This window comes from Caretta caretta, chromosome 4, assembly GCF_965140235.1.
Source record: "Caretta caretta isolate rCarCar2 chromosome 4, rCarCar1.hap1, whole genome shotgun sequence".
Classification (NCBI taxonomy): Eukaryota; Metazoa; Chordata; order Testudines; family Cheloniidae; genus Caretta; species Caretta caretta.
The window spans coordinates 65582659-65826451 of record NC_134209.1 but is presented as its reverse complement, the minus strand read 5'-3'; the positions used below and the strand labels follow the sequence as shown (position 1 = coordinate 65826451).

Sequence of the window (243793 nt, the reverse complement as noted above, 5' to 3'; positions counted from 1 at the left end):
TTATAAATTGAAGGGGGTCAGTTCAATGGAGTTCAGAAGCAAACTGGGGGGATCCATTCTACAAGTTGGCCCAGTAAGTGAGCTTATCAGTTGTTGATCAGAAGAAGGAATCGGTTAAACCACTTCTGGAAGGCCACTAATTGTGGTCTCCTGGGTGAAGAAAAACTTGCTGTGCTGGTAGAGCCTGGAGGTGACAAACACTGAACTTTTGCTTGAATTTTGGCCGGTGTAGCCCTCTGGGCAACTAGTGGCTACAAACTAAGGGATGGGTCCATGCTCTCCTTGCTTGGTAGTTAAAAGAATCCTGAAAGGCCAGTGGATGGAGGCCTACTTTTAACGGTAATTCACTCTTACATTTTATCAGACAATTTCCAGAACCTGAAACTTCCTTCTTTGCCAACAATTGTTTCCTGCCAGATTGTGCAGCACACGCACCGGTTGCTGATTACAGCCTAGTCTCCCCTGCTGCATACGGGAGTTTTCCACACCCCCTGCCACGAACAAAGAAGCGAGTCATTCCAGCAACCAGCCTCCCATTGCAAACGCGCCCATTGGTTTGCAAAGGTAGCTGGGGAGGAAGGCGCACGTGTTGCTCCGACTCTCCCTCGCGCCGTGGCCGTCCCTGCCCCAGGCGCCCCTTTACTGCGGGCCCAGCTGCGATTGAGGAGGAGGAGCGCGCGCGCTCCCCCAGCCCGGCCCCGGGGAAAGCCTCCAACCCCAAGAACTGAACAGCCGAGTCACCCCTCCCCCCGGCTCGCGCGTCAAACGCCGGGCGTCACGGTCCCATTGTAATGTATCAAAAAAGCGCGCAGCCCCCTAATCGCATAAGCCTCCCGCACGGGCGCCAGCCCCGCCGCCCACGGAACCTGGAGGGGGCTCCCCGGGCGGCAGGAGCAGCTCCCTGGCGCTGCCCCGCGGTCCTCGCGCGCTGGCCGGGCTGCAGCCGCCGGCGCCCGCCTGAGCTAGCGGAACTGCCCGCGCCGGGGGTAGCCGCGTAACTCCGCGCCGCGGAGGCAGCGGGCGCTGCAGCCCGACCCCCCTCTGATCTCGCGCGGCGCCCGGCCGGCCGGCCGGCGTTCCCTTGCCTGGGGGGAGCTCGGGGCTGCGGCGGGAGCCGGTGCGAGTCTATTAGCAGGCGCGTGGTAATGATGGCGGCGCTCAGTGAGACTTTCCCTGTCGCTGGATACTACTCCCGGCCCCTGCCCGCCGCCGCGGCAGCCCCGCTCCGAGCCCGCCCTTTGCAGCAGCGCCGCCGGGCAGGGGCCAAAGGCGCGCGTGGGGCGGCCGGCGCGGCGCGGCGCGTGGGGGCGCCGCGCAGCATGGGGCTGCTGGAGCGGACGCGGAAAGAATGGTTCATTCTGGGGATCGTGCTGGTGATCGCCGTGGCGAAGCTGGAGCCCGCCGTTGGGGTGAAAGGGGGTAAGTCCGATCCCGGGCCGCGCCGGCTGCCGCCAGGGGCTCGCCAAGCCAGCGAGAGAGAGGTGGGGGGCATTGAACAGGTGCCGGCCGTGCCCTACGCGGCGCCCCTCGCCGAGCCCCCTCTCGGCTCGTTCGCAGGCAGGCAAGCGAGGGGCTGAACCCGAGCGGGTGGGGGCAGCGTCCCCTGCCGTAGATCACAAGTTTTGGGGGGAAGCAGACCAACGCCGGGGTTACTTTCAGGGCACAGCATCCTGTCGCCCCAGGAATGGAGCGTTACTCCGCCAAGCGTGGCCGTTGCTTCCAGTAACTGGGCAAAATCCCCTGCCCCCCCACCCCCGTGGGGCGTTGGGCTGCGCAGGCCATGGGCCGCGGAGCCCCTGCACAGGGCTCCCTTGCGGCTCCAGGGCCCACGCTGACACGTTGCACTGAGACCCGGGCGCGACTTCCGTGTGCCGGGACTGAATGGCGGTACAGTGCTAGCTACCAGCCCAACCTTGCTCAGTCGGGAAGGGTGGATTTTTCTGCAGCTGTCCAACTTGAAGAGGAGGGTGGTTTTTTTGAGTGAGGTTTGTAAGTGTCTCATTGAAATATACACCGAAAGAATCCCTGATCACAAGAGAGAGGAGACACTTTAAAATGACCTAAAATGAGTCCAAAATTAAGGAACCTCCTTCCAAATGAGTGACACTAATACTGGACAAATAACATTTAATCACACTCAAGTTTTAAGCGATGGCAAATCGTATTATATAAGGGATATGTTTCAAATGTGGGGAATTCAGTCTTGCTAGTCCCAATTTTCTTCCTGACTTTTTTTAAAGTTGTGTATAGTGTAAGGTGTTTTGTATGTAATACACAGACTGTTTCTGTATCTGCTGGAGTCAGGCCTATGTAAATCCAGGATTTCTCTGTAAATAGCTTGTCTCCAGCAATGCAGAAGTTGGGTGGATTCAGTGTAGAATCAAGCTCTCTATGAACTTTGAGATCATTGACTTGTGTAGAGGATTCAGTTTCTCCATGACCGTCAATAATGTATCTTTCATATGCGAGAGGAGACAGGATCTCCTCTTTTGGAGTAGAGCGTAAAGGCCTGCCTGCTTGCTACTGCAATTTTAGTCATGTCAGATTAGTACTACTAAAAGTATGAAATAAAAAGGAAAGAGATAATTTTAAAATAAGATACACTAGTTGAGTTTAGATAGTAGCGTGGTCAGAACTCCATTAGTAATGTTTTGTTTTCAGCATTCCCACATGAGGCATGGTTCCTACCCCAAAAGGGTATTTGTCATTTTTATAAGAGTGAAAAATGTTAATTCCTTTGAAAGAGTGTACAAACATAGGCTTTTGATTCAGTGGGGTTCCTTGGAGGTGCCGGGGTCTGCCCATGCAGATCTAACTGCTGGATTGGGACCTTAGTGTGTTTAGAAATCATATACAGCTGGAGGTGTACTACACGGCCCCAGGGAGCCCTGTGTAGGGGTGCAGCTTGCTTTCCACTGTGCAGCCAGCCAACCTGTCAACCTGCTGGCTGGTACATGTTGCAATTCTGACTGGCCCATATGTGTGCAGCCCAGAGGTGGGAGAAGGCTCCTTATTTGCCACTTACCACTTACTATTTCCGCATTAAGGCAAGGCAGAATCTGCCCCAGGGTAACCAACAGGTATTGTATACATAGGCATACTTTTCATTGCATCATGCCTTTCATTGCTATCTCTCTCCGTTAATTAGTCTTGTTTGTTTTTGTTTTAAAATAAGAATGACATTCACTTAAATAGCAAAACTTAGTCTTTTAAACAGACTTTAAAGTTAATGATCAAAGTACTCCAAATATTTCTCTACATTCTGAAATATTTAATTACTTTGGTATATTATAACTTTTTATAGTGTTATTTCCTTAAGTGGTTCACTTTGTTTCTGTGGTTTTGTTTTTTTTAGGACCACTGAAGCCAGAAATTACCATAACATATATTGCTGTTTCAGCTATATTCTTTAACAGTGGACTCTCATTAAAAACTGAGGTACTGTAAATAAGTTCTCTTTGGTTCTTTCTTATTTTATTTTAGAAGTTTGGGCTGATCTTGAACAGGCCTGAATGTAGTTAGGCACATCAAATTACTGACTCTTTTTTGTTGGTAGATAACTAATGGAACCATGTGAAAGTTACATGTGTACATAACTAGTTTGTGTGTTTTTAAAAAAATTACACAGCGCCGGAAGGAGAGAGGAGCAGGACATACTGAGTGAAATTCACTCACCTGTGGAGGGTCTGCACAAGACACTTTATTGTTGCAGAAATCCCACAGTCAATCTCTAGTGAGATTGAGAGGATGTAAATGTAGCCTCCATGCCTCTATGAACTACAGAGAAGGCTTAGCATTATCCCCAAATGAGGCTGACTGAGCAAGTAGCTACAGGATCCATGCTTATGATGATCCAGTGACTTCAAACTGCTGCAGAGGTGGATGCCTAAGGGGTAGCAGTTGCTACAGCAGTTTATTGCCTGGAATAATGGTCCCAGAAGAGTTTCTCTGCAGCTCCATGGCTTGGGAACAGTTTACTAGAAGATTCTCATATATTCAGTTGTGCTTGGTGGAATGCTGAACTTCAAAGGAATATTGCTGCATTTGTGCTTTGACTCTGCTGCCTCACTCAGTAGTGCTTCAGGGGTGCCTGAGCCTGTTTCAATTCTTATTCCCATTTTACTTTAAAAAAAGAAAAATTGGTGGGGGGAAAAAAGTCTCAAGTAGCTTAAGAAATGTTGCCTAGTTGCCTGCAAAACTTTGGTGACTGGGTGAAGGGATGCAGCAGTTTTCTGTCAAATTTGTCTGCCAGCGCATCTCAGGTGACCTTACTTGAAAGAGAACCATTGCACTTCTCTGCCTGTGCTGCCTCTCTGTTCCTTTTCACTTTGTTGGCTGATTTGATCTGTTACTTAAGAGGATAACTTAAATAGCTCCTAATTCACCTGCTTAAGTAAGTAATTTAGCTAGCTGCAAAGCAATGATGAAATCAGTAATTTGGCTAATACTTTGTACCAGGGTTTGACAAATCTACTTACCTGCTCACCTTTGTTAAGTGGGAAGTTTCTCTTGGCTATTGAGCCAAACTATATTATTGCATTTTGCAGAACTTTAAGCTTTCATATTTTGTTTTAAGTTTCTAAGCTTATGGTTGTGAAGATAACCCTCCAAATGGGAGCCAAGTCTGAATTAATGCCATCCTGAGTCTATAGTCAGATTGTTCCAGCGCCCCTGTTGATTCTCATGGTTTTGCCCGGTTATGGCAGCAGTGAAATTAATCTCTCTGGTTGGTTTCATTGCTGCTATTTCAGAAGCCTGTGGTTATCAGTGAAACTGTCAAGAATCATGTCAGTTTCATCCTTTCACATGGAAAACCAATTAATACTAACAGAAGCTAGCTCTGGAGTTATTCATGGGGAAGAGGACCCAAAAACAGTGGCTGGGAAGTGGTGGTGTAGTTGAGTTCTCTTCTCTCAGCAGGCAGGAATTCCTGAAGTGCAGGGAAGAAATGGAAAGGTCCTTTTTCCTTTCAGTAATTTCAAGTCTTGATGCTTCAAATTAATAAAACAGCTGCTAACTAGAAGCTGATGAGAGATGTAGCCCCACACCTTGTCCAGGGACAGTACTGTGGTAGACATGCCAGCAAGTGAGGATGGCAGAAGGGCTTGGCTTTTGTATCTGACTGGTGAGGCACCCCTCCCCACGCAAATCATTTTTTGTATCTACCTTTGTCTAGTAGGTTTAGTGCTTGGCAAGTTAAGTGCCTAATAAACTTTTCAAGCCCAGCTTTGGACTTACATGGCATCTTTTCATCCAAGGACCTCAAAGCAATTTATAAACATGAATAAGGCCATATGTACACTACAAAATTATGTTGACCTAAGTTATGATGGCATACAGCCGCCATGGTAATTAAATCACTTTTGCGGGTCCACACTATACTCGTTTGTGTCATCAGTGAGCATCCTCATCAGGAGACCTTGTACAGATTGTACTGTTAGTGTGGAGCATTGTGGGACAGCTTCTGAAAGCCAGTGACAGGTGATGTAAACAATGCAGTGTCTACAGTGATGCTACGTTGACCTAGCTACGTCAACCATAACTCAATGCTGCTCGCAGAGGTGGCGTTATTAAGCTGGCACAGTGGGGCAGTTATGTCGGCGGGAGCGAAATTTTAATGTAGACTCTTAGGTCTTACTCAATTAGGCTGATGTAAGTTGCCTTGCATCGACCTATCTTCCCATATTTTAATGTTACAGTATTTTGAGTTGCAGTGCAAGTTATTTTCTCTTTTGGTTTTTATCAATTCTTGAGTGTGTGTGTATGTGTATTGGGATCACTTTGTTTTTACATTTGTTAATTTTAATGGAGCATGCATTCAGTATATTCTGTAAAATCATAAGAAACTGTACAAATTTTATGTCATTAATAGACAAAATGTTCACACTTCCAGATTTTTATTTTCATTTATAAACTAAGATATGCTTGCTTTTTTTTTTTAATATTATCCTTCATGGTTCAGTGTTATCAGGAAAACAGAACTCATGCTCAACAATGCTATTGTAGATGTGGATTCAGAAGTTCTTTACAAAGCAGTGGGCAGCTTACTGGTATAGCTCTGTTTATGCAGATACAAAAAGCATCTTGGTTGTATTTTCAAAAACATGAATTACCATAAGTAGAGAGAATTTTATATTTGTAGTAATAACTCTGTAGTCATGATACATGAGCAGAATATTTGCCCATACCATCACGCCCATTCAGCTTTCAGTTTATTGGCTGGTTTGGTCTTTGAAAGAGCTCTATTAACTAAGTCCCCACAGACCTAGAATTTGAAATCATATTCCTGAATATCTGGTTAGTGGCTACAGTTGTACAGTGGGGAATCTGACGAGTCATTGAAAAAGGTTTTACTGTGTGTATGTACTGACACACAAAAGGCCATATTGTGCTCACTGTCCTGATTAGAGGGAGGAGTGGAACTGCGCTCCCCTGTGGGAGCTTGGGTGGCACAGAAATGCCCTGAATGTCCTGATATGTTGGGGAGATAGTGTAGCTTTCTCTGTTGGCTTGTGCAGGGAGGGGTGGGGCTATGGTTTGGCAGCTTCCCCTGCCCCTTTGAGGTGTCCTGAGAGAGTAGTCTCTGCATTTTCTCAAGTGCACCGACTGAAATTCTGACAGGCCTTTTTGTGAGATGCACAACAGAGTAAAGGCTCCTTATTCACTCCTTTCCTTTGTATCCATGATATGGACTGTGACAATATGATTCAAAATGTATCCTTTATAAGGGTCTCCTCTTAAAGGTATCCTTTATAAGGGTCTCCTCTTAAAGCAAAGACATTGAAAAACCAATAATTTTGGGGAATATATTTCTTGTAATGCAAATCTCTTCCTCCACTCCCATCTTTTCAAGTCTACAAAGGCCTATCCTATAAGTGTGGCACCACTACATGCACTTCTACAGCAATTTTCATTAAACCTATCTTGGGTTCCTTATAGGGCATTTCCCAAAAGATATAAGATGATACTATTGAAAACTGTATAATACTGTACAGTTCTAAAATCCAGCAATGGGTGGCAATTTCACACTCACCCAGACTGATTATGGGGTGAGTGTGACATTGCCACCCATACACTGTACAAGGGGTCTTGGACTGGCCTAGTGAATGATCTGTGGTGGGACAGAACTTTTCGGACCTGGCAAGAAATAAGACGGAATGTACAAATGGCCAGATAATTCTCTTATTCTAATTATTTGGGATTTTAGTATATGTAATAGTTTTTTTTTTTTTTTTTTTTTTAAAAACCCTTGCTTTTAAAATAGCTATACTTTAATCACCTTCTGTATTCTTTCACCTCATCTGGTCTTTAAAAAAATTCTTTCCTTTGCTGGTGATGAACCCTCTATTCATCTTTGTTCTCCTTGTTGAAGAAAAGATGACGTCGTACTGTGATGAGACTATCTGTAGTGCAGTAGTTGATATGCAATGCTGGTTAAGAAGATGCTATTCTAATGCTGCTTCACAGATTGTATTGCATTGTGATCAGTCTCACATGGATAAAGAGGCCCTTTTTCTTACTGACGATTTTCCATTCTTTAAAAATATTTTCACTTCTTAGAGGTCTTATGTGTTTAAACAAAAAATTAATATATTGTTTCTTTTGTGATAATATTGTCAGTGTATATTATAAATCCCTGTTTTCAGGGCTACGTGACTTCCTGAGAACACCTTGCAAATAAAAAAAAGGGGCAGATTTTTAGATCAAATGTGTTGTGGGTTTTTTTTTAATCAAGTTTGAGGGAAACACTTTTGGTTTGTTAAGAGAAGGCAAAAATACCTGACAAGGTTCCGATGCTGAATCCCTTATATTTCTAAAACTTTTATTTTCTTCAGTGGTGGATAAAGATGCAGTATTTGACCTTAGTGTGGGTCTTAAAGCTTGTTTGTTTGTTTTTTATTTATAAATTGCCTTTTTCTTAAAGGTGGCTAAATTTTAAAATTAAAAATGTCAACAGGCCCTTACTCTTTAAGCTGCTTGAAAAAGAATCCACTGCCAGCTGATACAAATTTACGTTTTAAAAAGTGACTACTATGTATGTGCAATGAACTAGACTTTCTACATTTTTTAAAATGTAGAATCTGACATATCTAACCTAATTAAAGATAGCTGGAGAAACCTAACAAATTAGCTTTCTCATAAGAGTTACATTAGATGTCAGTTAAGTAAAGTGACTGAAAAGGACTCCAGTGTTTTTCTGAGGGAGACAGCTAAATAGGTTAGGGTGATCCATTTCCATTCAGATTTATTACATTCAGAAAGAGTTGATCTGACAACAAGAATTTTTCTTTTGTTTGAAAGGAAATGTATATACAAAACTACTAAGAGAATTGTTGCACAACGAGAGTACCAATGCGAAGAGACACATAGTTAAGAGGGAAATATGTAATAATCTTCAATCACCCTTGTGAAGTGCTTTGAGGTTCTCTGATGAAAGGTGCTGTGTAACAACAAAGTCTTATTTATTTTTCCTGCACCCAGCTGAATTTTGCTCCTCACTTCTCTGAATTTTCTTGCTTTTGTTAGTTTGTCATAGCCTCAGCGTTCTTTCTGTGTAGTTCTTCCAAACCTTAATATTACTTGGTACGAATTTGCTGTCGATGGTTCTGGTGTATGTCAGTTTTTAAGCATTTCTGGGATGCTGAACAAATAAAAACTGACGCTGAATTAATTTGCTGTGTGAGTTTTAACTTTTCACTAGAGAAAACATACCTGTGAGTCTTTCTGCAGTGTAAAGGCCCTTTTCTGTTGGCATGCAAGAGACTTACACTCTTGTTGGCTCTATTTAGACTAGAGAAACTTTTAAAACTGTCTCCATATTGATTACATTAGTTCATCTCCCTTGTGGTATTCATAGAATCATAGAATATCAGGGTTGGAAGGGACCTCAGGAGGTCATCTAGACCAACCCGCTGCTCAAAGCAGGACCAATCCCCAATTTCTGCTTCAGATCCCTAAATGGCCCCCTCAAGGATTGAACTCACAACCCTGGGTTTAGCAGGCCAATGCTCAAACCAGTATTAACAGTGGGAGCCTTAGTGTTGACGGGCTGTCAGCTGACACAGTTCTTGGAAGGGTGACAGAGCCAGAGATTTTTCTGCACTAACCTACCATAATGGGAGCTGAGCTGGTGTTAGCAACAGTGAGAAATATTTTGACAAAAGACCCTTTAGTAGGCAGAGCCTTGGTGTGAATGGTTTTGAAGGGGAGAATAGACTTCTAAAAGACTTAGAATGCGTGCATTTTTGTCTTAATGTAAAGGTGACCCTATTTCAAACAGCCCAAATGTGAACTTACCTTTGCTGTTATGACTGCAGCTTCCTCTCTTCTTGTTTTGCAGGAGCTGACAAGTGCTTTGATGCATGTGAAACTACATCTTTTTGTCCAGATCTTTACACTTGTGTTCTTCCCAACAGCAATATGGCTTTTTCTTCAAGTGTTATCAGTCACACCTATAAATGAATGGCTTTTAAAAGGGTATGTTTAAACATATTAGAGTGAAATATATTATGGCTACTTATTAAGGGCTGCTGTACCAGTAATATGTGTTTAACAGTGTTATAGTGAAGAGATTTCACTGTGTAGTTTCATGCTTTGACACTTGCTATTGAAGAAGTACACATAAGATTATCCTTTCAGAATTATGGTCTCATGTTTAGAAAGACTTGTCAGCTAATTTCATTTGTAGGGAGCTTGCAACAGATCAGCTTTCTCTTTGACATGCAGTCTGTCGAAGCTGCTATGCTTGATTTCAAGACGTATGGAAAAAAGTGATTGCTGAAGAGAGGCTTAAATCTATGAATACTTTTAAAAAAGCACAATATGTGGCGTATGTGTTACAAGTATTGTGTGTATTTAGCATCACACTGTACACATCCAGATGATTATTCAATATTGGTTCTTCCGCCAAGTGGTGGAAAAAAAATTAGAGTTTTTATGTTGGAACAAATCTCTTATTCTTTGAAATGATGAATTAAGTAGTGGCTGTTTATCATGAGATTAAAAGGCATTGTCTTAAATGAATTTTTCTAATCTTCAAACAAATGTTTATAGATACAAAGTGACACCATAAATGATATGATAATAAACAGTACAAAAAATCCTAAAATAGAGAAGCATCAAAATCAAACTTATATAGCAAGAATCACCAGGCTTTGCTGTGTAAATAAAATATAAAAATAAACTATTGTGTTAGAAATATCCCAGTTGTAAATAGAGAGCAGTGCTGTTCCATCCACTGGAAAGAAACCCCATTGTTCCAATAGTGTGGTGTTGCTTCAGAACAATCCTCCGTGTAAATATCTTAGTTGTAAAGCTGCACATGTGTGTATGTCCTTAAAATAGAGCTGTTTTTGCTGTTTGTTTCAGTATTTCTCCAGACTGTTCTGTTTTTCTAAGTATAAAGTGGTGCACAGATTACAAGTGACGTTGAATTTGAGACAACAAAAACATCATTTAGGAAATGTTAGCGCTGTTCCTCATAATGGTGTCAATAGATCAGTTGGAGTAGAAGCATGCCAGTGTATCAGAATTAATTTAGACTTGGTGAAGCATAAAAACAGTTACAGTGAATATGAGTGCAAAGGTTTTGCACCAGCAAGACCAGTGACAGGCTTTCTCATCGTCATAGCCTGTCAAAATTCAGTCCTAACACAGAACAGTCTCATTTGCTAGACTGCAAAGTGCAAGGAGTTTTGATTCCTCTCTTCCCACTCTCTGCATTACCATCCCCATTCCCCTCTTCCTTTTGATGACATTTTTCATGCCGATCTAGTCCTTAAGGGATGCATTCTTATCTTAATACACAGGGGTATATACATGCAACTTCCTAAACGCTGTTTTTCTCTCAAATTTGCATTTACGGCCATTTTTACACAGGGATCTAATGAACAAATATGCTTTTTGTGATGCTTATAAATGCTTTTAGAGAGCCACTATCAACTTGCCAGACTGTTTATGTTTATATATATATTTTTATATATATATATATATATTGCCTCTTAAAAATAAATAAATAAAAATTTAGAGCTGATCCCGCAAAAACACCAAATGCTTTTAACTCCAACTGGCATTATTAGGCGTTGAGGGCACTCACCACCTCAAAGGAGGTACTCCAAACCTGGCATGACTGGATCCATATAACGCTCCTTTCCATCATCTGCCGTTTCCTTCTCTAACAATGGTAACTGTGACTGAATTGATCATCCTTTATCCATTCCTTCTCATTTATATTTTTTCTCATGTTTCTAAGCATTCACTAACAGCAAATCTATTCTGTAATATAGTTTCTTTCTGTGCTGGCTTATAAAGTGATATTAACACCAAAGGTGTATTGATACTACATCTCTGAGTGTGAGCTAACACTTTAAAATTCATAGTAGTTAATGTCTAGAGATGGCCTTGAACCAGAACAGTGGGTCAGAAACACAAATACTGGAAAGTTTAAGTTGGGCCCATTATCAGTTAAGAGCCTTAGCTGGTTTTGTTGCCCTTACCAGCCTCAAGTCCTAATGGGCGGAGTCTGAACTCTTGTTGCATATCTTGTAAAACCAGAGGCACTACTTGTGTAAGCTTAGCGATTGTGAATAGAAGATGCCCTGCAAGATTAGGGTATTGTGATCTTACTGATGTAATGCCTGCAACATTGCATATGTAATATAAAACTTATTTAAGCCATAGTAGCTACCATTGTCCTGATACGTGAACTCAAGATCCCTTACTTTCAAAAGACACACTGTCAAGTATTTAGGCCTAAAACTTAACCTCCTAAATTTATAGTAATCTGCTGTGGCATGTTCTCATATTAAATATATAATTAAAATAATCAATGATTAATTTTTGTACATTTTACTATTTTTGTGGGATGTACTTAAAACAAACAAAAAGCTTACCTGCTATTTTTCTCTTGTGCTCACTCTGCAGTAGCATTCACAATATACTATACACATTACTAAAGCATCATTGATGCACAAACGAGGACGTGAGCATCACAGCTATTTTAGTTTCTGCGTCCCTAAAAATTAGGGGGAAAAGCAATTGATGTTTGACTAATAGATGTAGAAAAAACCAGTAAGGAAGAAAATGTTTATCTTCAGTCTTCTGAGAGTTTTAAGAGAGAGTGAAAATACATATGAAGATGAAACACTTGACAACTTCTCTAAACATACAATAAATAAACATTTTAGTGGTGTTTTTAAAATATGTTTTAACTAAAAGTAGAAGAGGACAATGTGAACCTAAAATAATGAACCTACATCTTCTCCCTTTGCCACCTTCTTAATGGTCCATGTTTTTAGAACATGGTATCTTCTATAGAAAAATAAATGCATACGTCTTATGTTGCATATTTTCCATTACAGATGTGGTGTTTCAAAGCACTTTACACACATAAATAAATCAAGACTCAATTTTGTGAATTGTAAGCGTTATAATCTCCATGGTACAGATGGGGAAACAGAGTCACTAAGAGGTTAACTGATTTATTCAGGATCACAGAGCAGGGATGATCACAGTGCCATGGATGATAACAGAACACATAAAAGTCTTGCTTCCTAGTGCTGTGCTCTAACCACTAGACAGTTGAGCTTGTGATAAATAATCATTTTTGTTCAGCTTTGATGGTTGTTCAGTGCTAGTGTCTTGCAGTGAATATTGCATTTCCTTTTTTGTGTTTAGTTTGCAGACAGTAGGCTGTATGCCGCCTCCTGTGTCTTCTGCAGTGATTTTAACCAAAGCTGTTGGTGGAAATGAGGTGAGTTTTTATTTTATTCACAATTGATTTTATTTGTTGTTGATTTATACAAAGAACTTTTGTGTAATCAAAGTCATGTGCTAAAATGTACAGCCTGGTGAAATAGAGCTTTTCATATTATTACAGTTTATGAAGACTCTCAAACTTAAAGCATGGATATGAAAAAAGGCAAATTTAAATTTATCATGTAAACTGGGGTTCTCAAAGTGGGGGGGTTGGGACCCCTCGGGGGTTCATGAGGTTATTACATGGGGGGTTGCGAGCTATCAGCCTTCACCCTAAACCCCGCTTTGCATCCAGCATTTAAAATGATGTTAAATATATAAAAAAGTGTTTTTAATTTATAAGGGGGGCACACTCAGAGGATTGCTATTTGAAAGGCGTCACCAGTACAGAAGTTTGAGAACCACTGGTGTAACATCCTGACAAACTCCTGTGGCTACTGAGCCCACTGTTGCTACAAAGTAATATAATCACATCCATCTCTATTATGGTTTATTTCTCCTTCCCCGACCAGTTTGTGTATTTATTCACCTGTTGTATATTGTCTGAATCTTAGATAGTGAGTTCCCTGGGGCAGGGACAGTCTCTATGGTGGTTGTTTGTACAGTGCTTAGTATTATGAGGCCCTAAGCCCTCTTTAGGATCCTGAGGCAATACAAATAATTATTACACACAAAAAGCTACATTTAAAAGACCCTTCAAGGGTTGTAAAGTCAAGTGCTCAGAAAGTTAGGAAATGCCAGAATAAGCAACAGACAACTTTAATTAAATCCCCTTGTGCGTATGCAGTATGATGCAGTCTTTAATTACATGCTCATGTACTGTTTTTTTGCCCAGGATCCCTACCTTATTTAGTGCACATGATGGACAATGCTCACTGAATGGATAGCTGTTCATTACTTTTTTCTCTCCTCATTTACTGCACACTATTCAAACCCTGCTCTGAAGTCAGAATTATTAATTTCCTCTTTGGCTTTTCTGTTGTACTTATTGCTATAGTATCTGAGTACTTCAAAATATTCATGTTTGTTTTCATTGCACACCAGTGAGATTTGGGGGGGGAGGGTATTATCCCCATTTCACAGATGGGGGAATTGAGGCCCAGATGTTTACAGGAGTCTAAGTCTCATTTTTCAAAGGGATTTAGGCACTTATGAGTCTAAATACCACAGATAGTGTATGGGTTTAGACTCCTAAGTGCCTAAGTCCCTTTTGAAGATGAGACATAGGCTCTTAAATCAGTTAGGCATTGTGCTGCTGAGTAAAGCAATGCCTGAATAGCTTTAAAAATCAGGACAAGAGAGATTAAGGGTAGGTCTACACGACCCACTGGATTGGTGGGTAGCGATCGATATATTGGGGTCGATCACGATAAATCGATCCCCGAGTGTTCTCCCATCGACTCCAGAACTCCAGCGCTGTGAGAGGCACAAGCGGAGTCAACAGCAGAGTGGCGGCAGTCGACTCACCGCTGTGAAGATGCCACGGTAAGTCGATCTAGGTATGTCGACTTCAGCTATGCTGTTCTCATAGCTGAAGTTGCGTACCTTACATCGACCATCCCCCTAGTGTAGACCAGGGCTAAGATCAAAAGTATCAACTGAGAAGCTCTAGAACTAATTTTTAGGTGTCCAGGACCTGGTTTTTCTTAGCAAACTTAATTCTGGCATTTTCTAACTTTTGAGTACGTTGCAACTTTAATAATGTTCTTTTAATGTAGGGGTTTTTAAAGTGTAATTTCCTAGGTTTTTTGTTTTTGTTTTAAAGCAAGCTGGTGAAACAGAAATTCAGTCATGAACCATCGTATTGACACCCCCATGGGTTATCAGCAAGGTTGGAACTTTTAAATCCTCTGCCACTTGAGCTCACTGAGCAACTTATAGCGGTAGTACGTTGTCATCCTTTGTGTGGACCAGGTTAGAGGGGGATGAGACATATGCTTTGCCAGTGGGTTGCGCGCACATTTTCTGATATCAGGATTGGTGAAGCTTGGGTGTCTTGGTTCCACACTAGGTTCTGGAGGGGAGTGTGGTCTAGTGGTCACATTTCTGCCTCTGTTCCCCCGAGCCGGACCCTTTCTGCCCTGTCCCCTCCAGACAGTCCCTGTCTCAATCATCTCTGCCTGCCCCCCTTACCCCTTAGCTTCTTGTCTCTTTGCCTAGCCAGTCCTAGTCTCCACCCCCATCTCGGATTTCACATCTTAATACCGATTTCCCTCACTAGCTCATTGTCCCAATCTATTCCCTCACCTTCTTCCCTACCATGTCTGGCTCTTGTCCCTTCTGCATTCAAGTCAGGGTGCATTCTCCTCCAGACTCCCTGGGGACCAGAAGCGGGAGCATTGAAAGCACAGAAGAGACAGTCTCTCTGACAAATTTCTGACAAATTCTACAGAGAATGTGCAATTATTTGTGGTTTACAGCATGGCCAGATTCTGGCTCTTTTGCTGCATGGGAACAGCAAAAGGCAAATGACTGACGCCAGGGCAATGCTTTCTGCCAAATTTCAGTCCTTTGCCCCAAAGCACGGAGGTTCTAGAGCTTCTCAGCTGAATGGTTATGAGAATTTTTTAATGTAGGAAAAACAATGTATTTTTCTCTGTCACTGAAATCACCTCTGATCTGTGAAGTTGTATTCAATACCTGAAGCAAAATTCAGCTTGCATGGTAGTAGTGATTGTTGACTATTATCCCTTCTAGTCTACTGTTGTCTCATCAAGCACTGATTCATCTTCTTACATGATCCTTCTTACTGAGTTAGAGACTTGTTAGGGCTTCAGTAGATTTTATAAGGGTAAAGAATGGAGAGGGTGGTGGATAGTTGCAATATGTTAGTAAGAAACATGAAGTGGTGAGTAGAGATGCCTAGTTTGAAATAGCAGGCATTATTGAGTCTGTCTGGATTCAAGTACTGAGAGGAAAAAGAACCGTGAGTCTTTAAAGGAAGCATTAGACAGTGTGGCCTAAGACAGAGCACTTGACTGGGACACAGGAGACCTGGGTTCTATTTCCAACAGGCCTGTGGCAGAGATGGGTAACTTTGAGCAACTCACTTCACTGTTCAGTGCCTCAGTTTCTCCATCTTTAAAAATGCGGGTAAAGGTGCTTATCTTCTTTGTGAAGCACTTTGAGCTCTTCTGATGGAAAAGCACCATATAAGAAACTCATTAGATAAATGCTATTTTTTTATTATTATTAGGTCTAGATAAGTGCAAGTAAGTATTTGTTAAAATGCTTGGGGAGATAGCTAACACCATTAAGCTAGAAGCCACTGGGATAACTGGAGATTTTGAAGCATAATAATTGGGAAAACTTGGTCATGAAATTATGAAGATAAAGGGAGGATTTTTAAAAAAAAATTTATAAGGATCTATTTTTATATCCGCATATGTACTAGAGGGGACATACTTTTGTTGAATAAGGAGGGTACGGTAAGTGAATTTAATCTTAAGGGTAGTTTGAGTAACTAATTGAGCTTTGTTCATTGATTCTAAATTTCAGCTGTACTGTGATTTTTGGTGCAAAACCAGGTAAATTTAAAAATCCAGTGTTAGTAAAATGAGGAATTTAATTAGGAGCATAAATTGGCATTTATAAAGTTATAATATCTACCAATATTTATGTATTTATTTCTGTTTTGGTCTAAAGAAACTCTAGACCAAAGAATGACCACCAAAGTGCTGGGTGCCCTTGATGCACATTTAAGAACACAATGACTCAGAAGTTACAGAACATAAAACCATCAAAAGCAGTAACACTTCTCTATCTTCCCTCACTTCACACATCATTTGGTCACTAAACACATGACCCGTACAGCATGAAACCTCTAGTGCACTCCACTACCTCTGCCATCCACAATGCCTGCTCAAACAGATTGGCTTTGCAAGAGCACCTGGAAAACCAACAAATTGGGGCTATTTCAGAGTTTGAGGGTCAGAGCAGTTCAGAGGAAACTAGCTTTTATGGGAAGCCTGCTGCCAGTAGTCTCCTGCCTTTTATAGTGAGGGGGGAATCAAGATTGAGGGCCTCTGCTGGTTGCAACTGTGGCATTATGATATGGGGGAGGTATTCTCTCAAGTAGATGGCCTCAAACTCTTTAGGGTTTTGTAGGTCAAAACCAACATCTTAGACTCCACTCTGATATGTGGATGAATGGCAACTTGTTTAAGGTATTTGGGAGCAAAAGTAGAGCTCATAAAAATTTTAGGGAGGAATAAACTTTACAGTTTTTAAGAGAGAAATAAGGGAAATGCAAAGGGGTATGCAAAAGAGAAAAATGGAGTTCAAGTGTCTGGGATGCGAAGATCAATAATAAAATATATTTAAAATACTGTATTGGAGTTCAGAGGGTGGCAAAAGGGGGAATCCAGTGAGGCCATTAAGAAGCTGGGAGAGCAAAATGGTCCTTGAGGGTTTCAAGAAGAGACAGCAGCTGTTCCTTTTCTGCAGATATTAGATGTAAGGGTAGTCATGAATGGCAGTTTTTTTTTCTCTTCCTGCTGCAGGAGATGCTGCACCTGTTGCTGATTAGAAAGAATAGCCTTCTCTGTAGGTCCCCCAGTTCATATCTATTGAGGCAGTTGGGAGGGTCGACAGTGTCAACTCATCCTCATATGTACCTCTGTTCATCTCCCTTTGAAAGAGGCCACACAAATCTTGAGAGTGGGCCATCCTCTCAACTCTCTCTCTGCTCTTGTTCCCTCCTTCCATTTAGCTTTCTCACTAATTCCCCTTTCTTCTTCTATCATTTCCCTCTGTGCACTGATACCTTCATCAATGCTACAAACAAAATTCTAAAACAGCTGCTGCTTATGTCACAAATCATTTAGTTTATTTGGAAAACTAATTTCAGGTCCATGTGTAAATGCGTTGTGTGTAGGAAAACTCTGCTCCCATGAATGCTGGCAGAAAGTAAATACAAAAGGGGCTATTGTGAAAATGACGCATCAAGATCTAATATTTATTTGAGATATTTGCCACGCTATTTGTGTGGCTATACCGTTAATAATTTTTGGGAAATCTCTTGGTACAGGGGAAATACTAGAGAAGGATGGTCATGGAATGAAAACACAGAATTGAAAGAGAGATCTGTTTTCAAATTCCAGCTCTGCCAGCATGCCAGACTCTCATCATGGCCTTGGGAATACCACTAAGGGCCAGACTATTAAAGGTATTTAGATGCCTAAAGATGCAGAATAGGTGCCTGATGAGATTTTCAAAAGCACCTAGGGGCTTATCTCCCATTGATTTTTTTGTTTAAAGAGCAAGGCACTTTTGTAAATCATACAAGATGATTATCTGCACCTAAATACCTTTAAAACTCTGCCCTAAATCTCTCTCTGTTTCTGTAAAATGGGGATTATAATTTTACCAACATTACAGGGAGTTGCGAATTTGTAAAAGAGCTTTGAGATCTTCAGATGGAAGATTCTATGGAAGTGCAAAATATTATTAAAAGGTGTTTGGCAGAGAGCAAGTATAGTCCTTTCTTTGAAAAAAGAGGCTGAAAATTAGATTTGTAAGCCTATCATATTTTTTTGGAAAAAACAATTTGAGATGACTTTTATGGGCAACTTAATGACACATTTTGAAAAGTTTAATTTACTACACAAGAGGCAGGATAGTATTGTGCAGATAAATCACATCAGACAATTTGTGTTATGGAAGACTGACCCTTTACTACTTCACAAGAGGAAATTGTAGAAGTGATTTTTTTTTGTTTTGTTTTTTATTTTGACAGTAAATTAAAAAAACTGTAGTCTAAATAACTCCTTAATTTTAGTAAAATTGACTTCTATTTTTGTATGTTCCTCCTGGCTTTGTATATACTGGATTTGGTGCTTCCAAAATAAGATGCTGCTATATATTCAAGGCAGAGGACTTGTAAATACAAAAGACTGAAATACAATGAAAAAGCTAATAAATGTATTCCAGGACCAAGATAATTGGGGAAAATACTAAAACTGATTTTTAAATTTTGTTTATTTAAGGATGTGTAAAAGATAAAAACCAAATTGTAAAATGAAAGGTATACAAATAGTTATTTTCTCTTTGATTTCTTTCCTGAAAGGCTATGTACAAATAAATAAACGAATAGTTTTAACTGATATTTTAAAATGAACTGCATGAGAGTTGTCACACTGGCAAATAAATACTGGAAAATTCCAGTGATTTTTTTTATTAAAAACAAACAAAAAAGGTGAACCCTAACAACATGGTAAAGTCAGAAGAAAGATATTGATTTTTCTAAAAATATCAGAAAGCTTCTTTGAACTGTGTGTATATGTACATTAACCTTTTAAAAACAAAATACTATGAATTTAAAGGAATGTGCAAGCCTTAATGTTTTGTGTTTCTTACTTTGTACCACTGTGTGGGGTATTATTTGACACTGGATGGTAACGCACAAATATTATGAAAGAAGATCACTTAAGACCTGTACAGGAAATATGCATATTGCAATGTTTGGCTTCCTTCTCTAATATAACCTTTTTGTGACGGAATGTTAAATCTTCTCAAGTGATCTTTCCGAAGATGTTATGAAATGTAACTATAACCTGGAAGCTATAGTATGTGTTAAAGGATATTTTTTCAGATTTTGGCATGTGTGTGGAGGGGGTGGGGTCGGGAAGAGTGCAGGACTAGTCCTGAAGGGCTGCATTTGTGAAAAGCTTTAGTTAAGCTGCACTGTACACGTACACATGCAGAGAAATAACTATGAGCATGCACTTCGGGTATACAAAGGGAACTGCCTATTATTACTGAGAAGTGGTCCATCTCCTGTATTCTGGTATTATTTTCTATACATCCTAATATGGTGTTTACATTTTTCACCACTGCTTTGCTTTGAGCAAATAGCTTTTATTTTACTGTCAGATGAGGCTCAGTTGTTTTTCCATTGAATGGTTTGTTTGTACCTATCAGTGCATATGAGTAGTCCGAATTGTGACTTACAAATCGGGACTTAATCTGCCACAGTATCCGTTAAGAACCTCTAAAGTTCCTCACAGTCTTTTCAAGTCTTGACTAACCTAAAACATATTGATATCTGCAATTTTTTCTCCCACACTGTTTATATGTATTTAACAGCAGTAGTTCTAGTACAGATCCATAGGATGCCTCCTGTTAACCTTGTGAAAAGTTGAAAATTGACCACTTAGTCCTACTCTTTGTTTTTGCGAAAAGGAGGACTTGTGACACCTTAGAGACTAACAAATTTATTTGAGCATAAGCTATGGTGAGCTACAGCTCCACTGCATCACTTCATCGGATGCATGCAGTGGAAAATATAGTGGGGAGATTTATATACACAGAGAACACGAAACAATGGGTGTTACCATACACACTGTAATGAGAGATCAGGTAAGGTGAGCTATTACCAGCAGGAGAGCTGGGGGGGGAACCTTTTGTAGTGATGATCAAGGTGGGCCATTTCCAGCAGTTGACAAGAACGTGTGAGGAACAGTGTGGGAGGGGAATAAACACGGGGAAATAGTTTTACTTTGTGTAATGACACATCCACTCCCAGTCTTTATTCAAGCCTAAGTTAATTGTATCCAGTTTGCAAATTAATTCCAATTCAGCAGTCTCTCGTTGGAGTCTGTTTTTGAAGGTTTTTTGTTGAAGAATTGCCACTTTTAGGTCTGTAATCGAGTGACCAAAGAGACTGAAGTGTTCTCCGACTGGTTTTTAAATGTTATAATTCTTGACGTCTGATTTGTGTCCATTTATTCTTTTACGTAGAGACTGTCCAGTTTGGCCAATGTACATGGCAGAGGGGCATTGCTGGCACATGATGGCATATATGACGTTGGTAGATGTGCAGGTGAACGAGCCTCTGATAGTGTGGCTGATCTGATTAGGCCCTATGATGATGTCCCCTGAATAGATATGCGGACACAGTTGGCAACGGGCTTTATTGCAAGGATAGGTTCCTGGGTTAGCGTTTTTGTTGTGTGGTGTGTGGTTGCTGGTGAGTATTTGCTTCCGGTTGGGGAGCTGTCTGTAAGCAAGGACGGGCCTGTCTCCCAAGATCTGTGAGAGTGTTGGGTCGTCCTTCAGGATAGGTTGTAGATCCTTGATGATGCGTTGGAGAGGTTTTAGTTGGGGGCTGAAGGTGACGGCTAGTGGCGTTCTGCTATTTTCTTTGTTGAGCCTGTCCTGCAGTAGGTAACTTCTAGGTACTCTTCTGGCTCTGTCAATCTGTTTCTTCGCTTCAGCAGGTGGGTATTGTAGTTGTAAGAACGCTTGATAGAGATTTTGTAGGTATTTGTCTCTGTCTGAGGGGTTGGAGCAAATGCGGTTGTATTGTAGAGCTTGGCTGTAGATAATGGGTCATGTGGTGTGGTCTGGATGAAAGCTGGAGGCATGTAGGTAGGCATAGCGGCCGGTAGGTTTCCTGTATAGGGTGGTGTTCATGTGACCATCGTTTATTAGCACCGTAGTGTGTAGGAAGTAGATCTCTTGTGTGGACTGGTCCAGGCTGAGGTTGATGGTGGGATGGTATATGCCATCATGTGGCAGCAATGCCCCTCTGCCATGTACATTGGCCAAACTGGACAGTCTCTATGTAAAAGAATAAATGGACACAAATCAGACGTCAAGAATTATAACATTCAAAAACCAGTCGGAGAACACTTCAAACTCTTTGGTCACTCGATTACAGACCTAAAAGTGGCAATTCTTCTTCAACAAAAAACCTTCAAAAACAGACTCCAACGAGAGACTGCTGAATTGGAATTAATTTGCAAACTGGATACAATTAACTTAGACTTGAATAAAGACTGGGAGTGGATGTGTCATTACACAAAGTAAAACTATTTCCCCGTGTTTATTCCCCTTTCCCCCCTCTCCCCCCCACTGTTCCTCACATGTTCTTGTCAACTGCTGGAAATGGCCCACCTTGATCATCACTACAAAAGGTTCCCCCCCCCACTCTCCTGCTGGTAGTAGCTCACCTTAGCTGATCACTCTCTTTACAGTGTGTATGGTAACACCCATTGTTTCATGTTCTCTGTGTATATAAATCTCCCCACTGTATTTTCCACTGCATGCATCTGATGAAGTGCGCTGTAGCTCACGAAAGCTTATGTTCAAATAAATTTGTTAGTCTCTAAGGTGCCACAAGTACTCCTTTTCTTTTTGCGGATATAGAAACATGGCTGCTACTCTGAAACCTGTCTTTGTTTTTGGTCTCTTAGCCAGTTTCTGATTAATGGCAGAACCTTAACTCCAACCCTGTTTCCTTAATATCCTCTTATTTACCAGGTACTGATGTAATATGCAACTGGGGAATTGTGCATGCAAATAGATATTTACACACACATTCTAGTTAACATATGTAGCTACCCATTTTGCATTCATATATATATATATATATATATATGTTTAGCTTAAACTCTGATTATTGAACTTTTATTAGTCGATTTGTGGGAGCAAATAAATGAGGAAATAATTTAGAGGCCCAGTCCTGCAAAGGCATAATTCTGAGTTCAATACATTACACGTATGATTTTCAAAAGCATTTAACATTGCTCTTAAGCCAGTGGGAGCAGAGTTAAGCCAACAAAGAATACTTTTAATAATCCCCACCTTTATTGTCTTACGCCAAAGTTTTGTGCATCCGAAACTGTATTGAATTCAATGGGAATTGTAAGTGACCTTCACCATTTTGATTTATTAACTGTAGGCATTAGTGTTGGGGGAACTTTTATCTAATCTTTCTTTCTATTTACTCTTTGCCTGTATGCCCCCAGAATGCCCTGGTTGTCTGCTGAAAGAAGCCCCTCTTTTCACCTTGTAAAGTCTGCTGGAGAGTACTTGTCTCACAAAAGATAGGGCTGGAGAAGTTGCTTTATCCCTTTCTCGCTACAGATCTAAGGCGTATTAGAGCAGGGATTTTCTCTGTACCCTTTGTAACATACACAGGAACCATCCCTCTATTCCAGTGCATCTTGAGAAATATCTTAGAAAGTGCATTTGGGCTGAGGAAGGACATAGTTGAGCTCCCCTCCTGTGCTGCTCTCTGAGGACTCTTTTTCAGCTCACTTATTTATTTCATTTCTCATGTGGTGGCTCATTGAGGCTGAGGCCCCATTGTGTTCGGCACTGTACAAAAGTATAACAGAGTCCTTGCCCCAAGAACTTACAATCTAAATATTAGACTGCAGACAGCCGGTGGATGCAGCAAATAGATGACTGGAGCAGAAGGAGACAATGAGATAATAATTACTTAGGCCTGGTCTACACTAGAGTGCGGGGGATCGATCTAAGTTACGCAACTTCAGCTACGTGAATAACGTAGCTGAAGTCGACGTACATAGACCTATTGAATGTAGTGTCTTCACTGCAGTGAGTCGACTGCTCCTGCTCCCCCGTCGACTCTGCCTGTGCCTCTCATGGCGGTGGGGTACGGGAGAGCGCTCGGGGGTCGATTTATTGCATCTAGACTAAACACAATAAATCGACCCCCACTGGATCTATCGCTGCCCGTCGATCCAGCGGGTAGTATAGACATACCCTTAGAGTGAGACGACACTGTTGCCAGAGGCAGGAGGGTAAAGGATAGGTTAAGGTGGGTTTAAGACATCTTTATGCCCTCTCAATTCTGTGTTGCTCCAGCTCCTGGAGCAGTCCTCAATTTAGACAACCCAGAGTTACACCTGCCTCCCTGGACTGCCCTTTGGGCTGCAGTACTGCCTGGAATCTTCACAGTGCTTTGTGCATTTGCTCTGCCCTGACATGCTCCTTACACCAGGGCTTGCGAGCGAGCCTTCAGAAGGCAACCTCACAATCTGGCCTCATCTGACCATGGGCTTTCAGGAGCCCTTTTATGCTGCTCTGGCCCTTTTTACCTGGTGTAGAGAGGTTAGAATGGGTGAGGATCTCATCTCCACATTTGACAAAACATGCCCTGATTGAATCCAAAGACATTTGCAAAACCTTTGCCGTGGCCCATGTGCAATTTATGCACATTTATGAGTACACAGAAGTTAGCCACACATTTATATGTGGCTTGAGCTTCCTTAGCAGCATGGTTTTTTGGCATAGTAAGGAAGGGTGTGCACAATGTATTGCCCAGGCACAGCAAAAGATTTTTAGAAGGCTCATTACTTGGTCAAATAAGAGCCACTTTTCATTAGACACTGAAAGACGTTTTCCATTGAGGGCTATTACCTTGCTAAATTTCAAGTTCATACCCCCAATGGTTGAGAAGAGAGGTTGCAGAAATTTTATTATATAAACAGGGAAAGTGTTTTTCTTCACTTTCCTTTACTCAAAAATGACAGAACCATTTTTGTATAAGCTTTCAATCACAATTGGAAATTTTCATTCTAAAGGTGAAAGTTTCAGAAAGTCATAAAGCCCAGATTTTTAAAGGTAATTAGGCAATGCTGTATTCCGTGTTCCAACGCCGATCTGATTTAGGTGCCTAAATCATGTGAAATTTAGGTGCCTAAATCAGTTAGGCATTGCAATGCTGAGTCGCTGCAATGCCTAATTAAGTATTTTAAAAATCTGGGCGTAAGTGACTGAAAACGGGTTCACAATAGAAATGGCTGATGTCACAGTTACTGGGCTGCATCCTTGTCCCTTTTTGAGGTCTCTGAGTGCTCCCCCACAGCAGTCAGGCTTTGGCCTGTTACCTCTCCTGCAGTGGGATTCTGTGGTTCTCCCACTCTCAGATCAGGGCCTAGGCTACCATCCCCTGGGTACCAAGTGTGACTAATTCAGCAGGTCCAACTGGGGTTGGAGCCTGCAAGCATTTCTCTTTGGAAACCTGTGTATCTTACATTAGTAAGGATACAGACACAGCTTTTTCAAAACAAAGCCCAAGAGAAGTAGATTTAAAATAAAGAGGCCTGTATTCCCTTAGATTATTTTAGCCTCTCTATCTATAGCTCAGGTGGGTCTGGCTTGTTCCCCATTTCTGAGTTGGAAAAAATAGCCTACATGGCTTGCAACTTGGTCCCTCTGTCTTTTTCTGTCTCTCTCAGCGTATGTCTACGCTCTGAGTTAATGGTATAAATTCCAGCTCGAGGAGATACACATGCACTAGTTCCGATGAAGCTTGTTCACTAAAAATAGAGTAGCCATGACAGTGTGAGCAGTGGGAGGGGATTAGCCACCGCAAGTACGTTCCTAGCATCTCAGGCAAGATTGTGTTTGGGTTGGCTAGGCCCTCCCACCACTCATGCTGCGGCGGCTACCTTCTATTTTGAGCACACCAGCTTGATCAGAACTAGCCTGGGTATGCCCCCTTGAGCGGGGAATTATGCCCCCGTTTCAAAGTGTAGATATACCCATAGTCATTCAGTCTTTTTACAGACTCCTTCTGGCCGGCCAGCCTCTCTGACCAGCTCTTCCCTCCCTTTCTATCAGGATTATGTTTAGCCGACCAATGTCTTTGGAACTCCCCGTGTTGCCAGTGTTGGGGCTGAGGAGTTCCTCATATGGCTATAAACCTGGCTATTGTTTGAGGGAATGTTCCTTGTCTAGGCCATTGTTTTATCTTTCCTACATTCCTTAAGCTCCCTGTGATTTAACTCTGTGCTTTCAGGTAGGTGTTCAATAATAAAGTCCCTGGCCATTACCATCAAGCAGCCTCCAGCTCCAGATTACAATTGGATCTGTGCGCATGGTACATTGAGCTCGTGGCAACTGTCAAATACATGGGCAGCGCCATGCAGTGCCAGAGGATGCTCAAAAGATGTGAACGCTCCTATAACAGCAGCTTCTGCTGTGCTTCAGGCCCCTCTCTGTCACAAAGCTGCAGATCTCTAGACCCCTGGTTATACCAGCTCTGTTTTATGAAAGTGAAACAAGCGCACTGAAGAACACTGGACTGACATTTTGGATTCTTGTAATCTTCGTCAGTTGCTCCATTTTAAGCGGCAGGACAAGAGCAGAAATGGGGCTATCCTAAGCTGAACCCAGCAACCGCTTCCATCTGCACTGGTTGGCTTTCTTGGAATGGACATATTATTAGGACAGAAGACCAATGAATTACGATGTATGCTTACCAAAGAATGTCTCTACAATGGCCATTGATGACATGGTCATCAAAACCTTCGGTGACACAATAAGTTGAACTTAATATCCAAGTAGACCTTGTTATATGGATGGAGCTTGATCTGCAAGGAGGCTATGGCCCTTTGGGATTTGCCATGATGAAAATGATTCAAGCAGGTAACAATGTCACACTGAACAGGGAAACTGGTCACATCATATTAATTAAATATATTCCACAGTTATTCACACCTCATGCAATTTTAATTCTTGCCGTTGCTTACATTCTAACAAAATTTTATAGAATAGGTGGTGTTTATGAACAGTATTCATTTGGTTGGGAAGTACCATTATTTTTTCACAGTGGCATATTGAATCCTACTGCCAGACATCTGTAGTTTCCACTATGCCTTTTACCGTAATAGCATAACAATAGGCAGGTATGAACAGAAGGGGAGCCCTTCCTGTCCTGTCTGCTTCTACTGCAGAGGGCATTGGATTTGCAAGAAGGCATTATCTCTGGTAGTTTTATTAAAGATTATTATTAAAGATTCTAAAAATCAAGAGATTTTTCCTGATTTGGCCTCCTAAATTGATGGGTTGATTTTTTCAGTGCTCAGCACCTAGCAGCAATGAATGACTAGAATTGGTGCCTCAATGTTTTTTAAATTAGCCCTCTTTTAGGAGCCTAACTCTTTCAAAAGTAGGAGCCTAAAATCTTGACCTCCACATTAGAACTCCTGGTAAACTCTGCATGGGTTTGCCAAAGTAATGGCCTGTAGCCTTTACCAATTCATCATGCTTAAGACTGCCGTAGCAGAGTACTCAGCTAGGCAGTGGAGATTTTTTTTTTCAGGTGTTTGCTGCTGCATAGCATGTTTTCTGCAATGCAGAACCAAACACTGAACCTCCCTACCACCATTTGCTTCCATAATTGACATCCGTTAACATGGATGGATGGGAAATATGTATGAGTGGCAATAGCAGAGTGTTATTCATTGTGCTCAACTACATGCATGCAGCTCCAATAGAAGCTGTTGGTATTTGGAAATGCATATCTGAGGGAAGAACTTAGTTCAGAATGTTTTGTACAAAAATTCAATATTTGAATAAGAACTACAGTGAGCAAACAAGCCAACAGCTGATTGCATCGGCAAGAGAGAAAGAGGCAGCCACAAGAGCCTCAATTTCTAGTAATTGTGTAGCCTACAAACTAAAAAATACCCCAACCCTTGAAATACGTTTGAGCTAATGAATCCAGAACTATGGTTTGTTTTCAGAGTTTAATTTGGCAGTTTACATGTGTTACTTATATACAATTTTGAATCCTACAAAAATGTGTGGACTTGGGTTTTTTAAAATAATTTATAACTGCAGCAGAATTCTTTATTAAGTTTTTAATGTATAAAAGTTGTGTGGGGTCTACACATAAATAGATCTTGTTCATGATACTGTTATATTTTATAAATGTTTAATTTAGTTTGCTTGTTATTCAAAGCATAATGAAAAATCAGCATTGTAGAAATGTTATCTTCTCCGTTCCAGCTATGTATCCGAATCCTTTTCAAAGGATATCTCTGAGTCCCATAGGCCAAAGTAAATTATTACATGTGGTGAACTCTAAGTTATCGAGCAAGGTCATGGCAGTGAGAATATTTCAGAAAGGTTTTATCTTTGCTTGGAAAGCAAATGAAACCTCTCATCATCAACTTTAAAGTTATAGTTGTAAGAGAATTTTCACTAGGGGTGAAAGATCAAGTTCATGGGAGACATAATTCATTCTAAAAAGTTATTCCTCAGACATAACACTGGGAGATGAAACATTCACAGAGATTTTCATGGTGGTGGTGGGGTATTTGCATTCACTAATATTGAAGATCAGAATCATTGTAACTTTTCACAATCTATTCTGGTTTTAGTCCAAGTTTTCCTAAGTGAGGAAGACATTCATTCTGTGATGATTTAAGAACTTAATTTTTTAAAATATTCGTTATTTTACAGCTATCATAATTTTTATAGTGTGCACCTTTTAGAGTGTTTAATCAGTAATACCTGTTCTTCTATTATTAATTTGTTAAATAGTAGCACTTACGGAGCCTAGATGATTAGAGCTCTATTGTGCTAATGAACGGACGCATACACAGTGAGACCATCCCTGCACTGAAGTGCTTATTATCTATAATAATGAGAAAAACAAAAGGTTGGAAGGGAGTCAGGTACAGAGAGGTAAAGGGAATTGTTCAGGGTCACAAAGCAGGTCAGTGGCAGAGCAGAGGGAATAGAACCCAGATCTCCTGATTCCCATTCTAGAATTCTGTCCACTAGACCACTATTTATTTGCCCCGTTATCTAATAGACTTGTATATGATTTTAATCGATCAATGATACACCTGTCACAGATTATGGCAACCTGCACCTGTATTACCACTCTGTGGTCCGGCAAGGGCACCTGCTCCAGGCTCCTCTGCCATCATCTCTTTTGGGTGGAGACCTGAATCTTTCTCCCTCCTGATTGGGGTATTTCAGCTGCACAATTCTCTGACTATGCTGTAATATCCCCAGCAAAAAAGACTGCCTAAGCACGCCTGTTTTGCTTCTCTCCTCAGAGGCAGAAAGCAGTGTAGTTGTCCATAGTTACACTACCACACAGCTTTTCCTAAGCAAGCACATTTATTCTGAGGGTAAAAACATTACAGCGAAACATACAAAAGAATCTACACACATGCAAATAAACTTCCCGAAGATCATCCCCTAACTCCAAGAAGGGCTCTGCTTGGTGAACAGTCCTTCAGACCCCACCCAGGGTTTGTCAGTCACATGTTCATAATAGCTTTAATTCAGAACAAGGATGCAGACTGAGCCAAGTCCTTCTAACTCTTCCCAGGAAGGATTGGGGCCCCCTCTTGGACCAAAGGTCCTGTCCTTTTGCTGGATCAGAAAGAAGGCCCTGAGTCAACTCAGGCTGTTTATGCTACAATCCTTTCTTTGTCTGTTGGTCCCTGGAGACTTCAGTTTGAAGGAGTTTGCGTGAGCCTGTCTCTAAGTGGTGGTAGCTCTCTGCAGGTGTTACAATCTGAGTGAATTTGCGTAACCATACCCCACTATTCTTAGTTCCTGGAGCACTGTGGTCTTCCCTCCCGCATAGAATTACATACAGTCCCTGCTTGGCCTGGAATGATACATAAGATTATTTCAGTAAGGTTTGTCCAGAATGTTGCAGGAAATTGCCATGCCTGTCACAGCACCCACTCCAGTAATGTCTGAGTGCAGTAGAAATCTGTTCAGTAGTTTGTGCCCTCTTCAACAACCATTTCTGGGGGATGGTGTTTTGATACCTGCTGGCCTATGACAGCTGTCCTTTGTTAGGAGGGCTGCTAGTGGCCAATCCCTTTCCTTTTAAAAGGTGGGCAATGGGATTGGGCAATGATATGCCACTTGTAATAGCATAACAATAGGCAGGTATGAACAGAAGGGGAGCCCTTCCTGTCCTGTCTGCTTCTACTGCAGAGGGCATTGGATTTGCAAGAAGGCATTATCTCCGATAGTTTTATTTATATCCGCTTGTTTACACACTATTCAAATTCTAGGCCAAATTGACTCTACTTTTAAATCCTTCACATGATATTAAAACAAGAATATTTGCTTTAGGGTGCGCTTCTTTTATGTACTATAGATACAAATCTTAAGTACTTGTCTATTTAACCAGTATATTTAAATTTCTTTTAAAATATAAGTTAATTTAAAAAGAAGCATGTTGATAATGGGAATTGTGGAAAGTTCTGTCTGTCTTGGAAAGTAAGTATGTGCTGTCAGGATCTTCCTACTTTGAGAAAAATATTTTGTTTCTTGTGCAAGTTATTTCCTTGTAAATGTTTTTGAAATTATGTAATTTTATTACCAAAAAAACTATTTTCAGAGGAAGTTACAGTTGGATTGTTAAACATCCAAAATTGAATAAATGATAAACTTAAGTTCAAATATAGAACTGTAGTTCTATTTTTATGGATACATTGATACTGTTTTAAATTACACAATCATATGTTGTTTGCAAAATATTACATATTTTTTTCTTAGAGCTATATGTGCAGTCTCTAAAAAAATAAATAAATTAAAAAAAATCCTGGTTGCATTTACTTATAGTTTCATTGCCCCAATGGTGTAATGTGTATTTATTGAGCTAGACTTTTTTTTATATGTTCTCTAAGGTATCTATTTTAATAATTAAGTAACAGCCATATATTATACAATTTATTTTCAGCCAGCAACACAGCTTGCTTAAGGTGCAAGTCTGGAAGGAATTGCTCAGTATTATCCTATTTACAAACTTTTGTGGCCTACAAATACTATCATGTTCCTATATGTACTTCTTATGTAGATTATTTTCATGTGACCTGATAGTCATCTCATGATGTTTTTGCATAAGTGTAGCTCTTCTTGAATGTAAAAAGTTTTATTCCTGATTTTCACAAGTGCAATTAGAGCAGGACAGTGGGCTCTGTTTGTCTGGAATACACACAGAATAGCATGCAATACTACAGTATGCTTAAGGCCCTTCGTTTTCAAATTTTATTGATGTTTACCAAAATATTTTCAGGTTTTATGGAAGCTGTTATTGCATTGTTGATTTTTCACCCGAATTTTGGACTAGTCAAGTACATGAAAATACTTTGTTAAGATAATCCAATATATTATATTACATAGATGTATTTGTTAGAAAATTACTCTAAATGTAAATGTGAGGCTGATTTAAATTAAGACCATGTTGTGGAAGATACATACACACATATGTGTTTATATGTGTACTTAATGGTAATGTACAGTTCATGAAATAAATTACAGCATTAATCTGCCTTTACTTTCAGCATTCTTACTTTTTTGCTATTTGTTGCTTTTTTGATCCTCTTTTTCCCCAATATTAACCTCAGTATTTACCCAGAAAACTGTAAAGTTAATATTTGCACAGATTTTCACCCATTTAATTTTTGTAATAAATGCAGTTAAATTGCTGGAAAATTTAAAACAAAATACAAATAAAAAATGAAGGGCCTTGAGGATGGTATACACGAATCCCTAATGAAAAGAAAGTCATTCACCACTACTATTGCTTCATAAACTCTACCATTGTGATCCCATAACTGACAAGTACATAACCCACTACCCCTGGCTTTTCAAACCCTCCTGACAGTCCCACCTGACAAGTCTCCAGACCGTTCCCAGATGTAAAAATTCTCTTTGCCTACAAGTAATGGCAAAGTGCCTGACGAGCACTTGCATTTCTCTGTTTTTTAAATTTGGTTCTTTTCCATATTTTAAAAATCTAGGCATTACTTTCAAAACCCTACATTAATGAAATTTTATAGTTAATATTTTACATGCACAAAAGAATGAGAAATTTGGAGTAACGGTTTCCACAATACCTATGATTCAACCACATTGCATGAAAGTCCAAAATACTACATGTGTCTGGGGAAGCTGAGTCACAGTTGAATGAATGGTAACCAAACTTTGTTTTCTGGCTGCAGTGTGTGAAAATTCTATTGCATTAACAGGATAGAGGGCTTTAAATATATATATATATATATATATTTTGTTCTTGCTGTTCATATACTTCACTGCACTCCATTAAATAAGCTTGTTACCTTGTTTGTAAAGACCATCCTGAATTTAATTGCCTTCCATGTATGTACTAATTATGCTCTTCCACATTTGTCAGCCAGTTTTAGCATATTACCTTGTAATCCTTCTTCCAGGTTACAATATGCAACATGATTAAAATCTGTAGGGAAGGATTCTGTCTCCCTGCATCCTAAACTGCTTACTCTCAGCAGTATCCTCTGCCTCCGTTACTTAAAACAAAGCTTTATCTATTTAAAAAAGAAAAGGAGTACTTGTGGCACCTTAGAGACTAACCAATTTAATTTCATGCAGTTGATAGATTTCCACTCCATACGGCTAAATGCAGTGCCTTGCATAATGACAGGTTTCAGAGGAACAGCCGTGTTAGTCTGTATTTGCAAAAAGAAAAGGAGTACTTGTGGCACCTTAGTACTCCTTTTCTTTTTGCAAATACAGACTAACACGGCTGTTCCTCTGAAACTTATCTATTTAAGTAGCTCACAGCATGTACTAACCTAACATACAGTATCTCTGAGGAAGGCAGCTTCCTTATTAGATTGTGTTGCTGGGTGGTTATTTTATTTTTTTAGAGTCTTTCATGTTTTTAATCCATCTTTTTGGAAATTAGTGCTGTTATACAGTATAAGCCAAATTAAGCAACTTGTTGTTAGAGTTCCCCTATGTTTCAAACTTCTGTCTCTTTTTGAATCTTGTGGGAGGAGAAAAATGTCATTGTGTTGGGCTCTATCCTCCTATATTGTATACTGTAATCTGAAGTTTTATGATGTGACACTGCTCTTGTTAAAGTTTTCTTCAATTATAAGAAGCAATTGTTGTATTGGGTTTTCCCAGATACTAGTTGCTATGGGCAAGAGAATGAACATTTATGTTAGGTAGCGGTACCTGAGAGCTCAGGGCCTGATTCTCTTCTCATTTGCACTAACATAAAATAGAAGTAATTCCGTTGAAGTCAAAGCAGTTACACTGGGGTAAAGAAAATCAGGCCTATGGTGTTTGCAGAGCCTGATTTAATCAACACTAATTGTCCTTGGCTAGTCTCCTTATGCAAAGTGTCCTGTTGACACAAAATGGTTAAATGTTTTTTTAGCACAGCATTGTATTCTCATCCATTAATTGCCGACATGTTTACAAAGAAATTTAGGTAACAATTAAACGAAATTCAGGGACTCAACAGTATCACTGCACTGTTTAAAATGGCAAATAAAGTCAAGATTTCACTGTGGCCCATTGCAATAGATTTTATAGAAGAGAGAGCCTTGTCTGTGGTTTAAGTGATACTTGTATCTTTGTTGACTCATTCTTAGAACATTATTACCATTTATCTCAAAACTTTTCCTGTTGTATGTTGTTCTTCAGGAGACATAAATTAATCTATCCCAATAATTATTCAGTTCCAAGGGAGTATACAGTAAAAACTTTTATAGGTTGAACAATTGCCTGACTTTGAGATGAGAAATAAGTTAACAAATATGACAGTTTTGCAACAAATGTAGCTCTGCAACATGGAAAAATGTATGGAGTTACCCTGAGTATCCCTTCCTAAGTCCCAAGCCCTGATGAAGGTAGACGTCCACAATTTTGTTGCATTGGGGTGGAGGAAGGGTGCTCTTGTAGCTCCCAGGATCCTCGGTGAATTTCACCCAAAGTGATTTACAGCTGTTTTCTGCTAGTTCTGTTCATACATCTTGGATGTGAATGAAAAAAATAACATGCACATACAGAGTCTGCAATGAATCATGCGGCAATACTCATTTCTAGTTCAATGTCAAGGATAACAAATTGTCTGAAAAATTGTACATAAAATACATGTACCATTTGTTTAAATCGGAGACAGAATCTAGAGTGTCTAGTATTGGGAGCTGGGTTAAAGGTTCCCTACTTCTGCCACTTAAAATATGTATTTTAATTAGGGCTGTTGATTGATCGCTGTTAACTCACTCGATTAACTCAAAAAAATTAATCACGATTAATCACAGTTTTAATTGCACTGTTGAACAATAGAATACTAATTTAAATTTATTAAATATTTTAGATGTTTTTCTACATTTTCAAATATATTTATTTCAATTACAACACAATAGAAAGTGTACAGTGCTTACTTATTTTTTATTACAAATATTTGCACTGTAAAAATGATAAACAATAGACAAAGTATTTTTCAATTCACCTAATACAATACTGTTGTGCAATCTCTTTATTGTGAAAGTACAGTTTACAAATGTAGATTTTTTGTTGTTACATAACTGCTCTCAAAAACAAAACAATGTAAAACTTTAGAGCCTACAAGTCCACTCAGTCCTACTTCTTGTTCAGCCAATCGCTAAGACAAACAAGTTTGTTTACGTTGACAGGAGATAATGCTGCCCGCTTGTTCACAATGTCACCTGAAAGTGAGAACAGATGGTTCTCATGGCACTTTTGTAGCCAGCATCCCAAGATATTTACATGCCAGATGCACTAAAGATTCATATGTCCCTTGATGCTTCAACCACCATTCCAGATGATGGGTTCTGCTCTGTAGAAATAATCAAATGGGGTATTGCAGGTTGACATCATGGAAAACCTTTCAATAGAAGAAAATTTTTTTTGAACAAATGTGTATTAAGGCCATAAAAAGAATGCTGATGTTTGTGAGGTTACTTAGCTGTGTGGGCTAATCCATGCTTACCCAAACAACATGCACATTTGGATATAAAGCAAGCAGAACTTACTTTAATCATATTAATTAAAAATATACATAACAGTTTTGTGCTCCATCAGATGTTCACTGTTTCCATTGCCAGGGGGCCCTATGGAGCTCAGAAGTAGTGGATAGGATTACTACAGAATGAGTGATCTGTAGTGTAAATTTCTTCTCTGTAATCTGATTTGCTGACTCTCCACTGCTTTCATCACACTCTCTAAACATGGCTAAAAAGACCTTCTTGTGCCTAAACACCACCTATATGGAGCAGTCTTGCTGTTGAGTTCCTGCCTTCTGTATCATTCTAGAAGCTTTCATGAGGGTATAAGCAGCAACATCCTCCGTTCTGATTCACTGAGCTTATAAAAAATTCTTAGCTGTTAAATCAGAATGTATAGTATTTAAAGCCATCTCTTGGAGTCTTTTACAGACTAGTCAAGAAAAGCCATGTCTTAGAAAAGTGTGGAAGTTCAGATGACAATAGCAGAGAAACAGTAGGCACTGGCATCTTCAGAACGAAGATTAAAGACCCACTGGTGATTCAGGAAATAATTATTTTATTTTATTTCTCCAGTGGAGGTATTTGCATGCAAAGAAAATTTTTGTTCCTTTTAGGAGCACCTGTACTCATTGTAAAAAGAAAAGGAGTACTTGTGGCACCTTAGAGACTAACAAATTTATTTGAGCATAAGCATTCTCCACTAGAAGTCAGTCTAGTAGTGATGTCGTAGTTATTTGCAGTGTGGATGATTATTATGTCACAAACAGAAAAATGACTTCTAGTGGGGAGTAACCAGTATGAGCAAATCAGTTCCTAAGGAGTAAACACCCTGTTTTTATACAAATAACAATAACATTTAAAAAAGGGGGGAGATGTATTCAGTCTTCATAAACAATTTAGTCTCTAAGGTGCCACAAGTACTCCTTTTCTTTTTGCGAATACAGACTAACAGGGCTGCTACTCTGAATACTATGATCGTTATCTCAATTACACCATCTGTAAGGCCCACGATGTTTAAAGGAGTTGGGGAGAAAAACCAAACAAAACAATCACATACCAACACTAGCTTAAAGGAGATCTCCTTTTGCCTTTTATCCTGTTTCAAAACATTCACCTTGATTTTTTCCCTGCCCCCAGCAATAAATAATAAATAAAAAAGGAGTACACTAAAGAATGTCTGCTAGCTAAAACATTATCTCTAATTGTACCTATAATGCTTCCTAGTTCCAGCTGTATTATTTAACTTTGTTTCTTTTTATTTATTATTTAAGGATGCAGTTGCTCTCTGGAAATCTTTGAACAAATTCCTTAAACCATATACCCATAACAGATTTGACTCTTAGCTACAAAAAGGTTAACATAGGTGTCTTAGAAACAATATAGACAGAAATAGTTTGATAATCCTGAGTTAAATCTTAGCATGGACCTCATCTTCAGAGAGAAATCATCTCTGATATTTCCCCTTTTATGGCTAATCACAGACTGCTTTCTCTTCCAGTATCATCAGATAAATTCCCTGAGTCAATCACAGTAATTAAATAGAAAAATAATATTAGGAAATCAGTTTAATGCATTTTCAGTTGTCTTTTAATGCAATTTAACAGCTGGAAACAAGAAGAATGCAAAGCCATGTGCCTCACTAACTCTGTGAGGATCACCAACAAGTGCTCTGCAACCCGTCAGTGGTGTAAATTGTTTATGAAGACTGAATATATCTTGTTGGGTATCTCCCCCCTTTTTTAAATGTTATTGTTATTTTGTATAAAAACAGGGTGTTTACTCCTTAGGAACTGATTTGCTCATACTGGTTACCCCCCACTAGAAGTCATTTTTCTGTTTGTGACATAATAATCATCTACACTGCAAATAACTACGACATCACTACTAGACTGACTTCTAGTGGAGAATGCTGATGCTCAAATAAATTTGTTAGTCTCTAAGGTGCCACAAGTACTCCTTTTGATCATAGTATTGTATGACAAACGGATATTTATTGCCTTCAGAATTTTTTTTTTTTTTTGAAAATTTTCTCTTCCAAGTCTGGGCCCCTTGGTTTGTTCTTTTTCCAAATCTGGGCATTGAGAATCTCCTCTCTAAGTCTGTGTCCTTCTCAATGCAGGACCAGGGCTCAGGGAAGGATTATGGGGGTGGGGGGAAGAAGCCCTGTGCATTTTGCTGGTGCACCAGACTGTTAGTTATTCTCAGAGAAAAATCTGCTAGGAGTGGGGTGCAAGCTGGCTGCAACAGCACTTGCACTGAAGAGCCACATCCAACAATACCCACCAGTTGGGCAAGGTAAGTCCAGGAGGGATGGGATCATGTAGCTGGAATACCTGCTGATTCCGCACTTCTCCCAGGCAGCTTCTACTTGTGGGATGTCTGTGTAGCCCATCCCTAAAATAAAACTGCCTTCTAGTCATGGAAAACATCTCTTGGGGTGGGGATGACCTGGTCGCACCTTGGGGCATGTGCCTGTGCCAAACCATCTGCCCCTGAAGACACAATGCATTGTAAATTGCATATCTGATATTATGGTGATGAATCTGGCACTATCAGAGCAATAAGACAAAGGGGTACTTTAATGATAACATTGCTGATTTGACTGGCAGCAAAAACCCGTGAAAGCCAACCAATCAAAAGGAAGAAGTGTGAGGTAGGAAGTTGGAATTATATATCTCAGAATTATTCAATCATGCTGTGTGTTTCAGTTGATCATTCAATAAAACCTTGATTAAATTACTTGTCCTTTCTAATTTTTTCTTGTACTCTTTTCACTGTTATCATTCCATGGATTCTTAAAGGTGATTGATAGTCCTTAAAGATCTAATATGCATTCCCTTTCGTTATTGTAAAGTGAAACTGCACAACAGAGCAACCCCCAAACCCCTGTAGAAATCAGAAGACAATTTTGATACTCTAGTCCACTCAAAGAATCTGGTGATAATGTAATGATTTTTCCCTTGCCAGGACCCTCCTTGCCCGGTGTCATTTCTTGAGCTCTCGTGGGATGAGATTAGTCTAAAACAACAAAGTAGCCAGATGTCTGGTTCTGAGAGAGTCCCAGAGGCCAAGGTATGGTAGGCAACAGTAATTGCTTAGGGCTGAAGATCAAAGATACCTGAGAATTACTGATGGGTACATACTATGTGTCTTTCCCATTATTAACAGTATGAGAAAATTTGTATCCCTAATCAGCCCTTTTGTTGGTTATATTTAAGTGCGAGTTTAGTTCTGTCTGATAAAAATATTTTGTGTGTGTGTTTTTAGTAGAATTAACAAGAGTAGAAGTTTACATTACAAATGTTGGCAAAATTATGCAGCCTAACATTTTGACTACAACCACTTCTCTGTATACAAAATATGATTGTATTTTAGTTTAAAAACATTAGAAGTTAGTGTTCAAAAATTACGATGCCATACGTGGGCCAGTGTTGGTAGATTTTTTCTTTTTATCCAGAATTGTCACTGAGAATGGTTAACTTGTCTCAGTAAAAATTTTAGATCATTGCTTCATAGTCTAAAATGAATTCAGATCAAATCCCAGAGGCAGAATATCTGCACATCACTGCTTTTTTCCCACATAGATATTCCTAATGAAATGCTAATTAACATTTTTAGTGATCAACACCTGTTTGTGTTATATAAATTTGAGTCTGTGTTATTTTAGGGTAAGTGCTAGCTCTAAATTCTTGCAGTGCTTTTAGAGTGGGATGGCTCCTGGGGAGAGACAGAAATCTGACTGTAACCCTCTGTGTGTTACCATCCAGATGAAAATATCGAGATGGAGGACAGAACATTCATTTTTTTAATTTTATTCAGTGAAAATGTTAGCAGTCATGCAGAATTTAAAGCCTCAACACCATTTCTTAGCTTTCAAGTAATAAACTCTTGTTATCAACAGTGGTGCAAGTAGAAATTTCTTGCTGGTACTTCACTCATGGGAGGGACATGGGGGAAGGGAAGAGGGGAGGCACATGGCCTTCCTACAAGACCCTCCATGTGACTCCTCCCTAGCCCAGGGCCCCCACGCTCTCCCCATCCCCTCAAATACCCCCTTTATATATATGTGTGTGTATATATATATATATGTATGTATGCAAACATCAACATGTTTAACTACTCGCTTCCCTCCCTGTTCCCTAGTATGTAACATTCAGTCTATTTATATGGAGTATGGGAGTTGGGTGAGGAGCCATTTCAGCATATGTATGACTTATTAAAAGACACATTTTAAGTAGAACTGTATCCTAAAGTGCTTTATGGTATTGTACCAAACATTGCATTTCAATGGGGGATTCAACTTCCTTTGTAGGAACAGACTCCTGAAACTTTTACCAGTCCACAAAAGTGGTCCATAGTCATGCAGATAGTCCCATTGTCTTCAGTGGGACTGATCAAATGATTAAGGGTTTAGAGGATTAGGTTCCAATTGTGTAAATTGTTCTGGACGAAACTGACAATGTCTGAGCTGTCAGATCAGAAGGAGCTTCATTCGAATAAAGGTGGGCAGATGTGTGATAAGATCCGTTCTAAGCTCCGTTGCTAAGATGAGGAACATATTTTCAGCAAAGTTCTTGACAGATTCCTGAGCAGCTGGTTTAAGGCATTATAATCTTCACTTATAGTTCTCTCACTCACAAAGCTGGAAAATGAGGCATTTGTTGTTTGTTTTGCTGCTCCAGTTTCAGTTAACCAAATGTGTGTTCGACTAATTTGACTGCAAAAAAGAATTCTATGTACACTGGTGACAACACCTGATTCCTGTAAGGCTGCAGAACTGGGCTGACGTCAGCCAAACATCATCTGGTCAGTGCAAGCAGAGGCATTCCTCTAATGATTTGGACTTGATGTGATGCACTATGAATGTCCCGGATAATTCAGACCAATGGGGAGAAACAGAATCGAAAACACTATTTAAACAGGTTTCAGAGTAGCAGCCGTGTTAGCCTGTATTCGCAAAAGGAAAAGGAGTACTTGTGGCACCTTAGAGACTAACCAGTTTATTTGAGCATAAGCTTTTGTAAGCTACAGCTCACTCTGGAGGACTCCTGACCAATATAATAGCACAATACATGCGCTTTTATTTAAGTTTGTTAGCATATGTATTGTGCTGTTAAAGCCATATAAAGAACGAATGCCCTCCCTAGCTGCGTTTTGCCTCCTTTAAGGAGCAGAGCGCAGCCCCTACCCCCCTCCAGACGTGGAAGGAGGGTCTAGCCCCAAGTCTTTCCGGTACCCCGTAAAAATCTCTTGCCAGTGCTGTGTACTAGAGGGTACCACCCTACTTGCGCTCCTAGTTATCAAGGACAAGATTACATGCCTTATTTTCTGTGGTTTAGCTGCTACAATTTCACTGTCTTTAGGACAAAGTAATGTTAATGTGCTGTAAACAGTGGGACTGGGGGCAGGGGAGTTTCTGGTCACACTGAAAATGTGTTTGCAATGTATTGCCTATATTACATGTTTAACAATTCTATGGGACATTTTTAAGTGAGCAGGCATTTTAATTCTGAAGAAAAGATCCCTGGTTTAATTTAAGGGACAGAACTGATTTATCTGTTTTAAACTTGACTGTCTCTCTCATTCTCTCTAATACATTGTTCAAGAAAGAAGCCAAATAGTCTGAGTCCACTAGAAGAGTATCTTGTGTTTATGTTTAACTCTGCACATGTGTGCCCGAGGGACTACATCCAACAGCATAAACACAAGCTGCTGTTCTGGTGTTGATTGCATCAGTTTGGCTGCTTTGCCTCTTCTTCCACTCCCTTTCTACCACTCAGATCAAGACACACAGAAGAAAACAGGCAAAAATGGAAGTTTGAACAAAAAGCTTGGTGACATTGCTGGGCCACATAAAAACTTGCTTTGCCTTTTGGTTCTTTGGGTTGTTCACTTCTCAACTGAAGAAATCCTTTTCATTGAATATTTTGACCACTGCTCCTTTATGATGTGGTATGATGAAATTATTGCTCAGTAATTTTCACTTTTTGTTTAAACTTTTGTCTTTTGGTTTTGAGTCTTCCTTCTCCCTTCTATCCTGCACCTACAGTGTTTGTAGCAATCTGTAGCTGTTTATGGTCCTGGGAAAGATCAGTACAGACAAATCTGGGGAGGCCCTGTAGGTCATTAGATTGGGGCTTATGTCTGCAAGGGCAGAGTGACGTTTCCACTTGCTCCAAACTCCTTTGCCACGCATTCAGCAAGGGATTGAATCTCACAGGCACTGAAAATAGCAAAGAAAAATAATACATCTATAAGTGGTGTGTGTGGGGAGCATTATTAGATGGAGGTTTCCTTTTAGAAGAAGGAGGGCCTCCAATATGTCAGCTCAAATCATAAGAAGGGGAGATATTTGATTGCTTGGGCTATTCATTTTATTTTGTCCATAGAGGTTTCACATGGCATGAAGCAGTTAGTAATCAAAAAGTGGCAGGGGAGTATGGGCAGTAAACATCATGCTAATATTTTGGTGCTCCTTTGTCCATCTGTAGTTTGTTGTCTGACAGACTTGACTGAACCAATCCCATGTTTGATTGTTGTACCTACCTACTGTGGGTGAAGAGGTGACAGGGAATATGTGGATGTGGAACACTAAGATGCAAAGCTCTCCCCGCACTATTCTGCAAACTAGAAAATCTGCCAGTCTCTGACAAATATGTGTCATTGTGCTCTGGAGTGGAATTTTGGAATGGGCTGGTTCTTAAACCAGTACTTGATCATTCTTGAGCTCTGAAACTGATGGAGTTGGTGACATCAGCTGTGACTGGAGAAGATAAAGATAGGAGTCTCGGAGCCCTGTTCATTTAGGGTTGCCTAGTGGAGAATTCTTTTTTTTAACTGATGGGAAGGTAGAGTCTCAAGAGGTTTGGTCATTTTATTAGTCTGGTGAATACATTTAAAAGTTCTTGATAAAAACTAAGGAAAATTTGGGCTGTGTATTCTGAGGCATCACATTGCAGGATAGTCCAGTACGAGTGCATGCTGGATATTATGTTCAGTTGTGGGAACTCAAGTAACAGGAGAGAATTAAAATTTTTTGGAAATCTTGCAGAAGAGTAACAGAAATTAGGGGGCTAAAGAGACTAATTTCCCTCATAAAATCAAACACATATAAAAGGTCTAGATATTCATATCTTGGTTAAGTGATGCTTGAAGGGTAGAAGAGGGATATAACATTTGATGGTTATAAAAATGAAAGAGGCAATTTAGTTACCACAAAAAGAGGTTTTAACAAGGGGTAATGGAATGAAAATATGAAAGGGAAAATTTGGTCTGAATATGAAGATAACCTTCCTGATGAGCTTTGGGAGCTTGTGGAAGAATCCCCAAAGGGAAGTAATGGAAACTCCATCACTTGACGGAGGCTGGACAAAACATTAATAAATACATAGTAGGGAATAACTTGCACTGATACAGAGAGGAACTAAGTGATGTAATCTCAACATTATATGATAAAATACATAAGGATAATATTATGCACATGGGGACTATGTAAAGATTTGAGAAAGGAGACTCTTGCTAGTGGGATTCCAGTAGGTTTTGGAAGGGGACAGTTATGGGCCCATTCAATTTGATTGAGTTAAAAGTATAAATTGTGATCTAAATTAAAATGGCCAAAGTAGACCAACTGACTGCATATTCCCAATACATTAGGTGATTATGAGATCTCAAGAAATTAAATTTTTGACAGCATAAGTGGCATCTATCATTTGTATTCATTGTTGCCACATTACAGCCTTGGCTCTTTCAGTAATATAGGGAACATTCACTGGTTAAAAATCATCTTGTCTACCTGAGCATCACCTTCATATGCCTCTAAAGCCCCAGCTTCCCTTCTGTGTTGGGTGAAAGACATTTCTGTTCTAATCTTGGTTTTGGGGATATTTATGGAATATCTCCTGTTGACTTAACTGGAGATGGGATTTGACCTTAAAGGATAAAACCAACAGAAAATACATACTACTACTCAGAAGCCAAGGAAATAGTTCAAACACATATGAAAGTAGTAAACATATAATATAGAGCATGTCCCTGGTATGGGCCCCTGCAGATCTGTATGTAGGGGACTACTCTTTCTAGACTATAACAGTTCAGTTCTGCTGCAAGAATAAGGAATAGAAGATGTAGCATTTTGACTGAAGTAATAAGGTTCTACGGGTGATACAAATTTAATGTAAATTCTGCTAAACCTATGCATATAGTAATGTGGATTTTTATTCAACTGTGCCTCTTTCTAAATATCATTTTCTTTTTTGTTGCAATGTGTTTCTTGTGTAACTTATGATGATTTTTATTTGTGGACTTTTTTGCCTTTTTTAGTAGAGAACTATTCCCTTGGAAAGTGATGCTCATTCCCAGGGAGGTTTTTTCCAAATCTATCAGACTTTGACACTCATCCATTCCTTTTCCTAATTTTTCTTTCTATATTTGCTGCTACTTAGTGTTGTTTGTATTTACAGATAACGAAGAAGCAAATCTCTATTTAGCTTTCCAACAAATTGTGCAGCAGAGTCATAATGCTGTCCTTCCCCTTACCACTAGGATAGGGCAATGTAAGGACGCCATTTGGTGAAGTACACTCTTTAGAGCATCTCTGCAGCCTGGGGAGGATTCCTCAGCAACCTTCACTTTGTTTCTGCAACATATGGCCTGGCTTTGTGGGGTTGGTGCTGGACCCTGGGTTTGTGCCTTCATGCGTCTTGTCAAATGAGGAGATTATAGAACCCTCTGTATGAGCATAAAGCATGATTTTTGTTAGACCTGCAATATAGGTCTCCCTGTGAGATGGGGAGCAAGCAGATATTGGACACAGTGTTGGTATATAATACTCTAAATGCTCTTTATTGATTGCAAAACAAACCTTACTCACTCCACATTTACACCCCAAACATACTATGCCAGAGTCCAGAGGTCAGAATGGTCCCGATGGCCAGTTGAGATTCCTTCTGATATAAAATCATAAGATACGGGGAGCTGGCAAAAATCACATCTATATCCACACGGGGCTCTGGATCAATAAACGACTCCGATTTGCAGAAATCATGGGCAACCATTTATAGTCCATTCCTCCGCGTCATCAGTTCTTTGTCTTTGTTTATTAGGCCTTCTACGCACACAATTCCAAAGAGACAATCCTGTGTTGGCTGCCGTGATCCAAGGCATGCCATTTCCTCCAGTTCTTATACTTTATATCAGTCCAGCTGGTGTTGTTTCCTTTTCTGCTTATTCTCCTTATTTTTCCTGGAACATAACAAGATTGTTTTCGGACAAATAGTTCTTAACCTTAAGTTCTTGCTTCTGTTGCCAACTTGCAATACACATTTCATGTCAAGCATGCGTCATTCATACCAGGCCTCAATGACCTATAACATATATGGATATATGAATCACAATATATGTATATTCCAACAGTTTCAGGTGTGTACAAATATTTGTATCTGAGATCGCTATTTTTGTATGTGCTTTTACATCAGTGTATAATACTGAGATGGAGAGGATTTGGGGAAAGGGGGGTATTTTTAGGATTTTCTGAGATTTGTAAGGACAACGAACTTGCTTAGATTTTTATTGGAAGAATTATTTTTCATATCGTTTGTATTAAAGATTCACAGAATTCATTATAAAGGGTAATACTAGGGTTGCCAACCTGGAGTCCTGGAGTCTCCAGGAATTAAAGATTAATCTTTAATTAAAGATTGTCAAGTGATGAAACCTCTAGGAATACATCCAACCAAAATTGGCAACCCTAGCTAATACTAGTGTGGGGTTGAGGCTATTGAAAAGAGGATTCTTACCTGTGTTAATTCCAGATATTTATTATTTTTGCAGTCCCATAGGATTTCGTGGTGCTTTACAAACACATGAGGCAAGGACCTGAGTTTCTAAGAAACTTTCATCTAAAATATATAGATTCAATGCAAGGAGCTATTGCCAACTGAAGCACAGCTTCCCAATTTTGATGGCTACTTTTTTTTTTTTTTTTTTTTTTTTTTAGTGGATTGGTGGAATTGTGAAAATGAATTACTATTGTATAGATGTCGTCGTTTTTATGGGAGTTAGTTTTAGTTACTATTATTTAGTGTAATAGAAGATTATTGGTAACTAGATTATACAAGGGTTTTTAAAAATGTTGTAAAGGCAGTCTTTAATATATTTATTCTTTGGGATGTTATTGCTATATGAAGACTTTCTAAAAATTTTCTGTTGTATTAAGGATGAAAACCAATGAAATGTAAAAAAATAAAAGTAAAATCTAAAAATTACTTCAGAAAGCTTCTCTTGAAAATACTTGACTAGTGAAGACTGGTGTATCTTTATAGAACTGGTACGTAGCATTTATTTAAATAGCATGTTTTTTCACAGTCCCCAGAACGTTATTTTATTAGAATGAAATTAAGTGTCTGTTAGACACCTTTGGCACTGTCCCTTTGTTAAGGGGAAATAAGGGAAATGATTTAAGAAGGAAGACTATAATGTTTAATTGATTGAATTGAATTAGAATCCAAAATGTCTTTCTCCTTCTTTATAAGATCACATTGTGTAATATGTAATAAATAATACCTTTAAATGGCATTCACACTTTTCCTGTCCCTATTTGATATGTGCTGTAGCTTGTAAAAAGGAGTGTGCACACAGTAAATCAAAGGTATTTGTAATAGAACAGTGTTTAAATACACCGCATAATGCATTTGAAGACCTGCTTAACTTATGGAGCTCAGAAAGGGGGGCATTTTAATTTGATCTGTTTGACGTTTGTCTATTTAAAGGCACGTTCTGGTAATTACTTTGTAGATATAGGAGGAGCAAATTTGTAGATTAAGATAAAGAGGACTAGTACAGTCTTAAGCAAAACCTTCAGTAAATCTTTTGTTGATCTTTTGTCTGAAATAGTTGTTCACAGAAATTCCTAATATGTATACATGCGCACATACACATGAAACATGAGATAGAGCCATATCTTGTCCGGCAGTAGCCATGCCATATATCTGAGGGCAGAGTTTGGACCATAGAAATAAAAGAGCTATGCTCCCGAAAGCCATCAGCTGTAGCAAATGTAAAAACTATTGAGCCAGTTTTATTTGCTGAAAAGAAATAATGATGGCCTATATATATATATATATATATATATATATATATATATAGCTTCTGCACCACCCTCACCCCCACTGGCCCCCATATCCTTTCGTTCATTGGGAAATCACAGGAAATGTGGGGCTGAAAGTAACGTCTGCAAAGCTGTTTTGTGTTTGAAATTTTGTTTCAAGGTCTTATTCCTGCTGGCTGTAGTAATATGTTCTTTAGACAGACTTTCAAAAGTTAAAAGGCAATAAGTCAGTCCCCTGGAAACGATGCAGAAATGTATATTCAAATCATAAATAAGGAAATGTATCAGGTACATTAAATAGACATAGAAAAATGGATTTCTGCCTTTTGTAGTAAGGTAATTGGGCACCACAGCTTGGCAGGAGTTGGTGCTATTGAATTGGCTGTAACTGCCACAGGTTGATAGGCAGGTGATCAGGCAGCTTCCACTAGGGTCTGCACAGGAGGCCTACCTAATATGCTGTCTGCCCTAAGGGCCTATGGGAACACAGTTGGATTATTATGTTAATGCATGAGCCTGCTGCCCTCTTCCTATCCCAGCTGGGTTCCCTGTTGTTAGGAACTGCTTTGCACTGACAGTGGAGTAATATGCTTCATGATTGAAAGGGCAAAGGGGCTTGGAAGAAAAAAGAACAGGCCCTCACAGATATGTAAATGAAAAAAGCAAGTCTGTAGGAGGGTTTTCATATAGGTGTAGATAGAAAGTTTATTAGAAAAAGTGTAATATAAATCTGCTAATTAAATTGTTGTTTATAAACCCTTTTTTCAGATTCATTTCTTTGAGCATCACCCTTTCTAATGCTGATGTACACTGAATTTGAAGTGCTTACCAAAGCAGGCACTTACGTTGATTTATTTTGAATCAAGGTGCTATAATACACTGGTACCAGAGCATAATGCTGACAGTAGTGTATTTTCAGGACTTTGATTACTGTTTCGTACTCTGCCACTGTATTGCTACACTGTAGCGTACAGCAATGATATGATTTTTTTATATATTGTAGGAAAGTACATCAGTCTGATTTTGTTGATACTTCAATAAGAGTAAGATACAGATAAATTTATTATGGCATAGGAAGCAAATTGAATTTTATTTTGACTCTGTGGTGACTATGCAGTGATATTTTCTTTGAATCTTTCTTGCATTTGGAATTTCCTAAATGGTGACTCAGTCCTGGAACAAGTGTGTGACTCTTTGGTATGGCGGAAAACTGCCTGTTTTTGGTTTCATTGGATATATTGTGCAAATTCTTGTTAGGAAGAAGATACCCCCTTCCCCTTATTGATAAATAGCAAACCTCCATTCAAAATTCTAGCCACATGTAATTTCATAAATGGTTCTCGCTCTTCTAGTACACCCTAAAAATAAAGTAGCAGAGTACTCAAAAATGATTAACTTGAAAAAGCCCCACTTTTTACCATATTATCACTTTTTTTATGAAATACATACAGCAAAAATGCCTACTATACATTTGTCTGATACATGACTTGCATATTCTGTATCTTTATCTTGCATTTCTGTATTACAGTGCATGTTTTAGTCCTATTTTAATTAAAATAGTTTAAAATAGCAATTAGACTGTGTTTAGCTAACTTTTTGAAATAATGTTCTGCAAGCAGCATACTATGGGAATTTTGTTGCTGTTGAGTATTCATTTGCCAAAATGTAACCTGCTCTCCAGTTATATTTCCCTATGCCAGGGTGACATACATGGCAATTCCTTATTATTAAAAGGAAGGTACTTCCTTCTTAGAATAAGGACCTATAGGTACACAGAAAGGCCATTGGTTGTTGCAACTTTGGAGTGCTTGACTTTGCAACCTTAAATGTTCTTTTAATGTAGGTTTTTATAGGTCTGTATTTTTATATGTATTTTATGCATGTGTGCATACACACACATACATACAAAAATCCTACATTTTAAAGAATGTTAAGGTTGCAAAGTCAAGCACTCCAGAGTTAGGAAATTCCAGATTTAAGGTCGCATGGGCAATTGTTGTTTTTGCCCCATTTATAAGGTTACTAAGTGTCCAGTTTTCAACCGGAACACCTTTTTGAAAAGGGACCCTGGCAGCTCCAGTCAGCAGTGCTGACCAGGCTGTTAAAAGTCCGGTTGGCAGCACAGTGGGGCTGGCAGGCTCCCTGCCCGACTCCTGGGAAGCAGCTGGCATGTCCAGCTCCAAGGCAAAGGGGCAGCGAAGGGGACTCTGCCTCTGCCTGCAGTTGCCGCCCCGAGCGTTGGCTCCACAGCTCCCATTGGCCAGGAAATGTGGCCAATAGGAGCTGTGAGTGCAGTGCCTGTGGGTGGGAGCAGCGTGCAGAGCCACCTTGCCACCCTTCACCTAGGAGCCAGAGGGACATGTCATCACTTCCTGGGAGCTGCCTGAGGTCAGTGCTGCCTGGAGTCCACACTCCTAACCCCCTCCCCGACCCCAATCCCCTGCCCCAGGTCAGAACCCCCTCCCTCACCCAAACCCCCTCCCAGAGCCAACACCCCACACTCTGAACCCCTGGCCCTAGCCCGGAGCCCCCTCCTGCACCTCAAATCCCGCACCCCAATCACCTGCCCCAGTCCACAGCACCCTCCTGCGCTTGGAGCCCCCTCCCACACCCCAAACCTGTCATCCCCAGCCCCAAACTAGTGCCTGCATCCTCAGTTGGAGCCCTCACCCTCTCCTGCACCCCAACCTCCTGCCCCAGCCTGGTGAAAATGAGCAAGGGTGGGTGAGAGCAAGCGATGGAGGGAGGGGTGGAGTGAGTGGGGGCAGGATCTCGGGGAAGGGGCAGGGCAAGGGTATTCGGTTTTCTGCTATTAGAAAGTTGGCAACCCTATGTGCCTATATACTATGATTACATGATCACGTGCTTTTTTTACAATTCCCTTGACTCATTCACAGGGTGGCCAGTGCTTGCTAAATGGGTAGTTACTCGGTAGATCTTTTTATCCTCATCATTCAGTGTGTAGCCCCTGCCTTATTTACTACATAATATTTAAACACTGCACTGAATACAGAATTATAAATTTTCTCTAAGTTTTGTAATGGAACTCTTTACCGGAGTATCTGATCCTCACAAACAATGAATTTATTTATCTTCAGAACTCTCCGGTGAGATAGAAAGGCAATAGTATGCCCACTTTATAAATGGTGAAAATGAGGAACAGAAATTATGGCCAAAGTTTGCTGAAGTGCTTGCCAATTTTGGGAGTGTTTTCAGTGGTTGGGTGTTTAAGACACTTTGGTCTGTGTAAACTCTTGGTCTGCGTAGAACTGGTTAAGGATTTTCCCATTGAAATTTTTTATGCATCCACAGGAAAATTTGGATTTTGCAGACATTTTTCACTTTTCTGTCAAGAAGATCTGAAAAAAAAATGTTTCATTTCAAGTGCGGCTGACCCAATTCAAAACTTTTCAGTTTGTTGAAGGGAATGAAATGTTTTATTTCAGGTCAGCTTGACATAAACCTGCATCTACCTCAGCTGCCACTGTAGTTTGGGTGCCTTATACCCTCATTCTTGTTTATGTGCTGGCTGCCTGCAGCTGGACTTCTGGTTGAACTGCCCAAGTATGTCATTAGCAGTTCCATGACTATGGTGCATCATGGGACATGTAGACCGACAGGGGAGCCTGGCCCATAGACAAGAATGGGGGAATGAGGCACTCAAACTACAATTCCCATCAGGCACCATAGCAGCTTAAGTGAACGCAGTTCAGTATCAAAACAAAATTAAACTTATCAATTTGGTTCAATAGAGTGAAATAGGGTGTTTTAATATTTCCAAAACCAAATGATTTTTTTTTTTTGAAATTTCTGTTCCCTGACAAATTTCAGTATTTTGACATTTTGCCTCCAAATTGGGGCTAAAACAAATGTTGAAATAATGACAGGTTTTAGAGTAGCAGCCGTGTTAGTCTGTATTCGCAAAAAGAAAAGGAGTACTTGTGTCACCTTAGAGACTAACTTTACTCTCTAAGGTGCCACAAGTACTCCTTTTCTTTTTGTTGAAATAATGAAAATCCCCATGGGATGAAAACACCTATTTTCAGCTAGCTCTACTGTAGATGGAATCTAAAGAAGCTGTGTGAGCTGGGGGCATGTTCTGTGCAGATGGAATGTTTGTGGTTTTTAATGGCAAGCCTCTTGCAAACTTTACTGAGCAAATCCACACCAAGGCTTCCTTGGGACAGATCCCATGCCAACTCATCAGAAAGGAGCAAATTCCCACTCCCCACAAAAGGATGTGAATGAAACTCTGTATGCTAGGAGTTTATGCTCTTCTCCACATCTTTTTTATTGGCATAGTTGCTTTTAGAATATTGTATTCTATTAGAGATCTAAATGCGCTGGATTTAAGAAAGCAAGATCTTTAAGGTTTGCTGGGTAAACTTTTTTCTTATTTAATAAGGCATGTTTTTAATTGTAAAGGAAAAAATTATAATTCATGATAGTACTGTTACTGCTGACCAGGGAGACTGTGAGTTCAAGTCCACAACCAAGATTTGGCTGATACTGAATGGTGACACTTGCAGCTCAATGAAGAGTAGCCACTGCTTTTTAGATTAGTGGAAAAAATAGAGGACTCTGTTGTTTGTTTGGGACAGCTGTATAACTAGAAGTTAAAGACCCTTTGGCATTTATTAAGAAGAGTGAAGGTCATGGCAGTGTTTTAGCCCAGCCTTTTCTTTCTTTATAGAACAGGTTCCGGTGCCCCAGATTGTGAGAGAGCTACTACTGAGAGCAAATGGTTATTCCAGTGGCCGACAGTCATTGTGCTCCTACTGCCTAACTGCTTACTTTGTAAAATGCTTTGAGATACTTTGAGTAGCAAAGGTGTTATATAAAAACATAATCTAACACTTCATGAATAGCTTTCTGTCTGTCAAATGTAATCTAAATATATAGTACTATGTTAACACAGTGATACCAGAGCATCTTTTTACTTGTAAAATTATATACATACAGATTTCTCCCCCCCCACCTCTCCCGGTGGAGGTATTGGTGCTTTTTACATGTAATTTTTGTCATGATACTACAGAGTGCAGAGCTTTGGCTGGACTCATAAACTGTGAGGGGGCCACCAGTACAACTCAGTACTGTTTTAGAGCTTTCACAAGGCCACTTGAAAAAGGGCAGTTGTGCCAAATTAGTGTTGGCTCTGTGATATGAACAGACGTCTACTATACCTGGGACTAGATAGAAACCTCCTAATATATTTCAGTTGTGACCTCTGACAAATTCTGACATTCCCTAGAGGTCAGGGCTCATGGATCTGTTCAGTGGCTCATTTGACCTTCTTTTTATTTTATAAAACAGGTAATTAAGCAAAAACTACAAACTTTGGCCTTCTGTACACTACTGATTTTCATCAAATCTCTCACCAGTGCACTGCCAGCAGTGCAATGCTGCTGTAAATCACAGACTCAGCAAACTAACCACAATATCATCTAGTCCTGTTCTGAGCAAGCTTTGGGGAGCTAGTAGTTAAAATGCCTGGCATGCTCTATACTGCACTCCCAGTGGTGGACCTGCACTGTAGTATGACAAAAAGAAAAGGAGTACTTGTGGCACCTTAGAGACTAACCAATTTATCTGAGCATAAGCTTTCGTGAGCTACAGCTCACTTCATTGGATGCATTCAGTGGGTTTTTCCGCTGAATGCATCCGATAAAGTGAGCTGTAGCTCACAAAAGCTTACGCTCAAATAAATTGGTTAGTCTCTAAGGTGCCACAAGTACTCCTTTTCTTTTTGCGAATACAGACTAACATGGCTGCTACTCTGAAACCTGTAGTATGACAGTGGGATATTAGTAGATAAATACTGGTATAAGCACAACTTTTGAGTTAATGCAAAAGGGCACCTTTTAGAAAATGGCCTTGTTCTTTCACTTCAGCAGAAAAGTAATACTCTTTGGAGTTGTTTAACTAGACCTCTAATCATGTTTTGGATGATGTCTTCAGGAGGATCTGGGGACAAGACCTTTAAGTGTTTTTATCACAGCTTAAGATCTCAGAAAATTTGAACTTAAATAAAAGTATGGTTGGGAGGTTGTTATTGCTCTGTATCCTTCTGAGAATACCTTCTGAGGTAATTTTTTAAAAAGAGAAAGTCACAAATATAAAATGTTTGACCAGAATAAAGCCTCCGGTTATCAGAGTAACTTATACACCATTATTCAGCTGGGCCTTTTTATTAAATCATCATTTAGCCGTCCATTTGTTTTGGTGCTACAGTTATTGCCTGGCCTACTCAGCTAATAAGTCTTCAGTCACTAACAAAAATGAATCCCATAAGATTTGCAGATAGTTCTCATGCCTGGGTGTTTGGTGGCTGGTTTTATTCTTTCTATAATGACCATTTAATGATGTTACACAGGATTGGTTCACTCTGCTGCTAATTTTGCAGATTCTGGGGCCCCAACCCGATATTGAAATGTTCCTGTGGGGTGGATAGGAGAGGGGGTTCAGCTGTTTCCTGATGGCTGGGAATAGTGTGGAAATAATTTCAATCCTTTGGTGAAAAATACATATACCAGTTCTGGATACACATACACCAGTTCTGGATTTATTATTTCTTGGCTGCCGAACCTTTCCAAATCTGGCATGGCAGTGTTGTTTGAAATAGATTGTAGAGGAGAAGGCCATATGCTGAATCTTGGATCTTGCAGACAGGGGCCCAGTCAAACAGCTTTGCAGGAGGAAGCAGGTTTCACTGAAAAAGTCCTGCTGTTCCAGGCATAAATTCAATGTGTACATACGCAAGAAAAGTCTGTAAATACAATGTTAAGATTAAAGTTAATGCTCCTGGTAATTTAAATGTGCGGAAACAAGGAAATGGAAGAAGTTATGACTTTCATAATATTTCTGATTACTCGTTAAATACATACAGTGTGTTCAATACAAGAGAAGCAACATAGCTATGAGATTGTCCACCTTTCATCATTTCTTGTTTTTTGTGTGTGCTAACAGTGCACAATGTTTTTAATTTTTGCATTTAATTTATGTGACATTATTAAAGAAGGGAGGAAGAAAGAGAAACTGATTGTGCTGAGTAATGTTAGTATTTAAATGACCAATTAAGATTTTTGGGGCCCTGCCTCGCTGTGGTGAGTGGGCTGGGAATGTACATACAGGCATTGATAATTTCATAACAAATCCATATGTGTATACCGCTAGTTCTTATGCTACTGTCCATTGAAGGACGGAGCAGGAGGCAGTAAGTTAGAGCCTTTTTAGCTTCAGCAGAACTCTGGACTTCAGCAACTTGAGCTCCCAGTCTTCCTGCACCTCTTACTTTAGTATCAAACACATGACGGGGCTGTTCTTCTAAAGGTTTGTGTGAAGGGAAATCTCAACTGATGGTCCAGCTGATTTGCAGGGATGTCGAGGCCACATAAAAGGATAGGCATCACGTAGCTGCAGGTTGGTTAAGTTCCTGAACTTAACAGCTTCACAAATGCTGCTGTCCCTTGTCCACCAGCCTCTCTTCTGCTTCCACAGCCAACTCCACAGCTCTGTACAGTGTCTCCTCTCTGTGCAGGACTTGTGAGCACCACATGGCCTCCTGTGTATTTTTAAGCTCTTCGGGCACTCATACACGAATTAGTAGCTCCACAAAGGCATTTGCTATGGATAGAGCTACACCCCTGCAGAGTCTAGGGACACGGGAGAAGCTGCACGACAATGAGAAGAAGGATTTGTGAAAGAGGGAATGTGGGTAAGTAGGGCAACATCTTCTGTGAAGCTCTTGAACTTAAGAAGACAAATCCCCTATCATTTTCACCAAGGGAGCAGACATTCCAATGTGTAGCAGAGGGTTTTCTCCACCCCACGTCCCTGGTCAGTTACAGTGACGTATGTGGCACTGTTCAGGGAGATTTTTACTTTACTAATAAATAAATAAAGAATAAAGGCAAGACCTCTCTGGTATCTGTAGGAAAATGACCCTACTATAGAAGGCCACAATGCTACTAGACCCATATTCATGGAGTTCCTACATCCAGGCACCTGTCTAACATTGAGACCACATCAAATATAAATGATCCTTCATTGAAAAATGAGTGGAAATTGGGAGAGCACTGTATACATCATCACAAGATTGTAAGGTGTACTTAATTGAATGTTTATTGTTCACTTATTTTCTGATTTCACTATCTGGGGAAAAACCTTACCAGTTTGCACACCTTTCTGGACTGATTTCAGTCTCCATTTCCAATCACCACTGAAATCTGAAGTCCCACAAAGACACTTCAGATCCAGCTGGAAACACTCAAGCAGCTCACAAGTAGAAAACTGTAGCCATTTGCTGACTAAAGAAGAGGAAGGTACCTCTTTCAATATTGCCAAAGATGTTGGTGAAGTTGAAGGAGACTTTGAAAGAAGCAGCAGGAAAACTAAACAAATGTCTTCATGCCAGTTTTTAACAGAATATTTTATTGCTACGAGTATCATTGTTACCAAGGGCAGTGATTATTACATGGAACTATCAGTGTGGGAATCTGGACTGGTGGAAAGAATGGTTTCTACACAAAGACCTTGGACCCAACTATGTGGTTAGCAATAATACATAATTCGGTAAAACCCTCCGTTTTAGCACAAAGCCTGTGGCTGGAATAGCACAGACTTATATGTAGTTGATGACAGTCTCTTCCAATGCAGAACAAATCTTCAGCATACAGAGCTTCATGTTCTGTGATTAATGACAAGATGTTTCAGAGGACAGCATATTCTGGGTGGCATTCCCATCTTGCAGTGCAAATAAACATGATACAATTGTTACATTTGTATTTTATACTGCATTTTTTAGTATTTTCATAAAACGGATAGTTTTTGAACATTTTTGTAATCAAGAAACTCTGTCACAGAATTCAGTGCATGTCTGCTACAGAAATCCAGGGTTGCATGGTCCTGGGTCTAAATATGTAAAGTAATAACTCCTGTGACAGTTTTAGTTGGTGAGAGGAGGAGGCTACAGTATGTGTGTGTTTAGGGAAAAACCTTGTAATACCATTCTTTTACCAAAAGTGGGCAGTAATATAATATTTTTGTCAGTTTTGAAACAATACGTCTCTTTCCCTAATTTTGGGGGGCTTCATATAAGATTAGTCTTCATCAAAGCTTGCCTTATTGTGACGAAGTACTTTTGCAAGAATTACCAGTAAGAAATTATACACCTGGGGCCAAATGCTGCCTTAAGGTCCATATGTACGGCTCCCATTAAATTGAATGTGAATTGTATCTGCATCTTCAAGGCAGAATCTGGCCTCTGTTCATTTAAAAAAAAAATGATGTTGAAATGTGAAAAAGCATTTGCTTTGCCTTTGAGGGGTACTTGTTCATCTGGAGGATTTGTTGAGCAGTTAGCACCATCCTTTTTTTTATTTTTGCCATTTTGTAACAGGGTTTTTATATGCATTTTAACAATAATTTAAGAGTCCCTGTATGCATAGAAAGGAATCTGAATATATGTGCCTTTTTTAAAGCAGCATCAAAACTGGGTTATTCCATCAGTGCAATAGAATGACGGGGAGCTGTAGTTGGAACAATATGTAAAAATACAGCTTGTAAAAGATTTCCTTTATTAACTGTCATCATCCACAGAATATATGTTCAAATAAACGTTGTGTAATAACTAAATTTGAGATTAATAGGTCCCTTAAGAAACAGCGAAGTCATTCAGGATAGTCAGTGAAAAATAGGCTGTAAGACTGTAACATGCACATATTGTCCTGCTTACATGCTCTCTCTGGTGTCATTCCCATTTATCAATGTCAGCAGGCTCTGTTCTCATTAAAACACTCTTGCACAAAAGCAACTTAATTTTTTTAAGAGGAGAGGACACCTGATTCAATTTAGCACCTACAACCTGGAACTCAAACATACATTTTTTTCTGTCTAAATTCGGATGAATAGTTATGAACAGCAACAAATAGATTAAACATATCAAGTATATTTATATTCTTTTTGCAGTAAGAGACCTGTAGCTAACAGCTTTCTACAATATTGTATCATTTTATTGGTGGAAACAGTGTTGAGTTAAGCTATGGTAACCATAAAGATCATAGATTCAAGATAATTTTATTTTTAAACATGGGGTAAGTTAAAGGGATATTGCCAGCCCATTCAAACCAGTCTTGATGCCCTGTTTATCATCTTCCACTGCCATGTCCTTGCCTTTTTTGCATGTTGCTCCATATGTGTAGATAAAATTCCCTTCCTGAGCTGGGCTCCCAACCCTCTATGCTCACTTCACTTAAATCTCTCCTTAAAAGTCTCTTCTACTGCAAAGCCTGTAAGAAATGGGTCAACAACATCCACTGTATTAATACAGAAGTAAAGTTTGCACCACCATACAATGTGCTCCAGCCCCTGCTGAGTAACCACATAATATTACTGCTGGAACCCTTCCCTTTACCAACTGTTCTGTTACCTCCTTCATTGTGTCATGTCTTCAATTAGGGAGCGGGGACCGTATTTTGCTCTTTGTACTGTAAGGCCCATAGTGCCCACTTGTAATTGTTAGGGCTGAATCCCAATTGATTATGGGCCACTTGGGCCTTTGAATTTCATTATTCTGCATCTGCAGAATTTGCTGTGGAATGTACCTCGTGCTGCAGAATTGTGCTCTAAAAATCAAAGTTCTTACCTTAAAAAAAAAAAAAAAAAAATCCTCCTAGCCCTTTTAATGGCAAAGCAGCTTTTTAAAAATCCAACAGAGTATAAATCTATGCAGTGTTGTTTTCCATTAATCTACAAGGATAAAGCAATAGCACTAATAAAGCTGTGAACACCCATCTCCTATGGGATATGAATTCTGAAACCTAAGGATGGCAATTTAATGTCAACATGTTAAACTATTTCATTCCTGATCTTTGTGATCACAACTAAGAAGCATTTGAAGCAGAGAGTGAATACGTTGTACCTCTATGATGTGTCTAATAAACTAAGCTTTATTTGCACCATCCATCTAAGCCCTGGTCTACACTAGGACTTTAGGTCGAATTTAGCAGCGTTAAATCGATGTAAACCTGCACCCGTCCACACAATGAAGCCCTTTATTTTGACTTAAAGGGCTCTTAAAATCGATTTCCTTACTCCACCCCTGACAAGTGGATTAGCGCTTAAATCGACGTTGCCGGCTCGAATTTGGGGTACTGTGGACACAATTCGATGGTATTGGCCTCTGGGAGCTATCCCAGAGTGCTCCATTATGACCGCTCTGGACAGCACTCTCAACTCAGATGCACTGGCCAGGTAGACAGGAAAAGAACCGCGAACTTTTGAATCTCATTTCCTGTTTGGCCAGCGTGGCAAGCTGCAGGTGACCATGCAGAGCTCATCAGCACAGGTGACCATGATGGAGTCCCAGAATCGCAAAAGAGCTCCAGCATGGACCGAACGGGAGGTACGGGATCTGATCGCTGTTTGGGGAGAGGAATCCGTGCTATCAGAACTCCGTTTCAGTTTTCGAAATGCCAAAATCTTTCTGAAAATCTCCCAGGGCATGAAGGACAGAGGCCATAACAGGGACCCGAAGCAGTGCTGCGTGAAACTGAAGGAGCTGAGGCAAGCCTACCAGAAAACCAGAGAGGCGAACAGCCGCTCTGAGTCAGAGCCCCAAACATGCCGCTTCTATGATGAGCTGCATGCCATTTTAGGGGGTTCAGCCACCACTACCCCAGCCGTGTTGTTTGACTCCTTCAATGGAGATGGAGGCAATACGGAAGCAGGTTTTGGGGACGAAGAAGATGATAGCTCACAGCAAGCAAGCGGAGAAACCGGTTTTCCCGACAGCCAGGAACTGTTTCTCACCCTAGACCTGGAGCCAGTACCCCCCGAACCCACCCAAGGCTGCCTCCTGGACCCAGCAGGCGGAGAAGGGACCTCTGGTGAGTGTACCTTTTAAAATACTATACATGGTTTAAAAGCAAGCATGTGAAAGGATTACTTTGCCCTGGCATTTGCGGTTCTCCTAGATGTAGTCCTAAAGCCTTTGCAAAAGGTTTCTGGGGAGGGCAGCCTTATTGCGTCCTTCATGGTAGGACACTTTACCACTCCAGGCCAGTAACACATACTCGGGAATCATTGTAGAACAAAGCATTGCAGTGTATGTTTGCTGGCATTCAAACAACATCCGTTCTTTATCTCTCTGTGTTATCCTCAGGAGAGTGAGATATAATTCATGGTCACCTGGTTGAAATAGAGTGCTTTTCTTCAGGGGACACTCAGAGGAGCCCATTCCTGCTGGGCTGTTTGCCTGTGGCTGAACAGAAATGTTCCCCACTATTAGCCACAGGGAGGAGGGAAGGTTGAGGGGGTAGTCACGCGGTGGGAGGAGGCAAAATGCGACCTTGTAACGAAAGCACATGTGCTATGTATGTAATGTTAACAGCAAGGTTTACCCTGAAAGAGTGTAGCCACTGTTTTATAAAATGTGTCTTTTTAAATACCGCTGTCCCTTTTTTTTTCTCCACCAGCTGCATGTGTTTCAATGATCACAGGATCTTCTCCTTCCCAGAGGCTAGTGAAGCTTAGAAAGAAAAAAAAACGCACTCGCGATGAAATGTTCTCCGAGCTCATGCTGTCCTCCCACACTGACAGAGCACAGACGAATGCGTGGAGGCAAATAATGTCAGAGTGCAGGAAAGCACAAAATGACCGGGAGGAGAGGTGGAGGGCTGAAGAGAGTAAGTGGCGGGCTGAAGACAGGGCTGAAGCTCAAAGGTGGCGGCAGCGTGATGAGAGGAGGCAGGATTCAATGCTGAGGCTGCTGCAGGACCAAACCAGTACGCTCCAGTGTATGGTTGAGCTGCAGCAAAGGCAGCTGGAGCACAGACTGCCACTGCAGCCCCTCTGTAACCAACCGCCCTCCTCCCCAAGTTCCATAGCCTCCACACCCAGACGCCCAAGAACGCGGTGGGGGGGCCTCCGGCCAACCAGCCACTCCCCCACAGAGGATTGCCCAAAAAAAAGAAGGCTGTCATTCAATAAATTTTAAAGTTGTAAACTTTTGAAGTGCTGTGCTTAAAGTGCTGTGTGGCATTTTCCTTCCCTCCTCCACCACCCCTCCTGGGCTACCTCGGTAGTCATCCCCCTATTTGTGTGATGAATGAATAAAGAATGCATGAATGTGAAGCAACAATGACTTTATTGCCTCTGCAAGCGGTGATTGAAGGGAGGAGGGGCGGGTGGTTAGCTTACAGGGAAGTAGAGTGAACCAAGGGGCGGGGGGGTTCATCAAGGAGAAACAAACAGAACTTTCACACCGTAGCCTGGCCAGTCATGAAACTGGTTTTCAAAGCTTCTCTGATGCGTACCGCTCCCTCCTGTGCTCTTCTAACCGCCCTGGTGTCTGGCTGCGCGTAACCAGCAGCCAGGCGATTTGCCTCAACCTCCCACCCCGCCATAAACGTCTCCCCCTTACTCTCACAGATATTGTGGAGCACACAGCAAGCAGTAATAACAGTGGGAATATTGGTTTCGCTGAGGTCTAAGCGAGTCAGTAAACTGCGCCAGCGCGCCTTTAAACGTCCAAATGCACATTCTACCACCATTCTGCACTTGCTCAGCCTGTAGTTGAACAGCTCCTGACTACTGTCCAGGCTGCCTGTGTACGGCTTCATGAGCCATGGCATTAAGGGGTAGGCTGGGTCCCCAAGGATACATATAGGCATTTCAACATCCCCAACAGTTATTTTCTGGTCTGGGAATAAAGTCCCTTCCTGCAGCTTTTGAAACAGACCAGAGTTCCTGAAGATGCGAGCATCATGCACCTTTCCCGGCCATCCCACGTTGATGTTGGTGAAACATCCCTTGTGATCCACCAGAGCTTGCAGCACTATCGAAAAGTACCCCTTGCGGTTTATGTACTCGGCGGCTTGGTGCTCCGGTGCCAAGATAGGGATATGGGTTCCGTCTATGGCCCCACCACAGTTAGGGAATCCCATTGCAGCAAAGCCATCCACTATGACCTGCACATTTCCCAGGGTCACTACCCTTGATATCAGGAGATCTTTGATTGCGTGGGCTACTTGCATCACAGCAGCCCCCACAGTAGATTTGCCCACTCCAAATTGATTCCCAACTGACCGGTAGCTGTCTGGCGTTGCAAGCTTCCACAGGGCTATCGCCACTCGCTTCTCAACTGTGAGGGCTGCTCTCATCTTGGTATTCATGCGCCTCAGGGCAGGGGAAAGCAAGTCACAAAGTTCCATGAAAGTGCCCTCACGCATGCGAAAGTTTCGCAGCCACTGGGAATCGTCCCAGACCTGCAACACTATGCGGTCCCACCAGTCTGTGCTTGTTTCCCGAGCCCAGAATTGGCGTTCCACAGCATGAACCTGCCCCATTAGCACCATGATGCATGCATTGTCAGGGCCCATGCTTTCAGAGAAATCTGTGTCCATGTCCTGATCACTCACGTGACCGCGCTGACGTCGCCTCCTCGCCCGGTATCGGTTTGCCAGGTTCTGGTGCTGCATATACTGCTGGATAATGCGTGTGGTGTTTAATGTGCTCCTAATTGCCAAAGTGAGCTGAGCGGCCTCCATGCTTGCCTTGGTATGGCATCTGCACAGAAAAAAGGCGCGGAACGATTGTCTGCCGTTGCTCTGATGGAGGGAGGGGCGACTGACGACACGGCTTACAGGGTTGGCTTCAGGGAGCTAAAATCAACAAAGGGTGTGCCTGTACATCAAGGAGTATTTCAGGCAGGACTGCACGGAGGGTTCCAATAAGAAATGGTGCACCTAAGTTATCGTTCTTATTGGAACAAGGAGGTTAGCCTGGCCTCTGATTGATACATGGCTAGATTTACCTCGCTGCACCTTCTCTGTGAGTGACTGCAGTGTGACCTAGAGGAATGAGTCCCCTAGACAGGGGAGGAGGCAAATGAGTACAAAACAAATCTGGTCTATTTCTTGTTTTGACCCACTCCATCTATCTTTTACATCTTTGGCTGGCAGCAGACGGTGCAGAAGGACTGCATGCCATCCACATCTCATGGCTGCTCGGCAGAAGATGGTACAGTACGACTGCTAGCAATCCTCATCTCTTGCCTGCCTGGCAGAAGATGGTACAGTACGACTGCTAGCAGTCCGTATCGCCTGCCCGCTCACCATAAGATGGTTCAATAGGACTGACTGCAGGACTAAAGAGAATGACCTGGTCAAGTCACTCCAAATTTAGTCCCTGCGCCCATGTCTGCCCAGGCGCTCCCAGCCGACGTGGCCAGGAGCACCTCGGACACGACGAGGACGACTACCAGTCCTATTGCACCGTCTGCTGCCAGAAGGCAATGGGTTGCTGCTACTGTGCAGCAAAGCCGTACCGCGTCTGCCAGCACCCAGGAGACATAGGGTGACGGTTACCTGAGCGGGCTCCATGCTTGCCGTGGTATGGCGTTTGCACAGGTAACTCAGGAAAAAAGGCGCGAAACGATTGTCTGCCCTTGCTGTCACGGAGGGAGGGAGGGAACGGGGGCCTGACGATACGTACCCAGAACCACCCGCGACAATGTTTTAGCCCCATCAGAGTGCTCCATTGTGACTGCTCTGGACAGCACTCTCAGATGCCCGATTGTTTGCCGTTGCTCTGACACCGGGAGGGGCGACTGAGGACACGGCTTACAGGGTTGGCTTCAGGGAGCTAAAATCAACAAAGGGGGTGTCTTTACGTCTAGGAGTATTTCAGGCAGGACTTCACGGAGGGTTCCAATAAGAAATGGTGCACCTAAGTTATCGTTCTTATTGGAACAAGAAGGTTAGCCTGGCCTCTGATTGATACATGGCTAGATTTACCTCGCTGCACCTTCTCTGTGAGTGACTGCAGTGTGACCTAGAAGAATGAGTCCCCTAGACAGGGGAGGGGGGGAAGCAAATGAGTACAAAACAAATCTGGTCTATTTCTTGTTTTGATCCACTCCATCTATCTTTTACATCTTTGGCTGGCAGCAGACGGTGCAGAAGGACTGCATGCCATCCACATCTCATGGCTGCTCGGCAGAAGATGGTACAGTACGACTGCTACCAGTCCGTATCGCCTGCCCGCTCACCATAAGACGGTTCAATAGGACTGACTGCAGGACTAAAGAGAATGACCTGGTCAAGTCACTCCAAATTTAGTCCCTGCGCCCATGTCTGCCCAGACGCTCCCAGCCGACGTGGCCAGGAGCACCTTGGACATGACGATGACTGCTACCAGTCGTACTGTACCGTCTGCTGCCACAAGGCAAGGGGTTGCTGCTACTGTGTAGCAATGCCGTACCGCGTCTGCCAGCACCCAGGAGACATAGGGTGACGGTTACCTGAGCGGGCTCCATGCTTGCCGTGGTTTGGCGTCTGCACAGGTAACTCAGGAAAAAAGGCGCGAAACGATTGTCTGCCCTTGCTTTCACGGAGGGAGGGAGGGATCGGTGGGCCTGACGATATGTACCCAGAACCACCCACGACAATGTTTTAGCCCCATCAGGCATTGGGATCTCAACCCAGAATTCCAATGGGCAGCGGAGACTGCGGGAACTGTGGGATAGCTACCCACAGTGCAACGCTCCGGAAGTCGACTCTAGCCTTGGTACTGTGGAAGCGCTCCGCCGAGTTAATGCACTTAGAGCATTTTCTGTGGGGACACACACACTCGAATATATAAAACTGATTTCTAAAAAACCAACTTCTATAAATTCGACCTTATTCCGTAGTGTAGACATACCCTCAGTATTCTAAAAAAATTTTCAGACAATGAATTAATTTTGACAACACATTTGTGAGGGTATTTCTCTCTTACAGAAGGAGAAATTGAGGCACAAAATGGTTAATTTCACAGGGTCATGCAGGAAGTGTTTGGCAGAGCCAAGAATAAACATAGATCTTCAGACTGCTGCTAGGCCATGCTTCTTTATTTCCTGAATACTTCCATTCATTAGAAGTAGTTGTTTCAGACAAATTTTATTTGAATTTGCAGTCAGTTGATATTCCATAAAGATTTCCTTATTTTAAACAAACACAAATGCTTTATTTAGTATATAGTTTCAGCATTTTTTGTGTTACTATGTCACTAGGTGGTCAGTAGATGGTTTGTAAACTATCAGGCTACTGGGTTTTAGTATATAACTACATTTATAAACGTTTAAAACAATAGATTGAATTATACTTATTTACTTAATTTTTGTATCACACTGAGCTAAGACATTTTCATTCTGTATCTGATTCTGCAAACTCTCATTCACATGGGTAGTCCTTACTCAGGTATGTAGTTGCAGAGTTTGCAGGGTTGTACCCATTAATTTCTGCTTTACATTTTTTCCACCAGAACTGTAATGTATAGTTTAAACACAAAATTGAAAATAGCAAATCTTTATGCTTTTTTAAAAAATTATTTATCAATGTGGGGGTTGCTGCAGAATTGATCTTAATAGAATGAGTCCCTGTTGAAATACTTTGTTGCACACCCACTCTACTATCCTTGAATAGGAAAAACATGTCATCACCATTTTGATCACTGAAGAAATGATCATGTCAGTTTGTAAATACTTTGTATCGGTCAGGACCTTGTAGGTGCAGTCTATTACATGTTTATGTAATAAATTCCTGGTCAAAGTGGTTACCATAGACAAGTGTATATTAACTTACATCCAGGAATGCTGCACTTGCCCAGCATCCATTGCAAGTCAATGGGAGTAGAATGCTTATGCCCTTAGGTGAATTTGAAAAGATCACCCTTAATCAAGTCAGTATCAAAACATTTCCAATGTAGGGAGATGCTGCCAAAATTTTAGCAAGGGACTTCCTCAAAAATTTTCCTTCCCTTGGTGATACAGCCTTTAAAACAAAACAGAACAAACATGGATTTCATACTCTTCTCCTCTGATGCCAAATCCTTCAGTCCTTCCTCTCCTTACCATATTTTCTCCTCCCTATCTCTTCACGGAGACTCCTCAGGGGGCTTGCCAGCCTGGCAGGTGTTCCACTTGCCATTGCAGGTGCTATTATGAGGGTATACTGCTGGAAGAAATGGTTGCAGGCCCGTCATGCTGTGGCCATTGTCTGTGCGGTGGCTGGTTGGATGGGGAGCAAATCTCCTTCTGTGATTTGTTGGGAAGTCAGTTGTGGAGTGGTCCCTTTTTGGTTCTTGGGGTAGCTGTCTTTTCCCCTGCTGGTATGAGTAGTCAGTTCAGGGGGCTTGGTCAGGATGGGAAGCAGGTTTTCCTTGAGTGGCGATGGAGGTTTTGGGATGGAAATAATGCTCCAAGATTCCCTCCTAGAACCAGTTCTTCAAGCTCTGGGACAAGCAGGGCACGTGCTTGAGGACATAAAAGGGCAGCAGGACTCTCACTCAATACAGCAATAAGTTGTCCCCAGCTCCTGTCATCTCATGCGTTGTGGGAGTGCCCAACAGGAGCGTTCAGGGATTCCTAGTGGGTGAAGCCAGAGGGGTGTTTCTCCTGCACCACCTACTGTTGCATAGCAGGCTCACCTGCAAGGTAGCAGTTGCCCAGGTGAGTAGAGGCTGGCTCAGTTCTAGCCACAGAGCATCCTGCAATGGAGTGGGCGTTAGCATTTTGGGCTGAGCAGTTTTTTGGTCCATGATCCCACCATTGAGGGCTGGGCCAGCCTGTGGATTCCAGGGAGAGTTCATAAAATAATTTTTTGAAATATACACATTTTATGTGAAGTGAGATGGTTACATTTCAGTGTATATGGTGGAAAGTGTGTGCGGGGGGAGACCTTTATTTTTCTCCTCAGCCTTCTGGTGCAGAAGCAGAGCCCAGCGGTTTCTTCCTTTCATATCTAGCCAGCAGTTTGTTTTGAAGGCTATTTTTTGCAAGAAAAGGGGTTAGAAGTTTGCTTTTTGTTTTTAAAAAAAGAGAGAAAGAAAAGAAAATTAGTGAAAGCTGAGATTTTCCTTCATAGGTTCAGAGGCTGAACGTATTAAAAGAGGGCTCCATGGTCAACTACATACAGTCAGAGAGAGGCATGATTCTAAGAAATACTGAAAGGATTTGATAAAGTGTAGTTCTTAATATAGTGATGGGAATTAGAGGGGTTATAAGCAAAAGATATCTACAGTATGTAGTCAGTGGTTATGATGTGTGTGTATGCGCACATGTATTCATTGTACATGTCATCTATATCTCTTCATATGAAAATATCAATCTCAAAGTTTCAAAACTCAAAGGTTAAAAAGCATGATTTAATTCATACTTCTTGAAGAATTAGTAGCAAGCAGTGCTCATTCTTGCTTTCACTATGATGTCTGGCAGGAAAAGCCATTTGGACTTATGCCTCCTTTTTATGCTCAAAAGAGGAATGCTGATGAGGAAGAGGTGTTAAAATATGGTGCCATAGTTTACAACTGTCAACTATAATGTTTTATTTAGCTGTATCTATTCAGATGCTCCCTCCGCAATATGCAGTGCCATATGCCATTGTCCCTGTTAGTAAGCAAGTAAGCAAAGGTTTCCCAGGCTGCACTTGTTTTTGTGTTTGGGCCACCAAGGAGCTACGGTCCAGTGCCATCTTTTATTGATAGGGCCGGCAGAGGAGGAATCTAATGAAATTATCAAAGCTTTGAATTAATTATGAACTTGAATAAGAAAGCTGAGCTCTCTAGAGCCAGAGATCTCATTACCCATTCATTCTTATTGCATCCTCTTATGGAGCAGAAGGCAGGTTCAGCAACAGCTTTTAGCCTGGATTTGGACTTTATTCAAACTTGCTAAAGTCGCTAGCGTCCACTTGTTATGGCTGAAAAAGTCCGTGTTGATTAATTTGACTCTGCTCTAGAATCTTCATGTAATGGTAGGTTCTCACTCTCTCCTTCCCTTATAACTTGTCTCATGGCTTTTCATCATCGGACTGAGTTTCTTTCCATTCCTGGTAATTGTGGAAGCTATTCATAATTTAAGTTTTAACTTCATGGAATTTAGTGATTTAAGGTTCAGAGCTAAAACTGCCATTTTATGTTTCCTGGATATTTAGGTAAGCAAAAAGGCTTCTACAGACATTACCAGTTGTTTAAAAAGACTGTTAAATTGTAGGTAATGCTTGGACATTTTGGCCTAAGAGTTAACTGTATTATTCTGTTTTTACTACATTATTTCTATTTGCAATTTATTGGTCATTTTGTAGAAACTTCTGAGCCTGTTAATACGTGATTGTTCATAACTTCTTAGGTTACTTGCCCAATTAAGATACTGTGCTGAAAAATTAGTAAGAGGGCTATTAAAAATAACTATGTCTGTTTTAGTCCAACACAAATTAGAACTCTCTTTCTCTCCTGGGCCCCTTAACAGTTTTGGGTTTCTTTTTAAATGACTTGGTCAGTCATGTAAAATTCTTGTCAGTGATTTAGAGTAAACTCAGTGAGACTGAGATTCTGTCTCGTACTTTTGGTATCCATTATAAGTTTGTAAGATATAAAATACAGCGGCAATCTTGCTTTATACAACCCATTATTTATGAGTATATAAGCTGGAATTCATCTGTCCTCATAAGCTACAGGACACTGGAAATTTTTATAAGCAATGACTAACTTTGCTTAATCAGGTGTGTGTGTATTTGGAGGTTATGAAGGCTTGCTGGGAGGGGAAATAGCATTCTGTTCTTCACTAGGGCTATTTTTACTGTGAGTGATATTTTCTTTTTTTTCTCTCTTTCTCTCTCTAGGCAGCTGCTATATTTAACTCAGCCTTTGGAAGTTTTTTGGTAAGTAATGCAATGGTTACACCTACTGCTATAACGTTGTTGTTTTTTATCTTATGGTTGGTGCTGGCTAGTCATTGAGTTAGGCTGGTAAATAACTGAATAATTTTAGTATTTCTTTCACCCCTTCTTTAAGTAGAAATACTGCTATTTCTTTTCACTGAATCAGAGTCTCAAGAAAATTAGTGAATGAATAATCTTTGATCAATGTAAATAAATGTTTAAAGTACATCTTAATTTTCTCTTACCTATTATTGGGCAGATGTTTCAGAGATGGGTGTCAATACATTGATTTTTCTAAGGAAGTTTATTAGATAATCATTATTTTCTATCAAGGGGCCATGGACTTTGAAAAGAAAACATGACCTGGCTAATCGAAAGGAGATGGTAATTTACTCAGTGACATGTCATTAGTTTAGCATATTTTACTGTCAGCGAAGCCTCTCTTTTCTGTGTCCCTGAGGATCAGTCTGAAGTAGCTAGAAACAAGGAAACGAACAAGCTGTTGCTTTAAAAAAGCCGAAGTGATATTTGTGGGCATATTAGTCTGTAAAATTTCAGCAAACTAACTGAAAAGAAGGCCAAACAAATTTGTTTTTCTAATAAATAAATGTATTTATGAAGAAAGAAAAAATATTTTGTATTGATGTATTGTTTAGAGACATTGGATTATTTTATTACAATATGATATAAACTGATGAGACTGATTACTTGAGTGGTATAGTTAATCATGGATTTTACTTTACTTAGGTTTTTTCCTAAAATATGTAAATGCTTAAAAGTGGATGTTTTCAGTTCCAGTCTTGCTTACCCAAATAGAGAATTAATCTGATGTGTGATTTGAATGAAAGGCAAAACTATTAATGTAAAATATGTAGGTGAAATTGGAACTACAGACATGAAATTGTTCATTAAGCATGTAAAAAGATTTTTAGAATAGTGTATGTGTGTAAATATATAAACCATATGTATATAAAAACACACTGCAAAGAGTGTGATAGTAATACTGAGATTTGCAATTGTGTACCATGTTTCTATAGTTCGATGTGTTTTAGAGTTACACAATATGTACGTATTGTGTATGTTTATATGTAGTGTATACGTGCACACAAGTAAAATCTAAAAATGTCAACATGGAAATGTTTCTTCCCTTTTATGGGTTAGTGGGGCTCTAGTAATGTTGCTCTTAAAAAAAAATCATCTCTGCACCAGGTTTTGGAATCTTTTTGTCAAATTACCTTTTAAATCAGGGGTGGCCAACTTGAGCCTGAGAAGGAGCCAGAATTTACCAATATACATTGCCATAGAGCCACAGTAATACATCAGCAGCCCCCCATCAGCAGCCCTGCCAATCAGCGTTTCCCCCCCTTCCTCCGCACACCTCCCGATCAGCTGTTTCATGGCATGCAAGAGGCTCTTTGTGGGGGAGGAGTGAGGGCATGGCAGGCTCAGGGGAGAGGGCGGGAAGGGGCAGAGTGGGGGCAGGGCTGTGGCAGAGCCAGGGGTTGAGGAGTTAGCACCCTGCGGCACATTGGAAAGTTGGTGCCTGTAGGTCCAGCCCAAAAGTCGGTGCCTATACAAGGAGCCGCATATTAACTTCTGAAGAGCCGCATGTGGCTCCAGAGCCACAGGTTGGCCACCCCTGTTTTAAATAGTCACACTTTTCTTTCTTTGGTCTAATAAGAGAAAATGGTCAGCAAGGCCTAAATTCTCTGCAGTTCCCATCCCCACTTCAGTGAGAACTTTGAGTTCACAGAGAGCCCAATTCAGGGCTCATTTAAGCCATTTGTAGCCTATTGACATCATTCGGAGTTTGATTGAACCCTATGTGTCACCCATAATATAATGTGTTATCAGACTAATTTAACATTTTAAAAGAATATTATTTAGAATTTCTAGACTCAAATTTGAAATACGTTTTAAACAAATCTTGGTTAAAGAAGCTAGACCAAATTCTGACCTCATATAAATTCGTATTACCTCATTGATACAAATGTATTAGTTTTGAATTTAGTTCTAGGAATTTCTAATATTGTTTTTGAATTTCCCTAAATGTGTGATTACCTAAATTTCACACTTGTGTGCAATACTGGAGAGATGTGGTGAACATTCTGCTTTTATAAATCCATAGAAGAGGAAATCAGATTATTAAAAAAAATTGTTGTAAAATTAACTAAAGACAAACTATGGTACCAAACAATTTTTAAAATAAAATGTATTGTAAAAATAGCCCCTCAAAAGTAAATTAAATCAGAGGTTATTAATGAGCCATTTGAAATTTTATTTCATTATACCGTAACTGTTTGAAAATGTGATTCTATGGGGGAGTATGTGCATGATATATAGTCACATATAAGCCGTGTATATAATATAACTGCATTGGTTGTGATCTTGTAAACACTTATGAACATATTTCATTTTAAGTAGGTGAGTAGTCCCATTAAAGTGAGGATTTTTGCAGAAGTGGGGCCATGTGTAGCTGGATTCCAATCTCACACCATTTTATACTGGTGTATATCTATTCCCTTCAGGGGAGTTGCTCCTGATTTATTCCCGTGTGAGATCAGAATCTGGTCCATAATATGTATGCTTTCTACTAACTTTTAGGATGAGATTTTTCAAAAATCCATAATTAGGCATGTAAATAAGTAATCTAATTATAAAAAGTCAATGGAAGCTACTGAATGGTCATCAACTTTGAAAATCAAATGACTTGGTGCCTAAGTATGGACTTTGGGCACCTAGAATTATGCTTCTGTTTTGAAAATCTTGACCTCAAAATGCCTCTAAAGTGCAAATATGAAACTGATATATAAACAGATATCTAAAGCTATGCATCAGACAGTGTGTTTGCTATATATACATACCGATGAAGTGAGCTGTAGCTCACGAAAGCTTATGCTCAAATAAATTGGTTAGTCTCTAAGGTGCCACAAGTACTCCTTTTCTTTCTATATACAGTGATTTATTTACAGACCTACAATACTATAAGGCATATTGGTATAATGTTTGTTAAAGGTGAAGCTGGGAGATCTGGAAGAGCTGAATTAAGGGAAGAATTTGGCTCACTGTGGCTCTAATCCTGCAGTTTGTAGCACATAGGCAGATTGCTGCGTCCACATATAGCTCTGGCAAAGTGAGTGGGACTCTGTGTGGCGGAGCAGTGTGCCCGCATGCTCTGCACCTTGTGGACTCAGGGCCTATGCACATTCGGCTAAATATAGGCTGCTTATGGAAGAATCCAAATTTTGAAAGATTAATTGTAATATTCTTGGGTATGCTATTTGGACTACTAACTCCTCTAAGAGGATTGTGCATGGACTTTGGGAAGTTTTTCTCCTAAATAAACTGTTTGTGGTGAAAAGTATTGATTTGTAGGAAAGGTCTCAACTTAATGACGTTAGAATGATATTAAAATGTGATCTGACTGGGGGGGAGGGGTGTGTGTGTGTGTGTGTGACAGAGGGCATGGAGTGAGTAGGTTAGCCTGCACCCTGACCAGGAGAAGCTGATTGTGGGTAATGGACTCAATTGGGCCATCCGCACAGGGCTGATAGGAGGCACAGGAGGGGAAGTGCAAGAGAGGAACAGGGCTAGCTGGGGCTAGTCACAGAGAAGGCTCAGAGTAGGGAGACCTCTGTTCCCCATAGGTCCTGCTGAGAGGACCTAAACCTTGGCAAGCACTGTAAATAGGGGGAAGCAAGATGGACTATGGTGATATTGGTGAAATAAAGCTTCACTGAGAGTACACCTGGAGGACTCTGCAGTTTCTGCAGGGAAGAAGATGGGGGTGGAGCAGGGTCCCTGTTACAGGGGGAATTAACTAGTGTCTGGTATTCATATAATAGAATTTGAAAGGCTATTTTGGTGGGTTATCGTGTTCTTAGGTCATGTGTTGTGATACTTTTGGGGAGGAAAGTTTAAAAAACCGTGCCCCAAACCAACTTCCTTCATCCCTCCCATCTCCCCACACAAAAAAATTCCTGTAGATTTACATGCAGCCGGATGTGCAAAATGATACTGTACATATTCATAGCTAGTTTAATAATGTCCCAGGTCTAATTAAAACAGTGTTTTAAAGAACTAATTGTTACAGAAAACTGTTTTTTATGTAGCTAGACTGGTAATAACTAATGATAGATGAATTCAATTTACATAAATTTCAGACCATGAGAATATTTTAGAATCATGCCACAGAGGATTGCTTTAAGTTAGGAAGTTAATATCGTTATCTCCTCCTCTCATTTTAACAGTTTGGTTTGCAATAATTGTGGAGCATAATAAGTGATTCAAGTTCCCCCCCTTGATGGGGTTTTAATAAAATCTGATATCCAACCACTCTGTATTACTAAAATGCAATCAGAGTGGTTGCTACTATAGAGCATGCAAATGTACTGCAATAGCAGTGCCATTGAGTTCAACAGCATTGCTGGCTACTGCTCCAACATCTAAAAGGAAAAGGCACTTTTTTACTAAAGAAGTTGGTGATTTACAGTAGAAATAGTATAGAAGTTCAAACATCTTTCTATCTAGGTTCTTATACTGAGCCCGTCCCCATGGTAACTAAGCACCTCTGTTTCATTTCTGATGATTGTCATGTTAGAAAAGAATGAATAGTTTTTAAATGCTAAAACCAGACCACCATATGTGGTGATCTGCTTTTCTAGTATTTTAAAACTTAACTGAATTATTCTAGGTTAACCTAAAGAATTCAGTTTAAATCTGGATGAAATAAATAATATGTGTAGATTTGTCTGACTGGATTTGTTCACCTAGTCATTTATTTGCAGTTGTGCCTACTGGAATATTCCAATAAATGGCAAGGCTGTATACCCAATCTGATAACTCTGACCGAGAGTTGTTAGAAGAGTGACTGAGCAAATTTGTGTGAACATAATTAATCTCTCTGGGTTAGCTTTTGCACCAGTACATGAAGAAGCTTGGTAGATTTGGAACTTGTAATGTGACTGCTAATAACTGACTTGGGAATTAATACCATGGGGAATTGTATTCTATTTTATGTTCCTGCAGTATTCTACCCTCCTGCCATACAGGTGATTTATTCAGATTTGTTTATCTGGGAAGCATCATCAGAGGACAGTCACCTTCCTTCTTGGCTTTAAAATTGTTTCCAGAAACTGGGCCAGCTAGATCCTTGTGCACATGCAATTTCCTTGACTTCATTGAAGATGCACTTGTTCAGATGAGAACTGAATTTGGTTTTCTTTTGTTTTTCCAGTCACAATGTAATGCCATATGTGTGAGGAAGGGAGAGATTGGTTTCATACAATTCTCTGCATTGCTAGGCTAGAAACCAGGTTGGTTAGTCACTTCCTTCTTCCTCTTCAACTCCCTTCCTCTTGAACCAGTGGGCTGGAAATCTGTAGAGGGTAGTATTGTTCAGCACTTGAAGTGAGGGACTGCCTTGCGTCACTCAATGGAGATCCTTTCCAGTCAATTTGGAATTAATTATGATAGGCTTCAAAGGACCAGTCATCTATTTTCTTGGATCAAAATTGTGGCTAAATCCTGAGGTCTGTGGCGGTAGGAGACATAAAATTAGGAATATACGGGAAACTGGAACCTTCAGATCCCTGAGTAAACGAGCAAAATGGCAGCCTAAAAATGAAACTCTTAGTTGAAACTCCTATGACTCTGTCTTGAACTAGCCTTTACTGGACTATTTCTATATTGCAGTTTATGGGAAAATGAGGGTATGTGTCCTGGATGAAGTGTGTCTAGGTGAGGAATAGCCCCTACTTGGTGCTCCATCAGTTGAAAAATCTCCCTCACATAGATCAAGCATACGTTATGCTTATCTTTGTAGAACCTTTATGGGTACAAGGCCCAGGACTTAACCTTTTTTGTTTAAGAGGACAGAATTTGTTCTTATTGCTTGAAAACTCCATAATACCCATGTCATTTTATTTTTAGGGCAGCAACTTAGCTGGTCAAATCAAGGCCACTATTTTTTATAATTATGTTTTAAATTTAGATTTTAATAGAACTGTATGTAAAAGTTTAGCTTCTCACAAACAGAAGAAGCTTTGTTAGTTAATAAAAATGTATGGAATTCTTATCTACTCAGTTTTAGCAGGCATAATGCTTTACACACCCTGACAGGACTTGTGCAGCAAATAAATGCATTAGTCATAGTGTCCATTTTTCTTGCAAATTTGTGACATAGATTTAATTATGGGAATGACCAGCAACTTACAAATCAAATTTTGGTAGGCTGAACCAACTTTTTTTTATTTTAATAATGATGGATTTTTTTTTTAGCAATGATTTCATTACTATTTAAAGAAATCCAGCAGTGTCGAACTAACCAATTGACTGAATTAGTTTACTTTATTATGTTTGAGCAGATGGTGGGTGTATTTTCTTTTCTTTTAATTTGTTTTTTACATTTTAAAATGTTGTCCGGAAAACTGAAAAATACTTGTATGTATACTTTTTTCCCCTTATTGTAACTTCATGCAGTGTAAAAAGGGGAACAAAAGTCTTCTGGGACTTGCTTTTTTGCTAGCTGCTTGCAAGAAGAACTTGCCAGGAAGCCTGTTCACTACAGGTGCTGAATTCTAGATTAAAACTTGTTAATTTCCAAGTATAGCTGCTGCAGCTGCTTTATGGTGTGCCACTGCATTCTCAGAAGTCGGCTCTTTTTTCTCTGTGAAGCAGCACAACGGTGCCACTGGACTGTGTTCTGAATTTGATTCCTGCAGCTCACAGAACCCTCAGGAAGCTCTTCCTGTTAATCAGCCACTTGGGAAGCCTTCTCAACCTCAGAAGGTGGGATTTTTTTTTTTTCATTAGGGAGAGGAGGCCAGGTCTCTGCAGTAGAGAATCCTTTCACCACATATTATATACAAGGTACACAAGGCTTAGATGCCAGGGAAATTAAATCTGCTTGGGAGCCATTTACAGTTGTCTCACTGTAACTTTTCTATGTCCTAGGAATAGTGTTCAATCCTCCTTTATAATGATTGCTTTTGTTTGATTTTTGCTGGCTTGAGCTAGAAGCACGATATAATGTGGACATCATCCAGTACTTTGAAATTCTCAGATTAAAAGTATTGTATGTGTGCAGAGTATTAGTACTATTTTATTATGTATTTTTACTTGCAACTAACCCTGCACTTGCATTAGTGGAAGAAGGTAAAATGGGCATCAGTTATAAAACAGACATAAAAATGAAAACTGGATGCTCACATTGCTGCAATAGGCTGTGAATGGTGCTAATTCAGGTACCCCAGGGAGATGGGAGAAGGAGGAGGAGCAGCCATCACAGACTGAGGAAAAGTGGGTGGGCATCTCTGATTCCAGTTCTAGTTGCATGTTGGGGTGTTGTACTGTGCCCAACACTCTCACTGAGTAATAATGACATATTTAGAGCTGTACAATTGTACTGCTGATCTTCCAAAAGAAAAACTAATTGAGAAAAGAGTGGTTCTGGCAACTACTGTTTTATAAGTCCAACTTCTATTCCCTGTATTCTTTTTGTAAGTATAGCAAATAGCAAGAGGAACATCACTCGATAAATGAAACCATTAACAATAAATCACAGAACTGGAAGGGACCTCGAGAGGTCATCTAGTCCAGTCCTCTGCACTCAAGGCAGGACTAAGTATTATCAAGACCATCCCTGACAGGTCTTCGTCCAACTTGCTCTGAAAAATCCCCAATACGGAGATTCATAAATAACCTTGGTTTATTAAAAAACAAATCAACAAACCACTAACAAACATCTGTGTCTGATTTTTTTTTTTTTTAATTTTTTTTTACAGCTTGACAGAATTAGTGGATCAAGAGAATTTGGGTGATGTATATTTGGGTTTTAATCAAGCATTGATAAGGTATCTTATTAAACCTTACACTCAAAATTACTTCCATTTGGCTTGGATAGGAACATGTCACATGCAGTAAAAACAGGCTGCAGGGCCATAATCGCGTTTTGGGGAAGTTTTTGGCAGCCTATTTCAGGGAGTAATGTTAGGTCTAGTTGTATTCGATGTCTCTAATGATTCAGAATAGGGAGTAAAACTGCATATTAATTAAATTTGCAGATGATGCTAAATTGGGAGGAGTTGCAAACAGCAGTGAGGCCTGAGAAATAATATAAAGAGGCCAACAGGGGGTTAGATACAAGGACCAAAACCAGCCAAGTGAGATTTAATTTGGAAAAATAGTCTGATATATTTTTGGAGAAAAAATAAACTAAAACATATTGTGAGGGAGAAACCTGCAAAGCCAGTAATGCTGAAAGAGATTTAGCAGGCATAATGGCAGACAGCAAATTAGATGTGGATTTATAATATGACACAGCCAAAACACAAACAATCATTTTTTTTGCTGGATATGTAGAAGCATCATATTCCATATCAGAATGGAAATAGTTCCTGTCTGTAGAGCTCTGGTGCAATAACAGCTGAAATACTGTGTTAATTTTTTAGCACCTTATTACTGGAAAGATATTGACAAATAGCTCAAAGAAAAGCAATGAAAATGGTTGGGAGGGGCTGGAAGGATCAGTTTGAGGACAGATGAAAGGTGCTATTTTTGTTTAGTTGGCTTAATGATGAGTATGTGGGAGACAAAATGGCCTGCAAATATTTGAGTGGAACGACGATGGGGAGGATTTATATAGGCTGGTTCACAGGGTTCCCTTTTAACTAGAAGTAAGGAAATGGAATTAAGAAAAGGGATATTTAGACTGAATATCAGGAAAAGCTTCTGGGTATTTAGTTGCATTAGACTGTGCCATAGAATAGTTTCCCATGGGAAACTGTGGAATACTCCACACACAGGACTTTTAAAACAAGATTGAACAAAATACTAGAGAAGGACTGCAGAGACAAGCCAGTATTGTCATGGAGATGAACTACATGTCCAAAAAGGTCTTTTCTGTCTCTGATTCTGATCATCTCTGTCAATGCAATCAAGGACAGAGTAACTTCCAGGGACAATTTGTGAATCAGGCACTCTGTGGCCAAGAAGAGGATTGCTCTCTAGGCAACAATGGCTGATATAAGACGATCTTCCGAAGAAATAAAAACCTCTCCACACCTCTTAATTTTCTGTCGCTTGTAATAATGCTATCATTCTGCCTGTCATTCCAGTCACTTGACCTTCAGATCATCTGGCTCTTTTTCTTCTCTTGCTTCCCACATCCAGCTTGCACTCAGATGCTGCCATTCTAAAACATTTCCAGGATCTGTCTATTTCTTTCTATTCTTACAGCTAAAATTACTATTCAGTCCCTCATGTTTTCCCACTTGACTAGTGTAACTTCCTCTTTCTGGTTTCCCTGCCACCCATGTCTCCCCCTCCAGTCTGTGCAAAAACTTATTTTTAAAATATTTTAGAGATTCCTGCCTATTGATCTGACCACATCACAAATTTTGTCACCCTTCCACTGAATCAAGTTCAGGTTTCTTGTGTCTTCTGTCAAGGCCTTGCAGGACTCGGCCCCTCCCTGTTTTACCTTTTTTTGCCTCTTGTCACGTCACTCCGGCCCCACTGTCACCACTCTTCCAGCCTGGACTGCCTGGCATCCATATCATTCTACAAGTGTCTGTGTTTTTTTCCACTATGCCCTTCCTGAGCTGGTTCACAAGGTTACCTCTCTCTCTCTCTCTGCATTTGAGTCCTTCTTGAAGACCCACTTTTCCCATACTACTTACAAAAAACTAATTGGATAATTGTGAGTACAAAGAGAGTTTACATTTCATTTGTCATCTGAATCTTCTTACTGTCTAACATTTTATAATAAGGCTATTTAAAAGCTTTTCTTTTAAATGTTACTTTTATGGATTTTGCCTATTTTGAATCTACTTGGAAGGTTGTTGCAGAATTTTCCACAGTCAAATGTTTATAAATAAAGTAGTTCCTAGACTAGTTGTATTGTGTTTTTAGTTCTCTTCTTAACTTTTTGTACTTGTCAATGACTTCATCTCTCCATTTTGTATGGCTTGAGTGGCCAGTTCCTCTGAAACAGGTTGGTTAATGGTGGTGGGGACAAGCCCATGGAGTGACCCTCTTCATGTTGTCCTTGCAGTGGAAAGCTACTCAATCATCATTTTTTAAGCCTTTCAAGATATTTCCACTTGTGTTGCCCCATTTCTCCCATACAGTAATTAAGTGTGTTAATGGTAGTCAGGATTCTGTCCCTATATCTTTTGGTCAGTAACCCCTTCTAGTGCTTGTTCTTGGTGTGATACAATGGCCGGATGTACCAGGCATTCTCTGCCCCTTGCTGGAGATCCCGGTGCCCTGGCCACCCCACCCAAGGAAGCCCCTTTTCTAAAAAGAAGGGCAGCAACTTTTGGACCTCTGCAGTTGCCGATTAAGACCTTCCCGGGACAGCTGCTGATGGAACCAGTGACTTGCTCCTCCCGTGGTCAGAAGGGCAGGGATCATGTGGCAGCCAATCAGGGACCAGCAGGCCAAATTAAAAGGACTGGCAGCTTCTACCAAATGGCATTTCCTGCATGAAGTCAGAGTGACAGGAAGGATTTTCCGTCTATCATAACCCAAGAAGCTTTGCATTTAGGTCACTGGGAGAGTTTCTCATTTACCCTGTGTAAGTGTAAGGCGCAAGTGGGTCCACCTGAGTTACACACTTGTTGGACTATTGAAAATTAGTGAAAAACCTTTTAGGTCAGTCATGCTGGTGATAGGGACATTTGGGACATTTGCCCCAGCATTTGTTTCTTGACATAGGGAATTTGATGTTTTCCCCTCCTGCTTGCTAAGCTTCGCGATATCTAGTTCTCAGCGAAACCAGTAGTAGAGAATATCTGCAATACTATTGCTTGAGTTAACAAAACTAGCAGAAAAGTAGATGTTACAGGAGAAATTTCAGAGGCGCACCTCTGTTATCAATTAGAGCAATATCTGGCCAGATGGTCTGGGTTTACTCTTCCAATCCAGTGGCCATCCATAAATTGCAAAATAAAAACAAGTGATAGTTCAGCAAATAGAATTGAACATTTGCAGTATCTAAGGGCTTGGCTACTCTTGCAGATGAAGAGCACTGGAATTTAAACCAGCCTTCAGAGACCGCAGCAGGGAAAACGTTGCCGTGTGTTTACACGGTCATAGAATATCAGGGTTGGAAAGGACCTCAGGAGGTCATCTAGTCCAACCCCCTGCTCAAAGCAGGACCAATCCCCAACTAAGTCATCCCAGCCAGGGCTTTGTCAAGCCTGACCTTAAAAACTTCTAAGGAAGGAGATTCCACCACCTCCCTAGGTAACGCATTCCAGTGTTTCACCACCCTCCTAGTGAAAAAGTTTTTCCTAATATCCAACCTAAACCTCCCCCACTGCAACTTGAGACCATTACTCCTCGTTCTGACATCTGTACCACTGAGAACAGTCTAGATCCATCCTCTTTGGAACCCCCTTTCAGTGGAAAGCCGCTATCAAATCCCCCCTCATTCTTCTCTTCCGCAGACTAAACAATCCCAGTTCCCTCAGCCTCTCCTCATAACTCATGTGTTCCAGTCCCCTAATCATTTTTGTTGCCCTCCCCTGGACGCTTTCCAATTTTTCCACATCCTTCTTGTAGTGTGGGGCCCAAAACTGGACACAGTACTCCAGATGAGGCCTCACCAATGTCGAATAGAGGGGAACGATCACGTCCCTCGATCTGCTGGCAATGCCCCTACTTATACATCCCAAAATGCCTTTGGCCTTCTTGGCAACAAGGGCACACTGTTGACTCATATCCAGCTTCTTGTCCACTGTAACTCCTAGGTCTTTTTCTGCAGAACTGCTGCCTAGCCATTTGGTCCCTAGTTTGTAGTGGTGCATGGGATTCTTCCATCCTAAGTGCAGTACTCTGCACTTGTCCTTGTTGAACCTCATCAGATTTCTTTTGGCCCAATCCTCCAATTTGTCTAGGTCCCTCTGTATCCTATCCCTACCCTCCAGCATATCTACCTCTCCTCCCAGTTTAGTGTCATCTGCAAACTCGCTGAGGGTGCAATCCACACCATCCTCCAGATCATTAATGAAGATACTGAACAAAACCGGCCCGAAGACCGACCCTTGGGGCACTCCACTTGATACCGGCTGCCAACTAGACATGGAGCCATTGATCACCACCTGTTGAGCCCGACAATCTAGCCAGCTTTCTATCCACACTGGCGTGGCCACATTAGCAGCTCTTGCAATGCCACAAAAAGCAGTGCATTGTGGTAGCTATCCCAGTGTGCAAGTGGCTGCAAGGTGCTTTTCAAATGGGGGTGGGGGTAGAGTGTGTTGTTTCACAGGGAGTGTTGTGTGTGTATGTGGGGGGAGAGACCGTGTGTTTTGGGGGGCAGAGAGCATGTCAGCATGCTGTCTTTTAAGTTCAGACAGCAGCAGACCCCTCTCCCCCCCCACTTCTCTCTCTCTCACACACTCACAGCAGCAGCATTCCACACTAATGGTTGCTTTGTCCCGGAGCAGATACGCATGCTGGCTGTCAGAAACTGAGCTTTGAAAGGGGATATCTGCATGCCTGCAGCTGAGTTCAAAACAATGACAAGAGCGGCCAATTGACTTCAGGGGATTATGGGACATTTCCAGAGGCCAATCACAGCGCAGTAATGCAACATGTTGTCCACACTGACACCCGGTCATTTCAGCCGGGGCGCAGCAAGCTTCTCGTGGAGGTGGATTACCAGGAACGCTACAGCTGCAGAGTCCAGGCGCTCTATGTGCCTTGCCAGTGTGGACACCTCAGGAGTTAGGGCTCCCGGGGCTGATTTAAAAATGCGCTCTAACTTGCAAGTGTAGCCAAACCCTTAAAATTCCTTCTGATCACACTCCAAATGATATAAGGAGAAGAGAAAAGTATGGTGGGGAAACAATAACTAAACCTCATCTAGAAGGTAGAATGTTCTAGGATTAACACTCTGTGTTTTTGACCAAAATAAAGATCTGCTATGAAAAGAAAGTGTTAAAGTGAGATGGTTTGGAAAACTTGATTACAGACTTTAATGAACAATGAAGGCATGAGGTTATGTACTGATGGTAGCTATTGTCTTGAGAACATCTGGAGGGGGAGACATAGATGTGTTTAATATTATTATATTGCCAAGCAATTTACTGGATTAACATGTAAATCACATTAGTACCTACATACAGATTTGGTTTAAAATCAATTTGTGATATAAAGATTACTTTTGTCATGACTTGTAAAACCCATCAGCTTGAACCTATTTGCATTTGTCAAAAATTTCCCTTTTTACTGTGAAAGTACAACATTTTAATCAAGGGAACAATTTTTATTTAATTTCTTCAGATTTAATTTCAGGGTATTTTTGGTTTGTTTAAAGCTTGTTATTGGCCAGGTTTTGGGGAAACAATTTCACGAAGAAGGAATTTGCATATAGTTCACAACAATTTGATACATCAGGTGCTCACTAAAGATCAGCTGTGGGTGTTTCTAATAATTATTCAGGAAAATATATGGACACTTTGTTTCAAACAGGATGATCATTTAATCTCACAAATTTTGATCAGGCTCATTATTAAATAAGAAAATATGTTATTAGGCAGAATTTAAAATACATATGTAGGAACCAAAAAGAGGAGGGGATTTTACTAAGGCTTCAGTGTATAAAGGTCCATCACCAAGAAAAGTCCAATGATGATTCTGCCTTTAGGAGTATCTTGGTTACAGATCTAATTAGAAAGATGTCGTTTTACTTTACTTCCAAAAGTGCCTCAAGTGAAGGCTTGAATGTGTCTCTCTTGTGGTGTACAGAGGCAGGGCTGATAGAGGATGGGGCAGGAGGTAGAGGATTGGGAACTACATGTGTTCTTAAAGCTAATCATTGCTTTGGGCTAGTGTACACTGGCAATGCTAAAGAAACCACCATGTACGAGGGGTGTAGCTCCTAGCGCTGGTGCACTGTCTACACTAGCGCTTTACAGCACTGAAACTTGCTGTGCTCAGCGAGGGTGCTCAGGGGGGTGTTTTTTCATATCCCCGAGTGAGGAAGTTCCAGCACTGTAAATTGCCAGTGTAGACAAGCCCTTTGTTGCGTGCATGCAGATGGGTGTAGGAAAAAAGATTCTTTCATTTTATTGGGTATTTGCACTATGTGGCTGTTTAGATGGAAGGACAAGAAAGGAGACAGAAAGGTCTGGGATAATTTGTTCTTTGTTCTGTCCTTTCTGGAACCTTCTTTAGTGCTGTAAGTAGAGGTGCATTCCATTAAGGATGTGTGTATATGTATAAAAGTTATGTTGCAGCTAAGGCTGGTCAAAAAAGGATGAGTGTTTTCTGCAAAAAAAAAAAAAAAAAAAATTGAGAGAAGCAATTTTTTAACATTAATTAATTATGAGTATTTTTGTTTGTTTTCATCCAAAAAATGTAAATTTTCATTTAGATTCTGTATAAAAAATGTTTAGATTCAAACCAAAATTAAAACAAATCTGTATTTTAGTTTTCCCCTCTTTCTTCTTCTTTCCTTCCCCTTCTGGAAAAGGTGGCGGGGGGGAGAGGGACAGAGAAACCCCCAACCTCACACGTTTCTATTGAAATAGAAAATATTTAAATATTTGTAGTTTTGGTTTTTGAACTACTGGGTTTAGCATTAGTGTTGTAAGGAACTGTTTCACCTCAGGGTTTTTTTGTGTTTGTTGAAAGACAGACTTGTATTTTGAGGAGTTGACTGTGCACTGATCCATAATGTAGGTTGTAGATTTGCTCGCCCATATTTTACATCTGCCACAGATGTTGGGTTCAACAGATAGTGGTGGATAAATTCAGAAATTAGAGGTTTATATAAAATGTGTACATGTGTCATGGCCTGGCAGGCCTTTACAAACAATGTTGCTGTTGTAAATGATACAGTATCAGGTGCTATGCTTAAATTTCCATAATTTTAAGTTGACTCTTTAGGGGGAAAAGCCAGGTATACATTAAGCCTTTTTGATTTTGCTCCAGAACTGTTAAAAGCCAGGCCTGTGTTGTCTAAATCCACATCACTTTGTTATTTCTTTGGTTCATTCTTATCTGGTCTGCTAGTGCCTGTTCAAAAATCAGAGGTCCCTAAGGATAGAGAGAAAAAGGACACCACTGTTCTATAAACAGGCTAGTTCCAAACCTTTCACCTTGCTGTCAAGGTGACAAATGTTTGCCTTTATGGAAACACTGAAGGTTAAATCATAAGCTTCCCCAAAGTCCTTAACCAAACTGGCAGTTGAGAGAGTTGTCAGAGAACTGGCCCTTCTTTTGGAAATTCATATTACATATTATTACTGACCTTTTAAAAAGTCAGTCTTAGGAAAGCGTGATGAGCCACACAAGGAAAAGGCAATGATAGCTTTAGTGTACAAATGTTTACTAATTTTTTTGAAAGGCATGTATATGTATTGTTGCTGAGATGCTCCATTCATTATTTTTTTCCCTAAAGTCTTTTCACTGTGCCAAAACCACCTATAACTTTCAACCGCCATGACACACATTTGGTAGAATGTTGTTGTGAGGGAGAAGAGTGAATGTCTTGATTAACGACTTTGAGATTATTTGGGCCCTTTCAACACTGTTGTGGGGAGGGCCTGGAGCAGGTATTTAAGTTGAAATTTATAAATTCATAAGAATATACTCATAAGGTATGTCTGCACAGCAACTAAACGCTCGTGGCTGGCCTGGGTCAAGCTGACTTGGGTTTGCAGGGCTCAGGCTGCGGGGCTGTAAAATTGCTGTGTAGATGTTCAGGCATAGGCTAGAGCTCTGGGAATCTGAGAGGGATGAAAGTCACAGAACCCAGCCTGTGCTTAAACATCTACACAGCAATTTTTAGCCCCGCAGCCCAAGCCCAGTTCAGCAGACCCCAGCCAGCCATTGCCATTCTGAGGATCAGTGTAGATATGCCATTAGAGGTCTGTATGTTCAGCAATTTAGAGGCTTCCCCCAAAAAGTTTTCACATTTTTTATGATGAAATGACAACACCATTTCAACTCCCTTACTCCACCTCCTACACCCTTTCCTCTTCCCTTCCCTCCAAAATCCCCTCTCCTAATGTATTACTTTGGGGAATGGTTCATTTGTCTCCTCCACATATGCAGCATATGTTTACTGTTCTGAAAGCCTTTCTAAAAATATGCTCTATCTCCACCACAAGATAAGGGCTTGATTCAGGAACTACTGAGTGAAGATTTATGCCCTGTGTTTTGCAGAAAGTCAGACTGGAAGATCATCATCGTCCCTTCTGGCCTTAAAATCTATGAATCTAAGAAAAAATGGATATTTCATACAAAACTGGACCACACAGAAATTACAATTCCTGAGCTCTGATAGGCTCAATAAATTTATGACAAATATTTTTACATTCTCCCATCCTTCCAATAAAGATCATAAATGTATCTATGAATAAAAATAAAGAGATGAAAGAAAATATATCAAAGCCTAAAGAAAGCATTTCTGTGCTTAAGTTACGATAATGTATTTAGAAATTGTGCTTGATAGAATTTTCTCTTTCCTCACAAAGTATCTTCTTTTTCAGGAGACTGGGGGACCGACACAGTAAATGTGTTTGTGAAGCCACTAACTTTAGGCTTCAGCCTACAAGATCAGTGGGCATTAGTTTAGGCCCTGAGCCAGCAAATCACTTAACCATGTGAGTAGTCCCATTGAAGTCAGTGGGACTGTTTATATACTTAAAGTTAAGCATGTGCTTACATATTTTGCTGGATGGGGTCTTAGTCTGTTGTATCAATAGATCTTGAATATAAAATGTATCTGAAAAGGTTTCATATAATCAGAGTTGTGTTCTTGCTTTCTTTAATCTGCATAATCCCAACAATAAATGTATTCTGTCATTCAAAGCAAGTCTATATTCAAACCTTTTGTTACAGTTAAGAGAATCAATGCACCTTTGCAAAGATGCAGTTTTTCCCTGTTTTGTATATCACTGATTGTTTGCTCTGTCTCTTCTTTCTTAATTTTTCTACAGTTTGAGTTTCACGGAGAATGTCTTACAACTTATCTATTTAGGAGAACTAGGAGCCTGTGATTTCATTTAGAATTTCCAGTACGCTTGTTTTTTCCCTTTCATTGTCATTTTTCTCTAGCACCAAAAAAATGCTAAACCCAAAGTCAAGTATGAACGTGGTCCTGCTCTTTAGAATGTACAATCTAGACGCAACGTGGCTGTCATGCCGTCTGGAGTGGCTCTCAACTGTGAGTGCCTACCTCAGGCCAGATTGTCCGGGCACACACCCCAAACTGCTGGTGTGTTCTATAATTAGAGTTTACCAAGCCAGTAACAAATGTGAACTCCTGGATCATCATACCAGTTTTACCATGGTGTCACAGACAGTTCCCTTAGACTCTCCAGTCTATCTTGCCACTCAGACAAGCTGGACTTTGTGATAAAAGGTCACTTAAACCAAAAATCGCACCACATCAGGATGCGCCCAGTCCCAAGAGGCCAGTCACTTATCCCAGATCAATTGATACTCTAGATCTTATATCAAAGACAGTGCTGGTAGCCAATTCTATAGTAAACTAACTAAAGGTTTATTCACTAAGAAAAGGAATTGCGAGTTTAAGCAGGTAAAATAAATGTACAGGTGAGTCATAGTTTGTAATTCCAAATGGTGGCAGTGATGTAATAAACTGCCAATTTCCCAAAAGTCTTTTCAGGGTACCCAGATTGTCTCTGGGAATCTTGGCTTTGCATCTGGTACCCTTCCCTGTAAGAGTCCAAAAAGTTCAGAGATGGAAGCTCTTTCCTTGAATCCATCTACGGAAAACAAGCTGACCGTGTCACTACCTGTGTGGGCTTTTCCTTTGATGACAGAGACCAGGGCATGCATTTTGATTCTTTGACCTCTGATCATCCCACAATGATCTCTTCCTTTAAAATTAACACTTTTCTGTTTAAAGTTCTTCATTTGCATTCCACAAGGCTTCTTTCTCCTTTGATGGGTTAGTTGTTACAGGGGTATATATAATATAAATGTTTGCTATTACATTATAATAGAATAGAGATAAGTGAAAATAATGAAAGTAACATCCCATTAGTTTTTGTGAAGTTTAAACACCAAATTCACTCTGATACATTTAATACTCATTTTGATCTAGACTAATACACAAGTGAATTGTGGGGCTCTAGCATGGTCTCACCTGTTCTGCCAGCGTCACAATGGGCATAAACCTACAAGTGGGGAGAGAGAGAGAGGAGGTACAAGGGTGTAACAGTAACTGTTTCTCAATAAAACTTTTGAAGATCTTTATGCATTAACTTTTCTTCCTGTTTCTTTTTTCCTCTCCCATACCCCTCTCGTTCTCCACAGAAGCATTCTAGTAGGTTAGATGACAGAAGTGAGTTTGTAGAGAGATTTGAATGGGGTGAGGGTAGGAGGCTTGGTGAAAAAGGCTTGGGACGGGTGTTCCATGCTTAGTGGCAGCATGGAATAAGGCTCAGAGGCAGGAGTTATGGAAAGGAACAAAGGGGGCACATCATCTTCTTAGTCTTTAAATTAGGTGTAGCAGATACCATGTTTTCACTGAAGTATTTTTGGAATTTTTTATACCCAAGCAAAACCTACTCGATAAAAGCTTGTTTATGATGATACCCACCTCATAACCTTAAAAAATACCTATTTAGGTTGTCTGTTCCCTTTTGCAATAGCAAGTAATTCCAGGGCATGTACTAATGAGCCATTGGTGCACTTATTGGTTGGTTAAAGTCATTCTGTCTTTGGCCTCCTGCATCCCAATGCACCTGAGGCACGCACTAATGGCCCATTAATGCACACCCTGTTGTGTCTTATTGCTTAATTGCATTGTCGTTTATTTGCAACATTTTTGCTACTGTGTGTAAAATTAATGTTAACTTTTTGAAGGGAAAATATGTTACATAGAATTAGATAACATTAATAAAGAGAGATCCAGAGTTAAAAAACAACACACAAACTTTTATTAAAATGGAATTTCAAGCATATGAAAATGTCTTTCAAGAAATGATCAAAAATTGTGTGAATAGTTTCATATCCTTTTATAAGCAAAATGATTATCTGACATCATATAATTTTTTGTTAGATGGACAGTATAAAGATGAAGATTTTACAGATAACATTGAACTTCACAGCTGACTGAAGCAGGTGTTAGAAATGCAGATGAACTGTATTGACTAAAAACTATACAAATTTGAAGTGAAAATGCCACTGGTCTGCTTACAGAGCTCTTCATATGCGAAGTTTCTGATAGATAAATTATTAATTTTATTGTGTGAGATAGTTCAGCAGTTAGGGGAAAGGTGCCTTTTGCGTTTAAACTGTTTCCCCCCTGTTCCTTTATCAGCATTTGACAATAAGCAAGCAGAATTTACTTCATTTTGTTAGTTTAATTCCACCAAATGAATAGATATCACAGCTCTCTCTCTCTCTATATATATATGTATATTACAGATGTATACACCGTGTATATGCTTATGCAAAATTGGCGTGTTATATAAATGTACAGCATGACTATACATTGTGTGTATAAAATCTATATAGACAAAGGTGTCTAAATATTAGTTGACTTGCTGTACAAATCAACAAAACTGAGAAATTTAGTTAATGAGGATATTTGATCCTTCATTAAAATTTTTGTGAAAGAGGCACAAGTTGGTGAGCTAGATTTAGTGTCCTGGATTGTGTCACTTTTCATCAACTATCATGGTATTTCCTAGGTATATTTATTTTCCCCCATTTTTAAAGGAAAGCCATCTTTGTTTGAAGTAGAGCTGGGTGAATAATTGATTTTTCAGTTTGCTGTCTGCTCCAAAAAATAGACAAAAATTTTGGTTTGACCCAAACAAACATGAAAATTCCAAAACAATTAGATGAACACAAAGACGACAAAAACATTTTGTTCCACCAAAAATGAACTTTTATTTTTGGGCCATTTTTAACAAAAAAGGAAATCAAGGGCCAGAGGATGAATGGGTGGTGCTACCTTCTTTAAAAGTGTTAGCCCAGTGATTAGGTTACTCACCTGGGATGTGGGGGAAGACAAGTTCAGTTTCCCTTCTGCCTATGTCTACACTATGAAATTAGGTCAAATTTATAGAAGTCGATTTTTAGGAAGCGATTTTATACAGTCGATTGTGTGTGTCCCCACTAAGCGCATTAAGTCGGTGGAGTGCATCCACAGTACTGTGGCTAGCGTCAACTTTTGGAGCATTGCACTGTGAGTAGCTATCCCACAGTTCCCGCAGTCTCCGCTGCCCATTGGAATTCTGGGTTAAGCTCCCAATGCCTGATGGGGGCAAAAACATTGTCGTGGGTGGTTTTGGGTACATGTCGTCAGTTGCCCCTCCCTCCATGAAAGCAACAGCAGACAATCGTTTCATGCCTTTTTTCTGTGTGGACGCCATACTGCTTTCAGCAGACGGTGCAGTGGGACTGCTAACCGTCGTCATCGAACCACTGCTTCTTCTGCAACTCTGCTCTCCTGTTCTTGTCTCGATAGTGAATTTCTCCATGTTGGCTGTCATGTGCTCCTGCCTCCGCTGCAACTCTGCTCTCATGAATCCACCTCGCAGGTCGCCAGCCACCGCTTCTGCTGCAACTCTACTTTCGTGCTCTCCTACAGATGCCATACCACAGCAAGTGTGCAGCCCGCTCAGCTCACCAACACCATCGCTGTTGTGTCCTGGTGCTGCTGGCAGCAGACGGTGCAGTAGGCCTGCTAACTGTTGTCATCTACCGCTTCTGCTGCAACTCTGCTCTTCTGCAGACACCATACCATGGCAAGCATTGAGCCCGCTCAGATCATCACGGCAATTATGAGCACTGTAAACACCTCACGCATTATCCTGCAGTATGTGCAGAACCAGAACCTGCAAAAGCAGGCGAGGAGGCAACGGCAGGGTGGTGACAAGAGTGATGAGGTCATGGACACAGACTTCTCTCAAAGTACGGACCCCAGCAATTTTGGCCATCCTGGTGGCAATGGGGCAGGCTTATGGAGTGGAACACTGATTCTGGGCCTGGAAAACAAGCACAGACTGGTGGGACTGCATAGTGTTGCAGGTCTGGGATGATTCCCAGTGGCTGCGAAACTTTCGCGTGCGTAAGGGCACTTTCATGGAACTTTGTGACTTGCTTTCCCCTGCCCTGAAGCGTAAGAATACCAAGATGAGAGCAGCCCTCACAGTTCACAAGCGAGTGGCAATAGCCCTGTGGAAGCTTGCAACGCCAGACAGCTACCGGTCAGTCGGGAATCAATTTGGAGTGGGCAAATCTACCGTGGGGGCTGTTGTGATGCAAGTAGCCAGCGCAATCACTGAGCTGCTGCTATCAAGGGTAGTGACTCTGGGAAACGTGCAGGTCATAGTGGATGGCTTTGCTGCAATGGGATTCCCTAACTGTGGTGGGGCGATAGATGGAACGCATATCCCTATCTTGGGACTGGACCACCTTGGCAGGCAGTACATAAACCGAAAGGAGTACTTTTCAATGGTGCTGCAAACACCGGTGGATCACAAGGGACATTTCATCAACATCAACATGGGATGGCTGGGAAAGGTGCATGATGCTTGCATCTTCTGGAACTCTGGTCTGTTTAAATGGCTGCAGGAAGGGACTTACTTTCCAGACCAGAAAATAACTGTTGGGGATGTTGAAATGCCTATAATTATCCTTGGGGACCCAGCCTACCCCTTAATGCCATGGCTCACAAAGCCATACACAGGCAGCCTGGACAGTAGTCAGGAGCTGTTCAACTATAGGCTGAGCAAGTGCAGAATGGTGGTAGAATGTGCATTTGGACATTTAAAAGCGCGCTGGTGCAGTTTACTGACTTGGTTAGACCTCAGCAAAACCAATATTCCCATTGTTATTACTGCTTGCTGTGTGCTCCACAATCTCTGTGAGAGTAAGGGGGAGACGTTTATGGCGGGGTGGGAGGTTGAGGCAAATCGCCTGGCCGCTGATTACACGCAGCCAGACACCAGGGCAGTTAGAAGAGCACAGCAGGGTGCGCTGTGCATCAGAGAAGCTTTGACTGGCCAGGCTACGGTGTGAGAGTTCTGTTTGTTTCTCCTTAATGAAAACCTGCCCCCTTGGTTCACTCTACTTCCCTGTAAGGCAACCACCCTCCCCCCTTCGATCATCTCTTGCAGAGGCAATAAAGTCCTTGTTGTTTCAAATTCGTGCATTCTTTATTAATTCGTCACACAAATAGGGGGATAACTCCCAAGGTAGCCCAGGAGGGGTGGGGGAAGAGGGAAGCACTGGGTGGGGTGGGGGGAGGAGGGAAGGACAAGGCCACACTGCACTTCAAAACTTATTGAATGCCAGCCTTCTGTTGCTTGGGCAGCCCTCTGGGGTGGAGTGGTTGGGTGCCCAGACCCCCTCCCCCGCGTTCTTGGGCATCTGGGTGAGGAGGCTATGGAGCTTGGGGAGGAGGGCGGGTGGTTACACAGCGGTTGCAGCAGCAGTCTGTGCTCATGTTGCCTTTCCTGCAGCTCAACCATACACCGGAGCATATCCGTTTGATCCTCCAGTAGCCTCAGCATTGTCTCCTGCCGCCTCTCATCACGCTGCCACCACCTCTCCTCTTGCTCCCGCCACCTCTCCTCACGTTCATTTTCTGCTTTCCTGGACGCTGCAGTTTTCTGCCTCCATCATTCTGCTGAGCTCTTTCAGTGCGGGAGGACTGCATCAGCTCAGAGAACATTTCATCGTGAGTGCGTTTTTTTTCGCCATCTTATCTGCGTTAGCCTCTGGGACGGAGATGATGGAGGAGCGTTGAAACATTTGCAGCTGCGGGAGGAAAAAAGGGGAGAGTAGTATTTTAAAAGACACGTTTTAGAGAACAATGGGTAGACTCTTTCACGGTGAATGGTTTCAAACAGCAGCGCCCTCCTTTCCCATTTCAGGCACCCATTGGTATGGCCATTTAAAAGGAGGGGTTGCAGTTTTTGGGTTAACATGCAGCACAAACCCAACTACCCCCCCACCCCCCAATTTTGTGGGATGATCGCTTCACCCCGCCTCCCACCGCGTGACTAGTATCAGGGAAGATCCCTACCAGCCAAACGAGAACAGCTCAGTGTCAATGGCCCCCCCCGCCCCATCCCCCAGCTGCATGGCTAAAAGCAGGGATGATTTCTTTTCAGCCACAGGCAAACAGCTCAGCAGGAACGGCCACCTCTGAATGTTCCCTTAATAAAATTCCCCTATTTCATCCTCAGGAGAGTGATATAATTCATGGTAGACTCTCCTGAGGATAACACAATGGATGTTGTGTATCCATTATATCACTCTCCTGAGGATAACAACAATGGATGTTGTTTGAATGCTGGCAAACACCGTGACCATACACTGCCGTGCTTTGTGATGCAGTGATTCCAGACTACGTGCTACTGGCCTGGCGTGGTAAAGTGTCATACCATAGAGGACGGAATAAGGCTGCCCTCCCCAGAAGCCTTTTGCAAAGGCTTTGGGAGTACATCCAGGAGAGCTTCATTGAGATGTCCATAGAGGATTTCCATTCCATCCCCAGACACGTTAACAGATTTTTCCAGTAGCTGTACTGGCCGCGAATGCATCCCAAGTCTTCAGGGAAAATTAATCATTAAACATGCTTGCTTTTAAACCATGTATTATATTTACAAAGGTACACTCACCAGAGGTGCCTTCTCCGCCTTCAAGGTCCAGGAGCCTGCATTGGGAGAGTTGGGAGGGTATTGGATCCAGAGTGATAAACACTTCCTGGCTGTTGGGGAAAACAGTTTCATCCTCCACCTCATCATCATCTTCCTCATCCCCAAAATCCTCATCCCTGTTGCGTGAGATTCCCCCCTTGCAGGAGTCCACGTACAGGGGTGGGGTAGTGGTAGGGCCACATGCAGCTCATCACAGAAGTGACATGTCTGGGGGTCTGACCCAGAACGGCCGTTTGTCTGTTTGGTTTTTTGGTAGCCTTGCCTGAGGTCCTTAATTTTCACGCAGCACTGCTGCGGGTCCCTGTTATAGCCTCTGTCCATCATGCCCTTGGAGATTTTTTCAAATATTTTGGCATTTTGTCTTTTGGAATGGAGTTTTGATAGCACGGATTCACCTCCCCATACAGTGATGAGATCCAGTACCTCCATTTGGTCCATTCTGGAGCTATTTTGCGATTCTGGGACTGCATGGTCACTTCTGCTGATGAGCTCTGCATGGTCACGCCACGCTGGCCAAACAGGAAATGAAATTCAAAAGTTCCCGGTGCTTTTCCTGTGTACCTGGCTAGCGCATCTGAGTCGAAAGGGATAACTCAGTGGTTTGAGCATTGGCCTGCTAAACCAGGGTTGTGAGTTCAATCCTTGAGGGGGCCATTTAGGAATCTGGGCCAAAAATTGGGGATTGACCCTGCTTTGAGCAGGGGGTTGGACTAGATGACCTCCTGATATTCCGACCCTGATATTCTATGATTCTATGAAAGTGCTGTCCAGAGCGGTCACAATGGAGCACTCTGGGATAGCTCCCGGAGTCCAATATCGTCGAATTGCGTCCACACTTTACCCCAAATTTGACCCAGCAATGTCGATTTCAGCACTAATCCCCTCGTCGGGGAGGAGTACAGAAATCGATTTTAAGAGCCCTTTAAGTCGACAAAAATGGCTTCGTTGTGTGGACGGGTGCAGGGTTAAATCGATCTAACGCTGCTAAATTCAACCTAAACTCTTAGTGTAGACCAGGGCTAAGCAGGGATTTGAACTTTGTTCTTCTATGTTGCAGGAGCATGTCCTAACCAGTGGGCTCTGGGATATTCTGCTGTGGCCCCTTCTCAGTCTGTACTGTGGCAGCGGTTCCACTGTGTATAAATAATTAAATAGTCATTGGAGAAGGAATATGAACTTGTGCCTCCCACCTCTTCGGTCAGTGCCCTGACTACTAGGCTATGGAGTCATTTGCCTGCTCTCTTTCTCTGGTCCAGTGACTATTTTTAAGTATTTTTATCCAAAATGGAACAGCTTCAACAAGGCAGACTGAGAAAGACCCACTCCAGACTATCTTATAGCCCAGACAGGGGTAGTCAATAGGCAGACCGTGGGCCAAATCCAGACCGCCAGATGCTTTTGAACAGACCCTGAAATCTTTTAGTTTACTTATTATCATCATTATTGGGGGATGGGGGGTGGTGTTATTTTTTCTGGAGTTTAGACCTTGACCAAGAAATTTGGACCTTGACAAAAAAGAATTGACTATCGATGGGAGAGGTTTGGGCACTCTTCTGCAATGGGTGAAACCTAAGTACAGATCCTGCACTCTAATTGTGCTTTTTTGAAAATGTAACAAGTGGGCAATGGAGGCTGACATCATGGGCTAATCAAAGGCAGGGGCTGACCTTCTCATATGGATTGAGAGATGAACCAGGTGGGGCATTGACCAGAACAGATTACAAGGAAGAATGACCTGAACTGGCCGAGTATTACCGGATAGTTCCCTGATGTGTTACTTAATAAAGTTGCAGCCTAATTTAAACCACATTCCTGATGTCTTGCCTTCCTTCCTGCAGTGTGCAAGATGATTGTCTTGGCAGGAATTGAACTCTGACTGAGAAGTGGTCTTTCAGGTAGTTCAGAAACAGCCCAGTTAAGATCAGGACTTTGAATTTGGTGAGAAGCGGTAGCAGTGTCAAGGGAAATGGGAGTGTGATTTCAGGAATTAGTGCTGCTGAGCTGATGTGCTGCTGAACTCTGAACCAGACGGAGGTTTTTGTGCATTAATCAAACCTTTCCTTTGTGTCATAATCTTTCCGGATCCTCCGTTTCTTGGGACAGCCAGAGGTGGGCAAAGGCATTTTTGTTGGCAGCAGCTATCTGAGTATCCAGTAAATAATGAGGAGGCCTCCAAGCTCCATGCTCTTTAGAAGCTCTCAATATGGGTTGGTATAGTGTGCCTTGAAATATTTTCTTTTCCCCCTGAAAAATACTTTCTGACATGGATGAAGTTTTAATTAGCTTTATTTTATTCAGACAGTGATCTTACTTAGACTCATGGGCAGCTTTAGGATGGTGCCATCTGTACTGGAAGTAAAGGAGATATAGAGCTAGTGTGTTCTGCATACTGTTGGCATTAGTTTCTGCTGTCTGACTTTCTTTCCCAATGGCTATACACAGCTACTATATAACCAAGTTCGGGGATGAAGTCTTGCAGATCTTGATAGGTGAGTGCCCTAAATGCAGAGGTGCAGCTGCCTATAGTGACCCTTGGAGATCAGTCAAAAAGGAAGGATCTCTGCCTGCTCAGCACACTTCTGTGGACCCTGTCTAGCTCACTGTGACATATCAGCTGTGTTTCATGATTAATTGTTTTGAAAACAGCTGAGAGAGTGAGAAGGACAAGTATGGTTACTTTCCTGTTCTGTGGCAAAAAGGAGTTTGTCTGCTAGTACAACAGGCACAATCTCTGTGCCATAACCAGGTCTAAAATTTTGTTGGGAAGCGTGAAAGATGTTGACAGAGGTCAGCTGAATTTGGAAACTGTTCCTTGTTGGCTTTTCAGTTACCTTGCTCAGGAGTGGGAGATACTATGTAACATGATAGTTGAAGTCAACTGCATGCAACAGTGTATTCTTTGTGCACTGGCCATGCTATTACATGTTTTTTAAATTCATGGAAGATAGGTCCATCAATGGCTATTAGCCAGGATGGGAAGGGACGGTGTCCTTAGCTTCTGTTTGCCAGAAGCTGGGAATGAGTGACAGGGGATGGATCACTTGATGATTACCTGTTCATTCCCTCTGGGGCAGCTGGCATTGCACACTGTCGGAAGACCGGATACTGGGCTAGAAGGACCTTTGATCTGACCCAGTATTTCCGTTCTTGTGTTCTTATGTTATTGGTGCACTACATTCTTCAAAGGATACACTATTTTTTTACTAGCAGAAGGTCCAGAGGACTATGGCTACCATTTTTTTTAGCTATGGAAGCCAAGGGTTAAAGTCTAGGCCATTCCCTTGAAAATTCTGTGCATCCATGTATCCTATGTGCACTCCTGGATGCACATGTATATGGAGATCTGAGCCCATTAGCACAATTCTGGCTTATTTTACCCATCATGCAAAAATAAAACCGACGTCATATAACACAGCCTTTCAAACAGATTTTGATTTAACTAAATTTGATTTTAAGTCTCTGCTGCCACACGTGCTAATTCTTTCAAAAACACATTAGTACGTAACTTATTACAAATGATAGCAGCAGCAATACTAAATTATATTCAGAATGTTTTATATAAAATGCATTTATCTTTTATTTTACCACTTTATGCAGGAAACATACTGTACTTAAATACTATATCATATGTTCTTCTGTTACTGCACTGAAGGAGGTCTGGCATTAGTGTGTGTGTTAGGTCTGAAACTGGTCACTTCTTTGTCAGTTTTTTTTCCTTGACATGTTAAGATATTGAGAATCCTTCATTTTTCACATTTAAAAGGAGCAAATTAATTTTTGGGGGGGAAATTATGTGTTAGTCTTACTAAAGAATCCAAAGTAACATGAAGAATACGTGTTGGGATTCACTTTTGTTGGTTATTGTCACAGTCGAAGGTCTGACTGACATTTGCCTAAGTTGTAGCAAGCAAAGGAGGAGGTCTGTTTGTGTCACAAGGACGTGAAAGTGCTGGTGCAGAAAATTATTAACCCAGGCAAGTTATTATATTACTAGAGGCCATTGCAGGTGTCTTTGCTAAAGAAAGACACTATGTATAAAAACACAGAACAGCTCTTTGCAGAACAGAAATCTGATGCCAAGGTTAGATGTGCACAGGGTTGCCAACTTTCTAATCGAACAAAACCGAACACCCTTGTCCTGGCCTGCCCCTGCCTTGCCCCTTCTCCGAGGCCCTGCCCACTCCAACCCCCTCCCACCCTCACTCACTTTCAGCAGGCTGGGGCAAGGGGTTGGAGTGTGGGAGGGGGGTGAGTGGTGTGAGCTCTGGGGTTCAGGGTGTGGGGAGGGAGGCTACAGGCTGGGACAGGGCTATGGGACGGGGAGAGGGCCAGGGATAAGGGGTTTGGAGTGTAAGAAGGGGCCCTGGGCTCAGGCCGAGGGGTTTGCAGTGCGGGAGGGGGATCAGGGCTGGTGTAGGGGATTGGGGTATGGGAGGGGTGCAGACTCTGGCTGGGGATTCAGGCTCTGGTGTGGGGCCAGGGATGAGGGGTTTGGGGTGTGGGAGGGGGTTCTGACTTAAGGCAGGGGGTTGGGTGCAGGAGGGGGTTCGGGGTGTGGGCTTTGGCTGGGTGGTGCTTACCTCAGGCGGTGCCTGGAAGCGGCTACATGTCTGGTTTGTAGGCAGAGGAGCTAGGGAGCTCTGCAGCTTCCTTTGGCTGCGGTTGATGGCCAATGGGAACTGCGGAACCGGCGCTCAGGGTGGAGGCTGCGCGTGGAGCCCCTTGGCCAGTGCCTAGGAACCAGACATGTAGCCACTTCCAGGAGCTGCAGAGACGTTCCGGCCTCTTCCAGGAGCCGTGAGGAGCCAGGCAGGCAGGGAGCCTGCCTTAGCCGCGCTACATTGCTGACCAGACTTTTAGCAGCCTGGTCAGTGGTGCTGACCAGAGCCGCCAGGGTCCCTTTTTGGCCAGGTTTTCTGGTTGACAACCGGATGCCTGGCAACCCTATCGTGCACACAATTCAAAGTATTTCTTAATAAGAATAATAACTAAGTTCACTTGGGTGGAATTTTCAAAATGTCATAACTACAGAGGAGAGTACCAGAGTACACCACATGAGTCAAAGTGAACAAGCACAATGCTGTTGTGTGATACTGCTAATCCATCATAAAAAAATGAATTTAGAGAATAATGTACAGATTCTTGACATTATATCTGGATGTGAAACTTATGAAGCACCTTACAAAACAGCACTTTGTTGTATTTTGTGTCATTTTGTTGTCAGAGAGCCTTAAATATTTATTACTGTTAGCCCCATAAGGGTTACTGATTTTCCCAGAATGCCTTCTCTCCTCCCTTTGATCCCTTTTAAACTCTCCAAGTTCTCTTTCACCAATCTGCTCTTCTTTTCTCAGCCTGATCTTTAGCTTTGGATGGAAGACACCACTCTTCTGCAATGCCCACTTTGCTTCACCCGCTACTACAGAGTGGCTTTTAGAGACAGGCACTACAGAGCTTTTGGGATTCAAAACAGGACCCTCAATATCATAGTTTCTCTCCATAATAAAAGAAAGCAGTGTCCTTAGCCAGTGGGATGCTATGACCCAGTCTGGTACCCACAGGATCTCAAGGGAAAGAAGGCAAGACAGTTGGACACAATTATCAGAAGAACCATATATAAATCAATCTGTCTGACTGAGGGTGGCTGCTGCTGCTTGAGGGAGATTGTCTCCCCTTCTTGAAGGAGTGTTCAGTGTCATGTGCATTTTGTTCTCCTTCTTTTGTTGTGAATTGTTGTTTACAATGAGCCGCCCACAGCGGTGAAGTACTTCTGGATAAACTGTATTTTGTGATGGCGCTCCTAAAATTGAATAGGCAAGCTTCATTCCCAAGGGAAGGTGTATTCCCCTCATGCACTGTGACCTGTAATTTATCAGAAGAACTGGGCTTTGCCACACCGTGCCTAGGGCAGCAGCCTAGTTTCTGTGGTAATGCATGCAGCAGTAAAAGAGGGAGGCGTTATTAGCAACACCCTGCTGTTCCCATCTCCTTCCTCTTTTTCTTCTGGTCTCATCTCACAAGTGTCCCTTCTCTGGGAGGCAATGGTGCACTGACTAGATCAATCTGACCTGCACCCCTACACTCTGCTTCTGGTACACCACAAGGAACAGGTATCCAAATATCATCCATTCCATTATTTTGCTTGAGGACAGTGAACATGCAGCTGGCAAAACAATGATTTGACATTTTAAAACATTAAAAATGTCCAGTTTCATATGTGTCAACTTCATTTTTTTTTCCATAGGAAGAGTAAATAAATCCCAAACACCCATTCACTCTCACAGTTGTCCCTTCATTTCCATTCACAGGCTAGCAGTATTTCTCCCATATTTTTATTAACAGGTGCTTAGAGACCTGCATTTTTGTTCCTGTAGAGTAACAGTCACTGAATCTTTCTCAGTACTATTGAACTGAGTTTCTTCCAGTAGCTGGCAAGTTATATGAAGCCATATGTAATTTTTGGCAAGGTTGCTTGATACATTTATAAGATGTTTAATATGTTTAATTCAATGGTCAACAAGGTAATGGTGCAAATTTCACTCTACTCTGAAGATGTATGTTGCAGTGTTGTATCCAGGTTGGTCTCAGGATATGAGAGATATTGGACTCATTTTTGTTGGTGAACAAGAAGAGCTTTCGAACTCCACAGAGCTCTTCTTCAGATCTGAGAAAGGTAATCAGAGTGTCATAGCTAAATACAAGGTGGAACAGATTGTTAAGCATAAAGAGCTAACACGTTGCAAGAAATGATTCAGACTGAAGTGGGCAATTAATACCTCTCCAGTCATAGGACAAAGGAGAGTTAGTGGGTTACAGGTTGCTGTAATGCAACATAAAACCAGTGTCTCTACTGAGTCCATGATTTTTGATGTCTATCAGAGTTATGAATTTAAGCTCCCAAGCTTGTCTTTTGAAGGTGTTATGCAGGTTTCCTTTGAGCACAAGGACTGAGAACTCAGATACAGAGTGATCATTTTTTGATGTTTGCCCATGGGTGATAGGATTATTTTATTATTTTTCTGTGTGAGTTCATTTGAGAATGTAGTATTTGTCTGATTTCACCCACATAGTTGTTTGGGGACATTTGATGCACTGGATGAGGTACACCACATGTTGTGATAAGCATGAGAGAGAAATTTCCACCACAACTTCAACAATCACCACCCACCCCTCAAATTCACTTTAGAACACTCCCACGCTTGCATCAACTTCTGCAACACCATGATCCGTTTCAACACTGCAACCCTACGGACAGTTATATATACGAAACTCATGGATCACCACATCCACAGATCCAGCTACCTCCCCAGACACACCAAGAAATCAACCTAATATGCTCTGAGGAGAAAGTCCAAGATACACATCTTAACACTCTTAAAATCACCTTCACCAAACAAGGACACTCCACCAGAGAAAAGAAAAGGAGTACTTGTGGCACCTTAGAGACTAACAAATTTATTTGAGCATAAGCTTTCGTGAGCTACAGCTCACTTCATCGGATGCATGCAGTCGAAAATACAGTGGGGAGATTTTATATACACAGAGAACATGAAACAATGGGTGTTACCATACACACTGTAAAGGAGTGATCAGGTAAGGTGAGCTATTACCAGCAGGAGAGAAAAAAACCTTTTGTAGTGATAATCAAGGTGGGCCATTTCCAGCAGTGACAAGAACGCGTGAGGAACAGTGGTGATGGGGGGGAGGAATAAACATGGGGAAATAGTTTTACTTTGTGTAATGACACATCCACTCCCAGTCTTTATTCAAGCCTAATTTAATGGTGTCCAGTTTGCAAATTAATTCCAATTCAGCAGTCTCTCGTTGGAGTCTGTTTCTGAAGGTTTTTTTGTTGAAGAATTGCCACTTTTAAGTCTGTAATCGAGTGACCAGAGAGATTGAAGTGTTCTCCGACTGGTTTTTGAATGTTATAATTCACACGATCCATTGTCCACAGCCAAGCTCTACAATACAACCACATTTGCTCCAACCCCACAGACAGAGACAAACACCTACAAGATCTCTATCAAGCGTTCTTACAACTACAATACCCACCTGCTGAAGTGAAGAAACAGATTGACAGAGCCAGAAGAGTACCTATAAGTTACCTACTACAGGACAGGCCCAACAAAGAAAATAACAGAACGCCACTAGCCATCACCTTCAGCCCCCAACTAAAACCTCTCCAATGCATCATCAAAGATATACAACCTATCCTGAAGGATGACCCATCACTCTCACAGATCTTGGGAGACAGGCCCATCCTTGCTTACAGACAGCTCAACACCTTCAAAATAGGAGCCTGGGAACTTGAATGCATAACTGTTAGGCACCAGAAATCATGGTTTCAATAGAGACACTGGTTTTATGTCTCATTACAGCAATCTGTAACACACTAACTCTCCTTTGTCCTATGACTGTGGAGGTATTAATTGGCCACTTCATTTTGAATGGTGTCTTGCAACATATGTTAGCTCTTTATCCCTGACAATCTGTTCCACTTCATATTTAGCTATGATTACCTTTCCCAGAACCTGAAGAAGAGATCTGTGGCGCTTGGAAGCTTGTCTCTTTCACCTACAGAAATTGGTCCAGTGAAAGATGTTACCTCACTCACCTTGTCTCTTTAATACGTATATAGCATTTCTGATGAATTTTAAATGTGGTCATTGATTCTGAGAAACAAACTGCATCCATTTTTAATTCTCGTTTGCAGAGCAAAACTACATTTGTCACAGCAAAAGAGCACAAATAACTCATTTTAAGGTTTTATAATTTGGAAATTATACCGAGCAAGGAATTGCCATCTGAATTAATTTATAAGCTGCGTGTGTTTGGCTAATATCATTGTCTGTCTTCTAGTAGATAGATTTTGTATAAAAGACAAAATATGAACTGGACTTAATAACAGCACTCAGGGAGCTGACAAAATAATAAAACTTCAATGCATTTAATAAATCCTCTAATTGATTAGTTTAATTACACAATTAATGGAAGCACAATTGTGCATTGTGCTTTTTTTTCTTTTTGGCCGATCTGGAGTTTGGGCTTACCAGGCAAAACCTGCTGCTATTCTTTGGCCCTTGTGTATCACTTCCTCAGCTTCCAGAGGTATGGTCAGCTGTCTTAATATCACTGACCTGCATATATAAGAAATCATAATACATAAGCAGGCCCCCAATCTTCCTACCCCCACAAAGACTGCTAATGGCTCTATCCCTCCATCTTACTTATAAAGATCTGGCAGAATGGGAGCAACCAGTCTGAAGGTGCAGGTGAAAACCAATCCCTCAGAACACCTGTATATAGAGGTCTGGTTTATTTATTGCATATCAGATGCTTGGAGTTCATAACAATAGTTATTTAATGACGAGATAATCTGTGCTTTTTGTCTGCTCCGTTTTAGATCTCTAAATTTAAAATTATGGTAAACTGAAACATCAACAGCACAATTATGTTTCTAACTCCACTTGACTTAAGATACATTTAGCACAAGATTTTCACATAATGTATGTAAAATTGATGTAGTTTATGTTATTGTTTGCTGCTGAAATTATTTTCAGGTCCCTTGAAACCTTCCATAACAACTCTCAACTGACTATTATACCTACTTGTGAGAGCAGAACAGGTCCCTGTTTAGCATAACCAGGAAACTGCTATGGCTTTGGCATTTAAAGCATGAGATCTGTTTAAAATTGTTTTTCAAGCGCTCTGAGTTAGTGTAGTTTGAGTATACTTTTGCTAGATGCAATAATACAGTATGTTTAATATTAAATATGAACATAATATTTCAGTTTATTAACCACAGAGTTGATACTGCTTCAAAGATGAACTTCCTATGTTGATTCTGTTGTAAATATCCCTCTTGATAAAAAATAATTGTGCTTTTTTATGACATTTATATGATAAATCTCTTGAACTGAACTCAAAGGCACTCTGTTTCTTGGCTATTCATAAATAATTTTGTTAAACATATGGAGATTATCCTGAATGTTTTTATATGGATTGTTTTAAATCCTGGTTTAGAAAAAACTATTCAGCATTAAAAACTATTCAGCGTTAAAGATAAGGTGCGGAACCTATATTGTGAAGTCAGACTAAAATTCTCTTTCTGATCACTTACTATTTATCCAGTTACTGAATTTCTAAAACTGAGATTTAGTTTTAGGGAATTAAAAATTGTTAAGGAACTTTACTGGAGTAGTAAAGAGCTACAGTGCATGGCATGGTGCCTTAGTTTTGTGGGGAAGTCCTTTTGCCTCCCAGAAACTATGATTTATACCCATCCATGCATACTTGGAATATTGATTTTGGAATATGGTTATGTTATAAAAAGTATGGCCAGAGCCTTTTTTGGAATGATTGTAAAATTTGCATTGTGAGTGTTAGACAAACTTCTCAAAAGAGGGCACACGTGGTGTGCCCACCAAAGACCATGTTATGTGCAAAAATGCATTTATGCTCAGTGATTCATTAATTGCACACCTAACTGCCTGTTTTATATGCAGAATTATTAGCTTTGCCCTTGCGAGAAAGTATTGTACCACATTGTATAGCCAAGACTGCCGTCAGCCAACTCGTTTGCGCACATTCCAGTTGTACTTTATGATGTGAAGATAAAAATCAAAATCATGTTAATGAGTGATTTAGAGAGGAGAACATGAAGAGAAAGAGAAACCTATTTAGTAAGATTTAAATGACAATATATTTAGAACCTGGGATTTGTATTGGATGTTGAGAGGTTTTATTGTGTAAACTTAAGGAAAGAAAAGAAAACTGAAATCCTTAAGAAAGAATCATGTTTTTTCCTGCATCGTGATGAATGTAGCAATTGTGTGTGTATACTGGAATAGATCATATTGAACATCCCCTAAGCTCTGTTTGCAGACAAGTCTCCACCATGACAAAAATCCCACAAGATTTTGAATTATTAATGCCTTGGAATCTGCAGGGTTCAGCAGATATGTTCAGTGTTCTTGATGACAAACTTTATCCCTTTTATTTGTAAGACATAATGAAATAGAGAGTCCCTCAAATAACTGCAGTTAGTGTTTAGGCTAATTTTGTAGGGGCCAGTGGGCTTTTGACTTGATGTGTGTAAATGCAGTTTTTCTCTCTGACAGCAGATTGCATGGTAGATAGAGGGAGACTGATTTGGCACTAATTTATGAACCCCTCCAGCATTCTCTGTGTGCTGCACCCTGTGAGGGCAAGATGCTCTAATTACACTTACTCTGTGTAATGAGAGCTTTTAATGACAATTACTGATTGTAGCTGGGATGATGAGGGACCTTTTTCTCAGCTTAAGATGATGTATTGACATTCACAAGAGAAGACTTCATTTGCACTTTATACAATATCTCCCCTCCCCCCACATCCTTGATAACTGACCACCTATTTGATGAAACTGCTAAGCTATAGTATATGTGGAATGCTTGTCTCTAACACATAAGTTAACTGGACATAATTTTGAAATCATTTTTATTTCTTAAATCTAGTCTGCTGATAGAGCTTGTTTTCTTTCATTGCAATTTAATTTTTATATTTAGTGATGTCATATAGACCGCATTTGTCTTATGTAACAAGACCAAAACTACTCTTCAAATTGTGTTTGCCTCTGCCTCTGTAAAGTACAATCAGGTACAGAAACCTAACACTATTTCCTTCCCAATGTGTTGGTGTCAATGGTAGCACTTCTATCTTGAAAATTTCATAAAGAATTGTACATCTCAAATATGTGTAGATTTGCTAACTTGAACTGATCATTGGAATTAAGATCTGTAGTGGAAAACTATTGTTTCTCCTCCCAATCCCCACTCTAGTCTCCCCAGTAAGGACTGTAACCACTTCTGTTTGACTATTATTCTAAGAGTTTCAGCAGACTTTGGAATCGATTTGAGGAGGAAACACTACTATAAATAAAATTTAAATACCAGATTTTATTCAATGATATGTAATTCTTTATTTAGGTGACAAGAAGAATCTTGTGTGGACACTTTCGTCTAGTGGTGTTAGTAGTTGGTGCTTAAGTCTGTCAGGAGTTGCTAGGAAGGCCCTTCAGTAAGTTTATTCCTTTCTCTATCGAACCTGGATGGTGGTAATGAGTGCTTACTTTTCATCTGACGCACAGGTGCTGGGTAGTGCTGGTGGCCTACGATATACGGGATGTCAGATTAGATGATCTAGTGGTCCCTTCAGGCCTTAAACTTTATGACTCTTGCATGTAAGGTTTCATCTTCTCTTCAAGCCATACATGTAGCAATTTGAGAGAAAGTGAATGGTTATGGTCCACAGTGGTCAATAGGAGGAGGATATTTGTGTCCACCTCTTCTTGTCAAAACTAGATAATATTACTCAGTGACTTGAGAGTCCAAGCATGACGAGGTAACATGGGAGAAAGTATGAAGGTGCTTCTTTGAAAATTTAACAAGTAGGCAATGGATGCTAGCATTGTGGGCTGATCAGAGATGATAAGAAATGGATGAGAGTTTTAACTGTGGGTGGATGGATAGGAAAGGCCATGTCTGAGGGATGTTGTGCACAAAGAATCTGCAAATCTTAAACATAGCCTGGATGTGATGTCCTAGAGAGAGGACTGAGTCAAAGATGACACCTAGGTTACAGCCCTGAGTGACAGGCAGGATGGTGGTGGTGTCCACAGTGATTAAGGAAGGAGGTAGTGGAATGAGCTTGAAAGGGAAGATTAAAAGCTCTGTTTTAGCCATTTTGAACTTGAGCTGATGGCTAGACATCCATGAGAAGATGTCGGAGAGACAGGCTGAGATTTTAATTTGAACAGGAGATAGGTCTAGAGTAGACAAGCGGTTCTGTGAATTGTCTGCCTAGAGATGGTAGTTTAATTGGTGTTTGTGGATGAGATAACTCACAATAAGGTGTAGAGGAAGAAGAAAAGGAAACCAGAGTGTTGAGGACCCCCCATGGGAAGCTGAAGAAGGAGATGAGAAGGATCCTCTAAAGGACAAAATGAAGGAGTAATTAGAAAAGCAGGAGGAAGACCAAAAGAGGACAGTTACAGAAGGCAATGGAGGACAAAAATTCAAGAAGAAAAGCATGGTCAACTGTGTTGAAGCCTGCTGACAGATCAAGGAAGATGAGGATGGAGAATCGGTTCAGAGATTTGGCTAAAAAAGAGCTCATTAGAGACTTCAGCAAGAGTGCCCACCTCTAGTTCCACAGAGGAGCAGCACTAACTACGTCTAGAGGGACCCCTGACCAATCTTTGTTTGGAATGAATGGAGGCTCAGGACATCACGAGAGGTACAGTCTCATCACTCCCCACAAAAGGGGGAAATTCAAACAGCTACTTAAAGCTTCTTATAACACAAATTGAAAAATAGATTTAAGTGGAAATGAATGAATGGGGTTAAAATAATATCCTGCAAATTTTACTACATATATTAATATGAATTATATGCAATACAATGGCAAAGTATACGTTGTTTCACACTCTAGTATCTGATCCACTAGTAAGAGAACAACCTACTACTACTGCCAATTCCTTTAGCTCAACCAATCTGTACTGTGGGTATGAAGGTTCAACCCCCACTGATGATCCCACTGCCAGTGTGCTATGCATATTTGATTAGTAATAAGCCCTAAATAGGCACACGCTTTAGATATGCAACTGAGAAAGCCATATCGAGTGCTAGATCACTGTGCCTTAAACCTACTCTGTAAAGGTCTGCTTACCTACTGAAGTTATTCTGGTGATGGAATAGATGAACATATACGGGCACTCATTATTAGCTTCTTCAGGCTACTTTTAAAGGGAGACTGTCGGATCGAAATCTAGTATATTTACAGAAATGAGTTTATTAGTTTCAGGTTGTTTTACCATTGTCTTGTATTCCACTTCTTGCCTTCTCTTCAGCCCCCCTCTCCCCAAGATTGTTTTATCTACATAGTATCTGATTGTAACCCAGATTATACATCTTCTGGGGGAAGGGACTGTCTGTTTAATAAAAGTGTGTACAGTGCCTCACATGAGAGCCTTTAGTCTCATGGAATCCCTGCAGTATTACCATAATACAAATAATAAAAATAAGTTTCTGTGCCTGCCCGTGTCCCCTGCCAATTTATACCTATACAATCGTATTCTCTGATTTAAAAAAAAAACAACAACATTTTTTTATCCACTCTGTTGCTGTGTGAAAGGCCCACACAAACAAACTAGGAAACTGACTAAATGACGATACCCAAGTGGGCTGTCAAATACACAGAATAAACAAACCAAAAAAAGGAGCAAAAATTCTTCAGTCTCTTTCAATCACAGTAATCGAAAGAGTTGCTTGTGACAGTAAATTAAAAAAAAGTCAAATTTTTATATGATTTGTGTAAGTTGGCTATATCTCTTTTAAAGCAAGTTTACTGGTAGTTTGATGCAGACAGCAGTATCTGTTTTCCAGTATGATGTTAATTAATATGAGGATGTGCCATTATTTCTTTTAACTTATTTTGACAATATTCCTACTCTAACTTTTAATTGTACAGGTAGGATTTGAGATGAGAGCGCTAGCTAAGATGATGGATAAAAAAAGCACTTTTTAAAAACTGAAAATATTCAATCTTCTTTCATTCTTTTAATTACTTTTTGGTGGTCTGTGACCCGCCATATGCAATTCAGGCAACAGTTCAAATAGAAAAGTCTCTTCTTTATTATGCCATTTCATAGAGGAAAGACTCTAAGATTTTGCTAGGGCATGATCATCAATTTGTATTCACTGGATGTGAGATATTGCATAAAAATATCAAACAGTTCTAATGTATTTTGTTCAAGAGGTTGAAAGAAGTACTGCTATAATTGTACATTATTGGCATAACACCAACCGTTAGATACTGGAAAACTCTTCTCACATTTTCCCAAGAAAGTTTTTATAGTATATGATCATGTAAATTCTGCCTTTGGATGTGATCAGTGACTTCCATTGATTTTAGTGGAGACACACATGTATATCTGACAGCAGAATTTGGTCATTACGTTACATAGGTATCAGATTATAGATTTTTAAAAACGCTGATTAATCTCTTTCTTTCTGAGGCTGAAGCATCTTGCTATGGAAACACAAATAATACTTACCAATACGTGCACTGTACATACATCGGTGACACAGTCTAGTTATGTAGTTAAAGAGAGAAACAGCTGCAGTAACAGTATCTGCTGCAGCAGTTTGGTGTGTGGCTCTATCTGTCTTGCTGATGACTTAGTACTGATAAATTTAGAACAAAATCTTCTGGTCGGAAAGTGACCAGTATTAAGGAAAGTATGCTGTGGCCCACTCAGCCCAAATCACCCAAGATAATGATGTCTCTGTTGGAAAAATGAAACTGTGACATACCTCGTCTGTATATTTGGGAAGCTCACTGTGGTGGGCTTACCTTATCTTGGGGGAGTGGGGATTTCATCCAGGTGTTACACCTGATCAGATGGTATTTTGTGGAAATGTTGACGTAACTTCACTTGGCTAAGGTGATGAACTCATACATCTCTGAGATAAACTTTGAATCAGGGGCTTGAAAGAGAGCAGGTTTGAGAACTGTGCATATCTTCCTTTGAGACCGAAAGGGGAGAAATGGTGTTTCAGGCTGGTCTGACCAAATCGTTGGCAAGTAACTCTTAATTTCTAGATATGGAAGATATTGAAATAGTCTCTAATCCCCATAAAATAATGATTGACCTTCATTCTGTTAGCAGCCTGACCCATCTAACTCTGGAAGTGTCTCCGAGCTTCCTGGCTCCAAATTTAACATTTCAAAGGTCATTTAGATTTTCTCTGTATTAGCCAGCCTCAGAAGTCAAGGTGATTGAATTCTGATTTGCCTGTCCATTATTCTTGGCTATTAGTGTTCAACAGGGCCGGCTCTAGGCACCAGCAAAACAAGCAGGTGCTTGGGGCTGCACATTTCTAGGGGTGGCATTCTGGCGCTGGCCATGCCACCCCTAGAAATGTGCCCCAGCTCGACTCGCCTCCGGCTGCTCCCCTGATCCTGCCTCTTCCCCCTCCCTCCCAGGCTTGCCGCTTCGCACGGCAAGCCTGGGAGGGAGGGAGGAAGGGAGGAGAAGCCGAGCGGCGGCGTGCTCGGGGGAGGCGGCGGTGGTGGAGTGGAGGTGAGCTGGGGCGGGGAGCGGTTCCTCTACCCCTTCCCCATTGCTTCCTGCGCTCTCCCCCACCCTCGCTCACCTCCGCTCTGCCTGCTCCCCTGAACGTGCTGCCTCTCCCTCGCCTGAGAGGGAGGGGGGAGAAGCAGAGCGGTGGCATGTTCAGGGGAGCAGGCGGAGCGGTGGTGAGCTAGGGCAGGGGTTGTGGGTGGGGGGCGCTGCAGGAAGCAATGTGGGGGGGAATGCGGCACGCCCAGGGGTGAAGGTGGGGCCGGGGATTTGGGGAAGGGGTTTGGAAGGAACGGAGTTGGGGGGGCACGAAAAAAAAGCGGGGCGGCCAAAAATTTTTTTGCTTGGGGCGGCAAAAATCCTAGAGCCAGCCCTGGTGTTGAATCATGTGTTCATTCTGTATACATTTTATATGGTGGCCCTTCAAAGAGGCAGAATAGATTTTCTTAAGTAAACTCCCTCTTACCACTTTTCTCTTGCAGTGAAATAAAACTTACTGATATATATCGAATCTGGTCACTTTGTTTCATGTTTCTTTTTGTTTTATTATTTTTCACCAGTTCAGAGGCTGGCCCCTTCTTCCTTTATTACTGTTTTATCACTCCTTAGAAATGAGCAATGTCTTATGAGTTATAATCACAATTGCCTCATTTGTGTAAGATATTTTTAAAAATATGATAAGGAACCTCCCCTCAACTCCATAATTACAAAGTAGCTGATTTAGGGGTAGATATTCAAAGGCATAGGTGTCCAACTCCCATTCAGTGAAAGCTGGGTGCCTAACTGCCCTTTGTGCCTTTTGAAAATCTCTGACTTCATTATTTCAGCAGTATCTCTTGATTTGCAAATAGTTTTTGTGTGCCCCTCACAATTTCCATCAGCCAAAGAATGGCTACATATTAAAATAAATGCACAAGATGCATGCACATGCTGACGAAAATTTGTGTGCTCCATTTGACAGTTTATCCCATAAGGTTAAAACCTGTTCGTTTGGTTTATTTTTTTAATGTAGCAGTCGATATAAGAGAAACACAGATGTAACAAAGAATAACTAAACAGCGTCTTTGAATCATACTTCACAACAAATATCAAAGGGAAACACTATGCCACCTGTTAACATTGCATGAAAGGTTGTGTGCATCATTGTTTACTAAATTATGTTGCTCTATGAAAACAGAATGTTAAGCAGTTAAGATATGAAATTGTTACAGTAACTGGATCTTAATTTAATGATGTTAGTCCATGATGTGTCTTAGCGTTAGTACAAAAGAGCTGCCCAGGTGCTCTGTGCTGACGAAGCATCATTAGAAGCCTTCCTTGTGCAATGCAAACACATTTGCTTTTATCACAGAGCCATCAGCCATTATAGGTTTCTTTCATCCAACAATAGCAAGAAAATAAGAAATAATTGAGGGCAATAATATTAAAAATCATTGTCGATCTTTTTACTGTGCTGTCAATATTACTTTATGTAGCTAGGTTTTGAAGAACTTTTATTTTTCTTTCAAAGCTTGAAGCTGTTTTAGAGGGGAGAAGGAAAAAATAAGTTTTGTGTAAACAGAGGGAGAATTTACAAAGTGTTTCTATGAATATTTTTTAGTTCAAATGAAAACATTTTCATAAACAAATACACATTCCCCTTCTATGTTTTTTGTTTGTCAACCCAAATTTTTGTATCATGATGTTAGTCTGTGAGAACTTAAAGGTGAAATTGTCCTAGAAATGGCTTATAAACATAAGTGAAAGTGACTGGTCTGTTTTCCTCTTCCAACCTGAGAGAAATGCAGCAAATAAACCAAAATTACAAGTAATTAAACTAAAGTAGACTTAAAACATTCTGGATTTTAATAATATAAAATGTTTAGTGGTAGCACAAGTAAATGGATGTGGTTTTTAAAAGTGACTTGGTTTTCAGTAGGTAACCTTTTCACATACAGAACTTTAGACACACTAGAAGAGACCTTTTCTTGCCTTCATAATGTACTATCAGGCACAGTAAATCTTTTTTTTCCTGTAAGTTGTTCTGCCTTTTATGATTTATTCAAGCATTGCATTGCTTATGACCTAATACTACACGTAGGAACGATGCGTCATAGTTATTAAGCATTTTTGACTGGCTTTATATTAAGTGTTAACAAACTTGCATGTACGTCTAAGATTATTGTGGCCAAATCCTCATAGATGTACATAGAAAAGCCACGTCCATGCAAATAGAGGGAACCTTACATTGCACTACAATGCCAACACCATAATGTGGCTGCAGTTGGATCCAGTTGGGCAGATTCCTGGCATGTACAAGCCTAGTAACGGAGAACCAGAAAGACCTCTGGGCTTCTACACGCACATGTCATTGTACTTGACCTGGACCTTTGGAGCCCCAGAGGGAGTGCATTTCTTGAAGTCCTTTCAGAGCTAGAAACTTTGCTGTTCCTTGCTGAGTCCCTTTCAGATGTCCCACTAAACGCCAACTGGTACAAGCAGAGGTGCTCATCTTTATTCAGCTCTTCTCTCCACCAGAAGTAGGCAGAAGCAGAGTTCTGGTATTCACCATTAATTCCAACTACAAACTGAAATAAGTTGTGGATAGTGTGCAGGTCACCATATATGAAAGTAACCTCTGGATATAACAGGTCCCCCATCATCTTTCCTATTCACTCCTCTGCACGAGTGAAGGACAGATTGATGTGCCCATCTACAGTTTTCGCCACCTGTATGAAATGGAGTGTGCAAACAAAACCCACAGTTTAAAAGATATGCCTCCTTTAATCTTAACTTCATCCCTTTGTGTGAAGTCCACGTGGACAAACCTTGACTGAGAATTTAGGCCTAGAACTGTAGCAGCTTCAGACGTAAAAGGACCAGATGAGACATTGATAACCTGTGTAAGCACTAGCTTAATAAATAGGCAGCCAAATGACCCAAAAGGTGCTTCTGGTGCCACTGTTTCTGTATAGAACCTTACTCCATGATTATTTTGTGGCAGGGGGAGCAGAGAGCAAAGTGTGAATAAAGAAGTAATTAAGAGAATGCAGTTCCCCCCTTCAAAATTAATTAATGTAAATAATAAATAATAAATAAATAATAAATTAATTTAAAATGTGAAGAAGGTGCAGAAAGAAGAATTTTCCTGCAAATGTTTATTATTCAAACCCTAGACAGAGGGTGAAAAGCAAAAAGTCGAAGTGCTGCTGTTTATTTTGTGTGCCTGCAAAGGCTACAATTGTTTCCCTTTTGTTCAATACAATTTTAACAGAGGGAAACAGCAAGATGAATCCTGATTTGACCTTAAGTGCCTTGCCATTCAGCTCAGTGGTTTCCCTGTAGGAATAAAAGCTGACACTGCCTTGCCTGAATTTCCTTCAATCAATATCAGTGTGGCACCATACAAATTATACAGATAGGCAGACAGATATGAAATAAAAACATATCTGTTGATACAGATGGATAAATAGACAGGTTTCTATCTAAGAACTTTAAAGTTAGTCTCCAAAAGTAGAACATGACCGGATGGGATTTAAGAATAAACTCATTAGCAATATAATTTCGGACCTACAGACAATGATTTCAACCATTTTTAGGGGTTTTGAATTATTTGTGGTGTGTAAATCTGGTAAGTAAATGGCTGTTTTTGTGCACTAAAAATATATTGCTTTGACTTTTAGAACAAATCTCTGGAGATTATGCATTGTGTGACTGTAAATCTACAGTGGCAAAATTGTGTTAATTTGTCTGACTAGAAATATTAACCATATTATATCAAATAACTGCCAGAAACAATTTTCTGCCATTCCCTGTGACTTCATTTTAATTGATTTTTTTAAAACTTTTTTCAAGCTTCTGAGATTTTGTTTACTCTGACACAAAATTTATTAAATGTGTAAAAAAGGAAATTGTTTTGTAAATTGTTTTCGAGAGTGGGTTTTTTCTTCTCTAAATTGGTTGGCAGTTTAACATTTTTCCATCTACCTTTTTGTGATGCATCCCCTGCTCCGCCTCACATGTTTTCTTCTAGATGTGGTAATCAGCTACTCATACTGCTTGTTTTTAGCATTTTCAGATGCACCCTCAGGGCACAGTTGCATACACAATTAAACAGAGTGTTTGTGTGCTTAGCAGTATCGCTTAATCTCTTTTACAGATGTTGGTGAATTTGAAAATGAAAATGTACAAGAGTGATCACTGAAATAAGCCTAATGGGTAGTTTCTATGAGCAACAGTAAAAATAAACCATACATGGTAGTTCAGTAGAAGAACCCTCACATATCCTATAGTGTTTTCAATTACAAAGCTCCAACTTGTGTTCAGGCCTTACTCTAACCGCACAGACTTCATTGGAAGTTCTGTTCAGTCAAGTTTTTCTTTTCTCCCAGATACAAAATACACAAATTTAGTACAGTAGATTCTTACAGAAATAATACTATAAAGGTTCATGAAGAAATGGTGCATTTTCATTTAAAAACTACATGGATATTTTCCATTACAAAACTGACACCTCTTCCTGCATACTACCAAGTCTACTGCTTACTGCTGTAAAGAAGTCTAATTGGTTTAAGTGGAAATCCAGGTAGTTGTTGTTTGCAGGATAAAGACCATACTAATTACTGTATATACTGAATAGGTGTTTGCAGCATTGTTTGTAGCCATGATGGTCCAGGGGATATTAGAAGGACAAGGTGGGTGAGGTAATATCTTTTATTGGAGATGTTGATGAAAGAGACAAGCTTTTGAGCTTACACAGAGCTCTTCTTTGGGTCTGGGAAAGGTACTTAGAGTGTTACAGCTAAATACAAGGAACAGATTGTTTAGCATAAGGAGTTAACATGTTGTAAAAGACCATTAAAGGTCAAGTGGGCAGGTAACATCTCTGCAGTTGTAGTACAAAGGAGAGTTAGTGGGTTACAGATTGTTGTAATAAGCCATAAATCCAGTGTCTTTATTGAGTCCATGATTCTTAACCCTGGTCTACCCTGGGGATGGTGGGGGTTGACCTAAGATACGCAACTTCAGCTACTTAGGTCGACTTACCTGGCCGTGAGAACAGCGGTGAGTCGACCGCTGCCACTCCCCCTTTGACTCCGCTTCCACCTCCCGTAAGCTGGCGTTCCAGAGTCAACCGGGAGCGTGTTTGGGGATCGATTTACCATGTCTAGACGGGACGCGATAAATCGATCCTCGATAGGTCGATCACTACCTGCCGATCCGGTGGGTAGTGAAGACCTGCCCTTAGTGTCTAACGTTATGAATTTAAGCTCCCAGACTTGTCTTTTGAAGGTGTTGTGCAAGTTTCCTTTGAGGACAAGGTCTGAGAACTCAGATATGGAGTGATCGTTTTGTGAAAAGTGTGTGCCCATGAGTGATAGGATGCTTTTGTTTATTATTTTTCTGTCTCAGTTCATTCAAGAAAGTAGAGATTGTCTCGATTCACCTACATAGTTGTTACTGAGGCATTTGATGCACTGTTGAGGTACAGCTTATGTTTTGATATTCATGTGTAGGACCCATGGATTTTGAAAGGTATGTTGTGGGGGATATTGGATCATTGTAGCTGTGGAGTTATGTCTTCAGGCTTTGCATCTGTTGTTAAGGGAGGGACTGGTGCTGCTTTGAGTTGGTAGGTGCTGGTCTGAGAGTTACCATAGCTATTGATAACGTGGGGAGCCTGCTTCTGATGATGAGGTTGCCAAGATTAGGGGGTGGTTTGAAAGCCAAAAGAGGGAGTTCAGGAAAGATTTTGCCACAGCTTCAACAACCATCACCCATCCATCAGACTCTCTCTGAAACACTCCCACACCAGCATCAACTTTCTGGATACCATGATCAGCTTCAGCAATGGAACCCTGCAGACCATTATATACAAAAAAATCCATAAACCTCACACTTACCTTTGCAGATCCAGTAACCACCCCAAACACACCAAGAAATCTATTATCTACAGACAGGCACTCAGATACCAGAGATTGTAGAAAGTCTGGGATACACACTTTAACACACTTAAAACCATCTACACCAAATAAGGACAGTCCACCAGAGAAGTGGATCGCATCCCAAATACTCTGAAAGAACCTGCTTCAGAACAGAAAAAAAAAGCCCTCCGACTGCACGTCCATATTATCACGTATCTCCCCACACTGGAACCCCATGAGGTATCATCAAACAATTTCAAAGCATAGTTGATGGGGACCATATCCTGAAAGAAATGTTTCCCACCCCAAACACACTTAGAAATCTGTTATCTACAGCTGAGCACTCAGATATCACAGATTAGAATATGCTCAGAGGAGAAAGTCCAGGATATACACCTGTACACACTCATAAGAACTGCTATATTGGGTCAGACCAAAGGTCCATCTAGCCCAGTATCCTGTCTTCTGTCAGTGGCCAATTCCAGGTGCACCAGAGGGAATGAACAGAACAGGTAATGCTCAAGTGATCCATCCCCTGTTGCCCATTCCCAGCTTCTGGCAAACCAAGGCTAGGGACACCATTCCTGTCCATCCTGGCTAATAGCCATTGATGGACCTATCCTCCATCAATTTATCTAGTTCTTTTTTGAACCCTGTTATAGTCTTGGCCTTCACAGCATCCTCTGGCAAGGAGTTCCACAGGTTGACTTTGCGTTGTGTGAAAAAATATGTCCTTCTGTTTGTTTTACACCTGTTGCCCATTAATTTCGTTTGGTGACCACTAGTTCTTATGTTATGAGTAGGGCACTACAAAATTCATGGCCATGAAAAACGCATCATGGACTATGAAATCTTGTCTCCCCCTGGTGAAATCTGGCCTTTTGTGTGTTTTTACCCTATTTTATACAGATTTCAAGAGAGAGGCCAGAGTTTCTCAAATTAGGGGTCCTGACCCAAAAAAGAGTTGCAGGGGGGTCACAAGGTTATTTTTGGGGGGGTTGCAGTATTGCTACCCTTACTTCTGCGCTGACTTCAGAGCTGAGTGGCTGGAGAGCGGCAGCTGTAGGCCGGGCATCCAGCTCTGAAGGCAGCGCCCTGTCAGCAGCAGCGCAGAAGTAAGGGTAGCAGTACTGGAACACGCACCCTCCCACAATAACCTTGTGACCCTCCCACAACTCCTTTTTGGGTCAGGATCCCATCAATTAAAACACCGTGAAATTTCATATTTAAATAGCTGAAATCATGAGACTCTGCAGTTGACCAAAATGGACCGTGAATTTGGTAGGGCCCTAGTTATGAGGAGTAAATAACACTTCCTTATTTATTTTCTCCACACCAGTCATGATTTTATAGACCTCTATCATATCCCCCTTAGGCGTCTCTTTTCCAAGGTGAAAAGTACCAGTCTTATTAATCTCTCCTCATATGGCAGCTGTTCCATACCCCTAATAATTTTTGTTGCCCTTTGCTGAACCTTTTCCAATCCAAATATGTATTTTTTGAGATGGAGTGACCACATCTGCACGCAGTATTCAAGATGTGGGCATACCATGGATTTATAGAGAGGCAATATGATATTTTCGGTCTTATCTGTCCCTGTCTTAATGATTCCCAACATAGTTTGCCTTTTGACTGCCGCTGCACATTGAGTGGATGTTTTCAGAGAACTATCCACAATGACTCCAAGATCTTTTTCTTGAGTGGTAACAGCTAATTTGGACACAATCATTTTATATGTATGGTTGGGATTATGTTTTCCGATGTGCATTACTTTGCATTTATCAACATTAAATTTCATCTGCCATTTTATTGCCCGGTCACCCAATTTTATGAGGTTCTTTTGTAGCTCTTTGCAGTCTGCTTGGGACTTAACTATCTTGAGTAGTTTTGTATCATCTGCAAATTTTGCCACCTCACTGTTTACCCCTTTTTCAAGATCATTTATGAATATGTTGAATAGGAAAGGGCCCAGTACGGACCCCTGAGGGACACCACTATTTACCCCTCTCCATTCTGAAATCTGACGATTTATTTCTACCCTTTGTTTCCTGTGTTTTAACCAGTTGCCAAGAGGACCATCCCTCTTATCCCATGACAGCTTACTTTGTTTAAGAGTCTTTGGTGAGTCTTCTCCAAGGCTTTCTGAAAATCTAATTACACTATGTCCACTGGATCCCCCTGCTTGTTGACCCCCTCAAAGAATTCTAGTAGATTGGTGAGGCATGATTTCCCTTTACAAAAACCATGTTGACTTTCCCCCAACAAATTATGTTCATCTATGTATCTGACAATTTTGTTCTTTATTATATTTTCAGCCAGTTTGCCCAATACTGAAATCGGACTTACTGGCCTATAATTGCCAGGATCAACTCTGGAGTCCTTTTTAAAAATTGGCATCACATTAGCTATCCTCAGTCATTTAGTATAGAAGCTGATTTAAATTATAGGTTACAAACTACAGCTACTCAAACTCAAAACCATCTTCACCAAACAAGGACTCTCTATGAGAGTAGTAGATTGGATCATGGAATGGGCCACCCAAGTACCCTGAGACAACTTGCTTCCATAAAGAAATAAAACAATCCTCTGATTGCACTCTCCTAGTTGTCACTTACCACCCCACACGCGAATCCATATGGGGAAAATCATCAAACGACTGCCACCAATACCTGATGGGGACCTCATCCTGAAAGAAATCTTCCCTAAGCGCCCCCTCTTCTAGTAGAGAAGAGACTTGAATATAGATCTATGTGATGATGCATACAAACCCCACATTGGACAACAAGGGGTTAAGGAGCTGCTCTGGGTTCAGCCAGCCCTGCTCCACCACACCTACAAGACATAGACAGGCTGGAGGAGGTGTTCAAAGGGAAGCAGAACAGCTCATTTGTGGGCAGACCAGGGAAGGGAACAGATTTTCAGCTCTCCGCTCCTGAGGAAAAGGCCAAGGGAAGGGAGGAGCTTCCCCAACAATAATTGCCTGAAGGTCCCTCCTGAATGGCCTGTTTCTGCTCCTGCTACACCTGAGAAGGAGGCATCCTGCTCTCCCTCAGGCTACCCAGAAGGGGAGGGACTTTGTCACAGCTGGCTAAGTCACAGGAAGAGGCAAGTCACCACTGAGGTGGAGCAGCCAGTGGCAACAGACCCCAGTGTGCAGAGAGAGCTGCCATGCCACAGCTATCCATGAGGAGGTACCACCAGTGAGCCGACCCCTTCACAACTGGTGGAGAATGAAGGTATCCTTACCACCCCTAGAGACGGGGGAGGACTGACTGTCCCAGGCGGTCAAACACCCTAGACCTAGAGACATGGGTTGGTAGGTCAAACAACATGGACCTAGAGCATCTTCTTAAATGGATGACTGATCACCACCAGCAGCAGCAACAACTCTTGCAGCAAATTGCTGCCCAGCAGCAATAGTTGGTTTGGGATTTCAGGGGCCAACAACAGGACCAGCAGCAAAGACTGGTCCAACAGGACATGGCTTTGATGCAGCCCCGGGTTTCCCATGGGCTTCCTCTGGCCCTCAGGATGACTCAAAGGACTTCCTGAGAACATTTGAATGAGTTGTGATGGCAGCTCAGTGGCCACCTGACTAGTGGGCCATCCTGCTGGTGCCTTACCAGATGGGATAAGCTCAGGCTGCAGATCAGGGATGGATGCTGCCCAAGACTATGTACAGGTGAAAGCAGCCATACTTGACTACCTTAACATCATGGAGGAGACCTTCCAACAGAGGTTCCATGGGAAGTAATACCCTGGGAAACTCAGCCCTGAGGGGTCATCCAGAAAGTAAGAGACCTATGCTGGAGGCAGCTATAGCCGGAGACTCGGACTAGAGGAAAAGTGGCCAAGCTCATTGTGGTGGAGCACTTCACCCACATACTTCTGGCTGGGGGTAGGGATTGGGTGCTCAAACACTGGATGGAGTCCTTATCCAACATGGTCTGGCTGATGGAGAATTATTTAGTGGCAGAGATGGCTCTGGTTGCCTAACGCAAGCAACTGCCTCAGGCTAAGGGGGCCCCTCTATTCAAGGGAGAGTCCACCCAAGGGCGTCCGTGATTGGGGAGAGTGGTCTCAGAAGCTCCAGCTCTAAGGGGCCCAGCAAGCCATTGAGCCCTGGACTGTGCCCCAGTGGGAAAAAGCATCTCAGGCTCCAGCCTGGACAAAGACCCTTGGGACCCCTGTGGGCTCCTCTGCTGAAAAGCCAGGAAGTGGGAGCAGACAAGTCACATAGAGAAGGGCTACTTCGGATATCATTCTCAGAGTCAGCAGCCACTCGGCCAGCAGTGGGGGCTTACTTTTCATGTGGGCACCCAGTCACTGGTACCATAAGTGCCCCTACATTGAATGTGGTTATGGAAAGGTGTGGATGGCAGAAAGCCAGGCCCATAAGCAAAGTCCTGCTAAAGTAACGGTCCCTGTGCAGAAAAATTGAACTGAGGCAACAGGCCTGGTGGATTCAGGGTGTGAGCAGACCCTAGTCCAGGACAAGTTGGTCCCAAACTCTGAGGCTCCAGGGAGACTGTCTTCCTGTAGTATATCCATGGAGGTGCTCAACCCTATTCTAGTGCACATGTTCAGCTGACTGTAAGGGAAACCATGAAGTTCCATGTAGTGGGGCTGGCCTTGACACTAGCCTACCCCATTATCTTGGATTGGGCTTGAGTGTATTCCTCTGTGGTACTTAAGGGGTTTAAACCAACTCCTGAGACCCCAGAGGGAGTATCAGAGGGACCCTGGGAGACAGGAGCCCAAAACCTGCGACATTGGCAGGTGTAGGTGAGGCGCTGAATCCTGGAGAGGGTGGGAGCTGGTCAAAGGGAAGCTCCTCCAGAAGGAGTTCATAACAATGAATCAATATTGGCCCTACCAAGGGAGAGGGACATTCTAACCGGAGACAGATTTCACAGTGGACCATACAGAGGTTGAAACCTTGAGCCGGGCTTAAGACCAACTGCCAGTGGTTAATTGTGAAGTGATAGTTCCACAGAGAGGAGAGCCTGGTTTGAACTCCAGGAAGAACTACCACCAGCTGGAGACAGACTAGCTGATGGGGGAAAGTTCAGTTGCAACTCCTCATTCCAAGGCCTCATGGGTGCAAAGTCAAGCAACTAGCTCATGCTATCCCCTTTGCGGCTCACCTCAGTCATGAGAAGATCCTGGCCAGGATTTTGGATCACTTCTTTTTGCCCAGAATTCACCAAGAAATTAAAGACTTTTGCAGCTCCTGCCCCAAATGCCAACTTGTAGGACCTAAAAGGGGGACAAATCCACTCTGGTCCCCCTTCCTGTAGTCGACATCCCCTTTTAAAGGATTGGGATGGACCTCATCAGACCCTTGGAAAAATGTGCAGCTGGGTATAAATACATATTAGTTATAGTTTAATTATGCTACCCACTATGCTGAGGCAATCCCATTGCACAACAGCAATGCAAAGACTATTACTGCAGAACTGCTAAAAGTCTTTGCCAGAATAGGGGTACCTAAGGAGATCCTCATGGATCAAAGCACCAACTTTACATGTTGGCTGCTGAAACAAGTATGTAATCTTCAAAAATAAACATTTTACATACATCTGTCTGTCATTCACAAATGGATGGTTTGGTTGAATGATTCAACCAGACCCTAAAAAAAAATGTTCATTGCTGAGGACCTTCGTCACTGGGATCAGCTTATCCCTCCCCTGTTGTTTGCTATTCGAGAAGTCCCCCAATCATCTACAGGGTTCTCCCCATTTGAACTCCCATATAGGAATTAACTCTGGGGGAATTCTTGATCTGGTCTATGAGAGGGACAGGCTCCTAGGATGAAGAATCTTATACAGTATGTACTGAAATTCCAGGAATGGCTTGAAACCCTTTCTTTGCCAAAGAAAACCACCTCAGTCGTCAATGGACCCAGGATCGCAACTATAACAAAGGGGTGCGTATGTGCATATGTAAGCCGGGTGATCAGGTTCTACTTTTGCTCCCAAGTACAGAGTCCAAGTTACTTGTTAATTGGCAAGGACCATATGAAGTAGTATGCGAAGTTTGGCCAGTTAATTATGAAATCAGACAGCCCAACAAGAGGAAACTCACTCAGGTTTACCATGTTAATCTTCTGAAGCCCTGGAAGGAATGAGGGACTTTATTTTATTGCTCTTTATCCCCCTGAGCCAGAACTGGGGCCCTAAGTGCCCACGTCACTGGAGCCACACCCTATACAGATGGGTGGACACCTCTGCCCAGAACAGAGGGTCCAGGAGAAAAGCCTAGTAAAAGCCTTCTCGACAGAGTTGGTCTCCTGACCAGAGCAGATTCATCTTGTGCACCATCATATCCAAATGGAATCTGGGCAACTTGTCGAGGAGAATCTATGGTCACGTCCCCCCGCAAAATGTGGGAGGCTGTGAGGCAAGAGGTCCAGGCGATGCTGGAGCTAGGGGTCATTGAAGAATCCTGCAGCGAATGGCAAAGCCTGGTCATATTGGTCCCAAAGCTGGATAGCACATCTGGTTTTGCATAGACTTCAAAAAGGTCAATGCTGTTTCCAAATTTGATGCTACCCCATGCTCTGAGTAGAGAAACTATTAGACCAGCTGGATGAGGCCTGATATATAGCCATGTTAGACCTAATGAAGGGCTATTGGCAGATTGCATTCACACCAGAATCACAGGAGAAAACTGCCTTTGCCACACGCTTTGGCCTGTATGAATTTAGAACTATGGCTTTGGCTTCCACAGTGCCCCAGCAATGTTCCAGTGGCTCATCAATCAGGTTCTTCAACCACATGGCTCATATGCAGCAGCCTGTTTACATGATGTGGTCACCTACAGCTGAGATTGGGAGGAACATTTAGCACAAGTAACTAAAGGACTTCAGTCTCTATGAGGGACTGGACTAACTGCAAACCCAGTAAAGTGCAAGATTGGGAAAGAAGAGACCACCTACATGGGATATACTTTGGAGAAAGGCCAGGTCTGACCCCTCATGTCCAGGCCCTCAAAGCATGCCAATGCCAGCCACGAAGAAGCAAGTTGGAAGGTTTTTGAGGCTCACAGGCTACTACCACTAATTTGTGCCAGGGTTTTTGATGATAGCAGAAAAAAAAAATCTAGTTAAGGACAGTAGCCCCGCTTGCGTAGAGAGCCTGTCCAGCTCAGTTCCAGCTTCTCAAAAGATTTCATTTTACAAACCAATGCCTCAGAATTGGGACTGGGTGCAGTATGGTCCCAGGAAACAAATAGAGAGGAACACTTGGTACTCTATTTAAGCTGCAACTGTTCCCTCGGGAGCAGTCATATTCCACCATAGAAATGGATGGACTTACCGTGGAATTTCTCCAATAATACCTCTTGGGAAATCCGTTCAGGCTTATGTACTGGTACTGGTACATAATGTACTGGTACTTGTCCTTTCAGCTGTACGCTTTCCCAATTCAGTATAGAGAGGAAAAAGTTCACCAAAATGCAGATTTTTTTTCCCAGGAAGAGACAGTCTACTGCTGAAGCAGAGCAACCAGTGGGAACAGACTCCAGTGGAGAGAGAAATCTGCCATGCCACACCCGGCCAGGAGCAGGCACCAGTGGTGAGCTGAACCTTTCACAGTCTCCCACTGCCCAGGTGAGTGTTCTGATGACAGAGTTGCTTGGGGGTGGGGTTTCCATCTGCTCCCCTTGCCCCAGTTTTGATCAAGATTTCTCTCTTGCACCTGAGAATCCTTTCCTAATGAAAGTATTGTTGAAACTGATACACTCCCCTGAAGAGTTTCAGTTTTGACAAATAGGCATTTTGTGACAAAAAAAATTTTTGTAAGAAAGTTTTAAATATTAACTGTTTCTAAATATTAACTGGACATTAAAGCTTATATGTAGATCTGCAAATTGTTGATTTGTCTTATGAACTCTATAAATCTTTTCATTGTTGGCCAGCAGACAGTCAAGCAAGTTTGATAACTGTTGGGTCCTTTAACCTCTAAAGCTCCAATGCTGTGCTTGATTTGAGGATGAAACTTTTAGCTTCCATTTAAAATGCATAAAATAATGAGTCTTAGGCTATGTCTACACTACCACTTATGTTGATATAACTTATGTCACTTAGGAGTGTGAATAAACTGCCATAGTGACTATTGTTCTTCGGGGGTGGATTTATTATGTTGATGGGAGAGCTCTCTTCTGTTGTCTTAGATTGACTCCAATAATAACCATAGCCTGAGTTCATGAATGTAATTGTAATGTTTAAATGTACATTATTCATGGGAGGAGCACTCTGTAAACATCCACAGAGTGGATGGGTAAAATTTTCAAAAGTCCTTAGGCCAGATTTTCAAAGGTATTTAAGCTCATAATAGGAGTTAGGCGCTGAACCTGTTTAGCTGCTTTTGAAAATGCCACTTGGAGCTTATCTGCATCTTTAGGCACCTAAATACCTTTGAAAAATTCTCCCTAAGTGACTTAGGTGCCATTGACTTTCCATAGGACTTAGGCACCTTTGAAAATTTTACCTTACATCATCTTCCTACAGATCTCTCCTTAGTACTCACCTGTGTCAATATATGTACCAAATACTTGATAATGACTGAGCAGCAAGGCCCGCATCCTACTTACGCATGGGCTTAGCTTTATGCAATGTGAGTAGTCCTACTGAACTCAAAAGTTTAGTGAAGTATGTGTGTAAGTCTTTGTAGGATCAAGGCTTTCATGTGTAGAGACTACTTATTAAACTAATAATAGTCTCACTGTTTCCTGCCATTATCCTCATCTGTTTTTTTTGTCTCTGGTCACATTGGGGCAGGAACTATCTTTTCATTATGTATAGACAGTGCTTAGTACATTGGAGCCCTAGGTTCTACCACCATTCAAATTAATAACTTGCCTCGTAAATATATTAAATTGTATTAATAGTCATGCAGGAAAAAAGAACTAATTAGTTGGTATCATTTTTTTTTAAAATCTGGGCATTATTCCAGACTTCCTGCATCCTGCATTTCTAGCACAGTTGTGCTTCTGGGTTTCTGTTCAAAATTATTTCCTCTTTTTTTCATTATGACTGGGATAAATATTAGCCAGGGTAACCATAATAAATGTATTTTAATAATGATAAAACTCTCTCAGATAGAATTTGTCACTGATTGTCAGAACTCTTGAGAAGAGTAACAAACCCAGTAAATAAAGTAATGTGTAACATTATCATTGACGGAACATTTCTTACCATTAAGCCTTCAAACTCTTATTCAGCTGTCAACCCATGGGCACTTTCTGGAGCCAAATTCTCTCATGCTGTGCACTGCCTGCAGCTCGCCTGAAGCTCAACTTTGACTAAAAGTGTTGATTTCACTTCTTTTAGCCTTGTTCTCATTTAGCATTAAAACCTGCGTAAAGTCTGCCTTTTATTCTGTAAAGTACACATGCATGTGTCATCCCTCTCACACTTCTGTTGTGAAGTTAAGGCGCTCAAAAGATATGCTAGTAATCTTAATAAATAATTGATTAGAAAGGAGTCTGGCAGTGTTAATTGTGAGGTGCAGCTGAGTGAATGTCAAAACAAAAGCTCTTCTGAATGTTTCCGAATACCTTGTAAAGTCTTTAGCACTGAGCAACAGGGTCAGTGCACTGAAGTGGAATTTAAAGGAGGTTCTTGAATGTAATGGATTTTGACTTGCTTTTGTCATGTGCCTCAATGCATCATTGATTGAGCACTCATTTATTAAATCAGCTGTATTTTTTGCTGTTTGTCAGACCATAGACGTTTATTGGAGCAGGTTTTTTTAAGCACAGGTTACTTGTCTTAATAACTCAGATATAATTAGTTGGATTTAAAAAAAAGATGATTGATTTTCATGTATAAAGACAGATGTGAAGAAGCTCATAAAGAAACATTTTGGGAGTATTTTATTGTTATCATATACGGGGGGGGAAGAACAGGGTTACTGATCATTCAAGTCTTTAAAAGTACTGGAATACTGATAATTCAAGTGTTTAAAAGATACCTTTAAATTGAGCTCTAAACAAATGCTTAAAAATTGTTTCATTTGGAAGGGTCTAAATGTGTGCATTGAAGGAGTAGCTCATAGTAACCAGTGTTCAGTGAGTTCCTTAGAAATGAGCATATAGGAAATCTGAGTGCTAAAGAAACAAGTATGGTACACTGTAGATTTCTCAGGTGCTGTTCTCTGATTAGTGGAAAGGCTAATCACCTGCAGTATGCTGGAATTGCGTTGGTGCTATGTATATCTGATTAGAGCATTGACAGCAGGGCAGAAGAAAGAAGACCTTGACAATGTGCCAAAATATCCCTTTAGGTAAGCAGATGTTATTACCCTTGGAAGGAAAAGTCACTTCTCCAGAATGGTTATTGCTGATTGTGATAAGTACTCTACAGATGGGCTATCAACTTCTGAGAAATGTACATATGCAGTATTTAATATGGCAATTACTTGTCAAATCTGGAAATGTTCATCTTAATGCTCTATACTTGTTGGATAAATGGCTAAGTCAGCTGTTTGCAAATCATCATCACAGCTCCCGATCTGAGGAAACAGATTGAAGACAAGCTCAAATTTGATTTTTCAATATTGCTATTGGTAATGAGAATTGGGGGAGTTTCCTGATCTGAACAATAAACAAGAGTTCCTTACAGGCATGGAGAGGGGAAAAAATCATGACAAAAAAAGTGAGGTGTTTTGATGTCTTGCTGGATATTGCACAAAATAACGTCCATGTGTGGAGGACCATTGGAATTTGGACCAGTGGAGCATTCTTTCTTTTATCAGCAAAATCCTGGATAATGGCTTTTTAGAGGAGACTGATTGATTTTGAGGAGTGAGGAAAGAAGAGGAATGCTGAAAGAAATAAGCTGGAGGACGATGGGGAGGAAAGGGAAGAAACTAACATGTTGAGACAGGAATTTTAAAAATGTCAGCGGTAATGTTTTGTTTGCACCATAAATCACTAGATATGAATAGGCAAAATTCAAAAAATGTGAGTGGACTAATCTTTAGTTCAGATCCTTATTACTAAAGCCACGTATCTATTAAGGACCTTTCTGCAAAGTGCTGAGTGCTTTCAATTCCCCTTTGTCTGTAGGAGTTGAAGATGCTCAGTACCAACCAGTGTTGGGCCCATTAAGGGCAAGAATTCTTAAATTACTGAAGACGTGAAACTGAATTAAATGGTAGGCCATTCTCTTCTGTTGCAGTTAATTAAAATACTGAAGTTAAATCTTAACTATGATTGTGAAGGTGTGTGTGTATGTATATATACTTTTACTAATACCTTTTGATAAATACATTCTGTTTTATCACCCATAAACTGCAGTGACACCTGCTGTAGTTGTGAAATCCACACTGGACAGCTTGCTCTTAAACCCACTTGACAAGTAACTCATGATTTAAGCAGCTGGTTTTGCTTTTTAGGCTGTCAGACACAAGGGGACAGTTTTTTTTCTTCTCTTTCTGGCTCCAGGCTCTTCCAAAAGATAGTAGTCTGAATTTGAAACCAAACAGACTAAAGCTTCAGTCCACATGTTTACAGAGATTTTCCATGTACATTTTCTTGGTTTGAGTTCTTTTAAACTACAGCTATGAGAGAGAATAAAATAGTGCTTTACCTAGTAAAGAACAAAAATGTTCACTCAAGCAATTTTTTTCTCCCTGAAGTCAAACAACCAAAGCTTTTTATTACTGATTGCCTGAATTGTCTGTCTGATTTTTAGATAAAACAGTAAAGCAGATTTAATATTAAAATTAAAACAGGTTTAAATATAATACTTCAAAAATACCCCATGTTAACAATTTTTGCAGAGTTAAATTTTGTGGAATGATCAAGTAGGCTTCTAAAGATTATAAAACTCTCTGGGAGCTCATTCCACAGCATGCAACTTTGAAGGGGGACAGTTTTTTAATACTTCATGTAAAACAGTTAATAAAAATAAATTATGGTTGTCTTAAAATGCACACCAATTCACATCAGGGAAAAAAACCAGAAGAAACTGGAAACACTAAACTGTTTCTTTTTATCCACATACTGGTTTTCCTAATCTTCATATATAAGTAGGCTTATGATATATATCATGTCTGATCCACTTTGTTTTACTATAGAAAACAGCCTTAATTATGACATTGCATCTAAATAGGGTCTTTCATTTTAAGATCCTTGTGTTTAAAGAGTGCCTTTCATCCAAAGGGGATCCCAAAGCACTTTATAAAGTTTATATATTGTATAATAGTATTTTATATAAGTAGTATAGCAGTTAACTAGATTTCAAAAAAGTGATTTCAAAAAGTGTAATTATGTCTGTATGTATTTATAACAGCAATCATTTTTCTCATCACTGTCATCATGCAGTCATCTCTAGGGGAAATCATGACAACTGTTAAATAGTGTGCAGCAAAGTTTCAGAACTATTTAGAACACAAAGTGAAGAATAATACTGTGTCCCATTGAAATTACACCTTGAATAGTAAGAGGCAGGATATAGTTACCTACAGGAAACTAGAATTTGACCATATTGCTTGGATAGAAACCTCTGTCCTGGTAAAAAGTCCCATGGCACTTTTCACATGCAAGTAGCCAAGACCTGTTTTACATCTGATCTGACAGAGAGCACCAGCAGCAGCATAGTGGTCCCTAACACTGTGTTAGGACCATTAGTGCCACATACAGGGGGATTAAACCTGCCAGCTGTTGGATAAATATTAGTTATTAACAGCTAGTACTGAGTAAGACTGTTACATAATATTGGTAATTTTCAAAGTGGAAACAACCAGTAGGTGAAAGGTGATACTTGATTGTAATTAGGTCACACAACCTGATTTCTTTAATGTCAAATTAGTGCATTTGAAAGCTAGCCTACAAATAATTGTATATTATTTTGGAGTGTGCACAAACTTGTTACCATCTCTGAAAAATGTAGCCTCTAGGTAGATAAAAGGATGTGATTCATTCAGTGGATCCTGCAGCATTTACAGTCTGCTGTGTACCGGATCAAGTGGTTTATGAATAGTGAGGAACACAACGGTAGATGCAAGTAAATGCTCCTTTTGGTTAGAAAATCCTAGGAATCCTCACTAAAATTCAGCCTTGCCTTGAGTGCCTTAGGACATGCATCATACATCCAGCTAAGGGGAATTCATATAGTGCTAAGAATGTGTGTGCCGCATGTCATTTGCTTCATTAATTATACTCACTCTCAATTAAGCTTGCAGGCAGAGCTTAATTGATTTGTATGCAGAGGGCTGTGGCTTTCGAAATGTAAGCACACAAATGATATCTCCAGGTAAGAGTTTCCAGAGCAGTATTGTCAGCAATTCAGTCTTACAGTGGTTCCCCAAGTATGGGGCTGGGGGCTGCAGGAAGGACTAAGAAGACATGTAGGCTAGAGCACGTATCACCTCAAGGAACAGGACAGAGGACTACTACCCTGAAAAAGGGAGGATAGAGTTCCCAGAGCACAGATCATTCCACTGCTTCCTTATTTTTGTGGGGTTTTTTAAAGAAAGGAAGCACCTCCTACAGTTCAAGACACCATCTTGACATTGGGAAGTTCTTATTAAAAAAGCTTTCTTGTGGGAGCTGTGGGGAAGTATTTTCTTTTTATATGCATCCACCCAGACATGCAGTCTCTCTGCTCTGCCTAAGCAGTCTCTCCTAGATCTAGGAATTCTTTTTCTTTTCAGGTTTCAGAGTAGCAGCCGTGTTAGTCTGTATCCACAAAAAGAAAAGGAGTACTTGTGGCACCTTAGAGACTAAATTTGTTAGTCTCTAAGGTGCCACAAGTACTCCTTTTTGTTTTCAGTAACAAGTTTCCCCTCTGGAAATGTTCTCTTATGTTATTGAATCAAAGATCCAGGTTTCAGGGCAAACCACTTAAGCATAAGAACAGTATTCGTATCAGGTAGAGGAAATATCAGCTCCTCCTAATGGCAAGTTTGAGCAGCACAGTCAGGAAAGAAAATTGAAATTCAAAGCCAACCTCCTTGTAAGAGTTCTTCAGAGCTCAGTTCCCAGTGAGGGGAACGTGATGCATTTCTGGCTAAATCTCTGTGCTTTGACTGACTTGAACAAACTACAACACACTGTGTGTTTATACACCCTAATAGGATAGCCTAAATGACACATGGCTGAGGGACCACCTTTCTCCTTCTTTGATACCTCCATGCACCCTTTCAGTGGAAGTATTTGAGCTAACAGCCGCCAGGTTTAAAAGAGAAGGAGTGGGTGGCAGGGCATTGTAAATGAGTGTTTCGCTTCTGGAGCACACTTTTTTGGTATGACAGAGCGCCTGTTTGTTGGCTTTCAGTGTGTGCTGCAAGGTTCATCTGTTTTCTTGGTGAGATGGAGTGAGGAATATCAGACACTGCAGTGAGGGACAGGCTATTATATATAATGGGTTGACTGGATGGATGATCTATGTTTTGAGAACATATACTTGAACAGATAAGCAAGTGAAATATGTAGATTCATATAATGATAATTGAGAGATTTGCATTGATATTTGGTGGGAAATAGACACACACACACACAAAAAATGCACATCTTTGAGGTAGATATCCAGCATCTTGTTCTTTCTTACCTGCTTTAATAAATATATGACATTATTGACAAAGAAATGAGATTTATTTTTTTAGTGCCTGTTCCTCACCAGATATGAATGAAAAACTCTCCTTTGTGGTAATATGAATTACTTGTGCATATTGAGCAGGCAGTACAGCCTTTTGCATCTCTGTGTTGTTGCTGTCTGTTACATGGATGTTTAAAATTTGCTGTGCCTGTATTTGGACAGTATACTAGATGGGTGGGCTAATTAGTCAAGAAAACACCTAGCAGAGAGGAAAGAAGCAGTTTATATGTTTGTAGGATTAGTGAAATAAATAGCAATCAGTCTGTTGTTTGAGTCTAGTTTGCAAAAATACATTTGGAGTTAGACTTGAGAAATGGCTATTTGTCCGCTGTAAAATAATTTGAAAACTTTAGACAGGATGAGGATATTTGTTCACTAATAAAATGATCCTGATCTAGAACTTGAGAAAAGACCGAATTAATTTAAATAAAATCATATTTTGGGAAGGAGGGTGCTTGCTTTAATATGCATGCCATAGTCTCTAATTCATGCTTTTTTATGTTAGTTGTTTTAATGTATGATATAAGGAAACTAAGTTTTCTTCCCTTTCTCTTACCCAAAATCATTAGCAACACTTGTCTGCTTGATTCGAAACAGAATTTAGCTGAATAATATATCTTAAATTAACCAGGAATACAAAAGGCAACACACGATGGCATTAGGCCAGCACGGTGATTAGGCTACTGAAAATGTACTTAGCTGCTGCATGAGAATTTTACCCAGTTGTTCCTAAACCAAATGTTTTCATTTCATGTTTTCACCTAGAAAGCATAGCATGGCAGCATAATTTGAAGTGAAATATATTGTACTTCATGCACAGTTACATGACTTTAAAGTAGGTGTTTCTATACTTTCATTCCGTTCAAAAATAGACTACTTTCAAGCTCTTTGAAACCAGAGCTATTTTGTAGCTTCTTAAACCTCGTTTAGCATCTCTCAGGAAATAGAGACTGTTTACCCACCTAGTACAGTAACTCAGGGACTTCTACGGTTAACATTATGAAAACATAGTGAGAGACCTCTTCTGGAATTTACTCAGATGCAGAAAGCAACAAAGGTTTGGCTTTGCATTGGGATTTCAATAAATTTAGTTTGTGTGCCTGCTGTAGAAATTTTGTTATCCACCGCTCACCCTCCCAGGGGGATAGACTGGTAGTGTACCAGCTGGTGTGTTCTGTTTGTAAAATATGAGATAATCACTCTCATAATGCTACAGTCACAGCATCTATGGAAATGTGTTTAGGAAAATTGGAAAGAAATACAAGAGATAAAATGGCCAAATCTATTTTTAAACAGTGGCTTGCAACTCACAGTTAATAACACTGTTGCTTTTCATTGCTTTATGTATTTTCACACACAGTAAGGTTCTACTTTAGAAAAGATTTTATTTTAAAGACTGAGTTTGTTAGATTTTCTGGGGAAAGAAATTTGTATTTATTTTCTCCATGTAAGAGATTGCATATAAACCGTGATGCACTTGTGTACCGCTCTTTATATTTTCATTGTCTTAAAACTACACTGATCTTTCCCCCTCAAAATGAACACTATTATTATTAGATTCCCAGGCCTATTCCACAGTTAGTAGAGTATTGGTTGCAATTCCGGCAAAGAAGTTTTGTTTGTGAGGAAAGTTCCTAGTTCTTAAAGGGTTAATCATATTTTCCCTTTCCAAATTTCCCCTTTGTTTTTTTTTCTGTCTTGTGTTTGCTAAAGAAGATACAGTCAAATGGCAAACCTGTGTTTTTGTTCCTTTTCAGAAATCCCTGACAAGCCCATGACACAGGCTACTGCTGTAGCTGTACATTTCTATTCATTATTGATGACTTGGGGCCTGGCAGGCAGCACGGAGCACAAGCAATATGGATTACCATACTGAGGGGTTGTTTTTTTGACACGGGGCGAGGGGTTTCCAAATCTGTGAATTGTCCAGTTATGAAAGGAAATCATAACTCCTTCTCATAGGAGATTCTGGAAAACAAACAAGTGAGTTTTGACATACGTTTTGTTACGCAGTTTAGAGCACTTAGTGGAGCAGAAGATGATGATGTGGGTGAGCTCAAAAAGGACCGAGCACTCACAAACTAATTAGCATTGGCTTAACTTTCTAGCAAACTTCGGGCATGATCCTGAAAGGTGCTGAGTGCCATCAACTCCAATGGGTTCAGCTTGCAGTGAGCCCCTCCTTAATGGTATTCTACTTTGAGCTATCATTGGTGCTAGTCTGGTTTCAGAGAGTTTTTCCTGAGAAAACTGACACACATGGTCTAGTCTGTAACCATACAATTATAAATTCTCTGTTTCAGTGATTTATCCAATGGCATGTATACATTGGGCTCCAGTTTGTGAATGTGAGAGTAATTATGTCTCTGGATAATAAATAATCGAGTGACATTTGCAATGCTAAGATAGTGTCCTGTCTCAGTGACTGGTGAATGAAGGTTTTCAGTTCTTCTAGTAACATGATACTTTTCCATCCATAATCTGAATAAAGCTTATTTTCTGCCACACACACAGGGTTGTGGAGTGTTTCATTCTTAGCATAATTAAGATCCTTGACTTTAGGAAAACAGGATTTTTTGTGTCTGAATATAATATATCTTGATAATAGGATGAACAGAATTAACTGTGCTTTGGTTAATATATTGATGACATTTTCTGAATGGATTAATACTAGAACCGTTTTTCATTCATAAAGAGCAGGTTTCACAAAGAAATAAACAGATTCAGTTATGGGATTATGCTTATTGCTTCCTTTGTAGTTGAATGATTTTTCACAAACCTTTTCTCTGAGATGTGGGTGTAAGAGGGGTAATTGTTTTGAGGTTTTTTGTTTTTTATTTTACAAACATACCCACACTAATTATCACACCAGTGAAAGTTAAATTACTGTACAACTTTAATTTGCTAAAATCTTTTTCATTGGTACCCGGTTGATAACCTTCATTATAGTTAAGCACAGCTAATAAGCAAAGGTTTCATATGTGTGAATTATAATTTAAATGGTTATGGAGATTGAATTACAGTGATAATTAGATTAAGAATGCTGTTTACTATCATTTGGGAGGGAAAGATGAGAGCATTCTGGAAGAGGGTTAAATTTCCTTTAGCAGAAAAGGAATCTCTGCCAACATTTTTTTTCAGAGTATCTTTTTCATTCCTGTGTTGCTTTTGTTACCTCTTGGAAGTGACTTAACCCTGTTTTATATAAATTTCAAAATATCGAATCAACAATCAAGCTAATTTAACAGCACAAAACTTCTCTTAGGAGGAACTGGTTGTTCTAGAAGGTCCCACAGCACCACCTAGTGTACCATCGTTTCATGTTAACATTATTTTGTCATTAAGGTGCTAAGAATTGCATTTTGGTTTTAACGTATTGCTGATATTAATTTAAAATAGGGTTTATTCGGTGATACAGGACATTTCCAAGTAAAGCAGAGTTTTAGATTGTTCGTAATTTTCTTCTGCACTAAAGAGGATTTTTTTTAAAAAAATGGAGTAAAAGCTTTTCTTCTAAAATATATAAAAATGTAACTATTCATCTTAGTTTTCTACATTGTAAAGCAATGGTGAAAATAGATCTAAAGCTTCCTAGGTAGCACTGTACATGTAGTTTACGGCAATATCTTTTGAAATGTATTTTGTTTATTGTTGTTATACATTATTTAAATACTTGAACACAATACACAGAAACAGACAGTACTTGAATTTATAGTCAAAGACCCCTAATCCTGCAAGCTGCTTTGCATGGGTGGACCCCTGCACCTGTGCAGTGCCCCAATGGAATAACTGAGAGGTTTCTTTCTTTCTCATCCGTAATGAATATCTATGTACTGTACTCCAGAGATTGGTGGTACATAAATACAGTTTCTAAACTAGCCATATATAATTATAATAATCTCATTCCGTATGGGCACTGCACAAGAAAATGTGTTTGAATAAGAACAGGGTTTGTTGAGAGCTGGCACTGAGGACTGACTGGGTACGGGGGGAACAGGAAAAATAGTCACAGAGAAGGAAGCAGGAGGAGGAAACGAAACTGGTGTTGAAGCTGGTACCGTTGGCAGAGCACAGGAAAGGGTGTGATAGGAGACCACCAGAGATGTAGGCCTGGCAGAGTTGTATAGTGCATTGAAGGTGAAGACAAGAAATTTAAAGTTGAATGTGGTGTTCAAGGGAGAACCAGTGAAGGGATGCATGCAGGTTTGTATATACGGTGTGGCCCCAGTCCTGGTCCATCTGTTTTTGTGAAGGATGCTCGAATTTATGCTGGCTGCCCGTGGAACCAAGGGGCCACTGTGGCAACAAGTGATAGCCAAAGTGCAGGGGAAACGTAACCAGGACCTCTTTCCTGTGGCAACACCCCATAGACTGGCTGTAGGAACTGTTATGCTGGCTGTACTTTGCTGGAAAATCCACCTATAATGGATATGCTGGCTTTAAGAAGCTTTGAACTAGCAGAACTGTGTAAAATGGCTCCATCACAGCATAGGATTGGTGCCTCTATCAATCACTCTCTTGATACTCATGCTGCCTGAAGCATAACATTTTGTCCTCTTCTTTTTTAAACTGGAATTCTCAAACTCAATGTTATGTTATCTGGTAATATTAGATCTTGAATTTCAGACCTACATTGTTTTATTATAACAATCTAACTCTGAAATTCAGTCTCGAATATTAACTGATGATGTCCATTTCATGCTTAGAAACTGCCCCTTCTTACTCAGATTTGGGGCATTTCATTTTGTGTGTTTCATTCTGACTGTGGGAGAACACTATTGAAATATAAGCTTCAGAAATATACAGAAATTGATACTCCATCTTTATTTTTCAACTTCAGGCTTCTTACTGGTGTGTGTTTTAAACTATTACTGTACAAGTAAGGTTTCAGAGTAGCAGCCGTGTTAGTCTGTATTCGCAAAAAGAAAAGGAGTACTTGTGGTACCTTAAAGACTAACAAATTTATTTGAGCAAAAGCTTTCATGAGCTACAGCTCACTTCATCGGATGCATCCGATGAAGTGAGCTGTAGCTCACAAAAGCTTATGCTCAAATAAATTTGTTAGTCTCTAGGTGCCACAAGTACTCCTTTTTTTTTTTTGTACAAGTAAGGAAGAGGATTTTGAGAGTGTAGATGATGCCCTCTGCTGGGAAACTGGGCACATTGTGTTTTAAATTTCTAATATGCTCAGTTTATATTCTCACATTGCAGGTCTATCATACTAAAACCTTTCTCTTCAAATTCATTTTAGGAAAACTGTATCTTTTTTCTGGCTTTACTGGTGGAAACCAAACCCTTGATCAGTGTAAACTTTGACTACTGACAGTATTTTTTCTTTCTCATATTATGCTTTCAAGGGCATCTTGTTGATGCTGGCAGCACTTCTGGGCCAAATCTTTACTTCTCTCACGCAACCCTGGTGGCTGCAGTTGGGCTTCATGTATGTAATTGGTGGGAGAAATAATTCCTAGTGTCTAAAACTAGTTACTGTCATTAAATGATAGAAGCACTACCAGTGTCTGCCATCTAATGCTAGTAGTGCTTTTAGCATCTAATGTGAATAGTTATGTTAATGATCCTCTTCCCTCCCCAGAGGAGAGCACAATGTGCTGTCCTGGAGGATGAAAATTGTGCAACATCTGATTGGGATTGCATGCCCAGGGCATAATCCCACAGCCTGAAATTAAACCTGGCAGATTACGTCCCCTCTAATAAAGTGATGGCTGTCTCAGGATTGCATCTCTAATTTTACATTTCAGTCATTAAAATCCAAACATCGGTCTCTTTGGAAAGTTGCCGTTTCCTATGTCATACTTGCTATTTATAATTGATTTAGGAAAATGTATAGTTACGTTATCTGTAGATTTGTTTTCAATTTGTCGTCCTGATAATATGTAGTATGTGTTTATCGCTGTAGTCTTTGCAGAAAACTACATGCATATTAATTTTTTAAAAGGGCATAACATTCAATTCACACATGTATTCACGTTCTGATATATTAATTGTGGAGGAGTTGGATCAACTTAGTGCCCTAAAAGTTGTCAGTTCATAAAGCTTTTATTTCTCCCTTTGTTCATAATAATCTTTTGGAATAAAACAATATGATATGCAAATAAGTTAAATGGTTTACCCTTAACTCCCAAAACAAAACTGATTGTTTTTAAAATCAACAAACACATTCCTTTTAAATAGCTGATGAAAAAATGATGTGTGGAAGGGGAATGTTAAAAGCTTTTAGTATGTAACTCGGGAAAATATTGAAAATAATAAACTTGGAAAACAAAGAAGGAAAATAAAGGTGATTATGCATCAAATGCAGAGATGTACAGGGAGGAAAAAGCATGGGCTCTTTGAAGTTACAAAGGGGGAGCAATGACTGATGCAATGGAGACATCAGAAAGAGCTATTCTGATTTTAATCTATGAAATGATACAGCAGAAAAAATTAGCATGTTGATTGAAAGGGGGAAACATTTAAATGCTAATGTAGAAGTTGGTGACCTGGTTCAGTATACCAAAATCCCGTCCCTGTTGTTATATTTAAATTATGGTTTGGAACAATGGACAGAATATTTGTATCTATGCTGCACAAATTTTAAACAGTGTTAGAGTTGTGTTTGATCCGCAGAAGAAGGGTAGTCTCAAACATACTTCTGATGCTACCGTTCCACATATAAGTGTATTAAACGGTTTTTACAAATGATTTCACTAACATGTTTGAAACCATTTTCAAAAGTGATTTAACACTCAAAAATTAGAAAATGCCAGATTTACAGTGGCCTACACAATCTTAACTCACTCCCCTTGTGGTGCTTTACAGTGGCAATGCATGTCACTGGTGCTTCATGTTCTGCACTAGCTGCATATTGGTTTCCATATGGAATTTAAGTGGTGATCACACCATCTTTTTTCCCTATCCCATAGCATTGCAGTGTGATCAGTGGAGGAGCTCAAGTTGAATACCCCTTGTTTTAAGACAGGAGCAGGTGGTAGATTGTTCTCCATGAAGAAGTTCCAGCCCTGGCCTGCCGACCTTCAGGACACCCAGTGAGGTGTATTTATTTGCTCTGGCTTCTGTGGAGGATGAGGTTTGATAGGGGTTAGATCTGTGTGCGAGGGAGGAATTCAGTGTTTCATGTGTGTGAGGGGGCTCTTTTGTTTTTGAGACTAAGGCTGCTGTGCTATTATTAATTTTTGCGGAAGGTGTTAGTGTGTGTCATGAATGCTTAGAGCCTTGGATATTGTCCTTTTTAAAAACTGTAGAAAACCAAATAAATAAATACAAGGGCCTGTTCTTTGTTTTCTTTTGGTGGCAAGGTGTAATAAATTGCCTTAAACAGTGCCAGATTGCACCTAGAGTTTCTATCAATATTCTGTGGATTGAGGAATTCATTGCTGGCTTTCCCATATTGCCTTGACCAACAAATGTATTCCTTAACCCAGACCTGTAAGCATATTGTAGAAGGGTGAGGATGGAGTAATTCAGTTTCCAAGCTCTTTCAGTTGGTCTCTGCTGAGATTGCCAACAAAGTTGGCTCCCACATGGAGCTGTTTTCATTAACCTACTCTATACTAATAGAAATACTGACCATTCAACAGTACTGTACATTGAATAAAATGACGCTGTGGTCGAGACAAGACATTTACATTTTTAATCCTGTTATACCTCATCCCAACAAAGCACTTAAGCAGGTGCTTAACTTTAAGCATGAGTAGACCCACTGAAGTCAGTGGGGCTACACCCATACTTGAGTGCTTTCCTGGATCAGAGCTTTGATTACCAATAACTTTTTGTTCTTTCCAGTGCTGTTTCTGAAGACAAATTAAAGACTATGCTCATTGATTGATAGTCCCCACATACAGGTGTCGCTGAGTGGCTGTAATGATGGTGAAGAAGTAAAATTTGTGGGCTAAGAGGTATAAAGAAAGTCTGCCTGACTCATTGCCTCACTACAATAATGCAATACACCTCTTCCACCAGGTGCCTCTCTTTAGCCTGGCCTGTCTTATACATCCATTAACATCACCTGTTTCCTAATGATTAGCCATCATGGCTGTAAAATTCTTTACGCTTTTTGCTATCCAGTTTTGTAGCTGATTACATGTATTGAGGGTACATGTTTTGTCAGAGAAGAAAACCTCTTCCAGTAACCAAGATGGGGTAGTGCTATACTGTAGGAAACAAAATTGGAAAACCAATGTGATCTCTTTTTGAACATTTTCTTTGCAATGGAAATATGGTAAAATGCATCTCTCTGTACCTGTTTTCTGTTTTAAAAAAATTAAAATATAAATAGCACTCTTAACTGTGACATATTTTGTGATCCTTACTGTAAAGAGAAGTGCATTTACAAGTTTCTAATGTGACTGATTCTATGCAGAATCGTACTTTATATCAGTGTTTCAGGTCAGGCTGTGATTCCCTCCCCCCAGCCTTCCCACTAAAATCATTGAAATATATTCAGTCAGTCTTTCACATCAGAGGTGTAAATGGATTTCTTGAAAGTTTTTCTGCAGATAGCAAATGGCAGTCACTTTACAACTTAGATTCCATTATGGGCTGCACAGAGAGAGCTTAACATTCCACCCTAATTTTGAGGATGCTAAAACTGTGTAATGACCTTGCATCCACAAGGGCAGATGCTCAGCTTCTGCTGGAAGTGCTAATCTACAACCTGTTTATCTCCATTCACTATGTGCTTGACAGCACTTGCTCAGAAAGTGAGGTAGGAAAAAGAGTAGTCAAATTTAGGTTTTTCTTCCTGGTAGTGTTTGTGTGCAATGGACTAGAAAGGAGAGATTTCCCTTTTTAGTTTCTTTTGTGGCATTCAGTAACTGTTGCTGCAGCAATGTAAGATTATAGTTCACATCCTGTACTTAGAGTACTTCTATCTCTGATTCAGCCTAGTAGCATTTCAGTAGAGTAACATATAAATTGGATAGTCCTGAATAGCTATCATTTTCCTATTGTTCTTTGAATTGCTTATTCTAGAATGAACCAATGTTTTGGTTTTATCTCCTAAACCTTTGTATATTGGTACACATTAATTTTGCATTCTGTGATATCTATGGATTCTGAAATATCATACTGTTGGGTTATGAATACTTTTAAGGAGAGCTGCTTAATGAAAAGAGATACGGCTTGAAGTTTTAATTTAAATCTTTGCGTGTGCTGGAACTGATACTATTTATCTAAGTAAAATGTTAACATCAAATAACTATTTTCTTCTTAAATATGGGCCAGTCATCCCCTAAGATAATTGTGGGTGGCTCCTCTGAACTTCCTTGTGTATTGATTGTATAAAACTGAGGGCAGAATTTGACCGTATAAATAATGATTGTGTAGAGACCACATGTACCTCATTTCTGAGTTTATTAAGATCACCAGGGCTGGTCATAAAACTTATCCTAAGAATTGCTAGAATTACATTTTGGGAGCCAGTTTTTTTAACAAAGCAGTCAGGAATCTGACCTGTACAGGGATATTTCAACTCCACGTCCACCTTTACGTTATTATAAAATTTTTCTTTATATTGGGCCTGTTTAGAATTAGCAGCAGCAGCAGTAGTAGTGTGGTAGCACCCAAAGGAACTAATCACTATCAGGACCCCATTATACTAGGTGTTGTGCAAACCCATAGGAAGACACAGGCCCTGTCCTGAAGAGCATAGTTGAGTAAGTGAAAAGGAAGGGACCACCGCAACCCAGACTCACCAGAAGGACAGTAATTTAACCTCTCTTTACATTCTTCCTAAATGAGATTTCTCTTGGCAAAAGGGAATCCCCAAGTGGTATAAACCCAGCAGACCTGGCTCTGTAATACCCTTTTCTGGACCCAAGCACGGGGGGCTTCTCGGGGGTGGGAGGTGATGTGCCCAAAGCTTATACATGGTCCTGAACCAGCGCCTCCACGCATTGTGAGGAGTTAGTCAAATTTGCAGGCTGTTGCAGGAGCGGGGATGTGGCCCCTCCACCTCCCTGCTGTCTTTGGGATGATGTACAACCCCAGGCACATGGACAGAGCAGTCATTGCACTGCTCCATCGCAAGCCTTCTGTATGTGTCACAGGCTGCCCAGGATGAGGGATGTCATGGAACCCCCTCACCATGCAGTCATACAAGCCACCTTTCTGCTCCCCAAATTTTAGGGCTGGCCAGGCCCTAATTCAGCACCTTAGAGTAACCTTGTTACACCAGTAGACTGTTCTAACGGGAGAATCGTTTTGGGTACATCACCTCCACCCCTGACAATCCCCCTGTGCTTGGGTCTAGAAGTGGGCATCATAGAGCCAGCTATGCTAGCTTTATACCATCTGGGGATTCCTTTATGCCAGGGGAAGTTTCAGGTACTTGGCAGTGCGAAGTATTTCTTATGCACAGGAGGGGAAGAGGGGGATCTAGCCCCACATACTCAACAGTGTCTAATAAAACTCTAAGAGTGTGTTATGTGGCACATTATACTGGAATGACTGCATTACATTCTCTCTATAAAGTTGTTCTCAATAGGCCATCATTTCAGGTGTTGTAGCAACTACTTTGCATAATAACTGCTCAGCTCTTATTACATCCCACAACCCCCGCCTGCTGCTTCCTGCACCCAAATTTTGCCGTCCTTGAACACCCATGTGTCTACTTTTCCAACAAACATTGCTGCATTTTCTTCCATGCTGCTCCTCACACAGGGAACACCACCCCTGGAGTAATCCTTAAAGCCATTGCTTGCTGTCCTTCCAGGATCCACGTCTGCTGGGACATGCACAACAAGTCAGCTGACAAATGATGGCTAGATTGAGAAGCCATCAAAGACAGGATATATCATTTATTTATTTCAAGAAATACTTTAAAATAATGTGTAACTTTCAAGTTGGTGCAGCTAGCCTGTTACCTTCTGTTCTTATTCCTCTTTTCCTTGTCCTTTGTCCCCTCCTGTTTCTCACTTGTTGCATCTTGTTTTAAAGAAGGCACTTCAGAGCAAGAACCGTGTCTTCCTGTTTGTTCATAAGTGTCTGGTTCAATAGTTTCTCCTGCTTGGGGCCTGTTGATGCTGCTATAATACAAATACATCAGATAAAGAGAGAGTTTTATATTGGATTTTAACAGCTTTGAAGAGCCAGAGTAAAGCTGTATTATGACAACAACAAAAAAATTACCAAAAAGGGAGCACTGCTTTTAACTTGTATTTTTCACTTGGTTGAAACCAAGAATATGTGGGGAAATTATCATTCTAGATTTGTATAAGTGGGTTGGCATCTTGCCCTTGGAAAATATATTGAGTTTGTGAGTGGGTCTCATTAATGGAATAATGGTATCTGATAAATACTAGGAAGAAAAATAATCTTTGTTTACAAAAGAAGTTCGAAGTGGGACTTGTGAATGAATATGCATTAAATGACAAACTGCTTTTATTAAATCTTGAGACAATATTGAAGTATGATGGAGGGGTTAGGGAGACATACCACTTGCAGCAATGAAAGTGAAGCATGCTATGTTAACTCCCAACCCAAACAATTCATTTTAAGATTTTCTTTCATGAAACTTAAAATCTTGTATTTTGTCCAGTCATGAGCCTTAAACCTGTTCCCTGTCAGTGAAGAAAACAAATCTTTTGCCTTCTCTGCCTGGGGGATGTGGAGAGCTGAGGTGGTCCTGTGTGACTAAATTAGATGAAAGACTTGCCTTTCTCCATTGAGACATGGAGTCTAATCAAGTGAAATGAGTTTTGAGATCTCAGCTCATTTCCTAGGGGATATTAGTTTACATTATAAAATCAGGACACCTAATTCATCACAGCTGATGGAGCTTTTGCTCAAGAGAGGACCATGAATTAGGCAGTGTGGGACTGAACCACCTGTCTCCCCGACGGGAGGGGCATCTTAACCAAGTGAGAGTACAACATATTGGTGGGGAAATCTTCACAAGATACTAGTCTGAACTTCTATATTGTGTATAGTTTGAGAAAGGAAGTCTTCAGTCTAAAAAGAAGAAAGCTGGGTCTAAGGAATATTATTTAAACTTCTAGCTACAGTAAGTAGAAATTATTCCTATACAGATGCTAAAGAATCTGTACAGTAAAGAATGAAGCTAAACGTTTCCTTTCGTTATCATTTAGCCTTGCTTTAATTTAACAAAATCTATGTATTTCCATGCATCAGGGTTTAAGATGACAAAGAGAAGATTCTGCTTTCCTGGCTAATAAAACATTCTTTTATTTCTTCCAGGGTATCATTATAACTCCACTTCTACTGCTGCTTTTTGTGAGTATTTTGATATTAAGATTCCAATCCCTTTTTTTAAAGTAACTTACCACTTATTAAAAAATATACTGTAAACCAGAAGTTTCATTGATTTTTACATTGTTTTGATACTCAAAAGGAGTTGTGGTCAGTATTTGGGACAGACTTCTTCCAAACTGGTAATAAATAAAAATGTGTCACAGCAAACACAGTACCCACTGCTTCCTTTTATAAGGGGGTGTGAGCCTGCTCATCTGACAGTATCACAAAAGCATATGCTATCAGACAAGCTGAGCCAAACACACATGTTTGCAATGACAAAATGCCTACCCCAGTAGGAGAGCTATCTTATAGCATGTGCTGGGGTAGCATGGGATCATAATGAGCCAAAATGTTTGGCCAGGTAAATGCAGTCTTACATTTGGGCAACTAAAACCTATGGGTATTTTTGTGTTAGAGGTGTGTGAGAGATTGGAAAGGGGATGACAAATTACTGAAGCCATTGGGTGCCACTAACAAGAACCTTGTTGACTCTTGTTTGTTCAAGTCTTACTCAGTCGTTGGTCATCCGTCAGGGTCTTGGTTACTTACAGTTCATGGAAGCAGACAGAGATCTGGTTGCAAGTGATGTTTATTCGTCATTACACAGTGAGTGACCCTGTAACAGGCTGGCAGTGTTTCCCTGAAATATCTAATATCATTTAGCAGGTGTTGATCCTGCTGGCAACAGGATACATGGGTTTCATGGAACCACTGAGGTATGTTGCTCTCTGGGGAGAGGAGATATAGGGTATGGGCTGAGAAGTCCTGAGAAGCGGCCAAGCCTGTCACGAAGGTTTAAGTTGAACTTTGTTGTCTTACTGTTAATTTCTGTATTATGACAATCAAACCCCCGGAAAGGGTTGTAAGTATGGACTCACGGTGTGTAAACTGTGTTTTAGTGTAGGTTATGAAAGACACCTGTTCACAGACAGAGCTAATATGACTTCCTTATAAGGAAGAGGGAAGGAACTGCTTCCGGATGGTCTGCTACTACTCTCCTCGCTGTCTGCCCCTCTTCTGCTCTCCCTGATAGATGGTAATTCTTCCAGAGGGGTGGAGTTACAAGACCAAAATCCCATTTTAAAAAGACAAAACTTTTGGTTTTATTACCTTGAACATGAGCATCTTTTTCACTTTCTAAGTGATGTCTTGTACCCCAACTGAGATAGGATGTTTTTGAAACGGAGCCTGGGGGAAGGCGCATTTTTCGTAAAACCTGAAATTTATTTAATTTTTCAATCGTACAACTTTTGAAACAAGATAAAGTCTTGATTTATGTCAGTGACATCTCTTTATGGGCAAATAAAAGATTAGGTAACAAAATACTCCAGCCAGCTAGTAGTCAGCCGTAACGTTTTTCATCTTGTATCTCATCTTCTATTTCATCTTGTAGCAAGTTGTAAAAGTCTCTAATGTTCAAGAAGAAATAGGAGCCAGAGAATAGGCATGTGTGCTTCCAATCAGTGCTGAAGTTACTAGTGTAACACTGTGCCACTTAACTGTTTATTATTCACCGTACTACTATTTGTAGCACTCTGAGCAGTTTGCTCTCGTGAAGAAAAAGAAGTTGTCACTTCTTAACAAAGCTCTAAACAAAATGTGTGGACTAAAATCTGCAAAAGCTGCAGATTCTTTCATTATCACAGTGTTCAAAACTTGAGCCATGATTCTGTGGGATTTATTGATGTATAAAAGTCTAGTGTGTGACAAGGGATGATTTGTCCTTTGATACTCTATTCGTGTTGGATGGAATTTTCAAAAACACTCAGCACCAAGGTAAAACTCTCGTTGGAGTTAAGCCAACACTGGTTGTATTTATGTTGATTTCAATGGACACTGAATGGTTTTCAAAAGCACTTCAGTGGGCTTTGGATCAGGCCTATGATGCTCGCTAGTGTTAATAAAGCAATGGCCATGCTCCAACAGAGTAATAATACTATCATTAGAATACTATATTATAGTAATAATATTTATAAGACTACCATAAGCTCTTAAGGCAAGGCCTGTATGTGTAAACAGTGCCTAACGCTTTCTGAGTGCTACCAGAATACACTTAAATTATTATTTATTAACTTGTTCTTTAGATAGCTTGGCCCTAGATGGTCACAGTTTAAATTTTTCCCTCTTTGTGCCCCATGTTAATTTCTGACAGTATATAATGTTTTGAACTGCTTCCTTTGTTTGTAAATGTCTGTTAATGTAAACATGAGTTGTTTTAACAAAGTTGTTAAAGACATGTTGAAGTAGACAAATGGAAGAAGAGTGAAAGCTTGTTATAAATTATATATTTCCTGCAAATAATTTATTTCCCTAAATGAATGGTGTTAAATATAAGATTCAGTCACATTTCTGAAGAGAATACTTCTACTACCAAACTTATTATATAAAGCTTATTTAGCAAAATGGTCTGAGATTTGAAGACTGATTTTATGAAACCTCATATATTGTACCCTCAGTTAGCAGACTTTATCTTTGTAGGTACCCTTTGTTAGATTTTAAAGGATAGCAACCGTCATAAGCATCACTGATTATCACTGTAATAGGAAGCTATAGAACCTTGGCTTCCAGCTGCATTAAACCCCAGTATTGTTGTCCTCATTATAACTGTTATTTTTAACACTTATGATGTTGGATTCCCAAGGATCGTGTTATAAAGGGGCAGTGTAGCATAAACAATACACATTTGCATTCATATATGTGATGAGCAGAAAAGGGTTTAAACATAAAGCACTCTGAGACCCATTGGTTGCAAGTTAACATGGGAATATGCCATTCTCCTTTCTTTGCAACATTTTGCAAGATTTTATTAGAGGGATATGGGATCCTATATACTAGAGCACACACGACAAGTTCCTACTCTCCTTGTGTCAGGTTAGATATTTAAGTGAAACCAGTAGTGGCAGTACAGTAATCAAGATTTTTAAACTGAAGAGCCAGTTTTTTAAGCTGTTTTAAAAAAAAAATTCAGAAAAATAGTAAGCTAAGAATTCACATAGACAAGAAGAAATCTCCTTTTGGGGGAATTTCTCTACTAATGATGAATAATTGTCACAATGTAGAATTTAGAGAGTTGGTAGTTTAATTCCCCAGGCTTTGTCCCATCATGTGGGTATGGAGCAGTACCTTATGTTTACAATTATCTTATTACTTTGTTCTCTGTTTTCAACTAATGTCTGTACTTTTCCCAGTAGCAGTAATGATACTACATTTATAATAATCCGTATTCATCTAAATGGATTGCACAGTGCCTTACAATGCCTTTGCTGACTGGTTATAGAAGCTGTATCCTTTGCTGTGAATACTGAAATAACTGCCACCTCCTCTCAGGTGAAACAGAGCAAATGTTAATAGCACACAATAACGATGAAGAACAGTTTATGTTAGGAAGTGATGAACAATATCTAGTGAAACAACAGAGAGAATTTAGGTAAGCAGAATGTAATTACTTGAATCCCAAATGTGGCACCCCTACTTAAGTTGATTAGCATTGTATTTCTTGAACAGGTTTTTTTTGTCTTGCAGAGTACAATTCTACTTAACACGAGTAAGGGTGCAGGAATCAAGCTCTCAGCTTACAATTTGGCTGGAACACTAAGGCTAACACCTATACTCTTGTGAACATTTATTATTTGAATTCTAAAAATATGCTGCCATTGCCAAAGCTTCTGGGCACATTTACGTTAATAAAAGACAGTTAAACAAATTGTAACATCATGCTGTGAAGGTAATAGTGCTGTGATCTCTTTAATAACCTCAAGTTGTCAGCACCATTGTTTTTATGTCTCATCTGAAAGAGAGAAGCACAGCACTCTGGAACACTTTTAACTACATCATCACTCCTGTGTCTCCTTAAAATATAACATCATTAAGACAGTATGTGTACTGTATGTTTGTATTTGTGTCTATATCTTTTTTAAGGGCTGGACTGTGCCTTGTAAGCACTGCCCCAGGTGGGGGAAGAGCTGAATGCCTCAGGAAAACAGTCTCTTGGAGCTCCCCTGGGAGCAGGGAGAGCATAGCTGTTGTGCTACAAGTGCCAGGTTCTATATGAAAATGGCTCTGCCCCTCCTCTCATCCCTCTTGGGATGGCTAGCACCACTATTCTCTCTGGTCCTGCCCTTGGACGAGTACATGGACTTGCAGTTATGCTCAGCTGAGGAGGTTGGAAGCTCCTTATATTGCTCCTGCTCTTATGCCCCTATTCAGGGGTAGAACAATATCGCTCTGAGATTTTACTTTGCTACAGTAGTGCTGACATAATAAAACATAGCTGATTAATCACAATGTATTTGGTACCACAATATAACAAATCATTTGAATGTTTATGAAAACAAAATTTTACTTTGTTTACTTTTTGCACTTTTTTATGATATTACATTACAACTCTGCCGTGGTCTTGAAATTATTAGCACTATTGTGTATGAACGGATGCTAGGTACTCTCTTTAATTTATGGAAGTATGGTTGGTTGGATAACAAAGTAACAAATACAAAGATGTATGAATCTATATATCTTTACTGAAGTCACCAAAGAAACGTTGGGCTAAGTGTGTATTTTACATTCTTGTGTACGTCAGTCTTCAAAGCTTGCCTGCAAAACCACTTAAACCTGGAATGTTAAAAAGCCCTTGCAACACTCATGTACGTTTGTGAAAATATACTTAGCAAAACTCCAAGTGTCATGTACTACTTCTGTATTTGCCATACTATCAAAGGTGATTACCATGATACAGGTGTTGAAGTAGAAGCTTTTCTACTTCCTAATCAGCTTGCTCCTTCTACTTGATTTATTCAGTGATTTTTTCCTATGTTCTGTATGTTATATCAGTCATTTTGATGGGGTGCTTGTGAACAGTGATACTACAAATATTAGAATATAGTATTAGTGAAAGAATCTCGGCTCAGTCAAGGGGAGAAAACTTCAGTTTAAACATCTTGGAGGAAAGGACTACTGAAAAGGAACATGAGTAAAACTACATGTTGCCATAAATATTAAAGTTTTATTATCTTTTAACATTTGCTTTATGTTAACAGTCTTTAAATGAAACTACTGTTCCTCAAAATGCTGGATTTCTCAGATTTTCAGGAAAAACAACCTGGATTTCTTTGCACTGTACTTTGTTTCCTTATTTCCCTGGTAAAATAGCTTCCCTTTTTCAGTATCATAGAACATACACACATTCATTTTTTGTGAGTTCTTGACAAGTGAAGGCTGATTGCCGGTCAACTGAAGAATGAATTGTTAAATAATATACTAATAGCTGAGAAGACACAGAAGTTGTTAAGGAAGTTGTGGCTAATGTATGTCACTGGTGTGTGACAACAGGTTGATTGTGGGAGTGAGGAAGACGATACAGTGCATTAACTGTTTACAGGTCAATTATTTCATCTGAATGATTTAAAGTGCACCATCTTCTTACTACCTTGTCTATAATATCTATTTTGTATACAGATTAATTTCCTTCTTAATCTCTGAGGAATGAAATGATCAGTGGAAATCTTTCCATTGACTTCAGTGAGCTTTGCATCAAACTCTGTGTGCCTTTGTGTCAGACTAACTTTTGACTGCCTTACATTATACTTCTTTTTTAGTGACCAAACAACAATACAAATCCTCCCATCCCCTACCACATATATAGATAATTGCACATCTGCAAAGGTAGAGGAATCTAATATCTGTACAATTTCTGTGGAGGACTTTCTATTCCACTTGTCTCTACTTTTGTAATTGTATACCAGATATCACTTTAAAACACATGGAGAGTCTTTTAAAGATGTCTTCTGCCTATTAAACTAAAATTGTTTTTATGGCTGATAGAATACATTTACCTCTAAATAGAAAACTCACAAAATATTGCAGGAGTCTGCAAATTGCACCACAAACTCAAAAAGCCAATGACCCTTCCAGTCTGTCATCTCTTCTTTTTACCACCTTCCCCACCCTAATTATCTTTGGTGAGGCTTGCACAGATTCTCGGGGTGCACAGCAAGGGAGAAGGCTCAAGCTGGCTAACAGTGTACTTAGTAGAGTCTGAGGACACAGCCTGGAAAAACATGTTAAGTACAAGAAAATGCTGTAGAGCAGAGAGCCCAGAGTTCCTCTGAAGTGGACTCAATACGGGCAGCAAATGTGGCACTGGATTGTAATTTGGTACGACTGGCAGGAGGTGTTTCTTCTGAGTCTGTGGCAGTTCTGGGTGTAGCCTCTTCCTTGGGGAGGACACCCCAGCTGTGATATCTGCCTTGGCAGCCAGAAAAAAGAAGATTGACCACCTGTCATGTGGAGTTAGGATAGGATTGGAAGTGCAGAGTGTTCTCATTTTCATGCGAGGAGGATTCCTTTATACAACAAAAAGTTAATTATATCCTATCACTTCAGGCTCAGTCCGTGTCTCTCCTGTGAACTCTGCTATAAACAAACCCACTAAATAATTTGGCAGGTGTTGTTAAAATTGGCAGTCTCTGGAGCTGAGAGGTCTAGGGCTGGAGTAGCAGGAGCATTGCAGGTCAAGTTTAAGTACTGCACAGTGACAGGATTGTGTGGAGAAACTCGTCTGGAACTTGCTCCCAATATGGCCTTACCCTGCAAACCCTTATTCATGTGTTCATTCCTTACTCCTGTGAGTTATCCCGTTTAAGTCAATGGGACTATTTAAGTGAATAGGGACTACTCAAACTGGTCCCCTTGTCTGATTCTAGTTAGTGCTTCATAAGCCTGTGCCGTTAATGAGCACCATATTCAGACACAGATATCCAGAAGAACACAGGCTATTCAGTACATATAAACAAGGTATCCATTAAATAAAAATCACATGCCTGTGCAAAGAATTATTGTTTTAAAATGAAATATACTGGCAAATCAATTTTTCAATATTTTGAAAGACAGACTTGTGATGAGATGTGATTAAATGCTAAACTTGATCTCCACAATTTATGTAACAAGTTAAATGGAAAATAAGTGATAAGAAAACCCAGTCACATTTTTACAGCTATTAATACCTGATTGGTATTATTTTATTCCCAAAGTTGTTTAAGAAATGTTCCTTCTATTTGGCTTTCTCAAACAAACAAAAAAGGCAGCTCATTCTTAGGTGTTGGGGTTATGATGTTAAGGAGAGTAGCCAGTCGTCTACCATTAACTTAAGATTTGGAGAAGTTTGAATAGCTCCTTACTTCACGTTTTTTCCCCAATCTAGCTCATTTTAGCTCTCTGCTAATAGATGAGACCATAAGTCCCAAAGTACAGTAAAATCTGGAAACAGCAAGTGCGGGTGATCAAGAAGGAACGTGTTCTTGTGAGATTTTCAGTCTAATTTTGCATACTATGTATGTCCAGATAGTTTTGATAAGGCTTAGTTAAGCATCATCTCAGAATCTGAATCATCTGAGATTCACTTATCAGTGGCCAGATTGTGTCATTGATCAGGGGCTGAAAAGTGTACTTATTTTGCATGAATGAAAATTCCTCCTTCCTCCTGTCTTCTGTATCCTCTGGGCATAGATTCAGGGCCAGCTCTTTAATGGAGCTGTGATAGTTTACACCAGCTGAGGATCTGGCCTGTTGTCTTTAAGCTTATAGACCTTTTTTTCTGGGACTTGACAATGATAAAATGCCACCAGTGACATCATTGTAGAGTGGGTAAGGGAAACAAGAAACCAGGAATCTATCTTTGAGGAAGGAATAACGGCAGTACCCTGAGTGGGGGAGAGAAGGCTGGCACTGTAACTAACTATGTATGAATAAAAGGCACTAGGATACAAGACAGGGCCAGGTGCATGCACTCGTCAAAAACAGGGGGTGTCAAAGTGGTTATTCACATTTGTCATGAAAGAGCTGAACTTTTAAAGCTCTGATTTGGAAGATCATTGCTTTGTATAAAATAATTTGTTTCTCATAGGTATATTTGTTTGTGATATGGCTCCCTTTTCGTCTCCCATCCCTCACCCACTATAATTCAATTTCCTTTTCTTAAAAAACTTGACATCTGTGCTGATGAGTCCACAACTGCTTTTAATCTGAAGCCTTGAGATTCCTTTCAAATGCAGATTCTGTGCTTGGAAATGCTACATTTGAAATAATAGTTTGAAAAGATGGCAAGAATATTGGTGTCTAAATGGCTGTCTTTTTCAGCAATATTTTCTATTGTCAGACATCTTTTGATTCTTGACTTGGAATGTGATTATACACTACGTCTAATTGACATAAAACGTTCAAACATTCAGATAAGTCAGTGAATCCTTCACACAAATACAGTGTTGTTACTGTAAAAGTATTGTAGCCTCAGGAAGCAAAGTGAAGGGTTCTGGAATCCTGACCACCCATTTTGATTTACTTCTCTGTGGTTGCTTTTAAAGTTTTAAAATCTTCATTTTCACTTGAAAAAGCTTATTTGAACATACCGTCGTTAATGCTTTTAACTCTCCAGCCCAAAAGTAGTGTCAAAATAGGGTTTGAAAACTTATTAACCTTTTAATGCTTCAAAAGTTGTTACAGGGATCATTAGAAGAGCAAATCCACCCTGGAGGCTGTGTATTGTGTGATGAGATTTTGGTTAATCTGCAATGGAATTTCTGCAAGGAACCAGGGCTCTACCTCTCTGTTCACATTTGCTTAAAATTGGAGGTTGAGAGGTTCATGTGCAAAAAGGATGAAATTTCTCCTTCGGAAAATGTCCAGGCAAGATTCTCCCTGATACTGCAGTCCCATGTGAGGTCACAGATGGAGCAGCAGCACATGAGCTCATGCATACCCAGTATGTGCCACAGCAGGGGCCGCTGTGCCACATCCAAATAGGCTGGTGTAGAAGGAAACACTGGGGAGTTACACAGAGTTATTCCGGAGTAGCTATTCCTGGTTAAGTCCATGTGTGGATGTTTTCATTCCAAAATAAGAATGCCTTTTTCCGAATTGGCTAATCCACTGTGGAAGTGGATTAAACCAATACGGAATAAGACACTCTTATTCATGAATAAGAGCATCTACACATGGAGTTATTCAGGCATAGTTAATCCACTTTAAATTCATATCCTACCTTATTCTAGATTAATTTTCGTATGTAGATAAATATTGGCAGAATTGGGGCTTTAGACTATAGACTCTTCTGGCAGAGACTGTCCTTAATTTTGTAACTTGTGGAACATCACGTATATTAATTGGGCTTAACAGTTACACACGTGTGTGTAAGTAGGTGTGTACACATAAGTAAAATTATACATCAGGACATCAGTCGATATAAGTAAATATTGCAGATCTTTTGCCGAGCTCAAAACAGATGTGAAGGAAAGGTTCAATATTAACAATGTATTTTTATTTTGTAGCTTGGATCATCCTCCTCTGTGCCTTTTACATCTATATTCTCACAGCTGTTTATGACTGTTGTCGTTCCTCTTATTATTGGACAGGTAAGTCTTTTAAATATACTTTTTTTTTTTAAAAGAATAAGATAAACTGTCAACACAGTATGCTGCCACATAGGACACAGCCTCAGGATGGTGGAGTCTAAGATCATAGAGAAGATACTACAGTGCTCCCTGGAGCCACGTTGGTCTTTGTTGAGATTGAGCATCTGACCCTCACTGCCGCAGACATACACTATTGCATAGAAGAAGAGAGGAGAGAAGAGAGTTTGTGAATATAAAATGGGGGAAGATAGCAGTCCAGATTGAGAAACTTGCAGCCCAATGCAAAATGAGCTTTGAGAACACTCTATAGTTCTTTTGTCATATGCCCTTTACCTGGATGATGGAAAAAATTCTTCCTGTGTAATGGCTACTGCTAATTATGTTAATTAAAAAATCCTGTGTTAAAAGAACTTGAAGGTGGTAAAGTCAGGCCATCAAAAGTTAGAAAATGCCAGAATTAAGGCTGCCTGCACCTTCTGAATGCACATTATAATACAATCTTTAATTATGTGATCACATACTATTTTTTTCCCACAGAACCTCTGCCTCATTCTGAGCACAGGATGGATGGCTCGGTGAATGAGCAGCTGTTCAATATTTCATTTTAGCCTCATCATTCAGTGTGTGGCCCCTGCCTTATTTATAGCATGCAATTTAACCTTGCACTGAACACAGAATTAATTTCCTCCTGAGCTTTTGTATTACACTTGTCACTGTAGTATCTGAGCGCTTCACAAACATTAATGAATCTTTAAAAAGTCCTGTGCAATAGGGATGTTTTATCTCCATTTTACAGATTGTGAACTGAGGCACACAGATTTTTGAGTACCCAAATTGAGATACCTACAGGCTGATTTTTCAGAATACTTACCATTTTATAGCACTTTATGCATTCAAAGCACAATTCCCATTGACTTCAGTTGCAGTTCTGAACACTCAGTCCTTTTGCAAATCTGGCCAACGGTGCCTCATGCTGGACACCCAGAAAACAACACGCAACAACTGCCTACCTGTGAAAAGTTCGATACAAGTAACTTGCCCAGCATCTCATGGGAATCTGTGGCAGAAGCAGAGAGAATCCAGTTCTCCAGGGTGGTATTCAACTGCCTTAAACATGAGACTATCTTTTCTTTTCCTGCAATCCCCTGCCTCTTTCACGATAAACTTTCCAACTTCAGCAATACACATGGACAGGGGTCCGACAGAAAACAGCCTTATATGCCACACAATTCTGATTCATTTCCTGAACACTGTGCATCCTGTGCACTGGCATCTTCTAACTTTTGAGGGCTTGGTCTTTGCAACCTTAACTTCCTTTTAATGGATATTTAATGTAATTTCCTATTTTTTCAAAAAGGCAAACTGAAAAAAAAGAAAAAAGAAAGAAAAGAAAAGAAAATTCCATCATGTGGGACCATATTGCTGACCCCCCACATGGGTCATCATCAGGGTTCAGACCCTTAGATCCTCAACACAGAGTTCTTCCACTTGAGCTAACTAATTATCTAGTGGCAATAGTAGGCAGTTATCTTCTATGTCAGGGAGTTCTCAACCTTTTGCTTCCTGAAGCCCACCCACATGCTATAAAAACTCCATGGCCCACCTGTGCAACAACTGTTTTTCTTCATATAAAAGCCAGGGCCAGCATTAAGGGGTAGCAAGCAGAGCAGCAAGCAGGGGCACCACGCAACAGTGGGCACCGCAAAGCTGAGTTACTCAGGATGGGGGGATGAGAGAGACACTTTACCACGGGAATGCACAGCTATTTTCTAGAGATCACAGGGATGTTGAGACTCAGGAATCCTGGGATCAGTTTCAGGTTTGGGAGGGGAACGTGCTGTAGTGATTATAGACCCTTCTGCCCCTAAGCTTCTCAGCTCCAGTCCCTTTCTTTATTTTGGCTCCTGTTCCATCACCACCACCCTCTACACCACATCCCTTTGCATTTGAATAAGGCTGCTTCCTCTTTCTTGTTCATGTTTGTCAAGGTTCCTTCCCCACTCTGAACTCTAGGGTACAGATGTGGGGACCTGCATGAAAACCTCCTAAGCTTACTTTTACCAGTTTAGGTTAAAACTTCCCCAAGGTACAAACTATTTTACCCTTTGCCCTTGGACTTCCACTGCCACCACCAAACGTTTATCTGGGTTTATTGGGAAAACGTTGTTTGGAAACGTCTTTCCCCCCAAAATCCTCCCAACCCTTGCACCCCACTTCCTGGGGAAGGTTTGGTAAAAATCCTCACCAATTTGCATAGGTGACTACAGACCCAAACCCTTGGATCTTAGAACAATGAAAAAAGCATTCAGTTCTTGAAAAGAAACATTTTAATAGAAGAAACAGTAAAAAGAATCACCTCTGTAAAATCTGGATGGTAAATACCTTACAGGGTAATTAGATTCAAAATATAGAGAATCCCTCTAGGCAAAACTTTAAGTTACAAAAAGACATACAGACAGGAATATTCATTCTATTCAGCACAACTTAATTTCTCAGCCATTTAAAGAAATCATAATCAAACGCATATCTAGCTAGATTACTTACTAAGTTCTAAGACTCCATTCCTGTTCTGTCCCTGGCAAAAGCATCACACAGACAGACCCAGACCCTTTGTTTTTCTTCCTCCTCCCAGCTTTTGAAAGTATCTTGTCTTCTCATTGGTCATTTTGGTCAGGTGCCAGTGAGGTTATCCTAGCTTCTTAACCCTTTACAGGTGAAAGGGTTTTTCCTCTGGCCAGGAGGGATTTTAAAGGTGTTTACCCTTCCCTTTATATTTATGACAATGTTCTAGTTGGGAGAGGGGAGGTCACTGAAAGCACGAGAGATAGTCTCCCTACCTCTCACTTCTGGTGCACAGCGCCACAGCATGTTTTAGCAGCTGCGAGGAGCAACTAAGGGGAAAATGCTGTTCAGCTTTTACAGCCCAGGGATGGAGCATGCTCAGTTGCTGTGTGGGTGGTGCATGTGTAATCCAGTCAGCATGCAGGAACTGTGTGTGAAAGGAGCATGCCGATGGAATCTTTGGAGAATAACATTTACAGCCTCCAACAAACCTCTGCTGAGCAGATGCAAGGTGTGATTTTTTTCATAGGCTTATAACTTGGTCATATTTGAGCAGACTTTCATTGAGACAGCACTAGGCACACCCCCAGACACCAGGGCATCCCTCCTGCCAAGTTTCAAGGTCCTACTCTAAAGTATGGAGGCATGACTAAAACATCTCTATGAAACAGTGGTATGTATGTATAAATAAATAAAATAATTAACAGGGTCAAAATAACACAGTTTTCCCTAATTTCAGTCTCAGAAATGGCTTGACCATTTTGATTAAAGTTTTCCAAAAAATTCAGCCTGAGGCAGACATGTGGCCTGTATCAACCCAAACAGTTAAAGTTTGGCAATAATAAAAGCAAATGAAAACAGGGCCTTATAATGGAAAGGGTTGTGCAACCTTAACTATAAGGGCTTGTCTACATGGCCAGATACTGCCCAAGAAGCAGTAACACAGTAACATCCCATGTGGACACTGCTATAGCAAAGCACAAGTCCCAGAGTACGGCTTCATGTGTTACTGCTCGAAAGTGTAGTATGCCAGGTCATACTACAGGGCTTCAAGTATACTGTAGCAGTGTCCACGTGGGTCATTGCTGCGTGGCAAGCTGGTGTACTATAGATTCACACCCTGGCTTTCTGCACAGTAACTTGCCATGTAAACACCTATAATATTAAATCATTTTACTGAATTTTAAGGCTAGCATATAGTATACCTTAAAAGGTTCTTGGAAAGTATTCTTGTTTGATAGAAGAAGTTAAGACCCAGGAGGACTTCTATGGTAACGATAGCCACCGGACTCGAATACTGATCCCCTGCCATGTGACACAGGTATAACTTTTTGTAACTCTGACCATATCACATACTGAGGAAAGGAAGTAGGCCCCAATTCAGGGAAGTATATGAGCACATACTTAACTTCAAGCATGAGACTCAAACCATTGAAGTCTATTAGACTGCTTTTGAGTCAAGGAGATGCATAAATGCTTTTTTGAATTGGGGCCATAAAGAGAAACCTCTTACCAGCATTTCTGTGTCACACCTTTATTGCATGTTGGAACTAAACTAAATCTTTGGTAAAAATGGAGCAAGCAAAATTTCATGTATCCTTCAGTCCTGCAGGGACCCAGGCAGAAAATTGAAAGAGGGGATTGCAATATTCCAGTGTGCTTGGAAGCAAGTGATATTTCAGCAAAACTAAATAGAGTGAAATCCTCCACAGCGCTACATGTAGCAGACCCAGAGACATTTTGGTAGGAGTCCTTAGAGGATTGCAAAAAATTTCAAAAATACTTTGATCCGTGCACAAATATTACTCAGGAAAGATGCATTGTATTACAAGAAACCAACTGCCAGGTGAGATGACATACCCCAATATCAATAAATCAAGGTTTTGTCAGACCAAAGAAGGGAGGAAGTTCCATAGATGAAGGCTTTCCTTTGGGAATGCCTTATCTTTAGCCCTAAAATGTTCAGACTGAGGACTGTTAGCAGCTTTAGTAACTGATGTTAACTGAGAGGGTGCGTAGGGAGAGAGGCAGTCTTAGGTAGCCAGGACCAAAAAACATATTTAGTAAGATTTTATAGCTCAATTCCAACACCTTCAATTGCACACAGAAATCAATAGGAAATCAGTGGTAAGTGGAGTGCGTCAGAAATTTTCCAATGGAGCATTCTTCCATTGGAAAATGCTGATTCATCAACATTGAAATGTTGTGTGAGTGTGTGACTATTTCACCAGGTTCGTTTGCAATGGAACTGCTTGCCAGGCCGGTTTCTGCTGGAAACCAGCCTAAACCTGCCAGCTTTCTTGCTGGGCTTTGAAACTCCTTCCCCCTCAGCAGCCCAGAGTATGTCTACACAGCTCGTAGAAGAAAGTTCCCAGACTGAGTTGAGAGACTCAGGTTAGCAGGGCTCATGCCAGCACTATAAAAATAGCAGTGTAGACAGCACCTTGAAGTTGCAGCTTAGGCTTCTCCTTAGGCTTCAGCGCCCGAGTCCTAGCCTGAGCTGCAATTTTAGTAAAGCTTTTGATACTGTCTCACATGACCGTCTCATAAACAAACTAGGGAAATGCAACCTGGATGGAGCTATTATAAGGTGGGTGCAAAACTGGTTGGAAAACCATTCCCAAAGAGTAGTTATCAGTGGTTCCCAGTCATGCTGGAAGGGCATAACGAGTGGGGTCCCGCTGGAATCAGTTCTGGGTCTGGTTCTGTTCAATATCTTCATCGATGATTTAGATAATGGCATAGAGAGTACACTTATAAAGTTTGCGGATGATACCAACCTGGGAGGGGTTGCAAGTGCTTTGAAGGACAGGATTAAAATTCAAAATGATCCAGACAAACTGGAGAAATGGTCTGAAGTAAACAGGATAAAATTCAATAAGGACAAATGCAAAGTACTCCACTTAGGAAGGAACAATCAGTTGCACACATACAAAATGGGAAATGACTGCCTTAGGAAGGAGTACTGCGGAAAGGGATCTGGGGGTCATAGTAGACCTTAAGCTAAATATGAGTCAAGAGTTGATACTGTTGCAAAAAAAACAAACATCATTTTGGGATGTATTAGCAGGAGTGTTGTAAGTGAAACACGAGAAGTAATTCTTCTGCTCTACTCCATGCTGATTAGCCTCATCTGGAGTATTGTGTCCAGTTCTGGGCACCACATTTCAGGAAAGATGTAGACAAATTGGAGAAAGTCCAGAGAAGGGCGATAAAAATGATTAAAGGTCTAGAAAACATGACCTATGAGGGAAGACTGAAAAAATTGGGTTTGTTTAGTCTGGAAAAGAGAAGACTGAGAGGGGACATAACAGTTTTCAAGTACATAAAAGGTTTTTACAAGGAGGAGGGAGAAAAATTATTGTTCTTAACCTCTAAGGTTAGGACAAGAAGCAACGGGCTTAAATTGCAGCAAGGGAGGTTTAGGTTGAACATTAGGAAAAACTTCCTAACTGTCAGGGTGGTTAAGTACTGGAATAAATTGTCTAGGGAGGTTGTGGAATCTCCATCATTGGAGACTTTTAAGAGCAGGTTAGACAATGTCAGGGATGGTCTAGATCAGTGCTATTCAAAGTGGTCCATGGACTGGTGCCGGTCCGCGAGCCATCAGCTGCCGGTCTGTGCGCACATTGGGGAAAAAAATTGCCAGTCCCCCACATCAGATAGCTTGAGAAGCACTGGTTTAGATAATATAGTCCTGCCTTAAGTGCAGGGGACTGGGCTAGATGACCTTTCGAGGTCCCTTCCAGTTCTATGATTCAAGGCACTGTCCACACAGCTATTTTTAAAGCACTAGCATGAGCTTCACTAAACCAAATCTGTCAGCTTTGGCTGGAAGGCTTGCTGCTGTAGACATGCTCCCAGGGCTTCAGGTGGTCTGCCCCTGAATTGGTGCTTACAGGATCCCTGAGTTGCCTGACTCCTTGCCTGGCAGGGAAGCATTGGAAATGTTTTGAAAAGGTCAAAATGAAATGTCATGTTGACTTTTTGTAAATAACATTTTGGAATTCCTGTAGGGTAGGAGATTTTGACATTTCATTTTTCGTTCTGTTTAGAAACTTTTTTTTTTTAATTTTGGAATTTCCTGTGGAACAGGAATTCTAGTTTCTGGCCAGCTCTAATGCTAACTAATCAAGCACCCTTATAATGCATTAACTGTACTATAACTTTCAAGTGTGTTTTCAAATGAAAAATTACTGTAATCCAGTCTGGAGGTCAAAGGAATGCATAACTGTGGGCAGTGAAGGCAGTGAAAAATAGTCACAGATGACTATTTGGTGCACTGTGCAGTCTTAAGTGCACAAATTGGAAGCCTTTTGAAAGTGTGGGCCACAGTGTACATGGGTTAACAAACAAGAGGCTCACTAAATAGCTACTTGTTTTAAATAATAGTAATTGAGGCTGGATTTCCAAAATCTATTAAAGTTGTATTATGTTCCTGATGTTAAGCAAATAGCATACAGGTTTGGCAAGCCTCATATTAAGGTGTGAAGTACTGATAACTGGAAAACTGGGCCATGCTAGTTATATTTTGGCAATATTTTAATGAAATCGTCCATGAGAGATTGGATCTTCCAATGAAGTTCACATTGGTCACATGGGAGCTATGACAAACATGGTCAGTAGTTCACAGCTCTCTACTGTATGTGTGTGTGTCATAATTAATTGGCAATATTAGTCTAACATGGTTTATTTTATTGGTCTTGAAGATCAATAATTTATAACAACCTGAGATTTGTGCCCCCTATTGCGTGCTCAGATAGGGGATTAGAGAACACCTGCTATATGAGATCTGTTATATTGTTAGAGATAATATTTATTTATATATATGTTATAGAGTCTTGAAGTTGTTATATATTCTGGTCAATATAGCATAGTGTTATACTGCATTTGATCTCATTATTGAAGGTTGCTATTCATGAGCTACACTGACGTGTTAGGGTAATTTTTGCCTTCATTACAGTAGGCGGTAAATACTTTTACACAGCCAAGTAGAGTTTAGATCAATCCCTAAGCAGTTTCATCTTGTCTTTCAGACTGGGGAGTTTGGCCAAAGATCATTGTTTCTTTGTTCCTTTTTTTCCTTCCAAAAGTGACAGAAAACAGAAACAACAACTGCTGCTGCAATATTTCCTTTCCACATTCTGCAGATCTTCTCCTTTCTTTACACCTAAGTGCTTATGACAGACTTTTATTTTATGTTTTTATATTAGAGTGATTTATGATTAAATGTTAATGAAATAGAATTTTCACTGTGCTTTCATTATATTCTACTAGTTTGAACATTTTTCAAAACAGCACACCAAAACCCACTGTTTTCTATGAATAAATAATAAAAAGTATGTCTGTACATTATCATTCATGCATTCTCCAGTTGCCCCATTGGTGATTTGTCTGCCGGCATAAAATGGGCACTTCATATTAAACAGATCTTAACTAAAGCTAAAATTCATGTTATGATTCCAGCAGTTCTTTTCCCCAAATCTATCGAATGAGGTTAGTTGTGTAAGTGCTGTAATATTTCATGGAATCTAGTCAACCGAAAAGATCTGTGATATTCTACAAGTGGAGGATTTTGGATCTGTCTTCTGCATCCTTGTTCAGACTATTCAACAGGAGCTTTGCCAACATTTAGAACTTGTATTTATAAACAAAATTTTAAAAGGATGCTGTATTGATACATGAGCTGCCAAAGGAACCAGAAAATAGAAATCTTAGCAGTAAAATTTTTCCTATGAATACTTTTAAAGAACAATCTATAATGTTAAGGAAGTGGTATACTGGAATTAGTGAAGAGAGGTTCAAAACATATGGGTTGAAAAACATAAATTAAATTAAATGTAATCTAATTTAAATGTGGTTTAAAATTAAAAATAAACCAAAGGTTAGAGAAACTTTCATCTAAAGGAACACTTTATCAAATAGATTATATTTGTAATTAAATCCACATGGAAGTGGCCTTACTTTTTATAATCAAACTTCAGGTGAGTTGCAGGAATAAGGAGTGATGTTCTGGGAAATCAACACTACTGAAAAGCAGTTGCAGAAAATTAAGATGACAGATTAACAGGATTCCAACCATGATTCACTTTCTTATGACACTTACCTTTAATAAGTAACAGAACAAATTCGCCACAGAAATGCAAACAAAGTAACAACAAATATACACTTAACCATAAAGTGTCATAGGAGTATTTGTATATATTGTTGTTGAATGTGTTGTTTTCTAATTTTATGAAAATAGCAGTTTTAAATTACTCAATGTTAGTAGGTAATTTTTAAAGTGTGTTCCATAGGGCCCATCTAGATGGAAAATAGAATCTTGGTTTACTTTGAGAGAGTTTCTGAGTGAGAGCTAATGCATGAAAGTAAATTGATTCACACACTTTAAATCACTTTTATATTATCCAGAAAGATGAAGATAAAAAAAGAAAAAAGCCAGAGCCTGGTAAACATTTTCTCCTCAAATTAAAAGAAGGAAGCAGTTAGTATTTCTCTTCATCCATTTTTAGGACAGGACATTCAATCAGAATTTGAGCTCTCTAATAAAGGACAAGTGACTCAACTGACATTTTTTAAAATTTCACAGGCTGCAAGAATATGAGTGAATTGGTATACAGTCCTGAGGGTGGGCAAGGCTGTGACCCTCATTGTAATATACAGGAATTAACACAAAAACCTGCTATAAAGACAAAGATTCTGACCCTATAAAGAGACCTGCTCCGGGTCCCATTGAAATGAATGGAACTCTGCACTGAAGTAAGGGCCCATCTATGTGGATTCAAGTTGCAAACAAAAATACTAAAATAATGGGGAAAGGCTCTAGTCCCCATTTTGTGTGTGCTGTGCTGCATATATACTCTCATTTCCATCTGCTCCCCTTTTTGGTCCCTACACTCCTTACAAATCCAGTTTATTATCTTCTCCCTCTCTGAACTTGGTTCCTTCATTCATGTAATCCCCAGTATTTGTTTCTCTTCCCGGCCTTGTTGCCCTCACCTTGTAAGGGAAGGTGTGGTGAGATTATTGGACTGTTATGCAGTATTTTCTTTTAATGCTTCACTTTGAAGAGAGAGCTTTTGAAGGCAAAGAACACACAAAGTGTAATATAAAGTTATGGTGCTGTTTGTTTATTATGTTTATTAAATAATGGCTCTACTAAGACAAAACGGAGAATTAGGAATCCTAAATTTAAAAGAGAGAGAAAGTGAGTGAGAGGAAAAATCAGTTACTGGATTTGGGGCTAACAATGATCCAATATTGTTTGGTAAGGCACAAGGGAATAAAGACTCATACTCTCAGCTGAGGGGTTAAAGTCGAGGCATTTTAGAAGGTTTAAAGGAGGATATAAGGTTAAAACTATCTTCTTTAAAAGATTAAATCAATCCCAGAACAGTGGGTATAAATAGAAGGCACATTCTGCTTTGTGTGATGATGTAACTTCCAAAACATTTGTTATATGACTATACAGCCGTTTTCGCAGTTTTTCAGTTTATTAGGGTTTAAACATCTTAAAGTTATAGATATATGTACTTTTTAATGACACCTATTGTACAAATTTTTCCTATTATATTACAAATGTCAAGGAAGGCTCCATTTCTATATAGTGTGAAAAAATACTAGATATAATTAACTTCAATTAATAACAAACAGTAATGGGCCACATAAATCATTCCTGAATAAGACAGTTATTCATGTATTAACTTATATGTCCTCCATGTGGGGGGGGAGGGGACAGGGGGAGGGAGTCTAGCTGCATTTCACTAACAGATCTCACTAAATACATGGTATAACTATAAGTAAGTGCTAATCAGAATAAAAAAATGTAAACTCCACGTATGTGATGGATTTGTTCTGCCATTTCAAAGTATTAATTTGTAATAGGCATGCAGTGTTTACATGGGGCATTGCACTGAGTGCTGTTCCTGCTGGCCAATATTAAGGAGCAGCACCTGAACATATGTCCTGACTCATAGAAGTAGGTTACCTCTTAACCCATTAGGATATAAGGGATGAGGGGTAACTGTCTAAATAGAGGATCTGGGGTGTGGGCTGAACAGTCTAGAAGGAGAAATCCTAGGAGTTGTCAAGCCTGAGGAAAGATTTCTATTGAAATGTGTTATTGTTAATTTCTGTGTTGTTAAAACTGAACCCTAGAAAGTTCTCGTGTGTGGAGCTGTGTTTTAGAGTAAATTGGGAAAGACACCAGCTCACAGAACTTTTAGTGGCTTTAAGTCACTAACAAGAGGTAGTATGAGGGCTAAAGCCATACAGCTTGTTTTGTTATCTTCTGATTTTTCAGTAGATTCTTCATCAACATTCACATTGTGCTTTTTAATCTTTTTAACTGGGAAGTTTGCATATTTAATATCCCCAAAGCCACTAGGGGTAGGGGCGTGTGTGTCCTGCTCTTTGGGTTTGGAGTTAAATCTTCACAGCCCCTCACATCTAATATGGTTACTGGCATGTGATCCAATCCTATTTGCATAAGTGGTTCCACAGTTTTACTGGCAGGAGTAAGGGTTGCAGGATCAAGACCAGCATCTCCTCACTGCCATCTCTTGTAGGGATCCTATGATACTTGGCAGTGTGGAGTGTGTTTTCTTTAAGGTTTGGGAAGTTACTTGGCCAATCATTTTCTTGTGAAAAGGAAGGGATGTGAGAACTCTCTGCCTGCAAGAAAACTGAGTGATTTTATGTTCCACAATGGGACTTGGTTTTCAAACATCCCTGCCCTTTTTTCCTTTAGCAAGATGCTGCCTTTAAGATTTTCAGTTGTGAGGAATTTTCCTTTAATATGGAGAAGTGGGATTTACCTCTACAAAGCTCTGTCCTTTCAACTTCTTTCCATCAATATGCTTGTCTAGGTCACTTATTTTTGGATGTCATTGTTTCACATCTCCATTCCAGGCTGTAAGTTCTGTCTGCTCAGACACTTTGTTGACTTCATTGTCCTGCCTCTGAAACCATCAGTGAGGTGCGGGTGGCCGATGATGTTGGTGTCTGAATCTGCTGATCTTAGTGTAGGCCAAGGCTTGAAGAAATCTCTGTGTTGTCTTTGTTATTAGACATTTTCTTTCTCAGGTATTTTAACCTAGGTTCCAGCTTACTTTCAGAATTTTTTATTTGGCAGCTAGCTTGTGTAAAGGACCTGTGCTGCTGCATTGATTTTGATCTTGAATACCTCTAAAATGTTCTGTATTATTAAGTCAATAATGGTGATGTTTATTAATGGTATTGCAATAGGGAAGTAACATAATACTTTTAGCACCTTATCATTGCAAAGCTCCATGATCTTGCATCATTATTTCTAAAAGAATGTGGTGTAACAGACTGTAGGGAGATCTCATGAGAAATCAGGTAATACAGTATGATTGCTGAAAAATTAACACAAGTCATGGCCGTATGATTCTTTAAAGTTTTTCAAGCCATATAAAATAAAGCAAAAAAATAAAAGCAGTTCACCAGGAAGTGCTCAGATAGATATGTTGTCTCTAATGACTCTCAGTCCAATTTGACAAAATTTTAAAGTTTAAGTTACTTTCACTTTTAAAATTGTCTCTAAAACAAAATCTTGCAAAACAATTTCAGATTCAATTTCCTGAAAGTGGAAAAGTTACACTAAGCACTGTAGGTTTGTTCATTTTCATGTGTTAATTCTGGTATTCTAAAAGCATGCAAATTGCATTTGTCTTTAGATTTATAAAAACTAGATATTCAGAGTTTGAATTATTTAAACTCCCACAACACATGCACTTTTGCTTTTCAAGCATGAGTTATAATTTAATTAAAAACTTCTGGTGCATCGCTAGCTATTTAAATATTAAAATGTTCCATGGATCACTTTCGATTATCTACCGTCATGAAATTCCTGAAGATGTCAGATTTTTAAGATTCCCAAAGTTGCACTTGGAATTGTCTGTTGATGCAAAGGGGACTGTGATAATTACATCCATCCATTAGTATCAGCAGAGGAGATAAACTTTAGGGAGGCTTAATGGGCATGTCTCAGTGACAGCTAGCAAAGAACATTTGGCATGATTAAGGATGGATTTGAATGTACTTGAAAATATACTCTCATTATGGATGCCCAGTGGAAGTTGCACTACAAATGTTAAATTCCCCAGAAGAAGAGTTGTGTGGCAGAGAAGCTTTGAAATCCACTGTGGCCGTCATCCGAATTATTCTTTTCTCTTTATGTCTTTCCGCTGTCAGATTCATTTTGTGATGCCCAACTTGCTCCTTGCATCTTTGAAAAGAGGCAACCTGTTGATTTCTGTGTTACAGATTGTCCGAAGACACATCAAGGATTGGCTTGAGAGGAAGAAACCTCCATTTGGTGCTATCAGCAGCTGTGTGCTCCTGATGATCATCTATACAACGTTCTGTGACACTTTCTCTAATCCAAATATTGACCTTGATAAATTTAGCTTGATTATAATAGTGTTCATAAGTAAGTTCGGTCTTAAACTATCCCTTTTATCACTTATTTGTCTCCCGTGTGCAATGAACAGTGTATACTGGAAAGAAAAAAGAAGGAAATACATTTAACTGCCATGAGGCTAGATTTTGTATTTTTAATACATTTTGCAAGCAAGATAGATTAGAAAAATTCCTAGAGGCTGCATATTTTTAGGATGTTAAGGAAGCAACAGCAGTAATAAAAGTATGAACCCTGCTATTATCTACACTTGGGATTGCTCAAAGTAGCATTTCCTTTCTAAAGTAATAAGTTTTCAAATATCAGTGTCCATCCTGTTGAAGTTGTAGCTATTAAAGGGAAGTTCATGTTTTGATTTGGCACTCCTCACTGAAAGTGTAGATTCCAGTTGGAGCTATTATTGACAGAAAATTATGTTAATAGCTTATAAAAAGCTGGTTTTTACTTTCCTTACTATATTATAAATCTTGAAAATATTGGGATTTTTTACATGATAATTTTTTTGTGGTTGAAGTAGTTTGTTAGAAAGTACTTTTTTGGTGCTCTTTATTTTATTCATCAGATTTAAGTAATATATTTGAGAACAGTGTCCTGGTATCCATCAGTTAAAAATACATTACACAATCATTAAGAACCAAAACAGCAGGATCCCTATCACCTCCCCACATATTATTTAATTATTAATTTTAAATAGTTCATGCAGACTAAGGTCTGTACTGTCTTTCTTTAGCAGAGGCTCCCTGGGAGTAGAAATTTGCCCTGAGAGCACGAAGTACTCACTGTCCCACTCCACCAGGGGAGCTGTAGGCAGCTAGTGTAACCCTAAAAGTGGGCAGCACTGCTTGGGAAAGGCATGTGGCCCAGACTCCAAAGGGGTTCACTGACTCAAGATTCCTATGTGACAGGGCTCCTCTGGAGCCTGAATGCATCTTAAAAGCTGCTCTCCCCTGTCAGAACTCCCAGTATCACCTGCCTTTCCAATAGCCATAATCTGCTCCCCCCTCCCCCACAGATACAGCAGCCCATATTAGTGTAGGGGGATGTAACTTGGATCTCCCAATACCAGCACTGTAGATCAAATCCTGTTTAGTCTAAAACCATTGAATTTCAGGAAAGACTTGAGTCGCCTTTTAGTATATAGGTGTCATAGAATATCAGGGTTGGAAGGGACCTCAGGAGGTCATCTAGTCCAACCCCCTGCTCAAAGCAGGACCAATCCCCAATTTTTGCCCCAGATCCCTAAATGGCCCCCTCAAGGATTGAGCTCACAACCCTGGGTTTAGCAGGCCAATGCTCAAACCACTAAGCTATCCCTCCTCCCTTGGTACAGTGTCCTTGATACAGTGAGTGAAATCCTGGCCCCATTGAAGTCAATAGAAGTTTTGCCATTTACTACATTTCATCTTGCATCCTTGGTTGCAAAAGTGTATATGCTCTTCAGATAGTCTGTCGCCTTACATACAAAAAGGAAATAATATTTTTCACTTGTTCCAAGTAAATAGAAAAAAATCACACCTATAAGAGAATAAACAATTACATATCTTGTCTTTGTGTTTTAAAACACTCAATTCATAAAAAGCCCATCACTTAATTGAATAATGTTTGAATTTAGTAAAAACAGCTGAGTTTGCTGTGGGATTTTTAGATAAATTCTTGTCTAATTTGTGTAGATTTTATAGTTCTCATAGCACTACTTTTGTAAGGCTGGGTTTTGCACCCCCTGTCCCACAGTGTTCACCCAGCTGTGGCTGTTTTCCAGTGGTGGATAATCTGTGGAGCACTTTCAGATGAAAAACACTATATACATGTAAAATATTACTTGCAATATTCGTTGCCAATTCAACATGATAAAATGCTTGTGTAATTGATAGTAAACTGCAGAACTGACATTGTAAAATGAGAATAAATAAAAAGAGTGTACTTCTAGTGAGCTTTTTCAAAATTGCTAAGAAGGAAATATAAAACCAAAAAGAATTCAGATGAAGGGTATGCATGCTAAGAGGAATATTCTCCCCTGATGATGTGCGTGTAACTTCCATGCACAAATCTGTGCAAATAGAGGGGAAAAAACGTAAATTCTCTGTTAAAATGTAAAGAAAGTAAAAGAGAAACTTTGATTAAAAGACACTCCTGTTACTCAGACAGCATAACAACTGGTGTGAAAAACAGGCAAAGCTGCTTTGCAAACTATGCTTTTTGGGACTGTTCATGCAGTCCAGTTGCTTCCATTGCTTTTCTTGTCATTTACAGTAGTGTTTTGAAAGATTAGTCTGTTTGCCACATTCAGGATAAAAAACTTCCGGTACAACATTGTGGTTCTTGTAATTGTGAAAATCATCCAACTTCATTTATTTTTTTGCCTATTCTATATTTAGTCAGTTCCAATGTGCATAACTAAAATTCCTTAGCAAAAACATTAATGTACACCTTGATACTTCTAGTTCTATAATTTGCTACAGATAAAGCATGTCTTTATTTCTAAAATATTTAGAAAGTTGAAAAATGAGGAAAGTCTGTACTACTTCATTGGAGTCATTGGCTATGTGCCGTGTTATTTCAGTGGCAAATTTGGTCTGAGATTTTTAAGAGGAAAGTATATTTATCATTCTCCAGATTATTGTTTAAAGGTAACTTGTATGTTAATATTCTAGCCTCAGTGAAGTATATATAACATAGCATTGATAGCAACATTGGTGTTTATTTGTATGTAGCTATTACAGAAAGGATGCATTTTCTGTGCATGGTAAATTAATGCATTTATGCCAAAGAAAAATGATTTACAATTCCGTAACAATTGGTTGATTCCTGTGAAGTAAAATACCAAATGAAATGTGAGGCAAAAATTTTAGTGTGCCCATCTCAGGAAATTCTCATAATAAATGGAAAATTTCATTGATAGTTAAGAGATTCTTTCAGTCTTGGTTTAATGTGTCAGTATTGCCCAGTACCAACAGTATTGCCCAGTTATAAATTGGGGCCAAACTGTTGCCTTATCTTACCTTGTACTATGGGACACATTAGCTTCATGGTCATCACATACCCAGGCTTTGCAAGAGAGGGGGTTCTGCACCAGATTTCTAGCAAATGTAAAAGTGCGCCCTCCTCCTTCTAAAAGATCTCTGGAAATCCTAGTCTTATGCCACACTTGCCCTATTCTCCCCACAGGGGGTTGCTGCGGTCCCACATTGAGGTGGATCCACTCAATCAGCCTGTGTGACCACACACATCATTCAGTTTCTTCAAACGTCACACAGCCAGCCTGATTCCCACACGTGCTGAGAGGTCTGGGAAGGCCGCTTGTCAGTTGCCTTTCCATAATTGCCCCATTTCTTATATGGCATTTGGGTGGGATGTGGTCTCAGATTCCATGCTTGGGGACTGGGCTGCCATGTAGACATTAAGTAAGGTAGCTGAGAGGATGGTCCCCCTCAGGACTGTCAAATATGTCCACACCTGTAAAGTTCTGTTATGCTCAACAACTGCTGAGGGCTTCAGGCTGTGTGCACTGCTTGGTTCAGGAATTGGCTTTTTTCCAGTAGGAATGCAAACATATATATAGGTGTCTCCTAACCCCTGTTAACAATTATGGAAAGTACAAGCATTTCATCAAGAGGGCAATATACACCAGAGTGTGGGCATGTTTGTGTCTGCAGTATTCACACTTACATGTGATTTTGCAATTTGTTAAGCAGAGATATATCTGGCACCTAAAGTATGTCAGAATGTTGCACTATGTCATCACTCCTGTGAAGCAGTACTCTGGAAATGGATGCATGGCATTCACCAGTCAGCTTCTCTGTCAATGAGACATCATGTCAGGAACTACCTTATTCAGAGGCAGTGCTTCTGCAAGTGCTGCCATAACCATAGTAATCGCATTTGCTACAGAAATGCTTCCTCAGACATGGTGATGTCCACTGCTCCTTCAGAAATAATTGTCCTTTCCACAAGTCTTTATATGCCCACGCACTTGGCTGGATCAAATTTCTTTGAGTATTTTGGTCCATCCTTAAGCATCAGATGTGTATCTTTTCATACTTTATGCAGGTGTAAAAGGTATGTACACAGCATACAGTACAGTGGTTTAGGTGAAATTTATTTTTACCATGTAAACTTAAATTTAACTTGTTTCTCTTTCAGTATTTTTTGTTCAGCTGAGCTTCATGCTTTTAACTTTCCTCTTTTCTACAAGGTAAGTGGATTAGAATGTTTTGAACAAATGTACAATATAAAGTGTGTATATTTATTTATGCATACATTTAGGGGCATGTTCCCAAAACAGGGGTGACTTCATTCTAGTGATGCTTTTGCTGCATCTCCCCCATTAGCATTGCAGAGGCAACACAGCTAAGAGAGCAGGAGCTGGATTCTATTCCTTCTTGTGCATTTTCTACTGAATTGTTAATCAAGTTCCAATTAATTACTCCAGTGGTTCTCAAACTATTGTACTGGTGACCCCTTTCATATAGCAAGCCTCTGAATGTGACCCCCCTCCCCTTATAAATTAAAAACACTTGTTTATATATTTAACACCATTATAAATGCTGGAAGCAAAGAGGGGTTTGGGATGGAGACTGACAGCTTGTGACCCCCCCCCCCATGTAATAACCTCACGACCTCCTGATGAGTCCTGACCCCCCAGTTGGAGAACCCCTGAATTACTTCTGTTGAAGGCAATGGATTTGCCCAGGTGTCACAGATGCGAGTTAGAGCAGACACAGTCCTGCTCTAAGGCACCATTCTGCTGATTGGGGATTGCTAGAGTGCAGCATACTCTGGCTATGCCCCCTGCCTAAAACATTCCCTATCTAGGGGGGATGGTGCACGTGGCATAGAGCCAGCTCTGCTAGTTTTATGCCACCAGAGTATTACCCTGTGAGAGGAAAATCCTAAATGATCCTTTAGGACATCTTTAAGTGCCTTTTGTAATGTTGGCCCTTTCCTGGACCAAGGATCTGACCCAGTTGTAGAACCCCACAATGCCATTTTTACAGGACCTTGAGTAGGATGCTACTTAAACTGTATAATAAATACATATCTGGAGTTTCAGGAAAAGCTATTTCCCATTTGGATTGAACATATGACCTCTACTGGGCAATCGTATGCCTCTGTTGGTCACTTTTCTGACCTTCCTGCCTTAATTTTATCCTATAAACCTCAAGCCCAGCTTCTCTCTCAATAGATAGAATGTATCCTATATCTCTTTACTGTCTGTTGGTCAGTTTTTACAAAGGGGAGTTGGCTGCTAATGTGATACAGAATGTATGTAGAAGTAACCTTGGGTGGATTTAGGTTGTGGGAATTTATCCATTAGAGAGTTTGCCACAACTGAGAGAAAAAAATATTTTTAAATAAATAAAACAAAAACCCACCACACACACATTGCTGTGCATCTGTGGGTAGAATTATTTCTGTCTAGCTGATCAAAGTGTTATGAACGTGTGTGGATACTTAAAGTTGTACATTTGATCAATGATGTTTTAAGCAGATTTTTGCTAAAAGAGATTATTAAAATGTTTTTTTTTCTAGGAATAACTCTGGTTTCACACCAGCAGACACCGTGGCTATCATTTTTTGTTCCACACACAAATCCCTCACCCTGGGTAAGTCATTATGAGAGGTCAAGTTTAGCTTTTCAGTGCAATCACAGTAATTCACTTTGTTGGAAAAAGTTGTTTTTTGTTAAATCAAAGTAGTAGTTGTTTCAGTGTGACAAGCATGCAAACATTGGTATATTAAGGATATTGGTATATTAATGATAACATTTTTGCACGGGGTAAATAAATGTTTATTAAAAAGGAGACAGCACGGTTTTCTCAACTGGGAGTTCAGTAGTTGTACTGCAGTGCCATTAATCTGCTCTTATTTTAGAGGGAGCTACTTCATTTTCTACTTGTGATGTTCCAATACCCTAATCCAATATTGATAAAGTTTGAGGTTCATTACTCATAATGTTCTGAGTTATTCCTACACTGTCACCCCAGAAAGATGATATTGCTCAAAACTGCTTAGCATTTGCCGTGCTTAGCATATTCCAAAATAGATCACTAAGGACAGTTCTGTTTTCTGTGTAGTTTAGCAGCTTAATTGTATTTATCTGAAGTCTGCAACATCTTCGGACTGTGTGTATAATTTATTACAATTCATTAGTCAAAAACATTATTGAAGTATTTGTCATTTAAAATTACTTAGTGATAACAAGCATGGTCTGATCGAAACATACAAAATATAATTAAAATAGTTATGTTTCGAGTGTCATGAAAGTGCTCCATTCCTATTCCTGTTCTCTTCTGCCGATCAGTCAGTGGCACTATTGGTGGCTGTATGTTTTCTTATTTCTTTCCAAAACTGGAAAATATTTGTTTGATAAAGTACAGCATATATAATTGAGTTTTAACCTTTTCAAGCCTGTAACTATCAAAGATAAAACTTTAGTTATTAAATGGAGTTGGATATATTAGAAGGAATGGTAATGACGATCTTTACCATTGAGTAGCATTTCTACAGTTACATTTTAATATACAGAAAGTATTTATTTTGATTTCTTTTAAACTGCCTGGATACTTTGAATTCATTTTTAATAAAATCAGTTTGCATTGCTTTGAGTACAATTTCAGACAATCTGTAGTACATATGACTTCTCTTTCATATAAGTATAGCACAGTACAACATGTGTGATTAGACCAAGTTACCTGCAGACCTAGGGTACAAGTGTGACCTGACAGAACAAAGGGCATTGATTTCAACTAGCTAAGAATGTGCAATTATTTTATCATTTTTTTCTTGAGACTGTGATTTTGTGTGTAGACTGCACACACTTATATAATTGCTGTGCAAATAAAATCACTACAGTGGGTGCTTAAACATGAGAAGCCTCCAGGGGATTGCTTTCACCCAGAAAAAATCACGGATCTGTGTTCTCATGCTATAAACCCTCCAATATAGCCCTGCCTGAATCACACATGGCATACACTGAAGTCAGTGCTCCTTCTCTCCAGCCTTTTCCCCACTAGCTTGTGACTCAATCCCCGTTCATTATATTTTTATTTTCTCCCTGAAGCTACCTGGTTCCTAGCTCCTAGCAGCTGCTGAATAAAAAGTAACTGCTCTCCCTGAGACATCTAAATTAGTCAGGTTTTGCTTGCACTTTGTAGTGCTCTGTGTACGTGCAACAGATGTGGGAAAACAGCAGCCAGCTAAAAGTTCAGGACTCTTTGGAACCTGTTTTCTCCAGGACTCATAATTCCTCTCTACTAATATATGTAGCTAGTATAGGCAAAGAGGTGTGCAAGTGGATAGGTGGTGGGGGTGGTTAGCCAGAATATTGCAGCCCCTCCTCTTGGGTGTAAACTTTGCCACAGTTATGTTAGCCTTTGTCAGCTTTGGGGTAGATTGCTTCACTGGGGTTACCCTTGAAGAACACTCAGAAGTTCCAGCTGGTATTTCTTGCTGCAGTTTACCTCCCCAGTGGGCAGATAACTAGGAGCACACTCGTTACTGTTTAAAGCTCTGAATAGTCTAGCACTCAGCTGTCTGAGAGATTGCATCTGACTCTGTTACATCTCTGCTGTTAAGATCAGTTGCATTGCTCTTGTTGATGGTTCCTGGAGTTTTGTTGTAAGAGACCACAACCAAGGCATTCTGAATGGAGCGCTCCCATTTGTGGAAAGTGGTTCTTTTGGCAGTTCACCAGAGCCCACAGTTAGCAAGTCTGAGGGCAGTGTATGTAAGCATGCCTGTTGTCCGTCAGTTGCCAATTACTGTTTATCCATTGCCTCTGACAGAGTATGCATTTTTGTTTCTGTTAATTATTGCTCTGGTTTCTAGATCCCACAGCAAAGGGAACGTCAAAAAAAAAAAAAGGCATAGCTATGTAAATAATTAAATGAATGGAGCTTATCAGAAAGATCTGGATTAACAAAGCTTTAGTATTATGAAAATTGCCCCCAAAGCTAGTGGCATAAATAAGAATCTTTAACCTATGCAATTAACATTTATTGTAAAGTTATCCCAAGTTCCTCTCCTGGTCTATGGCTGCGTTACAGGGGTAGTGTGTGTGTGTATAACAATAAACTGTTCCTGAATGACCGTTCAGTGTACTAGATCCTTGTTTGTTTATATCAGAAACCCAAGCTGGCTCCCAATGAAATCAATGAGAGTTTTGCTTTTGACTTTAGTGGGAGCATAACAGGCAGAAGATGCCCATGCTATGTTGTTGTTCCATCACATTTTACAGGGAATATTTACTGTAAAGCATGCAAAAAAACTGCACTAATGTTAGTACTTCTGTCTCCAACATCATAGTATCTGAGAGAACCACTGCAGTTCAGGGTCTTGTTTTAAGCCCATTTTGGGCAGTTGTTTTCATTTACCTTCAGGACATGGCCATTAAGCAACTGGTAACATATAAATGATCTCCTACGACAGTAGCTTTATTTTGGGGCTTGAAATTCGTTTTTCTCATCTTGACATGTGAAACTCCAATAGGTGTTTCTTGTCCATTCCCTGGGGATTTTAGAATGGAACCAACAGAAGAGGAGGAAGAGAGGACAGCTTTAAAGCTTTAGAAGTGGTAATAGGAGAAGCACCAGAAGACTTTTGTAAGATATTTCTCCCGCACCATGTTAAGAAATCGACTAATTCTCATGCAATGCATGCTCAGCTGCCATTTCCACTGCTGAATTCATGAAAAATTGCTCGCTCTACACTGAGACAAGTGCTGTCCCCATAAGTCGGGGTTTATTTTATATACTGAACAGCTGACGCACCTATTTTTCCTCAAAGATCAGGTGCAGGCATAAGGATGAATTACACTGACTAGGTTCCTTATATTTTTCATTCGGTATCATAAACTGATTAATATTTCTTAATATAAATGGTCCTTTCAATGATTTCTAAAGAGTATACATCATGTTGGCACGCAAAACCATATTTATTTCTATTTCATTTAACTAGTGAATTAGGGATATAAACTTACAAATAGTGAAGATAAATGTGGTATCCTCACATATTCCCCCACACTTTGTTCTTTCTCTCCTTCTCCCCATATATACACAGTACATGTGAGTACGCACACATGCAGACATTTGATTCATGGCTTTTATTAGTGCATTTGCCAATGATTGATTAGTACTTAGTATTAGTACTTCTTCTATTGATTGATTGCAGATGAAGTGACTATTTGACCTTTAATTATGAGTCTTGCTATTGAAAATGACATTGAGCTATGGCTTCACATAATCCATCTGGAAAGCCTGACATGATGCCATTCCCTGGAGTTCGTTCAGCAAGAAAGAGGAGGCCTGAAGGAAGTGCAGAGCGATCAGTATGGTTCATCTAAAACAATACTGCAGGCTTGGTTGCCTGAACTTGTATATAGTCTCTGGCTAGCGTAGGAGATTACTGTATCTTTTATACTAGCTACAGGTCACCACTTAAAAAATAAAAATGCAGACTCACCAGTAATTCAGTTTTTAATTTAAACCTTCATAATAGTTCAATAACTACAACCTATACATATTTTATCCAGCAGAAAATAAATAGCTGCTACCTACTCTGTAACATCAGCATACCAGATATGATTGACAAAGGATTGTTAAAAAGCCCCTTATGGAATTAGGATTTTGTTTTCAATGCAGCGTACATTTTCTCATTTAGATGGCAATAAGGCAATGGCTTTTTAGAGTCTTAAATAAACCCAATTAAATTTTTCAGTTTATATAAATACTCTGAGGAAGAAGCTGTAAATTTATTTATTTTGGTCAATTTTACTTGAAAATGTTTGTGGTTTAAATTCATTTGAAGGATTTTTCTGTTTTGGTTTTCTTTTTTAATAAAAATAGATTGTCCACTCTGCACTGAAGCAATAAAACAATGTATCCATGTTCAGACAATTTAAAAACAAGGTAGCATGCTTCTGCATTTGCCTGTTTTATGACGATGAGAATCTAGCTGCTTTAAATATAAAAAGGCCAAAAGATTGGATTCAGATTACAGACTGCGATAAAATAAGGCTTCTTTTAATTACTGCATAAAAGAAACACAGTGAAACCAGAAATATTGCCAAGTTTCAGCCCAGAGTTAATTTGTATAGTCAACCATTGCAGACTCAGTAAATATGGAGCTGAACCTGCAGGAATAATGAGCACTTCTTGCCTGGTGCTGAATGCTTTCTGTTCCCAATGACTTCAAGTTTGTGCTCTGTAGCCCTGATTCAGCAAGTAATAAGGCATGTGCCTAATTTTAAGCATGTGAGTGATTCCACTGACTTGTCGTATAGAGTTCCCAAAGGGTAATGCTGTGCAATTACTGATGTTCTCCAAAGGCCTTCATTTGTGAGGTTATGGAGGATCCATCTTGTAACCTCTTTTGTTCGATATTTATATGAAGACTAAGAGGCAACATTTTAGGCTGCATAATTATCCACTTGCTGCTGATATTTAGTTTTATATGGCCTTTTCATCTAACTTGATTGAGAAAGGGATCTAGGTGAAAGTGACCTGCCTGCATAAGAGAGAGATGATTCTTGTTGGTAGGGGATGGCATTTGAAAGAACAGATGGCTGGAGGCTGTATCTGGACCAAGGTGTACTCCCAACTTCTACCAAAATTGTTAAAATCATAGGGGTCCTGTTGAATCCATTTTTGCTTTTGAATTCCTAGAAAGATACAAAGTCTCACAAGGGTTATTACTGTAGCCCACTCATTCCCAGCTCTAGCCTCCTTACTGTGCCTGCATAAGAAATCTCCTGGCCTTCTAATGGGTATGTTAAGAGCAAACTACTATGAAGAGCTGGGACCAAGGATAAAGTACCTACTGTTAGTGTGGGTTCTTCAAGTTCAAATCTATGTTCCTGAGGTCAGTTTTAAAGTTTGTTTTTTGAAGTTCTTTTGTGTCTTCCCCCCTTGCCACCAGCAGGGCGGTTGGGAGGACTTTCTCCCTTCCCAGTAAGTGGCACTTATTTCAGAAGATTAGGCCTGGAGGGGCTAATGGTTCATGAGTTAGAAAGGAGAGCCTGGCACAAGAGGACAGTTCTAGGACCCCAGTTCACATACAGAAGTTCCCAGTACCTGTAAACAGTTCTGTTATTGTCATTTAAAGTCATTGAAATTACTCCCAAGCTACATTGCTGTAGCTGAAAGCAGAACCAAGAAGCCAAAGAAAGTTACTCCCTTTTTGGTGCTCCTTTCATAGACTGTCCTCCCTTTCCATGGCTGGCTGACCAACCAGCCCTTTTGTCTTCTCCTAAAAACTTTAAACTATTTCCGAGGAAGGAAAGACCTATCTAGTCTAATGAGAAGCCGTGTAGGCCTCCGTGCATGGCTGGTCAGTTCTGTAGGACTGGCTACGTACTTGCTTCGCTCTCCCACCCTTGCTCATTTGGGTCCCTACCAAACATGTTCTTGAGGTACAATATTATTTATCAAGTCATCGTTATGACCTAACAAGTCGCCACCTTCCTTTCTCGCTAGACTCCGAGGAGAGGCAGAACTTGATGGTCGGGACTTGCCAATGTTTTAAAGACATCACTCCACTGGGGGGACAGACAAAAACCAAATCCATTTTCAAGGCTTCTGGAATGGAGATAGTTTAAATGTTTTCCTTCTACATAAGCCTCTGCACCCTCCCTCCCCCACTCCCCAAACAGAGCTGGCAGTTTGCAGGCATGTACAGCGTTCCTACTCACCCAGAAGGAGTAATCCCCAAGGGATTTTTTTTTTAAAAACAGGAAAAAGGTTTTATTCAGCATGGTAACAAACACAGTTGTGTAACTGAGCTGAGATACATGCTTCCAAATCCCAAACGACGGATGGCCAGAGTCCAGTGACATGGCAGGCAGTTTTAGCCACAACACCGTACATGAGGCTTTTTGCTGGCATGTGGTGAATCCGCACATCCATCATCACACCCATCAGCTGTGCCTATTTATTTAGCTGTTCAAACCCCCCTATACACTCACCCCCCAGTCCAGCTGAAGTCGTGGACTTAGCAACTTTTTCCTTTAGCCAAATGCCCATCACCAGGGCTTTGCGGCAGGCACTTTGCCATCGTATGCTGACCTAGACCTGCCAGTGACTCTGGCCCCATGTTCATGTATAGTTGTATATTTTAAAGTATTATTATTGGGATGAAGTGAAGCACCGTCTAGCTTGCCAGGTTAGTGTCTGGGAGTTTCAGATTGACCCACAACGTGAACATTTACCATATATTTCAGTGTGATCATTAGAATCAATAGGCAAGTAAACGTATGGGGGGTCCAGGCACAAATCAGAGCAGACTCAGCCCTGCTCTCATGTGCCAGCTAGTGACAGCCTCTGGGAGTAGCAATGCTCTGCCAACACCTAGTCTCCCATCATGTCCACATGCTGGCTAGCTAAGTCAGCTTTATGACCTCTTTGCACCACCAGAGAAGCACAAAGGGGTTACAGTGAGGGCATATATTCAGGAAGATAATCTGCTAGTAGATCTACCTCAAAGAAAGAAATGTCAGAGTTTAAATGAGTCTTAGTGGCACTTGGACAGAGCACATGTTTTTCTATTGTTGTGTTTGGCATGAGATTCATGATATCCTATGCCTCCTCTGTTTCTGTTTACTGAATTTTCATCTCTCTTATGATTCTAAAAGGGTAACCTTATAGGAAATTAGGGGATCTCCCTTCTTATGTGCCCTGAAACACATGCTTTTTGATTAGCCTTTGAATGTGGGCAAGAAATCCAGCACTGGGGCTTGTTTCCTAGTGCTTCCTATTCATCTGTACACTCTGCCAATAGTAGTTTTTTTTATTAATATTTAGAAAGTTTGCCTCCAGCAGTACTAAAATGTGCATCAGAGAACAACAGTTGTTTACTGTGTTTGAACTGAAGAATCTCACCCAGGAGATCTCATTCACTTGAAGTTTACATCTCTCAATCTCTACTTGCAAAAAGAGATCGATGAATAACAATTGTCATTTCAGAGGTGCACCTCTCCAATTATTTATTTGGTTGTGTGTCTTGCCAGATGAACTCTTAATTAGATCAGACACTAAAAACCAGATTGCAGGTTTTTAATGACAGCAAGCTCATAACGCTTTATAATAATAAAAAAAAGATGCTACAAACACCCAGCTGTAAAATGATAATGACCCAAGAGCCCTCCCATCCCTCTCTCTCCTCCAAAACAGTTACAGTTAATGTATCTACTTTAAGGAACTACGTTATACTCAGCAGATAGCTGGCAGGTTACCCTTGGGGAGATCCGAATTTGGACATGACTCAAGATCACTTTATCCCAAGCTGGCAGAGGCTACAAATGTCACCTATGGTAAAGAGTATTGAAGATGTTGTTGAGTCTCCGTGGGAGTATAACATCTACATGTGCTGCTCTCAATGCACCGTCTGGCAGCCAGTCTCAGCTGCTGGCTTCAGACACTCCTGAAACTATGGGTGCAAGGATTTAAAAAAAAAAAAACACTTGGAAAAAGTAGTGGCCCTGTTAGAAGGGGAGTTGCTGGGAGGTTGGAAGTTGCACAACTCCCAGCACCATCCTAATTGTCAGTGGTTTAGTGTGGAAAATAGACATAGGACAGTATTTCTCTCTCCTGTGGATAGAGGACTGTTGGCTCCAAAGTCCCTGCCCAAGTGATGGGGAAAGTAAATCTTATTATCCTTTGTTCTACAAAAAAAAAAAAAAAGCTGAAAAGTTGTGGCCAGTGTTTTCAGATTCTGATATTTGGCATTTCCATGGCCTAAAAACATTGTAAAAGGAGGGAGGGAGAGGAGATGTTTAGTTTATGCATCCGTGTTTTTGCTTGCCTTGATGCATAAGGAGGGAATCACTGTGGGTTTCATTTCTTGCACGCACTCAAATACAATAGGAATAATGTATATAAGTATTTCCATAATGTCTATTTTAATACATTAAATGAAATTCACTTCGCCAAAACTTTGATGCCTCCACAGGCATCTGCTGTGCTGGAGAGAATAATTGTGTTCAAGGGAACAGCAAATTAATAAAACTTTCAATCTGTAGGATATTGTCTGTCTCTCTGTGCATCCTTCCATTTCTCACCATAATATCTGAGGCACTGACATGGCTCTGTTACATAAAAGTATACTAGAAATATAGAGAAAAAAGGGTGTTTCTGCAATCACTGAGTACACATATCTCAATGGCTTTCATGTTAGTAATGAAGTACAAGACGAACCTCTGAGTGCACTGAATGTATTGTCTGTGTGAACTATGACTTGATATACAGGCAGTAAAAAGTCTCTGAAGTAGACCAAGATCAGCTACACCATAGCCATGCATGTGCCTAGGTCTCATTGTAGAGGTAAGCTAGTGTTTAAAATAAGATTTATGGTGGTTTGATTCATTTTTGAATGACCTGTTAATTAATTACTACTACAATATTGTCAGATGGGTTAAGGTGTTCCTGAGTCTAAGGCAGTCTTCAGTTGTCGGTGTTTAATGTTTCATTGTTAGCATTTGGTGAGATTGCTCAGGTCATTCATTAAACATCACTTTCAATCTGAAAACACCCGTTGAAAAACCATAAATAGATCAAACAGCACATTCTCTTTCCCCCTTTTACATTTTTATTTACTTAAATCTTTGATATTTGAAGATATACTGTTTCTTGGTAGCTACATTTTACATTGCAGAATCTAATTTCTGTGGTAATATGAACAAGGTGAACCAGTGACCTGAACAACTAAAAACTAAAATTAGTAAAAGCATGCCTGGGGCACTAGCTTTTCTCCATCTTTTCCTTTAGTGTTAGTGACAAAAGAAATATCTGTCTCATTCTTCATTAATCTTCCTCCTCTTCCTTCGCCTTTATATGTATCACAGACCCATTGAATCTCTTGCAGCCAGTATGAATCTCACATAGACAGGACTGAATTTCAAAAAGTGATTCTCCTGCATCCCCCAGGTAATTTTGGGGCCAATGTAATATGTTAACAGGTACTCAGTGATTCATCTGTATCCCAGTAGTGCTGTGCTCCCAAAGGAAGTAACAGGCACCCAGTCTCATGCTAGCCGTGTGAGCGCTATTTTGAATGCTCTAGTGTCATTGGCCTAGATTCACAAAGGTTCTTAGGCACCAAAGCAAAGGTTCTTAGTTTTAGGCTCCATTGCTATTCACAAAACTGCTGCTGAATCCTGTGGGTGCCTAAACACACTCAGCACCTAAGTTTTTGCAGTAAAAAGTTCTCTCTGCTCCTGTGTTTCTGCCTCTGGACATGTGTACGACTGCCTCAACTCTGGGCACGTATCTCCCTCCTAAATCCCAGAGCAATTCACAAACCGAGGAGGACAACGATTCACCTGCATAACTCATGTGGGGCCTGATCTGGCTCTGTGCATGCCTACCAGGCCAGGCCCCTCAAGCAGATTCACACAAGACAGCAAGGGTGATGGGAGAGAGAGGACTTCACTCACAACTTTTAGCCCAGTGGTTAGGGTACTCCCCTGGGATGTGGAAGACCTCCAGTTCAAATTCCCCCTCCAACTGATTAGGAGAAGGGATTTCAACAGGAAAGCCACCTACTAGGTTGGCTTTTGTGAATCTCTCCCCATTTAGGCACTAACTCAGGCTTCGTGAGTCAGTGTGGTGTTCCTGTGATTTTCCAGGCACACAAAATGTAGGTGCCGCAACGCTCAGTGTCATGACTCCTGAGTATCTTTGTGAATCTAGGCCATTGTCCTTTCTTCAATGCACAGCATGAAAGTAAAGTGTTCTGTTCATTTGGATAAATGCAGGCCAGCCAAAACTTCCAGCTGAAGGACTGTCTCCCATTTGGGACTCTCTCGGACTAGGGACCGAATGGCTAGGCAGCAGTTCTGCGGAAAAGGACCTAGGGGTGACAGTGGACGAGAAGCTGGATATGAGCCAGCAGTGTGCCCTTGTTGCCAAGAAGGCCAATGGCATTTTGGGATATATAAGTAGGGGCATAGCGAGCAGATCGAGGGACGTGATCGTCCCCCTCTATTCGACATTGGTGAGGCCTCATCTGGAGTACTGTGTCCAGTTTTGGGCCCCACACTACAAGAAGGATGTGGATAAATTGGAGAAGTCCAGCGAAGGGCAACAAAAATGATTAGGGGTCTGGAACACATGACTTATGAGGAGAGGCTGAGGGAACTGGGATTGTTTAGTCTGCAGAAGAGAAGAATGAGGGGGGATTTGATAGCTGCTTTCAACTACCTGAGAGGTAGTTCCAGAGAGGATGGTTCTAGATTATTCTCAGTGGTGGAAGAGGACAGGACAAGGAGTAATGGTCTCAAGTTGCAGTGGGGGAGGTTTAGGTTGGATATTAGGAAAAACTTTTTCACTAGGAGGGTGGTGAAACACTGGAATGCATTGCCTAGGGAGGTGGTGGAATCTCCTTCCTTAGAAGTTTTTAAGGTCAGGCTTGACAAAGCCCTGGCTGGGATGATTTAATTGGGTATGGGTCCTGCTTTTGAGCAGGGGGTTGGACTAGATGACCTCCTGAGGTCCCTTCCAACCCTGATATTCTATGATTCTATGTTGCCCCACCAAGCTCCTTGTAATCTCTCACCATTTCGTTGTGCAACTTCCTCTTTCGACATTTTTTTCTTCTGCTGCTGCCTCAGTTTGTCCCTCTTCCTCCCCACGTTGAAACTGAATTGAGATCTGAATTGAGTTCCTCACCTCTTAAAATACTTTAAGCGAGGGTTTCTTTCAGCATAATTTAGATGCTATCAAGAAGGCAGTGGCAAAATAACGTCGGCTGCTCCTGAACTCTTCCCAGTCAGACTTGAGACTTAGATATGGCACCAAAAAAGTGCTAATTGCACAGATGAAGGATCTTCTTATGCCCTTAGGCAGAGGAAAAATATCCACCATAATACTTTTAGGATGGTCGGCCACCTTTGATACATTCAAAGTATCAAAGTGCTGTTCGCAAAGTGCTGTTCGCAAGGCTACAAAGGCTATAAAGTGCTGTTCGCAAGGCTACAAATGTGGACGTTGTTGATGGAACATAAGAACGACCATACTGGATCAGACCAAAAGGCCACCTAGCCCAGTATCCTGTCTTCCAACACTGGCCAATGCCAGGTGCCCCAGAGGGAATGAACAGAACAGGTAATCATCAAGTGATCCATCCCCTGCCACCCATTTCCAGCTTCTAGCAAGCAGAGGCTAGGGACACCATCCCTGCCCATCCTGGCTAATAGCCATTGATGGACCTATCCTCCATGAATGTATCTAGTTCTTTTTTGAACCCTGTTATAGTCTTAGCCTTCACAACATCCTCTGGCAAAGAGTTCCACGGGTTGACTGTGTGTTTTGTGAAGAAGTACTTCCTTTTGTTTGTTTTAAACCTGCTGCCTATTAATTTCATTTGGTGACCCCTAGTTCTTGTGTTATGAGGAGTAAATAACACTTCCTTATTTACTTTCTTTCACACCTGTCATGATTTTATAGACCTCTAGCATATCCCCCCCACCAGTGATCTCTTTTCCAAGACGAAAAATCCCAATTTTATTAATCTCTCTTCATATGGCAGACGCTCCATACCCCTAATCATTTTTGTTGCCATCTTCTGAATCTTTTCCAATTCCAGTATATCTTTTTTGAGATTGGGCGACCATATCTGCACACAGTATTCAAGATGTGGGCATATCATGGATTTATATAGAGACAATATGATATTTTCTGTCTTATTATTAAGGCTACATTTTAGTCATGGGTATTTTTAGTACAAGTTATGGACAGGTCACAGGCAGTGAACAAAAATTCAGGGCCCGTGACCTGGCCTTGACTTTTACTATATACCCCTAATTAAAACTTGGGCAGCAGGCCGTGGGTGCTCTGTCGGAGGTGGTCAGGTGTGCCATGGGTGCTAGGGGAGGTGGCCTGGTACCCTGCTGGTGCTGGCAGGGGAGGGTTGGTGGGGCTGGCAGGGGCTCCCTACCCAGATCCGCATGTCCCTGCAGCTCCTAGGCACCAGAGGGGCCGGGGGCTCCGCGCACAGCTCCCATTGGCCGGGAACCACAGCCAATGGGATTTGCGGGGGCGGGGCCTTCTGTAGCTCTTTGCAGTTCTTACATCATGCACAAGTGGGCAGAGAGTTGAATATAGTTTTCAATGGTCAGCAAATAAAGCATGATTCACGTCCGGTCTAGGCATTATGTTGGATAGGACTCTCACATATCACGATCATCTTACAAAGACAATGAGTAAGGTCAAAACACACAACAGCCTACTCGGAAAACTGGCCAGAATGACATGGGCACCAACACCCAAACGTTATGCACTTCAGCTTTGGCACTCTGTTACTCAGTAGCAGAGTACTGCACTCCAGTATGGGCTGGCTCATCTCACACAAGGATAATCAATGTACAACTTATAACCATCATGTGTATTATTTCAGGCACACTTAAATCTACTCCTCTACCATGGTTACCAGTTCTCTGCAATATTGCTCCACCCAGTGTTCGCAGAGATGAAAGAGTAGCAAAGCTTGTGACAAAATTGCATGATATACCACATCTACCATTAATTAAAGACTTTGTTAATCCACCACAGGGTCATCTGCCCTCACAGCACCCGTTGTGGATAAGTTTAAGTGTGAGAGATTTATGGTAGAGGATGCGTGGCGAGCTTCATGGTCTGCAGAGAAAGTGACAAATAATTATCTTGTCTCTGACTCAATGTCAACCCGTGTTTGATTTACCACAAAGGCAATGGAGCCTTCTCAACTGATTTCATACCAGATGTGGAATTTGTGCTGCAGCAGTATTTCAGTGACATTTCAGAGATAGTCCACTATGTCAGTGCGGGCAGCCACAAACCATGACACACATTCTTGAGGAATGCAAAATGACTCAACTTCCTGGAGGTCTTCATGCCCTGAACATTGCTGATAAGAACAGTGTGGCTTGGCTTGAACGCATTGCATATGCCAAATAATAAATAAATCAAAGTGGTGTGCAGTTTCAGGATTTTAAAAAACCGTGGCCAAAAATACCTTCTTCCATCTACAGCTAACCAGAAGTTTGTGATCCTTCCTCTAGGACACAGACCTAGCCATAGTAATATATCCTGTGTCACCTCAAAGCTAAACTATTGCAGTGTGTTCTGTCTAGGATAACCATGAAAGCTCCATCTGGTACAGCATGCAACATCTCCCCTGAACGAGACAGACTGATCACAGTACATCACCAGTACTCTGTGCTCAACAACAGCTCCCCATCCAAGTTCTTGTCTGCTTTAACAGCTTTGTTCTCAACTTCTAAATCCTAAATAGGTTAGAACCTACTCATAACCATGACTACCTTTCTGCACCCCTCTGAGAATGCTGCCATAGCAGGGAAGATGTGGCTGGCAAAACCACTAGGAGAATTCTCAGAGGCTGCTTGGCAGTGTGTTCTTAGTGGTAGGGTCTTATGAAACTCCCTGCTACTGGCAATCAAACTGAGCTAGTGTCTTGCCTGTCTTGGACAGATCCCAATGCAAGACTCACCTCTCTGAACAGGTATTTCCTCAATCAAGAAGGCTGCTAAATGTCCTGGCATCCCTCCTTTTGTAATCAACTTCCAAAGTGATCCTGCAGAAAGACAATATAACTTAGAAAAGCTACTATTATTCATAACTCATGTGACAAAGCTCCAAGCCTGTACTGGTGGGTCTCACACTTCCAGGCAGATTCAGTGGCCTCAGAAGGTCACTAAGGCCCTCAATATGACCTCCCTTTCTCAGTATAGTGGCAAAGGTTACAGCTTATTGAGCTACTTTCATCACAGGCCAGTATGGGAGGTGGGAAGGTGGAATACCAGTAGTTCTGTTGCTCCTTAGAGCTCAGTAGGTGCAGTTTGGCCTCCTGCCTGGACCAAAGTCTGCTTCCCCTCTCAAGAGGATCTCTGTAAAGCATGGGGGGAAAGGGGGAACCCAGACGCACCCTCTACTTCGGGTTCCAGCCCAGGGATCCTAATGGTAGCAGCTGTTAGCGGTTTTCCCTTCACCATTGACGCTGCTTTGATTCCCTGGGCCACTTCCCCGTGGTCCCCTTTTCCTAGCTTCACCCTTACCTCAGGATTCAGTGATGCTTCCTCTCCTCCAGCTCCTTTCACCTGGGCTTCCCCTGAGGGAACTGGGAAGGAGAGCTTTTAAGCAGTATGAATGAGACCTTGATTTGTTCCAGCTGTGTCCGTTAGCCTAACAGCCTTAATTGGTTAATTGACGTCAGGTGTCTTGATTAGCCTGGAGTAGCCTTTGTTTGGCTATCCAGGGAACAGGGACCTGCTCATTCTGAAGCTTCTACTTCTCTCTTATATCCTTCTGGTCTGATTATTTCTTGTATATGACTCTTAGATACCGTGGTAATTGATTCACTAGAAATGTATAGACAAATAGAATAGAATATTACAAATCTATAGACCAAGGACAGTATTTTAATTCTTGTAATTGCTTTTGTGATGTTTGCTTTTTCCTCTGATCTTCTGAATGGCTTGTGTGTCCCTACTTTCAGTGGTATTCTCTTTCTGTGGTTCCAACTATATTTCTCCAAGTAAAAATACTGCAGTTTCTCATATGTGCAATGCACAAGTGGTTTGGAATGTGATTCAGTAATATAAGTGATAAAGTTTTAGGATAAATGGTTTAGTATATGGACATTTAAGGGGAAAACACCGAACAATAAAGAAAAGTATATCAGCTAGCAATAATTCGGGTTTGGGAGTGAAGGATAATAGCCTGTATTTTGGTAGCAATAAAGTGTTATATTAAGTTCTCTCAAATCACAGCAGTACTATAGAAAACAGCAAGTGATGAAACGCTGCTATGAGGAAACTTCCAAATTCAGGGAGCATAAAATAAACATATTAAAATAGAAAAACTGAGCTACAGTACTTATTGTTTTATCCTTTCCATCATGGGTATAGGATAAAAGAAAACTCTTACTTGCTTGTTAGAAGAAGAAAGCTCTTACTTGAAGTTTCTTACTTGGCAGATGTCAGTTGAAAGCTCTGCTATGGAATATGCTGCAATGTCAAACTCTGTTGGGTAATTTTAGACAAATGTGTCATGTGTGACATGGAAATATGGCATGCTGTACATTAGTGATTTCCCAAGTGTTTGGATCAGGTAGTAATGTGCTGAGAAAGTGCTCTTTATCTATCCACCCTGTGTACTTGTATAGCAGTGGGGAAATGCTTTTGGTAGAAATTACTTTAGTCAGAAAAAGAATCCATTTACAATATGTGCCTTCTAACATCTTTCAGACAATGCATTGTATTAAAGAGGCACTTTTTGATTAATGTTTTATAAACATTTTTCAGCATGACAGCTTAAAGTCCCTGTAAAATTGTAAATGCGTGCACAGTGCTCACTTCCATAAAGTCAAATGCCATCTCATAAAGTCTGGTTGGATCCTGTCAACCATGGTGACACAGAATCAGTACCTTGGAGCATTAAAATTAATTTGCTTCATTTATATGACTGCAATGATAGCTAGATGAAAAGAGCCCTAAATTTAAATTTGCTTTAAAAATACCTTCAAATCTTGTAGGACTTTTTTATTATTTTACAGTTAACTAAATGTAATGAAGTGCCACACGATATTTTCATAGGGCCTTGTATAAAGGAGACTAGAACATGTGAAAGTAACAACGGGGTTGTGGGGAGAGAGAGAGGAAGTGAAAGATGTGCACTGGGTGCAAGGATGGGGGAGGGGAAAACGGATTTCAGTTGAGTTAGTTACTTGGGAACCGGTAGCCTTAGATCAGGGATGTCCAAAGTACAATGTTGGGGCCAAATCAGCATAGGTGAGGGGAGAAAAAAGAGCTTTTCTGGCACACACACTCAGTACCCTTGTGTTGTAGATACCCCACCGTTATTGTTGGCCATTTTGATAGCCATGGAGGTTGGACAAGCAGATTTTCTCCTACTTGCATATCTGCTCCACATACATAACAGGCTACCTTCTCCACCCTTTGAATCACCACCAACCAGGGTGGACACAAGCCCCACCATATTATTTATTAGGTCCCTTCCACCAATTCACCAGTACAGCCTTGTGTAGCCACACACAACTGAAAGTAAACTTCCCCCTTAACACACACTCTGGAGAGTGAGAAGGGAAGATCACCCCATCCTGAGATCCCGTATCCCCTGGTCTCTGCCTGCCACTTTCTTGTGCTTCCTTCTTGTCCTTTTAATTGTTCCCAGCTGATTGGTTGATTGCTTTCATTAGCTGGTCAGCTTCCTGTCTAATTGAGCCCCCATCCGTCCTATTAATTCCATTCCAGGAGGGAAATAGCTAGTACCTTTAGCGACCAGAGCACTGGGTCAGCTCTAGGCCCCTAACACTGTATCACAAAATGCTTTAATGTTAGTAGTAAAAGAGTGGTGAAAGACATGGGAAAAGAGCAGAAACATCAGGAATAAATGGAAATCCAGCCTGGCCCTCCTCTCATAACATCTGTTTACACTGGTGTAACTCCATTGCCTTCAATGGAATTACACCTGATTCTCACTGCTGTAAATGAGAGGAGAATTGGGACCCTCGTGCAGCAGAAGAACATGGGTTAAAAGGGCAAGAACTGAGAAAAAGAAGAAAAGAGAATATGCAGGAACAGAAAGGTTAGGTGAGGGAGAACATAAAGGACCAGAAGAGGAAGAAAAAAGAGCCCATCGGAGTACAGGAACCGAAGACTGAGAGGGAACACAGGAACAATGAGAGCAGACAGGAGAAGGAGAAGAAAGGAACAAGCCCGAGGGAGCAAGAAACAGGGAAAATCCAGCTGGAAAGATGCTTATTTTTTCCCCAGAAGTGAGGACATTTTTTGGACGGTCCTTGGTTGGTGTTCCTCCATTCTGCTTTTCATCTCCTGATCCTGTGAGGTGCTGTGTTCTCATCTAACTAGGCCCCATGGCTCCTTCTTTTCTTGGAGGTGAATGTGTGTGTACCTGACCACGTGTCTGTCAGAATATTTGACCACCTCTGCTTTACATCGTGGAGATCATACAGTGAAGCCATAGCAGAGTCGAAAATCCCAGCAAAAAATCCCCTCCCTCTGATTGCAGTGTAAATCAGGACTAACGCCAGTGAAGTCAATCAGATTACACTAGTGTGAGGAAAAATCTGGCCCAATGACTCTTAAGAAAAAACAAAACAACAAAACCCACCACCCAAGCATACAGCAATATATGTCAGGGTACATATAACCACTTTTAAACCATCAGGTAGAACTGCACATATGCTAACAAAAATCCAAGAAAAATGAGTTCAGAAACGCTTAAAGTATTTTGAGAAAACCTGTGAGGTGTCTAACTGACCTTATTTTATTTTAATGTATGTGCTCTGATGCTGTGCAAACTTATACTGAATTAGTTTAATCTTGCTGTAGCTATCTTACTACATTAGAGTCAGTAGTAGTATGCTATAAGTGATGAGCAAAACAGGAGCGGACAGACCAAAATAAAGATAACCAGATCCTTTTTGCTTAGCACCTTCATTCCTTGCTATCCATCTGAAAGTTTTAAATTTATCCCCTTCACTTTACTATTTTTGTTATGGCAGCACCTGCTCATGTCACTACTGTTTCAGTCAGTATTTCTGTTATAGCTTCAGTTAACAGCAGTTCACAACCTCACCATTAAAATACATTGCAGGCTGAAACTTCGCATACATCCTCAGCCCAGGAATCAAGATGGGGGCTCTCTTTGTTTGCTTGTTTATTTTAAAAAGTTTTGCTCTTTGTTATAGGAGAGCAAAACAAAATAATGTAACAGGTTTCCAATTTGAGTCTTTCTTCTTTTTTACCTTAAAAATTATGTATTTTTTTCCTAATTAAGGGTTTGCAAGATTTTCTTACGTGGTATACAATAACATCTCTGGATACTTTTATTTTATAAATGGCTACGTTTTACATAGAACTACAGCTACAGTCCTATAGACTCTTAGTGAGATAGAAGGCATTTTAAGTATTGTTTGGCACATTACACACAAACATTTCTATTTATCTTTTTTTTTTTTTTTAATTTAGGGAGTAATTTTTAGCCAATGAAAAGCCAAACTTCCAACACTTTGTTTTCACCATTACTAACATGAGTTTCTGAGCATCCAGTCTGTGTTACTCCCCAATTCCATATTTAGTACAAACACATAAAAGATGGCAAAGGCTGGGTTTGCAGTAAGTGGGAGCTGCATAAAAAATGAACAGGATTTTTTCTTAATTAATGCATACCTGAAAATTTACTCCATCCCCAGTCAGCTTTTCCTGTTAAATTATGAAACTTTACTCTAATTGCACATTAATGGCTCACAAAGAGCTACTGTTTTGACATGTATCTAAACAATCCATGAATTAAGGATCACTTAGTACCCAACAATCTAATTATATTGTCACACTAGTTACAATACTTCGTAGTTATGGATGACAGTCTTCATTTTACTTCCCAGTTTTTACTGACTCATAGCTTTTCCCCCAAAAAATCAACTTTTAGGCTAACATTTCTCATGTTTATTCTCAACCCAGGACTTTGAAGAACATGTCCGTCACTTTGCATCTGGGACAGAATTGGGAGTCAGGGTTCTAGTTCTGCTTCTGCCGTTAGTTTCCTGTGTGACCTTAGGCTAGCCATTAAAGCTCTCTGTCTTAATTTCTCCATATGTAAATATGGAGAATGGGGCTTATTCACCTTTGTAAAGTGCATTCAGATCTCTGGATGAAACTGTGCTACCTAAATGCTAAGTACAGTATTATTATAATCATCATCATCAAGTTGAATGTAGTGCGTTCAGCAAGTAAGTCATTTTTCAGATTGCTTTCTTGTATTTAGAGGACCATACCTTTTTTTTTATGCTTCAAGTTCTGAAGTTTGGGATGGCAAATTGTTATGCAATAAAACTGTTTCCAGTGTGCAAAAACAGCATGGTGGGCATGTGTAGCAAAGTATACTCCTTTGCAATGCAAGTATCCATCATATGACTCTATCCAAATATAGTGTATTCACTAGCCTCAGAAAGTCCTTGAAAGATCTTTCATCCCTGCACTGTGTGGCGAGCTCCCTTTCCACTGCAGATTACCATGAATCCTCCAGGCCTTTCAGAAGTCCAGCAGGACTCGCATCCTTTTAATTGAGATATGGCACAACAAAACCAACTTTAAATGTCTCCCCCTTTTAGGTTGATGACAGACCCATAATGTTGTTTGAAGGTGTTTGTTTAATAATATTGGACCCAGTCCTGCAGACCCTTATTATGTTAGTGGTTTTTCACTGGGTATACTCACATGAGTAAAGACTGCTAGTTATGAGTATGGTCTTGAAGGACTGGAACCAGTATTAGTGATTTTGTGTAAAGAAACTGACAATCTGGATTAAAAGGAGCTCCTGAGGCGTGCTGTGGAGGCACCATGAATAAGGATGAGTTCGGGCAGCATCTTTGGATAGAGCATCATGCATGGATCAGGATTAGCTGGAGCTGTGAATGTGGGGCAAGTAGGTTTTATGCTGCCTAACTAGGGAGGGAGACAGTACTTGGTCCGGGAGGCCAGTAAGAGGAAGAGTTCGCGAATGAAGGGGGATGTTAGTGTTTTTTAGAAGCAGTAATTTTGGTGGATCCAAGCCATCAGCTGGTGGGAGTGAAGAAGTGTCTCACCAGCTCAGTAGTGTTGCTCTGGCCAATTAAGAAGCCACATAGATGGACTCAGAAAGAAGAGTCCAGCCCACCTTGTCTGGAAGGATGAAGGCCAAAGTGTGAGTCCCCTGGAGTGACATTTAAATCAGGAATAAAATAGGATGAATTCTCAAGGCTCCCCTAGGGAATAGCTGGTACTTTCATGTGTAATCCTCTCTATGGTCCAAACAAGGCACTGATCTGTTACATGTTCTGTCTGCACCCTTGTTTGGTGGAGCATAGTAATAATTTTCTGTGTCTTAAAAGAAACATTTTGAACAATGATGTGTTTGAAGAAAACACCTGGATAACTTCATTCTATATCATCTTTACACAAAATAACGTATTCTTTTAAATGGTAAGTAACCATGAAGTGCTTCTGAAAGGTGATAGGCTGAGGTCTTAAAGATATCCTGTATCTTTCTGTATTGGCATGGGAGAGCACAGACAGCATCAGTCCAAGTTTCCCCACACTGCCCTGTCAATGAACCGCAACCATGGCCAGACCCACTAACGGGGGAGCATGTGGTTGACCTTCTAGTGACATATTCATGCCTTCATTTCTCTTTTTAGGCTACCATTAGTAGTGTTAATTCTGCAGATGATTTGTGTGATGTGGCCACTTGTCCACTGGGGACGGAATTCACATCAGCAGCTCATTACACATAAGTCATTGAATAGCCATCAGATGGTGTGATCTCTTACATTCTCTGCTAGACCTCTGTGGAGCTTTGCAGGTTTGGCTCATGGCAGTTTGTCCAAACTTCTTGATTTTGGTTCATTTAGACTCCCACCATCCAGATGAGAGTGAAGAGAAGAGGTGTTTAAGAAACCAGCTCCTAAGCGACCAGAGGAGCTAGCAGACAGGGGACTTTTGCGAGGGAGTGTAAGGTGTGCATGTGTGAGAGGCACCTAACAAACATTTTTTAAACTTAGACCGATAACACTACCCACCCCAATGAAGAATAAAAACAAAAAAATCCTGCAAGAGTAAGAGTAAAAGAACGCCGGCAGAAGTTCAGCAGCAGAGTGGGGGCGGGGGAGGATATCCAGTTTATTGCACTGAATGCTGCATGCACGATTGTGGCATACATGTGCATTCAGTGCAGGTAGCTCCTGGCCTTCAGAGACCAACTATGGGCTCTGGAGACTAGAGTGGCTGAACTGGAGGAGCAAAGGGAGACAGAGGGGTTCACAGAGGTGACTTTCAGGGACATGGCAGAGCAGTCCCATCCCCACTCTGACAACCGCTGGGCTGTTGAGAAGGTTGAACGTCTCAGAAGGAGAACATCAAGCTGGGATGGAGGAAAACAATCTCATAGTTGGGACCCTCCTTCCAGATGGTGTCACGGTGTCCTCGCATTGAGGAGATCCCTCCAGAGGAGGGGACCCCAGTTATTGGGAAGAGACAGGTAATAGTCATGGAGGCTTTGGTTATTAGGAACGTAGATAGATGGGTTTGTGATGGCCAGGAGAACAATGTGGTGAATTGCCTGCCGGGTGTGATGGTTGCAGACCTCTTAAGACATCTAAACATACTTGTGTGCAGTGCTGGGGAGGAGCCGCTTGTCATGGCCAAGACCATAACAGGGTTCAAAAAAGAACTAGGTACATTCATGGAGGATAGGTCCATCAATGGCTATTAGCCAGGATGGGCAGGGATGGTGTCCCTAGCCTCTGGTTGCCAGAAGCTGGGAATGAGTGAGGGGATGGATCACTTTATGATTACCTGTTCTGTTCATTTCCTCTGGGGCATCAGGCACTGGCTACTCTCAGAAGACATGGACCTTTAGTCTGACTCAGTAGGGCTATTCTTATGTTCAGATGGTTCATGTTTCCTCCAAACTCACCTGAGATTTGCCAGCCTCTACAAACCCAAGCTTGGGTTTATGATAAAAATTTCACCTATGCGGGTTTTGTAATGAAAGTTTCGCAGATCTCATCCCTGCCATCCTTTCCCTAGAGTTGAATCAGTGACCTAAAGGTGAAGAGTTTTGTGTTTTATTTCCAGCCCTATATGGAAAAACATTCCATAAAAAGAGATCCTCTCAGATTATATAAACTTATTTTACAGAACAAGTATTTAAAAAGATACCTTGTTTTAGTATATAATGGCTGAGTCAGACAGAGACATACAAATTCATTATCTATCAAGATTCTCCTTGGGAAACTGTAATAGAAATAGCACTGCTGAGCTCAAACTAAGTCTCCTAGGAAAGATGTCCTACATTTGGGACTTTACTTCCACTCCTCCCAACCGCCAGCCTCCTCTGTACTCTAACCATTTCCTAGTTCTCCACTAACTACTTCAGCTGATTTGTTCTGCCCCTTTAATTCATTAGGACTTTTGTCTTCCTCCCTTTCTTCAGAAACTCATTGCTAGAGTGGGAAGTGATACTATCTCGCTAACAAATGAATATTCCCTTTGACAGGCACTTGGCTCCATCTGAGCCATAAGCATCAGTCAGAGCAGGGAAGGCTGATGATTGAACACTTCTCTATGAAAAGGGAGTGGATCAGGAGTTTGTAGGTGCACAGTGCTCCCACACAGCTGGTAGGACTTGAGGAAGATTATGAATGGGAGCAAATGGGCAGGTTCATAGGGAACAAGTGAGAAAAATGAGGATAGAGCAAAGGAGAGAAAAAAAAATAAAAAAAATCCAAGACTCCCTCCTGCACCTGTACAATCACTCTCCATCAAGGCAAATCTGCATCAAGCCTCTGGCTGGAGCTTGGCATCACTCCACTTAATTAGGGAACTTCTGTTTCAAGCCTTTCTGGTATTCTAAAGCTTTGCCAGAGGAGGAAAGGGTCCTCTGCAGTGGAGTTGTTGTGTAATAACCTTTTTTTTTTGCCTTTCACAAGATTCTTCTGTGTCTTCATTCTTGCAGAAATGTTCTTTTTCTCTAGTTGAAATCTTAGTAAAATGTAAAAGGTTTTGCTGTGATCCTTGAAATGAAAAGCAAAGTTGGAGTCTTAAGTCTGCTGTCTTTGTGTCCACAGGGATTCCAATGCTGAAGATAGTATTTTCCGGCTATGAGCACCTGTCGTTAATTTCCGTCCCCTTACTTATCTATCACCCAGCTCAGATTCTTCTTGGCAGTGTGTTGGTACCAACAATAAAATCTTGGATGGTTTCTAGACAGAAGGTAAGAAATTGCACCCACAGACATATTTATAATGCAGAGTACTTCTTTTTAAATGTAAGAAAAATAACTGTAAGTAAATGTAACTCTGAAACCCTTCATTGTTCTTGTAGATCCTGGGCTAGGGGTTTCCTTTGTTCCTTTCTTGTTTTATGGTGTTGATATTCAAAATAAGACTGAATGAAAACCCAGGATTCAAACATCCCAGATTTTTGAGAAGTTCAGATCCAGATCAGACCTCTGCAGCTGGCTCCTTGCTCCTTAGCAAGCCAGGCACCTGACTCAGAAAACCCCCAATAAGAAGGCCCTTCATAGATCTGAATTTAACAGCATGAGCCAATCTCTATCAAATAAAGCTAGCTTTGGAATTTCTCTTCTGGTGAGATTTCATATATCTATCATTTTGAGATCTTGTGTATATGCCGGGTTTTGTTGTTGTTTTTAAACAAGAGCCCTGTATGCAATGAATTAAAATCATTCAAGACTAAAGCTTTCATTGTTTTCTAACATTATGTTGTCCTTTATACTTTATGAAAAATATACAGATTACTAGGTGGATGACTGGTATTTCATGTCAAGTTTCAAAAACAAAAATATAGCATTGGCTGGTTCATAGGGCTGCAACATGATACAGAGAGGTTTTTCATCTCCAAGTCACTGGGTCAAATTCAGTTTATTATAGCAGTGATTGGTGCTATTACCATTTGACAGCTGTTCAGTGGTCCATGTGAAATAGGTTTAGTGGTGTCTGTCCAGTTCTTAAGATAGAAATAACAACACCAGAGAAACAAATCCTTGTGATGGACACTAATTGGCACCTCTGGTTAGCAGAGATGACAAGGATTGAATGGATATGGAGACTGGGAAACTCTCACCCATACAGGGAGTCCTTGTAGGTGAAAGTTGAGGTACATTACAGCACAGTGTGGGAAAGCTTACACTGCCACTGCCTAAGCCTCCTCAGTAGGCAGAGAAGAAAGCTGACTGAAATTTTCAGAATTTCAAATTTTCAACAAAAATGTTGGGGTTGTTGAGTCAGCAGCCAAAGAGGCCATCAGCCTCCACTGCTGTCAGTCCAACGCCCGTGTCAAACTCTGAGGCTAGGATTTTCAAACTAGTGATTTGGGGTGCCTCGGTTTTTGGTTTCCTAACTTGAGACACCTCAAACGGTGCCAATTTCCAGAGAGTGGATCCTCAGCACTGTCTAAAAGTCAGGCCACTTTAAGGCATCTCAGGTTGGGAACCCAAAATCACTAGTCACTTTTGAAAATCATGGCCTAAAACTCAGATTGAAAATTTCATCCCCTAAAAAAGCCCTTTCAGGCAGACTTTATCAATAAAAGTACAGTAGTCTTGATCTTCAGCTGTGCTTGGGTCTAACTTTGTGCTAGTCCTGAAAAAAGCCCAGTTAAACTGGCATCTCTGGCCAGAGTATGATCACCCACACTGCTAGGGCATTACAGCTTTAGTATCACCTCTCTCTTCCCTGTGGCCAGGATAGGGAGTATGGCTGGAGCTAATCTGCACATCTGTGATCTCCACTTGTAGTAAAGGCCTCTTGAGGCTGTTGTCAGTTGCAAGTTACAGTAGCCTTCAGGCAGGGTACAAGACTGGGGGAGAGCAAAAGTGATATGGAACCACCATTGCACCTCCTTTGGAGGTGCACCAAGCACTAGTTTCTTATTCATTAAGTACCAGACAAGTCATCTACTCAGACTATAATGCTGCAATAAAGATATTTTGAGAAACTGTCATTCTGCTGCACCAATATATTTCACTTGGTCTCCTGGGTTATTCACATGAATATTATTTTAATTACTCTATTTTTTTAAAATCAATGAAGTTTTTGGTACAGATGCAATAATTACAATAGAACTGAATGTTGTGACTGGATAATGGTCTCCCGCTTTGAAAATAAACATGTCATCATCACCTTGATGTTTATTTTCTATAAACACCTTGGCTTCACTTTGGCATTTCTCTTGCAGTGGGAGACGGTTATCCAGTCACAGTTCTCAGTTCCACTGACATTCTTGCTTAATTATGATAGTACATGTGATCTGCTTGTATGAAATTGAATTTAAATATTTAGAGGTTCATCTGCAGTAGGATATTTCTAGCTTGTAAATATGGCAGCAAAATCTGCCAAACTACAAAGTAAAAGAAATTGTTACCCAAACAAAATGTGAAATTGTCTCTCTCTCCTGAACCCCTTGGTATATAATATCCAAGAGTACAGTTTCTAATGGCTAAATTTTGGCAGTTGTTAAATGCTGATAGTTGTTGGGAGACATGGCATTACCTATGCCCAATTTATTTTTAAGGAATTTTTTTATGTTGGTTTTAAATAACATTTGCCAAGGAGCTTTTACAGGCTTGAAAAATGTATAAAACTAAAGGACAGATATTTGCAAAGACCCACCAAATTACATCTCTCAAAATATAATTCTCTTATTTAATCAACCCACCGCAAAATAATAGTCTCCATCCTCATACCAACTTACATCTGTTAAAGTACCCCTTCAGGATAAGCCCAGGAAAAAGCATGACTGTTCTCTGATAAGGGTCAGCAAATCCCATCTCTCTAGGACCTATAGGAGTTGTGAGTTAACTTCCAGAGTTCAGAACTTCTCTTAGAAAATGTCCTCCCTCCCTCCCCCTTTATAAAACAATGGGCTATTAGGACTAGCACCATCCCGGATAGAAATTTCAGACTTATACCACAGGAAAGAGCTTGCCTCTCAAGTAATCAGGTCATGTAAAGCTTTTTTTCAACACTTTATATTTCATCTAGAAGCTGATTGGAAGCTTGTATAGATCACAGAGCACTGGTGTAATGTGCCAGAGGACACACTACTTAATAAATAGACAACCACATTAAGTGGCATGTAGGGTGCATTGCAGCAATTTTATCTCCCCAGGACAGAGGCATGGCTAAATAAATAGGGTCTACACTCAAGAGAAGAAGCCATGCTTCTCCGACAAATGCAGCTGAAAGAAAGCGTTCTTCACAGCTACTATGTGAGCATCCAGGAGCAGTTACAGTCTAATCCAGCACCAACACTGCAAGTTGGAGGACAAACCGCTACGTGTACTCCCTAAAACAAGAGGTCTTCTCCCCACCAACCTACAAGCACTATCTCCGCTTTGTATGAGTTGAGCCTCAGCTAGACAAGGACTAATTTGCTCGACTTCACTCGTTGGGTCATGCACCAAGATAATGTAGAGCTGGGTGTTGTCAGCATATTGGCGGCATCTAGTCTTGTATAAGTATTTAATGGGGTGGTTGACAAGCTGTAGAAACTGATACAGACATTAAATATATTTAAAACTACTGTGTGAGAGGCCTCAGGACTGGTAACTTATTTGCTTATTGTTACCATCTGGGACTTCTCGGAAAGGAAACAGTGATATTTGATCACCAGTCAATGCAACTGGTACAATTTCTGTACTATATTCAGTCCTGAAACCTAATGATCAGAAGTCAAGGGAATGTGAGGACTCCAGATATTATCTGAATAGCCTCTCCTTAACCTTCTCAACAATCTGTCCCCAAAAAGGGAATTTAAAACAGGTCAATAATTGGATTATCTGCCTCACAAGATAATTTCTTGAGCAGAGCCTACCAGTTGCTCTCTTATGGATAGCTGAATCTCAGCCCACCAGCAGAGATGCTTTGACAGTCTCCTCCAACAGTTCCAGTGCTCTCCTGCTGGGCTTTGCCACTCAGGAAGGACACAGGTACTAGTCAAAAGTTGTAACACTAAACTCCCCAGCACCTCAGTGAGTGACAGTGACTGAAATGCAAGTAGAGAGGAGTTTGCATTTGCCCCCTCCAGCTGCTACTCCGCCTCCACAGAGGCGCACAGCTCAGTTTAGAGTCAAGTGATTTTATTTTCCAGGTAAGATGAAAATCCTTCACAGCACAAAAAACTTGACTCTGTAACTGAGTGGAAACGACTTAGAACCTTTCAGTTATAAACTGTAATAAAGCTGGATAATATGGCTTCTCAGAGCCACCTGGATATATACTGAACCCTTTGCACCCACTAAAATAAAAGCTTGCCTTGTATTTGGTTATAGTCTTTAGCAACGCAATAAATGACTGCTTTGTTTCATGTTTGCAGGCACTGAAATTAACAAGACAGCCCAAAGCACCTGTGAAGGTATAACAATGGAAGCAGTCCGTGTCACAGTGAATGTATATATGTACTATACTGTACACACAGAGACAATTGAGAAGACTGGTATTTGTGAATGTTGCTTTAGCGCATATTTTATTTTTCTATATATAATAAATAAGAGATACCTGTTTAAGTGCCTTAAAAATGCATTTTTGGCAAAAGCATTGATTCCAGAAGCCACTTTGTTAGTTACTGCAAGAGGTTGTACAGTATTTTGTAGTCATTTAGTTTTTATTTTTCTAACAGAACAAATTATCATAATAATTAAAAGCTGTGTTCCCTTCATCACCTCTCATTTGAAGCTAGGATGCACCACCTGTAAGTTAGTGTTTTAAACTAGCTAAAATGACCAGGGGCTATGCTGGCTAACTTTAGAGAAGTGCTTTCTGAAGTTCTGTTCAAGATTAACTTGAATTTCTATGCGATTCTCTTCTCCTCCCTAGTCATATGGCTGTGACATGCCTTTTTCTTCTGAGTTTGTGTACACTCAGCATGGGGCCATCCATTGGTTAGGAGCTGAGAAGCATAAATTATTTGCATTTCTTGACACAGTTGTCTAGACATTCCTTCAAAGTTAATGGTTTCTCAAGAAATTTCTTTCAGTTCTGTATTATGATATTGTGGCATTGTATGTCTTAAGTGCATCATAAGCTTCTTCAAAGAAATGGTCTGGTGCTTGGGTTATGAGTGAAATATTTGTGTTTTGCAACTAAGAGGGTTTTTTTTTATTATTTATCCAAGGTGAACACTTTTTTTTTTCTTTTTTTCTGTTCTTTCTCCCAAATGCAACACAGAGATTTGCAGTGATAGGATTTAGTTGCTATTTTTAAAATAGAATCTTTACCATAGTGAAAGCAAAACTAAGTTATATATTGCCATGTTAATAAACCTCATGAGGACAAGAAAGTTGACAGTTTTTTTCTCTAATTGAGAAGGTTGTAAGACAAATTAAGAAGGATGCTTCTAATAATAAAAACATTATCATGGTTAATTTTACAATCAATTGCAAATATTTTCTTTAAAAATATAGAATTTTTTTTTAATAAACAGAGAAAAGGGACCAAGGATACATGGAGAACAGGTATATAGTTGAACACACAACAAGCACCTTATTCAAAATGTCAGGCAATTAGAATGGGTGCATTAACATGAATTTTAAGATGTACCTCTCTGCTGGAATTGTGGTGGTGACTGTCCATTAAAAAATAAAAGAGAAAAAAAGAAAACTTCAAACAATAAGATAGATAAAAGTACAGAGTTCAGAGGTATCCTGTATGTCGCTATTCCCCTTGCATTCAATTGCATTGCAAGCAGTAACTGCAAACACAAAGGGGAAGATCCTCAGTTTCTCTGCCATAGCTCCATTGAGCTATGAAGATTTTATACCAGCTGTCGATCTGTCTTAAGATGCTTGGGATGCATGTCCCCATGTGTTTGTCAAATTATTTTTCGCTGTATCTCTCCTGTTGTTCCTGTTATTTTTCGCTCTATCTCTCCTGTTGGTTTAACATAAGAGGATTCCATTTGGTGCCAAGCAGAGATGCCTTGTGTTAGCAGAGGTCTGTAGTAGGCTGCTCCATTGCCACTGAGATTAAAATATCAGACATTATTACTGGCTGTCAGTGATGTGTTTTGAAATCATCAATCCCTGATCATAAAACATGCAAGCAACAAAGATTCTGCAAGGTGCTGACGCCCTCAGTTTCCATTAACTAGAGTTGAACCAATGAAACTAAACACGAATGAGAGTTGAGGGTGCTCAGCGCCTTCCAAGATTGGGCCTGTATTATCTAAGCTTCTTTTCAGCTGCAAATAATGCACAGAGCAGTGGCCAGTGAGCTCAAAGATGTTTTTGATAAGTGTGCCTTTAGAGGTGTGCTCAAACCCAGTTATGAAAGTAGATCAAACATAAGTTTTTAGTTCCAAATCATAAGCTTCACTTTATCAAATGTTTAACATAAAGTGGCTCCATATGCATCAAAATTCCTTTACCTAATGCTTAAGAACACTGAGAGCAGCCAAGGGTTAGCTAAAGGGCACAGTTCCATTATAGCTTTTTTGTTTTGTTTCCATGAATCTGTCTCTGAACCCTCAAAGTATAAAAAGGCCTGATCCAGCTCCAGTTGAGATCAGTGAATTTTTCTGTTGGCTTTAATAGGCATTGAATCAAGCCCAAAGACAGCATGAGTTTGTGGTTGACTGTTATAAATTATTAAAAGAATTCTAGCACACACAATTGCTTTTCCCCCCTTTATTGATTGTGTCCTCTCTAAACAGTCAATACACTGCTAATATTCCAACTGATCTACCTCTATGTACTGAATCTAACGCCTTCAATAAATGCAACAACTAGTTTAGATTCCGTTGAAAATGTCTCTTTGTTATAATTTTATTGTGTTAAAAATATTCTTAAGACTATTTTCCAGAGAATTTTGTTAGATCCTTTAGTGTAATTAGTGATGGTTTAGAGCAGCGTAAATGGTATATGTTAATTCCTGTTTTTACATAAATTAATGTTGGATGTATTATTCTGAACGAGAGATAAAGCAAATCTGAAATAAGTTTTTAAATCCATACTTAGTGGAACTTAATTATTCATATCCAAAATATTCTGTTATGTTTAAAGATGGTTTAGCTGTTCATTTTATGCCTTCAATTATGCTTACATGCCTTTATAAAAGGAACACATGGGACTTAGTTTTGTTAATGTGAAATTAGGGGAAAGACAAACTTCCTTATCATCTGGATCTGTGTTTTGGGTGGGGGGGAGGGGTTGTAAGTTGAGGTTTCATTCTTTTGTCAGTGAAGTTGTAGAATTTTCTGCATGTTCCTTTTTATAAAAAAAAAAAGTGTGAACAATTTTTAAAATATTTCACTAATTAAATTGAAAAAAAGTTCTTTGTCTAGAGACAGTCCTTTTCTTGTGGCTATAAATAACTTCAAGACCTGTTTTTATGTAGCAGGAAAGGTGAGAATCAAGCAGAAGATATGGCAAGTTGTAATCAGATTTAAATAAATTAATTGAATATAGTGCTGTTTTATAAGTAGAGGATTAGAAAACATTCTGAATGTTTTTGGCCTTGGCTTCACATTTATTGGGAAAAATCCAGCAGTCTATATTCAGAATAAAACTCCTTTTAATATGAATGAGATTTTTGGACTATGTTTAGGACTTCAAGGATTCTGCTCACTCATTAATGCCTTACATTCTGTATATCTGAGGCTCCATATATTACTGTCAATGCAAAAAAAAAAAAAATCACATGTCGTATTGTCAACTCTGGCTATCAAGAGTTAACAGAACAGCTAATCATCTCTTATGTGTTGGAATAAACAAAGCTCCAAAGCTAAAAGGGTATAATGACCTAAGTAATATGTTTAAGTCAAATAATTTTCTAATTCTTTTGAAATCGTTATCCACTACTTTTTTGGGTTTTGTACTTTTTGTGTCAGTTGCTTAGTTTGTGCAGCACACAGGCTAAAAGAGCAACAGTCATAGGAGAGACTGATGACTTGTATCCATCCACAGAGGAGAAACAGAAGAATTCAGCAGTTTGGTTTCACAAAAATACATATAAAATTTGTATAAATTATTCTGGTGAACAGGGAAAGAGGAAACCTTTGTAGTATGCTCCCTAATCACAATTTTCACCTTCAGTTGTACATGTGCATGACTTTCTGCAGGAATATCTTGATGCAGGAGTGAGATAGAAACCAGGATGAAAAATTGTGTGTAGTAAGCACACAAAAATTGTGTGTATATATACATACATACCTCTGTGTGTGTATGTATGCATACATCTCTAGAGAGAAACAAGTCCAAAATATATAATTGTTTGCAAGTTCACATGTGGGAGAGTTGTTTCTTTTTTTGATGTTATTCTGGCATTAAAAAATGAAATACAGAAAACACTGAATTGCATTTCGTATTGAATCATAATCTTCTACAGAATTCTGCATATCAGACTATCACAGTATCATACTTTTTAAAACTTGTGTCATGCAAACTATTTTGCAATTAAATAGATGTTGCAGCACTGGAGTGATGTATTTGGGGAATTACTACCTGATAAGAGGCTAAATCATAAATTCTCCATTTTGTTATCATTCAAATTCAATTATATTACCATTATTATAAAGTGCCACATGTAGCCATGGCCTCTTGCAAACACATTAAATAGACAAGATATTAAACTCTGCCCTTCAGTTACATTTATGCATCTCCAATGAGCTGTCTGTCAAACTATGAAGTAATCTTGCAAGGAAAGCTACTTGAGAAGCACTTCTATTGTTCTAAAACTGCTCTGTATTATGTAGCATGCTAAGAGAGTAGATGAAGAGTAGTTTTATTTTAAGTGTGATGGTTTGTCCTCTCCAACCCATAACAAACCTGATCTCCACTGGCCCAGATTACAAGAGTTCTGAAGTCAATCCAGCCTCCGAGATTGTACAGATTGTACCTTCTTAGGAGACCATACTTAGGTGTCTCTTTACTTTCTCATCTTTGAACCGCATACCAAGAATAGTTGTCAAATATAAATTCTTTTGGATCCTTTAGATCAAAATCTTTTTGGTTATATGTAGGCTTTGAAGGATTAGATGATTATGGGTAAATGTTGGTACATGTCAATTCCACTGTACACACACAAACCGACAAAAAAATATTTCCATTGATGATGATCAAAATATACAGATAGGAAAAGTAAGAAAAAATGCTGCTTGAGAATTTTATTAGTCTGATTTAAGGATATTTACTTTGTCTATTTTGACATGTGATGTTGACAATTTGTGTTTTAGCTGTTATAAAACTTTAACTTTTGGAGTCTGTGCCTACTGTCATTAAATAGTTGTCTGACCCTCCCTTAATTTTGCACAAGTGTGAAGACTTAAATTGATTTTTTTAAATGCTTAAAACCCGTAATTTTGTTCAACTGTGGAAATGTAAATGGATAAAAAAATGCTATTACATAAACATTAATATTAGACACCGAAACTATTAGAAAACAATTTCTACCAAGCTCTACATGTACAACCCCTTGAAGCTACCACTTAACACAGAACAAACTACAGAACAATACAGTTTGCTTCTCAAATAATTATAAATATGTGCTAAAACATTTTTAGCCTTGATTTTAAATATTGAAAATTACTCAGTGGTGCCATGATTTACCACAAAAAGTAGTGATCTGCAAAACTGATGTGCATTGCATCTTCTAACTCACTCTGTCCAGAGCTCGTGGTAGGAGGCATCACTACGTACAGGCCTGCTTCATGCTAGAAACTGGAGAACAAGCAGAGGTAAAAAAACAAGCTTGTTAAATGTTTTCTTTGCTTTAGTGGTTGAGAGTGAGCTCTTCAGTAGGAAGTGGGATTTAATTTGTGGCCAATGCAATGATCAAAGAAATGGGGGAAATGTGTTGCAAACACGTCATGTTGATGTGATCTCTTGGCAGCGAACATGCCTAAATTGCAGTCTCTGTGGAATATCCGTTTCAGAATCCATTAAATTGCAATATTCGAGTCTGGAAGTGACCAGGGCATGAGTCACCATTTAGTTTTCTCAGCAGTGGAGGCAAAGTTTTCAAAATATTTTGAGTTGGATTTTTATAACAATCTCTGTCAGCCATCCGACCTACAGAGTGACAATGAAATGAGCAACAGAGCCACTAGATGAAACCCCTCATCTAAAACCTGTTTTTTCTATTACAGATTTGGGCAGAAATTAACCTTGTTGTTTCAGATTTCCATTTTACTGACTGGTTACTGATTTTGACACCCACCCTGCTAAAATCTAGGAACTGTATTTCACTTATCGCTCTTATTTAATATGCTGAAACGAGGGACCCAGCTCACTTAAGGAAGTAAATGCACATGAGCGGTTAACAGCTGTGCGTGAAGCATAATCTAATTACACTGGAGCTATATGGCTACTAAAATAACCACAGACTAAACTCTTTTAGCTCTTAATGCATGGGATAAGCATGCCTTGCCAGATTTCACTGCCTGGTTTCTGCTGGCCAACCCAGGTGGTGGGCCACCTGGAGCAGTGCCCGGTACCAGAAACTGCTGCAATTGCTGCTCAAAGGGTCATGAGTTGGCTGCTGCAGTGCACAAAATGAGTTGGCTTGCCTGAGGAGGACTGGGGCCAATGCACCTGGAGAATGGCTTAATTCAGAACATTTCCAGAAGAGCCACTGCCAGTGGGGTTTCTCTGGAGCCTCCCCAGAGTTTAAAGCTGTCCTCCTCTAGAGGATGGTTGTTACTGCCACCTGCCAGATCCAGCTCTTGTTCACCCAGTAAATAAAAAGAAAAATGCCTCTTTGCTTGATGGGCTGTCCAGGCACCTCCACCAGTGGATGGCACCTTTAGAGAGGGATAAAATAATTGTGACAAAAGCCAAAGCTACTCAACATTCAAATGTTTGCCCATTATGAATGTGCCACTTGGAGCATTTGCAGGGAAAAAAAATAATTCATGGAAAAAAAAGTGTTTATACCAATGCTTTGGTGTTCAATAGGCCCTTGTGCCAAGAAATGGGCCTGTTTTTAAGCAAAAAATTGGATCGTCCATAAAGAAAGATATTTCATTGATAAAATGCAAAAATATGGGGAGATTATGTGAAAATTAGCATTTTGCAGGAAAAAACTATAGAAAGTACTAACTGAGAGATTCAAAATCACATGAAAAAAACAAAAATCTGAGAGTGAAATTCCATTCATTGAAAATTTTATATTTTGTCGATTTCTAGTCAGCCTCACTCTATAATTCCTCCTGAGCGGTCTGTTCCTATCTACTTTCTCTGTTGCATCCTAGCAGTTGTAGATGAGACAGACTTGTTCAGTTACCCAGTTAGAGCAAGATTGTTTGCAGTGCACTAATGCTTTGGCCAGCTTTGGTTTTGATTGTTCCAAATGATGGGCCTTTCCACCACTTCCCTGGAGATTATTCCACGGATATTATTGTCAGGGAGCTTTTTTTCCCTGATGTGTTGCCTAATTTTTTTCTTCATATCCAATTTACTCCAAGTTAAACTACCTTGTGTCCTCATAACTAAAATCTCTGTCATTTTAGGGCTAGATTGTGACATTTGGCCATAACCCAGAGTAGGAGATACCCCAAGAGGAGTTTGGGGAAGGAGGTTGTGCCTCAGGGAGGAACTCAAGGAACTGACCCATTTCAACTCCCCTTTTCCCAGAAGTAACCCAGGATACTTCCGTGAGTCTGGAGCCATCTGTCACACTTCTGGGATTCCATTGCATCAACCTGCATGAGAAGTCACTAGGGAAGTGCCCTATAGGAACCAAAGTAGTAATACCTGGATTCCAAGCTCATCTCAGTGCTGGGGGTTGCTGGACGGGAAACCAAAAGTCAAGTGGTTATGTTGAAATTGGGAATTTAAAAAAAAAAAAAAAGTCTACCTCCAACTCTCATCTTGCCAGTAGCTAGACAAGTAGTTAGTAGTAGTTAGTGTATTGTGTCTGCTGGTTATTACATTAGTCAATTATTTTGTGCTCTCCCTATTTGTTTGTTATCTCCACCTGTGTTCTTTCATCATTTACTTACACTGTGAGCTCTTCTGGAGGCAAAAGCTATCTTTTCATTGATTGCATTGGACGCTGTACATACAAACAGCGGGGCCTTGATTCCTGATTGGGGCTTGTAGACACTACTGCAATACAAACAATGCATAATTACATCCACCAAAATGCCCCTGTTTAACCTGGGTATTCCTGGAAAATCAGGACCCTGGCCACCTCAGTATACAATCCAAACATTCTCTAGAGAAGAATTCCAATTGTCGGTACACTATGAATTGAAGGCCAGATTCTGCCACTCTTCCAGTTGTTTAGCAGTCATGTATGCTGCAAGGAATCCTATTGACTTCTTACTCAACACAAGTAAGGGGGACAGCATCTGGCCCAGAATAAGCCGGGGCCAGATCCCCTTTGATATCTCCTGCATCAAAGCCTTCATTTGATGTTTCTGAGGCTGACATAGGGTCATGTAAAGAGCTTGATGAGTCACTAGACAGTGTCTGTTCACCAAGGTTTTCAGCGAACTGCATCTTGTTCTATTTCATGATATTGCATCGTTAGAGAAATTCCAAAGGGGCTTTAATTTTTTTAATAATTAAGAAAACTCTTTTTCAGTGAAATCTTTTAGAACACTATTTATCTGAAATATTTAACATAACTACTGAACGGTGCTTTGTGGTGGAGAGAGAGACATAATACATGACATGTACAGTATGTGGCTCCTCAGCCCCACTTCCCTCCCCTTCAAAACACACACACGCTATGTCCTTCAAGTACCTGGTTGAGAGTTGCCTGAGCCTCCTGTAGAGAATTGGTTATATCATCTCTGTTTAGAGCTATTGCCTCAATAAATAAAATATCTCCCAGAAGCACAATACTGTACTAAAATGTAAGTATGACACATTTTCAAGCAGATATGATAACTGTGCTGGATGCTGTTCATGGAGTGTTTAATGTGGGAAGGCGGTTTCTGTTCAGCTCAGCTGTAACTGCCTATGAATGTTAAACACTGCGATCTTTCCAAGTGGAAATCAGATCCCTCGTACATTCACATTAACACCCCTGCTGGCAACATGGGGATCAGTACTTCTATTGTGTGCTTGTATTTTTGCCACCGTACTCTAGCAAACTCCCCTCTTCTTGGCCCCTCGGAGTGCAAGAGCATAGCTGAGTTGTGATGCATGAGATTTTGTGAAGCAGTAGAAAACAGAATAAAAATACTGTAGCCTGTGGGAGCCCTGTGTGTGTGTGGTGTTATAATATCATATGTTGGCCCTTCAGTCTGGAAAGGCACAGGTAGATATATACAGTAATATTACCACATATGATGTTCCGCAAATCACCTCATTTAACAGATCTTATCAGGTCATTTTTTAAAAACAATTTCAAGTGTGGTGTTTACTCTGACAGATCCTAAGGTAGGAATTAAACAAAGGAAAATACCTGGAACTGAGTACTACATGTGAAAAACAGTTTTCCACATAAAAGGTGTAGTAAATCATTAACCTTTGTGTACTGTAATTTGATTTTTAAATAATATTTAAGAATTGTTAGTCCACCCTTTTGTTGTAAGAACAAACCCTGCTAATTTATCCAATCCCAACTGGTTACTTAGCTCTGGTTTATACATAAAATGATGTTCCAATGTAATGTATGTGGAAGATTGCAGAAACAAAGCTTTATACTTTTAAAAATTAAGTGCCATTTTAACATAGGAAATTTCTGGCTATATTTGTTAATATTAACCAAATATTTGAGAAACAAAACTTGAAATATTAAGAAATTGTCTTTAGATCATTCAGGTTGTTGCGATTCAGAATCCAATGGCATTTCTTAACTCCTGGCTTCAGGGGTTTGCTAGCTACCAACTGTGTGGAATGGGTGAAATTGGGGAAGAACCATCTTACACCAAGATGGAAAAATGTTTAATGGGTAGTAAAAGATTTTAAACATTATGAGCGTAAGTAAAGAAAAATGTTTGTTTGTTTTTTTTAAAAAACTGAAGAGCCAAATTCTGACTTCAGTGGCACTGCTTGAGTAAAGTAATCCTCGTTATAAAAACAGAATCTGGCCCTTAGTTATAAAGGTGCTTTATTTCCATTTAAAAAAAAAAATCCAAAGACTTTCCTGATAATCACTTTGTTTAGTGCACTTGTTCTCAAATGAATTAGACATTTTTTTCACATAAATATGCTCTCCATGAGTGAAAGTCTTTTTTTTTTCCCAGAGAAAATTTCCTAAGGCTTTTTTGTGTAAGTAGAACTCATGCTGATCCAATGGACATAATTGCTATGGTCTATTGGCTCAATGATCCACACACTAAAAAGCCCTAAAAGGCTTTGTCAAGATAAGCAGAGCTGTTGCAGGTTATCAACTATACCTAATGTCTGTTTTTTAAAAGTCTGTATTTATTAGTTCACGTGATAGCTATTTCATACAAATCGCCCAAAGGAAAATATAACCTCAGACAGCTACTTTTTTACTTTGAAGTGATGTCAAGAGTCAAATCTAGGCTGATGCTTCTTGTACCTTTTATGTGAATTAAGATTCATCTGTCAGGCTGGATTTTTAGCAGTAACTCCTTGATTTGTTTCTTTAACTTCTTTTGTTTTCTGTTTTGCTTTGGTTTATTAAGGATTCTGGAGCCCTTGACCACACATGATGTCCATAAGGGCTAGTAAATTGTGTTTGAGGATATTAATAAACAGTTTTGTAATTATATTTCTGGCAAGCCCTGACCGTGGACCTGATTATTATCAAACTGGGTCCTCTGAAAGCTTGCCTAGAAGATTGAAATTCAGCCTTGTTCAGCCAGCCAGCATGAGATCTATGCACCACCTCTTCCCTCCAAAGAGAGCTCAGATGGGAGTCAAATGGTCCATAGACCTTGGGTGAAATCCACACTTTGACAAACTCAATGGAACATATTTCTGACTTTGGTGCGGCCAGGATTTCACCCCTGGCACTGACCATCTGCACAGGGTTGAATTTCACCCTCTGATGACCACAATGGGCCTGACTGAGAGCCTATCAAAGTCAATGGAACCCTTTCCATTACTTTTAATTGGCTTTGGATCAAGCCCTATATGTATTTAAAATAAATGTATGCCCTTAATCCATTGTTAATTGAAGAAGTTCTTCTATCACTTTCCACTGTTTTTTTTAATTTATATCTTATTGTCTCTTAGGATGATTTCTCTTCAGAGAGAAAATAACGATAATTCCAGATGACTTTTTGCACTTTGTATACCAAGGACTTCTATGTATTCATACATACTTTGTTTTTCAGTATATCAAATGTATTGCAAGATTCAGTAATTTAAACTGAAAATCAAAGAAATATATTGCAAATCGAGTGTATTTAAAATCACCAGGGTAGTTGATTTAAATTCTCAGTGCTTTCCTCTTCCCCTATTAATACCATATTGAGATAAATACACTGGTTCCGGTCCTGAAATCATGTTTTTTTAATTGCACAGCCCTTGGGCTACAGCTTTGAGCTGCTTTGGCACTTTTCAAAGGAGTGAATCGATACCAGCCCATTATGTAAGTGCGTACAATCCTTAACAAAGAAGAAGAATAGCTAGAAGTGAGAATGTGCTAATAGTGGCTTTCACAGTTTTATCAAATGGTATCTTTCTTCTTCCCCTGTCCCTCTGCTCCAGAATTATAATGGCATATAATTTACAGAAAGACATGAAAATAACTCTGGGCTGAAGTTTGGATTTTACATAGCAGCTCTCATACTGGTATGTTGATATTGCCATAAAAAAGCTGACAGAAGGTAAGGAGAATGCTTTGCTCCTATATGTCCTTACACTGTAGCATTCTTTAACAATAATAAAACGTTTAAAATAGAAATTTTGTGCTGAAACTAAAGTGGTTTGGAAAAAAACCCAGAAAGATGCCACAGTTACGATAAATTTACCAATGCTACCCTCTAGTGGAAAACCAAAGCTTATGTTTTGGGGAGCTAGAAGCTGTAAGTCGGACAAACTAAGCTACAAGTTATATCTTATATAAACAAACTTAAGATATGTGGTCAAAGTAATTTCATGTTAATAATTGATATACCTGTAAGAGCTCCTACTAAATCCTGTTTTGTATCCTATTATTTTGAGAGTTCAGGTACAAAATAGTATAATATAGTATATAACATATAACAGTAATACGATTTTCACTGGTGTAAATGAAATGAAAATCTAGAATAACTCCATTTAAATCAGTGGAGTTTACTCAGGTTTGATACTGCTTTAACTAAGGGTATGTCTACACTATGAAATTAGGTCGAATTTATAGAAGTCGGTTTTGTAGAAAGCGTTTTTATACAGTCGATTGTGTGTGTCCCCACACAAATGCTCTAAGTGCATGTAGTCGGCAGAGTGTGTCCACAGTACCGAGGCAGCCATCGACTTCCGGAGCGTTGCACTGTGGGTAGCTATCCCACAGTTCCCGCAGTCTCCACCGCCCATTTGAATTCTGGGTAGACATTCCAGTGCCTGATAAGGCTAAAACATTGTCGCGGGTGGTTCTGGGTACGTATCATCAGGCCCCCCTTCCCTCCCTCCTTCCGTGAAAGCAAGGGCAGACAATCGTTTTGCGCCTTTTTTGTTGAGTTACCTGTGCAGATGCCATACCACGGCAAGCATGGAGCCCGCTCAGCTAACCGTCACCGTATGTCTCCTGGGTGCTGGCAGACGCGGTACTGCATTGCTACACAACAGCAGTTTATTGCCGTTTGGCAGCAGACAGTGCAGTATGACTGGTGGCTGTCGTCGACGTAGTCCTGGGTGCTCTTTTAAACAACCTCGATGAGGTCAGGGGTGCCTGGGCAAACATGGGAGTGACTCAGCCAGGTTATTTCCCTTTTAAGTTTCGTCTCATGGTGATTGAGTCCTACCAGCAGTGCACTGTCTTTTAATCAGCAGCCAGCAGAAAATGATGGCCAGCAGTCACACTGCACCGTCTTCTGCCGAGCACCCAGGAGATGACGATGGCTAGCGGTCGTACTGCACAGTCTGCTGCCAGCAAGATGTATAAACAAGAAATAGACCAGATTTGTTTTGTATTCATTTTCTCCTCCCTCCTTCCGTGAAATCAACAGCCTGCTAAACCCAGTTTTGAGTTCTATCCTTGAGGTTTTGAGTTCTGTCCTTGAGGGGGCCATTCAATTTCTCGCAAAGCCACCCCCTTTGTTGATCTTAATTCCCTGTAAGCCAACCCTGTAAGCCATGTCGTCAGTCGCTCCTCCCTCCATCAGGGCAATGGCAGACAATCGTTCTGCGCCTTTTTCCTGTGCAGACGCCATATCACGGCAAGCATGGACCCCGCTCAGATCACTTTGGCAATTAGGAGCACATTAAACACCACACGCATTATCCAGCAGTATATGCAGCACCAGAACCTGGCAAAGCGAAACCGGGCGAGTAGGCGACGTCAACGCGGTGACGAGAGTGATGAGGACATGGACACAGACTACTCTCAAGGCACGGGCCCTGGCAATGTGGGCATCATGGTGCTAATGGGGCAGTGGAATGCGGTGGAATGCCGATTCTGGGCTCGGGAAACAAGCACAGACTGGTGGGACCACATAGTATTGCAGGTCTGGGACGATTCCTAGTGGCTGCGAAACTTTTGCATGCGTAAGGGCACTTTCATGGAACTTTGTGACTTGCTTTCCCCTGCCCTGAGGCACAAGAATACCAAGATGAGAGCAGCCCTCACAGTTGAGAAGCGAGTGGCAATAGCCCAGTGGAAGCTTGCAATGCCAAACAGCTACCGGTCAGTCGGGAATCAATTTGGAGTGGGCAAATCTACTGTGGGGGCTGTTGTGATACAAGTAGCCAATGCAATCAAAGATCTGCTGATATCAAGGGTAGTGACCCTGGGAAATGTGCAGGTCATAGTGGATGGCTTTGCTGCAATGGGATTCCCTAACTGTGGTGGGGCCATAGATGGAACCCATATCCCTATCTTAGCACTGGAGCACCAAGCCGGCGAGTACATAAACCGCAAGGGGTACTTTTCAATAGTGCTGCAAGCACTGGTGGATCAAAAGGGACGTTTCACCAACATCAATGTGGGATGGCCGGGAAAGGTACATGACGCTCACATCTTCAGGAACTCTGGTCTGTTTCAAAAGCTGCAGGAAGGGACTTTATTCCCAGACCAGAAAATAACCATTGGGGATGTTGAAATGCCTATAGTTATCCTTCGGGACCCAGCTTACCCCTTAATGCCATGGCTCACAAAGCCATACACAGGCAGCCTGGACAGTAGTCAGGAGCTGTTCAACTATAGGCTGAGCAAGTGCAGAATGGTGGTAGAATGTGCATTTGGACATTTAAAAGCGCGCTGGCGCAGTTTACTAACTCAGACCTCAGTGAAACCAATATTCCCACTGTTATTACTGCTTGCTGTGCGCTCCACAATATTTGTGAGAGTAAAGGGGAGATGTTTATGGCGGGGTGGGAAGTTGAGGCAAATTGCCTGGCTGCTGGTTTCGCACAGCCAGACACCAGGGCGGTTAGAAGAGCACAGGAGGGTGCGGTGTGCATCAGAGAAGCTTTGAAAACAAGTTTCATGACTGGCCAGGCTACGGTGTGAAAGTTCTGCTTGTTTCTCTTTGATGAAACCCGCCACCCCTTGGTTCACTCTACTTCCCTGTAAGCTAACTACCCTCCCCTCCTCCCTTTGATCACCGCTTGCAGAGGCAATAAAGTCATTGTTGCTTCACATTCATGCATTCTTTATTCATTCATCACACAAATAGGGGGATAACTACCAAGTAGCCCAGGAGAGGTGGTGGAGGAGGGAAGGACAAGGCCACACAGCACTTTAAAAGTTTAAAACTTTAAAACTTATTGAATGCCAGCCTTCTGTTGCTTGGGCAATCCTCTGGGGTGGAGTGGCTGGGTGGCCGGAGGCTCCCCCACTGCGTTCTTGGGCGTCTGGGTGAGGAGGCTATGGAACTTGGGGAGGAGGGCGGTTGGTTACACAGGGGCTGTAGCGGCGGTCTGTGCTCCTGCTGCCTTTCCTGCAGCTCAACCATATGCTGGAGCATATTAGTTTGATCCTCCAGCAGCCTCAGCATTGAATCCTGCCTCCTCTCATCATGCTGCCACCACCGTTCAGCTTCAGCCCTCTCTTCAGACTTACTCTCTTCAGCCCGCCACCTCTCTTCCCGGTCATTTTGTGCTTTCCTGCACTTTGACATTGTCTGCCTCCACGCATGCGTCTGTGCTCTGTCAGTGTGGGAGGACAGCATGGGCTCAGAGAACATTTCATCGCGAGTGCATTTTTTTTGCCTTCTAATCTTCGCTAGCCTCTGGTAAGGAGAAGATCCTGTGATCCTTGAAACACATGCAGCTGGTGGAGAGAAAAAAAGGGACAGTGGTATTTAAAAAGACACATTTTCTAGAACAATGGCTACACTCTTTCACGGTAAACCTTGCTGTTAACATTACATACATAGCACATGTGCTTTCGTTCCAAGGTCGCATTTTGCTCCCCCCCCAGCATGTGGCTAGCCCTTCCACCCTTCCCCCTCCCCATGGCTAACAGCGGGGAACATTTCTGTTCAGCCACAGGCAAACAGCCCAGCAGGAACGGGCACCTCTGAATGTCCCCTTAAGAAAAGCACCCTATTTCAACCAGGTGACCATGAATGATATCACTCTCCTGAGGATAACACAGAAAGATAAAGAACGGATGTTGTTTGAATGCCAGCAAACATACACTGCAGTGCTTTGTTTTACAATGATTCTCGAGTACATGCTATAGCCTGGAGTGGTAAAGTGTCCTACCATGAAGGACGCAATAAGGCTGCCCTCCCCAGAAACCTTTTTCAAAGGCTTTGGGAGTACATCCAGGAGAGCCGCGAATGCCAGGGCAAATTAATCATTAAACATGCTTGCTTTTAAATCATGTATAGTATTTTAAAAGGTACACTCACCAGAGGTCCCTTCTCTGCCTGGCAGGTCCAGGAGGCAGCCTTGGGTGGATTCAGGGGGTACTGGCTCCAGGTCCAGGGTAAGAAACAGTTCCTGGCTGTTGGGAAAACCGGTTTCTTCGCTTGCTTGCTGTGAGCTATCTACAACCTCAACATCATCATCTTTCTCATCCCCAAAACCTGCTTCCGTGTTGCCTCCATCTCCATTGAAGAAGTCAAACAACACGGCTGGGATAGTGGTGGCCGAACCCCCTAAAATGGCATGCAGCTCATCAAAAAAGCAGCATGTTTTGGGCTCTGACCCGGAGCAGCCGTTTGCCTCTCTGGTTTTCTGGTAGGCTTGCCTCAGCTCCTTAAGTTTCACAGGGCACTGCTTCGGGTCCCTGTTATGGCCTCTGTCCTTCATGCCCTGGGAGATTTTGACAAAGGTTTTGGCATTTCAAAAACTGGAACGTAGTTCTGATAGTACGGATTTCTCTCCCCATACAGCGATCAGATCCTGTACCTCCCATTCGGTCCATGCTGGAGCTCTTTTGCGATTCTGGAACTCCATCATGGTCACCTCTGCTGATGAGCTCTGCATGGTCACCTCAAGCTTGCCACGCTGGCCAAACAGGAAATTGAAATTCAAAAGTTCGCGGGCCTTTTCCTGTCTACCTGGCCAGTGCATCTGAGATGAGAGTGCTGTCCAGAGCAGTTACAATGGAGCACTCTGGGATAGCTCCCGGAGGCCAATACCATCTAATTGTGTCCACAGTACCCCAAATTCGACCCAGCAAGGTCAATTTCAGCTCTAATCCCCTTGTCGGGGGTGGAGTAAGGAAATAGATTTTAAGAGCCCTTTAAGTTGAAAAAAAGGGCTTCGTCATGTGGACGGGTGCAGGGTTAAATCGATTTAACACTGCTAAATTCGACCTCAACTCCTAGTGTAGACCAGGGCTGAGAGCAGATTCTGACCCAGTGACTTTCATCTCTGGGGACCTGGGTACAAAGACTGGCTGAGGTCCTGCCAAGGAATGAATGGTCTTGGCAGGTGCTAACTGCCTTCAACTCCCACTCCTTTCAACTGGAGATGCTCAGTGCCTTGAAAAGATGTGTCCTTGTGTGGCAAGTGAGAATTAGTTTGAGACTCTCAAATCATACTCCATAATGGACACTTGGACAGTATTATAAAATCACAGCATAATTTTATGCTTGACAGACACTCCCAGGACTGAAATAGCCAAGTGGTTACAGGCTAGCATTGAGATGCAGAAGCCACTCAAAGCAATCTGTCGCCCTAGGCAACACTTTAGTGTGCTGCTCCCCCCCCCCCCCACCACCACCACCACCACTTAAATTTGGCCCATGACAGAGGAGCAGCTGCCTAGCTTGCCTACAGCTAGAACAGCCCCTGCTGAGGTTTACCGCGTGGCACAGCCTTGTGAGCAAACTTACATGTCTTTCTCAGTGCCATTAGTCTCTCACCTCCAGGTTGGGCATTACATTCACACCCAGATTAAATACATACAATGGGATTCTGTCAGAAGCTCGTTAGTTTGTCTTTGGTTTTAAGGATACTGTATGTGTATTGTAAATACAACACAGCATATTTTGGCACTTCGCACATCGTCAGATCTGTCTCAGAGCACTTTCCGCCACAGGATAGTCTGCCTCAGTTTCCCTGTTTGTCAAGTGGGGATTTAATTCTTATTTACTTTGGTAAAGCACTTTGAGAGGTAGTGGTGAAAAATGCCATCCAAGCTCTAAGTATTATTTATTAGGACAACTTTATTAAAGCCTCATATCTTTGCTAAGATTACCACGGAGTATTTCTGATAAACTACTCAAATGAGGCCAAATTGTTACAGTAGCTAACAAACTAGCACTTCAACTCTGAAGACAAGAGTTCAAATGTTGCCTGGTTAACATGACTTTAGTCGTGTAAATTATGTGTATCCTCCACATCACAAACCAGCTGCACAAGTGACAGTCTCAGTTCAGGAAAGGCAGAAGACTGGACCAGCCCAGCATGTTGCAGGTAAGAACTGAAGTGCAGTATGGTGTCAAGAATCTTTCAGAACGCTATCTGTACTATTCCTGGTGTCAGCCCCTCACTTTCAGCTGTATTAAATTTTATCCCACACCTACCACAGGGCATCTGATTACTCTCCCTTCACTAGTGAGGGGATATTTCACAAAACGTTTGTGCTCTACTTGATCTCATAGATACAGGACACCCCCAAACCAAATAATCTGTGTATCTTTTTCTTTCTTTGTAATATACTTTTTAAAATGTAATTGATATATGTAGAGCTAGAACCTGTGTATCATCAACCGTTCTTTAAGGGAAATGTTATCCACATTTGCAGTTCAATGAGGTTCATCTAGAATTCCAACATACGTAACCTGTGGCAGGCTTGTTTTAAATGACAGAAGGGCTAAGAAACCACCTTTTGGCCTGTATAGCAGATGTCCTAGGGAGATGACTGTCAAGCAGGCATTTATTATTATTTATTATGTGTATTATGGTAGTGCCTGGAAGCTCCAACTGAGAGCAGGGCCCCGCTGTGCTAGGGCTGTAGCTGGAGATAGGCGAATGTACATTATCATCAATGCTTTCAGTTTGTCACAGCAGATTGCACTAATATGTGTATGAAAATCTATCTAGGTTATTTCTACCTCTTCCTTCGGATTAAATAACAGATAATTATATAGCATTGCAACTCCATATTTGTATATTTCAACTTGGAAAGAGATACACAAAAAATGTTGTTTGTTAAATCTTCGTAAAGATTTAGGAGCTGATTCTTAGGTCTTTAGGTCTCTTTACACCACTCTGGACAGGTAAAGTGAGTGTAAATTACATTTACATCCACGTTTAGGCTGGTAAGCTTGGAGGAGGATGCTCACTCCAGATGGAACAAAACCTTCAGATCTCATCCAGAGTTTCTTTGGGATCTCTGGCCTACACGCCTTTGACCATATCTTATCTACAATTCATAGCTGCACTGATCATAAGAGATGAATATGCTGCACTTTTCCCACAGGAGAGCTTCTCATATTTTTGTTGTTGTACATTTATCCCTTCCACACATATTTCTACAGAAAGGGTTGGGCTGTGGCTAAAGGAGAAGATCACAGATAATGGAGTGCAAATGATACTTGTCAGACAAGTTAAGTGTTGGGAACTACTGGTGACATTTCACTTGACTGGGTTAATTATTTTTCCACTTTAGGCTATGTGTTTGCATAATAAAGATCAGCAAGTCACATTTTTTACATATCCCTTTACATCAACAGCTTACCGTCCTTGGTACCTGGATGCCACTTCCTAACGTACATCAGTGTACATTGATATTCGGTGATTCTGATCTTTGACTTGCCTTTGAAATAGAAACACATTTCAGAACAACAAATTATGCTTTGACATTAGAAGATGCAATCTGTAATGGATATTACAAGCTGAAGATTAAGAGAGGCCATCTGTGATATTTGACCTTAGCTTGATAAACTGGAGTCTCTCCTTCCTCCTACACATTATTTGATTGTAGAACATAACCTTGGAACATACTAATAATAATTACTCAGAGCTGATATATCCTTTATGTACCCACTCTGGTAAGAAAGGGAGATGTTCACTAGAGCAACTGTAAATCAGCAAAGCATACACAGAAATATACAATAGAGTGTACTTTGAGATAGAGTCCTTCATACACTATCTAGCAGCATGCTTTGCAGAGAGAGTCAAACATAAGGAATGAGAAAAGAGCATTCTGGAAATGAGATCTGAAGAGGGGAAGTGATTCAGTGACTGAAAGGGAGGTGGGGGGAAAGTCCAGATAGGCAGGGAGTATTGTGAAACCCCAACTGAACAGAGCAGAGGTGAGCAAACTATGGCCCCCGGGACCATCCTGCCCAGCCCCTGAGCTCCCGGCAGGGGAGGCTAGCTCCCAGTCACACCCCTGCTGTCCCCCCTCCCCTGCAGCCTCACCTCGCCACGCCGCCAGCGCTCTGGCCCACTGCTCCTGTCGGGCAGCGCGGCGGCATGGCTGGCTCTGGGATGGTAAGGGGGCAGGGAGCAGGGGGGGTTGGATGAGGGGCAGCCAGGGGACAGGGAGCAGGGGATGGTTGGATGGGGCGGAGGTTCGGGGGGGAAGTCAGGGGAAGTTGGATGGGAGCAGTTAAGGGCGGGGATATGGATAGGGGTCGTGGCAGTCAGGGGTTAGGAAGCGAGGGGAGTTGGATGGGTCGGGGATTCTGAGGGGGGCAGTCAGTGGAAGGGGGTGGATAGGGGGCAGGGGGCAGGCTGTTTGCAGAGGCACAGCCTTCCCTACCTGGCCCTCCATACAGTTGCGCAACCCCGATGTGGCCCTCAAGCCAAAAAGTTTGCCCCGCCCTGGAATAGAGGGAACTAGCAAGATTAAAAGGTGCTTCTCTGCTGCTGTGTGACAAGACAAGACTTCACAGCATGGCACATCAGAGAGGGGGTTAAGGAATTGAAATGGGGCTGCACATAGGTCTTTACTCATTAACAGCCCAAATTCAATAACCACCTGAACATGCTGCAAAAGCCATTTATCTGATAGGGCTCTGGGGGAAGGTTGAGGGTCTGGGGTTTTTTTTTGGGGGGGGGGAGCTAAAGGGGCTGTTTTTGCTGCTTCAATTTATTGGCTGGTTGGGTTGCTTTAGTTGTATACAATTCGGTTTTGCTGTTGGGTAGTTAGTTGTGATTGTAGATCTAAAGAATTGTTAGGGCACCTGGAGCTCTTTGCATGGGCATTTTTAAATGTCTGTGTGTAAATAAAGGCAACTCCTCAGCACAACATCCAGACCAAGTAGCTGGATTGGGCACTAGGCAGATTGGCAGAGGAATAGGAGGAGAGGAAATCTCACCCCCAGGTTACTCAGCCCATATTTTCTTCTGGACTTGCATGGCATGAACACATTGAATGCTTTCGTCTTCAGTATGTGTCCTCTTTTGCATCCGAGGTCCCATAAGAATAACATGGCTGCTTCACCTCAGCTGGCCTGTGTTGTAATGAGTAGCCTGGAGAACTGAGTCAATCCCGGGCTGGCAGAGTCTTCCAGCCAGATCTCAGTGGATATTTCTACACAGAAAAAAAAACAACAACAACACAGCAGCGAGTCTGAGATCCTGGGCTCAGGCTCATGGGGTTCATGCTGCAGTGCTAAAAATAGCAATGTCAGCATTTGGCTTGGGCTGGAGCCCAGGCTCAGAGACCCTCTTCCCTCCTGGGGTTTCAGAGCCCAGGCTCCAGCCCAAGCCTACACTGCTAGTTTGAACAGTGCAATACGAGCCCCATGAGGCTTTGTCAGTTGATCCGGACTCTGAGACTCTCTGCTGCAAGACTGGTTTTTTTTTGCCATGTAGACATACCCAATGACAGAGGCAAAATCTGGGGGGGGGGGGCTCATTCAAAATCAGTTTGTGAATAACCCTGCTTTTGTTGATGACTGCATTCATCAGCATGAACTTGTGAAGCCTTGTTGTACCAGCCACCAGAATTATGGTTGTAGCTGAGGTCAAGGGGACTGGCAGTACATTTTGACCATTGGGGGTGAAATCCTGGCTCCACTGAAGTCAATGGCAAAAATCCCATTGATGTCAGTGGGTCCAGGATTTCACCCTGGATTCTTTCCTGTAGGGTTGGTCTCCCAGATAGTCTTCCCAGGCGTGTTTTCACTGGAAATGGTGAGGCTAGGATGCACTTGGGTCCTTGACCTCAGATGTTTTCTCCAATTCAACAACTTCCCAAAAAACAACATGACTGCACTATGTTCTTGGAGCCGGAGTCTTTACCCTGCACTACATTAGTAAAGCTGAGCCAACAGGGTAGCCAAGAGTTCTGTGGATGCTGGAGAGCCCCCCGGTGGAGCAGAGGTAGCATAGCATGAAGATCCAATGTCAAACAGTCAGGGGCAGAATTATCCAAAGTCTTGAAGGTGAGCTGCAGTTGAGGTTAGACCGTGACACTGGAAAAGAGTGAGCCAATGAAGGGATTCAAAAATAGTCAGATCACCATGCCAGGAAGGTGATCTGAGCAGCAGTGGTTTGTATGGGCAGGAGAAGGATGGCACGGGAGGTGTCAGGGAAGAGACATTTACAGTAAGCAGGTGAGGAGAAGAATGGGTGTATTTGTTCAGAGGTGAGCTTGAAAGAATTTTTTATTGCTAAAGCTTTGATTTTTTTTAAATGTAGACCAGATAAGGTCAGAGGATTGTTGCAAAAGCTTTGGACAACCAATACAGGTGGCACCGGAATCGTGTTTGTTGTCCTCTAGTTGTGTAGCCCAGCACTGCAACTTGGAATGGATACTTATTAGAACTGAACTTCTGCTTTTTGTTGCTCTTCCACCAATGATACTCATGCAAACACCATCACTTTGCTGCATGATGCCAGCATAAAACAACATACAGACCACCTTCTGCCAACTTGTGGTTTAAGCATTGGGATCCTGTAGTAAAAATAAAGTCAAAGGCATACATTCAAGTTTTTTGCCACCCCCCATGTTAATATCAGCAGTTTGTTGAGAGAGGGGAAAATAAATTTTCACTTATTAAAATTCAAATCACATTTTGATTAAGAAGTTAATGGACTGATACTTGTAGATGACAGAAGAAAAGCACTGTATGTAGGTATTAAATATTAGAGATTCAATTATTAATAATCATACTAACACCCTTTTTCACAGAAATTATATTAAAAGAAACATTCAGAAGCACAAAAACAATGGGCTCCTCAGGGGCCTAGCAAAATGCGCATATTCACATTAGTCATTCCCAGTATCCGTTTAGATGAACTCTTGGTGTGCAAATCTCACCACCAACCATTGCAGTGGACAACCAGTGGGGAGGGTGACAGTTGCTTCGTTTGCAAGCTCTGTGGGACAGGGACCATCTTTTTGGTCTGTGTTTGTAAAGTGCCTAACGCAGTGGGATTGTGGTCCATAACTAGGATTCCTAGGCACTACCAAAATGCAAGTATTACTACAATACTAATAAAAAATGGATTTGCGTGACTGTAACAAAGTAAGGTTTGGCCCAGGTCTCCACCAAATCTTTCCCAACTCTGGTGTCCTTCGCCTTCACCAATTAACCTGCTAAAAGGTGGGGGTGGGAAGGTTAAGCTTCCTAAGCTATAACTATCTGCTAATGTAAAACATAGACAGGCAGAGAAATGGTGAGAGAGGACATAAGCATTTGTAATTTATTCATAAACTGCTAAGCCGTCATAGGAAACTTTTTAAATAAAATGTGATAGTTGTTTAAATATTTACTAGCTTGTTGACCTATTTTCTCAGTTAATTAGGACTTTTTTGGATGCATTAACAATGATTTGAATACAGTCAGCTTTAGAAACTACAGTTCACCTATATTGGGTTATATAAAGTTGTAGGGTTTTTTTAAAGGGTGACATAGGACAGAACCTCCATTGGATATACCAGAAAAAGTGTTCTGCATGTGGGACAAATGAACTTTTCCCCCTAATAGATAATGTATAATCATCCTGCTCATCTAACACAATGAAGGTAAGAACATTCACTTCACAATGAGTGCTGTTTAATAACAGCTTTTACTGAGTTTTGCAACAAAAGTATTTCACAATAAGTGTTTTACACCCAAGATTTGCTTATTCTGCAGCGAAAGGATGCAGGCATTGTCATTAGAATAATTTCCTTGTAATAATAAAGAACGATTCAGCCTATCAAGAACAGGAGTACTTGTGGCACCTTAGAGACTAACAAATTTATTTGAGCATAAGCTTTCGTGAGCTACAGCTCACTTCATCGGATGCATCTTCTCTTTTTGCGAATACAGACTAACACTGCTGCTACTCTGAAATCAGCCTATCAAGTTTACCTTTATAAGTTTTTGTGTATTTGGATAGTTCCACAGAGCTAGACCTTTCTCCACCCACTGTGTCTCTAGTTCACTGTGCGTGTGAAGTTGGTTTCAGAAGAATTTGGCCACATATGGACTGCAACATTTAACACCACTGATCATAGTATTGCAAAAATCAAACTCCTTCTGCATAGAGAAGCAGGATACGAATGTATAGGCAAACAAACTAAATCCATTATGCTCATCACATTTCAAGAATAGGGATAGTTGGGAAACCACATGCTGGACCAATTTCTGGGCTGACTTACCCCCCCAGGCATCAATGTTGAAGACAGTGTGCAAAGCAAAATGAAACTGTACAAAGTGTAAGTCAGAGTATAATCAGTCTCATGGTCACTATCAAAGATAAGATGGTACAGTTAGTCTTGGGCTGATCCATTGAGTTCTAGGTGACACCCTGCCTGCGTCCTCATCTTTCAATAAAGAGGTGTGGCCCATACAGGTCCTGGCAGAGTCTGCTTAGGTTAAGATGGAGCATTGCATGCTGTGCCATGGCCTCTTCACGGGCTGTTCCTTCATGTAAATGGGCTTCATTTAATGCAAATTAAACATGTCTCTGATAAGCTCCCAACATGGCCCTAAGTAAGGGAACGGTTGGGCACCTCTACATTAGAAGCATAGGCAGGAGGGGACTCTTATTGGCAAAATTACGTAAGCATGCTCTAAAATTTGCATTCTTCCAGGGTATTGTTACTGCTTGCTTATTCAAAGCTTCATTATACAAATAATTTGCTGTTGCTCGTGTAGCTGTTCTACCTACATCTTATTCTGAAAATGTTAAGAGCATAATGCTGTCCAAGTGCCCATTCTGTTAGCTGCCTGCACCTAAATCTGAATCAGAGAAAAGTTTTGCTAAAGTTCAGAGTACAAAGATGGGGTTCCCTGGAAAGACCTGAGGAGGATACTCAATAGCAGCACTGAACTGAATTGAGGGCGGGGGGGGGGGGGGGAAAGGGAAATGCTGGCTGTTAGCCTTAAACATGTCTCCTCATCAGGTGTAAATGGACAAGAAAGGTTTTCTTTCCATTTACACCTGCAAGGAGACATGTTTCTCCCCAAAAGCTAGTGTTTACTTCTGTGTGTTTCATTCCTTTAAATCTCTTCAATAATGCCAGCCAGCTGCTGCCTTCTTCAGATCAATTTTCTCAACTGACATGTCATCTCTTTGTATTTTTGAATAGGAACTTGAATTCAAGTGTCAAATATTTTACTGATTTGAGAAGTCTCTCTCACACAGTCAAAATATATGAAGTTTTAAGTGAGAACTGAGGTTAAGATCACCTTTGTCTGTTTTCTAGAAGAAGAAAATAAGACACCAGAAACTTTTGCCGAGAATAAATAAGAGACGACACCAAAGTGCAGTGGAATAATTTCTATTTTTGATTATACCTTAAGGCAACAAAGGAAATGTAATGGCTACAATAGCACAGTTAATGAGTAGCTATACAATATTTATTGTGTTAAGTGTAACACTTTAAACAATACGTCTACTTATATTTTCATAGCATCTGTAATTTAGAACATCTGATTTTCATAACATCTGTAACTGAGTTGCATGCATTTGTACTGTGATCACAACATGCATCTACTTCCATCATTTTTCAGTTCGAGTATATTTACTGAGATGGTTTTATATATAGGAGCTACACTACAACAGCTTCCTGTATTCACATTAGACATTCTGATTAATTTTTACCATTTGCCCTACATATGACGCTACCTAATCTATAAAGCACTATGTGGGATTTTCAGGTATTTTTAGATGACTGTCTTTTTTCCACTGCCTGATGGGCTGATCCAGTTGTACTCGGCCTGCACCAGGACAAAACTGTTTTCCCGTATCTTCCTGAATTGCATCATCTCCCCACCTTCTCTCATTGTGATGACATCATTGTCTGGTTCACTAAAGGACACTTCTGTTCGCTTGTGACAATACTGGGCATGGATGCAGCGCAGCCCAGCAGCCAGGGCCATGCCGAGGGCAGCCGTACAGCCAAGGAGAATGCCAAGTTGGGCTGCTATGAATTGTGTCCCTCTTCTGGGGTGTTCTGCTCCTTTCCCAGGAACAGCAGCATCAGGTATGGGTCTGGTCACCCATGGAAGTGTACTCCCAGCAACCTCCTCTTGGTTCTCCTCCTCCCCTCCGGAAACTGCTAGTTCTGACTGCAGCAAGAAGTTTGCTGAAGCCTTCTCTGTCACTGACCGCCTCTCTGTCATCTGCCTCGAAGCTGATGATAAACTGCTGGAGACATCCAAGTCAGCCTCCCTGTCTCTATGCTGTGACACTGTCCCTGGAACTGCAAACAGGTAAGTGTACCAAAGCTGGGTGGAAAGTGAAGCTGTAGCATGCAACACAGGTTTTGTCATCTCCTGGTTGGAATTCACAGCAATCTCCTTAAAAGCAAAAATGTGACAAAACATCTGATGAGAGTCTAAATAGCTTGTGGGATTTAATTGGCTCTTTCAGCTCCTTGCCACTGATTCAAGGACAAGGACTCCTTGCCGCCTAGTTTGGGAATAACCAAGGACAATAGCCAATGGTTGTTTATTGGTCTTTGTGAAACGAGTTGGTGCATTCAGCAGAGTTCCTAATGGACACAACTGACACCCTTGCTTGATATCTCATCAGAGAATGCCATAGATGGAATAAGAAAAGGAGTACTTGTGGCACCTTAGAGACTAACCAATTTATTTGAGCATGAGCTTTCGTGAGCTACAGCTCACTTCATCAGATGTATACCGTGGAAACTGCAGCAGACTTTATATACACACAGAGAATATGAAACAATACCTCCTCCCACCCCACTGTCCTGCTGGTAATAGCTTATCTAAAGTGATCAACAGGTGGGCCATTTCCAGCACAAATCCAGGTTTTCTCACCCTCCACCCCCCCACACAAATTCACTCTCCTGCTGGTGATAGCCCATCCAAAGTGACAACTCTTTACATAATCAAGTCTGGCTATTTCCTGCATAGATCCAGGTTTTCTCACATCCCCCCCACCCCCATACACACACAAACTCACTCTCCTGCTGGTAATAGCTCATCTAAACTGACCACTCTCCAGGTTTAAATCCAAGTTAAACCAGAACATCTGGGGGGGGGGGGGGGGGGGTAGGAAAAAACAAGAGGAAACAGGCTACCTTGCATAATGACTTAGCCACTCCCAGTCTCTATTTAAGCCTAAATTAATAGTATCCAATTTGCAAATGAATTCCAATTCAGCAGTTTCTCGCTGGAGTCTGGAATTGAAGTTTTTTAAGATTAAGAATGAGCTCTCAAAAATGGATACTCTCATAAAGAACCAACCTTCCACACAAACTTCCTCGTGGCTGGATTTTACTAAAACTAGACAAGCCATTTACAACGCACACTTTGCTTCTCTACAAAAGAAAAAGGACACTAAACTTTCTAAACTACTACATGCTACAAGGGGCCACAGCAATGGTTCCCTCACCCCACCTAGCAATATTGTTAACCTATCCAACTATACTCTCAGCCCAGCAGAAGCAGCTGTTCTATCTCGGGGCCTCTCCTTCTGCCCCTCCACCCCCACGAACATGATACAGTTCTGTGGTGACCTAGAATCCTATTTTCGACGTCTCCGTCTCAAGGAATATTTCCAAAATACCTCTGAACAACATACTAATCCACAGAGGTCTCCCTGCCAACACTACAGAAAGAGGGATTCTAGATGGACTCCTCCTGAAGGTCGAAACAGCAGACTGGACTTCTACATAGAGTGCTTCCGCCGATGTGCACGGGCTGAAATTGTGGAAAAGCAGCATCACTTGCCCCATAACCTCAGCCATGCGGAACGCAATGCCATCCACAGCCTCAGAAACAACTCTGACATCATAATCAAAAAGGCTGACAAAGGAGGTGCTGTTGTCATCATGAATAGGTCGGAATATGAACAAGAGGCTGCTCGGCAGCTCTCCAACACGAGTTTCTACAAGCCATTACCCTATGATCCCACTGAGAGTTACCAAAAGCAACTACAGCATTTGCTCAAGAAACTCCCTGAAAAAGCACAAGATCAAATCCGCACAGACACACCCCTGGAACCCCGACCTGGGATATTCTATCTACTACCCAAGATCCATAAACCTGGAAATCCTGGGCGCCCCATCATCTCAGGCATTGGCACCCTGACAGCAGGATTGTCTGGCTATGTAGACTCCCTCCTCAGGCCCTACGCTACCAGCACTCCCAGCTACCTTCGAGACACCACTGACTTCCTGAGGAAACTTCAATCCATCGGTGATCTTCCTGATAACACCATCCTGGCTACTATGGATGTAGAAGCCCTCTACACCAACATTCCACGCAAAGATGGATTACAAGCCGTCAAGAACACTATCCCCGATAATGTCACGGCTAACCTGGTGGCTGAACTTTGTGACTTTGTCCTTACCCATAACTATTTCACATTTGGGGACAATGTATACCTTCAGATCAGCGGCACTGCTATGGGTACCCGCATGGCCCCACAGTATGCCAACATTTTTATGGCTGATTTAGAACAACGCTTCCTCAGCTCTCGTCCCCTAAAGCCCCTACTCTACTTGCGCTATATTGATGACATCTTCATCATCTGGACCCATGGAAAAGAAGCCCTTGAGGAATTCCACCATGATTTCAACAATTTCCATCCCACCACCAACCTCAGCCTGGTCCAGTCCACACAAGAGATCCACTTCCTGGACACTACAGTGCTAATAAACAATGGCCACATAAACACCACCCTATACCGGAAACCTACTGACCGCTATTCCTACCTGCATGCCTCCAGCTTTCACCCTGACCACACCACACGATCCATCGTCTACAGCCAAGCTCTGCGATACAACCGCACTTGCTCCAACCCCTCAGAGAGAGACAAACACCTACAAGATCTCTGTCAAGCTTTCTTACAACTACAATACCCACCTGCAGAAGTAAAGAAACAGATTGATAGAGCCAGAAGAGTTCCCAGAAGTTACCTACTACAGGACAGGCCTAACAAAGAAAATAACAGAACGCCACTAGCGGTCACCTTCAGCCCCCAACTAAAACCCCTCCAACGCATTATTAAGGATCTACAACCTATCCTAAAGGATGACCCAACACTCTCACAACTCTTGGGAGACAGGCCAGTCCTTGCCTACAGACAGCCCCGCAACCTGAAGCAAATACTCACCAACAACCACATACCACACAACAGAACCACTAACCCAGGGACTTATCCTTGCAACAAAGCCCGTTGCCAATTGTGCCCACATATCTATTCAGGGGACACCATCACAGGGCCTAATAACATCAGCCACACTATCAGAGGCTCGTTCACCTGCACATCCACCAATGTGATATATGCCATCATGTGCCAGCAATGCCCCTCTGCCATGTACATTGGTCAAACTGGACAGTCTCTACGTAAAAGAATAAATGGACACAAATCAGATGTCAAGAATTATAACATTCATAAACCAGTCGGAGAACACTTCAATCTCTCTGGTCACGCAATCACAGACATGAAGGTCGCTATCTTAAAACAAAAAAACTTCAATTCCAGACTCCAGCGAGAAACTGCTGAATTGGAATTCATTTGCAAATTGGATACTATTAATTTAGGCTTAAATAGAGACTGGGAGTGGCTAAGTCATTATGCAAGGTAGCCTGTTTCCTCTTGTTTTTTCCTACCCCCCCCCCCCCCCGATGTTCTGGTTTAACTTGGATTTAAACTTGGAGAGTGGTCAGTTTAGATGAGCTATTACCAGCAGGAGAGTGAGTTTGTGTGTGTATGGGGGTGGGGGGGATGTGAGAAAACCTGGATCTATGCAGGAAATAGCCAGACTTGATTATGTAAAGAGTTGTCACTTTGGATGGGCTATCACCAGCAGGAGAGTGAATTTGTGTGGGGGGGTGGAGGGTGAGAAAACCTGGATTTGTGCTGGAAATGGCCCACCTGTTGATCACTTTAGATAAGCTATTACCAGCAGAACAGTGGGGTGGGAGGAGGTATTGTTTCATATTCTCTGTGTGTATATAAAGTCTGCTGCAGTTTCCACGGTATACATCTGATGAAGTGAGCTGTAGCTCACGAAAGCTCATGCTCAAATAAATTGGTTAGTCTCTAAGGTGCCACAAGTACTCCTTTTCTTTTTGCGAGTACAGACTAACACGGCTGTTCCTCTGAAACCTGTCATAGATGGAATAGACACTCTCAGCTGGTCCCATTGCTCAGAGAGGAAGCAAGTTGGTAGGGCAGAGTAGGAAACTTACCCCATCAAGGTGCCAGTCTCTGTATAAAGGACTCCAATTTCTGGGGCTGGTACCTGGCACCTTTCACCAGGCCTACAGTCACTTAACTTATCTTGCTCAAAAATGTAAAATAGGCACCTGAGCACACCGAATGATTACACTTCACTAATGCCAGGATCATGCTGCCACATCAACAAAAAGATGCCCATTAACTTTCCTGGGCTTTGGATCAGGCCTTTGGGGCAGGGGAGTCACAGAAGAATTTAGTTTACCTCCCCCTTTGCTACTGTTTAAATAAAAGGAAAAGGCCCCATAGGATTTTAAAGTTCAATAACCCAGCCCTGGCCTAAAATTGCCTGCTTTCCCATGCTGCACTGTCAGTTGGAAAACTACCACCTGTAAATAATGCTGAACCATCCCAAACAATGTGAATTAGTATTTTGTTAACACTCTTGTTTCTCAGTTTCTTCTTGTTTCAAAGCACCTTGTTTTAGCAGTCACAAAATGAGACCCCAGGCTAGACTTTAGCCTAGACTTCACTATAGATCTTAATCAAGACTGACTGCAGAGGCAATCTGAGGATTTTGGAGATGCCCCTGAAAGAAATGAATCTGAGACCTACACTGAACTCTTACCTTCACATTGCACAGTTGCTGCCTGATCCCGAACCAGTGGTGTCTATGGGTGACCAGTTTGAGTTTGGATCAGGCCCTTAGTAGCTGGTTTCTATGGAACTTGAGCAGTCCAGCAGGCTCTTTAGCACATCCATCAATTACACCAGAAAAGCTCTTGGCCTCTGATGTCATTAGTGGGTGTTTAAAAAGCTTGCTGGGTAGCCAGTCTGGCAGGAGTCCTGGTGAGCTGTGAGGCAAAGTAGGGGATAGACAGCAATAGCTCAGTTTGTGGGAGAGGTTACCACTGAAGAAGGTAAATATGACAGTAAAATGTAGACAGCAAATAAGAATTTCAGTGATTAAACTGCAGAATCGAGAGTCGCTAACTAGCAGTTTCAATACAGCGCAGATACTTGGAACAGCCAGCCCAGTCCTTTCCCCCAAATGGAAAAAGGGCTATCTACCTGGAAAATACTATGGGATGCAGAGACTTCTTTACTACAGAGGAGTAGCCGTGTTAGCCTGGATCTGTAAAAGCAGCAAAGAGTCCTGTGGCACCTTATAGACTAACAGACGTATTGGAGCATAAGCTTTCGTGGGTGAATACCCACATCCGACGAAGTGGGTATTCACCCATGAAAGTTTATGCTCCAATACGTCTGTTAGTCCATAAGGTGCCACAGGACTCTTTGCCGCTTCTTCACTACAATTAACTAACCTGAAAACATGTCTTTTCCTGCAGATTCCTACCTCAATTTTTTCACCCTTTGTTTCTCTCCTTCCATTTTGGATTCATTCTGTCCTTTCTTTCCTGATTTGTAAAATTCTCTTCTCCTTTGTTCTCGGTGTGTCTTTTCTTTCTTTCTCTCTCCTTTCCCTTCTTTCATTTTTTCTTGCCCATCCCCTTTGCCCAAATGATCCACATTATCTCACCTTTGACTCCACTGCACCTGTTCTCTTGTCCAATTTCTCACTGCTCTCTCCTCTATTTCCCTCTCTTCTCCTTTTTCTCTTCTGGATTCTCCTAAATACTTCTCATTTGTTCTCTCCCTTGATTCTCTGGCTTCCCATGTTTCTCTCTCCTTATGGCATCCTCTTACCTCCCAGACCCGGGATTTTATTGTCCCTTGTTGCTCCCCTTCTCTGTATTCTGCGTAGTGTTCTCCCTCTTACCACATAACCTCTCTATTCCCTTTATCCCCCACTCGAATCCATTCTCCCTCTCCATCTCCTGCCCTAGTTCCCATCCAGGTCCCCAGTTCATCTATCCTCCTCAACCTCAGGCTCCACCTGTTTATCTCCCGACAGTTCTTCTTTCCCCAGCATCTCCCAACAGCCTCTTTCCTTCCTAGTTAATCTCCAGTTTGTCCCCTTCCAAGTCATTGCTCCAGCCACCCAGCCCCAGTTGATCTCTCCAGGCCTTCCTTTTCCCAGTTCATACCTCTCCAAGTCTGTCAGTTCATCCCTTCAGCCCTCACTGCCACCACCTCAGTTCAGGCCCTGCCCTCACCTCACCCCCCATTCATGCAGGACCCCTCAGTTCATCCACCACCCATAACTTTCCTAGTTTATCCAAACCCCCAATTCAGACGCTGTCTCCAATTACACACACACACACACACACTTGTTCTCAGTGTATCGTCCCTAAATCCTACCATCTCTGAAACACGGGAGAGGAGGAAACATGCTGCTACTTGTATGGGATGGGACAAGCGCTGTACCTAGAATCAGCTCTTCTCCCTGCTGCTTGCTTTCTGCCTCCCCTAAAGCACAGAGACACCAGGGAGACAGCAGGAAGCAGCAGGCACAAAACAAAGCAAAAGCTGCGTCCGACGGCACCACTGCAAACCCTGGCTGCCGAAGGAGGATGCTGCACCTGAAGTAACAAGCTGCAGTTGGAGGCCTCCTGCAGCAGTGCATTTCACAAATTGGCTAGGGTGACCCCAGCTGTCTGGTCAAAGCAGGAACAGGCCAGATACCCATAAACACAATGGGTTTGAATCCAGTCTCGCCCACAATGCTTTTACATTAGTGTAAATGCTTTGACTTCAATGGAGTTGATCCTGTTTTACATCAAAGTAAGCGATAACAGAATCAGCCCCACTGCCTGGGTCTGTACACCTCATTCAGGCTAAAGAGGATTTCAGGATGTTGACTGCCTGCTAAGAGGTACAGCTCAGAATAACAGCTCATACAATCTCATCACTATGTCTGAACATACACTGAAACGAGAGAGCGGAAATGACCTGAAATGTTTCTAGCTGGTGTACTTTGCTTTAAAACAAGATGTAGGGCATTTAGCTGCCTAAACAAAGCCAAGTTGTCCTTGCACATTCAGAAGCGCTGCATTCCCATGCCAGAGTGCCTGTTTAAGCTTACTGTACTTCCTGATAAATTTATGTGAGCACTTCATATGTTATGTCGTTTCAGAGTTCAAAGGACTAGTAAATTGCTGTACACGGGCTACACGTTATGTGGGTCAATGAGCCCCAGACCATGGGGTATGTTCTGAAATCAGTATTTACAGTGGGGTGAACGAGAACTCTTTTAAAGGGTTTTAGGTTTTGCAAATTGTTTAAAGCTAAGCAGGAAAACAAAGCAGTAAACTCATCCATTTCTGCAAGAAAAGATCTCTGAGAGGAGTGGTGTGCAATGAAAACACAGGTAGTGCTCAGCGGTAATACAGATTAACATAGCTCCATCTCTGGGCCACGCTTGGATATGGGGCTTTGGGTCAGGCTTGTTTCATTCGTTCATTCATATAGAGAGAGAGAGAGAGAGAGAGATAGTGTGATACAGGAGGGCCAGGGAGCAGTGGGAGAGGAGAAATATATAAGCCCTAGGCTAATTAAGGCGTGGTTCCCTGTAGACTAGGAAGGGTTGTTGCAGGTTAATCGGAGCACCTGTAGTCAATTAAGGCCCTGTCAGGAACCTAATAAAACCCCCTGCTTCAGGCAGTCAGGTTGTGTGAGGAAGGAGAGAGGACTGGAGCTTGGAGGTGTGTTGCTGAGACCTGAAAGACCAGAGAACTGAAGTAAGGGAGACTCCCTCCCCCAGCATCTAAGGACCGAGGGTAACCCTACCCAAGGGGGAAGAGGGTAAGAAACCCGCAGGGGTTGAGAGGGGCTGGGGCTCAGGCTCAGAATGTAGAGTAAACCCAGACCCCTCCCCCGCTTCCCTCCTTTACTACTTTCCCAGGCCACTAGCGGGGTCCTCACCACCCCAAGAGCTGCGGCAAGGGGTGATGTCTTAGCCCCCTGCCAAGAAAAGCACGGGGCCCACCATACCAACATCAGCCGTTTTGTCACAATAGATATAGAGAGATAGTGGCATCTCCCCCAAAAGAATACAACTGCCTGATTTCAGAGTAGCAGCTGTGTTAGTCTGTATCCGCAAAAAGAAAAGGAGTACTTGTGGCACCTTAGAGACTAACCAATTTATTTGAGCATAAGCTTTTGTGAGATACATTAATGTATCCGATGAAGTGAGCTGTAGCTCACAAAAGCTTATGCTCAAATAAATTGATTAGTCTCTAAGGTGCCACAACTGCCTAAGACTCAGAACAGACCATATTAAGTCTTAGACACTGACAGCTTTAATATGTCAGCCTTTCAGGGCTAGAAACAGGATCACTGGAAAAAGGAGCTTTCCAGCTTCCCCATGGCAACCAATGCAGGGTTCTAAACCAAAAACATCTCAAATTGTTGCACTTTCAAATCATGTCATTGCTATGCAGTGAAAAGGTTTTTTAGATCATTTTACAGTTGAACTCCTAGTAATCAAGGCACATGGCTCTACTGGTAGTGAAAACATTCAAAACTCTAACAGTGTTAAAATAGCTTTAGTAACATGTGGCATATTCAGAACACATGCTGCTGTTAAGATGCAAAAGGTTTTATTGTCATCTGCTGCTAAAACTTCCACCTGCTTCCAATAATTTTCCATTTCAGCAGATGCAGGCCTGGTTTGATGTGAGTAATTGGACATGGGTGAGGCCTCGTTTCTTGGGAGATGGGATTAGGGAGGTAAATGGATCAGCAGGCTGGAAACAGAACGTCTGTACTAAGCTAAAATAAGGGGAAACATCCAGGGAATCACTTAAATGGCCAAGATAAAAATGGATCAGATAAGCCTAGAATGTAAAATGAGGTTAAGAGTAAGTTGTCCATGGACAGCGTGTAGGTAGAGCATGCTGTACAGGGATTGGTTCCTACAAAAAGACAACGCCAATCCCAAATCATGTGATGCACTGTAAGTGTATATAAAGGAATAGGGTTGGATGTGTGGCATACCCTGTACCCAACCCCTACGCTTAAGCCCGGTCAACTCAAATGTAATTTGATTCTATGCTGATAAAGGAAGCTGAGTGATGAGACTAGAGCCAAACTTAGTTTTTAGGGAACTGAAGAGGTCTTAGGGGAACCCGAACAATAGAAAACACCCCACTCAGTTCTTACCTGTATATCTTCCTTACATGTCAAACACAACTGTGATGTGGAAGCACCTGAGATGCTTGGTGGTCTAAAATATTGGAAAAGGAAGGATAAGTTTAATATATTTGGTCTAGCTGTACAAATTGCAATGAAAAAACAGAGTCTGTACTTTATTAAAAATGTTGCCCGCTAGAATAGCCTCATGAGATACACATTTATTGTGATGAGAGGGGCCCATAGAGACAGCAGTCATGCAATCCGACGCAAGTACTGTACAGATAAGATAATGCAGAATGTTCAGTACCAAATTTATCTTCCTCCCCACCCCAATTATATAGACGCCTATTGGACCCAATCCTGCCCAAGTCCCATTGAATCCAAACTTTTGCAATCCACTAGTTCAGTTCTCCTTTTCCTTCTCCACAGTGATGGAAGGATAGCCCTGCTAGATTTGTAATTTCTTTGATTATTTTTAGAAAAATCTAAATATAAGTTGATTTTTTATTACATCTTGAGCCTTGTAAGTCTAAACACTCTTCAGTCTAGTCTGTCCATCTAGGCATTTGTACTGTGCTTATCACTGTGGTGTCTGAATAACTTCTCCACAGTTCTATTTAAAGAGAGTCCGAGTGTTGTATTAGCTTCAGTTTACATCACACCCAGCCCCAAAAGGGGCTGAGTAATTTTCAAAATCTCAATATGCAAATACCTAATAGGAATGCACAGCTTGCCACATGGGCACCACTTGCCCCATGGAGAAACAGGTGCTAATTTACTCCTTCCATAACTTTTGGAGAAGTAGTTGTATTCAGATTCAGTACATTACCCATCAGGTGTGCTGGGGCTGGAGGTATAATCTTGTAAAATGAAACTTCGCAAGATGTTCGCCATGTCCAGCCCTTGAAATTCAAGTGATGGCTCCAGGCTTTGATCACTGTAGATGCTGCTTCTGTTGGCTTGCCCTCCTCCATGTCTGCTGCTGACCCTCAAGGCTACTGAATCCACAGAGGTCTCAGAGTGTTGCTTTCCCTTATCAAGTTGCTCTGTGTCTTGTCCGCTTCCAAAAGCAGGCTCCAGTACTTTTGTCACTGCAATTTTAGTCAGTCTGGCAGGCATAAATTTTGCAGACTGAGTAAAGACAGTAATACTGTTGGGTGTAGTAGAACCTTAAGAAACACAGAAAAGTGAACAAGTATATTTTCGTTGTATTGTTTGTTTCAAACTTTGATTTGTAATGACATTGATTAATATATTATCTGCATTCATATACTAAAAAATAATAACTTTGATTTCTACAGCACAAAGCTAAAATAGAAATCTAGGCATCTCATGGAAACTGGAGAGTCAATCAATAAAGCCCTCCCCAAATTAAGTTCAGATAAAATAATTAAAGTCAAGGTGCCATGCTGAATACTTTCAGAAACAAGGCTCATTTTTTAAGTCTAGATCCATGGTTTACTCCATCTTGGAAGGAAGGTATTTTCACTCACCTGAGATGGCTGAAGCAATGATAAAATTGTTATCTGCTCTTCCTAGACGTTCATTCACTTTGAAAAAGCCCTGCTCAGTCCAAACTGAGAGAAATGACATCTGACCTGCCTTTTGTCCAATACACATAGTTGAGGTTATGCAAACAGTCACACTGACGATAAATATAGAACTTTCTCTTATTTAGACAATAACACCACACCCAAGCATCCAAAAACCATGAGTCAGGCCTCCAAAATCATGAGACTGGCTTGAAGTTTTGAGATTTAAAAAAAAAGTACATTTTGGGTTCTTTTTCTTTTCATTTGAATCTACAGAGTGCACTCAGGTCATGTTTTCATGCTGTTCTTTGCAACTGTGAAGGCTAGAAACTCTTTTGTTTTAAATGAAAGCTGAAATTCTCATGAACTCATGTCTCCAGGAGCTGGGGCTTTAAGTAAAACATCAACTGTAGCAAGACTCAAGATAAAATCATGGAAGTTGGCAACACGCTTTGCATCCGATGAAGTGAGCCGTAGCTCACGGAAGCTTATGCTCAAATAAATTTTAGTCTCTAAGGTGCCACAAGTCCTCCTTTTCTTTTTGCAGATACGGACTAACACAGCTGCTACTCTGAAACCACTCTTTAAACTGTATATCGCCACCATCATTCAGACGAAAGCCCGGACCCTGAATGGTGATGAGTGCTGTCACTTCAATCAGCCCCCAGTAACTATGTAAGTGAACCCCTGAGGTTAATTTATGTCACTTGTGTTAGGTGGATGAAGGAATATACCATAAAAATATTCTACTGGAACTAAGTTGTCAGTAAAATAACACATACCTTTGCTTGCTGTAACAGTTACTTTTAGATCAGTAGGTTTTTGCAGTGGTGTTGGCATTATAATGCTGGATTTCTTGCTACTATCAGCAGGTGTTCTGTTCTGTATTTGGTGGGATACAATAGCAGACTCAATCCTTACCCAGTAAACAAAATATGACTGGACTACCGATAAACTGTCAAAAATAACATATGTTAGTCAAGAATTTAGTCACCCTGTACCATTAATAGAATATCATAATATTCTGCTAATCAGAAGGCCTTTTAAAAAAAACCCTAAAAACAAACAATGCAAAAAATATTAATAGATTAGCCCATCACACTTTTTATATTAAAAACAAAACACACTAAAAACCATAGGGAAAATGTAGTGTAATTATAATTAGGGCTGGTGAAAAACTGAAAGAGAACTTTTACTAGCTCTGCTTCCATGGGCAAGGAGGCAAGTGGGAGTTACTGATTAAAAAGTCTCATTAGTTAAATTGGATATGATGGGGATCAATAGGAAAATTAAAAGGTGGATAAGGAATTGGTTAAAGGGGAGACTACAATGGGTCCTACTGAAAGGTGAACTGTCAGGCTGGAGGGAGGTTACCAGTGGAGTTCCTCAAGGATCGGTTTTGGGACCAATCTTATTTAATCTTTTTATTACTGACCTCAGCACAAAAAGTGGGAGTGTGCTAATAAAGTTTGCGGATGATACAAAGCTGGGAGGTATTGCCAATTTAGAGAAGGACAGAGATATCCTACAGGAGGATCTGGATGACCTTGTAAACTGGACTAATAGTAATAGGATGAAATTTAATAGTGAGAAGTGTAAGGTCATGCATTTAGGGATTAATAACAAGAATTTTAGTTATAAACTAGGGATGCATCAATTAGAAGTAACGGAGGAGGAAAAGGACCTTGGAGTATTGGTTGATCACAGGATGACTATGAGCCGCCAATGTGATATGGCCGTGAAAAAAGCTAATGCAGTCTTGGGATGCCTCAGGAGAGGTATTTCCAGTAGGGATAAGGAGGTTTTAGTACCGTTATACAAGGCACTGGTGAGACCGCACCTGGAATACTGTGTGCAGTTCTGGTCTCCCATGTTTAAGAAGGATGAATTCAAACTGGAACAGGTACAGAGAAGGGCTACTAGGATGATCCGAGGAATCGAAAATTTGTCTTATGAAAGGAGACTCAAGGAGCTTGGCTTGTTTAGTCTAACCAAAAGAAGGTTGAGGGGAGATATGATTGCTCTCTATAAATATATCAGAGGGATAAGTACCGGAGAGGGAGAGGAATTATTTAAGCTCAGTACCAATGTGGACACAAGAACAAATGGATATAAACTGGCCACCAGGAAATTTAGACTAGAAATTAGACAAAGGTTTCTAACCATCAGAGGAGTGAAGTTCTGGAATAGCCTTCCAAGAGAAGCAGTGGGGGCAAAAGATCTATCTGGCTTTAAGATTAAACTCGATAAGTTTATGGAGGAGATGGTATGATGAAATAACATGGTTTTGGTAATTAAATATTCATGGTAAATAGGCCCAATGGCCTGTGATGGGATATTAGATGGGGTGGGATCTGAGTTACCCAGGAAAGAATTTTCTGTAGTATCTGGCTGATGAATCTTGCCCATATGCTCAGGGTTTAGCTGATCGCCATATTTGGGGTCGGGAAGGAATTTTCCTCCAGGGCAGATTGGAAGAGGCTGTGGAGGTTTTTCGCCTTCCTCTGTAGCATGGGGCACGGGTCACTTGCTGGAGGATTCTCTGCTCCTTGAAGTCTTTAGACTACGATTTGAGGACTCCAATAGCACAGATATAGGTGTGAGGTTTTTTGCAGGAGTGGTGGGTGAAATTCTGTGGCCTGCGTTGTGCAGGAGGTCAGACTAGATGATCATAATAGTCCCTTCTGACTTAAATATCTATGAATCAGTTTTACTTTTATAATAGTATTCTAGCAGGGCTGGCAGCACCACCTACAACTGAGACTGTTAGACATTTTCTATTGTAAGTCCCTCTATTCAGTTGTTTATAACTTTGCCATGCTTTAATCATTCAAGCTCATATTTTCCATGCTGCTTTTCTGCCAGAGGAGGACAGACAAGCTTGGGGATGGACAAGAAAGGTCTAAAACTACTAAAAACGCTCTCCTACAGACCCTGAAATTGAACCTAGGAGTCCTCAGTCTCTTGGGGTGTGGCTACACAGCAATTAAACACCTGTGGCAGCAACAGATCAGCTGCCATTTCCTAATTCTGGAGTATTTCACTTTGCAACTTTAGCGTTCTTTTAATGACTGTATTTTTGGATGCAATATGTATTAGTGTAACTCATAACTTATACTGCCTAAACTGAGCTATATTATCTTATCTTGGCTATCTGGTGTCCTCTCTGTTACTATCTGATGCAAGACAATAACTTGTTCTGTGAACAATTCTATCTATATTTAACTTTTTAAAGGAGGTAAATAAAAATCAGTGAAATCATATACAACGCTACTGATTTCCAAAGTATTTAGGCTGTCATTTTTTATCTGCAGAATTGTTTAACAGTAGGAGAAAGCTATGTAAATACAAAGGAGCAGTAAATTGCCACTGAAGACAATAAATCTATGACAATTTACAGCAGCTGAGAAATTACTCCAATATTTGGTGAATTTCAAGCAATATCTAACACCTGTTCCCTGCCCCTCCCCGACTGAACATGGCAAACAAACTGTAAGGGCATTGGGACTCCTTTCCATAGATATGAACTAAGGTTAGGAACCATATATTCTTACAAGAACTTGATGTCTCCAATGGGCTGGGCAGGTGCCTTCCACACAAATGACAGGTTTCTTTTCAGTGATTTGTCGGAATGGGTTACAGAATCACCATCTTCAAAACAAGTCAGCAGTTTGGAACCCGGAGGAATGAAAACAAAAGTGCCAGCAACTTGATCATTAGATACCCTGCGAGCTTGAAGTAAAAAGCCCATGAAATCACGAGTGCTCCTCACTGTCACTGCAAAACAAACCATGGTACAGAAAGAAATTTGTCCACGGCATCCACTTGCATTTCTGACATGAATCATTTTCAATGGAATTTTCATTGGAATTGATTAATTTAGGAGGAATCCGTATGGAACCAAGCTTGCCATTTTGCCTCTACATTTCTCTCTTAAGAACATAAGAACGGCCCTACTGGGTCAGACCAAAGGTCCATCCAGCTCAGTATCCTGTCTGCCGACAGTGGCCAATGCCAGGTGCCCCAGAGGGAGTGAACCTAACAGGTAATGATCAAGTGATCTCTCTCCTGCCATCCATCTCCACCCTCTGACAAACAGAGCTAAGGACACCATTCCTTACCCATCCTGGCTAAAAGCATTCTGAAAATATCAGAACATTCTTTAATGTTGACTTTTTTTTTCCCATGAAAGTTACATGGAAATTTTGGCTGAGTCATTTTTTTAATTATGAACTAATCATCAGTTGATACTTGGAAAAATACAGCTATCTATACACTAGTAATATATACATCATATTGATTGATTTTGAAAAGAACTCTTGTATAAGAACTAAACTGTCCTGTTGAACAAAAGAGTGCATGCTCCATTTCTGTTTAAGACCTAGTCTTTTGAATAGGAATGAGTAGGTAGGATGGATGATATGTTTACAGGCCAGGTTCCTCTTCATTGCCATTTAAAATACGTAGGGCCCGGTCCTACAAAGTTCTCTGTGTGAGAATTTCCCATTATATCTATGGGTCTGATTGACTTTAGTGGGGATTATCTCAGGCCCAGCATCTGTAATATGGGGACAATCTGAAGAAGACCCCATTGAAATGTACAATTTCATTCTCTGAATTTACCGAAGTGTAACTGATTGCAGAATATAATCCTTTCAGTCTTGATGAACAATGAGGAAAAAAGAATGCATATTTTACATAGCAACCTCCATTTATGGTATGTATCTGTAATTACATTTATTCCTTGTGAGGAGAGCTGCTATAACTCATTCATGGCATTTCCATGTGTAGATTATCCCTCTTCTCCTTAACTCACAGATGAATGTCTTAACTGAGATTAGCTATCATGTATTTTTTATAGATATGAAAGTTTCCTCTTAAAAAATTACTCCTTATGAGTCAAAAGTGCAGTCTAGAAAACTTCCCTGCTAGGTACACAGTAATCACAATCCGTGCTGCTGTGCTTTGTATTTTTCTGCTTGACCCACAACAGGAGAGAACGACTAGCAGCACTGTGACTTTTTCATGAATGTTCTATGTCAGGTGTGGGCCAACTTTTTTGCCTGAGGGGCACATAGAGGTTTCGAAACTGTATGGAGGGCCGGGTAGGGAAGGCTGTGCCTCCCCAGACAACCTAGCCCCCGCCCCCCATCCGCCCCTTCCCACTTCCCGCCCCCGACTGCCCCCCTCAGAACCTCCAGCCATCCAACCCCCCCGCTCCTTCTCACTTCCCCTGAGTGCCCCCTCCTAGGACCCCCTGCACATATCCAACCCTCCCCCCGCCCCAGCTCCCTGTCCCCTGACTGCCCTCACCCCTATCCACACCTTTGCCCCCTGACAGGCCCCCCGGGACTCCCACGCCTATCCAACCACCCGTTCCTCGTCCCCTGACTGCCCCCAGGACCTCCTGCCCCTTACAACTCCCCACCCCCTTACCGTGCCACTCAGACCAGCAGGACTGGCAGCCACGCTCCCAGCAGGAGCTCACAGCCCCGCTGCCCAGGGCACTGGCAGCACAGCGAGCTGAGGCTGCAGGGGAGGGGGGACAGCATGGCAGGAGCTGGGAGAAGCCAGGAGCTCAAGGGCTGGGCAGGACAATCCCGTGGGCCGTAATTTGCCCACCTCTGTTCTATGTTGTAAAGTTAATGAATACTCCTTACCTGGTACCTTATCACCTGGAAAGTAGAAGGACATATTGGTGTGGATAGTGATATAGTTGTTCCGGGGGTTCTGAAGCTGAGCTCTTATATGTTTGGGTGTCATGTCACCACAGGCAGAAAGACTCGCACCATGGGAGAAGGCAGCAGTGTACGAAAGCGAGCACAAGATTGTGCATGCCCATCCAATGATAACTACTTGGACTTTCATTCCATCCTCCACCTTGTTATTCAAAATAACAGGCATTACACTCCAGGTTAAGTTCAAAGTAATAATCTCTAGGAAGATACAATCAGTAAGCACGGCACATGTGTCATCTTTGAATTCACTGAGACACGCAATAATACTTCCCTTTCAATTAATTAATTAATTCCCTTTCAATTAATTAAAAAAAAAAAGTTATCCATGACTCATGGAGCCCTTCCTAGTAACCCACAAAAAAGGAACATTTTAAGAAGTGGTTTGGGAGGTGGGGGATGATCCATAAGAGGATTCTTTTTCTTGTGAAGTTGTCCACAGAGCAAAAAAGCTGGAAAACCATCGCTGTACCGAGTCTTGTTACCATTAGTGTCAGCAGAAAGGATTCTGCAAGTTCTCATTCATCTACACAGAGTATAAAATCCTCAAGTAACAGTGCAGTACACAAGATGGAAACATCTATCTCGCAAGTCTGTAGAGTTGCTCCATGGAAACTACTTCAGGTCCATCCCAGTGAAAGATTCCATGTAGCAGCAGATCTTCTGTCCCTGCTCCACCTGCACTCTGATATCTGGAGCCCACACCAAGCTGGACTCTGAATCAGTGGCAGTGGGTGTGGGAAGAGCACATACATACCCTGACTCCACTGTGCACAACAGAACCACAACAATTTTGCTGAGAGCAAACCCTTCAAGGCACTGGAAGTATGGGTTGTATTGACCCCAGAATGTCTATGCTAACTATGTCCATCAACGTTTAATATTTAACTATTTTTCTAAATTTTCCTCTTCTGTTGACATTGTTTGGTGATAGTGAAACATACAAGATGCAAAATCTCAAATCAACATTTGAAGCCCAAGATAAATCCCTATTTATTTTTGGTTAAAGATCAAGATTTCATCTTTAAACCGTAATATAAATATGAGGAAGCACTATTCACAAAGTTAACGCCTGCTATCTATCCAGGAATGTATAGCTCTCTTTGCCCAGAGTCTACAGTAACGGGCATTAAATAAATGCCTAAGACAGACAGAATATACTTATTCCTGTTTCTTATCATCGGTGCTGTCTCCATGTAGTAGTGTGCAGGTTTGAAAAGTAATAACAGAGAATGTGTACACAAATATTTATCGCACATGTGAATGAATGTGTACATGAAAGCAGGCTAGCCCTATTTTAATGTATATCTTCAAATACCTCCTTTTCAACATGTAAATTATATTGGCTTCGCTTTCTTTGGCTCATGAATCAGTAAGTGGATGTATAAAAGACAGAGGGAGTCTGAGACTAAAGAAATCTCGGTTACATCACCTCGGAAGTTGCCACAGATTCTGAAAAATTGCCACTGAACGTGGAACAGTTTGTTCCCAGCCTCAAGCAGAAAGCAGCTCGGCAGTTTAGCCTTCTCTAGAGCTCCATCACTCCAATCACTTAAGTGCCAGAAGGAGCTTGTGGCAGCGAGTAGGAGCCCCTCTTAAAATTCCAACCCCCAAACTGAAGAGAAAGCTGGTGTGATACCCCTGGCTGGGATGCCATTCTCCCACTCCCTGAGTACGCTTCAATCAGCAGTTCTCAAACTGTGGGTCGGAACCTCAAAGTGGGTTGTGACCCCATTTTAATGGGGTCGCCAGGGCCAGCGTTAAATTTGCTGGGGCCCGGGCCTGAAGCTGAAGCCAAGGAGCTTCAGCCTGGGGTGGCAGGGCTCAGGCTCCACCCTTTTGCCTCCCGCCCAGGGTCCTGTAGTAATTTTTGTGGTCAGAAGGGAATCGCGGTGCAATGAAGTTTGAGAACCCCCTGGCTTAAATCATCTTTACAAGAGATGGTTTCTCCCTGGGCCTCAAAAAATACTGCTGAACTGCAACTTTTTGCCTTTGGAATTCACCAGATTCTACTCTCTGCTTTTTAACCCTGGGGTGTTTGTTCCCCATGTATCTCGCCCCTTTACAAGCGTCTGTCACTATCAGCCAGGGAGGCCTTAGTCCCCAGTACCATTTCAGCTCTGTTCCCTGCCATTGACATTCACTTACCTTGGGATACATTCCTTCAGGCTCACTGTAACTGTTCCCCCTCAGCCTGCCAGAGACGCATCCTTTAAGGCAAGTTCTTCACTTTCTCCTCTAATGGGAAGTGCACCAGCTGTTACTCTAATGCCGACAGGAGCTCTCTGCCAGTGCCCAAATCAGCTTTAATCGTATTAGTTTTCCTCCTCCTCTCCCACTCACTCATTTTATTTATTAATTCATTTTATCATCAAGTCTCTGGGATGAAAATAAAAACAAAGCAAGAGGGACAAAGTAGTATGTTCTGTACAGGATCACCCTAGAACTCCGTTACTGATGCTTAGCCGGATGGGGCCCTTGTTCTTTTTAATTAGCATGGTAAAGATTTGTAAAACAAAGACATCAGCTTCCTTTAGTCCTTAAGGCCCTGGGAGCTGGATTTTTTTTTCTCTCGCGCGTTTAAATGGAAGCAAAAGCAATACCTTGCTAGAAATAAGCAGAACAATTCTCATACATATTAGAGTAACCACAAGCAGCTCACTTAAATGTACCAGAGCCAAAACATTGAAAGTTAAGTCTCCCGCTCCATCTGTAAGTCTCACTTCATTGTCTTTAGTTCCTAGGTATTAGTAAATAACATAGGTGACACCCAATTCGCAGCATGAAAGCAAACTAAGTAGTATGTATGCTGCAGCTGGGTGCTGTGTAAAATTTGTTCCATAATCTTAGACACCCCTCCCCCCCACACACACCCCACAAACCCACCACCAAAACTAACTTCATTAGAGTTAATGGTGACGCTATATTGTCCTTTAAAACAACGTTAATAAAATATATTTTTAAGGCTAAGATTTCAGGAAATGGGTTTTTACCCCTTTCCTCTCAGTAAAATGGAGAGGTATTAGATTAGAGGTAGACAGCTGTACTATGAATTTTAGGTCTGGAGATCATCAAGACCTCCTTAAGATCATTAGATTTTCAATTCTTTGCTCAAGAAACACTCACTTGATTCTGAGAATATCACCCAGTCTAATCTCCCTCTTTTATGAAACATTATGCAGAAGGTGATGGCAATACCTGGAGTTCTCAGATTTCCTCGATTTGTCACTCCAGCTTTAAGCCTGTGTTTGGGATAGAGACTACACTGTTTTCATCAGTCGGTGACTTCTTCCTAGCAATAGATTAAGATTAGCAGGCAAATTCTCTACTTTGATACAGCACTTTTGTACCATTAGCTTACAGATATATGAAGAGACTTTGATACCATTTGTATGCTGCAGACCCTGGCAGGGTTAGCCAGAATCATAGAATCATAGAATATCAGGGTTGGAAGGGACCCCAGAAGGTCATCTAGTCCAACCCCCTGCTCGAAGCAGGACCAATTCCCAGTTAAATCATCCTAGCCAGGGCTTTGTCAAGCCTGACCTTAAAAACATCTAAGGAAGGAGATTCTACCACCTCCCTAGGTAACGCATTCCAGTGTTTCACCACCCTCATAGTGAAAAAGTTTTTCCTAATATCCAATCTAAACCTCCCCCACTGCAACTTGAGACCATTACTCCTCGTTCTGTCATCTGCTACCATTGAGAACAGTCTAGAGCCATCTGCTTTGGAACCCCCTTTCAGGTAGTTGAAAGCAGCTATCAAATCCCCCCTCATTCTTCTCTTCTGCAGGCTAAACAATCCCAGCTCCCTCAGCCTCTCCTCATAAGTCATGTGTTCTAGACCCCTAATCATTTTTGTTGCCCTTCGCTGGACTCTCTCCAATTTATCCACATCCTTCTTGTAGTGTGGGGCCCAAAACTGGACACAGTACTCCAGATGAGGCCTCACCAATGTCGAATAGAGGGGGACGATCACGTCCCTCGATCTGCTCGCTATGCCCCTACTTATACATCCCAAAATGCCTTTGGCCTTCTTGGCAACAAGGGCACACTGCTGACTCATATCCAGCTTCTCATCCACTGTCACCCCTAGGTCCTTTTCCGCAGAACTGCTGCCTAGCCATTCGGCCCCTAGTCTGTAGGACGGATTCTTCCGTCCTAAGTGCAGGACACTGCACTTATCCTTACTGAACCTCATCAGATTTCTTTTGGCCCAATCCTCCAATTTGTCTAGGTCCTTCTGTATCCTATCCCTCCCCTTCAGCGTATCTACCACTCCTCCCAGTTTAGTATCATCCTCAAATTTGCTGAGAGTGCAATCTACACCATCCTCCAGATCATTTATGAAGATATTGAACAAAACCGGCCCCAGGACTGACCCCTGGGGCACTCCACTTGACACCGGCTGCCAACTAGACATGGAGCCGTTGATCACTACCCGTTGAGCCCGACAATCTAGCCAGCTTTCTACCCACCTTATAGTGCATTCATCCAGCCCATACTTCCTTAACTTGCTGACAAGAATACTGTGGGAGACCGTGTCAAAAGCTTTGCTAAAGTCAAGAAACAATACATCCACTGCTTTCCCTTCATCCACAGAACCAGTAATCTCATCATAAAAGGTGATTAGATTAGTCAGGCATGACCTTCCCTTGGTGAATCCATGCTGGCTGTTCCTGATCACTTTCCTCTCATGCAAGTGCTTCAGGATTGATTCTTTGAGGACCTGCTCCATGATTTTTCCAGGGACTGAGGTGAGGCTGACTGGCCTGTAGTTCCCAGGATCCTCCTCCTTCCCTTTTTTAAAGATTGGCACTACATTAGCCTTTTTCCAGTCATCCGGGACTTCCCCCGTTCGCCACGAGTTTTCAAAGATAATGGCCAATGGCTCTGCAATCACAGCCGCCAATTCCTTCAGCACTCTCGGATGCAACTCGTCCGGCCCCATGGACTTGTGCACGTCCAGCTTTTCTAAATAGTCCCTAACCACCTCTATCTCCGCAGAGGGCTGGCCATCTCTTCCCCATTTTGTGATGCCCAGCGCAGCAGTCTGGGAGCTGACCTTGTTAGTGAAGACAGAGGCAAAAAAAGCATTGAGTACATTAGCTTTTTCCACATCCTCTGTCACTAGGTTGCCTCCCTCATTCAGTAAGGAGCCCACGCTTTCCTTGGCTTTCTTCTTGTTGCCAACATACCTGAAGAAACCCTTCTTGTTACTCTTGACATCTCTGGCTAGCTGCAGCTCCAGGTGTGATTTGGCCCTCCTGATATCATTCCTACATGCCCAAGCAATATTTTTATACTCTTCCCTGGTCATATGTCCAACCTTCCACTTCTTGTAAGCTTCTTTTTTGTGTTTAAGATCCGCTAGGATTTCACCATTAAGCCAAGCTGGTCGCCTGCCATATTTACTATTCTTTCGACTCATCGGGATGTTTTGTCCCTGTAACCTCAACAGGGATTCCTTGAAATACAGCCAGCTCTCCTGGACTTCTTTCCTCTTCATGTTAGTCCCCCAGGGGATCCTGGCCATCCGTTCCCTGAGGGAGTCGAAGTCTGCTTTCCTGAAGTCCAGGGTCCGTATCCTGCTGCTTACCTTTCTTCCCTGCGTCAGGATCCTGAACTCAACCAACTCATGGTCACTGCCTCCCAGATTCCCATCCACTTTTGCTTCCCCCACTAATTCTACCCGGTTTGTGAGCAGCAGGTCAAGAAAAGCGCCCCCCCTAGTTGGCTCCTCTAGCACTTGCGCCAGGAAATTGTCCCCTACGCTTTCCAAAAACTTCCTGGATTGTCTATGCACTGCTGTATTGCTCTCCCAGCAGATATCAGGAAAATTGAAGTCACCCATGAGAATCAGGGCATGCGATCTAGTAGCTTTCGTGAGCTGCCAGAAGAAAGCCTCATCTACCTCATCCCCCTGGTCCGGTGGTCTGTAGCAGACTCCCACCACTACATCACTCTTGTTGCACACACTTCTAAACTTAATCCAGAGACACTCAGGTTTTTCTACAGTTTCGTACCGGAGCTCTGAGCAGTCATACTGCTCCCTTACATACAGTGCTACTCCCCCACCTTTTCTGCCCTGCCTGTCCTTCCTGAACAGTTTATAACCATCCATGACAGTACTCCAGTCATGTGAGTTATCCCACCAAGTCTCTGTTATTCCAATCACGTCATAGTTCCTTGACATCACCAGGACCTCCAGTTCTCCCTGCTTGTTTCCAAGGCTTTGTGCATTCGTATATAAGCACTTGAGATAACCTGTTGATCGCCCCTCATTCCCAGTATGAGGCAGGAGCCCTCCCCTCACAGACATTCCTGCCTGTGCTTCCTCCCGGTATCCCGCTTTCCCACTTACCTCAGGGCTTTGGTCTCCTTCCCCCGGTGAACCTAGTTTAAAGCCCTCCTCACTAGGTTAGCCAGCCTGCTGGCAAAGATGCTCTTCCCTCTCTTCGTAAGATGGAGCCCGTCTCTGCCCAGCACTCCTCCTTCATGGAACACCATCCCATGGTCAAAGAATCCAAAGCCTTCTCTCCGACACCACCTGCGTAGCCATTCGTTGACTTCGACGGTCCCTACCCAGGCCTTTTCCTTCCACGGGAAGGATGGACGAGAACACCACTTGCGCCTCAAACTCCTTTATCCTTCTTCCCAGAGCCACGTAGTCCGCAGTGATCCGCTCAAGGTCATTCTTGGCAGTATCATTGGTGCCCACGTGGAGACGCAGGAAGCGATCTGAGGGCTTGATGAGTCTCGGCAGTCTCTCCGTCACATCGCGAATCCTAGCCCCTGGCAAGCAGCAGACTTCTCGGTTTTCCCGGTCAGGACTTGGCTGGTCCATTTTTGTCTGTTTGTGAGATTCCCAAAAGAATAGTTTTGGATGATTTCTCATTAGTGCCTACAGCTCTCTCATCACAGAGTTCTGTTCTGTCACATCTCTTTATTCAATGGGTATGGGAGGTCATTAAGCTACATAACGAGGCACTGTAGACTGAGTTGTCTTCTCGATGTGGATGACACTCAGTTGTACATCTCAGTTTCACGAGCCCCAGATAAGTACGTGTATTTGATTTTTCCCAGCGCTTAGAGGCTTGAATGAAAGCTAGTTAGCTGAGACTAAACATGCATTGAAAGGAGGTAATGCTGGTAGGCTGGGGGGACTAACCAGAGGAAATGAGCAAGGTCATATTGGCTCCCTCAGTTGAAGGAGTGTGTTAACCTATTGTTACTCAGGTTCATACATTGGGGGCATTATTGACTCCTGGGCTGATTCTGGATGTCCAGATAGCCCCAGTAGCCAAAAGTGCATTTTTCTATGGCTAGGAGATTGTGACCTTTTCTCTCACACATACATCTAGTCACTGTTATTCATGTCACTTCCAGCTTAGATTATTATAGTGGACTGTTTGAGGCTTAGCCTGAAAATCATTTGGAATTCTCAGCTGAGGCAGACTACAGAACCCCTCTTACTTAACAGTGGCACCCAGTGCTCAGAAGTCAGCACTGACTTCTAGTCTGTTCCCAGGTGTTGATTTTGACCAATAAAGCTCTAAAAGCTTTGAACACTGACTACCATAAAGAGCACCTGCTGCCCCACTTGAGGTCAGTAGATGTTGTAAGCTAAGAGAGGAGAGTCTTAGGAAAGGTTAGAGGAGGCAGCAGTAGCTTGTTCAGCTTCTGTTGTTCCAACCTGTAACTGCCTCTATTTTGTACACAAATGAATACATGTATCTAATGCTAGGATGTATTCATTTTAAATAAATCAGTTTGCAGATCGGAAAAAGTGCTATTTTCCCTGTGAACTTTCAGCCCGCTGGGCTCAGCGGAATAGCTACACACTAGTTCACCTCAGAAATGAGTGAACCAGTCCAAATAAATAAGAACCAATATGAACCTGAATTTAGTTTGAATCCTTCAAACTAAATTTTATTTGAGGTTTGAAATAATTTTGTTGCCATTCTAAAGTTAAATCCTCACTGGTATTTTAAACACGCTTGTTTTTAATTGTAATGCACT

General features: G+C 41.0%; 2 protein-coding genes and 1 long non-coding RNA gene across 6 annotated transcripts; 1 reads left to right on the top strand and 2 right to left on the bottom strand.

Moving 5' to 3' along the window:
• Positions 1-828: 828 nt before the first annotated feature.
• Positions 829-196181, top strand: SLC10A7 (solute carrier family 10 member 7). 3 transcript variants are annotated; one of them, XM_048846950.2, is made up of 13 exons: positions 829-1419; positions 3356-3438; positions 9341-9477; positions 12676-12751; positions 65844-65882; positions 66216-66266; positions 138402-138437; positions 147776-147859; positions 160709-160874; positions 165003-165054; positions 166392-166465; positions 189498-189643; positions 193768-196181. In XM_048846950.2, the coding sequence occupies exons 1-13, from the start codon at positions 1146-1148 to the stop codon at positions 193810-193812; spliced, it is 1263 nt and encodes a 420-aa protein (XP_048702907.1). In that variant the 5' UTR covers positions 829-1145; the 3' UTR covers positions 193813-196181. The 3 variants fall into 3 exon arrangements, with proteins under 3 accessions (XP_048702907.1, XP_048702909.1, XP_048702908.1); XM_048846951.2 differs by lacking the exon at positions 66216-66266 and having other exon boundaries at positions 833-1419; XM_048846952.2 differs by lacking the exons at positions 66216-66266; positions 138402-138437 and having other exon boundaries at positions 831-1419.
• LOC125635353 (uncharacterized) lies at positions 88130-120982 on the bottom strand. Its single transcript, XR_007356235.2, has 3 exons — positions 120777-120982; positions 89510-89598; positions 88130-88643 (listed from the first exon to the last, which is right to left on the bottom strand). It is a non-coding gene; the product is annotated as an uncharacterized LOC125635353 (long non-coding RNA).
• Positions 196182-218584: 22403 nt separating the features above from the next.
• Positions 218585-238005, bottom strand: REELD1 (reeler domain containing 1). Of its 2 annotated transcripts, none has more exons than XM_048848035.2 (7): positions 237918-238005; positions 235695-235970; positions 233589-233811; positions 230817-230989; positions 229332-229671; positions 228530-228593; positions 218585-219609 (listed from the first exon to the last, which is right to left on the bottom strand). In XM_048848035.2, the coding sequence occupies exons 2-7, from the start codon at positions 235936-235938 to the stop codon at positions 218974-218976; spliced, it is 1680 nt and encodes a 559-aa protein (XP_048703992.1). In that variant the 5' UTR covers positions 235939-235970; positions 237918-238005; the 3' UTR covers positions 218585-218973. The 2 variants fall into 2 exon arrangements, with proteins under 2 accessions (XP_048703992.1, XP_048703994.1); XM_048848037.1 differs by having other exon boundaries at positions 235695-235914; positions 237918-238002.
• Positions 238006-243793: the final 5788 nt, after the last annotated feature.

Bases quoted from the DNA above. Each gene is read 5' to 3' on its own strand.
- SLC10A7 (XM_048846950.2), top strand. From the start codon at position 1,146: ATGATGGCGGCGCTCAGTGAGACTTTCCCTGTCGCTGGATACTACTCC. The intron at 9,478-12,675 runs GTATGTTTAAAC...TTTTGTGTTTAG, and splicing joins AATGAATGGCTTTTAAAAGG to TTTGCAGACAGTAGGCTGTA. The intron at 12,752-65,843 runs GTGAGTTTTTAT...TTCTCTCTCTAG, and splicing joins AAGCTGTTGGTGGAAATGAG to GCAGCTGCTATATTTAACTC.
- REELD1 (XM_048848035.2), bottom strand. From the start codon at position 235,938: ATGCCTGTTATTTTGAATAACAAGGTGGAGGATGGAATGAAAGTCCAA. The intron at 230,990-233,588 runs GTAAGAATATAT...TATTTTTGACAG, and splicing joins ATTGGAGACATCAAGTTCTT to TTTATCGGTAGTCCAGTCAT. The intron at 229,672-230,816 runs GTATGTGTTATT...GTGTTTCTTAAG, and splicing joins AACTGTTACAGCAAGCAAAG to GTTCTACTACACCCAACAGT.